This window comes from Geotrypetes seraphini, chromosome 7, assembly GCF_902459505.1.
Source record: "Geotrypetes seraphini chromosome 7, aGeoSer1.1, whole genome shotgun sequence".
Taxonomy (NCBI): Eukaryota; Metazoa; Chordata; class Amphibia; order Gymnophiona; family Dermophiidae; genus Geotrypetes; species Geotrypetes seraphini.
The window spans coordinates 168,809,100-169,097,457 of record NC_047090.1 but is presented as its reverse complement, the minus strand read 5'-3'; the positions used below and the strand labels follow the sequence as shown (position 1 = coordinate 169,097,457).

The 288,358-nt window shown below is 42.2% G+C and overlaps 1 protein-coding gene across 3 annotated transcripts; it reads left to right on the top strand.

The window, feature by feature from the left end:
* Positions 1-78,611: 78,611 nt before the first annotated feature.
* Positions 78,612-199,822, top strand: VRK1 (VRK serine/threonine kinase 1). Of its 3 annotated transcripts, none has more exons than XM_033950802.1 (13): positions 78,612-78,760; positions 99,878-100,042; positions 108,976-109,031; positions 116,559-116,628; positions 122,872-122,959; positions 136,151-136,259; positions 140,620-140,712; positions 145,357-145,489; positions 155,090-155,210; positions 157,837-157,892; positions 157,978-158,159; positions 198,140-198,365; positions 199,595-199,822. In XM_033950802.1, exons 2-13 carry the CDS (start codon positions 99,883-99,885, stop codon positions 199,693-199,695), a joined length of 1,395 nt encoding a protein of 464 aa, XP_033806693.1. In that variant the 5' UTR covers positions 78,612-78,760; positions 99,878-99,882; the 3' UTR covers positions 199,696-199,822. The 3 variants fall into 3 exon arrangements, with proteins under 3 accessions (XP_033806693.1, XP_033806695.1, XP_033806694.1); XM_033950803.1 differs by lacking the exon at positions 78,612-78,760 and adding an exon at positions 78,779-78,849; XM_033950804.1 differs by lacking the exons at positions 198,140-198,365; positions 199,595-199,822 and adding an exon at positions 172,329-172,548.
* The last annotated feature ends 88,536 nt before the right edge of the window (positions 199,823-288,358 follow it).

Genomic DNA, 288,358 nt, shown 5'->3' with positions numbered 1-288,358 from the left:
GGCTCCTTTTGCCAAGGTGCGCATGTTAAAATTCCCGAGCGCGCTAGAGGCGGTAGATTTTCGGCTACCGCGCGCTATAGCTCGCGGTAATTTTGTGCGTGCGCTAAAAACCCAAGCTTTGTAAAAGGAGCCCTTTATGTTTATGTTATAAATATGAAAAAATGAATTCAGAAATATTTGTGTCATATTAAACTATTTAACTTAACATGGGGGTCCATTGACGAATTTTGTTAACTCTGATTAGTTGGATTATGCCTTTATTTCCTATTTGATTTGCATATTACATTACATTACATTAGTGATTTCTATTCCGCCTTTACCATGCGGTTCAAGGTGGATTACATGTGAATTGCTATGATCTTAAGAAGTACCTATTGAAGAGATATGAAGAAGTATTTAGGAATAGATTGAACATTATCTAAATTGCTAAGGGGTAGTTGGTAGTGTAGGCTGGATTTAGAACATTATTGGTTGTGTTATATTGGTTTTATGTATTTTTTTGAAGAGTAGGGTTTTTGTTTCTTTTTTGAAGGTTTTGTAGTCTGTGGTTGAAGTCAGCAGGTTGGTGAGTTGTCGGTCCAGCATATCTAGGGAAGGGGGGTGTAATATATTTTGTTGTATTCATTGATCGATTGTAAGTGCTGTCCATGCATTAATTGTACGTATATATTTAATGCACTGTTCTCGAATTGAAAATTAATAAAGATTTGTAAAAAAAGAAAAGTATTCTCGCTTCAACAAGAAGCCAATGCAATTTCCTAAGATAAGGTGTTATATGTTCACATTTGTTCAAGCAAACCGCCATATTCTGGATAACTCTCGTCTTCCTAATAGTTTTCTTATAGGAGCCAAAATAGACAATATTACAATAATCTGTTATGAATTTCCCAACCCCCCAAAGAACCTAAAAAGATCAGAATTAGCTTAGGATAAAACCTCCAATCTCGTCTGCCCCGTCATAAAAGCTGTAATTTTCAAAGACTAGGCATTTCAAGCAAAAAGGGTCCCCCTCCCTTCATGTTTTATCCTTAATTGTTCTTTTCTATTTGGAAATTGTAGTTCCACTCTTTTTTCCCCTCCATATCCAAGTGTGACGTCTAGAGTTAGTCATTTTTTTTTAATGTACATCGCTTTGAATTTATTATAAAAGCATTTTTATCAAATTTTAATAAAACCTGAAGTCTGAAAAACCTGATACTAATGTGGCGCTTAATTTTTGTAAACCTCTATGAAAGGCCTACGATCTCCGCTTCACCACCATAGTTGGGAGGCACTAGGGCACCATTAGAAAACTGGTGTCATATTTATGGGAAACATCATATGATAACCACTGTGCAACAGAGGTTTGGGGGCATGAATTGTAGTGGGTGTTCTATAGTGATTTGGGGTGGGGGTCGCTGAATTCAAAACTGACCTTAATTTTGGGGTATAACCCTCTGATTTTTGGCAAAAGAGCATTATAATGCAAAATTTAACATTTTTGCTCTATTTTCTAATGCTTGGAGTAAATGTTATAACAATCTCTGAAATATTAAAAAAGTTTGCCTCGAATTAGATTTTCCCCCTCCGATAATCTTGGTAGTGTTAGTGATGAGCACGGGGAAAGGTTTCACCAGGACATTGCTACAACGGAGAAATGATATCGGGGCAGATGGAATTCATCAATTCTGGCTATCATTGGACATTAATTAAAGATGCTCCTAATCTTGTTTATAGACGCACTTCAACAGCAAAACGATTCTAGAAAATAATAGTTATAGGAACTGTTAAATCGGCGCATTATGACTTCTCATGCTAAAAATATTTGCGATTTGCTCAAAAACTAGACGTGATAGGAGAAAACAGGCTATTTTCATACACAGGAGGTCAAATTCTATACAGTACACCTTATTTTCTTCTTGCCCCAGAAAAAAAAGTTAACAGTTGTTGGCAGTGTTAATTAATGTGATTTGAAGACGGTGTGGTGTGGTACCTCGTGCGTATACTCTGTCTGGCTCAGAGCAAAAGGAGCCTGGGGTCCTTTTACTAAGGCGCGCAAACCGATTTAGCGCACGCTAAAGATTAGTGCTCGCTAAATGCTAAGGTGCCCATTATATTCTACTAGTCTTTAAGCCCGTTACATTAACGGGTTCTAGAATATGTCTGTCTGTCATTCTTTCTGTCTCTCTCCCTCCCGCTGTCTGTCTTTCTATCTGTGTCTCTCCCTGCCCCCTATGCAGCAGCATTTCTATCCCCCCACTTCCCTGTGCAGTAGCCAAGCAAAATTTGATAGAATATGGTTGCCAGTTATGATCCGGCCTGGTCAGTCTGGTCACTCCGGTCCACTGTCACCCATTATCTCTCTTCCTGCTCGTGGGTCCTGTATTTATCTAGCCCCTTCCCTTCAGGCCCGTTATCCTCCTTCCAAATGGCAAAGTCTCCCTTCCCTTCTGTAGCTGCTGTATCAACTTTCTAGCCCCTCCTCCACGGGCCCGTTATCTCGCCAGCTTCCTCTTCCCTCCCGCTCCCGCATCGCTTACATTGTGTCCGTCCACCCGTGCTGGGTGCGAGTCGGTGGTGCCCAGCCCGCACGAAATAAGAAGTTGCGTCGGCAAAGGCAGGCCCTGACGGGACTGAAGGAAGGCCCGGGGCCAGCCGGAGGTGTTCATTGTTGCGGCCCCCATGGCAAGTCTGGAGGGCGGGAAAGAGCCAGAGCTGTGGCGGCACCGAGCGTGCGCGAGAGTGGAATGGGGGGAGGGGGTTGGGGTTGCGGTGCGTGATCTTCTTAGCAGCTCTGACGGACGGACAGACCCTCGCTTTCTCGTACTTTGTTCGTGGAGGCGATTGGCGGCTGGCTGCGGTCTGGCTGGAGACCTGGTGATGTAATAAGCGCGCATGCACACTCTTGCTGGCACAGCGCGACAGATCAGGGATCAGAGAAGCAGGGGCTATGAGTGCACATGCGCACTTAGCATTTTATTATATTCTATGGGCAACTTAGCATTTAGCGCATGCTAAAATGGTTAACGCTTCTTAGTACATGGACCCCCTAGAAAGCTAACATTTGAAAAGGGAGGCTTCATGTTAGTATTTCTTGAATAACCCACAGCTGCAAAAATATTAACCCTCCACCCATTAAAAAACAAAACAAAACTTTATTGGACTCCCCAGATGTGTTATCTGAAACAAATGTCTTCCTTGAAAAAGATTTGTTCTCTCTCTCTCGACTTGGAATAGGAGTGAGCTGAAGATCGTGGCTAAGGACATAATACGCTTTGCTCTTTAACATGCCTGTCCATATCGAACAAGCACCCAAAAAAAAAAAATAACCCTCGGAAAGGTTAATAATGGCCTTTCCAGTGTCATATTCTACACTTTATGTGTTGTGATAATTATTATCATTACAGCTGTAAGTATGTCTAGTTATCTTTCTTAATCACATACTACAAAGAAGTGCTCCGGAGCACATATCTATTATTTAATCAAAATTTCACATTTCTTGTCGCTTACACCTTACAGGGCTGTGTTTATTTTTCTGTTTGGAAAGGAAAAGCAGAACTTCTCAGCAAAAAGGGAAACCTCACTCCTGGCCCAGTGAAATCATGGGACAACTGGTGCTAATAATATCAGAGTTGGTTAATATATGCTATTAAATCTCATTTCTCTGTACTTTCAGCAATCTGGGAAGGATGGGTAGTATGGTAGTTATCACTCAGAGAAGCTCTGGAATGCGTTGCCAGAGGATGTGGTAAGAACAGTTAATGTAGCTGGTTTTAAAAAAGGTTTGGACAAGTCCCTGGAGGAAAAGTCCATACATTGCTATTGAAACGGACATGGGAGAAGCCACTGCTTGCCCTGGAGCGGTGGCATGGAATGCTGCTACTATTTTGGGGTTTTGCCAGATACTTGTGACTCCAGATTGGCCTCTGTGAAGATGGGATACTGGGCTAGATGGACCATTCGTCTGATCCAGTAAGGCTATTCTTATGTGAGCCAAATATAGGACAATTAAGCCATTGTGACGTCACTGATGAGGTTGGTTCATAGGCATTGGTGGAATGAGGCATTGTGACATCACAATCTCAACTCTGGAATGCTGCTACTATTTGGGGTTTTGCCAGGTACTTGTGACCTGGATTGGCCTCTGTGAAGATGGCTACTGACCATTGGCTGATCCAGTAAGGCCATTCTTATGTTCTTATTATGACTTGCCTTGCCGTAGATGCATTTTCAGGATCAGACAGTTGTCCCTTGGGTGGGTGGAGCTGGAGTTGACAGTAGAGGTGAAAGGTCGCTTACTATCTGGGCTGGTGTTAACATTTAGAGAAAAGGACTCCACTTTCTAGATAAATTCATACCTGGGGACAAATTTTCAGTACCGCAGTGATTTTTATTTATTTATTTAAATTTGAAATTGCTTTAATTGTGAAAAGGGGGGGGGGGGGAGGGAGGATTGCATGGAACAATGGTGCTGGTTCTCCTCAGGACTTGCTGGGACCAGCCAGTGTGGGAATGAAGAGGCCAGCAGGCCAGTGTATGTTACTGGACAAAAAAATACCAGGACTTAAATTGCATATATACTAATGCGAGGAGCCTAAGGAACAAAATGGGGGAATTAGAAGTCATGGCCAAAACTGAGAACCTGGACATCATTGGGGTCTCCGAAACATGGTGGAATGAAGAAAACAAATGGGACATAGCACTTCCGGGGTACAAACTCTATTGCGAGGACAGGTCAGGTCAGAAAGGAGGAGGAATAGCTCTGTACATAAAAGAAAGCAAACACTCGACCAGAGTGGACACAGCAGCGACGACCAACAAATTGGAATTGCCATGGGTTAAAATACCAGGAAGGAAAGGGCCCGAGATAAAGATGGGCCTGTAGTATCGTCCACCTGGGCAAACCGAAGCTACTGTCGAAGAAATGGAAGCCGAGATGAAACGAGAATGCAAAAACGGTAACACGATTATTATGGGAGACTTCAACTTGAAGACGTACCCAGGCAGATAGAAAAATAAAAAACTGACAAATCACCGGGCCCGGACGGAATCCATCCTAGGGTACTGAAAGAATTAAAGGAGAAAATAGCGGAACTACTACAGCAAGTCTGTAATCTATCCAGGTTGGGAACTGGCTCGGAGGTAGGCTGGTTGGGAACTAGCTCGGAAGTAGGCTTCAAAGGGTAGTGGTAAACGGCACCCCCTCCGAAATGACAGAGGTGATCAGTGGAGTGCCACAGGGCTCAGTCTTGGGCCCGATCCTATTCAACATCTTTATAAGGGACCTGGCAGAAGGGCTTCGAGGTAAGATAACATTATTCGCCGATGACGCCAAACTAAGTAATGTAGTGGGCAAATGCACAACGGACGAAGATTCAATGCCCGACAACATGATGCACGACCTACTCCTACTGGAGCGCTGGTCTAGGACCTGGCAACTCAACTTCAATGCCAAAAAATGCAAAGTTATGCACCTGGGCAACCAAAATCCATGCAAGTCCTATACCCTTAATGGTGAGATCCTAGCAAAAACGGTAGCAGAACGAGACTTGGGGTAATCGTCAGTGGGGACATGAAGTCTGCCAATCAAATGGAGCAAGCTTCATCCAAGGCAAGACAAATCATGGGTTGCATACGAAGGGGTTTTGTCAGTCGTAAGGCGGAAGTAATTATGCCATTGTATAGATCCATGGTGAGGCCCCACCTGGAATACTGTGTGCAATTCAGGAGGCCGCATTATCGAAAGGATGTACTGAGGCTGGAGTCCGTGCAGAGAATGGCCACCCGGATGGTCTCGGGACTCAAGGATCTCCCATACGAGGAAAGGCTTGACAAATTGCAGCTTTACTCGCTCGAGGAATGCAGGGAGAGGGGGGACATGATTGAGATGTTCAAGTATCTTACGGGCCGCATCGAGACGGAGGAAGATATCTTCTTTTTCAGGGGCCCCACGACAACAAGAGGGCATCCATGGAAAATCAGGGGCGGGAAACTACGAGGTTACACCAGGAAATTCTTTTTCACTGAAAGGGTGGTTGATCGTTGGAATAGTCTTCCACTACAGATGATTGAAGCCAGCAGCGTGCCTGATTTTAAGGCTAAATGGGATAGACACATGGGATCTATTCACAGGGCAAAGGTAGGGGAGGGCCATTAGGGTGGGCAGACTGGATGGGCCGTGGCCCTTATCTGCCGTCTATTTTCTATGTTTCTATGTTTCTATGAAAACAGGCGTGATCCCGGTGGATTGGAAGATAGCCAATGTCACGCCCATCTTTAAAAAGGGATCAAGAGGTGACCCGGGGAACTACGGATCGGTAAGTCTGACCTCGGTTCCGGGGAAAATGGCGGAAGCACTGATGAAAGATAGCATTGAGGAGCATCTACAAAGGAATAAACTTATGATAACAAGCCAACATGGCTTCTGCAAGGGAAGATCGTGCTTGACGAACTTATTGCACTTCTTCGAAGGAATTAACAAACGGATGGACCCCATAGACATCGTATACTTAGACTTCCAAAAAGCCTTTGACAAGGTACCCCATGAACGCCTACTTTGGAAACTGAAGAATCATGGGGTGGAAGGAGATGTACACAGATGGATCAGGAATTGGTTGGTGGGTAGGAAGCAGAGGGTAGGAGTGAAGGGCCACTACTCGGACTGGAGGAGGGTCACGAGTGGTGTTCTGCAGGGGTCGGTGCTTGGATCACTGCTATTCAATGTATTTATAAATGATCTAGAAACAGGCACGAAGTGCGAAGTAATAAAATTCGCAGACATCACCAAATTATTTAACGGGGCTAGGACTAAAGAGGACTGCGAAGATTTACAAAGGGACCTGAACAAACTAGGGGAGTGGGTGACGAGATGGCAGATGAAGTTCAATGTAGAGAAATGTAAAATCTTGCACGTAGGAAACAGAAACCCGAGGTACAGCCACACGATAGGAGGGCAGTTATTAAGTGAAAGTACCCAAGAAAGGGACTTGGGGGTAATAGTGGACAAGACAATGAAGCCATCGGCACAGTGCGCAGCGGCCTCTAAGAAAGTGAATAGAATGCTAGGTATAATCAAGAAGGGTATTGCAACCAGAGTGAAAGAAGTTATCCTGCTGTTGTATCGGGCGATGGTGCGTCCACATCTGGAGTATTGCGTCCAATATTAGTCACCATACCTAAAGAAGGATATGGCGATACTCGAGAGGGTTCAGAAGAGAGTGACACGTTTGATAAAAGGTATGGAAAACCTTTCATACGCTGAAAGACTGGAGAAACTGGGGCTCTTTTCCCTGGAGAAGCGAAGACTTAGAGGGGATATGATAGAGACTTACAAGATCATGAAGGGCATAGAGAAAATGGAGAGGAACAGATTCTTCAAACTTTCAAAAACTACAAAAACGAGAGGGCATTCGGAAAAATTAAAAGGGGACAGATTCAGAACCAATGCTAGGAAGTTCTTCTTCACCCAATGGGTGGTGGACACCTGGAATGCGCTTCCAGAGGGCGTGATAGGACAGGGTACGGTATTGGAGTTCAAGAAGGGTTTGGACAATTTTCTGAAGGAAAAGGGGAAAGAAGGGTATAGATAGAGGATTACTGCACAGGTCCTGGGCCTGTTGGGCCGCCGCATGAGCGGACTGTTGGACGCGATGGACCTCAGGGTTAAATACAGGTTTCTGGACCTGATGGGCCGCTGCATGAGCGGACTGCTGGGCATGATGGATCTCTAGTCTGACCCAGCAGAGGCTTATGTTCTTATGTAGATAAAGACCATATGGCCTATCTAGTCTACCTAACCACATTATCTACTATCCCCTCCTCTCCCTATGACTGGTGTTACTATGGGTGTGTAAGAATAGGGTGGGTTATAAAGTGTATTATTCTTAATATACCTCCTTTCTCGAAAAGGCGGCTTACAACAACAATATACGAAACCTTGTTGCACTAGCATTCTATAATGGAATCTGGGCCCCCAGATGATATCATAGAATAGACTTTTATCACATCTAATTAATGGTTATTTGCCCAGTAATAAATTGCCTCCTAAGTGGTTACTTAAGTGTTAATTGACTTGCTGTTACTTAAGTGGTTACTTAAGTGCAAATTGACATGCTTTTAAGTAGTATGGGCAAATTGAGTGCATACCCAAATTGGCGCACGCAACTCAAAGTGCCATATATAGAATCCGGGAGAAACTGCAAATCTAGGTTTTATAAGGTTGTTTTGCAGATTAATGAGATAAATACTGTAAATAAATCAATACATTTTTTGAAGGAAATTTTTCTTTAGGTGATAAAATATTTTGGAAAGAATATTTTCTTGGCAGCACTGCAGTCACAGTTTTTCCCTATTATGGAACCTTCTAAGTAGCAACAAGGGTTTCGTTATTCCACTGCCGTTTTACATCCCTTTAACTGAATATATCGACTTCAGTTCTCTGCAAAATCACTGGTTTCAATTTCAGAAAATCTTATCAAATTAGATTTGCACAGTTGATTTCTGGTGGAATATGTAAGATATTTGGATTAAAAAAAGAACCATGGGGGTTTTTTGGGGGGTGGATCATCCTGCTTTTCTACAGAACTGTCTAGCCATATCCCCCCAAAAAGTTTTTTAGTTCTAATGTTTTCGATTATTGATACCATTAATGAAGTATCTTTAACTATTTAAAAGGATATTGGAACTTCACGAGAAAAATTACAATCTCAATTGGATTCTACAAAATTTCAAGAGTTCCTATCATTAGCTCAACATTCTATGGATCAATTTAGGTCCTCCATAAAGCTGATTATGCTAAGGGATCCATTTATTTCTTAAATACAGCATGATAAACCTACATCTCCTTCTAAAAAAGTGTCCTTCAAATTAACATCAGGTGACTCGTCCAGTTCAGAAAATTAGAGTAATTTCCCTTCAAGTGCCGTCCTTGCCCGTTTCTAGGCATAGAAAGGGGATCTTATCAGGGCAGATGCATTCAGACCACAGAGATATCGAGGCAAGTTTTAAGAATCATGAGGAGTGTGGCATCGACCTCTAACGACTCAGAAAACCCAAGGGACAGCTATTGTCAATTTATCAGACTTCAGCCTTGATTCTACAAAACCTTCAAAAAAGAAATAAAAACCCTGCTTTTCAAAAACTGCATAAAGACAAACTAACACAGCAAGATCCATCTCAAGCCCCATTTGCAATCCACTTCACCCTTTAGCACCTCTGAAAATGTCCAGACAACTCCTAATGTACTCCTAAATGTCCTGACAACTCATATGTAATCCGCCTTGAACCACAAGGTAATGGCGGAATAGAAATCACTAATGTAATGTAATTCTAATCATCAGGCTGATTTAGATAAGAGCATTACTTTTGAGCCTGCCTCTTTCTACGATCCTTTTCAGACGTGTGGAATTATGCCATTTTGTTAGAAATTTTGAAGTGCTTCTTCCTTTCTGAGTCTGCACACTTCAGTCAAGATTCTTATGTATCGTGTCAAGATGGCCGCGCCCCATTACTATGAATCTTGCTATTGCAACTTTCAAACAAAAGTAGTTCCGTGGGATCTACAACAATAGGAATCCACCAGGGCCTGTAAAATATTTTTTAATCTTACTTTTAATGAGGAGTAAAGGCTGAAAGAGAAGTGCTGGAACATTTGGGGTTAGTGTTACCATCTCACACCCATTACCAGACTGGTTGGGCCTTCATGCAATGTCTAATGTCCTTCATGCAATGTCTAATGTCATCTTTGGGTGCTGACCATTTTTCTAATCTAATCTACAATTTGTGAGTCGCTCTATGCCTAACCATAAAGAGCAGCCAACCTCTCAGGCATACCGTATTTCCACATATGTAGGCCATGGCCTATACATGGGTTTTGCAGACCAGCCTAGTGGGTGCAGCTTGCTTAAATGATAAGAGGGGGGGGGGGGGGGGGGGGGTGGGAGGGTTTATTTTATTCATCTTATAATATAAATAATTTATCAATATATCTTGTTGTATTATATGCAGTTGCCAAAGGAAGGGGAGGGGATGGGTTTATAATTGAGAAATAGTTGGTATACTTATTAAATATTATATACTGTTTCAAGATTATAGTAAAAGATTATATAATGATGCGCTATATATATAGTAATGTATGAAGGAATATCGAGTGTGTACATATTGAAATTGTATAAATTTAAGTGGTACACTTGTTGTTATGTGAAAAATGAATAAAAAACTTAAAACAAGGTACCACCGTATATATTTTGGTGACCCCTCAGGTTATTTTCATTACTCGTTGCTGTCAGGCCTGAGGTGTTGCCGCATTCCTCCTATATTTGTACAGATCTCTCTCTGGCTAACAAACTATCTCTAGTCACAAAAACAATCCAAACTAGTTCTAAACATTGTCGGTGCTGTTTCGAGGTGATTGCTGCCGCCCAGTTGCAGGAAATATGTTGCCATGGGAACCTTAAGCTGCATCATTTACAATGCAAAAAAAAAAAAAAAAAAATGATGAAGAGAATGAGGGACATGTGAAGCATAAGACAGAGTAGGAAGGCCTTTTTTGGCAGGTTTTTTAAACATAGACAGCCTACGAATGGAAGTCTTCAGAACTCCCTGGGATTTAAACGAAGGGATGTGGGATACAATGCAGGCAGACACACACAAGTTAGCTCTTCTCTCCATCCTCTTTTCTGCTACGGGTGAGGAAAGAAGGGAAGGGATTTTGGATTTAGCTCTCACCTTTTCAGTAGAGGCTCAATGTAAGTTAGTTTCAGGCACATTGGGTCAGGGGCGGGGAACGAAGCCCGCCATCCAGTCGGGTTTTCAGGATTTCCCCAACACATAGGCATGAGATCTATGCGCATGCTCTGCTAGGCCACTCGTAGACAATCTCACTCAGTCTCATTCATATATTCAAATGCTCAAATTTCAGATTCAGTGAATAAATATTTATTTAAAAAAAACGTTCTCACTTAAGGAATACGCATGATTTTCTTCAGTTAGAGTGAATCACATTTGGGTCGGGGATAGCGTAACTGACACGACACATGGTTCGCATGAACTGCTGTCTCAGGGTATATCCCCTGCGAAAAACGAACTTCAGTGAATAAACTCCATTAAATAATTTAACAAACATATAGAGTTTATAGATTCACTTTTAGTGATGTTGCTACCATCGTCAGCCGTAGTTTACTGCTGGTCTAAAGATGGCGGCGGCGTTCTTACAAAGCCATTTAAACCCTTGCTCACTAAACAGCTGGTTCCTTCTTAGCCTGTTACGGCAGTGGCCCCCAACCTTTTTGACGCCAAGTGCCGCTTTTATAGAAGCAAATTTTTCCAGGGACCGGGGGGAGGGGGGGAGGATTCGTGGCGAGTTCATAGGGCAGTTTTATAAACAATATACATTGCATTTCTGTTATTATTAAGTTATAATATCATAATAAACATTATACAGCTTACCATAATGCAGAATCAGTGGGAGCCCTGAGCTTGTTTTCCTGCAACCAAACGATCCCATCTAGGGAAGATGGAAGACAGTGACACGCGTGCAGAAGAACCCCGACGACCCCGCCAACCCATCCCCCTGAGCACCTTTCCATCTCTCCCTCCCATTCCCCACGTGGGGCAGAACCTCAATGAGCCTGCCAACCCATCTCCCTGCTCCCCCACGTGCAGCAGAACCTCGATGACCCCGCCAACCCATCCCCCTGCGCACCTTTCCATCTCTTCCTCCCATCCCCCCACGTGCAGCAGAATCCCAATGACCCGCCGACCTAGAGGCCCCAACATACTTCTGTTCTGAAAAGGAGCAGCAACACTGAACAGGCTGCTTCACTGCCCTCCCCTCCAGGGCCTTCCCTTTGCCACCGCCTCACTAACTATGTCATCAGTGACGCGGCAGCAGAGGGAAGGCCCCGGGGAAGGCAGCGAAGCAGCCTATTCAATGCTGCCTCTGCCGCTGCTTTTCAGAACTGTGGTCAGCGGGATTCCGCTGAGGGATGGAGGATCTCTCGTGGCCCGGCTGTCAGACGGCCGCGGCCCGCTAGTGGGCTGTGGACCGGGGGTTGGGGATACCTGTGTTGCGGAGCCCCCTATATCAGAGACATCCATTTGATTTCAACACTCAAGCCATATCGGCTAACCGAATTCAATTATAGATCTAGTTTTGCTATCTATACATCAACAAACTTTCACAGTTTCCACCCTCCCCCTCTTGGCGTAGCGAGGGTGAGAGGCAGCCGGAACGGTGATGCCACTCCCCCACCCCACTTCCACCCGCTCCTTCCCCGCCCCCATCGTGCAGCCCCCGCGCCGCTTCCCTTCCCCCATACCTCTGTAACTTTCCTGGCATGATCAGCAACCCCTAAGCTGCTGTCGCACCAGCGTCGGCTCTTCCTCCGACATCACTTCCTAGGAGTGGAATCCAGGAAGTGACATCAGAGGAAGAGCTGACGCTGGCGCAGCAGGTTGGGAGTCGCTGTTTGCACCAGGAACGTTATAGAAGGGAAGTAGTGCGCATGTGCGGCAGTGGGGGGGACGGGGAAGGGCAGGAGGGGTGGAGAGGAGGACAGGGGCCTATACCCTCATCAATATGGCACCCAGGGTGGATTGCCCCCTCCCTTAGTACACCACTGCTCCCACTCTACTTTTACTTGATCAATAATCCTCCATTGGATGTCACTGTATTGGAAAAATATTGTGATGAATAGACATAATTCTTTTCTGTTCCCTTCTTTTCTTTCTTAGTTTTATCTAGCATACTCAAGGGAGGAGGGGGGATTTGGGATGTAATTAAATATGAGATGTTATAATATGTTGTATAATTTTGCATATTCTATTTTAATTGAGCATGGGATGAACGGGGGAGGGTGGGAATTTTATATTATTATAGTTCATATGTTAGATAATACAGTGCTATATTGAAATTATTTTTATGATACATTTTTATGCACTTATTGTTTGATTTGAAAATGAATAAAGATTTTTTTTTTTTAAAAAAGATGTCACTGTATTTCAGTTTTTAATTGTAATCCGCCTTGTTGAAAAGCAGAATATAAACTATATTTAAGCGAAGAAAACCAATAGGAGGCGCCTAGGATTTTGAGGCCTACTGGCGCCTATGTCCAATTTAGGCAGCTAGGTGAAATTCCCTAAACAACGATATGCGCTGCGTTCCTCTGCGCCTGTCTCTTAGACGCTGTTTGTAGAATCATGGCCTATGTGCTTTTCTATAAAGGACGCGCTCTACCTACTGTTTCAAATTTATATCTTGATGTAACTATACAGTGTACTCCTTTCCCCCTTTTCCTCTTGGCTTCATGTTCGTTAAGCTCAGTTTGTGAAATCCCCTTAATTTTAAAAGAGTAGTTTTAAAACATCTTTTTATACTATTAACCTTATTGTAAACTGATTCGATATGTATGATAGACGGTATATTAAGAAACTATTAAATTTGAATAGAATGTGGCACTGATTTTTTTCGGTACCCCCTTTTTTGAGCACCATTTCTAGAATTCCCCCCCTCCCCTTGTGTTTGTGCTAAAAAGGTTTCGCATTCTGGCCCGCACAGAATATGGAAACAGCTGAGCTCCTAAAGCAGTCGCATTAAGCCTTCCTAATTTTCTTTGCTTTCTGGTCTCTGCTTTTTTTTTTTTCTCCCCCATGAGTAAGCAGCAGGCACCCTGCTCTTTCATTGTAAGCGTCTCATTCAGTTTCTAGATTCCTGGGAGCAGGTTGCTTATCTGCCTTTTTCTCCAGCCCACCTCCATTCCAAGTTTATTCATTCATATGATTTAACAGGTTGGCTGTTCACCACAGTAACAAAATGCTTGCTTTCCTCTAGAAACGATGCTGCCTGTGATAGCAGTGGGAAAAAAGAACCAGCGTTGGAGACATTTCAAGATATTCGGTTGGCAAACTGTAATATGTAAGACAGGGCTGCCCAAGTCCGGTCCTCGAGATCTACTGGCATGCCAGGTTTTCTGGATATCCACAATGAACATGCACGGGAGAGATTTGCATACCAAGAAAGCAGTGCAGGCAAATCTCTCTCATGCATATTCATTGTGGATATCCTGAAAACCTGGCCAGCCAGTAGATCTCGAGGACTGGACTTGGGCAGCCCTGATGTAAGACTTGTCTACTGCAAAAATCTGTCTACTGAAGTTGCAATATTTTTGCATGTTTGCATGTTTGTGATGCCCGTCTTTTGTTTACAAACTCTACGGCTAGCTGTGGCATTAACTTTTCATGCGAGTTGGTGCTAAGGGTACACGCTAATTCCTGCCCTAACTGCTTAACACTGTAGTCAAAAAAGGTCCTAGATCAGACATGGGCAACTCCGGTCCTCGAGGGCCGGATTCCAATCGGGTTGTCAGGATTTCCCCAAAGAACATGCATGAGATCTGTTTGCATGCACTGCTTTCAATGCATATTCATTGGAAATCCTGAAAACCCAATTAGATTCCGGCCCTCGAGGACCGGAGTTGCCCATGTCTGTCCTAGATTGATAACTTATCAGTGTGCAGCAGAGGTTTTGGGGCATGAATTGTGGTGGGTGTTCTATAGTGATTTGGGGGGTCGCTGAATTCAAAACTGACCTTAATTTTTCAGTATAACCCTCTGATTTTTAGCAAAAGAGCATTATAATGCAAAAATTAACATTTTCGCTATATTTTTTAATGCTTGGAATAAATGTTATAACAATCTCTGAAATATTAAAACAGTTTGCCTCGAATTAGATTTTCCCCCTCCGATAATCTTGGTCCTGGAGTATCCCCTTACCAGTCAGGTTTTCAGGATATCCATAATGAATTTACATAAACTTGATTTGCATACACTGCCTCCATTATATGCAAATTTCTTCCATGCATAGTCATTGTGGATATCCTGAAAACCTGACTGAATGAGCACAACCACTGACCCTCAAGCCTTGCATTGAAGAATGCTGGTGTAGAAGGACTGAGGTTGAGAAAGACACTAAAGAATTGCATGGGGTGGCTTCCCACAGTTATCCACGGGGACGGGAACGGTGATGAATTGTGTTACCAAGTCACTCTCTAACTACCATTTCAAGGTCCCTCTTCTGTTCTGTAAACTCCAGCTTCTCGTACCTAGCACATGCAGCTCTTTTGGGATTTATTTTCCCCCCACTACATAACTCTGAACTTCTTTGCATTCCATTTTAACGGTCACACATTAGACCGTTCTAATTTTTGTAGATCAGCTCACATGCAGTCGACTCCTTCTGCGATATCCACTCCGTTGCAAATCTTTGTGACATGCACTCAAAGGCAAACTTTTCGTTCTAACCCTTTGCCAACATTGCTCACAAATATAGTACATAGCATAGTAGATGACGGCAGATAAAGACCCGAATGGTCCATCCAGTCTGCCCAACCTGATTCAATTTAAACTTTTTAAATTTTTTTTTTCTTCTTAGCTATTTCTGGGCAAGAATCCAAAGCTCTACCCGGTACTGTGTTTGGGTTCCAAGTGCCGAAATCTCCGTCAAAACCTACTCCAGCCCATCTACACCCTCCCAGCCATTGAAGCCCTCTCCAGCCCATCCTCCCCCAAATGGCCATATACAGACACAGACCGTGCAAGTCTGCCCAGTACTAGGCTTAGTTCAATATTTAATATTATTTTCTGAATCAGCCCCAGTAGCAATCTTTGAGGCAACTGCATTACTCAACTTTCCTCTGTGTGAGCTGAATTTACCACCATTTTCTTTTGTCTGTTAGTCGATAAGTTTTGAATCCAGGTCAAGTCTTTGAGGCCTTATGCCATACGTACATATTACTTCGAGCAAAGGCCTGTTTTCCTCACAATGTGAACAATTATTGATAAAGTGGATGTGTAAACAGATAAATAAATGCTCAGTGGTCTGTTTACTAAGCCACGTAAAAGTCAATTGTTAACCTGCATTAGTGGCTGATTTTGGTTATGATCCTAATACGTGGTTTACAAAAGGGACCCTAACCTTTGATAAATGTGCCATGGACCCCAGGTTTATGATCTTTGGGATGCTGATATTTTACTGGAACTAGTAAAGATAGGCCCAGAAAGGGCAGTGAATCCCCCTTCTCTCAGACACCAAAAAAAGACCCCTTCCTCAGACCATTCCTCCTATCCCAAAATTTTCCCAACATCCAAGGTGCTCTTGGGACCTAATCCGATCATCCTTTCCCCAGGCCCTCCGTGCTCATCCCATTTGGAGATCTTCAACACATAAGCTGGAGACAGGAGCGTGTGCTTCTTTCAGCTGCCCCGCTGGCTCCAAGATCCAACGTTTTTGTCCCTCCTCCAGTTTCCCTTCAAACGATCATTCTTCCATTTAGCGGGGAATAATACAATTAACAAGCCGCCATAACTACCTGCCACTGAATATTAAATGCACAACTTAAACATCAAGGTTTCAGGTTTTTATTAAAACTTGATAAGAACGCTTATAAAAATTTCTAAGCGATTTACAATATAATTAAAAATATTCTTTAAGACATATAAACAAAAGACGTTACTCATGACATACTTTGGGGGAGGATAGAACGGAGAACTACAATTTAGATAGGAAAGCACAAAACAGGGGGAAAAAACCCACCAGGAAGGGATCGAGAATTACCAAAAATAATTGCTGTTTAAATTATACCTGGACTACAATAAAAAAAAGAAAGGGTGTCAAAATACCTAGGTATTTTATTATCTTTCGAACACATCTGTATAGAGGTGGAGGGGCATAATTGAAAGGAACGTCTAAGTCCGTTATTGTCTAAGTCGCAAGTCGTCCAAAGTAAAAAAAAGCGTAGGACACATTTTCAAAAAATACTTCTAAATTTTTTTTCGTTTCAAAAGTTGTCTAAGTATACATAAGAACATAAGCATCGCCTCTGCTGAGTCAGACTACAGGTCCATCGCACCCAGCAGTCCACTCCTGCGGCGGCCCCCCCAGGTCAGTGACCTGTAAGTGATCCTTTATTTAAGACATTTTGTCCTGTGTAGTACCCCTCTAACTATATCCTTCAATCTCCTTTTCCTTCAGGAACTTGTCCAACCCCTTTTTGAAACCCCAAATCGTACTCTGCTCTACCACCTCCTCTGGAAGCGCATTCCAGGTATCCATCACCCTCTGCGTGAAGAAGAACTTCCTAGCATTCGTTCTGAATCTGTCTCCCTTCAATTTTCTTGAGTGCCCTCTTGTTCTTGTTTCCCCCGCCAGTCTGAAAAATCTGCCCCTCTCTACCTTCTCTATACCCTTTATGATCTTGTAAGTTTCTATCATGTCCCCTCTAAGTCTCCGTTTTTCTAGGGAAAAGAGCCCCAGTTTCTCCAGCCTCTCAGCATATGGAAGGTTTTGGAGAGCTGATCATCCAAGCCGCGGAACACCGCGCGTTAAACCGCCTGCCGCGCTAGTACCTAACGCCTCCATTGACGAGGCGTTTGGATTTTAGGCTGCCGCGGGGGTTAGCGCGTGATGAAATGTCTGATGCGCTAACCCCCGTAGCGCGCCTTGATAAAAGGAGCCCTAAGTATTCCATTCTAAATCATGAAAGGAGCTCCAAATCATATCCACTTGCATTACATTTCCTTGCAGATAGGGCATTTGATATTCATGAGTATCATTTGATGGGCAATTATTTATTAGATTATTAGTATTATTATCACTCGCCCTCTTTGGTTTGTTTGCTAGATTCAGTTATAAGACCACGGCACACCAGCCCATTGCCTGACCCCCATGTGATACTAATTCTGGGAGGGCCGAGTGTGTACATAAGAACATAAGAAGTGCCATCCCCGGAACAGACCCTAGGTCCATCAAGTTTGGCGATCCGCACACGCGGAGGCCCCGCCAGGTGTATCCTGGCATAGTTTTAGTCCCCATATCACTCTGAGCTTCTCATAAGGAGAAGTGCATCTAGATTACCCTTACCCATGTCACTTCATGCCACTCATAAGGAGATGTACATCTAACTTATCCTTAAATCCTAGAACGGTGGATTCCGCAATTACCTCTTCTGGGAGAGCATTCCAGGTGTCCACCACTCGTTGCGTGAAGCAGAACTTCCTGATATTTGTCCTGGACTTGAACCCCCCTTAGCTTCAGTCCATGTTCTCTTTTCCGTGTCACAATCTCAGCTCTGGAATGTTGCTACTCTTTGGGGTTCTGGAATCTTGCTATTCTTTGAGATTCTGCCTGGAATCTTGATACTGTTTGGGGGTTCTAGAATCTTTTGTTACTCTTTGGGATTCTGGAATGTTGCTTCTCCATTGTAACATCACTGATGAGGTTGGCTCTGAGGCACTGTGGAATGAGGCATTATAAGAACATAAGAACTGCCATCTCCGGATCAGACCATCGGTCCATCAAGTCCGGCGATCCGCACATGCAGAGGCCCAGCCAGGTGTACACCTGGCGTAATTTTAGTCACCCATATCCCTCTATGCCTCTCATAAGGAGATGTGCATCTAGTTTGCTAGAACGGTGGATTCCGCAATTACCTCTTCTGGGAGAGCATTCCAGGTGTCCACCACTCGTTGCGTGAAGCAGAACTTCCTGATATTTGTCCTGAACTTGTCCCCCCTTAGCTTCAGTCCGTGTCCTCTTGTCCGTGTCACATTGGACATTGTAAATAATGTTTTTTCCTGCTCTATTTGATTGATTCCTTTCAGTATTTTGAAAGTCTCAATCATATCTGTGGAGTGTGTGGCGCAGTGGTTGAAGCTACAGCCTCAGCACCCTGGGGTTGTGGGTTCAAACCCCGTGCTGCTCCTTGTGATCCTGGGCAAGTCACTTAATCCTCCATAGCTCCAGGTACGTTAGATAGATTGTGAGCCCACCGGGACAGAGAGGGAAAATACTTGAGTACCTGATTGTAAAACCGCTTAGATAACCTTGACAGGCGGTATATAAAATCCTAATAAAACTTGAAACTTGATATCCCCTCGCGGTCTCCTCTTCTACCCTCCTTGTTCAATCCATCATCCTCTCCAGATTGGACTATTGCAACTCTATCTATTTAAGCCTAACTAAGAAAAACCTCCACAGACTCCAACGGATTCAGAATGCCGCGGCCAAGCTCATCTTCGCTAAAAGTAAATTTGACCATGTCTCCCCGCTCCTGGCCAAGCTCCACTGGCTTCCGATAATCGCCAGGGTCCACCATAAATGCGCCTGTTTAGCTTTCAAAATCCTATATGGTATCCTCCCTCCCTTTATCCCTCTTTCTTGGAATTCCTCAAACCCTAATACCACCAGATCCTCCCACAAATTAAAACTATCCTTCCCCTCGCTAAAAGGCATTTCCCACACAGGAAAGCTAGGGACCTCCCTCCACTTCAAAATCACTGAGCTCTGGAACAACCTTATCTCCCCTCTTCGGAACTTGAGCTCCCTCCATCTGAAAACCTGGCTTTTCTCAAAAAATGTAAGTCTCCCTCCAACTTAGGAATCAAGGAAACTCTTATATCTTGGCATCCCAAGTCCTCTAAATTTTCTTCACACTTCTACCTCTAACCCTCTGTTGTAGTTCCTTCCTATTTCTCCTACTGTAAACCGCGTCGAGCTCTACGAACGTGGAGATGATGCGGTATACAAACCTAAGGATTAGATTAGATTAGAACAATCCCAGTCTCTTAAGTGTCACACTCACTTCATACAGAAATAGTAATACAACGGAGACATTTCAGAGAATACGCCCTGCCCTTGTGGTAGACCTGAAACTTAGTGGGGGGGGGGGGACCCAGAATCCTCCTGTAATTTAAGGACCATTCGTTTATCGTGTTGGCTTTCCACGAGCTTTGCAACAAATGTCGCGTGAGTTGGCACAAGCCTTCTATCCTTAATTTTTTGCTATATTTTAACAAGTACTTTCATAGGTTTGGTTCTCATATTGCTGTGAGTATATTTAATGTCATGCTATGCTCTCTTGTGCTTCTGCGCCTTGTCTTTGTTTGTCAAGCTTCAAGCCCTGGCATTCTTGCCAGCATAAGAGGGTATCACACAGCATGATTAGCACAAGCTATAAAAAGCTCCGACTCCTGGAAGCTGCTGCTCCAGGAAGGATGTTGCTTGCGTCCGGTGTGTGTGTGTCTGTGTGTGTGTTCGAAGACCTCGGTGATTCACTTCAAGCTTTTCTTTTTACAGTTTAACGAACTGATTAAACTTTGTTCAGAGGTCCGCAAGGGTGCAAATGAAAAACCAGCTGCAGACTTTGGGGATAACGTCCATGAAAACTTTAGCAAAAACACCATGATTACAATTAGAGGATGGTATGCCGAGAGCTTCCACAGATCCATGGCTCTTGTGCAACCAGCTTCATTTGTGTCGAAACGACATGTCCTCTGCATTCATCCTGTGCGCTGAAAGCAGCTGTGCCGTAGATGGTCTGTCTTATATAATCACATAATATCTAAAATCACAGCTTTATTACTATATCTTCATTATAAATAATTCAAAAATTTTTCTTCTATAAATTAGTAAAGTGCTCAGTCCGTGTGATCGTTCATACATTGATAACATACTACAGTGGTTAATCTGGGGCCATCATAGCCTTCATTGCTTTTTAACCAACCTCCTATCTGATAAAAAAAGCTCATCTATAGGTTGGATTTCGATCATAACCATTGAATAATTTGTGAAAGTGAACTTGTGCAAAAGTGCTATGGTGAACTTGTGCAAAAGTGCTATGGTGAACTTGTGCAAAAGTGCTATGGTGCTGTGAACTTGACTCCTTTGGATTTCATCGACCCCCCGACTCGAGTTTCGAGATTGTCTTCGTCAGGAGGGGTACTAGGAGCATAAAAGCAATACATAAACTAAATTAATATCTAATTTTAAAATCAAGTTATCTACTCTAATCATTCAACAAATCTCTGTTTACTAATTCTCAAAATTATTAAATGCCTTAAATCTTACTCTAAATAAATCATCTTTCATACCTGTTATTCGGCTCTCTCACTCGGGGAGAACGAGCAATACCGGCGTCTCTCTGTCTTAAATAAGACCAACAAATGTTAGCGCAAACAAATGCATCAGCGTATCTAAGGCAATCACCTACGTTCGATGTTACTATTTTATTTACCTTCCTTTCTCTGCAGAATGAAATATTTTACGCATTGGGTGGTTTTGAATTCTCTTTCCCTTTGGTAACGTGTTTCTGAAGGGTAACTTAGAACATAAAAATAGCCTTACTGGGTCAGACCAATGGTCCATCCAGGCCAGTAGCCCATTCTCACGGTGGCCAATCCAGGTCACTAGTACCTGGCCAAACCCAAGGAGTAGCAATATTCCATGCTACCGATCCAGGGCAAGCAGTGGCTTCCCCCATGTCTTTCTCAATAACAGACTATGGACTTTTCCTCCAGGAACTTGTCTAAACCTTCCTTAAAACCAGCTACGCTATCCGCTCTTAACCACATCCTCTGGCAACACGTTCCAGAGCTTAACTATTTATTCTCTGAGTGAAAAAATATTTCCTCCTATTAGTTTTAAAAGTATTTCCCTGTAACTTCATCGAGTGTCCCCCCCCCCCCCCCCCCCAGTCTTTGTAATGAAGGTGACACGAACTGCAGAACTCAGGAGGATATTTTTGAAATGGGCGTGGGTGAGTTGGGGGGAAGGCTTTAGCCCACTTCTGGCTTGCACTGGGATAAAACTCCGTGTTTTCAAGAACACATGACATCCAAATGATAACCAGAAATTGGAAGAGTTCTGATACTTTAAATTTTCCATTTTGGTGGGCAAATTTGTGTTCTAGTTACAAATCTGAAAACATGAATGCAGAATTTTGGGGAATAATAAGGTATTTAAGTTAGTGTGGGGCCCGTTAGCAGCTTTTGTTGCATCTATTTAAGATATGTAGTTATATATTTATGTCTTGTATCTCTTTTAAATTAGGTTTCGTTCCCATACACATCCGGGGGAGGGGAGGGGGGGATACCGCATATATATTTGATGTATGTCTACATTTCTGAGTTAGCAGTCCAAATCAATAAGTAGTATAATTACTCAAAAACCCTAAAGAAAGGCCAACAGTAGAACAAAAGGAAACTCAGCTTGTTCACAATTAGAGATGAAGATTTTATATCTCAAGTGCCCAAAGCCAGCCTCCAGAGCATATCATAGTTGCTGGGCTTGTAACTGGGCTATCATTGATAATTGTCTTAGTTTCTCTGTGAGCTGCTTTTTTTAAATTGCTAAATCATTCACATATTGACTAATGCTGTTTGCTGTATAATACTTAGCTCGGGTTAAATATTACGCCCGGCTTTCATCCCGACGAAAGATCTCCGTTTCGCTCTAATCCAAATGCCAAGAGCTTCTTCAGGACAGCATTTAGTTAAATGGTATTCGGCATTTCTGGGATACAAGAACGTGCGACGCAAAACCCTACTAACGTTCCATATTTCCATACTACAACGTTCCATTCTACATTTCTGAGTTATACAGGGTTGCGGGAGTAATGAAGTCTTTTAATTTCTGTAGTTCAAAAGCGCTTTGTAGTGGTTTGATATGTTTCAGATGTATATATTTATATTGCACCGTTTATATTGGAAAATAATAAAATTTATTAAAAAAAAAAAATAAAAAAAAAGAACACATGACAAAAAAAAAAGAGAAAACAGCAAAAAGCAAAAAGCAGATGACCAAAGAGAAGCCAAGAGCAGGAAAGATTATTGGCAGAATAAACTAGCATAAGGTTACAGGAAAACTAGGCTCTTTCCAGATGTGAGAACAACAGAAAATTCATGCTTTCAGGGGCTGTTGTTTTTTGGGGGGTAATAGACTTTGGGCTCCTTTTACTAAGGTGCACTAGCATTTTTAGCACACGCAGGATATTACCGCGTGCTACGCAGCTTAGAACTAATGCCAGCTCAATGCCGGCGTTAGCGTCTAGCGCTATTTCGCGCCTTAATGCCCTAACGCAGCTTAGTAAAAGGAGCCCTTTAGGGGAAAGTTTCGCTTAAGACTGAAAGCTGATTAAAACAAAATGCACCAAAATCTTCTCTTCTGAAGTTTACCTTTTATTTTATTTTTAATAAATGATGAAAAGCCCTAGTTACACTCCCCCCTGCAGCTCGGCATCTGTAACTTCCCAGATATGCAAATTTTACTACACGTTTCCAAAGCTTTTCACACAATACGAAAAATGACGCCTCTGACCCACTTCCCCTCAGTCACAAGGGAGCTGCTCTTGGATCTCGCACTTAACCAGTGGTCTTCCAGAAATGTGAATGGTACTGCGAATTAAATAACTTCAGCCTATGATTCCTTCCAGCCTCCTGTGGGAATGAAGTTCCCCTGTTCAAATCCAGGCTAAAAGCCCATCTTTCTGTAGCTGCTTTTAACTCGTAACCCCTTATTCACCTCTTCACGACGCAGGGACAATCAAAATTCAAAGCCATCTTTGAACAGGAATGTTTGTAAGTTAGATTTGAAAGTGTCTCAGGATGTATAACCCTCCCTTAGGTGACTGGGAGCTGAGTTCCAGAGCGTAGGAGCAGTTACGGAAAAAGATATTGGTTCTCATAGTATTAATATGTCTTTAATGAGGGGGATTCAGAGCAAATTGTGATTAGATGATCAGAGAGAGCACTGAGAAGAATGCGGAATCAAGAGTCTGTTAACGCTTAAGGCTCGTTCAGAATGCAGCCGTTCGACTCATCTACACTCTCAAAAAATCAGACCATATAAGCCCCTTCTACAAAAAACTGCGTGGCTGCCAATGGAGGCAAGGATTATCTTCAAATTTGCTTGCCTATGCTTCAAAACCCTAACAGGCTTGTCTCCAATCTACCTATCAGATCACTTTGGCCGTCCTGGCCCCACCCGCACACGTAACGCCCACATGTTTGCCTTCCCGTCCCTAAAGTGCTACATCTACATTTGCCTGCGTTTCAGGCAGGCAAATGGAACAAATGTCTATCCACTCTTCTTGAACGGAGAAACTTTAACTAGGACTTCAGCAGAACGAGATTTAGGAGTAATCATCAGTGCAGACATGAAAACTGCCAATCAAGTGGAGAAGGCTTCATCTAAGGCAAGGCAGATATTGGGTTGTATCAATAGAAGTTTCGTCAGCCGAAAGCCTGAAGTCATAATGCCGTTGTACAGGGCCATGGTGAGGCCTCATCTGGAGTACTGTGTGCAATTCTGGAGGCCACATTACAGTAAAGATGTGCGCAGAATTGAATCGGTTCAACGGACGGCCACCAGGATGATCTCGGGGCTCAAGGGTCTCTCGTACGAAGAGAGACTGAACAAATTGCAGCTCTACACTCTCGAGGAACGTAGGGAGAGGGGAGACATGATCGAAACATTTAAGTACCTCACGGGACGTGTCGAAGTGGAAGATGATATTTTCTTTCTCAAGGGACCCTCGGCCACAAGAGGGCACCCGCTCAAACTCAGGGGCGGAAAATTTCATGGCGACACCAGAAAGTATTTCTTCACAGAGAGAGTGGTTGATCATTGGAACAAGCTTCCAGTGCAGGTGATCGAGGCAGACAGCGTGCCAGACTTTAAGAATAAATGGGATACCCATGTGGGATCCCTACGAGGGTCAAGATAAGGAAATTGGGTCATTAGGGCATAGACAGGGGGTGGGTAAGCAGAGTGGGCAGACTTGATGGGCTGTAGCCCTTTTCTGCCGTCATCTTCTATGTTTCTATGTTTCTATGTTACTCTCATTTTTAATCCTCCCTCCTATCAAACTTTCAGGAAATCTACCAAAACTTATCTCTTTGACAAATATCTCTGACTCCTGCCCTCCTTGTAACTCTACCTTTAACTACGCCATGTACCTCCTACCTACCTGCACCCGACTTCCTAAGCTACGCTGATTGACGTGTTTATAACTTTGCTATCTCCTTCTTGCCTGCTAGCGACTTGCTAAGCTATATTGATTGTTTGATTTATTTGTAACTTCGCTGTCGATGTACAGTCTCTTGTCATGTAAACCGCTTTGAACTATTCTGGTACTGCGGTACACAAAAATAAAGTTATTATTATTATTAATAAATTTTGGCTGGCCTGTGGCCCTAATTTTGAAGGTCAATAGCATAATCTCGTATATTATTCGATGTTCAATTGGTAACCAATGGGCATTAATCAGTAGAGGGGTGACATGGTCCAACTTTCTTGCGTTGGATATGATTTTTATGGAAGTATTCTGGACCATTTGTAAGTGTCTGATTTCTTTCTTGGCAATTGTTTTGTATAGGACAGGGGTGCCAAAGTCCCTCCTCGAGGGCCGCAATCCAGTCGGATTTTCAGGATTTCCCCAATGAATATGCATGAGATCTATTTACATGCACTGCTTTCATTGTATGCTAATAGATCTCATGCATATTCATTGGGGGAATCCTGAAAACCCGATTGGATTGCGGCCCTCGAGGAGGGACTTTGACACCCCTGGTATAGGTCATTGCTGTAGTCCCTTAGTTGTCCTGTTTGCCTGTCTTGAATAGAAGCAGGGCCTGTCTCTTATATATTTCTTCAGTACAGTGCTGTGTATGTCAAATGGTGCTATAGCAGCTTCAGGAACTGTAAATCACACAGACAGAAATATGCAGTAGCTTGGCATAAGCTCCATGCAGTCTGCCCAGATTCCTGCTAAAGCAGTGTCACCACCCCGATCTGCAACAAAAAAAATCCTCGGTGCTTAAATCAGACTTGTATTCGTTTTACCACAGAATAAAAAAAATAAAATAAAATCAGGTGTGAGATATTTCATGTGCATCGCTTCAGAAAATGAAAATAAAACCTGGAATCGTTACCAGGTCAGACTTAGCAGCAGGTTCAACTTTTTTTTTGCTCCAGCTACAATGGGAGAGAGAGAGCAAACAAGGTCATAATTCTAGTTTAGTTATTTGACAGAACCTGATAGAAAATCACTGCTGAAGAAAAGTCAACTGTTCACCGAAGGCCCTTTAGTCCGAAAGTTTTCTTCAGTGGCTTGACCGTGGGCAAAATCTTTGGAAAATCCTAAAGATGGTCAAGCCACTAATTCTACCTTTAATGAGGTGTTACTGGTTGGATGAAGTTTCCTTGATCCCTACAGCAGGCCATAAAAAGCAAAATTGATCTGGGAAAATCACACAAATTGGAACCAGCTCCTGGGTCACGTTGTGGAATTTATCAAACCTGCAAGTCTCCTCTCATTTTTTCTTTTTCTTCATATTGCACAATTAGGACGAAAGATACCTCACACCAAGTGTTAACATTTGGATTTAGAGATAGAGGCTAACAAAACAGGATATTTATCCGTGTTTAGAAACCAAGGCCTTAGGGTCTTGTTATCATTCGAAATCCAAAAGGTCTCGCTGCATTATGCAAATGCTCTGGCATTCATTGTAAATAAATATATACTCTCCTTAATCTCTGTGGATTATGAATTAAGATGTGTGCTGGAGATAATACGAAGCTACGTTTGGCATTCCAAACATCTAATCCAGCTCTGTGCAGTACCTCAGAACGAATTCTCATGTGTGTGGCATATCCTAGATGGAATTACAGGCCGGCCATTCTGATGGACATGGCACAATTGCCCAGCTCTCCTAATCAAAAGATGACACTGTCATTTAGGTCAGGAGTGGAGGGATAGCCCTGACGTGTCTCAGCATCGCACTCAGCTGAGGAAAGGTACAATGAAGAATTATATTTAAGGTGGCAGCTGTGTCTTTCTCTTCTTTCATCTCCTGCTCTCTCTTTCTTCCTAACTTTCAGCTTCCGTGCCTCATTCTTTTTTTTTTTCTTCTGTCTTGTTACTGATTTCATGCTGATTTCTCCTCCCTCTCTCTTTCTGCTTCCTTCCCCTGATTTCTGCCTTTCTTTCTAGTGTATCCTCACTCCGTCTCTCTTAGTCCGTGTTTGCCTCCATCTATTACTGTCTTTTCAACCTCTTCGTCTACCCATCCTCTTTGTCTTCTTTTTCTCCTTTCTTCTTCCCACTCTGCTTCTCCTCTCCTGGTCATTCATTCTCCTTTTCTCAATTTCCTACTTTGATACTGTTCACCATACTGTTTCTCTAAAGTATTCTCACCCCCGCTGCTTGGAAATAGGGACAGGGAAGCTGTCTTTTCAATTTTGTGGCTAGAAGGAGAGCCTTGGATAAGACTTTTGCAGAGTTCAAGTCTGTCTAGAAAATTCCATTGTGGTCTCCAGGGGAATGCTGCCTTCATATATGTATAAACATGTACAGTAACATTCAGAAGGAGCTGTTTCAGTCCAAGAACGGTTTTTCTGAGAAACATTCCAAACAACAACGCCACAAAGGGTTTGTGTGTGGAATTTAAGAAAATGTTAAATACTAACAGAAGGAAAAGAGAATATTCTTATGAAAACAATACAAATTGTTCGCCTGGTTGATTCAGAGAATATGTCATAAATGAAGAGCAATCTCGTTTCTTGCTAACTGCTCTCTGTCTCTCATACATATACTGTAGATATAATAATATACTTATAGTATAGTATAATAATATACTTATAGATATAATATTAGCATTAGTTAAATAAACTATTTCTATGCCATATCTGGAAGAGCTTTGAACAGAAAGAAATGTGCTATAATGATTTTTGTCACACAACCCAAACACTGGTTTGTCTGAAGCTGAGTTTCAGGCACCGAAGGACGGGTGGAAGAGATACCGCTCAAATATGGCTCATCATCTCTCTTGATTTCTTAAAAATACAAAATAAAAAATCCTCAGCATGAAGAATGAATACGCCAGGGACAATTCCACCCCCCCCCCCAAAAAAAAAAGAGGCCCAAGCCTTATCTGTATTCCCTCGTATTGTAGGTCGAATTAACTAGGGTTATTTCCTGGGAGGGGTTTAAGAAAGAGCCCCCCCTTTTTTGTTGTTAATTTTCTACGTGAACTACCATCCCCATCTTCCAGCAGCTGCTTCTGTTCTCTAAATATATTATCACTTTCTAAAACCGCTGGTGAGGGAGAGGATTCGCTAATTTCCATCCAGGTCAGGCTTCAGGAAAAAGCAAGTTCGAACACAGACGAGCACAGCACAACGCTGGTTTTTTGCAACCCCCCCCCCCCCCTTGAAATGTGCCTCTCCTTTTTCAGGCACTTCGCCGTGCTTCTGAGAAAAAGGGTTAAAATTAGTAGGCACATTTCGTATTAGCGTATTTCATGCAATAAAGCATAAATTATTTAAAATAACACGACCTTTTATCTTGCACCTTTTGAAGGAAGCAAATTAAAAATGTAAATTGGGAGCTAATTAATATGCAAATGTATTCATTCGCAGTTAACAATTAGCAATTAAACCTGCAGTGTCTACAAAGAGCACGGACAAAATTAGTAACTCAATTTATCATTAAAAAATGAAAACGTACACAAAATTTTAATTGACTTTCAAAATATTTCCCTTGTTTTTTCCCTTTTCATTTTGTAATGTGAAAAAAGGAATGTCTAATCATGTCTTAGATACCATGAGAAAGCCCAGTAGCTTTGGCTTTTTTTGATAAAGTGTATTTGATATGCTTGAGGATAAATCAGACAATTAGTTGCTTTATAGTGAGATCTAATTTTTCAGTTCTGACACAGGGTGAATGCATGTATTGGTATAATGATTTAAATCTAGATGGCTAAAGCAGATGCAGGGAGAAAATGCATTTCTGGCCCTTTAAATTCTCCATTAATCTGTGTCAAATCACAGATAATAAGGTGAAATTCACAAATGTCACCGCTGCTGTCAAAGGTGATTTTTGCAACTTGCCATGGGATGTCCATAAAAAAATGTGCAGCATTGCCGGTAAAGGCTGGATGGTCCGTTTCGGAAGAGCTGGGACAAAATGCAGGATCCACAGCTCTGAGGAAGACATGGCAGGACCAGGAACTCCAAGCGAGACGCTGGAAAACAGAGAGAGGCGCAAGCCCAAACATTTTGATACAGACGGTGCCAAGCGTGTGTGTCCCCCCCCCCCAGTGACCTTTTTAAAACGTCTCCTTTTAGTAGATTTTCCCAAATGGTAAACAATCATCCGTATCCACTCTTATATTCCCGGTTTCCATTTCCCATTGTTTCCCACGGCCGCTGTTGCACCTGCCGCACGGATAGGTGTGTGTTTTTCAAGAACGGTGTTTTCGGCTGACAATTTCCAAAAAGGGTTAGTCTGGCTTTACTCACCTAAATTAGCAGTTGGAGATGTACAGCTTAGGGGTTCCTTTAACGAAGGCGCGTTAGGGCCTTAACGCGCGGAATGGCGCACGCTACGATGCTGTGCGCGCTAGCCGCTACCACCTCCTCTTGAGCAGGCGGTAGTTTTTCGGCTAACGCGCGCTAATCCGGTGCGTGCGCTAAAAACGCTAGCGCACCTTCGTAAAAGGAGCCCTAAGTTCAAAAGGTATCCCTACCATAACGGGTAAAAACCCATCAGGCCAGTATCCAAAATGATTTAAGCACATAGAAACGACTCCTGGCTAGTTAATTCACCTGATCGGGGCTAACTGGTTATTTTCAGCTTCACTTAATCGGTTTGTGTCACTGAAAATGTCCAGTTAGCGCCTATAACAACCGGATTTTTTTTTTTTGGGGGGGGGGGCGTTCTGGGGTGCAGTCATCACTTGGCCGATTAAGGGCCCTCTTTGACTAAGCCTCAGTAGAGGTATCTACCGCAGCCCGCGATGTTAAATGCTCCGACGCCCCCCCCTTCCCTTCCCCACCGTACCTCTGATTTTCCCGGCAAGAGCAGCATCGTGAAACTCGCTGCCCGCACTCGCTGCTCTCCCTCTGACACCACTTCCTGAGCGTGGGACCCGGAAGTGATGTCATAGAGAGCTGACACCGATGCGGGCAGCAAGTTCGTGATGCTGCTCGGGGAGGAGCGGGGTAGGCAGAAAGGAGGACGAGTGCCGGCACCCCCAAGATGTCACCCGGGGTGGTCCGCCCACCCCCGCCCCCCTGATTGCAGCTCAGTAAAAAGGGGGCGGGGCTAAGAGCAAATATTTATCATGTAACCAGCATAACTAGGAGGGCATATAAGTCAGTTCTATCTTTATATGGTCCTTCACACATAATCGGCTACGATTTAGCCAGCTCTGCAAACCCAGAAATTCAGTTCCAAAATGCCTGGATAAATAACACCGGTGGCAGTCAGCATAACACCGAGTACCATTGGCTAAGTATTGATTTCCATATATGTACTGTATATTTAGGGTTACCAGATTTTCCTTTGGGAAAATCCGGACCCGAGGCTATGCCCCCAGGATCGCCCTGTTCCGCCTCTTTCCCGCCCTGTTCCACCCCCAGCCGGCATCCGCACATACGACACAATGATGTCACAAGCGTGCACGCGTGTGTCCGCTCATGCACGGATGCCCCTTCCTGACGCAATTATGTCGGGAAGCTTTTCAAAACCAGGACAAAGGGGGAATCCGGACATCCGGTAACCCTATGTATATTTCACAAAGCCAGTACTTTAATTTGCATAAAAAACAAGACACTCCTTATTCTTTTGTCTTTGTTTTCTTTCTCAATGCTTAAAATGCAATCCTTTTACTAATATGTTTAAATCATACTATCTGTACAAGATTTATATGCTTGGTAGTTATTTTGAAATTTAATAAATAAATAATAATTAAAAAAACCCAAAAAACAAGACACCCCTGGTCACGTATCTAGGTCAGGGGAGAGAACTACACACGAAGGCCTGGATTCTATATATGACGTCAAAATCAGTGACTGCCAAAAAAGTGGCTGCCGATTATATGTCAATCACAGATCGGCGCCATATAGAGAACTGCGCCTCCAGGAAAAATAGGCGCCGGAAACATAGGTCAGGGTTTTCCAGGCCTACATTTCCAGCGCCTGTCTTTGTCGTGAATCGCTCCTAATGACATTGCCAGTGTTAGCCATACCCATAGAGGCGTTAGGTACCGGTAGGCGCCTTGGAGGTGCGAAAAGGCACCGGTAGGCACTTTAAATTTATTTGCACTTTCAAATGGTGTTTCCCTATTAACTTAGGCGCCGGAAAAGCGTTTACTGGCACTTAAGTTAAGGCGCCATATGTAGATTTTCTCACAAAGAGTATATTTGACTTTTTAATATACAACTATAGGCCCCCTTTTACTAAGCTGTGCGAGCGAGTGCTGCACGGCAAATGCTCCGATGCCTATTCAAGTCCTATGGGCGTCGGAGCATTTAAAGCATCGGCCCGCGCTATCGGGCTTAGTAAACGAGGGGGATAGGTTTTCTTCTCTAATTCAACCTGCAAACAAAGGCCATCGAGATCTTTGCACTTGTCTACGCTGTGGAAAATTGAGATGCTGGCATTGTCATGGAGCTATTGGGGCCCTGGATCATCTGCTGTTCTTTTGTCCTTTGATGCTCATCTTCTGGAAGTTGATTTGGGGACAGATTGATGAAATACTTGATTCCTCATTGCCAATGACGTATGAGATGGTCTTATGTGGCACCTTGTTGCATGTCAAACCCCCCCAGTGGATCGCTATAAATGTCGGCTTTTCTTGATTATGACAGGAATAGCCATTCAGATGATAACACGAAATTGGAAGAACTTCGATCGTCTCAACTTCCCTTCTAGTTACAAATATGAAAAAATGAAGGCGGAATTGTTAGGGAATAAATTAGTTTGGGGCCCATTGGCAGATTTTTCTGCATCTATATAATTGATATCTCTCTTTTATATAGGTTTGTTTTCTATACAAATGCATATCCAGGAGGGGCGGGGGAGGGGGATGGCATTTTATTGTACTATGAATAATTTTGTTTACATCATTGATTAGTAAAAGGGTTGGGGGGAAAATGGTGACTTTAAATTCTGTAAGTTAAAGGTGCTTCTTTCTGTTTTGGTTATGTATTTAGATATATATAAGTATTGCACTGTTCATACTTGAAAATTAATAAAGATATTTATTTAAAAAAAAAAATTTTGCAAAATTTTACAAAACTGTAGTGTGGTTTGTAGCGTTGGCGCTAAAAACCGCGTTACGGTTTTGTAAAGGGGGGGTACACATTGTCCCCCTATATGTCAGAGAGTACATAAATAAAACAAATAGCCATGCCTATATAATACACACACATGTACTGCCTTAGGAACACAATACAGGGTCTCTATTTCTCTCTTGTCACACACAGGCACACTCCATCGCTCATACATTACTGCCCTCTTTAAGCTATGATTTAAATGGCACCTGCTCCTGCAGCTTCTTTGATGCCTCGGCAGGTTTTATTCACAAATATCATCTTCCTGTTTTCTCTCCTGGCCGGTTAAATTGCTTGGATTACGGACCCCAAGGTCTAGTACGGCACAATCAATCGGCAACATTGGGAACCGTATTCAAGAGCGATTGAACCAGCTAGGAGACAAATTGTAGGGTTGAGGCTATTCACAGATATTCAGCTGCACCTAACCGAATAGAATCATAGCTCAGTATTTTGTGGGTGGTCTGAGGGGCGGGGTGGGTGGGGAAGTGGGAGGAGTTAGCACTTGTGTGGTTAAGTCAGGAGTGTCCAATGTCGGTCCTCGAGGGCCGCAATCCAGTCGGGTTTTCAGGATTTCCCCAATGAATATGCATGAGATCTATTTGCATGCACTGCTTTCATTGTATGCTAATAGATCTCATACATATTCATTGGGGAAATCCTGAAAACCCGACTGGATTGCGGCCCTCGAGGACCGACATTGGACACCCCTGGGTTAAGTTATCTGGATCGTATAAAACTGAGTTCCGTCTTTGTCTGATTTCGCGTAGGTGGTCACGTGCGGGATATTGCACTCATTACCTCCCTTTTACGAAGCCACGTTAGGCTTTTTTTAATCGTCAGCAGTGATGGCTAATGCCGCCGTGGCCAGCGATACAAAAGCCCAACGCGGCTTCGTAAAAGGGGGGGAAGGGGGTTTAACCGGATAACGGATAGCTGACTGCACCAACCCAGATGTGTAATCCTGGTATTACCAGCAGCAGCCAAAAAACACTGGGGCCCTGATTCTATAAATGTCGCCTATTGGTAGGTGTCTAGATCAAGGTGCCTAACTTAATTTATTTTTAATTGATTGACGCTGATAATTGAAAGTACCATTAAAAAACAATTGAAGAAAAATGAATTAGCCGATAGGTGCCTAACTCGGCAGGCACCTACCGCCTCGCGGTAGGCGTCGACACGGAAAGTAGGTGTGGTCAGGGGCGGAGTTTGGTCGTGGATTGAATTAGGCGCTGGTATGTTAGGCTGGGAAAACCCTGGCTTAATACGATATCGTATATCGACACCTATGACGTCTACTAATGCCTAAGTCAATTTAGGCATCGCTAGGCACAATTCTACAATCACGCCTAACATTCCCCCCCCCCCCCTTTTTAGCGCGGTTTATAGTGCCAGCCACAGTAGTAACAGCTCTGATGCTCATAGGAATTCTTTGAGATTCGGAGCTGTTAACGCCATGGCCGGCACTGAAAAAACACGCTAAAGTTTTGAAAAAGGGGGGAGGGGGGTTGTTTGGCATGCGGTAGGTGCCACTTTGATAGGCAGCAACCGAGTTAGGTGCCGTGTATAGAATCTGGTCCTGACCGCCACCAACGGCAGATTCATCCCGTTATTTTACACCCATTCTATCTGTTCTCAATGACTCATTGTATTCCCTCTCTGTGGTTTTCTGGTGCCATTTGTGCGTGGCAAGGGCGAGAGGTGCCCGGGGCGTCAGCACCTCTTCCCCGCCATCTCCGCCCCTCCCCGCTCCTTCCCCGAGCCTACCTGCCGTACCCTCCCCCTTCCCTCCTCTTGCACCTCTAGTAGAAGTTGTTGCTCACGGTGGTCAGCTACGTTCTCCTCGCGACCCCGTCGGCTTTCCTGCTGACGTAACTTTCCTATGTACAGCACCCGGAAGTGACGTTAGCGGGAGAGCTGACGGGGTCGCGAAGAGCAAGTGGTTGACCACCGTGAACAACAAGTTAATCTAGAGGTACGGGGAAAGGAAAAGGGAACGAATGGAAGGGAGGAATATGGAGTGGTGGGGGGACCGAGGTGTACTGAGTTCATTATTAAGTTTTCCATGGAAACAGTCCCAGATTTTGTAAGCCTGTATCTTATCTTGTCTTTGTAATCATGTAATTTTTGACATGTATTCCCTGATTTTAAATATTTTGTATAATCGCTTAGTATTACGATAGGCGATATATCAAATTACCATGAAACTTGAAACTTATGATTTTAGCATACACTTCCCTCTTCTTATTCGCGGTTTCGCTAACCGTGGTTTTGGTTATTTGTGGTTTTTCGTTCCCCCCCAAATTTACATCACAGGACATTGCTGCTCCCGGCGCTTCACAGAGGAAATCGATGCTCCCAGCGTTGTACGGAGCAAATCGCTACACTTGCAGGTCAGGTTATTCGCGGTTTTGTATGTTTTTTAGGGCTTTTTTTTTTTTTTCCAGAAAGCCTGTGAATAACATTAAAAAAATTATTTGCATTTTTTCTGTATTCGCTGCCATACTGTTCCCCCTATCACCGTGAATGCGGAGGGGGAACAGTATGCGCAGGTTTTTTTGGATGCGTTGGCCGATTCCGGTGCCATTTTGAGATTCTGGGCATATGGGTCTATATTTAGGTGCCTAGAAGGGGCACCTATTTGGTGCTCTTCTATAAGGAAAAGTAGGAGTTTACTTACAGAATACCTGTGTAGCAGGTTTAGATATCCTCTATAATAAAACCCTAAGCACGCATGCGCAGTTACGATGCCGTAATCCCTGCCACCGTGATGTGTGCTTCTGTGCCGCACATGCACACTGCCTGCCTTCTGCCCTGATCTCCGATGCCAGCTGACTTCCTGCGCTGCCGCGACACCTCTTCTCACCCCCAGACCAGCAAACGCAGCAGCCACGGTTTCATCTTGCAGCCGCGGGGCATTTGCTAGGCTGGCCCACTTCGATAATGCGAGGTGGGCCGGCCTATCAAAAGCCCCGAGGCTGCCCGGGCTAGCATATGCTGGACAGGGGGGGCAGGGAAAGGAGAAGGGGTACTACTGGACAGGGGGAGCAGGGAAGGGGTGCTGCTGGACAGGGGGGAGGTAAAAGGAAGGGAGAAGGGCTACTGCTGGACAGGGGGAGCAGGCAAGGGGTGGTGGTGGACAGCCGAGGAAAGAGAGAGACATAAAGAAAGAAGGACAGACAGACAGACAGCGGCCAAGGAGAGAGAGAGAGAGAGAAAGACAGACAGACACACACATCTATTCTAGCACCCGTTAATGTAACAGGCTTAAAGACTAGTGTGACTATAATTTAGGTGTGAGCATTACGATAGCTGCATATTTTCAATACACAGCATTTGGTACCTTGGGCTACACCTTTACTAAAAAATATTTAGATATATTTTGAAAATATAGGCAGTCTGGGGCATTCAAACAGCAAAGACTAACACTGCAGCAGTGTTCTGGCAGCCCCCCAGCTGTGCCAATTTCCATAGCATTACTTTGTGAGGTTATCAAGGGCAAGAGTAAAAATGTGATGCAAATAAACTACAAGAAATGAGTCTTAAGAGAGTCGTATTACCTGCTGCATACTTGTGTAGGGACTAGATATGTTAGTTGGATCTTTTCAAGGTAATTTGTCGACTTCCTACTCTTAAAGACTTGAGAAAAACTTGGCCATGCCATAGACCCAATAATAACCTTGAGAAGGGAATCAAGTTTCAGAAAAAAAAAATCCCCTGCCTCCTCCCCCCCCCCCCCGAAAGCAGGGCTCTCTGCAATATTTCTATAATATATTCTTTTGTATCACATGAGTGGAGGGGTGTCAGGTCAAAAGCGCGCCGGGACAAAGGCGCGCCCAGACAATTGAGCGCAGCGCGCACCACCGCGCTGCTCTAAATGACTGTTTTTAGCGCTCCAACGTGGGGGGGGGCGTGGGGGGGAACCTCCCCACTTTACTTAATAGACATCGCGCCGCGTTGTGGGGGATTTGTGGGGGTTTTTGAGGGGTTGTAACCCCCCCACATTTTACTGAAAACTGAACTTTTTCCCTGTTTTTAGGGAAAAAGTTCAGTTTACAGTAAAATGTGGAGGGTTACAACCCCCCAAACCCCCCACAACGCCGGCGCGATGTCTATTAAGTAAACTGGGGGGGGGGGGGTTCCCCAACAAAAAAACCCCGTTGGAGCCCCTAAAACCTGTAATTTAGAGTGGCGCGGCGGCACGCACTGCGCTCAATTGTCGGCGCGCGCTTTTGTCTTTCGCGCCGTTGTCTATGAACCGAGTGGAGGGATAGTCTCTAGTAGTTAGAGCGGCTGCCTCAGCAGCCTGAGTTTCGAGTCCCACTCAGTTCCTTGTGACTCAGGGCAAGTCCCTTAACCCTTCATTGCCCCAGATACAAAATATGTAAACTCCTTTGATTGTAACCACACAGAAAAAGCGGTATATCAAGTCCTTTACCCTTCATAATCAAGCTCTTGTGACATCATTGATGAGATTGACTCTTATTGGTGGAATGAGGCATTATGACATCACAATCTCAGCCCTGGGCACCAGAGACTGAAATTCTTCACACTAAGGGGGAGGAATTAGCAACATAGGGCACTGGGAGTGGAGGAGTGGCCCAGTGGTTAGAGCAGCTGCCCCAGAACCCTGAGGTTGTGAGTTCAGTTCCCACTGCAGCTCCTTGAGACTCTGGGCAAGTCACTTAACCCTTCATTGCCCCAGATACAAAATAAGTACCTGTCTAAAATATGTAAATTGTTTTGATTGTAACCACAGAATACAGAAAAAGTGGTACATCAAGTCCCATTTCCTTTACCTTTACATGGACCAAGGGGCTACTGTTGCCCCTTTAGCGTAGTAGTGAGTCGATATAGTTAGGGTTGCCAAACATCCAGATTTTTATCCGGACATGTCCTCTTTTTAGAGGACATGTACAGGCATCTGGACGACTTTTCAAAACCTGGTACTTTGTCTGGGTTTTGAAAAGCTTCCAGCTCGGGACTGCATCGGGAAGGCATCTGTGCATGAACGGATGCAATGCCATTTAACCCTGGGGGAGCAAACTAATATGCTTGTAAAGAAATGTGTCTTGCATTATGGAAGTTGCATTCCATCAAAAAATACTTTGACCCTACTTCTTTCAGATTACCAGTTCAAGCATTAATTTTATCGATTCTTGACTATTGCAATATAATCTATTTGGGAGTTCATAAAACCGTCTTAGGAAGATTAAGACTAATCCAAAATACAGCGGTCCGTTTAATTTTCGGATTAAAAAAACAGGAACGTGTCAGCCCTTACTACCGTCAGCTGCACTGGTTGCCGATGGAAGCAAGAGTATTTTTCAAATTTGCTTGTATTTGCTTTAAGATGTTATTTGGATTAGCTCCGCTATATATCCTCTCATTTTGAATGGTACCATTCGACTAGGCCTACTCAGTGTACTGGTTTATTCACTTTTCCTAATCCCCAAAATTGCCTAAATAAAAAATATTTTCATTGATCTTTGGCTTATCAAGCAGGTAAAGTTCAAATATGGTTAGATGACCTGATTCAACAATCTGCATATTATTGCACCTTTAGAAAATTGGTTAAGACCTATTTGTTCAAAAAATTCATTACTTGATTGATGACTATGTCATAGTTTCTTATTGTATTTGTCACTATTGAAATATTGTACTGCTTTTTTGTGTGCTTTGTATCATCACTGGAATGTCCAGTCCTCTTTATTCTGTGAACCGCCTAGAACTTTTTGGGTGTTGGTGGTATAGAAAAATCAAGTTATTATTATTATGTCAGCATGTCATACCTGCGCATATGCAAATGCCCTTCCGATGTGGCTCCAAGCATGAGAACAAGTTGAGGGGGGGTGGGGCTGGGGGGTCGAGGCTGGGGTGGAATGGGGCATAGCTTGGGTGGAACAGGGCAGGCCTGGGGGCAGAGCCATGGGTCTGGATTTTACAATAGTAAAATCAGGTAACCCTAAGAACCTAGTGGTGAAGCAACAACTTCAAATAGAGGCAAGGGAAGGGAAGAGGGGCATGTGCAGCATGCGGGATTGGGAAAGCAGCGGGGAGGGGTGGAATATGCTCCCTCTAGTGGTGAAGATTGAGTATTGTTCTGGTCAATATAAAATAAAACTGGTCTGTACAATCCTTATAACCCAGTCATAGAGAAAAGATATGTGTCAGCCCCTTTCCTCCCAAAGTGTCTGACTGTGTCAGTCTCATACACTATTATAAATGGCACTGTTAAGTGTAATATTTAGCAATTTAATATTTTCATGTACCGATAGTCAGATTTTGGAAGACATTATGAGACCGATTTTTAGCTGAAAGGAAGCAACCAGCATAAGTGCCACAGACGATGTTAAGAACATAAGAACATAAGCAATGCCTCCACTGCTAAACTTAGCTGGTCACAGCTGAATATTGCCAGTTATCGTGCGATATAGCCGGTCAAACTTTTGGCTCTGACCATGAATATTCAGCCCAGATACCTTTTATCTCGTGCTGAATATTCCTGGTTAGATGACGACATAAGAACATAAGCAATGCCTCCACTGGGTCAGACCTGAGGTCCATCGTGCCTAGCAGTCCGCTCACGCGGAGGCCCAACAGGTCTAGGACCTGTGCAGTAATCCTCTATCTTTACCCCCTTTTCCAGCAGGAAATTGTCCAATCCTTTCTTGAACCCCATTACCGTACTCTGCCCTATTATGCTCTCTGGAAGCGCATTCCAGGTGTCCACCACACATTGGGTAAAGAAGAACTTCCTAGCATTCGTTTTGAATCTGTCCCCTTTCAACTTTTCCGAATGCCCTCTTGTTCTTTTATTATTCGAAAGTTTGAAGAATCTGTCCCTCTCTACTCTCTCTATGCCCTTCGTGATCTTGTAAGTCTCTATCATATCCCCTCTAAGTCTCCTCTTCTCCAGAGAAAAGAGACCCAGTTTCTCCAATCTCTCAGCGTATGAAAGGTTTTCCATCCCTTTTATCAGACTTGTCGCTCTCCTCTGAACCCTCTCGAGTAACGCCATATCTTTCTTAAGGTACGGCGACCAATATTGGACACAGTACTCTAGATGCGGACGCACCATCGCCCAATACAACGGCAAGATAACTTCTTTCGTTCTGGTAGTAATACCCTTCTTGATTATACCTAGCATTCTATTCGCTCTCTTAGCGGCCGCTGCACACTGTGCTGTTGGCTTCATTGTCATGCCCACCATTACCCCTAAGTCCCTCTCTTGGGTACTCTCATTTAATAACATCCATCCCATCGTATAGTTGTACCTCGGGTTTCTGCTTCCCACATGTAATACTTTACATTCTCAACGTTGAACTTCATATATTCAATGCCATTCCATTTCCAATGTCCAGCATTGAATTTCTATTTTTTTTTTTTTGACCTGCGCTAACTTAACCGGTTAAGTGAATATTTAGCATTGGCTGGTTAATTTAATAGCAGGCAAAGATAGGACTGCTAAACTTAGCTGGTCACAGCTGAATATTGCCAGTTATCGTGCGATATAGCCGGTCAAACTTTTGGCTCTGACCATGAATATTCAGCCCAGATACCTTTTATCTCGTGCTGAATATTCCTGGTTAGATGACGACACGCTATTTAACTGGTCAGCTGACCTTTCTGGCCAGTGAAATAGCTTTGAATGCTGGGGGGTTATGTTTTTAGAAGTTAGTGTAAAAATACGAGTTGTAATAGCATTTTCAAAACCCCTTTGCTTTTGGGAGTTAATTACTTCAGAGGCATAGCCAGCTGGGGTGCAAGGGGAGCAGCCACTTCCCCAAATGGATTTTGAATGAACTGGTGCCTAAGCAGATTTGCTCTTTAGCCTTACTCTGACATAAAACCTGCTACACTTCTGAATTGCTTCCTTCTGTTTATTTGTAGATGTTTTAGGATCTCCGTGACTTGCCTCAATTTCAAACTATTTTCTTGTTTTTGTTTTTTTTTTAATTCCCAGCATATCAGTTCATATGCCATGTAGTGTTTGTGTGGTAGTTCCCACCCACCAATTTCCATGTGGACAATTCCCATCTAGATTAATTCCCACCTGAACATTTCCTCCACCCCTGGACAGTTCCCCCCTCCAGGTACTGCTCTGGACGTGATTGTGCTATGTGCAGCTCCCAAGTGTTAGGCATAGGGGGGAGATCCTGAGTATGTGCAGCCCCCATGTGTTAGGGTTAGAGGGAGAGCCCAAGTGTTAGGGTAAGTGTTTTGGTTTGTTTGTTTGGTTTTTTTTTAATTATTGGGTATCTGTCTGGTCATGGATGAGAATTGTCCATTATGAGTTGGTGGGAATTGACCTAGGTGGTAATTTTCCAGGTGGAAATTGTTCATGTGGTTTCTGACCTAGAGCCAGTGTTTGAAAGGATAGACCACTTCAGCAGACTAAAAAAGTACTATTTCTGAACAGCCACTAGGGTGCGCTACAGAATGATACAGCAACCCTATTCCCTCTGGAAGATTACATTTACTGGACATCCAGACACTGTGCACATGGCCTTACTTCACTGGTGGTCTGCTCCCTGAGATGAACTCCTCGCTCCTTGTGGCTGACCAAGCTGTTCTAACTTAAAAGAATGAAAGAAAATGTAGGAAAGTACGGGATTGCTTACTTAGGTTCAAGGATTAAATGTTATTATATTTAGTTTGGATTATATGTTACGACACCCTGTGATTTATTTTTCTAATACAGTGTTGGCATATTTTGTTTGTGATGTTTTTTCGTCAAAATTTCAATAAAATATTTATGAAAAAAAAAAGAATGAAAGAATGCTATAAATACCAAAAAAATAAAAGAATGTGACTATGATGCAACCAAAATCATGAAACCACTCTTCCAAGGTTACATCATACTCGTAATTGCTAGGGTTATCAGACGTCCAGATTTCTCTGGACATGTCCTTCTTTTGAGAACATGTCCAGGGCTCCAGACGGCTTATCAAAACCTGGCAGTTTGTCTGGGTTTTGAAAAGCTTTCCTCCACATCATTTTGGGCAGGAGCGTATCTACGCATGCGTGGATGTCCTGCCCTATGAAAGCAGGCAGCGGGGGGCCGGGTGGGATTGAGGGCGGGACTGGGGCATGATGGGGTGGGAATGGGTAGAATTAGGTGGTTCTGGGGGGGGGGGGTCAGGATTTTCCAAATGGAAAATCTGGTAACCCTAGTAATTGCCTATATGTGGTCGGCACCGTGGCAAATCCCAGCTACCCTATTTGTGATGTCAGTGTTTAATCATGAAGGAGTGGAACCTACATAGAGTAGCAGGTGTGGCTCTGGCCACTTGGTTGGACATACTGGATATACTATGTGGGTGTTTATTTGCCATCATCTACTACGTTACTATCTGGTTGATATTCAAAACAATTTAACCTGCCAGAAATGGCCACTACCGTAATCGGTTTAAATTGCGTATTCAGGGCTATTTGCTCATTTTCAGAGGCACCTAACTGGTTATTACATTACATTACATTACATTAGTGATTTCTATTCCGCTTGTGCCTTGCGGTTCTAAGCGGATTACAAGTTAGAAGACTGGACATTTCCAGTAGCATTGTAGTACATGTAATTAAGAATGCGTCAAGTTACAATTGTTATTCTGGACTTTTCCAGGAGAAATTGATAGCAGATAGTAGATAGTGATAGGTTGTTTAGACGAATAGAGATAATACTGTCCGGATTCTGTTGTTTAGACGAATAGAGATAATACTGTCCGGATTCGAGGTGTTGCTGGTGGTGGTGTTAGGGTAGTCATGAGAGCATTTTCTAATACTTTTGTGAGGTTATGATGATGGGAAGTGTTTTTTGAAGAGATGAGTTTTGATTTCTTTTCGGAATACTTTAGTGTCTATTGATTTGGTCAGTAGATTGGTGATGGTAGTATCGATCTTTGCTATGTGTCGCTAGAAGGCTGTCATATAGTTTCTTTCGTCGTGTTCCTTTGAGAGGGGGGTAAGTGAATAGGCAGCTATCTTGGAGGCGGTGTCTTCACTTGGCCAGTTAAGTGCCAATATTTGGCCAGGGTGACTGCATAAAACACAGTCCTATCTTTATTCAGCAATCCATGGCTGGTTAAGCTTTGAATACATTTAGGGCTACCAGAAGTCCTCTTTTCAGAGGATTGTCCTAGTGTCTGGATGGGTTTTCAAAACCTCATCTCTTGGGGGGCCATGTCTGGAAGGCCTCTGCGCATGCACGGAGGCGACGTGCTCACGTCACACACATGTGCGCACTCGTGGGATATCATCGCGTGCCAGCCGCGCGTGTGCCGAGACCCTCCAGCCGCGAAGAGACGAGGTTTGTGCGGGGGCCACGGTTGGAGGGTGGAACAGGGCCGGGGAGGGGGGGGGGCAGAATGGGGCAGGGTCACACGTCCTCTTTTTTTAAACAATAATCTGGTAACTCTAAATATGTTTGCTGGTGCCACATAAAACGGATCTTCGGTGCTGAAGCCCAGATGTGACCTGGCTTTGAATATCTGGGAATAATTCTGGTGGTGATCAGCAAAACGCTCACCATTACCGGCTAAATATATATCCCTGTGTTTTCTGTATACAGGGACCAGGGAAAAAAATTAAAGTGGGGGGCCCCCAATTCCTCTCCTCCATGCCCCTCCCCCAATTTCCCCACTCACCAAATGCCCTCCCATCCAGCATATCTTCCTTCCCTTCTCCATCCACACCCCTGGTCCGGGCCCCCCCCAACACAACTTCCTGTTTCTGCTTGGGTGGACCTCAGCAGGGGAACAGCGCCAAGGAATCTGCAAGCGGCACTGGGGAATCGCTGCCACACTGGTGACCCCTTTGCATTTAAAAAGTTGAGAGGGTTTCGGAATGGGGTGGGAAGAAGTACATCCTGGCCCAAGGAGGCTCTCCGGAGCAGTGGGGCTGAGGGCAGTTGCCCTGTTTGCCCCCTCCTCCCCAACTTAACGCTGGCTCTTTCTGCCTATGTAACCCCCCCCCCTTATTAGATAGCATTGGCAATGTACGAAACATTCAAGTGCTGCATACGCCTGGTAGCATTACAAAAGTGAGAATGGTAATATATGTAAGGAAACATTGCTGCTTTGGGAGTGATAAGATTTTTTGGTAAACTGGTCAGTCATAGAATCGTTAATGCAAAATAATCCCACTATGACATGAAGTATATTTAAACGAGCCATGCATTAATATTCATAGGCTGTTAGCACAAATCATGCATATGAATCTGACTAGTGATAATCTACTGGGATAGACAAATCATAATGTCACCTCTTCCCAGTGTGGTTAGGTTTAGTTTAGTTATCGTGGCTGGCTAATGTACTTGCTGAGATGGCCACTGAACCCCCCCGCCCCATCAATAGCAAGGCAATTGGACGGCAACCTCCGTCCTCAGACCGAGCCTCCTTATGTCCTTGGAAGATTTCCAACCAAATGTTCTGGACAGAAAGAAGCAATGCTCTCTCTTACACCACTAGTACCAACAGTCAAATTTATGGGAATTAGTGGGAATTAAGAACATAAGAAGTTGCCTCCGCTGAGGCAGACCAGAGGTTCATCTTGCCCAGCACTCTCTAAAGTTAAGAAAGTTCTTCTTCACTCAGAGAGTGGTAGAAATCTGGAACGCTCTTCCGGAGGCTGTTATAGGGGAAAACACCCTCCAGGGATTCACGACAAAGTTAGACAAGTTCCTGCTGGACCAGAACGTAAGTAGGTAAGGCTAGACTCTAGTAGGGCACTGGTCTTTGATCTAAGGGCTGCCGCGTGAGTGGGCTGCTGGGCACGACGGACCACTGGTCTGACCCAGCAGCGGCAATTCTTATGTTCTTATGAATGGCCTTAAAATTCATAGCTAAAAAATACTAACATAGCTTTACTTAGAAACAGAGCCTAAAAAACATAGATAAAAGTTAAAATAGCATGTCATGGACACAGATTAATAGCGTAACTGTGGATCATAAACTGTTCATCAGGTTTACCAAAAAAGGTATGTCTAAAAGAAAGCATCAACAAGTCAGTTTTAAGCAATTTTCTAAACATACCCCTCTCACAACAATTCTGTATCTGTCCTACCAGAGAGTTCCAAATCTTAACTCTTCCACAGCAAAAGGTCTTTTTGCCAGTATCGACTAACCTTGGATTCACAGTCGTCTTCAGCAGAGCCAAATTTTCAGAACGCAAAGATTGTTTTGGAATATAACTAGATTATGTTATTTTTAATCAATTCTGGAATATTTCCGTACGAAAATTGGTGACAAATCATTAACGCTTTGCACTGTATTCTGAAGGCGGCTGGTAGCCAATGCAATTTTTGGAGATGAGGCGAAATATGATTATATTTAGACCAGTGGTTCCCAAACCTGTCCTGGGGGACCCCCCCAGCCAGTCAGGTTTTCAAGATATCCCTAATGAATATGCATGAGAGAGATTTGCATACCTGTCACTTCCATTATATGCAAATCTCTCTCATGCATATTCATTAGGGATATCTTGAAAACCTGATTGGCTGGGGGTCCCCCAGGACAGGTTTGGGAACCACTGATTTAGACAAACCCATTATCAATCTTGCTGCCACATTTTACATCTAACCTTTGTTATTCCAAGATAAAGGGCGTTTCAGTAGTCAAGACCATAGTCTGAACTACAGTTCGAAAATCATATGGTGCTAGCATTGGTTTTAGTCGATGCAACAAATGCAACTGTGCAAAACAAGTTTGAACAGTCTTGGTAAATAGCCGCCTTTATATAGTGACATAGTAGATGGCAGATAAAGACCAGCGGAGTTTGTCCATTTTGCCCAACAAGGCGACCAGATCCGCACCTGTCATTCTATGCAGGTTCCACTGCTTCGCGATTAAACATGTACGCCCCAGGCGCCGGGAGTTTGGGAGTGCTGGAGCAGTCACAGGTCTGCAGTCCACCTGTGCACGGCCCTCGCCCCCCTCTGACATCAATTTCCTGTTCCTGGGGTGGAGGACCAGAGAAGCTGATGGTTACTGTCTGGAAGAGAAGCTGATGGAGGGGTTGCTCTGCCCCAGGTCCCTGCCCCGCCAGGTACATCACTGTCCGTGATACAATCTTGGAAGCTATGCTCCTTTGAAGTCGAGCACATGAGCAACCGCTCATACATTCTAGGAGCATCGCTCACAGATTTGGCATGGTCCCTCAACGAAATGTACCACGCGCCCCTTCCCTTCCCCCCGTGTCTCTTTAACGTTCCCGCCGCAAGCAGCATCACAAACCTGCTCCCTGCGTCAGCTCTCCCTCTGATGCCACTTCTTAGGTGTGGGACCCAGAAGTGACGTCGAAGGAGAGCCAACGCTGGTGCGTGCAGCAGGTTGGTGTTTCTGCTCATGCCAGTGAAGAGCTAGAGGTACGTTAGAGGGGAAGTGACGGTGTGCACGCGGCGGGGGGAGGAGGAGGAGTGGGAAGGAGTGGGGGTGGAGAGGTGGATGGGTGCCCCACCAAGATGGCACCTGGGGCAGACCGCTCCCCCCCTTACTATGCTACTGGTAACATAATAAAGAAAACCACACACAGACAGTGAAATACAAGATCAACCACATTAATACAATATCATTCCCCCCATAACTTTCTAAATGTAATATATGTAGGTACACTTCTCCCTCCGTATTCACTCTGATAGGGGATTAACAGACCCGCGAATACAGAAAAACCGCAAATAACTTTTTCATATGTTATTCGCTTTTTTCTATTAAAAATCATCGTGAATATGGTGAAACCGCGAATAACACGGTGGGAGATCTGGCCTGTTCCAGAAGGAGAGGCAAAACACAGTGACAAAAGTGCCGGGAATCGGCGATTTTCTCGGTAAATGCTTGGAATCAAACGCTTGGAATCGGCAATTTCTCTATGCATGCTGATGTCATTGGGAGAGGAGGAGCCAGCAAGCTAAAAAACGCGAATAATCGAAACCGTGATTGCTGAAACCGCGAATACAGAGGGAGAAGTGTACTTTCTCTGTCTGAGTTGGATCACGGTCTAAGGTTTGGGGTTTTTTTTTCTACCTGGGGCAACAGAAGGTTAAGGGCCCTAGTGCTGTAAAATAAGCTGGGCGTGAACAAGGTGTCTACCAGCGCCTAATTGCTTTAATTGATTTCAATTGGGGCAGTAACAGACCGCATCATCGTGTCTATTCTGCCATTTTGAGAATCCAGACCCGAGTGCTATTCTCTACATGGTGCTCTACCTTGGTCGCTGCTTATAGAATGGCAAATAGCTCTGGGATCTGCGCCCAACTTAAACCTGGTGTAAATCCTCGCACGCATGTGAGGCGTGGATTCCCTGAATTCTAGTATGCGGCGTGCATCTTTAGTGAACGCCCCTAACCCGCCCATGTCCCTACCATGGCCATGCCCCCTTTGGTGTGCTAAAATATGAGCACGTGGATCGTTCTAGAAGAGCGCTTAGCAAGGTGCGTGGTAAAAATTCTAATTGGAGCCAATTAATTGCATCAATTGGTTGTTGATGCCCAATTATTGCTAGTTATTGGCTCATTACTCTATTAAGTTGTGTGTGCAAATTGGGCGCACACCCAAATTTGTAGGTACAAGTTTGGGCATCACCGGCCTGGGCGTCGCTCCCCCCCTGCTGCTCCACTGCTACTAATTTAGTAAACCTCCTGACCTGCTAGTTCAGACTGGGTATTAAAAATTGATACTAATATTGATTCTACAGCACTTCAAGGATATATTTTAAAAACTCACTTTATTTTGGATTGTCGGTTCATAGACAACGGCGCGAAAGACAAAAGCGCGCGCCGACAATTGAGCGCAGCGCGGAGGCGTGCGCTGCACAAAATTACAGTTTTTAGGGGCTCCGACAGGGGGTTTTGTTGGGGAACCCCCCCCAGTTTACTTAATAGACATCGCGCCGGCGTTATGGGGGGTTTGGGGGGTTGTAACCCTCTACATTTTACTGTAAACTGAACTTTTTCCCTAAAAACAGGGAAAAAGTTCAGTTTTCAGTAAAATGTGGGGGGTTGTAACCCCCCACAACGCAGCGCGATGTCTATTAAGTAAAGTGGGGGGGGGGTTCCCCCCACGCCCCCCCCCCATTGGAGCCCTAAAAACAGTCATTTAGAGCGGCGCGCGCCTCCGCGCTGCGCTCAATTGTCTGGGCGCGCCTTTGTCCCGGCGCGCTTTTGACCTGACACCGGATTGTCAACAGTAAGAAAATTCCACAAATTTACCCCTGTTGGCAATCCAATACTGAGGCACCCGAGCGACACACTAAAGAGACTGTTTGCAGTTACTATATCAGGTGAGCAAGATTGAAATGAGCACATTTGCAGGATTTGAAGAGCATTTCAGCCGACTGTTTGAGGGCCGCAACGGAGGACTTCAGGGACCGTGCGCTGGAGACCACTGCAATTAGGCAATCATATGCAAATATAAAGTGCACAGAACTTGTGCTTGAATTAAGTTACGCACACAATGTTCTGCGCCTGTCCGAGCAAAACAAAAGTGTCAGACAAAATGATTGCAATGTTGAGATTTATGCCCAGAATAATATTCCGGTGCATGCGTAGCACAGAACTGTTACCTCTTCTTGTCTGTTTAGATCAGTGGTCTCAAACTCAAACCTTTTGCAGGGCCACGTTTTGGATTTGTAGGTACTTGGAGGGCCTCAGAAAAAAATAGTTTTTTGGTTTATTTATCGCCCGCCCTTATCCAGGGCGAGTTACATGTTAACATTCAAAATAAAATGTAACATTTTTTTTTAATTTAAATTTTTATTATTTTCAATTTAAATTTCAAGTATTACACTTGTACAGAAAGCAAGAATAGAGTAGATATCAAATACAATACTAATATAAATCCTAAGTTAACAAATATACTATTTATGCTCAAGCCCTCAAATTAAGATCCAAGAATTAAAGAAAATTGGCGAAATTATAAGGAAAAATAGTAATAATATTTAAGAAACTGAGAGCTATAGCAATGAGATGAGGTCATAATATCCAAATTATAGGGCTCATAGATTATTAACATTCATACGAGACATTGCCACGAAATTTGTCAGTTGTGATGGTTCAAAAAACACATATTTAAAGGTACGGTAATGCACTAAAATGTAACATTTATCATGAGGAGTGTGTGGCGCAGTGGTTGGATCTACAGCCTCAGCACCCTGGGGTTGTGGGTTCAAACCCCGTGCTGCTCCTTGTGACCCTGGGCAAGTCACTTAATCCTCCATAGCCCCAGGTACGTTAGATAGATTGTGAGCCCACCGGGACAGAGAGGGAAAAATGCTTGAGTACCTGATTGTAAAAACCGCTTAGATAATCTTGATAGGCGGTATATAAAATCATAATAAACTTAAAAAAAACTTAAAATACAAAACACATCAAGACTAATACTATAACAATTACATACATACATATACAATCAGATTGCATAAAACATTCTAACCAATCCTATCCTACATCAAAATGTAAAAATACATAAGGCACACAAGATGCCTCAATAAAAAACATCTTTATGCCAAATGAGAAAACTAGACCATTGAAAACCTCCGTGACCAGCACTCAGCCCTCAGTCATCATTCCCACCCCCTCAGCCAAACTCAGTTAATGTCTTAAACTCTTTATAGTTTATAAATCTTTCCTTTTGGCTAAGTCTTAATAATAATATTGCACATGATCAAGAGACACATGATCAAGAAACAATTTTATTTTATTTTTGTGATTATGATAAACATACCGAGGGCCTCAAAATAGCATCTGGCGGGCCGCATGTGGTCCCCGGGCCGCGAGTTTGAGACCACTGGTTTAGATTAGAAGCTCCTTCGAGCAGAGACTGTTTTCTTCGTGACTTTGTACGGCACTGCATACGTCTGGTAGCGCTATATAAATAATAGCAGTGGTAGTGGTTGTTTGAAAAATTGCAGGTATTGTTACTCTAGGATTCATGTACGACAAAAAATCCCACAGACAAATCACTCAAGTCATTTGAATTCACCATAGCTGCCAACACGATGCAAAAATGTATGAATGTACTAATGGAACAGGGCATTACAGAGGCGGAACTGGGCGGTCCTTGGGTTGTGGCTATGGGTCCGAATTTTCCCGAAGGAAAATATGGTAACCCTACACATAGTGTGCACTTTTATTGGAAAATAATAGTCGCTTAAAATACCCTATTTCCCTGAAAATAAGACCTATCCCGAAAATAAGCCCTAGCATGATTTTTAAAGATGCTCCTAATATAAGCCCTACCCCTAAAATAGGTCCTAGTTAAGACTGAGCCCCAAAGCCCCCCCAAATGACCCTGATTCTATCCTTGACACTAGTGCTGCCTGATTCACCTAAAAAATTGGACTTATGAATTCAGTGACCCCCCCCTCCCCACCCTGGTGAGCCCTAACATACCTCCGTTCTGAGGCCTCCTAAAGCAGCGGCAGCATTCTGAACTGGCTGATTCATGGTCTTCCCCGCTGGGGTTTCTTTCTGCCTTGTCACAGTGGGAGGGTCAGTGGGGTTCTGCTGCACAAGGGAATGGGAGGGAGGGATAGAAAGATGCTGCAGAGGGAAGGCCTGGCCCCGGGGGGGAGGGGGGGAGATCGCGACACAGCTCATTCAGAGCGCTGCCACCGCTGCTGGTTTTGGAGGCCTCGGAGCGGAGGTATGTTAGTCTCACAGTGGGAGGATTGGTTGGGGTTCTGCTGCACAGGGGGATGGGTGAAAGGGGAGGAAAGATGCTGCACATGGGGGTGGGGGGGAAAGGAAAGAGGAAGAATTGGGGTGGAGGAGAGGAAGGGAGAGATGATTGTCGTACATGAAAAAAAATAAGACATCCCCCCCAAAATAAGCCCTAATGCATTTTTTGGACCCCAAATTAATATGACACTGTCTTATTTGGGGGGGAAACACGGTAACAGTCTCTCCGTAATTCATAGGCATGAACAGGAGATTGCCTGTTTTACACAGAGCTTCTTACCGATTCCTGCTAAAAGCTACATCCTCCTGGTCAACTGCTCCTTGCTAAAATGCATCCTCTCCATTTCCCCCCCTGCATGACTATTTTAATGTGCTGCTTACCAAGCCTTGCTAAAACCTGCTTTAAAGTACTTTTACTTTCTACTTCTAATGGCTGAGATATTTGCATCGATAATAATCAAATGCGAAATTAAGTTAACACAGTTAAAAACTGGAAGCAGGTGTCTCAACAATGGCGGATTTTAATTTTGTTTATTAGTAGAAACCCGGAGATTCATTTTCTTCCCATCAGCTCCATAGTAAAAAGCATTCCAGCTCAATGTGATTTTGCACTAAAGCTTTCACACACATTAGATTTCTAGTTTAAAGCTAATTTGTGCTGATCAAGGCCAAATTTAAAAGAGAGACAAACAACAACAGCGATAACTTCCATTTGCAAGACGACGAGGGCTCATTATCTGGCTTTACTGGAAACATTTGGAGAGTAATTTTATGACAGGTCACATGGAGACATTGGGAGGGTAATTCTATGATGGGGTGCCTACCATAGGCACTGGTTTTGTTGCCTATTTGAAGCCTATAAACATAAGGACACAAGAGTTGCCATACTGGGACAGACTGAAGATCCATCAAGCCCAGTATTCGGTTTCCAATAGCGGCCAAACCAGGTCACAAATACCTGGCAAGATCCCAAGAGTAAACCAGATTTTATGCTGCTCATCCTAGGAATAAGCAGTGGATGTCCCCACATCCATCTTAAATAGTGGCTTATGGACTTCTATTTTAGGAAGTTATCCACCAGCACAAAGAAAGAGGCAAGGGAGGCGTCCGATCAGCCAAAAGAACAGTCGTTATTCAATCTGATAGGCCCAACAAGGATCCACGTTTCGGCATTATAAGTAATGTCTTCCTCGGGGGGTGGGGGGTGGGGGTGGGGGAAACTGACAAGGAGTTCTCCGAGTGTGTAGGCACTGTAGGTGCTTTCACCACACTCTTCGGAAATTAATTTCAGAGTTTAATTAGACATTGAGTGAAGAAATATTTTCTCTTCATTTGTTTTAAATCTATGACTTAGGGCTCCTTTTACTAAGCCGCGCTAGGGCCTTAACGCACAGAATAGCACGCGCTAATTAGCCGCATGCGCTAGCCGCTACCGCCTCCTTTTGAGCAGGCGGTAGATTTTCAGCTAGCGCGCGCTATAGCACACGCTAATCCGGTGGGTGCGTTAAAAACGCTAGCGCGGCTTAGTAAAAGGAGCCTTTAGTAGCCCCCTAGTCCTACTATTTTTGGTATGAGTAAAGAAGCAAATCACATCTATCCATTCCACTCCACGCCCCCATTGTGAATTTTTCTTACTAGCCAATGACATTTCCACCACATTATCCTGCAATGAATAATAATAATAATTTTATTTTTATATACCGTGGGAGTTCATAGCGGTTTACACAATAGGTACTCAACATACAATATAATAATAACATCATCATACATAATAATATTCTAAGGGGCTCATAATCGAAAGAGAAAAACGTCCAAAAACCGGCCTAAGTCGGCACTTGGACGAACATTTCTCAAAAACGTCCAAGCGCCGATTATAAAACCAGGTTTTGGACGTATTTAAAAATGACCTAGGCCTTCATAGTGCCGCTCAACGTCCAAAGCTAAACGGGGCATTTCGGGAGGCGTGTCGAGGGCGGAAATTGGGCGGGACGTGGCCCGGCTTAGACTTAATCGTACAGCATATAAAACCGAAAGTTTAACAACAGAGCCTAGACGGAACTTGTAAAACATGGTCTAAGTCACAAAAACCCACCTAAACTCACCAGATAAGCACTGCAAACACATAACACAGACCCCCACACACTACCCTAGTGATCACCAACCCCCCCAACCCCCATAAAAATTTTATTCACAACTTTAAATTTCAGCCTCCAGACCATCATCACCTGGCCGCCTGGCATCGGAAAGCCTAGTCGTCCAGCCCAGAGGCAGCTTAAGTCATCTTGGGGGTGGATTAGGGACCCATAGAGAGGAGGACCCATGCCCATAAGCCCCTGTAATCACTGCATTGATACTTAAACATGCACACTCCCCTATACACCCCCAAAACCTGGCATATAGGTGGCTCCTGCAGCCATAAGGGCTATTGGGGTGGTAGATAAGTGGGTCTAGGGGATTCTGGAGGTGGTTTGGGGGGCTCACCGTGACCTATAAGGTTGCTGTAGTGAGGAGAAGCCATGGCACCCTTTTTGTGAAGTTCACAGCAGTGCCCTGTAAGGTACCCCACTATTTAGGTGACATGTCTGGGTGTGCAGTCCATTACTTTGCAGACCCCTCCTACATCCAACAGGGCTTGTTCTAAGCGTTTTGGACTTGGAAGGAAGGTTGGACGGAAATGTGGTATAAAGATGGATGATTTAGTGGCTTGGACGATTAGATCGGCAGGACGTATAATTAGACGATTTTCGAAAGTAAAAAAAAGTTGGACGTATCTTTCGAAAATGTGTCTTAGGCTCTTTTTAATTTTGGACGACTTGCGAGATGGACGTAACGGACTTAGACGTCCCTTTCGATTATGCCCCTCTAAGTAACTAAAACAAGCACTAAAACTAATGAAGGCCCTATCTAAAAAATTTTTGTAACGACATGCATTTGCTGAAGGAAAATAAAACCAAATAGATCTACAAATTTTTTCTTAGAAATAAAAAAAAACTAAAATGAGAAACAAGGTAAGCCAAATAAAACTTTAAAACAAATGCATCCAAATTTAAATAACACTCTAGCCTCAAACGGTAGCCAGTGAAGCTTTTGATAATATACACTGATATGATCGTGTTTTTTCAGATTAAAAATCATATTTAACATCAGTTATATTTAACATCAAACTATGTTGTGATTTACAGACTCCCTAATATATACAATTTCTTGGTGATCACCCTCTTAACGCACTCTATTATTACGCTATAATGATTGAAACTAGTGCTATCTTCTCTCTCTCCAGGTTTGATTTTTGATTCTCATGGAATTGCCGTGTGTGGCTACATAATATATTCATCCTTTTCTGATAATGTATCTGGTTGCCTTTGTATTCATGCATTGGCATACCCCGTATTTGTATTACCTGTTCACATTTTTTCAATAACCATATTTGAAATGTAGTATTCTGTAAACCTCTATCATAGCTTGCATGCATTTGCTGAAGGAAAATAAAACCAACCAGATCTACGAATGTTTCTTAGAAATAAAAAAAAAAATTAAAATGAGAAACAAGGTAAGCCAAATAAAACTTTAAAACAAATGCATCCAAATTTAAATAACACTCTAGCCTCAAACGGTAGCCAGTGAAGCTTTTGATGATTCTGCTATATCTTACAGCTTAGAGGGGGACAGTGCTTATTGGTTCAGAAACATGCATATATAGCTGGAATATGAGTATGAACACAGTTCTCACTGTTTAGAGAATTGCTCCATGGGAAGGTCACCTGTAACCTTGCAATCACATTGTCATGCTTAGTGTGAAAAATTGTGCATGCAGGCTTTAGAATAGTCCCAGTTACTTCTCATAACCTAATCACCAGATTAGGTGGCAATTGACATTACCAACCAATAACCAGCGATTACAGTGTTCCCCCGGTCGTTTGCGGTCGGCGGTTCGCAGTCCCAGTCATTCGCAGTATTTTCCGACCGCGAACCGCCAACAAGGAGAGGGCAGCGGGAGAGGCAGGAGAGAGCAGCCGGAGCGCCGCGAGTGCAGGAAATCTCTTGCGGTACGCTCCGACCGCCTCTTCCTGCACTAAGTCGGGCCTTATCCAATCAGGAGCTGCTTTGACATGCAGTTCCTGATTGGATAAGGCCCGACTTAGTGCAGAAGAGGCAGTCGGAGCATACCGTGAGTGATTTCCTGCACTCGCGGTGCTCCTGCTGCTCTCCTGCTGCCCTCTCCCGCTGCCCTCTTCAGGCTCCCCCATGAAAAACTGTATTTGTGGTTTTTTGAGATTCGCGGGAGTTTCTGGAACGGAAGTCCCGCGAATATCGGGGGAGTACTGTACTTGCATTAATTGACACTAATTAGCCCGCATTTGCAGTTGCTCACCTAACTGCGATTTGGTCCTATTCTGTATAGGTGGAGGGACATAATCAAAACATACATCTAAGTCCAATTGGGACGTATAGCGCTAGATGTCCAAAATCGACAGTGGGAAAATGCCCATTCTCAAAAAACGTGTCTAAAAATTTGGGGGGCGTAAATCGTCTATCTGGACGTCCAGGCTACGGTTCATCCAGACCACCCGTACATCTATCTTTATACCACATTCTTGACCAAAATTTGTCCAAGTCCCAAACGCCCAGAACAAGACCATTTGGACGTGGGAGGGGCCAGCATTGTGATGGACGGCCACCCATGGCAACAGAGTAGTGGGGCACCTTACAGGGCACTGCTGTAAACTTCACAAAAAGGGTGCCACATAAGCATCTCACCACAACTCCCTTATAGGTTATGCTGAGCCTCCCAAAACCCACTATACCCACCTATCTATAACCCCAATACTCTTATGGCTGCAGGTGGCGCCTATATGGCAATACAGTAGGGTTTTGGGGAGTTTTGGTGGGCACACATTTTCCACTATAAATGTAATAGTTAGAGTGGCTTATGGGACTGGGTCCTCCTCTCTATGGTTCACTAGCCCCCCCCCCCCCCCAGGCTATTTAAGAGACCTGTGTGCAGCTCTACTAAGCTTTCCTATACTAGGTGCTGATGTTCAGGAGACATTTTTATTCTGATCTTTGCGGGGGTCTGAGGGGCTCAGTGAACACTGGGGGAGTGTGTGGGGGTCTTTACTTTGTCTCTGCAGTGGTTATCTGGTCACTTTGGATACCTTTTGGGCATTTAGACCTGTTTTTATATCGTCTAAGTCATTCCGTCTAGGATATCTCATAAAACCTTCGATTATCCCTACAGAACGACTAAGCTTAGGTTGACCCACATCCCGCCCTAACCACTCTTTCAGATACACCCCTTTTAGCGCTGGGTGCACAGCAGTATTCAGAGGCTACAAAAGTCCCTGGATACGTCCCAAAAATAGGTTTCATTATCATCCAATTGCTGACTTTGGCGGGTTTTTAGATGTGTTTAAGTTTCAATTATGAGCCCCATTAGGCACTTAGATGTGCTCTTCTGCAATTAACCCACGGAGATATTTTTTCCGGCGATTAATTTTGTTCGCATCGGGCCTAGTTTATTTCTGTTGCAGTTCAATCTGATACCTTTAAAATTAGGGGCCCCTGATGAAGAAGTGTTAACCGAATCACAGACCATGTTGGATCCCCTGGTTTGTGACACTAATTATTTTCATAAACTTAACCTGCATTTTGTACTTTCTTTTTGTTTGTTCTGACTGCTCTTTGCTGCAGACTTGTTGGATTTTGTTTTGTTTTGTGCCTGCCTAACATTTATGATCTTGCATGGCACTCTTCCCCCTTTAATTCCAATATCCTGGAACCCTGTGAGACTTGATATTACCAGATCTATCCAAAAGCTTAAATTATCTTTCCCCTCGTTAAAAGGCGTTATCTATATTGGAAAATTAGGGAAATCGCTCTACTTTAAAATTACTGAGCTTTGGAATAACTTTCCTGTCCAGCTGCGTAACTTGGGCTCTTTCCAATTATTTCAAAAACATCTGAAAACGTGGCTATTTTCAAAAATGTAAATTCTGCTGCTCTCTATATAACCACTAATTCTTATTATATTTTCCTTTCTTGTTGAGCTCTATCCTTATAGAGAAGATGCGGTATATAAGCTTAAGGTTTAGTTTAGTTTGTTTTAGCTTATATGTGATAGGCAGGCAAATGTAGATGCACTTTATAGAATTTGGGAGTAGATGGCTACCTTTAGGCGACATGTACAGAGTTACCTCTTTGCGCCCTGATTCTATAAATGGCACTCAAATTTATGCAGAGAAGCTTGTGTGCTATTCTGATATGTACATGCCAATAAAATTGGCTAACAACCAATTAGCACCCCTAATCAGGTGCTATCAATTATTGACATTAGTTGGAAACAATTAGGATTTACGTGTACATCATAGAAACATAGAAAATGACGGCAGAAAAAGGCCACGGCCCATCAAGTCTGCCCACTCTAATGACCCACCCCCCTAACTTCTTCCCCTAAGAGATCCCACATGCTTATCCTATTTTCTCTTAAAATCTGGCATGCTGCTGGCCTCAATTACCTGCAGTGGAAGATCATTTCAATGATCAACCACCCTTTCAGTGAAGAAATACTTCCTGGTGTCGCCATGAAATTTCCCGCCCCTGATTTTCAGCGGATGCCCTCTTGTGGCTGTGGGACCTTTAAGAAAGAAGATATCATCTTCCACCTCGAAACGGCCCGTGATATATTTGAACGTCTCAATCATGTCTCCTCTCTCTCTACATTCAAGTGAGTATAGCTGCAATTTACTCAGCCTTTCCTCATACGGGAGATCCTTGAGTCCTGAGACCATCCTGGCGGCCATTCGCTGAACCGATTCAGCTCTCAGCACATCCTTTTGGTAATGTGGCCTTCAGAATTGTACACAATATTCCAGATGAGGTCTCCTGCTAGGTGCTATTCTCTAAAGACCCACATGCAAATTTTGGGGGATGCAATTCAAAAGGGGGCATGGCCATGGGAGGGCCAGGGGCGGGTCAGGGGGATTCACTAAAGATGCGCACAATATTACTGAATACAGGGGATCTGTGCTTAACTTAAGCACCAGTATTTATAACAGGTTTCAGTGCCCAAAATTTGATGCAGAAATCAACTCTAAGCATTATTCCAAAACTGGTGTGCTGCTTATAGAATAACGTTCTGTGTGGATTTTCTTTGCACACAAATTTAGGTCCCATTTACTGAATTCAGTTCTTGGAGGATAATTACATAACAGGTCAACTAGGTAGAAAGACCATGCATTAGTAACATAGGGGTCCTTTTACTAAAAATTAGTGCGCGCTAAACATTAACGTGTCCATAGGATATAATGGACACGTTAGCATTTAGTTCGCATTAATTTTTAGTGCGAGCTAAATCGGCTAGTGCACCTTAGTAAAAGGACCTCAAGGTAACCTAGTAAATGACGGCAGATAAAAGACCTGAACAGTCCATCCAGTCAGCCTATAAGTTATACCAATTCAATCTTTAATTTTATATATTGATTCATCCCTCGAAAAGGGCTCGACTTGGTTGACAAATTTTCATAGATCAAGTAAAGAATGAAAGATGAGCTCTACTTAAAACCATTAGTTTGAAAGATGAATCTATTGAAGATTTCTGAAATAAGTGAGTTTTTAACATTTTCTGAAAGATTAGTAATTGAGAAAGTAATCTAACCTCAGACGGAAGCTCATTCCAAATTTTTGCAAATGAGAAGGCAAAAGATCGGCAAAAATTGGATACAGTTTTGATTCTCTTTACAGTAGGAAAGCCAAGTTTGTATTTCTGGAATTAGATGGTGTGCAGGAATTGAGAAAAACTGGAACTAAAGGAGAAAATACATGATTAGATTAACTTGTCTCTTTGATATTTCTGGGCCATAGAAAGTAAAGTCTGGTATTGTCCTAGGTTCCAAATGCTGAAGTTGCCATCCAAGCTCACTCCAGCCTATCCAACCATCCTGTTTGCAGGATATCTCCCATAAAGTCTGGCTAGTAACAACCTCATGTTCCATATTAGTGGAGTTCCCATTGATGCCCACCCCAGCCCTTCCTATACCGAATCACCTTATATGGGACCCAGACCATGCAAGTCTATCCAGTACCGGCCTTGGCTCTTTAATTTACATTCTTCATTTTCTAATAAAAGATCCTCTATTTTTATCCCACGCTTTTTTGAATTCCATCACCGTTTCCCCTCTCCACCACTTCCCTCAGGAGGGCATTCCAGGCATCTACCACCCTCTCCGTGAAGAATAATTTCCTAACATTGCTCCTAAGTCTTCCTCCCAGTAACCTCAAATTATGCCCTCTAGTTTTACCATTTTTTCTTCTCTGGAAAAGATTTGGTTCTATATTAATGCCTTTCAAGTATTTAAACTTCGGTATCATATCTCCCCTGTCCCTCCTCTCCTCCAGAGTATACATATTTAGGTCTTCCAGTCTCTTTGCATACTTCTTTTTGTTCATACCCCTTACCATTTTTGTTACCTTCCTCTGGACCGCTTCAAGTCTTTTTATATCCTTCGCCAGATACGGTCTCCAAAACTGAACACAATACTCCAAGTGTGGCCTCACCAAAGACCTATACAGGGCATCAACACCTCCCTTCTTCTGCTGGTTACTCTTCTTTCTATACAGCCTAGCATTCTTCTGGCTTCAGCCACCGCCTTATCACACTGTTTAGATTGTAACCTACCTTGTTAAGGGGGGGGGGGGAGAGATAAAAAAATAAACCATAAACTATGTATATGCCTAATTATGGCTATTCTACAGTATAAAGAGAAGATAGATGCTTTTAGGTTTTGCAAATAGCCTTTCAAATCCTGCAGTGATCATAGGTAAGTTCACTCAAGTATATTTTCTCCTGCTCGGTATTAGGTGTAAATGTATGCACATGGGCCCTTGCCCCTCTGAATATGCTCCCATGTTCTCCTTGAATGTCTCAAGATGAGCATCAAGGACATGGTCTTTGAAAGACCTCCTACAGCCCATTTTACGGCAATTCTTCACCAGATTCTCAACCAACTCCATGTAGTTTTTGGCCTTCTGATTGCCCAAGAAGCCCCGAACCATTGTGACAAAACTGTTCCAAGTCACTTTCTCCTTCCTAGTTAGCTTTTTGGGAAATTCCTTGCAATCCAGGATCTTCTTTATCTGTGGTCCGACAAAGATAACAGTTTTGAACTTTCCCTCAGACAGCTTAGGGACGATGTCTTGAAGGTACCTGAAGGTTGCTGACTCCTTATCTAGAGCTCTGACAAATTGTTTCATTAGACCCAATTTGATGTGCTGTGGTGGTATCAGCACCTTCTGGGGGTCCACCAGTGGTTCCCATTTGATGTTGGTTTTTCCCACAGAGGACTCGGTCTGCTATGGCCAGTCCTACCTTTGGTAGTGTGCCTTTCTGTCCCTGCTGTCCCCTATGTGCTATAATTATTGTAGTTCTACCCCTGTTCCTTTTGTATCAGGTTAGTTCTCATCCAATTTTGTCTATGTTTTAATTTGTAATACTATATCCCTGTTTTTACCATGTACATCGCTTAGAAATATTATAAGCGATATTATCAAATTTTAAATAAACCTGAAATCTGAGTGCATTTGCTGCGGGAGAATCGCTACCATGGCTTTGTATAAGGGGCCCTTATTGCGTTAAAATTTAGGGCAGACATGGAGGTTCCAGTTGCTCTGTGAATAGTTTTGGATGTATTGGGGACTGGAGGGTGGGAAATATACTGTAGACATACCGCACGGGGGAAGGAGTGTAAAAGTAAGACCTAATACAACAAAGCATTCTGTGGTCAAACTCTTCTTGTTTGGTACGAGAAGAATTGATTCTAAACTGTGTTTTGTTATCCAAATGCGTAAAGAGCCTAAAGTAATATAATATTTAGAGAGGGTTCAGCTTCCATGAGTTTGGAGTGCAGGTGGGACTTGCAAAGCTGCAAGTCCAAACGCAGCAGTAGAGACGCCAATTGGCAAAGAAGACAAAGGCCCTTAGGTCAGGTAATTGTGGATTAAGCCTCTTTAATCTGATGATTTATCATGAATCGTGTTTCAGCCATAAGTCCTACATCAGGAGTCTGATATATGACCGAACCTCAATTACCAGGTTAAAGAACCTTTAAAACAGTAACAGGGCTTCCGAGCAAAGGAGATTTGTTTTGCTGGGCAGACACAAAGCGCCCATGGTCCTCATTATTGATGCTGCGCCCGTCAGACTGCATAATGACAGCTACTGAACCGAGGCACAACAAAGGGGTCGTGAGGATGAGATGTCAATAATTCAGCCAAAGTTTACTTTATTGATAGTAGCACTGTGGGGACTCGAAGACTCGACACGGACTGTGTTTCAGCATCTATGCCTTTGTCAAGAGTCTATTGACCGTGACAAGTTAAAAACAATAAAAATAATATGAAGCACATAATATAAACTAATATGATCATAACTAATAAAAGCACATCAAGCAAAAATATGCATTATTAAACAGAAAATGATAAAATCAATTAGCAAAGACAAATGGACCAATACATTGAAAACAAAATATAACTAAACATATTGTTAGACATTTATAAATCAGATAAACACCTATTAGAGGTGCACAAAGAATATAAAGATATATAATGATACACTTAGGGCTCCTTTTACTAAGGTGTTAGGGCCTTAACGAACGGAATAGCGCTCTAAATTGCCGTACGCGCTAGACCTTAATGCCAGCATTGAGCTGGCGTTATTCTAGAAGCAGACCACGCGGTTTAGTGTGCGGTAATTTCATGCGTGCGCTAATAACGCTAGCGCACCTTAGTAAAAGGAGCCTTTAAAGATACTGATTGAAAGTAAAGTGAAAGTAGAAAGTGGAAGGGCAGAAAAGAAGAGAAGGCTAGGTGAATGTAATACAGAAAGAAATCTGGTGTAAAAAGAGAGGAGACTGCATAATACAGTTTATTTATTTTATTTTTAAAATTTCTATACTGTTTAAAACTAAACGGTTTACATAATTTTACATACATAAAATTGTAAAAAAACATAATCGGACAAATAATCCTCAGAGAACCAACTATAAAATAAAACGAAAAGCTTATACAAGGAGCCATAAAAACTTATTGAACCAGCATCACTGAAAATGTTATTGTTTAGAGAACACCACTGAAAGAACTACTGCATTTTCACGCATATAACGCACGCGTTATACACGATTTTTACAAACCGTGCGCGTTATACGTGTGAGCGCGTTTTACAACTTTTTTTTTTCAATCCGATCCGGCATCCTCCCCCCCCGCTCGCGTCACCCCCCTCCCCCGCGATCCTACATCCCCCCCAGCACCGCAAAACATCTCTTACCCGAGATGCTGGGTGCTGGGGGGGGGATGTAGGATCGCGGGGGAGGGGGGGTGACGCGAGTGGGGGGGAGGATGCCGATTCGCAGGGGGAGTGCCGGATTCAAATGGAAAAAGAAATGCTCTCTCAGGTAAGCGAGTGGGGGGGAGGATGCCGGTTCGGAGTAGGCGGGAGGAGGTTTTAGCATGCGCGGTATACACGTGTGTGCGCTATATTACATTTTAAAAAAAATAAATTTGTGTTCCCCGAGCACTATACCCGTGTGCGCGTTTTACATGGGTGCATGGTATATGGGTGAAAATACGGTACTCTTCTCCCTCCGTATTCGCTGTGATAGGGGATTAACAACCGCAAATACAGAAAAACCGTAAATAACTTTTTCATATGTTTTCTATTAAAAACCATTGTGAATATGGTGAAAACCATGAATAACATAGTGGGAGACCTGACCTGTTTCAGAAGGAGAGGCTAAACACGGCGATGAAAGTGCCGGGAATCAGCGATTTTCTCTGTAAACGCTTGGAATCAGCGATTTCTCTATGCAAGCTGGTGTAATTTGGGGGGGAGGAACCAGCAGGCTAAAAACCGTGAATAATCGAAACCGCAAATGCTGAAACCATGAATACGGAGGGAGAAGTGTATTGTCTAGAAAAAGTCGTCTACAAATAATTGCGTCTTAAGCAGTTTTCTAAAACTGCCTCTCTCACAGCTGGTACATTCAACACAAACTAGCGAGCTTCCCCCCCCCTCCCCCAAGCACTGCTATACCTTCTTACGCAGTTATCCCAGGGAACCAAACTTCTAAATGCACCAGCTGATACATCCTGTACAGGAAGAGCCTAAAGTACCTTACAATATGTAGAGAAGGTTACTGAGATCTTGACCATTCACTCACAAGCTTCCACGAATCTGGAGAGCAGGTGGGACTTGGAAAGACATAAGAGTGTCTGGATCCTGCACTGGGTTTATTGTTTTCAAAACTGAATGTAAGCAAAATGTTGATTATTCATAATGTAAGCCCTGTTTATTCAGCTGAATTTGCATATGTATGGAAAGCATTTTAAATTTAGATTTATTTGTATTGATTGTGATATCTTTGTAGGTTGCCATGTTTAGTCATGAGCTTACTTGTATCTATCTTATCACATTTCCCTGTCCTCACAGTTGCTTTTCATGGAATTCATGTTATTTAATCATCATGTTTTGCAGAATATACATTGATTGACTTAAGGTAGATTGAGGAAGAGGGAGGGAGATGCCGGACTCAGAATTGGCAGGGGGAGAGAGTGAAGCATGATTAATTGTGTGATTAAAAATTTTAATACCACGATTAATTAGTTTTAATCGTTGCTCGTTCCTAATTCCGAGGGATCTCATTGTTTTTCCAAAATAGGCTAGAGAGGAAGGACAAAAAGGGGGAAAAAATCCAATAAATCACTCCTGTAATATACACATAGTTGAAACTTTTATGTCCATTTCAAGAATTAAGGATCATGGTTGTAGAACAACCTAACTTATCAATATCATACAAACTGAATTACATGCTGGTTCCTTGATAGACTATTGTCAGGAACAGTATATCCCCCGAGGTCTTCATATTCAGAAGGAACCAAGATTTTGTAATTAGATGGAATGGGATTTTCACAGGACCTGATTTTTTTTGTTGTTGTTGTTATTCATAAATTTGCCTATCTTCACAAGAAGATTCTTGGTTCAGCAAAACAGAAAGAAATATACAGGGTGCCCACAAAAACATTCCTTGATTTTAAATGGTTTCAAAACCAAAATTTATTGGAATATTCTTTCACCTTTGAGGCTACAGTTTCATCAACTCATAAAGTTCCATATAGTATCTGTTGATTACATACACTTGATGTGCGCCCCACCTATTACTCAGCAAACATCGATGCGATAATCGAGCTCGGACCAGTCTTTCCAAAGCATATCTGACGTAATCGCGTTTATAGCTTCAGTGATGTGTTCCTGAATCATCCATAGTTGTGGGTGGTGGAGGTATGTACACTCTGTCTTTCACGTACCCCCCAAAGGAAAAAGTCTCAAACAGTAATATCTGGAGGCCACTTGAGGAGCACCTGGTCATTTTGTTGCATTGCATTTTCTGAAGATTGTAACTTCTGCACCAATTGCAGCTTATAAGGGTGAATGTGAAAGCAATTGTGCAAGATCTTGCTAACCGTGCTTTTTAGGACTTGTATTTACTGTCATCTTATTTATACACATATTCCAATAAGTTTTGATTTTGTAACCATTTAAAATCAAGGAGTGTTTTTGTGGCCACCCTGTACATTTAAGTAATCAATAGGAAATCACTTATTATCTTCCCTAGACCACAAAATTATGCATAATATAAACTAATATAGGCATGGAATGGATCCATCAGAGTGGTGGACGCTTGGAACGCTCTCCCTGAGGAGGTCTTGATGGAGACCAACATTCTGGGATTCAAGAGCAAGTTGGATGCACACCTTCTTGCAAATCACATTGGGGGATACGAGTAAACAAGGTTTCTCAGCAGGGAACACCTGGCTTGGCCTCCGCGGGTGCGGGTCGCCGGACTGGATGGACCTAGAGTCTGATCCGGCAAAGCCATTTCTTATGTTCTTTAAGAGATTCTAAAAAAGGGAAAAAGCAAACACAAAAAAGGCCTAACAGAAAAACCTTCCAATTCTATTTATCCAACCAATTTAACTGGTCACAGTTATCAAGTTCTTCAGATTTGGGAAGACTCTTAGGGCTCCTTTTACGAAGGTGCGCTAGGGTTTTTAGCGCGTGTACAAAATTACTGAAAATCTACCGCCTGCTGAAAAGGAGGTGGTAGCGGCTAGCGTGCTCGGGAATTTTAACTCGCACTATTGCGTGTGTTAAGGCCCTAGTGTACCTTCGTAAAAGGAGCCCTTAGTTGTTCTGGCATGAAATAAACATATTTCACACAAAATACTTGATTATATACATTTACAAGGATATGCAGGAAGAAATGAAGCACCCAGTGCTATAGTTTCAGATCTTATTGCCAAGAAAATTTTCCTCTTTTCTTGTGTCTGTCTAGTGACATCCGGAAACATCCAAATCTTCTTTCCACAAAATAAAACTTGACTGTTCTGAAAATAGAGTCTCATTATAGCATTCACATCTTGCTAAAAAACAACAATGAAGCAGATAGAGGAGTTCCAGAATATCAGAAACATCTAAAATCTCTTGTCTTATATAGAGGTCAAACCTTCAATCTGAGATTTTTTTCCCCAACGGCTTCTTAACGGGAATATAATAAACAAGATTAATTGGAGGAATATGATTTCAAAACCTCAATTGAGTATTGCTTAAAGGCATCCGTGGGGGGAAATTCACAGAGATTTTGGAAAATTCAAAAGATGAAGATTCAGTCTGCAATTATAATTCTCTTTCCTTCTCTATCTTTCACAATTCCTGATGTTAGATCTTAAAGTGTTTTTATATCTTTCGTAATTAAATTCAATTCAGAAGTAAACTCTTCTTTAGATTCTTCAACTTTTTTTTACTCATATTATCAACAATACTCACATGAGTAGCCACTCTGATGAAGACTTTGATACTGTAGAATCCAGCCTTAGGAGAACTTCCTATACATTCTCCAAAGTAACCACCGCAGGCTTCATAAGATGAGAAACATTCTTGGGAGTGACTCCCAAGTTCTTTCTCTCTTTCCACTGAGGCCGCGACTACTGCCCCTCAAAATGGGGTTTCCAGAACGGTTCTGATGTCACCAGAAAACCCTTGCAGAGTCTCTGAATCTTTTTTTTTAAATTTAATTTAATTTAATTTAATTATTTAAATTTCATTTAAATTTCCCCAGAATTCCATTGTTTCAACGCTTCTCCCTTCTGCATCTATTCCTATCTCCCCTCTTTTCAACCTTTCAAAGTCCTTTAGATCATTGTAGTCTTATTAAAATGGTTTTTTTTCTTATTTTTCTCCTCTATATCTATTTTTTTTATTACTCTACTAATTGTCAGTTTTCTAGGTACTTTAGTTAGATTATGAGCCTTCGGGACAGTAAGGGAATTTCTAAGTACCTATCTTACTTATAATTTTAATGCACCTTAATGTATATTTTCTGTAAACCGCTTAGAACTTAACGGAATTAGCGGTATATACGAAATAGATTAAATTAAATTAAAATTAAATTAAATTAGAACATGGTAGAGGGTTGAAATCTGGATGAGAAAGAGTAACATCCAGTCCCAGATCTTCGGGCTCTCTTCTGCCCTGAAGTTCAGTGAGAATCTCTCCAGATACTAAGGAAGGTTTGTTGGCATTGGCGTATCGTAAAATCAACTGCTGTTGGAGAGAGGACATCTCGACTACAGAGGGAACAGCCTTAACGGTTCCTTTTCTTTTTGTATGAGGCATAATGAAAATAGGAAAATTTTTTGCAACAGCAGGTAAGGACTCATGAATGTCATCTTAACCACTCCCCCCCCCCCCCCATCCCGGGCCTAATGATTTTAATCCTTGATCAAGCTAAAGAGACAGTCCAACTATTATAGAAGTATTTTTAAGGGAAATTAGATCAGTTAAAAAGTATCTCTCAACATGAACAATTTGAGATTGAACATAAAACAACTACATGAAGCAATGAGTTTCGTGCAGAATTAAGAAAAATTAAATACAAGAAATGTAATTAAGGTGAAGATTATCGGAAGGGATTAATATGGCAGTGGATGTTATCGGACCAGACTCCCTGTATTTGAAGGTTACTCAGAGGAGAGTTTGTTGGGATCGGACCACACTGGTAAATCTAAATTTTTAGGATGACATGAAAAACAAGGCGGTTGTTCCAAGGGGTAGCGGAACATTCGAAAATGAACACAAGACAACTTCTGGCCACAGAGCAGATAAGGACCAGCTCAACAATAAAAGATTTATCATAAGGAGAGTTAACTAGTGGCGCAAATCCAATTATTAAACAAGGTTTGTCTCTCTTTGAAATATGAGCTTACTTTCACAAATTTATATGCATTTTGAGAGTCAAACATTTTTTTACTCAGTATACATCATCTACAATGGATGCTTCTGTTATTAGTAATTCCTCTACATGGTCTCCTTCAGTGCAGACAGATCTAGCTATATGAGGGGTTGCTGAAAGGTTCTGAGTAGAGAATGACACGGTGACAAAATTCATCACCGTTCCTGTCCCCGTGGATAACCGCGGGAAACCATCTTCATGTCATTCTTTAAGGAGAGAGGGAAGAATCAGAGAATAATTGGGCACAACCACTGACCCGCAAGCTTTGCTTTGAAGAATGCTGGTGTAGAAGGACTGAGGTTGAAACAGACACACTCTGGTATCCAGAGCAGACATTGTGATGTCATAATGCCTCATTCCACCAGTGCCTAAGAGCCAATCACATCAGTGATGTCACAATGGCTTCATTATCCTTGGCTCACATAAGAATCAGAGTATGAATGGCCACAACCACTGACCCGCAAGCTTTGCTTTGAAGAATGCTGGTGTAGAAGGACTGAGGTTGAAACAGACACTACAGAATGACAGTCTCTGGTATCCAGAGCAGACATTGTGATGTCATAATGCCTCATTCCACCAGTGCCTAAGAACCAATCACATCAGTGATGTCACAATGGCTTCATTATCCTTGGCTCACATAAGCACAGCCACTGACCCTCAAGCTTTGCTTTGAAGAATGCTGGTGTAGAAGGACTGAGGTTGAAATAGACACTAGAAAACGACATGGGATTATTTCCCGTGGTTATCCGCGTGGACGGGAACGGTGATGAATTTTGTCACCGTGTCATTCTCTAGCTCTCAGCACAACCAAGAAGAGAATGATGTGGAGCCATGAAACTTACATGTTATTCCACACATTTCTTGACACTTTTTTAGAAGCCATTGTCAAAGTTTATAGATTTAAAAAAAAAAAAAATCAGATGTTCATCTGGCAAACTCATATCTTCAGAATTCAGCACATGCAGTTACAAGATTAAAGAACAACTACAAGTTAGGGTTACTAGATATTCAGATTTCCCCGGACATGGCCTCCTTTTTGAAGACATGTCTGGGGGTCTGGACGGCTTTTCAAAACCCGGCTCTTTGTCCAAGTTTTGGAAACTCTTCCCGTCAAAATCGCATCAGGAATGGACATCTGTGCATGCGCAAACGCAATGCGACGATGTCACGTACACACGCATGTGACATCATTGCATGGATGCTATCTGGGGGCAGAACGGGGTATGGCACGGGCGGAATGGGGCAGAACTGGATGAGCCAGGGGGTGTGGCCATGGGTCCGGATTTTCCTTTGGGAAAATCTGATAACCCTAACTACAAGGGTGCCACGAGAAATTCCAAAATTTTACTTTATTTTAAAAAATCCCCTTCATAAGTATAAGCTAGAATAGATGACATGTACATCACATATACAAGAGTCTGTCAATGTTATGAGCATGAGCATACAACCACCCAGACAAGCATCATTCTTTGACGTGATTGGTCCTTGAAAACTAACAGCAAATATTTTTAGTTTTATTTTTTATGCAGCAGTTAAAGCAATCAAGGCTTTGTTACCGTTTGAATCTTCCTATCATTGTGAACTTGGAATTTCAGCTCTGACAGAAATTAAATTGAAAAATAAAAAAGAGAACGACTGCAGATGGTGTATGATGAAATGCGTGTTTGATTGTCAACTATCGAGATGCGTTTTGAGTTAATTTGCACTCAAAAACAAGAACATCCAGCGCATTGATTAGCAGATCTATTCTATCTATTTTAGTTTCGTTGTTGTTACTATTGCCCATACATAGCTTAAAAAACTTTAAAGAAATAACTCTAAAATTTAATTTTTTGTTGATTGTGCAACTTTAGCATTTCAATTATAACGTGCCATGAAAATCAGTTGCTTTGTTCAGTGTGCCAGAGCTAAAAAAAAGTTTGAGAGACACTGAATTATACTATCGCTGGGACATGACTTAGTAGAGAAGAAGAGATTGTTTACCCTCTCCAAGGTGAAGAGAACGAGAGGACACTCGCTAAAGATAGAAGGGAAAAGATTCCGTACAAATGTAAGGAAGTTCTTCTTCACCCAGAGAGTGGTAGACATCTGGAACGCTCTTCCGAAGGCTGTTATAGGGGAAAACACCCTTCAGGGATTGAAAACAAGGTTGGGTAAGTTCCTACTGGAACAGAACATACGCAAATAAGGCTTGACTCAAATAGGGCACTGGTCTTTGACCTAAGGGCCACCGCGTGAGCGGACTGCTGGGCATGATGGTCCACTGGTCTGACCCAGCAGCGGCAAATCTTATGTTATGGTATGCCTACAAGTCTACGCTTCTTTATTGCAGCTGTGACAGAGCATGGAATCTATGGATTTTATATACAGAGTTAAAATATATATTTGTCCCTGTTGTAGCATACTGAAAGAAAGCGTTGAAGAAACTATAGAATGTAATGATCACTGCCAGGTTTCTCTGGGTGCATAAGACTGTTTACCATCTGACCCCTTTCATAGAATTATTGGCTTGTAATGACTGGTTCCTCTTACTCCAGACTGTATAATTTGTAAACATTGACAGATATTCAAGCACAACAAGGAGAGTTACTACAATAACACAAAGAACTTCAGTTTATCATCAAATGTTTCACTTATCCCATTACATGTGAAAGAATTATTATCTTTCCGCTGGCAGCAGAAAGCCCTTTCTGCTATAATGGAATTTTATTCTGGAAATGTATTTTGGTATTAAAAGGTTTCACTTTATAATGACTGTGGTTCAGTCAGTGAGCTAAAAGGCACTTAAATGCTTTGAACAAGACACATAAAAAACTTTCTATTACGAACGCTTTGCTGTGTCTACCAATTTCACCATTGATCTGTTCCCGTGTAAGGCATTTTAGAAGCTGTCCATGGTGTATAAAAAAATCCGCATGGTTGCTTTTGATCTCCAACCAGTGATTGCATCAAATTACAGAAGTTTTGAAATGTTCTCAATTCCCATTAGTGTACTACTGGAACAGTTCTGTATTAAATCTTTGTTTCATTCTTCGTACTAATACACTAGATCTGTCAGACTATGCAAAATGATTTTAACCAGCAAATACAGGGGTTCAGTAGCTGGTTTCGATTTTATGGTGCTTTAATGCATTGTACTATTGAGGAATTTATTTTTAATCTTGGTTATGTCTACAGTTATGCTAATCAAAACAAAATTTCATGCTGGTTTAAATGTAGGGGAAGGTAACAAGAGGTATAGCAGTTAGGCTTTTTCAAGGACAAGCACAAAATGGCTGCCAGAAGGTTCAAACACAGAAAAGAGCTTACCTTCTGCAGTGGGAAGACAAGAGGTGCCCGGGATGCTGACCTTATGATTGCTGTATAGATAGCATCTGGTGGTCAGTCAGGGACATGATGGCCTGGCGAAAGGAATAGTCAAGAGTTTGTGTAAGGCTCTTGGTTTTGGCTTTTTTTCTTTGGCCCTGACAATCATGATTATAGTGATAGTTGCAATTAATTTTCGTGAAGATGGCCCTCCAAAGCTTCTGCTTCTGTTAAAGATTGAACTTCAGAAAGATAGGTCATATAGTATCTTGTAGTTTTTAATAATTTTCTTAAGAAGGAGCTTAATTTCACCTTGAATAAAGTTGACCTCACAAAGCAGAGCTCTACGACTAGACGCCTAATACCCGTGGAGGGCCATAATCAATAGAAACATCTAAGTCCGATTTAGACACAGGGTGCTTGTCGCCCAAAGTCAGCACTGGTAAAATGCCCATTCTTGAAAAGTACGTCTAAACTATTCCGTTTTTCAAAAATCGTCTATCTGGATGTCCAGGAGTTTGATCCTCCAGACCGCCACTACATCTATCTTCATACCACATTCACGACCAAAAATTTGTCCAAGTCCCAAACACCCAGAACAAGACCTTTTGGACGTGGGAGGGACCAGCATTGTGATGGACTGGCCACTCAGACATGGCAACAGAGCAGTGCGGCACCTTACAGGGCACTGTTGTGAATATCACAAAAAGGTTGCCACATAAGCATCTCGCCAGAACTCCTTTATAGGTTATGGTGAGACCCCCCCAAACCCACTATACCTACCTGTCTACAAAGAGCCAGGCCACTGCTTCAGGGCCATGACACCAACGCTCCAGATTATTGATTCACAAGTAGAAGTTTTACTCTGCGAATCGATAGTCTGGAGCGTTGGGTCACGGCCCTGAAGCAGTGGCTTAAAAGCCATGAAACGATTGACAGATTGGCTCTTTTTTAACTAGCTTGTTTTTTCTAGTTAGTTCTGACTATTTTCAGGCCTCCACGTGCCAGTAATAAGTTATATGCGAAAGTGATGCTTGAGTGGAAGAGAGTGGGAACACCGCTTTGTGTCTGAGGCTTTTCTTTCGCCTTAAAATACTTCTGGCGTTGGTGTGTACTGACCTAATGGAGTGATTTGTTTTCTAGTATATTGTATATTTTCCCTCCATCCCTCTTTTTTGTTATTTGTGTTATACATATGTAAATAACTACATATATGTCACAATGTTGTGAATTTTATAATGTTCATTAAAATATTCTTTTAAATAGTGTTCAGACCCACAACCTTCAGTGTTTGAGTGTATAAAACGAAACACAAGCTGCCATCAGACCATCATAGCACCATTTATGTCTTATACCACCATATGTTATAATAAAGTAATCTTGTGACTAATATCTTTAAGAGCTTATCTTTTCTGGTGGTAATGTCACACAAGATGGTCATGTGACAGGCAGCGCAGCATTATAAAGTGCTCATGCTTTCTTTAAAATAGCTCCTGGAAGCCAAAAAACACAAGTCGAGAGACTACGGGAGCTCACGGCAGCCATTTTCTATGAGTAATCTGCACGGGGCAGGAGCGAAGGAAGATTGCTCCTGCCCTGAAAACCCTCTAGACCACCAGGTAAGGCTTAAGGGGGGTCTAAGAGGGCTTAAAAATACTCTGAAAAATAAAAATGGATCTAAAAAAAAAAAAAAATTGCGAATAACCAAATCCGCGGATGCTGAAACCGCGGTTTCGGAGGAAGAAGTGTATATTGGTACATATATATACAAGCAATAGCACATGAATAAAAACATGCAGGAGAATGTAATGGAAAAGTACATCTAAATAGTGCCCAATCTTCAAAAATGCATTTGATTCCAGTAATAGTGGGAGTACCACAAGACTGAAGAATAGAATGGCAATCTTTCTTATTACTTGGAGTTTGAAAAGAAGAACGTTCTAGAGCTTTGGAAATCTTAAGAACATAAGAAGTTGCCTCCACTGGGTCAGACCAGAGGTCCATCGTGCCCAGCGGTCCGCTCCCGCGGCGGTCCATTAGGTCTATGACCTGTGAAGTAGTTCCTGACCATTTTTATAACCTACCTCTACTCCTATCTGTACGCCTCAATCCCCTTAACCTTTAGGAACCTATCTAAACCTTCCTTGAACCCCTGTACTGTGTTCTGGCCTATCACAACCTCCGGAAGCGCGTTCCATGTGTCCACCACCCTCTGGGTAAAAAAGAACTTCCTAGCATTTGTTTTAAACTTGTCCCCTTTCAGTTTCTCTGAGTGACCCCTAGTACCTGTGGTTCCCCACAGTCTGAAGAATCTGTCCCTGTCTACCTTCTCTATGCCCTTCAGGATCTTGAAGGTTTCTATCATGTCTCCTCTAAGTCTCCGCTTTTCCAGGGAGAACAGCCCCAGCATTTTCAATCTGTCAGCGTATGAAAAGTTTTCCATACCTTTTATCAGTTTAGTCGCTCTTCTCTGGACCCCCTCAAGTACTGCCATGTCCTTCTTGAGGTGCGGCGACCAGTACTGGACACAGTATTCCAGATGAGGGCGCACCATCGCACGATACAGCGGCATGATGACTTCCTTCGTCCTGGTTGTGATACCCTTTTTAATGATACCCAACATTCTGTTCGCTTTTTTTGATGCTATCGCACACTGTGCCGATGCTTTCAATGTTGAGTCCACCATCACCCCCAGATCTCTTTCAAAGTTGCTCACTCCTAGCAATGATCCCCCCATTTTGTAGCTGAACATCGGGTTCTTTTTCCCTACATGCATGACCTTGCATTTCTCTATGTTAAAACTCATTTGCCACTTTTTTGCCCATTCTTCCAGTCTCGTTAGGTCCCTTTGCAGGTCTTCACAGTCTTCTGTGTTTCTAACCCTGCTGCAGAGTTTGGTGTCAACAGCAAATTTAATAACCTCACATTTCGTCCCCATCTCCAGGTCGTTGATAAATATATTGAACAGGAGCGGTCCCAGCACCGACCCCTGCGGAACTCCGCTCGTGACTCATTGCCAGTCTGAGTAATGGCCCTTTACTCCGAACCCTCTGTTTCCTGCCTGCCAGCCAGTGTTTGATCCATCGGTGGACATCCCCTTGCACCCCGTGGTTCCACAGCTTCTTAAGTAGCCGCTCGTGTGGTACCTTGTCGAAGGCTTTTTGGAAGTCAAGGTAAATGATGTCTATGGATTCCCCCTTATCCATCTGGCTGTTTATTCCTTCAAAGAAGTACAGTAAGTTCGTGAGGCACAACCTTCCCTTGCAGAAGCCATGTTGGTTCGTCTTCAGTTGTCCCTTGCTTTCTATGTGTTCGCAGATTGTGTCCTTGACCAGTGCTTCCATCATTTTTCCTGGGACCGAGGTCAAGCTCACCGGCCTGTAGTTTGTGATAAGCAGTCGTCTGATTGGTCTTGTGAAGCCGCTAGGGGAGAGGAAGTGGACATGACTAGGCCCCAGTCATGAGAGCACAAAGGGCTTAGGGGTGAGACAGGCTGTTCTGGAGAAAAGCAAGTGTCCCTAAGTGATCTGGGGGATGGGAGGCTGAAGTAGAATGATAACAATCCAGGACAAGCAAGGGAACAGGAACTACTGTATTTTTGGAGTCCCTTGCCCCTGAAGTGGGCTTGCTGTGCTCTGCACAAAATGTGAGAGCAGCAGGAACAATGCAGAATGAGCTGGCTGACTCTAGGGAAGGAGAACAAGGAGCGAGTATGGACAGCTCTGAAGGTAGCTCAGTCTGATTTGACGTTTGGGAGGAGAGATTGAATGGGAAGATGAAACAGGAGCACCGTGGTGTTTTCTTATCTCTGCATGAAGGGAAAGGGCCTCAGACCTTTTTAGTGTCATGCTTTTGTTCGAGCCAGACTTCTTTGAAGCTGCTGAGGGAGTCGAGTCTTTGTGGAAGTATGCTGCTGCTTCTCTTTTTTCACCCTATAAGCTTGATAAATAGGTTTTTCATTGACCCCTGTCTGCCCGAAGCAGAAGCCAGTGAGGAAGATGGTGGACTGGAGTCATGGTCCCGTTGAAAAGGAAACTGAGCTCTGACATGACCTGCATGTTCTGAGACAGAATAGAGAATGACACAGGGACAAATTTTTTCCCCATCCCATTAGGATCTCAGTTTCCCTGCCCCGTCCCTGCGAGTTTTGTCGCTGCCTCATTTGTGTAAGCTCAGCCTTAACTGCACAAACCTCAAACACTTATGATTTTAAAATGTTTGAAGCTTGTGCAGATGAGGACAGAGCTTGCAGGAATGGGGGCAGGGACAGGAAAAGAACTCGTGGGGACAGGATGGGAAAATGAGTTCCCGCGGGGATGGGGAAAAATTTGTCCCTGTGTCATTCTCTACGACAGAAGCTGATTCTGAACACTCAGCAGGTGGGAAAGAAGTTTGCACTACTCCTTGAAGAGCCAGAATTGGGCCGGAAGAGGTTGAAACTGAAGAACCTGGTTTTTGTGTTAAGAGTCGCAGCCATGAAGACCTTACAGAAGTAAAAACAAAAATGAAACGATCAGGCACAAAGATCACGGTTCCTGAGAGGAAGCTGGGTTCGTGAAGGGAGGGAAGAGGGCTGCAACTGTCTGTGTCAGCAGAAAAAGAAAACCGAATGCTGAGAGGCAGTCTCACCCAACTCGAGAATCCCCACGCAGTTGTCCAAGCCAGAAAAGAAAGAGAGATGCCTATCAATTGGACGAGGGCTCCTAGCTCCTTGGCAATATATGAGAATGACACCTTGTGCCTGTATTTGTCCCACTTATCTATGGAGGATGCTTTTCCTTTTGCTCCATTGATTGAGCTTATAATCTAGGAGGACATGGTTTGTAGAAGGAAGGTGTTAGAAGACTAATATCCTCCAAAATTTAATCCTCTGGTGAAGGGACCTGTGGAGTTGGCAGATCCAAAATACTTAAAGCTTTCAGAGGCTTGGCAATAAAAGATGCTATTCATTCCTTCGAAATCTGGACCTCAGAAGGATTATTCCCTTCTGAATCTGGAAGCTCACCCTCCTCCAAGGAATCCACAGGGGGTGCACTCCTACCTCAAAAGAACCACTGCAGGCTGATTGGGAAAAAGAAACTAAGGAATGGTTTGCTTAATCATCTTGACTATTCAAATGTGGTCTCTTTGCAGCACCACTGCCAGCAGAAATACGAGAGAAGGTGAGAAATCCAAATGGTCCTGAGACCCTTGAGACCTTTGTAATAAAAAGGCTTTATGTGGTAATAATGCAAATTCAGGGGAAAAGGATTCACCTTCTAGGAGTGTCTGTTGAGAATCTTCAGGGCACAAAGGTGGTGTCCTAGGTTACCCCACTTTGGAATCTGGGCGCCCTCCAACTTTTTCGAAAATATTTGAAAACTTGGCTATTCTCAAAAATGTAATATTTCCTCCTCTTTATTATACTAAGTCCCTCTAAACTTTCTCTATACTGTCCTGTATCCCTCATTGGAGTTCCTTCTCTATACCATTTCCTGTAAACTGTGCCGAGCTCTACGAGTGTGGAGATGATGCGGTATACAAACTTAAGGTTTAGTTTAGTTTAGCTGTTCTCCAGACAGAGAAGGACCCATCCAATAGAGGAACTGCAGGAGCCATGACAGAAAAAATAGCAGATAATCCCACTTCTTCTTTGACTAGAATGCAGCCCTGAGAAGACTCTCCTGAAGACTCCCCCTCTGGGGAAGGGCTGAACTCCCAGCATGATCTGAAAAAGAAATTGATCCACTGGGGTAAACTCTGCAGAGCCCTGATGTGCTCTTCTGTCTCCCACAATGGGAGAAGCATTTTGCATGCTCAGCTGGCATCTCCATTGGGCCTTAAAACCAAGCACTGCCATTGGCAATTAAACAAGAAGACCATGACACCAGACAAGTGATTTAGTGCCGCTCCTGTAACTTGTCACCCACACTTTGAACCTTAACAACCACCACCACCACATCCTGCTGTAAAACGAGACTGGACTAAATTGATTCAGCACCATTTCTTGGGCGTGCCTCAGATGCATTGTCTAGTGGCTCAGGTTCTCTGAAAGAGAATGGATCCCTCCCACTACTGGGACCTTTGCTCAGGGTCATCTTAACCCATCTCCTTGTTGTAATCTCTTACTTGCACTTACTAAACAGATTTGATTTGAAGCCCCACATGGTCTAACATAATACCCAAAACTTTTAAGATTTTTCAAAACCTTTATCTAAACCTCTACTTTTCAAACAGTCAAATGGCCTCAAAACTTGAGCTGAACCTACCCATAAGATTTTAGCTTATTCTCTATTCAATTTTAACTGATGAGAAAAGATCCAATTAATTATCCACAAGCTCAAAGGTTTGCTTAATATGCAAGCAGATATCAGAAGAATGTCATACAATACCTTCAGGAGGGAAATAAAAAAACAGGTTATTCAAGAAATATGTCAAGACAAACTCCTGACACACCAATAACCTCACTCCATCACCAAACTATAAATGTTCCAACCAATAACTTCCCTATAATCTTCTGGATATGACCAGAATCGCATCCTTTTGTAATCCACCTAGAACCGCAAGATATTGGCAGAATAAAAGAAACAAATGTAATTTGTATAGCTGTAATGTTGCACTCATAACTGTGAAACCCTTCTTCAAAGGAGATCACAAATATGTTGAAGAAAATTGAGGAAAGTGGAGATCCCTAGGGAACAGCAAAGTCTTCACGTCTTAGACAAAACTGCTCCTATCTTGAGCTTATACAGTAAGATCTATCTGTCCAAAAACCTTTAAACTAAAATAAAATGTTATCTAATATCCCCAATGCATTTCATTGGGCTAATAATTGTATATGGTCTACCAACTCAAAAGCAGAACTTAGATAAAATTACATAATTATTGCATAATATCCTTTACTGAGTCAAGCTGTAATTTCAGAAACCAAAGTTCCCAATAATGTTTTTGAATTATGATAACTTTGAAATCTTGATTGAAACGGGCAGAGGATATTATGAGAATCTAAGTCAGGGGTGCCCAAATAGTCGATCATGATCAACCAGTAGATCGCAAAGGCAACGCGAGCCAATCACGTTGCCTTTGCGATCTTGTTCTTCCTGCCTCCTCGAGCCAGGCCAGGCACTTACAAGCGCAGGACCCACAAGCCTTCACCTCCGACGTCAATTATGACGTCGAAAAGGAAGTTCTGGGCCAGCAAATCGCTGCCTATCTGGTCTGGAACTTCCTCTCCGATGTCAGAATTGACATCGGAGGGGGGGAGGGAAGGCTTGTGGGCCCAGCACTTAAACACGCCAGGCCTGGCTCGGTGAAGCAGGGAGAAATTGGTGTGGTGGCTTTGGGGGGGGGGGGGCAGGGAGAAAGAATCGGGGAAATGGAGAAATCGGCGCAATGGCTTGGGGGGGGGCAGGGGGAGAGAGAAATAAAGACAGGGGAGAAAGACAGAAATAAAGAAGGGGGAGAGAGAGACAGAAAGAAAAGGGGAGGGGGAGACAAAAAGAAAAAGGGGGGGGGGCAGAAAGAAAGAAAGGCAGAAAGAAATATTGGATTTACAGTTAGAAGAAGGAAGTGCAACCAAAGACTCATGAAATTGCCAGATAAAAAGGTAGGAAAAATGATTTATTTTCAATTTAGTGATTAAAATGTGTGTTTTGAGAATTGATATCTGCTGTCTATATTTTGCATTATGGCCCCCTTTTACTAAACTGAGATAGCGGTTTTTAGCACAGGGAGCCTATGAGCATCGGGAGCAGTGTGGGGCATTCAGTGCAGCTCCCTGTGCTAAAAACCGCTATTGCGGTTTTTGTAAAAAGGGAGGGGGTGTATTTGTATATTTTTGTATGGTTGTTACTGAGGTGACATTTCATAGAGTCATCTGCCTTGACCTCTTTGAAAAAAAACCCTGGAATATAAATGATAATTAACATTTTCTCTACGTACAGTGTGCTTTGTGTTTTTTTAAATTTTATTGTTGGTAGATCATTTTGACTTGGTCATTTTAAAAGTAGCTCACAAGCCCAAAAAGGCTGGGCACCCCTGATCTAAGTTATCGGTTCCCTGAAGAATAAAATCTCTCTAAGGCCCTGATGCTCTAAACTTACCTTGCCTTTAACATTTGTCGCTAAATCATCTCTAAACAGTTTTTAGCATATAAGCATTTTAACTTCCGATGCACTAAATGGTTCTATGCGGTCTTTTCCTTGCCCAGTAAGCAGCCTTGGAGAATAGTATGGAAATGAAGTACAACGAGCTCATTAATATTGAAATGAGCAGTCCTGATGATGCCCAGACCTTGCCAGGTGATGCCCAAAATGAAGCCCTGACCTTTAAGGCTCCATAATTACTGGCAGGTCTGGTGGTGCCAGTAGTGTTGAACCGCAGGTGTTAAAAGCGTATACTAGCAGGTCTGGGGCTGCCGATAGCATGAGGTGGAAGTTGAAAAATAATAAGTATGGGATACATGCATCATACTTTTATAGGGTTGGGGGGGCACCAAAAAGAGCATATATATCTTAAGAACATAAGAATTGCTGCTGCTGGGTCAGTCCAGTGGTCCATCGCGGCAGCCCTTAGGTCAAAGACCAGTGCCTTGATTTAGTCTAGCCTTACCTGCGTATGTTCTGGTTCAGCAGGAACTTGTCTAACTTCGTCTTGAATCCCTGGAGGGTGTTTTCCCCTATAACAGCTTCCGGAAGAGTGTTCCAGTTCTCTACCACTCTCTGGATGAAGAACTTTCTTACGTTTGTACGGAATCTATCCCCTTTTAACTTTAGAGAGTGCCCTCTCGTTCTCTCTACCTTGGAGAGGGTGAACCACCTGTCTTTATCCACTAAGGGCTCCTTTTACTAAGGTGTGTTAGGGCATTAATGTTGCTGAATTGACGTGCGCGCTAGACCTTAAGCATTGAGCTGTTGTTAGTTCTAGCCCTGTAGCACGGGTTAATATCCTGCGTGCGCTAAAAATGCTAGCGCACCGTACTAAAAGGAGCCCTAAGTCTATTCCCTTCATTATCTTGCTATATGTACGTGTTAAAAGCAAGTCTCATTTGCATTAAAACCGTATATCAGCAGGACCGGGGCTACTGTTTGCATGGTGTAAGTAGAGAATGACAAGAGGAGAGGCACATTTTTCCCCGTCCCCGCGGGAACTCATTTTCCCGTCCCATCCCCGCCTGAGTTCTTTTCCTGTCCCATCCCTGCAAGCTCCGTCCTCATCTGCACAAACCCTTTAAAATCATAAGTGCTCGAGGTTTGTGCTGTTAAGGCTGAGTTTGCCGGACGGGGGAATTTTTCCCGTGTCATTTTCGAGATCACTGTTCGGAGACTAAACGGTCGCCGCCCCCCTGACCCCGCTGATCGCCGCAGAGCGCTTCTACTAGGGCCCCCCCCCCCCCCCCCCGCCGCTTACTCACGCCCGGCCGCGGGACTTGGCTACGTCGGGCCGCCGTAGAGGCGTTTCACGTTCATAAAATGCTGCTGACGTAAGGGCCGCTACTTCCTGGTTGGAGAAAAGAGCGCGGGAAGCGAAACGGCTGGCCGGCGGGTGAGTGAATGGTCTCGCCCTGCTCTCCTCGGCGTTTCTCTTTGATCTACCAACGACTGCATTTAAAAAAAATCGTTTCTATGGTGCTGGTGAGGGCGGAGGGGGGACAGAGGGACCTGCCATGACCCGGGGGGGGGGGGGGGTGTCTGCGGAAGATAACTGTCGGCTTATTCATTTGAGTCCTTGTGTTGTCTCCCCCCCCCCCGCCCTCCTCACCCGGGCGTCTTGTCAAAGTGCTTTGTGTTGATACGTGTAACGTTGGTTAATTGTACGTGTACTGCTTCTCGGTCCCCCCCTTCCCCCCTCCTGAGAATCAATTTGTTCTGGTTTGCGGTTAAGGCGTCCACAGGTGTTAGTAAAGCGTGCAATCCTTGCGCTAGAAGTGGTGGAAGTCCTCGCGTTCCCCTCTTTCCCCCCCCCCCCACCTTGTAGTGACAATATTACCCTTGGTTTGGGGGAAGCATTTTGTGTGCCCCCCCATCCCCCCCAATCCACGGATGCTGCGTGAGGTGCACTGTTATAATAGGGAATGGCCAAAAGGGCTCCAAAGCCGATGCGGCTGTGAAACTTGAGTATGGCGCAAAGATGCGATTAAATAATTGAAATTAGAAAACTAAAGTGTGGAAGTACTGGGGACTTGGTAATTTTCAATTCTTTTTTTTTTTTTTTGTTCTGCGCCTACAAAAATATAAAATCGTCTTGCTTTCTAAAGGTGGACGCTAAAAATGAAAGCGACCCAAGAGGCAGGTGATCCACAGTAGATTGCTCTTTGGTTCTACAAAGACTTTTATTAAAATAGCCCAATGTGGCTGTGTTGGGCTATTTTAGTTAGCTTTACTTCATCCTACTCGGTCTGTTGTCTTATACCCTTAAAATGGAAACTTTTGTAGCAAGCTAATAAATTTGTAACAGTTGTCACAGATGAGGTCAAATTTACATCCAACAGGGACCCAAACAGTGACATTGAAATATACAGTATAATGACAGTAACCCAGTTAATAGCTTAGGAATCAAGGAAACTCTTATATCTTGGCATCCCAAGTCCTCTAAATTTTCTTCACACTTCTACCTCTAACCCTCTGTTGTAGTTCCTTCCTATTTCTCCTACTGTAAACCGCGTCGAGCTCTACGAACGTGGAGATGATGCGGTATACAAACCTAAGGATTAGATTAGATTAGATATTTAGTCACTCTAGGCCCAGTGGCGTAGTGTGAGGGGTGCAGACTGTCCTGGGTGCCAAGTCGGTGGGGGTGCTGGCACTTCTCTACTATGCTACCCTCACGCCATCCCTCCCCCATACCTCCGTATTATCTTCGCTAGAGTGAGCAGGCTCTACCTGTTGCTTGTGCCAGCCTGGGTCCCCTCTGAATCGCTTCCAGATCACGGGGCCAGGCAGTGATGTCGGAGGGAATCCAACGCTGGCACAAAGAGCATGCTTACAGAAGCCACACACGCTAGTGAAGATTAAGGAGGGGAGAGGGAGAGCGTAAGTGTGGTATGGGGGCGAGGAGGGGGGGTGACTCCTACCCTTACTATGCAACTATTTAGGCCTGACACTAGTGTGGCAATTGGAATTTTGCCTCAGGTGCCATATGTTAGACCTGAGATGTGCAACCTCTATACACAGAGGGCTGCATGAATGTCGGTACTATCCCTAGTTGGCTGCAACATTAGTGTTAGAACTAGAAATGCACAGAGCTTCATAGACCTTCTGTGATAAGCAAAAAAAGATGGGAAACTTCTAGAGTGCCTATTCTGAAAATATTTTTGAAATACAATTTTTAAAATTGCCAAAACTCTGACTAATGATATCTTCTGTGTATGGGTAAAATTGGCATGGGTTTAGCCAAGGGAGCTCTTGCCTCACCAATTTACTTAAATTTTTTTTTTTTTTGAAGGTGTGAATAAACATATGCATAAAAGTGAGCCATGGGATAGAAGGCAGTGCTCCGTTGTAGGTTAGGAATTGGTTGTTGGGCAGGAAACAGGGTAGGGCTAAACGGCCATTTTTCTCAGTGGAGGGTGACTAGTGGCATGCTGCAGGGATCTGTACTGGGACTGGTGCTATCTAAAATGTTTATAAATGATCTGGAAATTGGATTGATAAGTGAGGCAATTACATTTGTAGATGATTCTAAACTGTTCATAAGAACATAAGCAGTGCCTCCGCTGGGTCAGACCATAGGTCAATCCTGCCCGGCAGTCCGCTCCCGCGGCGGCCCAAACAGGTCACGACCTGTCTGAATCACCAGAAAGGGCTCCCTTGCCACCTTGGTTTCTCATTGAAGCCCTATCTTCCCATCGAAGTCCTAACCCTCCGGTCTTGCACATGCACGACCTGGTTGGGTTTCTATACTTATTACCTGGTTAGCTTTCTATACTTGTGTTACATCCCAGCTCCTCCCTCAGTATCCCACGATCCCTTTATCCCTCAGGAATCCGTCCAATCCCTGTTTGAATCCCTGTACCGTACTCTGCCTGATCACTTCCTCCGGTAGCGCATTCCAAGTTAAAATGCATTCAGACTATGAAAAATTGTAGGAAGACCTTAAGAGATTGGAAAACTGGACATCCAAATGGCAGATGAAATTTAATGTGGACAAATGCAAAGTGATGTGCATTGGGAAGAATAATCCAAATCATAGTTACCAGATGTTAGAGTCCACCAAGGAAGATATCTATGTGTCATCATTGCTGCCTCGGCACCCTGAGGTTGTGGGATTAAATCCTTGAGCTGCTCCTTGTGATCTAGGGCAAGTAACCTAACCCTCCATCGCCCCAAAATAAGTTCCTATGTGTATGTAAATTGCTTTGAGTGTGTAACTAGAAAAAAATAAGTTCCGTTCCCTTTCCCATCATGGATAATATGCTGAAACCTTCTGTCCAATATGCAGCATCTGCAAAAAAAAAGCAAACAGGATGATAAGAATTATTAGAAAAGGGATGGTAAATAAGACTAAGAATATTCTAATGCCTCTATCGCTTCATGGTGTGACCTCACCTTGAGTATTGTGTTCAGTTCTCATTGCTGCATCTCAAAGATATAGTAGAGCTAGAAAAGATTCAAAGAAGAGCAACCAGAAAGTTAAAGGGGATGGATTGCTTCTCGTATGAGGAAAGGCTAAAGAGGTTGGGGCTCTTCAGTTCGGAAAAGGGACTCCTGAGGGGAGAGATGATTGAGGTACCCTCTTTCATCCTCTGTGCATCCTTGTATTGTCCCACCCAAAACATACCCCCCCCCCCCAACAAACCTAGAAGATTGCTGCTATTCCTTGCCAGGCCTTTCTGTCTTCCGAGCTTGGCTGGCTGAACCAGGGTGGTGGGTGGTGCATTTAACCCACGTCTCCTGCAACCTCATATTTCTCTCTCCTGTGAAGTCCAAACAACTGATCTGAACTATAAGATGGGGAGGACCTGGTGTCATTGATCCATTCTTATGACACCCAGCTGATAAGGAGTATCATTGCAGCGAACTACTTTCCTGGTAGCTGCAGTTTACCTGTGTGCTTAGAAAGGGGAATGGCTGGGGGGTGGAAGGGCTCTTGTTTTCATCTGGGTGCAAAATCACAGTCTGTTCTTCCCCACACTGGTAGCAGCCATGGAATTTAACAAATTCCTGTGTTGCTTGGAGTCAGCTTGTTGTGCGTGGCATAGGAACCTGTTGTGTTTTGTGCCACTTTTATTAGCAATGCTATGAAAGGGCTACCTAGAAAAATCTCTCTTAGATGCAAAACCTGTGACAGGGTAAACACCTTGGATGATATGGATCAAAGGAGGGATATGAATCTTGAGGAGTTGTCTAGTTTGTTGCTAAGCTTTAATGCTAAATACAAGGTTTTTGCATTTGGGTTGAAAAAACATCCAGGTTTAAAAGCACAGGTTATAGAATAATGGTGAAAAGGGGGTAGACTTGAATAATTTAGGGAACTATTACTTCAAAGAAAAGGATAGGGAGGCATGAAACAGCTTGTAGTGATAGAAGTAAAGAATGTCTGAATTCAAAGAATAGGACAAGCATGGAGGATCTTTGAGGCGTGGCAGGGATTGTAGAGCTGAGCGCTGGTGTGAAGGCAAACTAGCTAGCCATTTTCTGTTTTATGTGTTTAAGCATGATGGGAAGAAAAGGTAACTATTTGCTGTGAGCACTGAGTTTTAGAAATTTGACTAGAGATTTGTGCATTCCTCTAGACTAGAGGTAAATATTTAATTGGGTTTTTAGTTGAATACTTTGCAGATTCCACCAAGTGCAGAAGGCTGAAGATACCTTCACAAAAGCTGAGGTCTACTCTTGACATCACTCCCACCTTCTCTGAGTTGCTAATTCACCAGCTATTTTTGAATTGTTCTAGTGTTTTGTGGTACTGGTAGGCCTAATTATAAATTCAAATATTTTGTGTAATGGGCTTTTGTTTTTGGATAAGTCTGATTCTCCCTGATTTTATTTTTTTTTGTTTTGTTTTGTTACCTGCTTCAATCAGTGGCTTTTAAAAGCAATGGGCAATTATACCTGCATAGCTGTTTATTCTAGTTGACCACCTTTGTGCCACAAAGGACATTGGGGTAGTGTACAATAATACAGATTAAGAGACGTGGTAGATCTTTATATCAAGACTCACACCAGCTCTTCATAAATGAAAAGCATAATCCCTCCTTGAATTTAGAAAAATAGTACTCGGAGGGCAAACAGTTGGAAAGACTGAGTGGCACTAGTTAAAATTTATTTTGGAGGGAATGAGAAGGCTGGCCTATTCTTAATTCAAATTCTAGGCAGGATTCATAATGGGCAGTTCCTTGGAGCTTATAATATAGCTAGAGGATGCATCATAAAAATCTTTGGCATAGAGGAGGGGTTATGCAAGTGTCCAGATGGAGAATAGCATTAACTGAAGTAGTGAGGAAGAAGAGACTTTGTATATTAATGCTGCATAATGAGTGCTTGTGAAATGTGAGTAAACATGTTGGAAAAGGTCAGGAGATAGTTGAAGCGTAGCATAGGGACGCACAAGTGGTATAAATAAAGAATGGAAAATTTTAAATTGAGACATTCCAGGACTGTGGCTAATAAAATAGCAAGTATGGTGGGTTGGAGGGTAGGATTAGGGTGGGGTTCATTCGAGGTCAGAATCACTTAATCTAATTAGGGCATAATATACTATTTCTGAGGAAGAAAGCAGAATTCTGAGAAACTATATGCAGAATTGAAGGAAGGTTAGTAAGGGGTCAGAGGCTATACTGAGCTATGAAAAAGCTGTGCAAGTGCTGTTGACCAAAACAGTCTTCTGTAAAAAAATAAGTTTGAAGCCGTTCAAGTAAGTACACAGGCTCATTTTCAAAATACAGATGTAAAAAAAAAAAAAAGGTTTTCTGGACATCTGACCAAGCTGTTTGTCCGCTGAGCATCCAAAGTTCAAGGGGGGCATGTTGGAGGCCTGTTACGGGTGGGCTTTTGACATGCTTAGCAAAAAATGGGATGGAATATGACCACATGGGTGAAAACGTAAACTAATACAAATAATCCACTCTGTACTTTTATGTAAGCAGATTAACGATATGAAAAGTGCTCAGAACCAATAATGGTAATAGAAGATCACAACGAGGTAAGACCCCGAAAAAGAGTGTCTTCAATGTTCAATCATCGCACTTTAACTGTTATACTGGTTGTGAGTTCAACTACTTAAAAGATTTTACCTCGTTGTGATCTTCTATTACCATTATTGGTTCTGAGCACTATTAAGCCACTTACATAAAAGTACAGAGTGAGTTTTTTGTATTTGTATATGCTTAGCACTTAGACATCTTGCATTGATAATTCCAAGACATCAGGACACAACTTAGATGTCCGAAGCTAGACCTGTTTAAAAAAATGTCTTAAGTATTGAAAAGGTACTCAAACTGACCAGATGACCACTGGAGGGATGAAAGTGTGACCCCTCCCATCCCCCAATGATATGAAAGAAACAGCACATAACAGCTTCTGACAGCTGCAGATATCATAGACCCTACCTGTCCCTCAGATTGCCCGAAATCCTTCCTCCCCTTATCCAAGTTACCTGAACTTGTTGTTCACCGCTGTTGTCTTGACTTTCTTTCATATCTAGCTATTCTTGACCTCCTTCAGTTGGGTTTTTGCCCTCTCCATTCAACAGAAACTGCCCTTGCTGGAGTTTCCAGTGACCTGCTCCTGGCCAAATCCAAAGTCCACTACTCCATCCTCATCCTCCTTGGTCTTTCTGCAGCGCTCGACACTGTAGATCACCACCTACTCATTAATTTGCTGTCCTTGCTTGAATTTCAGGCTCTGTTACATAGAAAAACAGAAACATGATGGCAGATAAAGGCCAAATGGCCCATCCAGTCTGTCCATCCACAGTAACCCATATCTCTTCCTTTCTCTAAGAGATCCCAAGTGCCTATCCTAAGCTCTCTTGAATTCAGACAGTCTTCATATCCACCACCTCTTCTGGTAGACTGTTCTAAGCATCTACCATCCTTTCTGTTAAAAAAAAAAAGTATTTCCTTAGATTACTCCTGAGCCTATCACCTCTTAACTTCATCCTATGCACTCTCATTCCAGAGTTTCCTTTCAAATGAAAGTCTCATCTCATGTGCATTTACGCCATGTAAGTATTTAAACATCTCTATCGTATCCCCCCTCTCCCACCTTACCTCCAAAGTATACATATTGAGATTTTTGTCCTCTTACATCTTATGACAAAGACCATGTCCCATTTTAGTAGCCTGCCTCTGAACTGACTCCATCCTTTTTATATCTTTTTGAAGATGTGTTCTCCATAATTGTACACAATATTCTAAATGACGTCTCACCAGAGTCTTATACAGGGGCATCAATACCTCCGTTTTCCTACTGACCATAGCTAGCATCCTTCTAGAGTTCGCCATATCTTTTTCAACCTGTTTGGCCACTTTAAGATCATAACATAAGAATTGCCGCTGCTGGGTCAAACCAGTGGTCCATCGTGCCCAGCAGTCCACTCCTGCGGCAGCCCTTAGGTCAAAGATCAGTGCCTTAACTGAGTCTAGCCTTACCTGCCTATGTTCTGGTTCAGCAGGAACTTGTCTAACTTTGTCTTGAATCCCTGGAAGGTGTTTTCCCCTATAACAGCCTCCGGAAGAGCATTCCAGATTTCTACCACTCTCTGGAAGAAGAACTTTCTTATGTTTGTACGTAATCTGTCTCCTTTTAACTTTAGAGAGTGCCCTCTCGTTTTCTCTACCTTGGAGAGGGTGAACAACCTGTCTTTATCTACTAAGTCTATTCCCTTAATTATCTTGAATGTTTCGATCATGTCCCCTCTCTGTCTTCTCTTTTCAAGGGAGAAGAGGCCCAGTTTCTCTAATCTCTCACTGTACGGCAACTCCTCGAGCCCCCTTAACCATTTTAGTCGCTCTTCTCTGGACCCTTTCGAGTAGTACTATGTCCTTCATGTATGGTGACCAGTGCTGGGCGCAATATTCCAGGTGGGGGGCGTACCATGGCCCAGTACAGCGGCATGATAACCTTTTCTGATCTGTTTGTGATCCCCTTCTTAATCATTCCTAGCATTCTGTTCGCCCTTTTTGCCACTGCCACCATTGCGCGGACGGCTTCATTGACTTGTCGACTAGTACTCTCAAGTCTCTTTCCTGGGGGATCTCTCTGAGTACTGCACCAGACATCCTGTATTCGTGTATAAGATTTTTGTTACCGACATGCATTACCTTACACTTATCCATGTTAAACCTCATATGCCATGTCACGGCCCATTTCTTGAGCGCGTTTGTCACATTGCAGGTCTTCGCAATCCTTCTGTCTCTTCACTACTCTGAATAACTTTGTATCATCTGCAAATTTAATCACCTTGCTTGTCATATCAATTTCCAGGTCGTTTATAAATATGTTGAAGAGCACGGGTCCAAGCACCAAACCCTGCGGTACTCCACTCATGGCGCTTTTCCAGTACGAGTAGTGTCCATTTACCCCTACTCTCTGTTTCCTATCCGCCAACTAGTTTTTAATCCATGTGAGTATTTCACCCTTGATTCCATGGCTCACAATTTTTCAAAGTAGTCATTCATGTGGTACCTTATCGAACGCCTTCTGAAAATCCAGATGTACAGTGTCAACCAGGTCACCCTTGTCTATCTGCCTGTTTACTCCCTCGAAGAAGTGCAGCAAGTTCGTCAAGCAAGATCTTCCTTTGTTGAAGCCGTGCTGGCTGGTCCTCATCAGATCGTGTCTGTCAAGGTGATCAATGATGCGGTCGTTTATCAGCGCCTCTACCATCTTTCCCGGTACCGAGGTCAGATTCACTGGTCTGTAGTTTCCTAGATCTCCCCTCGAACCTTTCTTGAAGATTGGGGTAACTTTTGCCACTTTCCAGTCTTCTGGTATCCTTCCTGATTTGATTGACAGATTGGCTAGTAGTTGGAGCAGTTCAGCTATAACCCCTTTCATTTCCTTGATTACCCTCTGATGGATGCTGTCTGGTCCCGGGGATTTATCACTTTTAAGCCTATCAATCTGCCTACATACCTCTTCTAGACTGACCATCAACCCTGTCAGTTTCCCATCTTTGTTTCCTGCGTATAGCCTGTCGGCTTCCGGTATGTTGTGTATATCCTCTTTGGTAAATACAGACGCAAAAAGTGTGTTCAGTTTGTTGGCGATGGCTTTGTCCTCCTTTAGTACTCCCTTTATTCCATGGTCATCCAATGGCCCCACCACTTCCCAGCCCAAATGATAAAATAACCAAATCATCCCTTCATTTAAATGGCTATGACTACCCAGTTTCAAAAACTATTAAAATATTGGGAGTCACACTAGATCGCCATTTAACTTTGATAGAGCATACTGACTTAGTGATAAAAAAATGCTTTTAATGCACTATGGAAGTTAAAGATTATAAAAAATATTTTGACCCATTATCTTTTAGATTATTGGTGCAGGCATTAGTTTTATCCATATTAGATTACTGCAATATTATTTATTTAACTGCCTCTAAGAAACTATTAAGAAAATTGAGGATAATTCAGAATACAGCTGTCGGATTGATTTTTGGTTTAAAAAAGAATGATCCTATTAGTCCTTATTATTGATTGTTGCACTGGCTGCCGGTGGAGGCACGAGTCTTGTTTAAGTTTTCTTGTATTTGTTTTAAGTTGATTTTGGGACTGTCTCCAACTTATCTTTTATCACATTTTATATGGTATAGTCTGATGAGGAAAACTAGAAGTCAACAGTTGCTTACCTGAAAATTAATGATTGTAAATACAAGACTTTCCTGGATAGGACCTTTGCGTTCCAAGCAGGTAACAGCAGTCTTGGTTGGTAAATGCATTTGTCAAGCCATGTAGTCCTATAGTATTGTTTGGAAATTGATGAAGACGACATTGTTTGAAAAATTCATTTCTTAGAGCGATTGCGTCATTAAGAACCGTTATTCTAGCTGAAAGTTTACACAGTATTTTCTTAAAGAATATTTGTACTTAAAAGAAATATTTTGCATCTTCCTATCATTTTGTATTTTACTGATTGTCCAGTCTTCTTTGGTATAAACCATCTAGAAATCAGTGGTTATGGTGGTATAGAAGAATAAAGTTATGATATGACATATCGAAAGAATGGCTTGAAGTTTTTTGCCTCCTTGGATATTTTTTCCTTGTAGTCTCTTTTGGCCCCTCTTACCGCCTTATGGCACCTGCTTTGATGTTTGTGTTTGTTCCAGTTTTTGACCTTTTCCATTCCTTAAACAAAGTCTTCTTGTCTCTGATCGCTTCCTTCACCGCTACAGTGAGCCATGCCGGTTCTTTTCCCTCTTGGATCCCTTGTTGATACGCGGGATATATAGATTTTGTGCCTCGGTGACTGTGTCCTTAAAAAGGGACCATGCTTGCTCTAGTGTTTTTACAGTGCTTAGCCTCTTCTTAATCTTCTTCCCCCCATGAGTCTCATCCCTTCGTAATTCCCTTTTTGGAAGTTCAGTGCCGTGGCCGTTGTTCTGGATCAATGTTTGCCTCTGTGTCCAGGTTGAAGCGGTTCATATTGTGATCATTGCTTCCCAGCATCCCCTCTACTTCTACACCTTGTGCCAGTTCTCGTAGTCCACATACAATCATAAGTTCTTCAACCCCTAAACCAGGGGTGTCCATTGTCGGTCCTCGAGGGCCGCAATCCAGTCGGGTTTTCAGGATTTCCCCAATGAATATGCATGAGATCTATTAGCATACAATGAAAGCAGTGCATGCAAATAGATCTCATGAATATTCATTGGGGAAATCTTGAAAACCCGACTGGACTGCGGCCCTCGAGGACTGACATTGGACACCCCTGCCCTAAACTGTACCGTTCTCTTGGGCTTTTGCAGCCCAAATGCATGACCTTGCATTTCTTAGCATTAAATCTTAACTGCCAAATTTCAGACCATTCTTCAAGCTTCGCAAGGTCTTTCATGTTATTGGCACCATCTGTTGCAGGTTTTGGTATCATCCACAGAAAGGCAAATTTTACCCGGCAGTCCTTTAGCAATATTCACAAAAATGTTAAGAACATACCCAAGAACCAGAATCTTGAGGCACACCACTGGAAACATCCCTTTCCTCAGAGCGATCTCCATTGACCCACTACCCTCTGTTGCCTTCCACTCAACCAGTTCTTGACCCAGTCTGTCACTTTGGGGCCCATCTTGAGGGCACTCAGTTTATTTATTAGATGTCTGCGTGGAACACTGTCAAAGACTTTGCTAAAATCTAAATACACCACATCTATGCACTCTATCTAATTCTCTGGTCACCCTGTCAAAGAAATTGATCAGATTTGTCTCATGGTTTTCTTCCTGCCTTTCCTGTCTCGATGTTGTCTTTTGTGACTAAAGATTTAAAGTGACTGTGCATTTGGCATTGCCTGTACTGGGTTCTGCGAGTCACCCATATGTGAGAATATATATTGGTTGTCCTCAGAACACCTGCTACGGATAAGTATACTTTACTTTTGTCATGCATAAGTACAATATATAGAAGGGCAGCAAGGACCCTACTCAAGGAAAATTCTTTGATGTATATTTAAGAGTACCACTTGAGAGGGTTTGACTGTCATTCTGCTACTAGTTCAGATTTTTCTGGTTTTGTAATTTGAAGCATATTGTAAATATTTATATTTTTCCCTTCTTTGTGGTTTAGTATTCCTGTCAGACTGAGATATTACAGTAAATGATCACTGCTTTGAGAACTTGGTGCTATGAGAGATTGTCCTCAGTTGAAACCCCAACTGGAGAGGGTTGCTGTGCTATACTTCAGTGAGCTTAGAAAAAATGAATAATGTTCTGGCTTCGCCAGTCCCTACTCCCAGACAAAGTCACGAGGCAGTGATCTGTTTATGAAAGTGCTATGATTAGTCTGAGTTTTTTGTTTACACTAGCAAAATTAAAAACAAAGCTCTTGTCTGCTACAGATTTGTGAAACTACAAATTTCCTGAAAATGATTTTCATTTTTTAAAATGCACTTATCCAATTTGGAAACGGTCTTTAATTACTGCTGGTATAACTGGCCCTGCCTTTAAGAGCTGGTGTTCTGTTGTGGTGAACCACTGACCCTGTCTTCTGTCATCCCTTCCGCATTGTGTTTAGGTCCTTTTTGCTCAAAATTTCATAGTACAAGCCCTTTTTTCATTTAGTAAGATTATTTTTTTAAATAATTGTCCTTCTTTTCTAGAATAATCCATAAACAATTAAGGTAGACTTAATGGGTGGGGTAGAATCCATTGAATCTACAATCTACTCTTGGGATTCTGCTAGGTAGTTGTGATCTGGGTTGGCCATTGTTGGAAACAGATACTGGCTAAATCGACTCTTTGCTCTGACCTGCTGTGGAAGTTATAATGCCGTTTTTTTTAAGAATGCTGTTTTGACTTTAGTAGCCTTTCACATTAGCATTTTAGCTATGTTGCCGGAGGCATGTGTAGAACTTTTTAAAATTCTGGAATACGTTTATTTTTCATGTATTTTGACAGTATATTTAAACAGTCTCAATCCCTTCTGCTGATTCCTTGGAATTCTTCATTTTTAGTTTTCACTTTAATTTCCTTATTTTAGTGCAGGCTCCCCTTTAAAGTTGTTAGCCTGTAGTTTTATTATTCACTCTTCAGAGACTTTGTTAGATTAGCAATACAGTATTCTCCAGTGAATTCGTGGTTCGTGAATCGCGGACTCACTCATTCGCGGTCTGCTCCGACCGCCTCTTTCTGTAGTAAAGTCTGGCTACACCAATCGGGAGCTGCGTGTCAAAGCAGCTCCTGATTGGTGTAGCCTGACTTTACTACAGGAAGAGGTGGTCAGAGTAGACCACAAGTGATTTTCTTCACCTGCCAGCATTTCAGCTGCTCTCTCCTGCCTCCTCTGCCTTTTGAATGGCGAATTTCAGGGGATTACTGTACTGATCACTGTTACCAAGTTGCTCTACTTACCTTTGCATTAGATGTGTTTATTGGACATTTACTATACAGTATAGCCCCCGTGAAGTTGCGGTTCACATTTTGCACCCCCAGCCATTTGCGGTTTTGTTCTGTCTGCCTGACCTGCCCACAACCCGGCCCCCCGATCAGCTGTGCCTGACCAGCGATCCCAGCCCGGATCGGAGCCACAAGTGCCACTGCTCCCATCGGCACTCGCAGCAGCTGGCGCCGTCGTCCCTGCAGCACTCTCCTGCCTCAGATCCCTGCTCCTGGAGCGCAACCCCTGCAAACTTTGGGGAGTATACTGTACTTTCTGGTCAATGTTAAGTGTACTAAAACTAGAAGAGGATATATTAAAAGGAACACCGATATTTGATAGGAAATATTGTTTCAAAGTTTTGGAGCCAGAAAATAGATACATGTAGCTGAGCTATAAGTGGGTTCAGATTTGGCTTACATTGGACCTGGGAGCCTTAACTCTCCTTGGTTCTAGGACCGTTTGCTTTGTGATTTAGCCATTTAGGGCATTGAAACCTTAAAAAAAACAAAACAAAACCCAAAAAACAAGATCTTCATCCCCTTGAGATTGGAAGTTTCCCATCATTGTGTTTCAAGTTTCAAGTTTATTAGGATTTTATTAACCGCCTATCAAGGTTATCTAAGCGGTTTATACAATCAGGTACTCAAGCATTTTCCCTCTCTGTCCCGGTGGGCTCACAATCTATCTAACGTACCTGGAGCTATGAAGGATTAAGTGACTTGCCCAGGGTCACAAGGAGCAGCGCGGGGTTTGAACCCACAACCCCAGGGTGCTGAGGCTGTAGATCCAACCACTGCGCCACACACTCCTATGTTCTATTTTCAGTAGCCTAATTTCTGTTAGCATTTCATCATCCTGCTTGCATCAACCCCTATATAACTTTATCCCTTCATGTCATAGTTTCCATAAGTGTCTGTCTTCCTGAATTTTTCTCTAGCTTTATTTTGTGGAATCCTTATCCGTGCTGGCATGGCACTTTCTCTGTTCAAATTCCAGTAGTAAATTTTACCTAGCCCAACAAAATGAATGGGAAAAAAAATATATGAATAAAGTATGTATGCCAGCAAGAGAAATTCAAGATATATAGTCATAACACACAGATTGCAGGCCCTTCCTCTTTCTATCAAAAGCAGAAGTTTTGAATTACTGGCAATCAGTTTGGTGTGTAATATCTTCCCTGATAAAATTGGCAAATCTAAATTCCTGGAAATCCCTTTCATAGCTGTGAAATCCTTAGGAAGGCAGGCATCCGTCATTATCCATAGCTACTTTCCTGCTCAGTTTGAAACAATGTTCTCTCTAACCTGTATGGGAGATCTCCAACTATTTTCCTGTTAGGTGGGAGGGGGGTGTTCCACTATTCCCTCACTATTGAATATGCACATTTGAAATAAGTAGCATGTCGCCACTGGCAAGCATATAGGTGGGCTCCTGTACAGCTTAGAAGTTACGTTTGGTCTGAAGCTTCAGGCTGCTGACATAGGGAACAGCTCTGAGGGTACTTCAGCATTTGGAACCTAGAACAATACTAGGTGGTCTTTAGTCTATTGCCCTGAAATATCAAAGAAGAGACAAGTTAATTTAATCATGTGTTTTTAATGCGAATAACTAATGGGCAGACTGGATGGACATTCAGGTCTTTATCTGCCATCATTTACTATGGGGTCCTTTTACTAAGGTGTGCCAGCTGTTTTAGCACACGCATAATGTGCGCCAATGTGTCCATAGGATATAATGGACTCGTTGGCACGCGTTAGCGTTTAGTGCGTGCTTTAGTAAATGGGACCCCTATGTTACTTGAGCACCCCCAGTATTGAGCAAGTGCCTGCAAGTTGTCCAAATATCAGTAATTTATAATGGGTTTAGTACCCTCGGGCATTGTGAAAAGTCTGCATCTAAGGTTGTTGAGATAACTTTTTATAGTAGGCAATTTTAGAATCGGCCACATAAGAGGATGTGGTGTGTTAAGGCGAGTTTAGAAGAGAAAGTATACTGTATATGTAACCAATGGTTGCAGGTATAAACATTAGTTGGCTATAATTACCGCATATGGCGGCCTGGTTATGCATGTATACTTTAAATCGATGTATCTCAAACTGTATGCCTCCTGAGAATTTAGGTGTGCTGCGGTAAGTGGGGAGGAGGAGAGGCGCCAGCTGACTGCCTACAGTTCATGTCTCTCGTGGCGAGAGGCACGTCCTGTAGGCAATCAGTGGGCGCCTCTGCCCTTCTGGCACCCCTTTCTTGCGTCTCAGGGCCCGCCTGGAGGGCCTTCACACACACGTGGACATCGACACGATGATGTCACGCATGTGCATGATGTCGTCATTGCGATATCTGTGCACTTCCATGTGCCTCGAGCCACAGCCACTACCTCGAAAGTTTGCGGGACACTGCTTTAAATGTATACATGGCAAATTTCTGCCCACCTTTGGCCCCAGAAATACCACAGATAAAGGTAGTAGCATTGCTCTGGTATAGTGTGTCTCAAACTTTCTCGAGCCGGGGCACACTAAAGGTAGTGGCCACGGCTTGAGGGCACCCAGAAGTGCGCGGATGTTGCCGTGATGACATCGCACATATGCGTGACATCATCACGTTGACATCCGCGCATGTGCAGAGGCCCTCCAGATGGGTCCTGAGACGCCAATAGGGGGTGCCACAGGGAAGAGGGCTGGAGAGAAGGAGAAGCACTGGCGCCAGCAGTGTTTCTCAACTACTTCAAGCTAAGTCTAACAAATATCAGTTGAGTACCCCAACCATAAACCTCCCTAGGCCCACCCAAGCTCTGCCCCAGATCCCATCCCCTTTACTAATTGTAATGCAATTTTTTCCATTCATTTTTCATATACACACAATATACACAGCCGATATAAATTTTCAAAACTGATGCATTTTAATCACTATATTGAAAATAAAATCATTTTACCTACCGGTGATCCTCTGCAGGCTGCTGTAATTAGCTTTAAAGGTGAGACCGGGAGGCCAGGGGGGAAACTGGAGGACGCTAGAGAACATGCAGGCCTTTGGGGAATCGGGCAGCGCTGGCGCTGTACCGCATAGGGAAGTCAGCTGGCAGGCGCCTCTCTTCCTCCTCAGTGTGCCACGGCACACTAGGAATCTCAGGAGGCACACAGTTTGAGGTACACTGGTATATACATTTTATATATAGTTTTGCACAAGATAGGTGAAAACAGTGACACAGTAATCTGGTCTGAAGAAACTAATTGGAGTACGTGGGTGTCAAGACATTAGTATGGAACACAAGGACTTTTAGTGGACAGTCCTGATTTGGCTATGTTTTGGCAACACCTGTATCAGGCATACAATATTTACCTCCCCCCCCCAATCATGATAACTACATGAATACCATAAAATCGTAAGTAAGCATGCTGGTGACATTTAAAACTGCAATTAATAGGACATGATAATGGTAAAACATATTAACAGGCCCTTTTACTATGGCACACTAGCCATTTTAGCATGTGCTAAATATACGCTCGTCCATAAACTATAATGGACATGTAAGCGTTTAGCGCGTACTAATATTTAGCGCAGCTAAAGTAAAAAGATCCCTAAATGAATAACATTAAACATAAAAAAAAGTTCGGGAAGGGGGGTCCTTTGGGGTGGGGTTTAGTTTCTGCAGGTCTTTGCGAAGGAATAACGCAGAAGACCTGACTGTTTCTGCTATGTTCTAGTTTGCTGTTGTGTTGACTGTATTCCTCAAAACTTAATAAAATCTTATTTACAAAAAAAACACAAAAACAAAACATACAAAAAAAAACCTTATCAGAAAATGACAACTCCCCCCCCCCCCCCCCAAAAAAAAAAAAAGTACAGCTTTTTAAAAAAATTGTTAACCTTCAGATATAAATGTTTTACCACAAACAGTGAATATAAAATTGAATTGAAACAAACATTGAATGTTGGGGGTTATCCTATGGAGAAAAATCAAACCCAACTTTTTTTTGTTTTAATGTACATTATGAGCATCTATACAAAAGTAGAATTCAATAGTAGAAATTGGTTCTTGTCACTTTAAATCTTAATTATACCAGTGTTTCAATTAGATTAAAAAGACCTAAGAATCGATTTATGCTGTTCAATATTCCACACTTATAACACAATACACATATGATAAAACTAAATTATTTATGAAAGTAACCATTCTGTTATGGAGTTGTCATTTTATCCAATGTTTTCCTTATATGTTGGTCTTATTTATGTAATTTTTGGTTTAATTTGTCCTATTTTTATTTATTTTTAAAAAATTATGTCCTGCATATCCAGCAATTCTATGTGGGTAACAATGCTTAAATGTAGCTGGTGGCACTCGTATTCCTTTGCATGCTTGATGCACTCCCCTCCCCCCATCATATATATAAACAGATTTTACATACATCACTTTCCAGTTATCCTCTTAGCTGTCTATTTTAAGATCAACTTGATTTTCTGCCTTAGTGGAGCTCTATCTTCCACTATAACAGGAAGGTTTTCCTAATCTATAGCAATAGTGTTGACAAGTCAAGGGCAACTTCGGATCGGAAAAGGCTGAAGGAGAGCTGATAAATATTTTTCCATTTGGGAGCACAACAGTGCTGACCAGTATGCACCAGCGATATCATCTAGCCTCTCTCAACCCCCCCCCTTAACTATATTACTGGTCTGTCAAACCACTTCTGTATTTCTCCATCCTATTCCTATGTACATCGAATCAGTCTTACTTTCTCAAATTCATATACAGTACTGTTGTCGCATGTCGATTTAGCCAGTATCCGTTTCCAAGAATGGCCAATCCAGATCACAACTGTTTGGTATGCAGTGAATCCCTAAAGTATTTTAAGCTGGAATGACTAAGGAACAATGAACAGTTGGGGTATCTTCTGTCATTTACAAAATCACTACATCTTCCATAACACTGCTCAGAAGGGTGTCTGGAGATTGGCACAACAAGGTGTCCTCTGCAGACTCTAATCACCAGATCTATTGGGTCTCTTTTGTCTCTGGTGACTGGAGCTCAGCATTATTTCATTTAATACATATCTATTGTACCTATTATATACTGTATTTTGTTTAGGGATCTTTCAATATTTTACCCCAGACTTCATTATAAACTTCATTTTCCCCCTCGAGTATATAAAACTTTGAATGTAAGCTATATCTGCCACCTGTGAGAATCAGTAGGTCAGATTGTGCACTTCATGGTATGTTTTAGTGTGTCGACTCTTTCAAGAAGTTGAGTACATTTAAAATAACATAACATAAAAGCCTTCTATACCGCATAACATTCAAGATGGATAAAGTCAGTTAGCTAAGAATTTAGTGAACAAATAGGTTTTTAAGTTTTTCCTGAAATATTGATACGACCCAGCAGTGGAAGTCAAGGAATTTAAATCTTTATCCCATTAGGCTGCTTGATTTGCTAAAAGACGTTGGTGGTATTTCTTATATTTACATCCTTTGACAAAAGGGCATGAGAAAAATGTAACTTATTGTCTTGAACGCTTTACACCAGTGGTTCCCAAACCTGTCCTGGGGGACCCCCAGCCAGTCAGGTTTTCAACATATCCCTAATGAATATGCATGAGAGAGATTTGCATATAATGGAAGTGACAGGTAGGCAAATCTCTCTCATGCATATTCATTAGGGATATCTTGAAAACCTGACTGGCTGGGGGTCCCCCAGGACAGGTTTGGGAACCACTGCTTTACACTAACAAAAGTAAAAGACTTTACTAGATAGCTAGGAATGAGACTGAATTGTAGTTTATAACAGATGCAACCGAACTTAAACATCACCCGAGCCTCCACCGGCAACCAATGCAGCTCACGAATAAATGGAGCAATGTGATCATGATTTTTTAATCCAAACATCAAGCGTACAGCTGCATTCTGAATTATAAAACAAATAAGATGACATATTTTCACTTGCTATATAATTAAAATCTAGAATCTGTTACTGGATGATGGGGTAAAACTGTGCTTATAGACTCTCATGGATTTTTTTTTTTTTTTTAACAAATGTAGACTTGGGGACAGCAGCATGAAATCATGCTAGCTTTTTGGTGGCAGCTTAAAGCAAATAGAATGAAAAAAAATGGAGAACAAAGATGAAAATGTTGTAATAACCCTTGTATCGCTCTATTGTATGGTCACACCTAGAATACTATATGCAGTTCTGGTCACTGTATCTCAAAAAAGATATAGTGGAATTAGAAAAGGTACAGAGAAGGAAGATGAAAATGGTAAAAGGAATGGAACGACTTCCCTATGAGGAAAGGCTAAAGTGGCTAGAGCTCTTCAGCTTGGAGAAGATGGCTCAGGTGTGATAATGATAGAGGTCTATAAAATACTGAGTGAAGTGGAAAGTGTACATGTGAATCACTGGTTTACTTTTCTTTTTTTTCTTTTGTGGGGGGGGGGGAGAAATTCTAGGGCTAGGTGGTATGGAATGAAGCTATCAAATAGTAGATTCAAAACAAACCAGAGAACATATTTCTTCACACAACCTGGAATTTGTTGCCAAAGAATGTGGTGAAATCGGTTAGCTTAGGATAGTTTTTAAAAAAGTTTGGATAATTTTGAAACTCCAAAAAAGCGATTTTTATCAAATTTTTAAATAAACTTGGAACGTCCTAAAAAGTCCATAGGCCATTACTGAGATGGCTTGGGGAAATCCACTGTTTACTCTTGGGATAAGCAGCATCAAATCTGTTTTATTATTTGGAACCTAGCTAGGTACATGTGACCTGGGTTGGCCACTGCTAGAAACAGGATACTGAGAGCTTGATGGACCTTCAGTCTGTCCCACAATGACAATTATGTTCTTATGCTATTTGTGACTTGGGTTGGCCATAAATGTCAGCAAACCTGGAACTTGGCTATTGTTTTGTGAGTAACATGCGAGTACAAAGACTAGCGGACACTTGATAAAGTTACAGGTAAATACATTTAAAACCAATAGGAGATAATAATTTTCACTCAGAATAGTTAAGCTCTAGAATGCATTGCCAGAGATTGTGGTAAAACCAGCTACACTATCTGTTCTTAAGAAGGGTTTGGACAATTTCCTGGAGGAAAAGTCCATAGTCTGTTATTGAGAGAGACATGGGGGAAGCCACTGCTTGCCCTGGATCGGTAGCATGGAATGGTGCTACTCCTTGGATTTTGGCCAGGTGCTAGTGACCTGGATTGGCCACTGAGAATGGGCTACTGGGCTTGATGGACCATTGGTCTGACCCAGTAAGACTATTCTTATGTTCTTATGAGTGACCAGTTTGAAGTAGTGTAGAATATTTTAGACAAGGATGGTGAAAGTAGCAGGCTGATTGGTTTCAGGACAGTTCTGTCACATAAATTCCTTGTGTGACTTGCTATCTTTTGCATACAATGTGGAATGGGAAAACCCACAGTGTTTCAAGGTAAAACTGGTTTATGGTGACATCGCCCGTTCTCTTTCTTTTTTTTTTTTTCCATATTTTTTATTTTCAAATTTTACATGAAGTGTACAAAATATTAAAATACAATTGATAAATACACAATATCACTTTTATATCTAATACATTATATTCTAAATATATTTTTTATCCCTCTCCCTCCCCCCACCCTTCTATTACTTTTCAATCATACATTATATATTATATATCATATTATAGTTTGTTATGTAAAATTATTTTTACTACCCTCCCTCTATGTGTGTCACAACAGAAGCTATTATCAGTTGTGAAGAGGCCACTTCCCCCTCTCTGGAAAACTTGATCTCGTCTCATTCTGCTCTGTTCTGGCAAAAAGCTCTTCACAAGGTGTTTGGGTCCTTCCAAGCTGAAGGAGAGCGTGTCACAAATGGGAACTTCTTTAACAAGTCATGTCTCTCTGCTTTGAAAAGGAGAATATGGCTCCTCAATTGTGAAATTCCCTACCTATTTATTTAAGGAAAGAAAGACATAAAGAGAGATTCAAGGGCAAGTTAAAATGCTTTCTTTTTAAAGATGCTTTTGACTGTTAGATCCCTCAGTCAAGTTTGCACACTTTATTTCAGATTTCTTTTAAACCCTTTTGTAGTTTCCTTTAATTGTCTCTTTTCTATCAATTATTGTATTTCTATCCCTGCCTTATTCCCTAGTGGTTCTGTTTGTCTCGTGAATCATGTCTATCGCATTCGTATTTCAGTACTCCCTCCTGAAATTTGTGGGGGTTACGTTCCAGGAACCTCTGCGAATTTTGAAAAACCGCAAATACGGTTTTTCGCCTGTCAAAAGGCAGGAGAGGGCAGCTGGAGCACCGGCGGGTGAAGAAAATTGCTCGCGATCTGCTCCGACCGCCTCTTCTGTAGTAAGGTCAGGCTATACCAATCAGGAACTGCTTTGATACGCAGCTCCTGATTGATGTAGCCTGAATTTACTACAGGAAGAGGCGGTCGGAGCAGACCATGAATGAGCGAGTCCGCGATTTGCAAACTGCAAATTCGCAGGGGAACACTGTATTCCCTTGTATATTGTTAGAAATTATATTAGCATTTTACATCGCCTTGAATACAGGATTAAGCGATTAATCAAATTTTAAATAAACTTGTAACAGGCCTGGTGTAACTTTTTTTTTTTTTTTTTTTTCTTTCTTTCTTTTTGCAGAGAAAATGCCTCCGGTTAAGAAAGAGGCTAGTAGGAAGAGAGCACCTGCAAAAAGAAAGCTAGCCGAAGAATTTGCTCCTGGAGAAGTACTGACTGACTTAGCCAAAAAGCAGTGGAAATTGGGATTACCTGTAGGCCAGGGCGGCTTTGGACGATTGTACCTTGGTAAGTATTTGTGTATTGGCAAGCAGTTTTAAATTTGTTTATTTTTTGTATCTTACAATTTAATCTTTAACGTTGACTCCTTTGTTATATGTTATGATCTGCAATTGTCCTTTTGTACGTTCACTGCCTGGCCTTAAGATGCACAGAGGATGTTAGGTATTCAGAATATCCAAAAAGAATACTGAATATACTTGACTATAAGCAGACCCAAATATAAACCGACGTAACCTTCCCTCCCACCCGAAAAAAGGGGGGAGGGGGTTTGATATTCAAGTACTTGCCTTGCCTGGCTCTGCACTCAGTCTCTCTTCCCTTTCTGCCCTGCCTTATATCCTCTCCCTCCTTCCCCGATGCCTTGGAGGCCTCTGCCAGGCCTGTCATAAAGAGTGTTTTAAAAAACTGCTACTATTCTCTGAGGTGCAAAGGAGAGTTTATGATAAATAAGTTCATATCTTCAAGCTAACAAGGTCACCCTATATCCAGGTTACTCCTGATTTTCAACATTCGATCTTCATAACTGATTTTACATGCTTTATTTACTAATCTTTAAAGTGCTGTTTTTCTGAACACGCTCTCAGCTTCACGTTGCGTTTGATATACTGACAGGACCCATTTCGCCAGCTAGGTTTCTTCAAAGCAAGTACCCAAAAGTTTCCTGCAATGTGAAGCTGAATGCGCGTTCAGAAAACCAGTGCTTTAAAGATAGTGATTTTATAATCTTTATTTACTAATGAAGATTGAATGTTGAATATCAGGAGTAACCTGGATATATGGTGCCTTTGTTAGCTTGAAGATATGAACTTATTTATCATAAAGCGCTCTTTTGCACCTCGGAGAATAGTAGCTCTTTTTTGAATACATTAAGTGCTATTTGAACACCAAAAGAGATTTTCTCTGAGTTTGTTATACATTGCCATATATCAGAAGTCAGAAGACTGAAATTAACAAAATAAGTAAAAATATTTAAAATAAAATCTTCATAAAAAAGTTAATCATATAAAAAATTTAAAGGTTCTTCAGTATCGATGAAAGAGAATCTAATCCAGTTATAACCAAGAGACATCAGTGGTAGTCTATGGCAGTGTTCTTCAACTGCTGGTCCGGTGCTGGTCTGCAGAAAATTCCTGCCAGTCCGTGCAGGGCCGGTGAGATTGTGGTTAAATTTCCTGCCCCGGTGGTGTTGGCGGAAATCTGCTGTTCCACCCAGCCTTGGGCAATCAAGACAGGCTGCTGACATTGGGGCATTCCCTCTGAGTCTCGCCTATGCGGAAACAGGAAGTTGAAACAAAATAGGCGGGACTCAGAGAGGGAAGGTCCCGACGTCGGCAGCCTGTCTTGATCTCTGCTCCTGCTGAGTCGCCGCAGAGGGCCAAGGGGAAGGTGCAGGTGGAAGGGAGAGAGCTGCAGATGCAGGTAGATGGTCAGCGGAGGGGAGGGGCGCATCGGCAGCATCTGTGCTGAGAGTCCGCCCACGTGCAGGATGCGTGCATTCATCCATTGGTTGAGAGGGTGCCTCTAGGTGCAGTGGGTTGAGCCCATGTGGCTGTGGGGTCATGCCGTGTTAGCTGGCTGCCACCGGGTTGTTAACAGTGTCCACAGGAGGGGGGAGGGAGGGGCGGTGTATCCTCTAAGGTTGTAAGCATTTCCAAATTCATTCTCTTGTCTATTGAGTAATGCACTTCCCCCCACAATCCATTTTCACCTTTCTGTAGTCTGGTACAGAGGCATTGACAATGGGGGCTGCTCCAGAGGTCTCTGGGGCCATGTATTGAAAAACACTTTGTTTTTTCAAACTATATAGTTGCATTTAGTGGGTTCTCAAAAGATTGCAATACAGGAAACATTTCATACATGTAAGGATATACTGAAATCCACTCCAAGAACAATTTAAATATTAGTTTAGGGAGATGCCTATGAAATGTAAAGCCCTCTCAAAGTAACTGGATTACCCATAACATGATACTCGCCGACACTGAAGTTTTAGATAGGTGTTTTTTTTTTTGTTTTTTTTAAACCAAGTCATTTGTTGCTGTTAGGTTGAGAACATAATAGCTATACTGGCTCAGCCCAGTGGGCCATCTAGCCCAATATCCTGTTTCCACTTGGCCAATCCAGGTCAGAAGTACTTGGCAGAAGCCTGAAATATTAGCAACAATCCATTCTACTGATCCCAGGGCAACGGCTTCTCCCATATCTGTCTCAATAGCAGACTACGGACTTTTCTTCCAGGAACTTGGCAAACCTTTTGAAATTCAGCTGCACTAACCAATGTTAACACATACTCTTGACAATGTTTCTTTTTTTTTAAAATTCTTTATTCATTTTTAAACTTTCAACAAGTGTACAATATATGTAATACATAGATTTACTAACAACACTTGATAACTCTATCAAGATATTAACAAATGTATATATATCTAAACCCTTCTCCCTCCCCATACAATTTACTTAATTGAATCAATCTTTTTCATACTTCTTTTTACCTTTTTTCTTTCATTTATACAATCCCTCCCCTTTCCCTTCCATTCATAAATAATGTTAAGAAAATGGTGTTTATTCATTACAAAACAATGTCAATGGCTCCCATATTTCATTAAACCTTTTATAATTTCCATTTTGTATTGCTATTGAACGTTCCATTTTGTATAGGTGACAAAGTTAATTCCACCAGAAATTAAAATTAAGTCTGCTGTAATCTTTCCAATTGGTAGTAATATGTTGTATGGCAACTCCTGTCATAATCAATAAAAGTTTGTTGTTACTTGCCGATATCTGACTCTTTTTTTCTCATAGACATGCCAAATATCACAGTATCATAAGTTAATGCTACAGGATTTTCTAATAAAGAATTTATTTGATCCCAGATCAAATTCCAAAAGGCTAATATATAGGGACAGAAAAATAAAAGATGATCCAAAGTCCCTACATCAAGCTTACAATGCCAGCACCTATTAGACAATGAACTATTTAATTTTTGTAATCTAACAGGGGTCCAAAATGCTCTGTGCAAAAGAAAAAACCAAGTTTGTCTCATAGATGCTGACAGTGTACATCTTATTCTCCAAGACCAAATTTGTGGCCACTGAGATGCTGAAATTTGATGCCTAATCTCAATGCTCCAAATATCCCTAAGACCATTTTTAGGTTTTTTATTAACCAATTCACTAATAACTTTATACCACTGTGCGGCCTGGTGACCCAGAAAATCTGCCTGGAAGCATACAAATTCCATGCTATATTGAGAATTTAGATTTTTCCATTCAGGGAACCCTGCCTGAATGGCCTGCTTCAATTGCAACCATTTGTAAAATTGTGATTTATTCAGTCCAAATTTATTTTGCAATTGTGTAAACTCAAGCATATTTCCATTTGAAATAACATCATTTAAAGTTCGTATTCCTGCATTTAACCAATGCCTCCAGACAATCTTAGATCCGCCAATTTGAATCTTGGAATTTAGCCATATAGATTGATTTGTTGATTTATTAATAGGAATTTCAGTTAAATTACTTGCATATCTCAGAGTTTTCCATGTATCTAGTAAAAGTTTATTTTCTTTATACAATCTGGGCATCTTGATACTGAGAATGTGACAAAGATGTAAAGGAGACATGAGTCGCCATTCCAAATATAACCAATCTGAAGTGTATTCAATGAGATCTGGGAGGACCCAATACATACCTTGACGTAAAATATAGGCCTGATGATACCTATAGAAATTTGGGAAATTTACCCCACCCTCCTTAATTGATTTCTGTAAAGATACCAAAGCAATTCTAGGTGTTTTGCCAAGCCAAACAAACTTAATAATTATTGAATTCAATTTTTTATAAAAAGAGTTTTGAAAAAATACCGGAATCATACACATTTGATAGCAAACCACAGGCAATATCATCATTTTTATAGTTTGAACTCTTCCCCCGCCAAGATATATGTAACGGATTCCATTGTTCACATAATTCCGAAACCTTTTTTAATAAAAGTTTTTCATTTTCTTTTACTGTATCTTCTATTGAATTTTTAATCCAAATTCCTAAATATTTTAATCCATCCTCTTTCCAAACAAAAGGAAATGCATCAAACATAGATTTTATGCAATGTACATTCAGCGAAAGAATTTCAGATTTATTCCAATTGATTTTATATCCTGAAAACAATCCAAACCTTTCAATCAATTCTAACAAACATGGTATAGTTGAACCTGGATTGCGCAAATATAATAAAATATCATCTGCATAAGCAGATAATTTGTATTCCCATTCTTTCAGGGTAATACCCTGTATCCCCTTTGTCTGATTAATAGCTATCAATAAGGGTTCTAAAACAATATCAAACAGCAAAGGAGATAATGGACATCCTTGTCTAACTCCTCTATGTAGTTTAAAACTTTCAGATAAATTGTTATTAATGTATAATCTTGCCATAGGGGAGCTATACAAAGTTTTAATCATTTGAACAAAACCAGGACCCATACCAAACCAATCCAAAGCCTGATACATGAATATCCATTCTACCCTATCAAAAGCTTTTTCTGCATCTAATGAAAGAGCAAAAGCTGGTTCATTCATCATTTTAGTTAAATTTAAAGTATGAAACGTCAGTCTTGTATTGTTAGAGGAATGTTTGTTAGCAACGAAACCCGTTTGATGTACATCAATTATGTAAGGGAGAGCCTTTGCCAATCTTAATGCCAGAGCCTTAGCCAATAATTTTCCATCAACATTAATCAATGATATTGGCCTGTAATTTGAAACCATAGTGGGATCTTTATTTGGCTTTGGCAAAACAATCACCACAGATTCTGCCATAGTACTTTTAATACAACCTTTATTAAGTTGAAACTGATATAAATTTAGTAAATAGGGTAATAAGGAATTTTGAAATGTTTTATGGAATTCCACAGTAAAACCATCCCCACCTGGAGCGGATCCAACTCTAAGAGACTTCAATGCTGTTTCTAATTCTTTTAATGATATAGGATCTTCTAAACTTCTTTTTATATGATCAGGAAGTTTTGGACCCTCAAGAAGATTTAAAAATTCCATACCTTTTTGAACTTTATCAACAGAAGACTCGGAAGAATACAACTCTTTGTAAAAAGCCAAAAATTGATTTAAAATATTACTAGTTTGACTATGCATATTTCCTTTTTCATCTTTTATTGCAATTATTTTTATTCTTCTCTTTTTTGCTTTAAGATAATTTGCAAGTAAACTTCCTGCCTTATTAGATTTTCCATAATACAAGGTTTGTGAAGAAAACAAATCTTTCCTTGCCATTTTTGAAGAAATTTCATTATATTTACCCTTAGCCTTTAATAAAGCTTGCAAATTTTCGTGATTCCATTTATCTATTAATTTGGACTCCAGCAGTTTAATTTCTTTTTCCAAATCTGAAAATTGTTTAATAAGTTGTTTTTTAATATATGCAGAATAAGAAATAATATTACCTCTTATAGTAGCTTTAAATGCATCCCATAAAATTTCCGCATTAATATCTGCTGAAGTATTTATTTGGAAAAATTCCAAAATTTTTAACTTAATTTCTTCAAGAAAAGTTGAATCCGAAACCAATGCATTATCAAACCTCCATAATGATCTATTATATTCATTGTTATCTAGTGTAAGTGTAATCCACATTCCTCCATGATCAGACAAAATAATTGGATCAATGGAAACTTGCGTCACTTGTTGCACTATGGAATTTGATACCAATATGTAATCAATTCTTGAAAAAGATTTATGAACTGGTGAGCAAAAAGAGAATTCCTGATCATTAAAATGAAGAATACGCCATATATCTTTCAAATTACAATTTTTCACCAAATTATCTAACCCTAATGATTTTATATTTTTGCTTGGTTTTTTATCCAAAAAAGGATCCATAACAGCATTAAAATCTCCAGCTACTATTAAATTAGAAGCAGCCAGTGGGAGTATTAATTTTTGTATATTAGTAAAAAAATCATTTTTATTCGAATTCGGGGCATAGATATTTAGTAAAGTCAAAGTATTATTTCCCATTCTCATTTCCACTTTTATCAATCTCCCTAAAGGATCAAAATCTATCATTTTAAATGAAGCTAAACATTTTTTGTTCACTAATATAGCCACTCCAGCCTTTTTCCCCACTGCAGGAGCGAAATAACAGTGTTTCACCCAATTATTCTCTAGCTTCCTGGATTCAACCACTGACAAATGTGTCTCTTGAATATAGTATACATCAGTCTGTTGCCTTTTTAAAAATGCTAACTTTTTTTCCTCTTTACTGGGTGATTAAGGCCATTGACATTGAGTGAAAAGATTTTAATCTCCATCCTTCCAAATAATCTTTACATATACTCTTCCATTTATTTTATAAAAACAAAATACTGAAATAAGTTGAAATGAAGAAACACCATTTTCATTCATATCCCATCCTACTACATCCTTACCCCTATTATCAAATCCCCTTAACCCCCCTCCCAACCCTCCCTCTCCCACCCTTGATAATGACTGATAAAACCTGGAACCGCACATATAGGACCAAGCAAAGCGAAAAGAAAGCTCTATACAGACCTCAAATATAACACAATATTGTATGTAATAATCATATATACTTTTACGTATAGTAAATGTAATGTTCTGGAAATATTGAAAATAAAAATAAAAATTAAATAAAGATCTAGCCCTCTTAGTATAAATGGCAATAGAGAATCTCAAACTTTATATATCTCCTAAAAGAGTTAGACTTGTAAGATACTTAAAATATAAAGTAATTATTAATAATATATTATCCTTTTTTTGTTTTAATTATTATTAATATTTTCTTAAAGGAGGAATACTAAACCCAAACTTAGAGTCATTTGAAAACCTCCTATAACAAAAAATCCTTTTTCAAGACTCTGTACCATAAACTTCAATGGCTTATATTATTCTATGGCTTAAATCTGACAATATACTCTCTAATCATTTATATTTTATTTTCATAAATTATAGTAAACTAATAGATATCAATAATATACCAATAATATCTATTCAAAAATAAGTAAAAGTTAAGGAAAAATAGCTACAACTTTGACAGTTTTCATTTGAGTAAAAGATATTAAAGGCATTCTAAAGAAATAAACTGCCATCTCCTTCAGAGTTCCAATTCACAGTTACCATTCAAAAATAAAAACCTATCCAAACTTTCAATTAGGATATTTTCAATATATCAAGATGAATAACCATAACATCAAAAACAAAGAAAGAAAATCCAAATCCAGTTTCATGAAGCCATATTAAATCGACATCGGCTGCTCCCTTTGATTTAAGTACATTTCTAGTTTCACTGGCTCATCAAAGCTCATAGTTTTATTGTCCATAGTTATTTTCATAATCGCAGGGTATATCAGCCCAAACCTGGCTCCGATGTCTCTTAACTTCGGCCTCATGTCTAGAAATTTTTTCCTTTTATCAGCTGTTGTTTTAGCGAAGTCAGGAACGATGTGTACTTTGGCATCCTGACATTTTAAATTTGCATGTTCCTTAGCCAATCTTAAAACCTCTAAAACTTGTTGATGCCGTAACAACTTGAAGATTATAGGGCGAGGACCTATAATTGTTATGCGATGTGCACGTTCAATTTCAATTGGGTATTTGGATTTGAGGGGCAGGACTTTCATCAAAAAGTTTTCAACAAATAAAACCGGATTGCTTTTCTCCACCCCTTCCGGTACGCCTAAAAGTCTCAGGTTACTCCGCCTCATGCGATTCTGGCAATCCTCCATTTCCTTGGTGAGTGCAAATATTTTATCTCTGTCCAGTTTATATTGCCTTTTTTCATTTTCAAAGCTGTCCACTCGCATTTCCAATTTAGTTGTTTTGATCTCTAACACTTCGGTTCGTTTATTTAAAGTTGTTACTTCTTCTTGTATCTCATCCAGTTTTTTGGCGTTTTTTAAAAGAATTTCCTTTATTTCTTGAATTTCCTTCCAAAAGTCGATATCGCTTTTCTCCCTTGACAACGGGCACTTCGATGGTGTTGCCGGCTCCGGCTTGGATCTTTTAACACTGCCGGTATTAGAAACCACCATTTCCGATTTATTTTACTTTCCTGAAGCCATAATGTTATCAATTTTCTTCGTTTTAAGTTCAAATTGAAATTTTTGATTTAGTATTTTAATTCATGAATGTCTGTTTATACGGAGCCCCTGCCTTACCCGTCCATACTCGTGCACTCCCAAGCCACGCTCCCCTCTTGACAATGTTTCTAAGCTTAACTTCTATTTATTTTAAAGGTTTTTCCAAGTAATTTCATTGAGTATCTTCTAGTTTTTGTAATTTTTGAAAGAGTAAAATATTGATTCACTTTTCCGCTTTCTACACTACTTAGGATTTTGTAGACATTACTCATATCCCCCCTTGGCTGTCTCTTTTCCAAATGGAAGAGCCCTAACCTCTTTTAGCCTTTCCTCGTATCTACAAAAATAATAATCAGGGTTAATAAACACAGTGGCGTGGTGAGGGTGAGAGGCACCTGAAGTGGTGGTGCCCCTCCCCCGCAGTCTTCTCCACCCCTCCCACCTCCACGTGCTCCTTCTTTGCCACTTCCCTTTCTGCTGCTCTTCCTCTGACTTTGCTTCCTAGGCGTGGGTCCAGGAAGTGACCTCAGAGGAAGAGTCAATGCTAGTGTGACAGCAGGTTGGGGGTTGCTGCTCACACCAGGAACATTAGAGTTACAGGGGGAAGGGAAGCGGTGCACATGCGTGGGGGGAGAGGAGGGGTGGATGCCTGCGTCTGGGGTGGATCCCTCCCCGCCCCCCTTACTGCACTACTGTGTAAACATAATTTAAGCGGCCAATGTTCAGTTTATTTTGTGCAAATTACACGTGGTGGATATGATCACAAATCTAAACGTACAAGAAAATAACTTATTTTATTTTTTTTCCCCTTCTCTCTCCCCTATAACAGCTGATGAAAATTCTTTAAAGCCTGTTGGTCGTGATGCTCCCTATGTTATAAAAGTGGTAAGAGACATCTTCTAGCCTTAAGTAATACGGCTCAGGCTGAGTATGTAGAATACTCTTGAAGAAATTGTGCAGAATTTACCTTGTCCTGCAAAGCAGTTTGCCTGGAGACAGAAGAAGTCATGGTTGAAACACAGCTGCTGCCTTGTTCTTCCAGTGTGCACTCGGCATATCCTGTGCTGTTCTTGCAAGACAGCTGCTGAGTTTGAATGAGGAAAAGCTCTCTTAATAGAGATGGAGTTTAGGGAGAGAAGTTAGTGAAGGTATAAACTATGGGGCTAAAGAAATGGAAGATGAAGCACTGGATAACATGCATGAAAGGGGAGATGACCTGGCAAAATGTGTTTGGGAGGGGGGGGGCAGTAGTGGTTAAGGAGATGTGTGGAAGGGCAATTGAAATTGGTGAAGATGAGGGGGGAACGGAGGATGTGAGGAAAGATGAGCTAGGGCAGTGTTCTTCAATCACCGGTCCATGGACCTGTGCCGGTCCACAGAAATTTCCTGCCGGTCCATAGGGCCAGCACGTGCATCAGAGGCCCAAAACAGTGTTCTTCAACCGCCGGTCCACGGTGCGATCGATGCGGCGTTATCTTCGAGCCAGCTCCCTCTTCCTAACTGATTCTGTACACAAAGCCACTGGCAGTGACTCCTACAGGCATCCTGCGCCTGAACCGGAATCCTTCTCTCTGACGTTGCAACGTCAGAGGGAAAGCTTCCAGATGAGGCACGGGACGTGCAATACAATTAGTACTATTATGGGGGCGGGGTCTGGGGTGGAGATTGGATAGAGATGGGCGGGGTCTGGCCCACGACTTAGCCCAGTGTTCTTCAACCGCCGGCCCATGGACCGATGCCGGTCCATAGGTGTAAAAAGGTTGAAAAACACTGAGCTAGGGGAGACAAAGGTAGGGGATGTGTGGGCATGGGCAAATAGTAGGGAGATGAGCTGGGGAAATATAAGGTGGGGTTACACGATGAGCTGAGAGAATGTTGAAGGGCGACATGTGCCTGTGCAAAGGGAAAAAGTAACAAGACGGCCTTATGGCTAGGGCTTCTGGATTCACTTGGCAATCTGCAGAGCCCAAAAGGAATTGCCCATAGCAGGTTTTTTGTGTGTTTTTTCTTCTTCAGTTTCCAACGTTTGTAGCAACTATGAACAACTCTTTAGCCTTTCCTTGAATGCTTTCAGCAATCCACTGAATCTAAGGGGATCTCTGAACTTGAAGCTGTGCTGATTCTTGCAGTGTTCCAAGCTGATACAAATGTTGGCAATTGAAGAAAAAAAATCTGTGCTTCCTGCAATTCCTATTGGACTCCCAAGATTGCCAAATACAGAAGCCCTAACCAAAGGCTGTAGGTCACTTCCCTACATAGTTGACATACATGCTTCCATTTTAAGGTTTGTCTGAAATGTAGCTATTTATTTGGTTTTGGGAAGGAAGACTAACTAGGGTGGAGATGAGAATTTGTGGCCATGTGGTCAGTAGGTGGGGGAAGCATATCACGTCCCCATGCAAACGTCTCTGGTGCTTAATGTAGCAGTGTCTGTCTTTTACTGCTAAGGATGTCTGCTTCAAATTATGTACCTGTAAACTGCCTTCCTCTCATGTATAGAAAGCATATTGTTTTGTGATAAACTATCTGGCTTTGTATGGCTTGTCCAGTAGAGGCAGATTTGTAGGTTTTTAGGTAGTATTGTGGTTTTACTTAAAATACACTTCTCCCTCCGTATTCGCTGTGATAGGGGATTAACAGAACCGCAAATATAGAAAAACCGCGAATAACTTTCATATGTTTGCTGTTTTCTATTAAAAACCATCGTGAATATGGTGAAACCGCAAATAACATGGTGGGAGACCTGGCCTGTTCCTGAAGGAGAGGCAAAACACGGTGAAGAAAGTGCCGGGAATCGGCGATTTTCTCTGTAAATGCTTGGAATCAGCGATTTCTCTATGCAAGCTGAAGTAATTTGGGGGGAGGAGCCAGCAAGCTAAAAACCGCAAATAATCGAAACTGCGAATGCTGAAATCGCGAATATGGAGGGAGAAGTGTACTCAAATGCTTAAGCCCTGAAGATGTTTACAAAGATGTGAGGTATGAAGCATGAATTTAACAGTTTTCCTCCAATACACAGCCCCGTTTATCAAGCTGTGCTAGAGGTTTTTAGCACGGGCCGGCGAGAACACACTTGAATACATTTTGCTGTCCTTGTTTATAACAAACGGTTGAATTTGCCTAATAAAGTGGTGATTGTTGATGGCATGCTCCTGGATTAAAAAAATACGAGAAGCAAAAATACTGCTCAAACAAGCAGGCACATAACTCATTTCTATACCACGATACCGTTTTCCAATTAGATGAAATGCCTCAGTTACCTAAAAAATCTAGTGAACAAATATATTTTAAAGGTCTCTTAAATTGTTGGTAAGTACAAAAAGTTGCAATTAAAGAGTTTAAATCCTTATCCCAGGGTGCTGCAGATAAAGCATTACAGTAAATAAAATCAAATGAACATATTTCAAATATAAAATCAGACATAACGTTACATTACATTAGGGATTTCTATTCTGCCATTACCTTGCAGTTCAAGGCGGATTACAAAAGAATTATCCAAGATGTATTACAACAAGAACTTACAAAAAAAAAAAAAAAAAAATTGGTCATTTTCTTGTTTTTTTTTTTTAATTCTTTATTCATTTTAAAAATCTTTCATCAAGTGTACCATAAGTCCCATTAATGTTATCACATGGTACTTTGTTTTCCCCACATTAAACCACGTGTTATGTACATACACATACAAAAAGAAAAGCTGGTGTGTAAGGATACTGGCTACTAAATAGTACCACAATAATAGAACCATCAGAAAAAGTAGGATGGGGGTTTTGTTGTGGGTGGGTATTTTTTTAATTTACCAAAGTGTGTTAAGTACATAACACGTGGTTTATTGTGGGGAAAACAAAGTACCATGTGATAACATTAATGGGGCTTATGGTAGTTTACAAGGCACCTTTTTGGGGACATGGCATGGGTGGGGAAGCATTATCTAGCTAATGTATTTAATACAGGTCCACTTATCACCTCCTAAATTTGTGGTACAGTGTCCCATGTTCACTCAACATTAGTACATGATATACAAACAAAATAGTGGGCATGGCCCCAAAAGGTGCCATTTAAGTGAAAATCCTTGCTCCCAGAATTGCACCTTTCAACTGCTGAGATCCAGATGGAAATTTTGACGACTGACCTCCAAAGTTGCCAGAGGATTCTGTCCTCCACAGCAGGAGGGACTGCTGACACCGTTGCCCCATCAGCTGGTTGAGCCTTGACAGCCATCTCAGTATTCAAAGAGCATCTTGGGACTGGAGCTTACATCCAACATGCCATGCTTCACTTCTCCACCTCAGAGCTCCCCTACCTGTCCTGCGAGACCAGCGGCTGAAACATAGCTGGATATCTTCTATTTTTATGATTCGCTGACTGTTCAGCTTCTCTTGATGTGAACCGCCTAAAACTCATTGGTATGGCGGTATACAAAAATAAAGCTTAGTTTATTATTACTGCACCATAGTTGGAGAATCTCTAGGTTCTAATGGTAAATCTAGCTTTCCCCTTGTGCTTAACCATTGCTGTTCCTGCAGTGATTCCAGGGGCAGAGACGACAATCAGCAGCATGCTGTTTAGATTGTCATCCTAACTCCTCTCTAAAATTTTTTATATACAATGGAACCTTGATTTACGAGCATAATTCATTCCAGAAGCATGCTCGTAAACCAAATTGCTCGTGTATCAAAGCGAGTTTCCCCATAGGAAGTAAGAGACACTTGCTTGATTCGTTCCCTCCCCTGAGGCCACTGGCGCTGCTCCATTCCCCACGAACCGGCATTCTCCACCTGCCCAAACACAATCCCTTACCCTGATCTGGCACCGGCACCAGCACCAAAGCACAGGACGTGCTGGTGCCCGAAGATCCTGCCTTTTGCATGGACTGGGCCTTGAGCATCTGTGCATGCTCAACGTCTTCTGGCTCTCGCTCTCTCCGAGAATCTCGGCGAGAGCGGGAGCCAGAAGGCCTTGAGCATGTGCTCAAGGCCCAGCCCAGGCAGGATCTTCGGGCATTGGCACGTCCTGTGCGTTGGTGCTGGTGCCAGATCGGGGTAAGGGATTGTGTTTGGGCACGTGGGCAGGGGATGCTGGATTGCGGGGAGGGGGGATGCTCGCAAATTGAGTCAATGCTCTGTTTGCGAGGTACGATTTGTGAGAATGTTTTGCTTGTGTTGCAAAACACTCGCAAACTGAGGTTTGACTGTATTCATGCCTTCTCCTTTAAAAATATTTTTTGCTTGCGTTATGTGCAGTATATGTAACTTACTTTTTTCCCCCCCTCAATTCTTTATTCATTTTTCCGTCTTACATCAAATACACAATATTACATCATATAAAACTTATATATATCACTTGAATTTCTTTCTAATATTATCTTAAATACACAAATTTATATCCTCCTCGCCCATCCATCCCACAAATAATTTAATCAAAAATATCTTATAAATATTATATTCTTATCTATTAATTAAACCTTTCATAGAACTTTATACCATCCCCCCATATATAGATGTATTTTTAGTGGAAAATGGTGTCTAATCATTACAATAATTTGTCAATGGCCCCCAAATCTTTTTAAAATTATTATAATTCCCTTTTTGTATGGCAATTATTCTTTCCATTTTGTAAATGTGGCACAACGAATTCCACCAGAAGGTATAATTAAGACTACTGTAATTTTTCCAATTTCTGGTGATATGTTGTATGGCGACTCATGTCATAATCAATAAATAAAAGTTTATTATTATTTGATGAAATTTGACTTTTTGTTCTCATTGATATACCGAACATAATTATATCATATGATAATGCTACATGGTTTTCTAATAAACAATTAATTTGAGACCAGATTGATTTCCAAAAGGCCATGATATAGGGACAATAGAATATTTTAATGATCTAAAGTCCCTACTTCCAGATTACAATGCCAGCATCTATTAGACTTAGAGCTATCTAACTTTTGTAATCTAACTGGGGTCCATAATGCTCTATGTAAAAGGAAAAATCAAGTTTGTTTCATAGATGCGGACACTGTACATCTCATCCTCCAAGACCAAATTCGTGGCCATTAAGACGCAGTAATTTGATGCTTGATCTCAATGCTCCAAATGTCCCTAAGTCCAGTTTTAGGCTTTTTATTTACAAATCCACTTATCAGTTTATACCACTGTGCGGCCTGGTGACCCAGAAAGTTCATCTGAAAGCATAAAAATTCTAAACTATATTGCGTATTAAGATTTTTCCATTCAGGGAACCCTGCTTGAATGGCCTGCTTTAGTTGCAACCATCTAAAGCTTTGTGATTTATTAAGACCATATTTATGTCGCAACTGTGAAAAGTCAAGCAGTTTACCATTTGAAATAACATCACCTAAAATCTGTTTACCTGCTGTCATCCAATGCTTCCAGATGACCTTAAATCTGCCAATTTGAATCTTGGAGTTTAACCATATAGATTGATTTGTTGACTTATAGATTGGAATAGATGTTAAATTGCTAACATATCGCAGAGTTTTCCATGTATCCATAAATATTCTGTTTTCTTTATACAATCTAGGCATTTTAATACTAAGAACATGACAAACGTAGAGGGAACATGAGTCGCCACTCCAAACACAACCAGATTGGGATATTATCAATGAGCTCTGGGAGGACCCAATACATACCCTGGCACAAAATATAGGCTTGATGATACCTATAGTGTATGTAACTTAAAAACTGACAGGTTTGTCCTGATACTGGCATATGTTGAGTCCTTCTTTTTTTTTTTTTTTTAGTAGAGGTTAGTAGTATGTTGGGGCTGTTTTGAGTCCAAAAGAGCTGAAGGAGAGCTGACAAATATTTTCCTACTTTGGGCCACGACACCAAGCAAATTCTTGACTTCCATCCCCACCACAACACCTTGCCTCATTCACACTTGTAGAAAACCAGAAAAAAACCTTTTCAGCTACAGACCCACAAACTAAAAGTACTAATGAATACAAATGAAACCCTAAGATGCCAGACTCTGCACACAGTGCAACACAAGACAAAAAGGAAAATGCATTTCTTCCTGAGCAGTTCAAAATATAGGCCCCCCTTTTACTAAGCCGCGGGAGCGAGTGCCATGCAGCAAATGCTCAGACACCGGAGGATTTAATGCATTGGCCCGCGCTATTGGGCTTAGATGTAAATGTTTAAAACTGACATGTTTCAGTCAGTAAATAGGAAAAAAAGTCCTTGTTTCTAACACGGCTTTATTCATTTGTGTTTCATCTCCTTCACTTTTTGCACTACATCTTTGCCCCTGATTTTTTTTTTTTTTTTAAACTTCAGCTTTCTTCAATTTTTCTGCATCCATCTCAAATCTTATCGACTTTTCCATCTTTCCCTCCCTGCTCCATTTGCACCATTTCTCATCTGTGTGCACTACCTCATCCCTTTCTCTTGCCCTCCTCTCCCCTCTACTCCATATGCACCATTGCAACCCCTGATTTCCCCCCCCCCACCAGATGTCCTCCAATCCAGCATCTCTCCTTTATTCCTCCCCCCATCACCACCCCTAGGTCCACCAACCAGCATTCCACCCTTCATTTTAAATCAGCTGCTCCAAGGGGCCCCCATAGGCTGGGATCTGCTTCCCTTTTCTTCACGCGATTCCAAAGCTTTGCCTCACCTGTAAAAATGCAATGTCATCAGCAGTGTAGTAGCGCTTCTCTAGCTTCCCACTGCTTCTTTGGCACTATTCCTTTGCCATGGTCCACCCAATCAGAAACAGGAAGTTGTCTGAAGGGGTGTACTGTGGCAAAGGAACAGCGCCGAGGAGGCCGCAGGCAGCACTACAAAATTTCTGGTGACAGCCTTGCATTTTTACAGGTGAAGGGGGCTTTGGAATTATGTGGGGAGCAGGGAAAGACAACCTGGCCCATGGGAGCCCCCTGGAGCTGTGGTACCCATGACAGCTGTTCCTAAACACTGGCACTGAGAAGGATTGTGTAGGCTGCCCAAGAGGTCTCCAAGGGCTGCCATTGGCTTGCGGGCCTTGCATTGAAGAACACAGGGCCCTAGAACATGTTTGTGGTGTGGCTTGACTAATTTCTGTCTCACTTGTTTTTTTTCTGGTTGTCCAGTTTTCCAGCGGCTTTATTGGCATCAGCTTTTTTACACACTTTTAGAATATTCCAAAATTTTTATGTTATGATTTTATTTAATAGGTGGAATCTAATTTATAATTAGTAAATAAGGAAGCATTGACTGGGTGCCATTATACTTATTTGTAGAGCACTTTTTTGCTTGTACACATGCCAACATATACCTAAGGTCTTTTAAGGAGTGCAGGGTGGCAGGGCATATGAAGTGATGGGAAAGTACTATGCAATATCTTAATTAGATTTACCACAAGTTTCTTGCAGTTAAAGAAGTGTTCTCTCTTCCCTTCACACTTCAGGAACCCAGTGATAATGGGCCACTCTTTACGGAACTGAAGTTCTACATGCGAGCTGCCAAACCTGATCAAAGTAAGCTTATGCGTGTTGCTTTAAGACCAGCATGGCCCTCATAAGACAACGGTGAAATACAGTAACTGCTTATGTCTGATGTGGGAGGAAATGCATTTTGTGCTTTTTAAATGTCTTTTCAGGCAAATCCTAGATATCATCTAGATATCCTAAACTCACCTCCCCCTCCCGCCATTCTCTCTTTCTGTGGATAACTCTTCTCCTGTCTCGTCAGCTTGCAACCTCAAAGTGACATTTGACTCCTTTTTTCTTTTCTGCTCAGATCCAACAAATTGTTAAAACCTGACTCTTCTTCCTCTCTAATATTGCCAAAATCTGATCTCTGCTCTCTTGAGCACACTACCAGAACCCTTATCCACATGCTCATCGCCTCTCGCTTAGACTATTGCAGCGTACTTCATCAGGTCTCCCACTCATCCGCCTCTCACCCCTTCAAACTGTTCAATATGCTGCGGCATGACTCGTTTTCCATGAGAGCCGCTATGCTCACATTACCCCATCCTCAAGTCTCTTCATTGGCGCCCCATCTGTTTCCAAATACATTTCAAACTCCTCTTACTGACTTATAAGCAGGGCTGTGGAGTTGGAGTCGAGGAGTCGGAGACAATTTTGGGTACCTGGAATTGGAGTCGTGAGTACCAGAAACTAAGGAGTCTGAGTCGAAGGATTTATCTACCGACTCAACAGCCCTGCTTAAAAGTGCATTCACTCTGTAGCCCCTGAATATCTCTCCTCGCTCATCTCTCCCTACGCTCACACCCCTCGTTAACTCTGTTCATCAGGTAAGTCTCTTATCTGTACCCTTTACTTCCACTGCCAGTCATGCTCCGTCTCTAGCAGTGTTCAAATCCAAGCTAAAAGCCCACTTTGAAGCTGCTTTCAACTCTTCAACTCCCACTCACTGTTAGATACCTTTACCCATTGTACCAGTCCTTCTACCAGAAACTCCCCAACCCTGAGATGTCCTTTTTGTCCAAATTAGATGGTAAGCTCTTCTGAGCAGGGACCGTCCATTGAATATTAAATGTACAGTGCTATAGAAATAAGTAGTAGTTGTAGCTTAGCGAAAAGACTGAGAAGGGAAGACAGTGATTAGAGAAACTTTTTGGCAATTAAAACTAAATTCCAAACATCTGCAAATATAGGAACTCCTGTGGCCAGTGTTGGATGAAACTAGCACTTCAATAAAAACCCCTGCATTCCTAACTTTTAGTATCCAAAGTTTATATTTGTGGCTGTGTTGTCCAGCTGAAAAGTCACAAATTGTCCTATAAGAGCCTAATTCTAAGCAAAATGGTGTTCAGAAGTAGTGCTAAACACCTAAATCCTCCCCTATAGCAAGGATCCTTTTAGGATGCTAAGTTCAGCATACAGCTCTAGTAAATTTTCAAAGGGCCTTATTTTCTAAAGCTGGGCAACTAAACCCCTCTCCTTTGCCTGAAGTTCCTGCAGGAGAACTAGCCAGGAGTACAGCTCTGCACAGTTGTCTTAGAAGGCGTTAACTAGTTATATTTGGGTGTATTATTGCTATAATACTAAGTATAAAACCTAATCCAATACTATTTTACTATAGTACCAGTCTGACTCTTGGTTTAGAGAATGATCTTAAATTCCATTCTTTAAGGGGTACATGTTGGGGCTTTTAGGACCCCCCTACTGAATGTGGAAGAGACTTCCATACACTGAAGGCAGTGGATATGCAGATTTTATATGTATTCCTTATGAGTATCTTAAACCCATCTGGCTTGTGGCCTTTTGACCAGTGTTTGAGACACGTGGGCTAAAATTGATCTCGGCAGCAGAGTGGTAGAAATCTGGAACGCTCTTCCGGAGGTTGTTATAGAGGGAAAGCACCGTTCAATTATTCAAGACAAGGTTGTATAAGTTCCTACTGGAACAGGACATACGCAAGTTAAGGCTAGACTCAAATAGGGCACTGGTCTTTGACCTAAGGGCCGCTGTGCGAGCGGACTGCTGGGCACGATGGACCACTGGTCTGACCCAGCAGCAGCAAATCTTATGTACTTAAGTTCTAATGTTATCAGAGCAGTGGTTCCCAAACTTGTCCTGGGGCCTCACCAGCCAGTCAGGTTTTCAAGATGGCTACAATGACTATTTGAGAAATGTGTAAGTACTACTTCCACCGCTTGCAGATCTCTCATGAATATTCACTGTAGCTATCCTGAAAACCTGACTGGCTGGTGAGGCCTTAGGACAGGCTTGGAAGCCACTGAATTACAGAGAAAACTTATTGAGTATCCAGTGAGGTACTCCACACTGCTTGTTGACTGCTACAGTACATTTTGCAGTGCATCTTTGCTATATGTGATCTCCATTTATGGAATGCTGTGCCATTGGAGATTTTGTTGAAAAGACTTTACCTCTTTAAGGGGGTGGGGGGTTGAAATGCTCAGTTGGCTGAGGGAATTTTATTAAATAAGGCTATGTGTGGGAGCTGAGGTAGAAGGGCTTAAATATACGGATGGTGAGGGTTTAATTGGTAGTTCGTTGCTTAACATTAAACAGACTGTTTGACTTATAACTTGCTTTGAGCTATATTAATGAGGTGTGTGGCTTGTGTAATAAACTCAGTAAATTTTGAGAAGTTTTTCCTGCTATTGAAATGCTCCAAGTACATTATTGTGCACTATTGTGAAGGGATGACCTGAAGGGTGTTTCAACTCCACTATTATGAAGTTTATTTGAAATCCCTTTATGGCAAATGGCAAAAAACAAAACCCCAAAACCTCCGCATTCTGGTTTCAATGCTTAACATTTAAAAAATGTCATGTTGGGTAGGGAATAACAGTGCTATGGCCTTAATTTTTTTTTTTTTTAATGTTTGTTTCTTTAATTTCCTGCCATTCTCCCTCTTTTTCATATTGGTGTTCTAAGGAAGAAACTATATTTTCTTATTATATTTAATTTTTTCTTGAAATAATAGATTGCCTGCTGTATTGCTGTAACAAAGAGTTTATCTTGTAAGTTGGTTAAATTGATAAAGAAATTTTTTTTAAAAAGTCATGTTGTATATTCTACACTGGACTGTGGTACCCGTGCATAGCTGTAGCAAGCAGTCTGAGGCTGTACAGGGCTGGGTGCATAGAATAGCAGATATTCTAGTGCAGGGGTGTCAAAGTCCCTCCTCGAGGGCCGCAATCCAGTCGGGTTTTCAGGATTTCCTCAATGAATATGCATGAGATCTATTGGCAGACAATGAAAGCAGTGTATGCAAATGAATCTCATGCATATTCATTGGGGAAATCCTGAAAACCCGACTGGATTGCGGCCCTCGAGGAGGGACTTTGACACTCTGTTCTAGTGCAATAGGTGTCATTTGCGAGCCATTCAGAAGGAATCTATTCCAGGTTTTCAACTCCTTCTCCAGAAGACTCTGCTGCCCCATCGGAAAGAAAAAAACACCCTGTACACGAGCCAGAAGGTGTCTTTTTGATCTGTTCTTTATATTTCTTTATTATTTTCAGTATTTTTTTTATTTTTTTTGGTGACACTTGGTGCACCAGAGCTCCCCAGTGCAGGGGAAAGCTCTGTCTCTATGGGAAAGTAGATTTGGGTCTGCAGCCAGCAGGTTAGTCCCTGCATAAAACTTTGTGGAGCTCAGGGTCCGAATTCCTAGTAGCTTGGCTTGCCTAATGAGTTGCAGGCTGAGATTTAGCCTCCCACCCTTTTGCATGCACGGTTCTGTGGGGGGGTTGAGGATCAGTCCAACTTGGTCCGACTGGCAGCCTGAAGGTCTTAGTGTTTGGAAGACTGGCTGATTGAGGCAAGGATTCTTCTCCCAGATCCAGCTACTGCTTAGAGTTGAGGCAGGCTGCAGTGCCTTCAGAGCACATGCACAGCGAGTAAGGCTGTTACAGCCTATGGACAAAATTGGGGAGGCGGGTGTCTGAAAAAAAACTATTTTTGAAAGCTTCTGCCACATCCCTAGTGCCCCCAACGTCTAAAATCTTGTTTTCTGAGATTTTAACTTGTAATTTTTTAGCCTTTTTTTTGTGTGTCAAAATGCTGCCGCAGCAGCTATCTTGTATTTCCCAATTTTTTTTTTCCAAAGTTCTCCAGATCCTTCAAATCACCTAGTTTTGCCTCCAAAGCTGGCAGGGATGGAGTCTTCCCTCTAATTCATGACGTTATTATGCTGGATGGATGCCGGAAGAGATCCCTTGCGCCACGTGTCACGTAGCACATAAAGGAGAGGGGAGGGGCTGGATGTCGGACTTAGCCTCCCCTTTGGTCTCTAGGGCTGAGGAACTTTTGGGGACTTGTCTACTGAGAGAAAATTCCTTGCAGATCCCCAGAACAGTGGCAAACCTAAACATAACAGCATGGAAGCCATGGAGCCCAAGAGACGTAAGGTGGAATTACCTAATGGGGACTTGGTGATTCCTAGTAAAGCCTTTTTTCCTGAATTTAATTTGATGTGGAGAACTTATTTGCATAGCCGGGATCCTTGTATGATATCTGGCAGTGAACCAGGTGTCATGCAAGGGGGCTTGAGCTCCCAGGGTGCATCAGGGTCATTGGCAGTGGCTGACCAGGATCCTTGGAGATATAGGGTCACAAACAGGAGCAAGTATGCATGAAGCAACAGTGGCCCTTGACCTAGGGAAGGATCCCACAGAACGACTGCTGTTCCAGCCTTCTAGCCTTCAGTGCTGTTAGAGCTCATTACTGAATCCCTGCAGAATTATAGTTAGTCTCCCAGCAGGTTGCTTCCTCTCGGTATTCTATCCTGAGCAGAGTGACAGAGCAACCTGTGTGTTTTCCCTGTCATCCTTATGAGTGTTCTAGTTATGGAGCACTGGGATGTTCCTGAGGTAGCCAAAACCTATGGCACAGGAGTGTTAACAGATGTTCGCTCAGCCTAAGGTGAATTTCTTGGTTGCTCAGATAAGCAAGCGCACATCCCTGCCAAGTGAGGGAGGTGTAGTATTAAAGGATACACAGATTCACAGTGTGGGGTCCTAAAACGGCAGTTCAAAGCGTTGTCCTTGGGGATCAAAGTGGCTGCAGCAGCAGCCTCTTTTGTGGCATGTGCTTGTATACCAAGAGGACAAGCCTTTGCCCCAGCTTATGCTTTTAGGGGTGGATTATGTGGCCGATGCTCTACGACATCAGTCGGAAGCAAATTTTTGGCCCGCAGAATGTTCTGGATCAAGCAATGAGTGGGAAATTCCATCTCCAAGTCTACTCTCTGAAGACTCCCTTTCAAAGGACAGATGTTGTTTGGAAAGAGTCTGGATGATCTGATGGCCAGTGTGGCTGATCACCAGCCAGAATCTCTGCTGGACAACAGACTACAAACCTCTAGAGGTTCTGGGCAATCTAATTTTCATAATTCCAGGTGCTGCTCATCTGTTCTCAAGAGTCTTATTTCAGAGATACTATCAGGGATCAGTAGAGAGATTAGGAGGACCTAGGCAAGCCTCTGGTGTTTATCCTTCAACCTTCAAGAAGGCGCAATGATGCAGGGCTGAAGTATTCCCCCTGAGAATAGGAGGAAGGCTCTTGGTGTATGCAGAGGTCTGAAAGCAGATCTCATCATACTGCTGGGTGCTGGAGATCATTTTGGGAGGGTACATGCTTGAGTTCTCCCATCTTCTAATAAGACTGGTTTATGGACTTCCTGGTAGGTTACCCAGAAAGTCATGCAGAGCCTTAACAGTACATAGACTTGTAGAAATTCAGGCTGTAGAGCCAGTTCCATCAGGAGAAATGGGCACGAGTATACTCCATATATTTTATAGTTCCCAAGAAAGGTCTGGATCTCATGCATGTAAATGAGTTCCTGAACATGCCACGCTTTTGCATGGAAAAGGTCGTCGCAGCAGTAGCTTCAGAGGAATTTCTAGTTTCCCTGGACTTGATGAAAGCCTTAACTGCACATTCCCATTTTTGTGGAATACAGGAAATTCCTGATATTCCATTAATAGTTGACTATTAATAGTTTTCAGCACTTCCCTTTGGGTTGGCAACAGAAAAGGCGGAGTTGAAAACCTAGAATAGATTCTTTCTGCACGACTCGTAAGCATGGGGAGAATACCTTACTGTCCAGAATAACACGTCCATCTACTCAAAAAGATATTAGCAAGGTAAGAACCTCACCTTTTTCTGCCATTTGCAGTAAATAGAAACCAGAAGCTGTATTTCCTTATTTAAACATGTACAAGATCTGGTGTTCTAAATTTACCAACTTGCTCTTACTTTGGTGTTTCTTATGTGCAGTTCAGAAGTGGATCAACTCCCATAATCTGAAGTATCTAGGAGTACCCAGGTATTGGGGCTCTGGATTACATGTCAAAAATGGAAACAGGTAAAATCTAACTTTTGGAATTTGAAGGCAGTGGTTCATATTAAGTCTGTATGTGTGAAGACCCCTGTTGCTTTAGAATTGGGTGTCTATGTATGCCAATTAGGTGGTTGAGAGTAAGACTTACAAAGCCTTTCAGCTATGTATGGGCACAGGGCAAGACTTTTCACACTTTCTCAGTTTTTGTTTGGGTGTTGCACATTGGCATAAACTAAATCTTTACTACCATGGAAATGTTGTAAGCTGTGACTTAATATGATAACTTGCACTAAATTTATTTAAGGAGCAACTAACAACCAAATGTATATTAATGAATGCATGACCCTACTTTCAACTTGGGTCATTGAGCTGACTGGATATAGTAGTAGAATATTGTTACATGGCTCCCTCTACTCTTCAGATGTTTTAGTTTGGGTGTTTTTTTGGGTGCTGTGTATAAATGGGAGTACTTTTCAGGGAAGAGTGGATTTTCAGAATTAACATTGCTTTGAAGATGTTGAATTTAGGTTTTCTGGAAAAAAAAACACTCTAAAGTTTGTGAAAACTGTGTAAATTGATGCCTTTCCCATGAGTTTGATTGTGCTTGATCAGAAAATTAAAAAAATTTTTTAAAGCCCATCATGGGGTCACTGAAAGCCACTGATCACACACAGCTCAATTTTTGTAAAAAATTTGCAGCTATTTTTGCTTAATGGAGCAAGTATTATAGTTCTAACTTTGTTTTCACACTCGGCAATGATATGTTGATATAGACATTTTATGCAAAAAATCTAGCAGTATTTTATTAAAAGAAACTTCTTTTTTTTAAAAAAAATTCTTTATTAATTTTCAATCTTACATCAAGTGTACAAACATTAAAACAATACAATTATTAAATGAACCTTCAATATCTGCTCTTAATTGTGGAAAACAGAAATTTGACGTACTTCACTAATAGCTAAACATGTACATTTTGGGACATTGATAGATGACTACACCAAACACTCAAGCATTCAATGTCGCCTTGAAATAGTCAGGATAATGCCCACAATACTGTTGGAACTCCTTGCAACAAGACCTGCATTGGGACTCTGGTGATGCATGTGGCAAAGTCAGTTATCAGTTTTAACACCTTGCTCAGCTGTGTCATTAACCACATTCACTGCTGACAAACTGTTAAGAAGTATGGAAGCTTGGATCTTCAGACCACCTGTCCACTGGCTTTGCTAACCATTCATTGGACCTGAATCACAGCAAATTTTAAGAAAAACGGATCTTTAAGTAATCAGTGACTTTGAGCAACTCCAGGATGGGCTTAAAAATTTTTTATAATTATTTTTTGATCAAGCACAATCAAATTCATGGGAAAGACTTCAACTGGCACAGTTTTTACAACTTTTGGTTTTTCTGGACAACCCTAATGTTGTATGACCCTTCCTTGCTCATCTCCTGTTCCAAAGAAGCATGGTGTTAATTTGCCCTTTGACTTGATTTTCCAAAGCTTCTGCAATCCATGATGTTTCTTCCAAACACCTACTATTTGGGTGCAGGAGCCTTATGCCCTTTATTCCCTTAAACACATGAAATATCATGAAGAAATTATGCAAAGGATTAAATTTAATAAATGGTGCAGAAATTTAGTTGTTGGGATTTATGCCGAGTGTGAATTCTATAGCAGTAATTCCTTGTGGAACTACCATTATAGAATGACTACCCCCCTTTTATGAAGCTTTTATAGACCTCTATCATATCACCTAACTACACCCCTTTTATGGATTATAACGCTGTTATGCAAAATCCGTAAATGCTCCTGGGTAGCTGATGCTCAGTGTGAACACTTTTGCAACTAGTGTTCACACTGAGCATCAGCTACCCGGGAGCGTTTATGGATTTTACTCAACATTGTTGTAATCCATATGGTCCTCAACCAGTGAAGCTCAGACTCTTAGGAAGGAGTATTTTTCCGAAACAAGGACCATGTTGGGTCCGGTCCCTGTGCATCCTTTGGAAAATATTATTGATACAGTATGTGTGTGTATGTGTGTGTATGTATATAAATATATATAAATAAATAATAATTTAAAAAAAAAAAAATATATATGTATATGTATATATATATGTATATGTATGTGTGTATATGTATGTGTGTATATGTATGTGTATAAATATAAATAAATTAAAATAAATATATATATATATATATATATATATATTTTATTATTTAAATTTATTTATATTTATATATATATTTATATATATACACATACATACACACACATACTGTATCAATAATATTTTCCAAAGGATGCACAGGGACCGGACCCAAATATATTTTTATAAAATAAGGTTCCTGCAACTTGTACATTCCCCTCTGCAGTTTTTTTTGTCTATTGCAAAACACTAAACAGAGCAAATTTGTTTTGCAGCACATTATAATTGAAGTTATAATATTGCAAAACCAACTAAAAATTAAGTTTGGAGTTATTTAAAATACGTTCTTGAAGCTATGTATGGGTAATTGTAACAATGGGGAAACTAAAGTAAATAGAATAGAATTGCTAATCAATGTGATGGATGTGCTTGTTTGAGTGAAAATTAACTCAAAATGCATCTCAATAGTCGACAAGCAAACACATTTTATTACCACCATCTGCAATTCTCTCTCTCTCTCTCTCTCTTTTTTTTTTTTTAAATTTGTTAGAGCTGAAAATCAGAGTCCCCAAACATAAGAAGGTCCAAAGCCTTGATTGCTTTGTTGCTCAAGTTAGGATAACTACTGCTTAAAAAGTAAAAAATAAAACTAAAATTACTTGTCGTTGGTTTTCAAAGACCAATCATGTCAAAGAATGATGCTTATCTGTTGTATCCTTATGCACACAAAAGCTCATAATATTAACAAGACTCTTGCGTACGTGACGTACATTTCATCTATTTTAGTGTATACTTATGAAGGGAATTTTTAGGTTCAAACAATTTTTATTGATGCAAACATCAAATACAACATAAGTGCACCCCAAGGTGCATAACACAACAATAATGCATCAAATAAAATAAAATAAGAAGCATGTATAACTAAAACATAACAGCAAATTAACACAGACTCGTATTAATTAAAAAAAAAAAAATCATTCAACCCTTCCCCCCACCAAATCCCACTTATCCTATACATGATAATATGTTCGAACCCATTCAATACCCCCCACCTCCCCCTCTCCAACCCCCCCCTTCCTACCCAATGGTACTCTCTATTTCACCTCACTAGAACACACCAATACAATCTAGGACACCCATCTTAAGACTGCACGACGGATGTAAGGTTTGCAGATAAGGCTACCATATATGCATGATCAACATCTTTCGCTTCTTAGGCCTTCCAGCATCTCCTGCCTCCAAGATGGCCAACTGATGTAACTGATTCCGCCAATGCCAAAACTTCAAGGGGTCGGGGACTGTCCAATATTGAAAAATACATTTCTTGGCCAATAAACCCGTCTTCCTACAAAGCACCCGATGCCCCCTAGGTAAATGACTAAAAGCCTCTGGCAAATCCAAAATAAAATGGGTCGAAAAACTACGTAATGATCTTCCAATTATTTTTGACATAAGATATTATTCGTTTCCAAAAATTTTAAATAATGGGACAAGACCAAAATGCATGTCCCAAAGTATGATCCCCTATCCCACATTTATGACACAATGGTGCCATTATAATATAATTGTGTACGAGTGTAATAAGCACGTAAGGTCACCCTATAATATGTTTCTCTTAACCATGCACACGGGGGTCACCCCAGGTGTCGCCCTTAAGGTTCGGGCTATATCCCAATGTTCCAAATTAAGCTGTAGTTCTCTTTCCCATTTACCCCTAATGTTCCTGTAGTCCTTTCCAGGTTGCAACTTTTGCAAACTAGCATGTATACAAGATATGTTTTCCAATTGTATGTTACTTGTTGTATTGCTATTCCAGTTAAAATAAACAAAAGCTTGTTGTTATCTGACGAGATTTGACTTCTTGCTCTCATAGTTGTTCCAAATAAAATAGTATCATATGTCAAGGCTACCGGATTTTCTAACATCCTATTAATTTGAGGCCAAATTGATTTCCAAAATGATAAAATAAATGGACAATAGAATAAAAGATGATCTAATGTCCCAGCTTCAAGATGACAGTTCCAACATCTATTAGACTTAGAACTATCTATTTTTTGCAAACAAACAGGGGTCCAAAAAGCTCTATGTAAGAGAAAAAAACACGTTTGTCTCATAGATGCTGACACCGTACATCTTAACCTCTAAGACCAAAGTCGTGGCCATTGAGATGCATTAATTTGATGCTTTATCTCAATGCTCCAAATGTCTCTAAGACCATTTTTTGTTTTTTTGTTTACAAATCCAGATATTAATTTATACCACTGTGCAGCTCTGTGATCCATTGAATCCATCTGAAAGCATAAGAATTCCAAACTATGATAATTAATGAGATTTTTCAATTCAGGGAACCCTACCTGAATGGCCTGCTTCAATTGCAACCATCTAAAATATTGCGATTTATTAAGACTAAACTTATGTTGCAATTGTGAAAACTCCAGCAGCTTACCATTTTTTTATTACATCCTCCAAAGTATGGATTCCTGCCATCATCCAATGCTTCCAGATGATTTTAAAACCACCAATCTTGATCTTGGGGTTTAACCAAATCGTTTGAGTTGTTGTTTTACTTATTGGAATAGGAGTTAGATTACTTATATATCTTAAAGTTTTCCAGGTATCTATAAATATTTTATGTTCTTTATCTAGCCTTGGCATTTTGATACTAATAACATGAATGAGACCTAAAGGAAACATAAGTCTCCACTCTAACCAGAACCAATCTGGTATATTGTCAGTGGGCTCTGGGAGGATCCAATACATACCATGACGCAAAATATAGGCTTGATACCTATAAAAGTTGGGAAAATTTACCCCACTCTCCATAATTGGCCTTTGCAATGACACTAAAGCGATTCTAGGATTTTTACCAAGCCAAATAAATTTTGTCAAAATCCTATTTAATTTTTTATAAAAAAATTCCTGAAAGAAAACTGGTAACATCCCCATTTGGTAACAAACTACAGGCAAAATCATCATTTTTACAGTTTGTACTCTTCCCCACCAAGATAAATGCAAAGGATTCCATTGCTCACTCAATTCTGTCACCTTTTGTAATAGACATTTTTCATTAATTTTCATTGTTTCATCCAGTGTTTTTGTAATCCAAATTCCTAAATATTTTATACCATCTTCCTTCCAAACAAAAGAAAATGTATCAAATAAATCTTTTGTACAATGTATATTCAATGGAAGAATTTCTGATTTATTCCAATTTATCTTATATCCTGAGAATTTTCCAAATCTCTCAATCAACTCAAGCAAACATGGAATGGTAGATTCCGGATTCCTCAAATACAGCAAGATATTATCTGCATACGCTGATACTTTATATTCTCTATCTGAATATGGTATACCTTGTATTTCCTTCACCTGTTGAATAGCCAATAATAAGGGTTCCAAAACAATATCAAACAGCAAAGGAGACAAGGGACAACCTTGTCTAACCCCCCTCTGCAAACTAAAACGTTCTGAAAAAGTATTATTAATATATAACCTAGCAGTTGGGGAGCTATACAACGTTTGTATTATTTGTATGAATCCCGAACCTATGCCAAACCATTCCAATGTCTGATACATAAAGGTCCATTCCACTCTATCAAAGGCCTTCTCTGCATCCAAAGAAACAGAAAAAGTTGGATCTCTCATATTCTTTGTCAAATATAACATATGAAATGCCAATCTTGTATTATGAGACAAATGTCTTTGAGCAACAAATCCTGTTTGATGCATACCTATAATGTAAGGGAGAGCTTTAGCCAACTTAATGCTAATATCTTAGCTAGTAGTTTACCATCTACATTTATTAAATATATTGGCCTATAGTTTGAAACCAAAGTGGGATCTTTATTTGGCTTTGGCAAAACAATAGTTAAAGATTCTACCATAGTGCCAATAATCGAACCCTTAGTAAGTTGAAATTGATAAAGATTTAATAAATAAGGCAATAGGAAATTTTGAAATGATTTATAAAACTCTACCGTATAACCATCACCACCTGGAGCGGATCCAACTCTAAGGGACTTCAAAGCTGTTCCTAATTCTTTTAGTGATATTGGCTCCTCCAAGCTTCGTTTTACATGTTCAGGAACTTTAGGACCCTCTAACATTTTCAAAAATTCTAAACCATCTTTTTCTTTATCTAAATAAGTCTCAGAAGAATAAAGAGATTTATAGAACTTTAAAAATTGTTTTAAAATAGGCTCAATTTGTGTAAAAGTTTCACCATTTTCATCCTTGATGGCAATTAATTTTGATTTTCTTTTTTTCGCTTTAAGATAATTTGCCAGTATTCTTCCCGCCTTATTTGAGTTTCCATAATACAATGCTTGCTGAGAAAATAAATCTTTCCTAATCAATTTAGATGAAATCTCATATTTGCCCTTAACCTTTAGCAAATCCTGTTGAATAGAATATTCCCATTTTTCTATAAGTTTTGATTCTAAAAATTTAATCTTTCTCTAAGTTTAAAAATTGCTTTATAACCTGTTTTTTAAGATAAGCAGAATATGAAATAATTTGTCCTCTCATTGATGCCTTAAAAGCATCCCATAATACTTCCATAGAGATTTCATCTTTATCATTCAATTGAAAATAATCCTTCATTTTTATTAGAAGATTCTCACAAAATATTGGATCAGCAAGCAATGTATTATCAAACCTCCAATTTGGTCTATTAATATTTTGATCTTCAACCTTAATTTCAATCCATACCCCACCATGATCAGATAAAATGATTGGATCAATGGCAGCTTGCTTCACTTGATGTATCATAAGAACATAAGCAGTGCCTCCGCCGGGTCAGACCTTAGGTCCATCCTGCCCAGCAGTCCGCTCCTGCAGCGGCCCAAACAGGTCACGACCTGTCTGAATCACCAGAAGGGGCCCCCTTGCCACCTTGGTTTCTCATTGAAGTCCTATCTTCCCATCGAAGTCCTAACCCTCCGGTCTTGCACATGCACGACCTGGTTGGCTTTCTATACTTATTACCTGGTTAGCTTTCTATACTTGTGTTACATCCCAGCACCTCTCTCAGTATCCCACGATCCCTTTATCCCTCAGGAATCCGTCCAATCCCTGTACCGTACTCTGCCTGATCACTTCCTCCGGTAGCGCATTCCAAGTGTCCACAACCCTTTGGGTGAAGAAAAACTTCCTTGCATTTGTTTTGAACCTATCTCCCTTCAGTTTCTCCGAATGCCCCCTCGTACCTGTTGTCCCCTTCAGCCTGAAGAATCTGTCCCTATCCACCCTCTCTATGCCCCTCATGATCTTGAAGGTCTCTATCATATCTCCCCTGAGCCTCCTTTTTTCCAGAGAGAAGAGCCCCAGCCTATACAACCTCTCGGCGTATGGGCAGTGTTCCAGCCCTCTTACCAGTTTCATTGCTCTCCTTTGGACTCTCTCAAGTACCGCCATGTCCTTCTTGAGGTGCGGCGACCAATACTGAACGCAGTATTCCAGATGTGGACGCACCATCGCTTGATACAATGGCATGATTACTTCCCGCGTCCTGGTTGTTATGCCCCTCTTTATGATGCCCAGCATCCTGTTGGCTTTTTTCGAGGCTGCTGCGCACTGTGCAGATGGCTTCAGTGATGCATCCGCCAGCACACCCAAGTCTCTCTCTCAAGTCTGCTGTCTCCCAACAATGCCCTCACCCCCAATTTGTAGTTGAACAACGGGTTCTTTTTCCCTATATGCATGACCTTGCATTTTTCCACGTTAAAGCGCATTTGCCATTTGTTTGCCCAGTCTTTCAGCTTGTCCAGGTCCCTTTGCAGGTCCTCACACTCCTCCCTAGACCTAACTCTACCGCACAGTTTGGTATCGTCTGCAAATTTTATAACCTCGCACTTTGCCTCCTTTTCCAGGTCATTGATAAATATGTTGAAGAGTAACGGCCCCAGCACCGATCCCTGTGGCACACCGCTCGTGACTCCCCGCCAGTCAGAATATTGGCCCTTTACTCCGACCCTCTGCAGTCTACCCGACAACCAGTGCTTGATCCATCTGTGCACATCCCCTCCCACCCCGTGGTTCCACAGCTTCCTAAGCAGCCTTTCATGTGGCACCTTGTCGAAAGCCTTTTGAAAATAGAGGTAAATGATGTCTATGGGTTCCCCATTGTCCACCCGAATGCTTATTGATTTGAAATAAAAATATAATCTATTCTTGAAAAAGAGTTATGAACATGAGAACAAAAGAAAATTCCCATCCATCAAAATGAAGTATTCGCCAAATATCTTTCAAATCACAAGATTGTACAAAATTATCTAATCCCAAAGATTTCATAATTCTTCTTGGGTTTTTATCCAATAGAGGATCCATAACAGCATTGAAATCCCCAGCTACTACTAAATTCAAAGTAGCCAGTGGCAAAATCACTTGTTGAAGAGTCTTAAAAAATTCATTTTGGTTCGAATTAGGGGCGTATACATTAAACAGCTTCATGGTAGTATTTCCCATGCTCATTTCCACATGTACCCACCTGCCTTGAGTATCTTGACGCCTTTAATTTGAATGAAGCAGAACATTTTTTATTCACTAGAATAGCAACACCTGCCTTTTTCCCTATAGCTGAAGAGAAAAAACAATGTTTGACCCAACCACCTTCCAGCTTTCTAGATTCAATATTTGAGAGGTGGGTCTCCTGTATATAACAAATATCCGCATTTTGCCTCTTTAAAAATAATAAAACTTTTTTCCTTTTTATCGGGTGATTCAGACCATTAACATTCAAAGATAATATTTTAAGATCCATTTATATTTTTATAATACATTATGTCCAAAATCAAACAATAAATAATTCTTACTAATTCCTTTTCCCAATACACAAAATAATTTATAATATCCCCACCCTCACCCAACCCCTCATTATATATCTCCCCCCTATCCCCTCCCACCCACCCCCAATTAAATACAAAAACTTGGATACGCAGATTGAGGTTAGGTATAAAATAACTCCCACAAGCTATTACTAAATTTAAAATCAACTACTACCAATAAATTATTCCATTATATCAATTAGACTACTCATCTGAAACAAACAAAACCCCCCTTTCTTTAATCTTTATTACATACTATAATCATATATTAATTAAATTAGTTTTCTTTGCTTATATCTATATAATTTAAATGAATTAGCCCTCAATATCTATTCAAACCCCTTCTCCTCTAATTATTATTTATCAATATATTGTTATATTCATTATATTAAATATCATCATATTCAGTTGTAAAGGATAAATCTATGCCCAAAGCTGCAACCCTAAAATTATAAACAATATAAATATATCAAAAAGGAAATCTTAAATCTCTTGCATCAAATATTGAGTATATATAAGGAACCTTTTTCCAATCTAACAATTGATATGAATTAATTATATATCTAATATCAAAAAATTCATATATATCTAAACAAATTTATAGTTTTTTCCATATCTAATATTTTTAAACCCCTAACAATTATGGAGGAGATAATAGATCAATATTTCTTCATTAATTTAACTATGTATTTCCAATGAAACTTTTCTTAATAAAAAATCCATATCTGTGTCCCTGTCTATATTCTATATAACATTTCATCAAAATATAAGTACTAAACAGGTATCCACAGCAACCAAGTCATGACCAAATCAAGATGAACTCAAAGCCTATCCCCCATACCATAAAAGAAGCCCCATCTGATCCTACCTTCCTCATATATAAAAAGGAAGATCTATGCAACATTATCAGTCTTGCACGCATATTTTAATCAACGACGTATTCTTACATCCATGGCAGGAAATAATGGCCATAAAACCAACAAATAGAACCACATATCACACATTCCTTCCATTCACACTTCTAAATCCCAAACTTGAACAGGAAGTATCATCACTAACATAAGAGATGGCATAGCATTACATCTTCATTAATTTAGCTATAGATTTCCAGTAAAGTTTGCAGTTAATAATGAATCCATACCTATGTCTCAACTTATATAATATATTAACTTTCATCCAAGTAATAGTACAGAACAGGCATCAAAAACTATCAGGCCGTGACAAAATCTATACGAACTCAAGGCCTATCCCAAATCTAGAAAGGGAGCCTCAACTAATCTTACCTTCGTTAAAAATAATGAGGAGGATTCAAACAGAAATCAGATATTTCATAAAAAATTCTCCCAACACCATCAATCAAACTCGCACTTTTTAATCAGCGACATTCTCTCTCATCCGCGGCAGGAAATAGAACCGCACAGCACACACTCCTTTCAATCACACTTTTGAAACGTGAATTTAAACAGGAAGTACCACTTCTAACAGGAACCCACACATTTTAACCAATCATATAATGTCCATACACATGACAATAAGTTTATAAATACAATTGAAGATATCCTTATCCTCCTTTGTAAGAAACGCCTCCAAATCCTCCACAACCAATCAGCATCTTTTCTTGCATAAGGTCACTGATAAAATCATAACCTGTGCCAACATCTCAATCGGATCTTCGCTAATACCACAGTCTTGCATGTAAGTCTATTTTCATTTAATAATTCTTATAAAACATTCCGTTAAAGACCGCCCAAGATTTTATGCTCCATTCTTCCAGCGCTTCTGAGAATACTCAATGTCGTTCATATTAAAGTTCCATACTTGTGCCATTTTAATTCGTTGCAGTTTGAAAAGCATAAAAATTCTAAATTTTAACAGAAGTTCATCTGTAATCCAACTAAGAAAAAATCAATAGTTATGAATAAAATATAAATAAATAATAAGTAAATAACCAAAGTTAACCGGAAAAATTTCCTTTAGATATCTTTTAAGAAGTCATTGATTGTTCATATTGCTCTAGAAATTCTTGTAATTTTTTAGGATCCGAAAAATTTTGAGTTTTATTTGCAAGAGTAACCTTCATTACTGCCGGGTAAAGGAACCCTTACCTAGCCCCCAGTGTTCTTAATTGGGGCCTCAGGTCCAAGAATTGCTTTCTTCTAGATGCAGTTTCTCTTGCAAAGTCAGGCACAATATGTATTTTTGCGTCCTGACATCTGAGATTTCTGTTCTCCTTGGCTAATTGTCAAATTTCCATAGCATGTTGATGCCTCAGGAGTCTAAAATTAAAGTCCTTGGACCCGTTTGAGAGGATTTCCTTTGTGCTGGTATCCTGTGTGCCCTCTCGATCTCCAGTGGAGCATTGGATTTTAATGGCAACACTTTAGGCAAGAACTGCTCCAGGAAAGTTACAGGATCGTTTTTTTCAACCCCTTCCGGCATTCCTATGATTCTTAAATTATTTCTTCTTTCGCGGTTCCGAATGTCTTCAAGGTCTCTTAATTTCTTCAACCTCCTTCCATACTAATTTACACTGTCTCATATCTGTATTTAATTGTTCAGCGTTTTCTTCCAAAATATTTATTCTGTTCTCAGTCACATCCACTCTTTTAGTAAGAATTGCAGCATCGTCGATTGCCTTCTGTAATTTCTTATTACTACCAATACAATCTCCTTAATTTGCTGCAACTCAGTCATAACATCGGGGCTTTCATCTGATGGCAACGGAACTTTTGACGGAGTGCCCGGCTCCGGCTTTGATCTCTTATTACTTCCTGAGCCAGATCCTCCAACCCCCGAATCGCACTTGTTCTGTTTGCCAGATGCCATAATCAAATATTATTTAGACTTTTTCCTTTTAAAATTTAATTATTTTTGTAGTATATTCTGTAAATAGAGCTTATCTGTACAGAGCTACTCTCTCACCCAACCATCAGGATTCGCGTCCAAGCCACGCCCCATGAAGGGAATTTTTAAAAACAAAGTAAAATTCTGGAATCTCTTTGGGGCACACCACTGTGCCTTGGCACACAGTTTGAGAGAGACTGGTCTATGCAAAGCCACTTGGCAAAAATGGGCATATAAGGTGTGTTAGCAGATGCCATGAGCAGAGACCTGAAAATGAAGGAAGGAATTATCCCATTCTTCCCCTTACCCCTAGCTTCTCCACTTTGGTACCTCACAGTGACCAAGTATTATCCCTCTTGCTTTAGAAAGATGCCCTTAATTGTTTGGTCCAACTGCTTCCATACTAATACAGTTTTATGGACAATAGAAAATATACTGATCTAAACTTTATTTAAATATCCCCTCTCACCCTCCCTCCCCCTGGGTGTGTATGCAATATACCAACAGGAACAAAGGAAAAGACAACTACAATGAATCCATAAAAGATGGGGCCCTTTGACATTTTTTATGGATTCATTGTAGTTGTCTTTTCTTTGTTCCTGTTGGTATATTGCACATACTCCCAGGGGGAGGGAGGACGGAGGGGGGTATTTCTTTGTATGGTTCTGTTCCCTTATAAAATGTTGGTTGGGTGGTTTTTTTATTGTTGTATGGATTTTGATTGGTTATAAATGCATATATTATTTTTATAGATACTGTATTGCATTAATATTATTTATTAATATTATTTTTATAGATACTGTATTGCATTTTTGTTGGTTTTGAAACTCAATAAAAATTTTTATATACTGTATATAAAAAAAAAAATCCGTTATCCTGTTTGAAAAAGCAATTTATCCCTTGGTTCTACAGCAAGAATGAGCACGAGCACTATCATTTTCCCTTTCTTATAATGAATAATGGGCTTAGAGGGAGGGTTGCATTTATATTTATAAGATACAATGATAAGATGTTCAAGTGGTCTAATTAATAGTGTTTATTATGAATTTTGTACACTTGATGAAAGTTTAAAAATGAATAAAGAATTTAAAAAAAAAAAAAAATTTGTTGTTTTCATTTGTCCTTCTAATTGCTGCTATTTAACTAAGGCCCTCTTTTACAAAGGTGCGCTAAGCGTTTTAACGCGGATTTAGCATGCGCTGAATCAACGCATGAGCTAACTCTAACACGCCCATGCGTTAGCGTTTAGCATGTGTTTAGCGTGCACTAAAAGCATAGCGCACCTTTGTAAAAGGGGGTAAATGCTCACCAAAGAGGTCAAAGGTGGGCATGCTAAGTAAAATGTGACGCATGTGTGTGGCATTATATTCATTTTGGATTTTATCGTTCTCAACAGTTACAGGTTTATGGTAATGGATCGGTTTGGGAAAGACCTTCATAAGGTTTATGAGGAGAATGGCAAACGATTTACACACAAAACTGTCTTGCAGATCAGCTTGCGGATGGTAAGTTGTTCCCTTCTTCCTAAAACTACTTTTTTCCTAGTGTTTTTACATTTTTATTTCTTTACTGTTGGACTTCTATCTAATAGAGCATAGATGTGTAAATACAAGCTTTTTTTTTTTTCAAATTCTTTATTCATTTTTATATCTCATAACAAGTATACAATAAACATTCAATATTCATACAATTCACTTGTATAATTCATACAATATTAAATCCTATATTATCCCCCCTCCCCCTTCCCTTCCACACATATTAACATTTTATTTGAACCTTGCACATTATACCCTCCCAACCCCATATCATATTATTCTTTCTATAAAAAAAAAAAGTGTCTAATCATTCGAATATTCAATCAATGGCCCCCCAATTTTTATTATAATTTCCTTTTTGTATAGCAAGAACTCGTTCCATTTTATACACATAACATACAGAATTCCACCAAAAGGTATAGTTAAGTCTTGTATGATCTTTCCAGTTTCTAGTTATATTCTGAATGGCAACCCCTGTCATAATCATTAGCAAATTATTATTATTTGCTGAAATTTGGCTCTTTGCTCTCATCATTGTTCCAAACAAAATTGTATCATAGGACAAGCTTTTAAAATTAAAGCCTCCTTTTACTAAGGTGCGCTAGTCGTTTTAGCCCACGCTAACGCGTCCATAAATGTATAATGGGTGCGTTAGCATCTAGTGCGCATGTATATTTAGCGCACGCTAAAACACATAGCACACCTTAGTAAAAGAGGAGGTAAGTGTGCAGAGTTGGAGAGGGATTTAGAATAGTAGGGAGCCAGGAAATTGAAGTATGAAAAGCTGTTCTCTGCACAAATGCAAGTTTTTATTTGCGAGAAATCTAGTGAGCATACAAATTACCTTTTGAATAAATGCCTTTTGGTGCAAATTTCATATTTCCTATGGTTATCTATAAAGGCAGTCTTTTTCCAGTATGAACTCATTTTTAGGGGAAAAATGTACTTGCTACTTCAGTTCCCATCTTACCTTTTTTTTTTGTTTTGTTTCTCATCTGTTCTCTTCATGCCTTCATTCCCATCATTCTCTTATCTAGGTACAGGGCAGCCCCAGGCGGTAGCATCTTTCCCTAAGCTTTGAAATTGCTGGCGATACATTCTCTTGGTTACTATTTATTTTGTAAAAAATGTTATACCCTTTTACATCAATTAAAACATAAGATAAAAACGGACCAAATCATAAAATCTACATAATTAAACAATTTCTTCTCTGCAAATGTCAACCAATAAATCGCAATAATACAATAGCAAACATGGTTAAGCAGATTTTCTTCAAATACCGACTAATAAATCACAAAAACGCAGAAACAAATGGCTGAGTTTTCAATGGCTTCTTAAATTTGAAACTGGCTTACACACAGTCGCAATTGGCCCACCAGAGCATTCCACATTTTAACCCCAGCAATATAGAAAATCATCACTCTAGTTTCTGCATAATTTTCCTACGCTATTGGAATTACTAGTGTTTGATTTTTGGATTGTAAAGATCTATTAGACTTAGAGTGCCACAGCTTGTCAAAGTACCATGGTGTTTGATGGTAAATACTCTGATGGACCACAGAAACAACTTTGTTGTACCCGAAATACAACTGGTAACCAAAGTAATTGCTTCAGAATTCGTGTTTCCCCGAAAATAAGACCTATCCTGAAAAGAAGCCCTAGTATGATTTTTAAAGATGCTCCTAATATAAGCTCTAACCCCAAAATAAGCCCTAGTTAAGATTGACCCCTGAAGCCCCTGAATGTTTCCAACACTCCCAGATTCCATCCCTGACACTAGTGTGGCCCGATTCACTGAAAAAATTGGACTGGTCGATTCAGCGACACCACCCCCTTGTTGAGACCTGACATACCTCCGCTTCGAGGCCTCCAAAAACAGCAGCGGCAGCAGTGCTCTGAACAGGCTGCTTTGTGGCCTTCCCCACTGGGGCCTTCTCTCTGCCATATCACTGATGTGGCAGAGGGAAGGCACCAATGGGGAAGGCCGCGAAGGAGTCCGTTAAGAACACTGTCACCGCTGCTGCTTATGGAGGCCTCAGAGCGGAGGTATGTCAGTCTCTCATGGTGGGAGGGTCGGTGGGTTCTGCTGCACAGTGAAATGGGAGGGATAGATAGATGCTGTACATGGGGGTGGGGGAGAAAAGAGGAAGAATTGAGGTGGAGGGGAAGGGAGAGATGATTGTGTACATGGAAAAAAAAAAATCCCCTGAAAATAAGCCATAATGCGTCTTTTTTTTTTTTTTTTTTGGAGCAAAAATTAATAATAATAATAATAATAACTTTATTCTTATATACCGCCAACAATCTTGCGACTTCTAGGCGGTTTACAATGAAGAGAAACTGTACAGACAGCGAATTACAGAGTATAGCATTGAACATCAAGTGATAGTAACAGGAGAGTTACAGGGCTGTGTATTACATGGTTTCACAATGAGTAGCATTATACAGTCGACGATATTCAGAGCATAAGTAGGAGAAGAGAAAGGAGATTGCGCTTTGAGTTACAAAGGTGCAAGGCTGCGAAGGTGAAAAAGATAACATAAGATGTTGATGAGAAGTAAGTTGTTAACTTGGTACATTTGAATGAAGGACGGGCACCAGTGGGAAAAACTGGTAACAATTAAAGATAGAAATTTTGGCAGAAGAGGGTAGACGGACTCCTTGGGATGGGAGGAGGCTCCGATTTTAGGGGAGAAGTCTGGTTAGGTTATAAATTTCTTAAACAATGTGGTTTTTAGTTCTTTCCTAAAGATACTATATGATTCTCTGGCGGCATAAGTGAAGTAGCCTGTCCAAGTTTGCAGTCTACCTGCTTGGAATTTGAATGTTCTATCAAAGAAGGTGCGATATCTACAGCCTATGATATTTGGGTAGGTAAAGAGGTTACGGTTTCTGGTAGGCCTAATAGAGGAGTGGAATTCGAAGTGAGGTAGTAGGTAGCTGGGGGCCAGTCCCCAGATTAGTTTATAGCAGAGGCAGGAGAATTTGAATAGAATTCGTGCTTCAATTGGTAACCAATGAAGGAGTTTGTAGAATGGACTAACATGATCGCTCTTCTTTAGTCCGAATATTAGACGGATGGCCGTATTTTGAACTATTCTCAGTTTTCTCACATTTTTTTTAGATATTCCCAAGTAGACAATGTTACAGTAGTCCAGGATGGATAAAATCAGTGATTGTACCAATATTCTGAAGGATAGCGGGTCGAAGTATTTTTTTATGGTTTTCAGTTTCCAAAGGATGAAGAAGCATTTTTTAGTCACCGAGTTTATGTGCTCGGTCAGGGACAGGTGGGTATCCAGGGTGACTCCCAGTATTTTTATGGTTTTTAGTATTGGGTGATCATGGCCGTTTACATATATTGTAGATGCGGAGATTTTCTCGTTTGGGCTAGCAAGGAAAATCTTTGTCTTTTCTGAGTTTAATTTCAGTTTGAAGTTTAAAGTCCATTTTTCTATTTCGAGCATGATGGAGGAGATATGTTTTGAGTTGGTTGAGGTCACATTTGTTATTGGTATTAATATGGAGATGTCGTCTGCGTATATATAATAAGTTAGGTTAAGCTTTTGTAAAAGGTGGCCTAGAAAAGAGATGTATATAAGACCCTTTGGGGAAACACGGTATGTACCATCCTGGCAATTCCCATTACTAACTTAGCTGCGGCATTTTGCACCAATTGTAATGCTCTCCCTGATGGATTTGATTTTTATACTTCCTAATGCTTGGGATTTTTCCAGCCCTTTGTATCGGTTTTCTAGCTGTTTTTGGAGTAATTGTAGAGTCTTTTAAATTCACATGCCAAAGTGATTTTAAAACGCAAGTCTCCTTGCCATAGTTTGTAGCATTTCCCTTTTTTCCCAACCTAGTTGTCCTAGAATGCTCTTCTTAAATGTTGATCTCTTGCTGTTTATAACTGTGCTTTCATAGCTTTAAAGAAGACAGATTTGTTGAGCTCTGCTTTCTAATATAATTGTGCATGTAAATCAGGGGACTAAAAAACCCAGACTACACGGTAGCCAGTTCTGCAGTAGTGGGGATGAGGGATAACGTCTGCCCCATTTCCTGTGATCTGGTGATTAGCATGTCCCCAAGAGCCTGGCTATAATACCCCCTTTATCTAACACCTTGTCCAATTTACTGCATACATCTTAGTGATATGGCTGCGGCTCCTTCTGTAGTGAAAATGTTCTTTAATTTCAGCCTGCTGGGAGTAAAGAAGCCTGCTTTCTAAAGGCAGTGAAGTCTATTTGTAATCTAGGAGGGTGTCTCCTTGTGTTGTGTGCAGCCCTGTGATACAAAAAAAAACCAAAACATTTTTCTTGTTCTGCAGCTTGATATTTTGGAGTACATCCATGAGCATGAATATGTGCATGGAGACATAAAAGCATCTAACATCCTCCTGAACTACAAGGACCCAAATCAGGTAATGTTTGTAGGGTTGGGTGGGGGGTCTTAAAACCATAAGGTCTAGACTTAAGATTTAGATAAAAGTTGGGCTGGAAAAATGTAGTCTGCAAGTGTAGTTATCCTAATTACAAATTATGCATGCAGCCATTTTGCACAAGGATTTTAGATTTCCACAGAAAATATTGTACAAGCAGAAACCTTTTTGCATAAAGCCCCATGGAACTCATGCCTTACAGATTAAATTTCACTAAAGGGCAAAAGTCTGTTGGTACTTGACAGATCTTTGGATTAAAGGGTGCTCCACTCATTAGGGTGGGAGATTATAGTTCCTGGGTTGTGATCCTCTTAACGGGAGAACCCAGATGTATCGGAATTTTGAAATCCATATGATTTCATTACATTGGAGTCTTCTATCCCGCCAATACCTTTCAGTTTTAGGCGGTTTACAACAAGAAATTAGCCTGGGCATTCCTAGAGAGATTGCAAGGTTGATAGTTATAGTATGCGTTGGAGTCTGGGAAGGGTCGATGACGGTTTGGATAGATCATTTGACGAGTTTCTTGGATAGTATGGTTTTCTGTTCTTTCTTGAATGTTTTGTAGTTGGGTTGTCGTGGTCAGCAGATTTGAGAGGTCTGAACAAATTGTGTTCTACTGCATTGGTTCCCAAACCCAGCTAACTGGGCTACTCCAGTACATGACATGCCTGTCAGACAGATAGCATGTGCTACCTCAGTTATATGGCTTCTCATTTGGGTTTATTGCCGTATCTTGGAAACTAGACTCATTTGGGAACCAAGAATTTGCAAGAAAATGTTCTGAGCATTAAGGTTTCTTTTGCCAGGAAGTTTTGTAGATCCCCCTTTAAGAACATAAGAATAGCCTTACTGGGCCAGACTAATGGTCCATCTAGCCCAGTAGCCTGTCCTCATGATGGCCAATCCAGGTCATTAGCACCTGGCAACCCCCCCCCCCCCCAAAAAAAAAAAAAAAAAGTAGCAACATTCCATGCTATGACCCCAGTAGCTCATACTCATGGTGGCCAATACAGATCACTAGTACCTGACAAAAATCCAAATAATATCAATCTGTAATCTTGCCTTTTTCTGAAAGAAATTTAGATGTGTTATCCATCCTAACTTGAAGCTATTTTGAACTTTTATTGGAATATGATGCCTTGTGAAATAGCAACTTGTATTAAATGTACAGTTTCTACATCTTTGTGGGTTGCTCTGTACATCTTTTTCTGCTATTTGACTTTTTTTGCCTGTGTATTTGGCTAATATATGCTAGTACCCAATAACTTCAATATTTGATTTGCAATAAAAATGGACAAGTATGCTTCAATCCTGTCTGTCAGATTTTTTAAGACTTGGGAATGGCATTCAGATACCACAAATGTTTTAAGCATAGCAGCTTCTTTAAAAAGGGGTTCTTAAACATTGGTGGTATAGAAGTTAACTGAAAGGTGTTTTTTTGTTTTTGGGGTTTTTTGGGTTTTTTTTTTAACTTGGCCTTTTCAAGTGCAGTAACCACTATAGAGAACTATTTTCCAACGTGGCTCGTTGATATGTGAAGAATTTTCTCCGTTGCAAGATGACATTGAGAATGGAGGTGGAGCTAAGATGAGAATTAAAAAATACGGGTCAAGTACCTCAGGGTAACATGGATTTGGCTTTAAAATTCAGTGCCCAAAATTGTTTAAATTAAATTGGTAGCCTAAGTCCTTCTTAGGCAAACCCTGCCATTGGGGGAGGGAAGGGGGCACGTGCAATCGTTTCCATGTCTTCTGAGGTAAATCCCTGCTGCTCCTGAGTATTTTCCAATATGTCACTTGGCAGTCCCTGTTACCATATATACTCGAATATAGACCAAGGTAACCTTTTGCCCCCGCCAAAAGGAGAAAAGGTTGACTCGAATATAAACTGAGGGGTTTATATTAGAGTGCCCTGCCTTCACCCAGCCCTCCTTTCCTTCCTTTTTCTTTCCCTTCCTACCCAGCCCCTGATGCTCACTACAGGCCTGCCTGAAGCCCTGGTGGTCCAGCGGTGAGCCAGGACAAGAGCAAATCTTTCCGCGTCCTGTCCCAGCCAACTGTAAACCACCCCGCCTCCCTCCTGCCCAGTGAGAGCCGTGATCAAAAATGCCTACTATGAGTTCCCGTTGCTTTCTTGCAAGTCCAAAATTTTGTTTATAGTTGAGGAAATGTTTGTTTATATTTGAGTATATGTTTATATTTGAGTATATGGGCTTTAATTTGAGGTACCAAAATTCCAGGTAAAATTTAAAAAGATTTGATAAGTAGATACCTTTCATCTGTGGAGTAATGGATATAAAGAGAGATGTGGGAAAAGAGATACAATAGTTTAATATCATAGCTGGCCTACTTTAAAATTTCCAGGCCAACTCTAATTTTTCTGAGAAACATCTCTGCTACAACCATTTTTTTTTTTTTAACTCAATGGCAGAAGAACCAGGCACAGGTCTGACACCCCTTGGCTATTGAAATTGAGATAATTGGAGAAGGGAATGTGTTACTTGCTCTAGTTAGCAACAAGATAAGGACTGAGCATTGAACCAAGACTGTGAGAAAGAAACCCTGGTCTTGTTCTTTGTTTCGCTCATTTCCTCTTTAAAGCTTGGTCCTGACTCTCTCTTTATAATTAGCTGCTGATAATAAATAAGACTTCCTTAGACTTTACCTTCTTTTGAGGTCTCAGTATAAACCATTCTGCAAGCTTCTCAATGTTTTGGTTTCATGGGTAAGGTAAAACTAGACATCTGGAACATAATATAAGCAGCCCAAACGCCTCTGCTTACCTGTAACTATAGATAAGGCACTATAATAAGCTATTACTGAATTAGCTTTTGAGGGGCTCTGTTTGTCAAGTCTCAGCATCTTATTTCTGTTCTGTGTTCCTTCCTGATAAGGCACATCACTTGATGGGGTCATGGAGAGAGTAAGGGGGCACCTGGACAATAAGGAGTTGTGAATAGCTTTCCAATTAGGAGGCCCAATTTACAATTTGTTGGCAATGACATAATCCAGATGCGCAAATAGGACATGGGACATGAGAGAAACATGAAAAAAGATTAGGAAAAACAGAGAAGGTTTATTATCCGACTCTGAGGTCATACATGCTAATGAATATGCAACAGAATAGTATAAAAACTAAGCTCTGGGTCCAGCAAATTGGACTCTGTCCCCATTCTGGTTTCAGAGGGTGTTTTACCCAGCCAGGAGGACAGATTCCCAAATGTTCTCCCTGTCTGTCTCCGATAGTGTCTTAATAGAAGTGTTTGTTTTTTAAAATTTGATATACTGCTGAAGCTTACAACAGATCACAGCGATTTACAAAACAACAATTAAAAAAATAAAGAAAAGAGCGATGTAAAAGATAGGACAGCATGACAAATGGGAAAAAAATGTGTTGCGTTTAATAGGATAAACTTTGTCATAAGATGAATTTAATATATATGATCACTCGAACATATTCTTCACCACATGCCAACACCAAAAAATAAGTTTGAACAATACTTTGAAAGCTTTGTGTAGGTGTAACAGCGCCTCCCTGGAGAAACTTTATTCTCTCGTCTTACAGAATACTTTTCTGTCTGTCAGGATTACAAGTTTTCTCTCCTCCTCTGCTTCCATCTATCTGTCATTTCATAATAACGTTTTTGAAAAGATTTGTATGCCATGTGCTAATCAGTTCTGTTTTATATAACCTCTCTTAGAGGAGAGTATGGTATAGTGCTGCTCTTTGTGACTCTGGGCAAGTTGCCTAATCCTCCACTGCCCCCAGCTAAATTAGATGGGAGCCCATCAGGACAGATAGGGAAAATGCTTGAAGTACCTATATGTAAACTGTTTTATGTGGTTGTAAAAGCTACAAAAAAGGCAGTACACTTCTCCCGTATTCACAGTTTCAGCATTCACGGTTTTGATTATTCATGGTTTTTAGCTTGCTGGCTCCTCCCCCCTCCCCCAATTACGTCAGCTTGCATAGAGAAATTGATCGCTGATTCCAAGCGTTTACAGAGAAAATCGCTGATTCCCAGCACTTTCTTCATCGTGTTTTGCCTCTCCTTCAGGAACAAGCCAGGTCTCCCACCATGTTGTTTGCGGTTTCACTATATTCATGATGGTTTTTTAATAGAAAACAGCGAATAACATATGAAAAAGTTATTTGTTTTTTCTGTATTTGCGGTTCTGTTAATCCCCTATCACAGCGAATACGGATTGAGAAGTGTATTCAAGTCCCAATCCCTTTTCCCTTTCTACTATGGGGTGTGTGTGGATAAGCTAATCAGAGTAATAAGGAAGGAAGGGAATTGTACCATGGTATGGTATGAGTATTTATTTTCTTTGGTACTGGGTGTGGCAGGGATCAGTGTGAGAAATGGGGGACAAGGTCTAAGACTCCATTGTGTGTGATGGGTTAACTACAAATGCATTCTGGCAAGACTTTGTATAACGTGTATAAAGCTGTATTGCTTAAATCTTTGTTATCCTGATTTTCTAGTATCTTGCATCCTAGCTTGTAGATATGCAGAATCAATTTGTGAAAGCTTGTCCAAATGTGATGGTTTGCCAATACCAACAAAATTTTGAAGGAATAAACCTGCTCCTAATTGTGTGTTTCTATGGAAATTTCTAGGTGTATTTGGTAGATTATGGTCTTGCCTATCGATACTGCCCAGAAGGAGTTCACAGAGAATACAGAGAAGACCCCAAAAAATGTCATGATGGCACAATCGAGTTTACCAGTATTGATGCGCACAGGGGAGTTGGTATGACATCGGAGCCTTTTATTAATTTTGCCTGACTTAACATGAAACATAGCATAAGAGTGAATAATACTGCTACTGGGCATTAATGTTTTTTTTAAGTTGATTTTTTTTTTTTTTTAAATTTCAGGTTTTTTATCTTATTGCTATGGTAACACACTGATTAAATGCATACAGAGCTGGCTCAACCATTGGATCAGGTGAGGCTCTGGGCTAGGGCACTAGAAATATACTTCCCCCCTCTGTATTCGAATTCTGTATCTACGGATTCGCTTATTCACGGGTTTAAACCAAAAAATGCATTTTCATTTATCAGGCTATTTTAAGCCCTGTAAGCCCCCCCTTAAGCCTTACTTGGTGGTCTAGTGGGTTTTCGGGGCAGGAGCGATCTTCCCACACTCCTGCCCCGTGCAGATTGCTCACAGGAAATGGCTCGAGAGACTACGGGAACTCAAGGCAGCAATTTCCTGTGAGCGATCTACACGGGGCAGGAGTGTGGGAAGATCGCTCCTGCCCCGAAAACCCACTAGACCACCAAGTAAGGCTTAAGGGGGGCTTTCAGGGCTTAAAATAGCCAGGGGAAGCGGGGGTTAGGGGCAGAACTGGCCCGAATATTATTTGCGGTTTTTTAATATTTGCGGGCCGGCTCTGCCCTTAACCACCGTGAATACGGAGGGAGAAGTGCACTAGTGCTTCATCTGGTCCAGAGCTTTCTCTTTCCAGCCCCCAGTCTTCATTGCTTTCTTTCTTCGCTCTCTCTCTCTCTCTCCCTCTTTCCCTGCGGCCCTCTAAATATTATTCTGCTTGACAGTAGCAACAGCATGCACAGCAGGCTGCTTTCAGCTAGCCCAGGGTCTTCTCTCTGCCACGTTTTACTCGGCTGGGTAATATAGTCCAACTTAAGTCACTTTTCAAGCACTTTATGGCTATTCTTACTTTGTAGAAATGAAGAATAATAGTCTTAGGGTATTAATTGCCTGAATCAACAGAAGCACTGACATTACACAGTTCTTTTGGATTGTGCTCACTGGAACCCCCTGAGCAGGCAATTCTAGTTAAATCGCCTGTTAGTCACAGTGAAGGGAGTAGGAGGCAGCGCAGGAAAACTGTTCTTAGCCTAAGTTCTGCGTCCCAGGACTTTGGCAAGTTGAGCTATTTTGGAGGGCTTGTGTGGGGGGTGGAGGAGTTGCCTAATGGTGGTCCTGTGGAACTGGGTTCAGTTTTCACTGTAGCTGCCTGTGACCCTGAGCAAGGTGCATAACCCTCCATTGCCCCAGGTATAACACCCCCCCCCCCCCCAAGAAATCTTAGATTCTGTCCCTAATGGGCTCACAAATGCGTACAGCACTGCATACATCTAATAATGCTATAGTAATGATTAATAGTAATTACTGTATTTCAGATTTGTTGCAGTGCTTTGAGGTTGATTTTGAGATCTCATTACTCTTAACTTCTGCAGTTTGCCAGTTCAGCAGATTCTTAGCTATTTTTGTTCTACAGCAATGATCTTATGTAATAAGTTGTTTGTAGATAGTTCATTCCTGCATGTAACATGATTTGGCCTTTTTGAATCCAGCGAGTACAGTGGAATATGAAGAAATTATTGCATTCGGTCTGTCTTTGCATTTTGGAAAGTTGACAGGAAATCCTGCCCTTTGCCTTGGTGGCAAAGATTAGCACACCCGAGTGATACAGCACTTCTTTAAAGCAAACTAAGCCAGGAAGGGTCAATTTCATACTGTAGGGTTTGACTGAATATCCTCAGCAAGTTTTACAATAAGGATTTATAGCCTAAGTGGTTTACATTCAGGTACTTGAGCATTTTTCTCCATCTGTCCCAGTGGGCTCACACTGTCTAATGTATCTGGAGCAATGGGGGATTAAGTGACTTGTCCAGGGTCACAAGGAGCAGTGTGGGATTTGAACTAGAGAATGACATGGGGACAAATTCCCCCCCCCCCATCCCTGCAGGATCTCAATTTCCCTGTCCCATCCCCACGAGTTTTGTCGCTGTTCCTGCCCCATTCCTGTAAGCTCTGCCTTAACCACACAAGCCTCAAACACTTATGATTTTAAAGTGTTTGAGGCTTGTGCAGATGAGGACGGAGCTTGGGCATTGGTGGAATGAAACATTATGACATCACAATCTGAGCTCTAGAATACTGCTACTTATGATTTTAAAGTGTTTGAGGCTTGTGCAGATGAGGACGGAGCTTGGGCATTGGTGGAATGAAACATTATGACATCACAATCTGAGCTCTAGAATACTGCTACTTATGATTTTAAAGTGTTTGAGGCTTGTGCAGATGAGGTCAGAGCTTGCAGGAATGGGGCAGGGACAGGAAAAGAACTCACAGGGACAGGACGGGAAAATGAGTTCCTGTGGGGACAGGGAAAAATTTGTCCCCGTGTCATTCTCTAATTTGAACCCACAACCTCGGGGAACTGAGGCTGTAGCTCTTACATCTGCACCACACAGTTTTCTAGGGTCATTTATAATTGACACTTTTTTTTTTGGCAACTGATTTTTCTGCATTCTCAAACTTTATCAATGTTCAATAGACTTCAGAAATTCATAATTCTGTAGAATCAGCCATGTGCATTTTGGAATAAAAGCTCTAAGTTATTTGTCAGGAACTAGGAATATTTAATCATAGGAGCATTTCCTGGTCCTGCACTGATAATCATCTGTATTTGAAGTCTTTCACAAGTTAGTGTCCAACTAGGTTTTGGGGGAGGATTCTTTCTTCCAAACTAGATTGATACCATCCTGGTTTGCAGAAATGTCTTTTCCTATAAATATTAGGACTGCAAATTCAGTGCACCAAAGAGGGTAAAGATACTCTGAAATGGAAGTGTCATATTCAAATGTGTATACTTTTTTTTTTTTTTTTTTTTAACAAACCTGAGCTCCGTAAAAAGGGATGTGACTATAGGGATGCTAAATTTCAAACAAAGGTTGGCCATTGAAAAATGTAGTGCGGGTAGAAGTCATTTACCTTAAACACATGTCCCAGAAAAAAATGTGGTTTTTTTTTTAATTTTTTAATTTTTTTATTTCTTTATTGATATTTTGAACTTGACAATGTATACATTTGAAAAATCGAAAAAAAAAAAAACCAACTATATGAAAATACACTATTAACATCAGAAATATTACAATAAAAATTTTAAATCCCTTCTTAACCTATAACAGTAATGATATTATATTATACTCATCAATATTATAGAATATTATGAAATTTATACCTCTAAATAAATAATACACCCCCCCCACCCTGGATGTGCAAAGGAATCTAACATAAATAAAAAGGAATCACTTTAATTATAATGTGACAAAATTAGTTAATGGACCCCAAATCCCCTTAAAGGATTTAACAAACCCTAAACGCTCTGCCATAATCTTTTCATATTTATATGTTGCACATACAGTTGCCCACCAAAAACTAAAATTAATCCTATCATGATTTTTCCAATTAGATGTGATCATTTGAACCCCTATTCCTGATAAGATCATGAAAAGGTGACTATTATTTCTATCCAAAGTGGGTTTATCATGCAGAATCGTTCCAAAAATTATTGCTTCATATGTCAAAGGAATAGAGGATTGAAGAATATTATTAATTTGCCCCCAAATCGACTTCCAAAAGCCAAGTATCAATGGACAAAAAAATAAAAGATGATCCAAAGTCCCAATATCAATATGACAATGCCAACATCTATTAGATTTAGAACTATCTACTTTATTCAACCTAACTGGAGTCCAAAAAATTCTATGTAATAAAAACAACCATGTTTGTCTCATAGATGCTGACATTGTACATCTTAATCTCCAAGTCCAGATTCGTGGCCAACGAGAAACAGAAATATGCTGTTTTAACTCGATACTCCAAATATCTCTAAGACTATTTTTTGGTTTTTTATTTAAAAATCCAGAAATCAATTTATACCACTGGGCAGCCTGATGTCCTATTAAATCTGTTTGGTAGCAAAGGATTTGCAAGCTAAAATAAGTTTTCAAATTTTTCCATTTAGGGAACCCCATCTGAATAGCCTGCTTCAACTGCAAGCACCTATATTGTTGAGTGTTTGAAATACCAAATGAATGCTGCAGTTGTGAAAACTCAAGCAGATTACCATTAGAAATAAGATCATCTAATGTCCTAATATTTGCCTGCATCCAATTCTTCCAAGCGATTCCAGCACCGCCTATTTGAATCTTGGAGTTTAACCATAAGGACTGTAAAGTAGATTTCATTATTGGTACCTCTGTTAATTTATCAATAAATTTAATAGTTTTCCAAGTATCCAATAAAATTATATTGTCCTTAGCATATTTATGAAATCTGATACTTAATACATGTGGAAGTCTCATAGGGGACACCAAATTCCGTTCCAAATATAACCAATCTGGTTGATGATCAATAAGCTCAGGGAGGATCCAATACATACCTTGACGCAATATATAGGCTTGATGGTACCTATAAAAGTTTGGAAAATTTACCCCACCCTCCACAATTGATTTTTGCAACGATACTAAAGCAATTCTTGGTTTTTTCCCAAGCCAAACAAATTTTGTCAAAATATTATTTAATTTTTTGTAAAAGAACTCTTGAAAATAAACTGGTAACATACTCATTTGGTAACAAACTATAGGCAAAATCATCATCTTTACTGTTTGCACTCTCCCCCACCAAGAAATATGCAAAGGATTCCATTGCTCACACAATTCTGTAACTTTTAGTAATAAGGATTTTTCATTTACCTTCATTGTTTCTTCCAATGTACTTTTTATCCAAATTCCTAAATATTTTATTCCATCTTTCTTCCAACTAAACTGAAACGAATCAAATAAACCTTTTATACAATGTACATTTAGTGGAAGAATTTCTGATTTATTCCAATTTATTTTATAACCTGAAAATTTTCCAAATTTATCAATCAAATCCAATAAATGTGGAATGGTTGACTCCGGATTTCTCAAATGAATCAAAATATCATCCGCATAAGCTTCTGTAATTAGCAAATAAAAACAAATTGATGCATTAAGATATCTTTAGATATGCTCACTTTATTACAGTAGAATCCAGGGAAAAAAAAGCTATGCACTGGTAATGAATTCTGTGTGTCTTACAGGGAGTCCTTGTGATGGTGTGGTCAGTTTTTGCTTTTATATTTATAAAACTTAAACTTTATCTGGGATATTAATGTGTTCTCAAGAATAAATTATTGCTCCAATAAATAATTATGTAAGATTTAGGGTTGGGTGGGGGGTGGGTTTACATTATATGAAAATATAATAATTAGAGGGATTCGAGGGTGGGAGGGGGAGGGTTATATTTTTAATTATAAGATATAATGATAAGATGCACAAGTGCTTAGATTTATTTTATTTATTATAAATTTTTGTACACTTGATGAAAGTTTTAAAATGAATAAAGAATTAAAAAAAAAAAAAAAAAGAATAAATAATTGCTACCTGCTGCATAGTTCTTCAATAGCTGGCTTCATTATTTTGAAAGGTGATCTTCCACAAATTGTGCTTCATGACCTCTACTTCCCTGTCAAATATTTGGATTTTTTTTAACACCCATTTTTGGGCTGTGAAGTATTTTGAGGTGGTTGATTATCCTACCACCATGTTACCTATGTCACTCTGTTTAAGGAGCTATCTTGTATAGGCACACTTTCCACTTGTGTATAAGCCAAGCAACAAAACAACTTTTTCTATTCTATTCTCAGTATTTACTGTATATCCTGATTATATCAACAAGAATTCAGACTGGGTTACAATAAGATAAGGAATACAAATAGGTTCACAAAGCTTACAAAATGTGAGAGATTCTGGAAGAGTGCGAATTTGCTTAGGAATAGAATTTCAAAATTTTACTGGACTGACTACTAAAATTCTTCCATAGCACTATAGAACAAAAATGAGAACTTTTGTGAAAAACCAGAAAAAATGACTATGTTAAAAATCAGTAACCAGGCGATAACTTAAATATTAAACATGCAGCCTTAAATTCAACTCATTCCCAAATAGGCAGCCAATATAAATTTCTCAACCATGGTGTTGTGTGATTAAACTTACCAGATCCAAAATCAATTTTGCGGCACTATTAAAATCAATTTTGCGGCATTATTCTGAAGAAGTTGCAACTTATCAAGAAGTTATGATTGTAATCCAACATAGAAAGCATTACAGTAATCTAATTGAGATAGAATAATAGCCTATACCAATATATAAAAGTTGATATAACTTAAAATATCTTTGCTTAAATGATTTGAGATTCCATTGACAAGTGCCCAAAATAATTCCCAGAGCTCTCTAAGGGCTCCTTTTACAAAGCCGCGCTAGCGGTTTATCGCACGCATCGGTTTAGTGCACACTAGCCGGAAATCTACCGCCTGTTCAAAAGGAGGCGGTAGTGGCTAGCGCGTGTGGCAATTTAGCACGCGTGAAGGCCCTAGCGCGGCTTTGTTAAAGGAGCCCTAAGGTGTGAGTGTGTTTTGGGGTTTTTTTCCCCTATTTTGTAATTGCTCACCAGAGTGTAATGTAATGTGTAGGCACACTCAAATCATTAGTGAAAATAAAAGCTTTGTCTTGGATGCATTAAGCTTCAGTAAGTTCCTAGTCACTCATGAATGAATCATTGAAATGCAATCTGAATTTTGAATGTTGAAAATCTGAAGTGAAAGGGATCAAAACAAAAATATCTGCATAAGAATAACAAAAATCCTTTATGGCTTCAAACCAAATCCAAAGAACTCATCAAAACATTAAATAAAATTGGAGAAAGCGAAGAACTTTGTGGAACATTATATTTTGGGCTCTAGCTAAATTAGAGATTTATTTCCTTAACACAGTAATATATTTTGAAAAGCCCTCCAACCAGTTCTGAACCACCCTAGAAGTGCCAAGTACATTTGGCTCGACCATTAATATACTTTGATCAGCTGTATCAAATGTCCTGATATATCAAAGTAGAACAAACAGATTGCTTGCCATAACTCCATAAAATCTTTAACTTTGGTACCGAGGTCAATAATAAGGATTCTGTACTATGCATCACTCTGAAACATAAGAACATAAGAATTGCCGTTGCTGGGTCAGACCAGTGGTCCATCGTTCCCAGCAGTCTGCTCACGCGGTGGCCTTTAGGTCAAAGACCAGTGCCCTAACTGAGACTAGCCTTACCTACGTACGTTCTGGTTAAGCAGGAACTTGTCTAACTTTGTCTTGAATCCCTGGAGGGTGTTTTCCCCTATGACAGCCTCCGGAAGAGCGTTCCAGTTTTCTACCACTCTCTGGGTGAAGAAGAACTTCCTTACGTTTGTACGGAATCTATCCCCTTTTAACTTTAGAGAGTGCCCTCTCGTTCTCTCTACCTTGGAGAGGGTGACCAACCTGTCTTTATCTACTAAGTCTATTCCCTTCATTATCTTGAATGTTTCAATCATGTCCCCTCTCAGTCTCCTCTTTTCAAGGGAGAAGAGGCCCAATTTCTCTAATCTCTCGCTGTACGGCAACTCTTCCAGCCCCTTAACCATTTTAGTCACTCTTAGCCGGGAGGCACTGGCAGATGGCAGAGGCATCGGCCGAAGTGGGAGGGCAGCTGCACGGGGACCCCGAGAAAAGGAAGTCACCTTGCTGAAGGGGCTGTGGCACCCACAGGCAGTTACCCACCCCTGGGCCACCATAGCTGAGAGCTCGTTTAGCGAGTTAAGGTTTGCGGGAGTGTTTTGCTCATCTTGCAAAACACTCGCAAACCGCATTACTCGCAAACTGAGGTTTGACTGTATATATTTTTTTAAACTAGCTAATGAACAATCTCTTACTACTTTTTATTTTTCATAAGAGTTTGTTCAGCTGTTAACTTTGCTGTTGTGGGGGAAGAGGGGGGAACCCAGCAGTGTTCAAGAATTAATTTGTGTTTCTGTCCAAACAACTTGTTAGACCTCCTACATAAAGTATGTAAATGCACTTGGCTCTTTCTGTAGAAATTCTTAAATTATTTCTATAAAATATTCTGTAGAGGTGCTACTGCATACCCCTTCCAAACTGAAAGTGGTCCTTGCTTGACAGGGCTCTCCCTCCCCCTTCCTGGGACTTAATTTTCTTGAGAGGCTTTTGGACCTTAAATGATTAGAGGGCAGTTGAAAGTTCAGGAATAAACCCTCAGACCCAAAGCAAGCAAAAATGACCGTGGAGGGAAAGTGCTGTTAGGAAGTATATTTTCTTTTGATTTATTCATTGCAATATCTTGTTAATGGATCCTGAAGGCTCTGGCAAGCTTCTAGGTCAGGGTGGGCAACCGTAGTTGGGTTTTCAAGATTGCCACAATGATTATGTATGAGATCTGTTTGTGGCCCTCGAGGACCGTGGTTACCTATCTCTGTTCTAGGTTGACACACACCTCACTATTGCTTGACATGTTACCAGGGTGGTGGCTACATTTTACGCTTCTCTCTCCGAATCCCAGAGGGTTAGGGTTAGAGCCGGCAGGCGAATATGGAAAATCGCAGATAACTTTTAGGGCTGACTCTGACCCACCCCTGTCTCCCTCCTGCATCCCAGATCTCCCCAGACCTTACCTGGTGGTCTAGCGGTGATGCGGGGCAGGAACAATCTTCCTACGCTCCTGCCCTGTTTAGAGCCGTTATCAAAAATGGCTGCCGTGAGTTCCCATTGTAGTCTCGTGAGATCACGGGAACTCACATCAGCCATTTTTGATGATGGCTCTGCATGGGGCAGGAGCTTAGGAAGATCGTTCCTGCCCCGTGTCACCACTAGACCACCAGGTAAGGTCAGGGGATGTCCGGAATGGAGCGATGGATCTGATTCAGCCTTTAAAAAAAATGGGAGGCAAAAAATTGCGAATAACCAAATTCACGAGTACTAAACTCGCAGATTCAGAGGGAGAAGTGTAATTCAAAAATGTCTTTCGTTTCTGTTAGGGACCAAAGTCAAGATCTTGGATATAACCTAAGGTACAAAAATATACCAAAATGATTAACATGGATGCAATATTGTGACTTATTTGAGGAAAGGCTGGGGAGGAGGGGGGCTCTTTAGCTGAGAGGAGGAAGAGGTCTATAAAATCCTGAGTGGAGAAATGCAAATTTTTTGTTTGTACTTTGTTTAAAAAAAAGTCAAGAAAAGAGACCAAGGGACATGCCATTAAAGTTTTTTTTTTTTTTTTTTATAAGAGAAAATATATTTTTTTCACTTAGCACATAATTACCCTCTGGAACTTGTTGCCAGAGGATGTAGTGAAAGTAGTGTAGCTTGGTTTAAAAAAGGTTTGGACAAATTCTTGGGAGAAAAGTTAAACCAAATTCAAGGTAGACCTGGGAAAAACCACTGCTTGTTCTGGGGTAAGTAGCTTGATATCTTCATTATGAGATGTACTTGTGACCTGGATTGACTACTGTTGGAAACAGGATGCTGGGATAGATCTAAATTGTACATGAAAGATGCATCAAAAAGTATTTAAATACAGGAGGAGGTGTGCCTTGTAAGAGAGGACTCGCTTGTGACAAATGTACTCACTCAAATTTTCTGCTTTTGGTGACTTGACCCTGGTTGCTTTTCTTTGGTAGCTCCCTCTCGGCGAGGTGACCTCGAAATACTTGGATATTGTATGATCCAATGGCTTGGTGGCAGGCTGCCCTGGGAGGATAATCTGAAGAACCCTGAATCGGTCAGAGAAGCTAAAATAAGGTAAATAAATTTTTTTCCTATTTCTTAATTCAAGTAAAGACTTTGAACAAAATCTACAGCTCTGTGTTGCCCAGCCTAAGGAAGGAAATAAGTGGTAATGTGTACTGGGGTTCATAAGTTACTGCAGTATAGGTGATAATGTGACCCAGAAGAGCCATTAAGATCATCCAAATGAAGACCTTGTAGTCATTCCAGTCTAGACTCCTCTACCAGCCCTGCCTGTAAAGGGCCATGGATTTGATATACACTTCTCCCTCCGTATTCGCTGTGATAGGGGATTAACAGAACCGCAAATACAGAAAAACCGCAAATAACTTTTTCATATGTTATTCGCTGTTTTCTATTAAAAACCATCATGAATATAGTGAAACCGTGAATAACATGGTGGGAGATCTGGCCTGTTCCTGAAGGAGAGGCAAAACATGGTAAAGAAAGTGCTGGGAATCAGCAAATTTCTCTGTAAATGCTTGGAATCAGCGATTTCTCTATGCAAGCTGATGTAATTTGAGGGGAGGAGCCAGGAAGCTAAAACCCGTGAATAATCGAAACCGCAATTACTGAAACCGTGAATACGGAGGGAGAAGTGTACTGCCTTTCTGTGCTACAACCAAAGTGGTTTGTAGCATGTCTAGAAGCAGCAAAATGGGGCTTTTGGGGAACATGTAAGATAAATAGGAGTGGTTCTAGAATATGTTCATAAGTATAAAGTACTTCAAAGCAAAGCTTAAGCGTGATAGGAAGCCTGTGAAACAATTTTAACTGCTGGGGTGATAGGTTGCTTTCTGGCACAAACAGATGTGATATTGGTCACAGTATTCTGCAGAAGCCACGATTTTTGGATTGAGGATTGCCGTACTCAGCATAGTTAAGAATCAGAACAAAGACCAAGCTTGTCAAGCTTCCTCTGTAAAGAGCGCAAAATGAGATGCAATAGTTTCTTTTTAAAAATGAATAAAGATTATTTAAAAAAACACTTTCAACAAGTGAAAATAGAGATAATTAAAACATTGTACACTTTAGACATCACTTAATATATTACAGGATTAATACAGATCAATACCCTTCCCCCACCCACCTTATTCACTATCATTAAGATATCTATAAAACAATTAATATTTAATAGAATATTGTAATGAGTAATTATTGGATTATCATTTTTCCCTAATAGGTATAATTGCAAAGTATGGGGGGGATTTCTGATTTGATATTTAATGATTAGAATAGGACAGAATATATAATATATTATATGATATATGTACTATATACAAATTAGTAGGGTTGGGAGGGAGGGTTTAAATATTATGATTTAAGTTAAATTGATAGAGAATCAAGTGATATTGTATAAGTTTAAATGTTATTTTATGATACACTTGTAAGATGTAAAATGAATAAAGAATTAAAAAAAAAAAAGATATCTATAAAATTTTATCTTAGTTTCCGAAATACATTATACATTTTTAAAACATAAATTACACATATATAACCATTCAGCTGCAATAGTTTCTGTAATCTGAATAAAGTCTGTAAGGAATCCAATTTTGATAATTTAAGGATTGTGATGCAGTCAAAAAGGAGTACTGGGATTTTGATACAAAGATGAATAGCAGGAAAGGGCAGACAGTGTAAAATCCATAGATTTTGATGATGATGGGATTAAGTTGCATGTTTTTGGATATCTTCATATATTTGAAATGTAAATTATATGACTATGCTAAGTGTTGTTTTGATAGAATTGCTGATGCTTAGATGGACTTCTCCTTAAGTGTAGTGACATAACAAAACATTTGGTTGTGGAGATGCTTCAAGGGCCTTAAACACCAATATGAAGCACGGAATATTTGGGAATAGAAAGCAAAAAGAAACTTAATTTTGCATAACCATTTGAAAAGAAACAGTATCTGAAAGTTTGTTTTGGTAGTAGAAGGTTGGTCTATTGGTAAGATGGCTATGTAGCTCCTTATTGAGGAGATCTTTAGTCCTGGATTTCCTCTGTTGCACATACAAGGCTGATGTTGAACAGGTGCAGTCAGGGCCCCCATGACTCATAAGGCCCAAGCTTATCTAAAGCTGACCTTTTTAGGGCTTCTTCCCATATATCTACCCTGGGCTCTAATGTTTGACACTGGCCCTATGCATGCATAAAGATTTACTTTCTAAATGGGGCAGGCTGGATGGGCTATTTGACCTTTATCAACCATGTTTCTATATAAATAAGACTGCCAATTAAACTAAGGCACGTCTAGGTGGCTTACAATCTAGAAACCCATAATTTAATAGAGCATAATGACAAAGACACATGGAACACCAAGCATCTCTTTGGTGGTTGTACAGTCAGATTCCTGACAATCCCTTGTCTCCAGATTAAATGTGGGACAAAAGTGATTTGGTGGGTTTTTTTTTTAAAGAAATTGTTAATAGAGTGACTATTCCAAAACTTCAAAAGCAAGGTGTTGTAGCCCTTATCTTTGGAAAATCACATTAAAGCATGCAGTAGGATTAAACCAGGATAACAGAGTTTGTCCTCTCAAACATGGAGTTATTTGGTTAACTTCTCTGTGTAAATGAGATGCAGTTATGAAAGTTACAAAAGCACACTTGCTTAGACTAAAACAATGACTCTTTCCAGCTTCAGTGATGAAGTTTCTACTATGATGGACGAATGCTTTCCTGAGAAGAAACCAGGTATGAGGACTTCACAATATATCCTGTGTGTGAATGTCTGCGCATGTTTGCAGTAGAGGAATTGACTATATATAATCTTTTGCAGAGGAATTAACTAAGTACTTGTTGGCAGTCTATGAACTGGGTTACTCGGCACAACCTCCATACACACGCTTACGAGAGATCCTCCTGCAGGGCCTTAAGAATATTGGCTGTAAGGATGATGGTAAACTGGATTTCATGCAGGTGGAGAGCAATGGAATTTTGCCACCAAAGAGGCAACGCAAGGTTTGTGTTCCACTTGTGTAGTAAATTAATTTTTTGCACATTCATGTTCCTTGGAGTTTTATAGTGATGTGAAGCCAGTGTTTCATTAGTGAAATCCCCACCTTCTCCCATACCTAGAGAAGTCATCTTTCTATATATGCAAACTATTTGTGCTATTAAACACAGAAATAGGAAGGCAGGTGTGTGTGTGTGTGTGTGTGTGTGTGTTGGGGGGGGGGGGGTACTTGGAAGCTTAGCCAAAATGTAAGCTGAACTCTGATGGAAAGTGGTATGCAGCAGTGATTTTACATTTATCAATTCAAATCCTCCCCTCTCTCCATCAAACATGGCAGCAAGATTCATTGCTTAATGTCTGATAGTGAAAGCAGCAAAATAGCTGCTACTTCTCTTCTGGTGTGATTACCCCACTCCCAAGAAAATGGTGCCAGCTGCAAAATGAGACTACATTCAAGGGCTCAATTTTGACACTGGTTTATGCTCTTAAAGAAATCAAGCAGCTATTGCCAGACAATTGACAACCGTTCTTTTACCCCCAGTTGGCGGGGAAGGAGGTTCTGTCAAGCTTAGCTCCCCAGTTGAGGATCCATCGTCCTGCCCTGCCCTCTTTACCAGATGAAAGACAGCTGAGTTACATTGCCCTGGGAGTTGAAGTATTTAACTGCACCAGCTATTGACTCAGCTATCTGTATCTGAACAGCAGGTACAGAAATTGAAAGATATATGTTTAATCTGGAACTATTAATTGAAAAGTGCTGTGCATTGCAATAGCTATAAATTGGTTCCAAACAGTGGAAGGGCAGGTGGTCCGCCCTCGGTGCCATGTTTGAGGGGAGGATGCCGACACCCTTCCTCTCTGCCCCCGTCTCTTCCCATTCCTTCCCTCCATGCACCCTCTTTCCCTTCCCCTATACCTCTAGTTGAAGTTGTGTGCAGAGGTCAACAATGTGCTGTTTGCGACCCCGTCAGCTCTCCCGCTGATGTCACTGTGCTGTGCATAGGAAGTGACGTCGGAGGGAGATCTGACGGGGTCCTGAAGAGCATGTTGTTGACTGCTGCGAGCAACAACTTCAACTAGAGGTATGGGAGAAGGGAAGGGTGGATTTGGGAAGGAGCAGGGGGCACATGGGATTGAGAAAGGAGCGGTGGGGGGGGGCGGGGATGAGGGTGGGAGAGGGGCGCCACCGCCCCGGGTTCCTTGCACCCTCGCTATGCCACTGGTTCCAAAATGTGAAGGACTTCACTAATACAAGCAATATGAATATATTGGGCTAAGAAGAACTTTTGGAGAAAGTAGCCGCTCTTGATGAATTTATACCATCACTGGCTATTCCTCACCAAAGGTTTCAAAATGAAGCTAAAGTACTTTCTCCCCAGTCCAGAATGCAAAGTACACAAGACTGACTGACTTGAATGCCTATGGATAATGCAATAGTTTGGCTACTTAATGGATGACATTTAGGGCCAGATTCTATGAAGGATGTCTAACTTTGTGTCCAGAATGTGGATGTCCATTGACTTAGGCGTCCAAATAAAATGGATAATAAGTCCAATTAATGACATTAACAAGCATTATTTGGAACTTAGACGTCTAAAACGTTGGATGCAATTCTACAAATAGACATCCACAAATGGGCGTGGTGTGGGAGTGGCTTCAATGTGCACATCCATTTACAGAATCACAGGCTGCTCAGTGCCCGAACGCATCCACCTAATGCCTAAAATGTAGGCGTTGCAAAACCAGGTCTGCTTTTGAGTATAATCTAGGCCCTAGGTAGACAGGAATTAAGTGGACATGACTTAGGCGTTAGTTGGACGTGCTGTAGGCGTCCGTTTTGTAGGTGAATGGGGCTTTTATTTTTGGGGTATAGAGGACTCCAGGTTGATATTAAGGTCAAAAGATGTTTAATAATGCATCACTTAAGGCACATGCAAAAAATATATATTGCATTCTAAACTGGCAAGTTCTGAAAACTTCTTTTTTTGTTTGCTTAACATTTTGGAAATTAACTATTTCAGCCTACTTTCCTTGTCAAGTTTATGTATTTACATTATTGTTAACCGAGTCTAGCTCCTCTTGGTTGATGACTCTTATAAAACTTAAGTTTTAATTTAGGTTAAACCTTCTACGTTGGGTGCTAAGAGGACTCCTCTTTGGTAATAATAGAAAAAGATATTTAATAATGCATTACTCAAGCAAAGCACACACACACACACACACACACACACAAAAAAAAAAATCTTGAAATTGGAAATATGGTAGGTGACCTGATGTGTGAGCAAGATTGAGTTCTGTCTGTGGCAATGATTACCATTTTTGAAGTACTGACCCAATTGGCAAAAGACTTTAATGTGAGCCAGGACTCAAGCTGGATACAAAGTGGTTTGTGCCCAGGGTCTTGGATAAGAGGAAGGGATTTTCCCCAAACAATTCTGTCCCTGGTCCAATTGATCTTAGTAGCTTCTCCCAGTTGGCCGCCACCACTCATCCTGTCCCCAGTCCTTCCAAGCTGTGTCTGTCTGTTATTCCCTTTCCTTGGATATTTCTGCAGGCACTGCCTCTGGGGTAAGAAAACAAGAAGGCATGTTTGCTGGATCCAACATGGGAAGTAGAAAAGTAGCAGACCTTATATGATGAGATCGGCCTTTATTCAGTGTACTTCCAGGATAAAAAAAAAGGCCTGATGTGGCCGAGTTTAGTCAGAAATGGCTGCATCAGGCAAATCAACCAGCTGGTGAGTGACATGGCAACTTTCACCAAAACTGTACTAGAAAGGTGTTTAGATCCATTGCAAATGGGATTACGCTGCATAAAGATTGTGTGACTTTTATATATGGTCTGCTTTTCTACTAGGCACTTCCTCTGGGATAGCTGTTTAGTTAGGTTTTTTTGTGTGTGTGCATTTGTCCCCACATTGTGTGAGTCAGTAAGCTTGATCCTTGTGATGTCAAGACTTCTCTCCTTATAATCTTGAAAGAATCAGGGCCTCAGTCATGGAGTCAGTACAAATGCAACATAATAATATATAGAAACATGATGGCAGATAAAGGCCAAATGGCCCATCTAGTCTGCCCATCCGCAGTAACCATTATCTCTTTCTCTATCACATCCAATTCCTTTTTTGTGCACAAAAGTGCTTTACCCCTTAAGTTGTACTGTTCCTTTGGGTTTTTGCAACCCAAAAGCATGACCTTGCGTTTGTTAGCATTAAATCTTAGCTGCCAAATTTCATACCATTCCTCAAGCTTCACTTGGTCTTTCCTCATGTTTTCCACACCATCATGGGTGTCTACTTTATTGCAGATTTTGGTATCATCCACCAACAGGCAAATCTTATCAAACAGCCCTTTAGCTATAGCGCTTACAAAAATGTTAAAAATAATAGGCCCAGAACCTGAACCTTGAGGCTCACCACTGGTAACATATTTTATACTTATTGTCCTGACTCTAAAGTTCTGGTAAATATAAGTTATTACATTACATTACATTACAGATTTCTATTCCGCCATTACCTTTCGGTTCAAAGCGGATTACAAAAAGAGTTATGGAAGAAGGGTTACAACGTTAGATCAGAGAAGGTTTCCAAGCGAGGGAAAAGTAGGATCTGGGGTTAGGGAGGGGATGATAAGAGGGGGGTTAAGCTTTATCATGGTATTAAGCTTTATTAAGGGATTTCTTGAAGAGTATAGTTTTTATTTCCTTTCTGAACATCTTGTAGTCTGGGGTTGTTGTCAATAGGTTGGAGACTTGGTTGTCTATTTTCGCTGCCTGAGTGACCAGTAGTCCGTTGTATAGTTTTTTCCATTTTACTTCTTTGATTGGGGGGTAAGTGAATAGGGTGTGTGTTTTTCTATGCCTGGTAGAGGTGGTTTGGATGAGGCGGTCGTTTAGGTAGGTTGGGCTGTCTCCATTTATAGTTTTAAATAGTATACAGTAGAATTTAAATTGTATTCTTTCCTGGATTGGAAGCCAATGAGAATTGATGAATGCCTCAGTAATGTGATCATGTTTTTTCAATGAATAGACGAGTCTCAGAGTTATCCTGAAATTTAGTTGTTATCCTGGTGGTTCCTGCTTTGCCCGTAATAGATCAGATTTGAGGGCATCCATGAAGGAGTATCTGACTAGAACAGTTATTTCTGAGGACAATTCTTCAAGGATTTATTAAAAATATTAACCCCCCTCTTTTACAGAAGACAGCATTGTGGGCTGGCATGCTCCAACGCCCATAGGAATTAAATGGGCATCGGAGCATTTGCTGTGCAGCTTTGTAAAAGGGGTCCTAAGTGCACGTGTATTGCATATTTTCATTTGACAACAATTTTTTGTTAAGGTTCTTTAAAACTTCAAATATATTTTATGATCTTTTTTTTTTTTTTTCCCCATTTGCACATCTAGAGTAGGCAATTTTTAATTTTTTTACACAATATAGGTCTTTTAGTCCTAATGTTGATTCCCAGGGTAATTCTGCACTATTGCATAATGCAGAATTTGCACATAATTCCCCACCTCTGCAGACTGCACAAAATTCTGTCTTTCCAAGAGAAATTCTTCAGTCTGCTTTTGCAGCGCAGAGCGGCACAGATATTTACCCTTCCTCCCTGCATGCTCACTGCTCTAGCACAGCAAGAGGAACTGCATGGCCACAGGTAGGGTTACTTCCTCCTCTTCTGCCTTGTTTCCTTTAAGCTGTGCAGCTGTATGGAGGTCTGCGTGGGTCAGAAACAGTTGGGTTTGGGACTGCAGAGGAGGAGGAAACAGCCTGCTGTGTGGTTGTGCAGCTGCTCTTGCTGTGTTGGAGCAGCGAGTGAGCCTGGAAAAACAGATGGAGCAGGTGGAGGGCTGAAAATATGGATGGAGCATATTGAGGTTAGAGTGAGTGCCATGGAAGCAGGTTAAAGGTCCGCAGGAAGGTGCATTGGAAACTGCTTTGGTGGGGGGGGGGGGGAGGGTATTTTATTCCTTGTGGGGAGGAGATGCCAGCTCTTATAATGGGGGAATTCTGCACAAGAAATTACAAAGTGTGCAGAACTTTCAAATTTTATGCACAGAATTCCCCCAGGAGTAAATGTAGATAAGCAATATTGTATATGAGGTTTCTGTAATTACATTTCTCTTAGATTTACTATACATACTGTAGTCTGAATTGGGGTTGGACAGTACAGAAATAGTGGCATCTAAGTTTGAGTCTATTGTTCTGACCCCACAGCTCTGGAAAGAATAGTATGGGAGTCTGTATACATAATTCAAACTCACTGAGACGCACAGACCAGAAGAGGTTTGTTTTTATTCTGGAGACACGTAACCAAGAGCCTCTGGACAAGGTGGAGGAAGTATATATTGAGAGAGGAGAGTTAAGAACTCTTACTTGGGGCTTGAAAAGAGCACTGGTCTATGGGAAATAACAGGCTACTCTTTTGCACTGTAAAATGAGCCAAAAATGACCCTCTTTCCTTGCTTTGTGAATGACAATTACATGAAAGTGAATTTTGATGGGAGCAGATGCAGAGGAGAGTGAGTTTGTGATGGATTTTCAATTCTCTGCTCAAAGGGGTGCACACCTTGGGGAAAGGTAATATTGAGATGGGGTGAATGGGAATTTTGATTCTGCACTTTGTGGATTTGTACCAGGAGTGAATCTTTACCCTGTCTTCCTGTATTCACACTTGCTACCTACCAGTGCCAGGGAGTACTCTGCTCTCCAGCTCTGAAACCTGATTTGAAATCGATAATGGATTAAGAATATTTGGTTTATTGTAGTTCAGTTTGCAATTTGAGTGAAGGGGGAGAGAGAAGACATTTAATGTAATAGGGAGAGTGGGTGAGCAGAAGGGCTAAGAACATGGCCTTTTCTGCAAACATGCTAATAAATATCTTTATCAGTAGTAGTAAATGTATAAGTGCTAAAAAGTGCTTTAAAAGTAGCTTTTGCTCTAGGTTGTTGCTTGTTTAGTGTATTCCTGTATGTTTCACACTCCAGCATTAGCTATCTTCTATGATAGTTGGCTTTATACAAGGGCTGATGGAAAGAGAAACAGAGGCAGTCTCATTACTTTTCAAAGAAGTAGATGTGGCAAAGCTGTGCTGGTTCTGTGAAGTGCATACATCGCCATTTTTGAACCTCACGTTGGGTTGCCTTAGTTTTCATTGTTGAGTCGCAGCGAGAGGAAGAACTTTGTATGTTTCATTATGGCAGATGAAGATGTCTGAGAGTAAGCCAGGGGTGCGTGATTGAAATTTGTGTTAAATTTGGAAAGAGTGTTAATGAAACTCTGCATATGGTGGTGAAACAGTGAGCCATACTTCATACTCTCAGACACATCTTCCTCATCTGCCTTGACGAGATATATAAAGTTCTTTCTATTGCTGTGACCCAACATTGAAGACTACGGCAGTCCAAATTCCTTTGCCCAGCTTTGAGCACAAACACTTAAACCAGCTGAAACCTGGTTTAGATCTTGATGTGCAGGTTGGGTGCATAACCTTATTCAATAACATTGCCGAAATATTTGGAATACCCCTGACCTGTCCTTGCCTCTCTCATGGCCGGCCCTCTCTTTTTGGGTTTCACGTGACATTTTGGGCATCTAGTGTTATAGAATTGCATGTAAGGAGATGTGGACTAATCCAAATTAGTGCTAATCAACTCCAATGAATGTTGGTTAGTACATAAGGTTACCATATGCCTCCAGAAAAAGGAGGATGGATTAAGACACCTGGGTTTTACTTCCATTGAAAGCAATGGAAGTAAAACCCGGGTGTCTTAATCCATCCTCCTTTTTCTGGATCCATATGGTAACCCTATTAGAGCACAGACAGAAGAAGCTCCTCGCCTCAAGATACAAACAGTACAGCAGAAAAAGGCAAGGGAGGCATCCTATCAGCCAGTGAAACAGTCTTTATTTGAACAGATGATCCCGATGAGGATCCTAGTTTCGGTGTGTATAAAAAGCATGCGTGCTGCTTCTTCATGACAATGTGTCAGTGCATATCTCACAACAATCACGGATTGCCATCCAAGAATGTGGATTTCAGCAGTTGAACCATCCATTCTACAGTCCTGACTTGGCTCATTTGGATTATTTTCTGTTCCGAGTTTTGAAGAAATCTCTCCGTGGACAGCGGTTTTCAAGTGATAAAGATGTCAAAGAAGAAGTGATGTCCTGGTCTGTTCAAATATTGCTATTTCCCCTGCGTAGCTAGAGGAAAGAATAGAAGCTGTGGAGGAATGGGTTTTCTTTTCTGAGGAACAAACTGAAGTTATCTCCTAATGGATTTAAATTCACTTCTGTGACATTGGATTGCATCTTGCTGCTGTATAACTAGCCCAGTGGGTGGCTGCCAGGAATTTAGCTGCAAGAGCCTAGATTATCCCAGGACAAGCAGGCAGGTATTCTCACTAGTGGGTGATGTCATCCGACAGAGCCCCGATATGGACGTCTCGCAAGCATGTCTTGCTTGAAGAAACTTAGAAGTTTCGAGATGCCCGCACCACGCATGCGCCAGTGCCTTCCCGCCCGATGGTCCGGGCGTGTCTCCTCAGTTCTTTTTCTTCCGCGGAGCTGAGAAGTTTACTTCATTTCTGCGCCCATTGAATTCGATTTTTTGCCTTCTGCATCGCCGCGGGTTGAGTTTCGTTACTCTTGCCGTGTGTTGTTTCTTTCTTTGATTTCTTTTTTCAAAAAAAAAAAAAAAAATTTTTTCTTCTGACTCCGGGTCGGCCGCGTGGCTTGGGCGTGCCTTCGACCTTGCGGCGGAGCTTTTCCGGCCTATGTCCCGGCTGATAACCGGTTTTAAAAAGTGTAGCAAGTGCCAGCGCGCGATTTCACTCCCGGACCCGCATCGACGCTGCCTCCAGTGTCTGGGTCCGGACCACTTTCCGAAATCGTGCCGGCCTTGCTCCACTCTGACAGCGCGAGCGTTTAAGCGTCGCTGTCTTCTGTGGGAGTCCATGTTCAAGATGGAAGCTGCGTTGGATCCTACAGCTTCAACATCGACTGGTGCTTCGACTCCATCTGCGAAGCCCTCGGCCTCCCCGGCTGTTTCGAGTCTTCTGAAGCCGGCATCGTTCACGCCGGTTTCGGCCTCGACCTCGGCGCCGGTGCCTTCCTCCGTCTCCTCGGACCAGGCACCGACCCCTGCTGTTCCACCGGTGGTGCTCAAAGTGCCGAAGGCTGGCAAGCAGAAGCACTCAGCACCGAAGGAGCGCGGAGACCGTGCGGAAGGGCCCCCTTTTGGTGCGGATCCCTCCATATCGGCTTTGTTGCGGTCCCTTCTGGAGGCTCAGTTTGTGGAACTCATGAACATCATGGGACCCCAGCTGATTGCCTCGATCCAGGGTGACCTCCCAGTTCCGATTCCGAGGGGCAGGCCGCCCCCTCCTCCTCCGCCGCGCCGCTCGACCTCGTTGCTCGGTGAGGAGGAGCGGAGGTTGGCGTCCCGCGCCTCGAGGTCGGCCTCGGGTAGTGCCATGCCCCCCATGGAGCCTAGTGCCTCGAGGAAGGCCTCTTTTAGTGACATGCCTCCCTTGGAGCCTATTCCCTCGAGGAAAGCTTCCCTTAGTGACTTGCCTCCTCTGGAGCCTGTTACCCCTCCCCATGAGTCGGTGTGGCGTCCACCTTCGAGGCCTCCCAGTCCTGGGCATAGCCGGAAGCAGGACGAGTTCTTCCGGATCCCCTTTCAAGCCTGGGCGTCGTCGGGAGAAGCGACAAATCTTCCGCCTCTCCGATCTACGGCCTCGAGTCCTATCTGCTCTATGCAGACTTCGGGGGGATCAATATTCTACCAGACGGGCTCGATCCCCTTCCAGACATTGTGAAGGGCATCGATCCAGGCACTCTTCGAGGCATTCCTCTCGACACTCGACCGTCTCGCCTCAGAAGAAATTGCCTCGTATGGGGTACTCGGCTTCGGCTGGGTCTCCTCCTCCGGGACCGGAGTTCGAGGACCCCAAAGTTTTTTACTCACCCTGTTGTTCTCAGGCCTCGGTGGAGCCCGAGGCCTCGACTTCTTCCAGCCCTTCTTGGAGGCCGGCGCTGGCAGACCAACTGTCCTTTTCCTCATTCCTGAGGCAGATGGCGGATGACCTGGACATTACCCTCGATTCTGGCTCTCGATACTCCAAGGAGTACCTCGATACCATGCATTTGCCTCGTCCTCCAGCTGAGTCCTTACACCTGCCACTGCACAAGCTCCTCGACCAGACCTTCATAAGATGTTTTGAGTCTCCGTACTCTATCCCTGCGGTCCCTGGGAAATTGGATGCTCAGTACCACACGGTGCATCATAAGGGCTTCGAGGGACCTCAGCTTTCACATCAGTCCCTCCTGGTCGAATCCTCGCTCAAGCGGTCCCATCCGGCCCAGGTGTATGCTTCGGTGCCTCCAGGCCGCGAGGGCAGAACCATGGATAAGTTTGGACGGCGCATCTATCAGAATTCTATGATGGCGTCCCGAGTTCTGAATTATAATTTCCATTTTGCCACCTATTTGGAATTTTTTCTTCCTGTGCTTCGGCGGTTTACGCCCTACGTCGAATCCCAGGCTCGTTTTGAGTTTGAGGAGGTGGTTGCTTCGCTGTCCCAGCTTCGACTTCAGTTGATGCAATCTTCCTATGATGCCTTCGAGCTCTCGGCCCGGGCGGCGGCCTGCTCTGTGGCGATGCGCAGGTTGGCCTGGTTGCGGACCATTGACATGGACCCGAATCTTCAGGACCGCCTGGCGAACGTCCCATGTGCTGGGGCGGATCTTTTTGACGAATCCATTGAGACCGTCATGAAGAAACTGTCTGATCATGAAAAGTCCTTTCAGTCCATTCTTCGGCCGAAGCCGAAGCCTCAGCAGTCTCGATCCTCTCGACCGCCTTTAATCTATCAATGGCGTTATCAACCGAGGCAAGCTCCACCTGCGAGGCAACCTGCGAAGCGGCAGCCTCCTCAGAAAGCTCAGCAAAAGCCTCAGCCGTCCACTGTCCCCAAGACTCCTCAGCCTTTTTGACTGTCCCTTCGAGAGCATAACCAGTCTCGTTCTGCCTCCCCCTGTTTTTCCCATCGGAGGGCGGCTCCATCATTTTTGTCATCGTTGGGAGGCGATAACAACCGACCTCTGGGTCCTTACTATCATCAGGGAAGGGTACTCTCTTCAATTCCTTCGGGTCCCTCCAGACCATCCTCCAAGAGTATCCTTCCAACTTGACTCAGACCGCCCTTCTTCTTCAGGAAGCTCAGGCCTTGCTCCGGCTTTGTGCCGTCGAGCCGGTCCCTGTGGACCAACACAACCGGGGGTTTTACTCCCGGTACTTCCTTGTTCTGAAGAAGATGGGCTATCTGCGGCCCATTCTGGACCTAAGGGTCCTCAACAAGTTCTTGGTCAGAGAGAGGTTTCGCATGCTGACCCTAGCTTCTCTTTACCTCCTCCTCGAGCAGAACGACTGGTTGTGCTCTCTGGATCTCAAGGAGTCCTACACTCACATTTCCATTCATCCGGCCTCTCACAAGTATCTCAGATTTTGGGTGGGACATCTACATCTGCAGTATCGAGTGCTTCCTTTCGGCCTATCCTCGTCTCCCAGAGTCTTCACGTAGTGTTTTGTGGTGGTGGCTGCGGCACTCCGGAGCAGTGGTTTTCAGGTTTTTCCCTACCTCGACGACTGGCTCATCAAGGCCCCCTCGGGCCCGGAGGTCATCTCTGCGACCCTGACCACTATCTCCTTCCTACAGAGTTTGGGCTTCGAGATCAACTTTCCCAAATCTCATCTACAGCCTACCCAGTCGCTCCCCTTCATCAGGGCGGTCCTGGATACCATCCGTCTCAGAGCCTTCCTTCCTCCTCAGCGCATGGAGGCTCTTCTTCATCTCTGCCAGTCTGTGTCTTCTCGCCAGTCCATCTCAGCGAGACACATGATGGTCCTCTTGGGGCACATGGCCTCTACAGTTCATGTGACGCCGTTTGCCAGACTCCATCTCAGAATCCCGCAGTGGACCCTGGCATCTCAATGGACTCAGGTGTCAGATCCATTGTCTCGACACATCCTCGTCACTCCTGCTCTTCAGCAATCTCTACTTTGGTGGGTGACCTCTTCGAATCTATCCAGAGGTTTGCTGTTTCACACTCCACCCCACCAGAAGGTTCTCACGACCGATTCCTCGACCTATGCCTGGGGGGCACATCTGGATGGTCTTCGCACTCAGGGATTCTGGACCAGTGCGGACCGACTCCATCAAATCAATCTTCTGGAGCTCAGAGCCATCTTCAATGCTCTTCAAGCGTTTCAACATCTGCTTCACAACATGGTGGTCCTCATTCGCACAGACAATCAGGTCGCCATGTATTATGTCAACAAGCAGGGGGGCACGGGCTCGGCCTCCCTCTGCCAGGAAGCTCTCAAAGTCTGGGATTGGGCGGTTCGCCACAATGTCTTCCTCAGGGCTGTCTACATTCAGGGGAAGGACAATGTCTTGGCAGACAACTTGAGTCGTCTACTCCAGCCTCACGAATGGACTCTCCATTCCAACCCCCTTCATCAGATCTTTGCACAGTGGGGGACGCCTCAGATAGACCTCTTCGCGGCTCCCCACAACTTCAAACTGCCTCAATTTTGCTCCAGGATCTACACTCCTCATCGCCTCGAGGCAGATGCCTTTCTGCTGGATTGGGGGAATCGCTTTCTGTATGCGTTTCCTCCATTTCCTCTCATTCAAAAGACTCTGGTCAAGCTGAAGTCCGACCATGCCACCATGATTCTGATAGCTCCTCGGTGGCCCAGACAACCTTGGTTCTCCCTTCTACTTCAACTCAGCAGCAGGGAGCCGGTCCTTTTTCCAGTGTTTCCTTCACTACTTACTCAACATCAAGGATCACTGCTTCATCCCAACCTGCAGTCTCTCCACCTGACAGCTTGGTTCCTCTCAACATAACCCCTCACCAGTTTTCCCAGGCGGTGAGGGATGTCTTGGAGGCTTCCAGGAAGCCTGCTACTCGTCAATGCTACTCCCAAAAATGGACTAGATTTTCTTCATGGTGTATTTCCAACTCTACGGAGCCTCGGCGAGCCTCTCTATCCTCTGTGTTGGACTATCTTCTACACCTCTCTCAGTCTGGTCTCAAGTCAACCTCTATACGAGTCCACCTGAGTGCGATTGCGGCTTTCCATCAGCCTCTAAAGGGGAAACCTCTCTCTGCGCATCCCGTGGTTTCCAGATTTATGAAAGGACTTTTTCATGTCAATCCTCCTCTCAAACCGCCTCCAGTGGTTTGGGATCTCAATGTTGTCCTTTCTCGACTTATGAAACCTCCTTTTGAGCCTCTCAACAAGGCTCCCCTCAAGTTTCTCACTTGGAAAGTGGTTTTCCTCGTGGCCCTCACTTCTGCTCGCAGAGTCAGTGAGCTTCAGGCCTTGGTGGCGGACCCGCCTTTCACAGTATTCCATTATGACAAGGTGGTCCTCCACACTCATCCTAAATTCCTGCCTAAAGTGGTTTCTGTGTTCTTCCAGTGTTTTTCCCAAAGCCTCATTCTCATCCTGGAGAATCAGCTCTTCACACTCTGGACTGTAAATGTGCTTTGGCTTTCTACCTGGATCGTACCAAGCCACACAGAACTGCTCCTCAACTATTCGTCTCCTTTGATCCAAACAAGTTGGGACGCCCTGTCTCGAAGCGCACCATCTCCAACTGGTTGGCGGCTTGTATCTCTTTCTGCTATGCCCAGGCTGGATTACCCCTTCCCTGTAAGGTCACAGCCCATAGGGTCATAGCGATGGCAGCCTCTGTAGCCTTCCTCCGATCGACACCGATTGAGGAGATTGTAAGGCTGCCACTTGGTCCTCGGTTCATACATTCACCTCTCATTATTGTCTGGATACGTTCTCCAGAAGGGATGGACAGTTTGGCCAAACAGTGTTACAAAATTTATTCTCCTAAGTTGCCAACTCTCCCACCATCCCATTGAGGTTAGCTTGGAGGTCACCCACTAGTGAGAATACCTGCCTGCTTGTCCTGGGATAAAGCAATGTTACTTACTGTAACAGTTGTTATCCAGGGACAGCAGGCAGCTATTCTCACGTCCCACCCACCTCCCCTGGGTTGGCTTCTCAGGCTAGCTACCTGAACTGAGGAGACACGCCCGGTCCATCGGGCGGGAAGGCACCGGCGCATGCGCGGTGCGGGCATCTCGAAACTTCTAAGTTTCTTCAAGCAAGACATGCTTGTGAGACATCCGTATCGGGGCTCTGTCGGATGACATCACCCACTAGTGAGAATAGCTGCCTGCTGTCCCTGGATAACAACTGTTACGGTAAGTAACATTGCTTTCTGTTGCACTGCCAGAAGTGTCACCCACAATAGTAATTTCACTCTGATAAAGGTTGTTGTATCAAAATGGGGTGCCCTGTTGGGTGAATATGAAAATTTGAAGTGAGACTTTTCTCTAGCAATATTTGAACAGACCAGGACATCACTTCTTCCTTGACGCCTTCATCACTTGAAAACTGCTGTCCATGGAAAGATTTCTTCAAAATTCGGAACAGGAAATAATCCAAATGAGCCAGGTCAGGATTGTAGAATGGATGGTTCAACTGCTGTGCCGCAGAGGTTAAAGCTATAGCCTGAGTATTGGGTTCAAACCCACACTGGTCCTTGTGACCCTGGGCAAGTCACTTAATCCCCCATTGCCTCAGCTACATTAAATAGATTGTGAGCCCACCAGGACAGACAGAGAAAAATGCTTGAGTACCTGAATAATCTCATGTAAACCGTTCTGAGCTCTCCTGGGAGAACAGTATAGAAAATTGAATGAAATAAATAAATAAAATAAATGAAGAAGCAGCACGCATGCTTTTTATACATGCCGAAACTAGGATCCTTGTCGGGACCATCTGTTCAAATAAAGACTTATTTCACTGGCTGATAGGACCGCCTCCCTTGCCTTTTTTTTTTTGGCTGTACTCCCCAACCCTATTAGTGCACAATCAACTAATTAGTTTTGTGTGCATATCTGGGCTCTATGCTCAAATTTGGGCAACCTATATAGAATCTGATTACCAGTATGCATGTTATGGGTTACCCTCTTAGTGCATTATGCTTATTTCAGTATGTTTAATATATTTGCTCTATTGGACGTCCAAATTCCCAACATTTTCAGCATCTTTTGCGCTCTTTGTCTGCTGTCTTTCAGCCTTTTCCTTCCTCCATCCAATCATCCCCTGACTTAACTTTTTGCTAACCAGTACTTCTGTCGTCTCGCTCCTTCACCTGGACCACAAGCAGGAAGAACAGCAATGCAACAGGAATAGGGAAAGCCATGAAGATCAGGAAGCAGTTGCGTTAAGTGTGCTGTGGCATTGTGTTCTGAACTGAGAAATGCTTGTGTGCATTAAACACTTTGTGACTTGAAAGTTTTGTGTTGTTTGTTCATTAGGTTCTATGAGATGCTACTTTCTCTATACCCTTCATGATGGTCAGTCCCAACAGAAGTGTTACCTGGTAGTTCAAAAGTGGCTTTGAGGTTTGAATAAGCTGGTTAAAGGAACTGCAGTTGGTAACCGGTTTCCCTAAAGGGGATTCAATTTGTTTTCTTTGATCCAATACAATTAGAAAGCTGGCTTTCTTTCCCACTACAAAAGATTTCAAACTGCTTTTGTCACCTCCCTGACCTGGATGCCCTAGTTTCCAATCATCTAACAATTAGTATTAGGTGGCTACCCAATTAACTAGGATCCGTTTTGTGACTGGAATGCCAAGTCGGGATCAAGAGACAGATGCAGAGAGTTTATGATGAATTCTGTTCTTTTCAGATAGTAAATGAGCTTGTACGCTTATGGCTTAGATCCAGATAAAATCCAAACAAAAAGAGGCACCGGAGATGTCAAATCCAACCAAGTGGTCAGAGATCCTTTATTAGCAGTTTGTATCAAAGTTAAAAACAAGCTAAAATGCCCCAAAGCGGAGTCCCGACTAGGATCTGAGTTTCGGCGAAAACAATGCCTTCCTCAAGGGACAATTGTAAACGTGTCGGCGTCTCTTCAACCCAAAGAAGCGCCAAACTCGGATCCTAGTCGGGACTCCGGCCTTTGGGCATTTTAGCTTGTTTTTAACTTTGATACAAACTGTTAATAAAGGATCTCTGACCACTTGGTTGGGTTTGACATCTCCGGTGCCTCTTTTTGTTTGGATTTTGTTTGCTTCGAGGCGTGGTACCTTCTTTTCCCGTAGATCAAGATAAAAGATAATACTGTTTTATTTTTTTGAATTTTACATTTCAAATTGAAAGGAAAATAACAACAAATGGCAGAGAAATACAGCGACTTACCTTTGCCTTGTTTTGGCATTTTAGCCCATAGCATGGAAAACAAGGGAGCCATCAAAGTAAGCAATTAGGTGCCTTGTTTGATGGGTATCTAAAAAGGATGGTGTCTGCATTCTTAATGGATTCCTAACAGGTGAAAAACCAAACCCCTTTCATCTATTCCCAGCAACATGTTTCCTTATTTCTCAGGGAAATGGTGTGGTGGCCTTGTTAGTCCACTCTTCAAGGTAATATGTACAAATAAAACATAAAGGAAAATACCTTTTTATTGGCCTAACTTAATATAGTTTGATTAGCTTTCGAAGGTAACCACCTTCCTCAGATCTGAAATAAGCAAATGTTGGCAAAATCAGTATATATAAGGGAAACATAAAAGCATTTCAGTGGTAGTTGGAGACAGAGGTGACAAAGCAGTTTCCTTTGTAGTAGGAATGAAAGCCAAGATCTTTAAGTAGGAGACAGAGGCCTGGATGCACTAAATGGTTAAGGCCATGTGAGTCATTGTGGGTCTCTCTTTTTTTTTTTTTGGCTGATTTTAAAATAGTGATCGATGTTCCAACAAGTTTGCATGCAAATAAGTTTTACAGAGGTTAGCCATTCAATCGATACCATTCAATCGATCGTTCAGAAAGTGACTCACACAGGCCCCCCCCCTCACCATTCCCCATACTTAAAAAAAAAAAAAAAAAAAAAAGGGTAGGAAGGATGCCCATCCCCTCCTGCCTCAAAACTCCCAACTCCCCCCAGATACGTGAAGGCAGGAGTCCCGGCATACATGACGGTAGCAGGCAGTTGCAAGTCAGCTGAAGCCGGCGCCTCTCTTTCTACCCAGAGTATGGGATTGGGTACTAGACCGCGGGCCGCAAAATAGCACCTGGGAGTTTGAGACTGTTAGTATAGAGTATACATATTTAGCTATTAAAGCCTCTTCTTGTATGTCTTTGTGCAATTCAGATATCATTTTTGTCTCCTTCCTCAGAACCGCTTAACTTCGTCTTACATCCTTAGCAAAATATAGCCTCCAGAACTGAACACAATATCTCCAAGTCTCCAATGACTTGCACAGGGGCATTAACGCCTCTCTTTTTTTTTTTTTTTTTTGCTGCCGATTCCTCTTTACGGAGCCCTACATCCTTCTGGTTATGGCCACCACTTTCTCATATTGTTTCACAGCTTTGAGATCCTCAGACACCATCATGCCAAGGACCCTCTACTGGTCCATGCTTATCAGCTTCTCACCTCCTAGCATATATGCTCCTTTGTATTTTTACTCCCTAAATGCATCATTCTGCACTTAGTGTTAAAATTTAACTGCCAAATGTCAGACCAGTCTTCTAGCATGCCAGGATGGTAGTACATGGCGATCTCCCTTATGCATATTCATTGTGGATATCCTGAAAACCCAACTGACTTGAGTTTACTTCTTCTCCCTCACCCTCCTTCCCTATCCCAGGTCTGGGTTGATAAGCATTGGTTTAGCCTACTGTTGCTCTATCTTATATATATATTAGAGTAGGGGTGCCCACACTTTTTGGGCTTGCGAGCTACTTTTAAAATGACCAAGTCAAAATGATCTACCAACAATAAAATTTAAAAAAAAAACACAAAGCAAACTGTACGCATAGAAAATGTTAATCATCTTTCCTATTCCAGGGTTTTTCAAAGAGGTCAAAGCAGATGACTCTGCACTGTCACCTCACTAACAACCATACAAAAACAGACAAATACTCCCCTCCCTTTTTACTAAACCACGATAGCAGTTTTTAGCGCAGGGAGCTACGCTGAATGCCCATCGCTGCTCTCGACGCTCATAGGCTCCCTGAGCTAAAAACCTCTATTGCGGTTTAGTAAAAGGGGACCACAGTGTAAAACATAGACAGTAGATATAAATTCAGATACATTTTGATCACTAAATTTAAAATAAAATCATTTTTCCTACCTTGTCTGGTGATTTCATGAGTTTCTGGTTGCACTTTCTTCTTCTGACTGTGCATCCAATCTTTCTTCCCTTCTTTTAGCCTGTATGCTTCCTCTCCTCATTCCCTCCCCCCAACGTTTTCTTCCTCTCTCCCTGCCCTCTTTCTTTCTCTCTTCATGCCCCCTTTCTTTTTTTCTGTTTCTCTTTCCTTCTGTCTCCCTGCTTGCCCTCTTTCTCCCTCCCTGCCCTCCCCCAAGCCACTGCCACTGCCATCAGATAACAGGCCGCCGGCCAAGCTCTCCCTGCTTCGGGCTCACCAGCATTCCTCTCCCCGACGTCAATTCTGCCGTCGGAGAGGAAGTTCCGCTGGCCAGAACTTCCTCTCCGACGGCAGAATTGACATCGGGGAGAGGAAGGCTGATCGGCCCATCGACCTATTGGGAGAAATGCTGCCGGATCCTGCTTTTGAGGAAACAGAAAGTAGACAGGACCTGGCAGCAAGAAGAGCAAATCGCAAGCTTCACTGACCTGTCTCCCGCTTTAGCCCGCGAACGGGGCTCTAACATGTGCATGCCGGCTTCCCTTCTCTCCCCCCCCCCCCCCCCCCCGACATAACTTCCGGTTTCAGAGGGAAGAGAAGGGAAGCCGGTACAAGCACACGTTAGCCCCCGGAGCATAAGTTCTTCAAGCCGTTTTGTTTTTTTTAAATGTTGAGCAGCGGCGGCAGCAGCAGAATTCAGGAGCGGGCTAGTCAGGAGGGGAAAAAAAGAGAAGGGAAGGGAACCCGCTCTGCGATCAACTGGGGTCGCCTGAGCGAGCGACCTGTCGATCGCGATCGACGTATTGGGCACCCCTGTACTAGAGCAACAGTAGGCTGTATTCCTATCAGCACCACCTTGATCTATTTTCCCATTTTACTAAAATCAGTAACTTTGAAATTCAGGGCTTTTACTTTTGAGTAATGCCATCTTGTTCTCAGATACTGGCTGATTGATGGTACTGAGGTGGTCATGTGTCCAGACAAATGGTTCTGCAGTAATTAAAAAGCTTTGTGGCATAACATAAGGAGGGAGAACTACTTGAAGTAAATGGAGGAGTATTGCCATCTAGGAGGAGATGGCTGAAAACAGATTGTAGGCTTTGTTAGGTACCAAAGTCCTAGCAACTTCATAATGATATCAAGTTTTCATGGCAAAATACAGAAGTAGATTGCTGGGCCTGTCTTCATATCTGGGAGGAAGTGGCTGCAGACAGATTGTAGGTTATACATTGGTAATAAAATTGTTGGGAGCCCCCCCTCCTGGATTTCTTATTGCATATGTTGCACCAAATAACTTCTGATCTTGAAGCAAAATATATTAGACAAAGGAAACCTGAGTAAAAAACCCATAATTTTAAATTACTTCATTTATATAAGGAACAGTTATCCAACACCCATATCACCAACTGGTTACATTCCTCTAGCAGCAATTATTGCAACCAAATACTTCCCATAATTTTGGCATCAGTCTTTCACATCAGTTTTGAGGAACCTTAACTTGCCCTTTTGTTTCCAGAACTGCTTAAATTCACACAGATTTTTGTACACCAGCTGCACATTTCAGGTCCTGTCAAAGCATCTCTATTTGGTGTGTTAAGACTTGATTAGGCACATCTAACTAGTTGTTTTTTGTTTTTTTTCTCAGCCATAAGAACATAACATAAAACTTAAGAATAGCCTTACTGAGTCAGACCAATGATCCAGTAGCCCGTTCTCAAGGTGGCCAATCCAGGTCACCAGTATCTGGCAAAAATCCAAAGAGTGGTACCATTCCTTGCTACCGATCCAGGGCAAGAAGAGGCTTCCCCCATGTCTTAATAACAGACTATGGACTTTTCCTTCAGGAATTTGTCCAAATCTTTCTTAAAGCCAGCTATGCTATCCATTTTTACCATAACCTCTGGCAACGCGTTCCAGAGCTTAACTATTCTCTGAGTGAAAAAATTTTTCCCTCCTATTTTAAAAGTATTTCTCTGTAATTTAGAGTGTCGCCTAGTCTTGGTAATTTTTGACGAAGTGAAAAATCAATTCACTTGTACCCGTTCTATTCCACACAGAATATCTCCCCTCAGCTGTCTCTTTTCCAAGCTGAAGAGCCCTAACCGTTTTAGTCTTTCCTCATATGAGAGGAGTTCATCCCCTTTACCATCTTAGTCGCTCTTCTTTGAACCTTTTCTAGCGCCGCTATATCTTTCTTGAGATAAGGAGACCAGAAATGAACACAATACTCCAGGTGAGGTTGCACCATGGAGCGATACAGAGGCGATATCGTTGTAGACTTATTTTTGTGTGTTGTACAATTTGTTTTGCCGAATAACCCAGTTTTATGCATTAGGTTATTTGATATTCTCTTTAATTTTGTGGTACAGTACAGAATTTATAGTTGCTTCAGTAATGGCAAGTTTTTTATAGGTCCCGAGCAAAGCATCCTCACACCCATCACCATCGCACTACTACCACCATGTTTGGTTCACTTTATGCTTGTTTAAACAAATGCAACTTAAAAAGGTTACAACATATTCAGAACATGGCGGCAAAATTTATATTTGGTAAACATAAATACGATTGTTATACCTTTTGTTGATATTGCTTCACTGGCTCCCAGTCTATTGGAGAATTCAATTTAAATGTGCTAGTGTGATATTCAAAATTTTGTATGGGATTTCTTTCCCTCTTTGGTTCCTTTTTTCTTCAGTTCTTGCAAGCCATCCAATTCCAGGAGCATCCAGAAATACAAACTTTGTTTTCCTACTGTTAAGAGAATAAAAACTATGGCCAATTTTTGCCGATCTTTTACTCTATTTGTAAAATTTTAGAATGAGCTTCCTCCCGAGGTTCATTTATCAATCTTTCGGAAAGTGCTGAAAACGTATTTTGGGAATTCCTGACAGATCAGTCTTCTTCAAACTAACGATGATTTAAGTTGAGATTAGACAAGAGTGTGAGCCCACTGGGAAAAATGCTTGCAGTACCTATATGTAAACCACTTTGAATATGGTTCTAAAACTACAAAAAGGTGGCATAAGTCCCTTTCCCTAAACCGCTTTGTGGTGCCTAGCACAGAATGCCGTATAATATTTAATTTTGTCCTATTCTTTATTTGTTCTGTAAACATTTGTGAACCGAGTCAAGTCCTATTGGAGGGATGAATCTGTATATAAAACCAGAGATAGGATTGGATGTTTGACTAGTAGTGTGATGTTCTTACTATGGAATACATATTTGCTTTAGGCCAGATACAGTGGAACTTGTATTGTCCAGAGTGCCTTTTTGGATAATGTTCTATGGACAGACAAAGCGGATCATCTTGGTATGTGCTTTGCAAATAGATGCACATTGATGTTAACTCTTGGACAGCAGTGACTTCTACCTTGTCACTTGTCCAATTTTATTATGGAGTCCTGCATACTGATCTTAGCTGAAGTTAAAGGGTCCTGCAGGTCTTTGTATATTCTAGGAAGTATTAGGTTCACAAACGTGTAACTTTGCCTGGCCACTCCTATAATAGCTTTAGAAATGTCTTTGTAACACTTTGCAGACTGAGACTTCAACAACTTTTCTTCGTGTATCTCTTGAAATTTTCCTTTTGATCACAGCATTGCATTCTTACAGAAACTGTGATGACTACCTCTCATGGTAAGGTTCAATATATAGTGAGGTTTAGATTCAATAAGATAGACTGCAGTCTAGTCTGGGTTCAGCCAGCTGAATCTGATCACTTAAATTTGGTACTTATTCACATGGGTGATATTGAATATTGGTTAACTTTGTTCCTTAAATGAAGTAATTTAAAAACAGTTTAAACCCATTCAGTGCTGTGTGTGTATGTGTGTAATATATATATATGTGTGTGTGTATGTATATGTATATATTAGGAACATACACACAGTAGTGGAAATCAGAAAGAATAGGACTTTTTCACATTGTTGTAGCTGTAGATATATTAAAGATGATGACCACCATTCCTGCATGCATCAAACTGAGGTAGGATTGCTTTCAGATCTGATAAGCTTTGTTAAGAATACAGACCATCCTTTATCTCAGTCCTAAGAATAAGATTAAATGCACCTTGCTTAAAGGTGTTGAATGCTTGATTTTTTTGAATAACTTTAAAAAAATCTATTCCACCGAGCAGTAAAAATGGATTAACAACCCCCTTTCACACCTGTTAACAGTATGATTTGTAGACCTGAAATCTTCCTTTAATTTTGGTTTGACTGAACAAAAGTGTCTGTGTTTATTTCTGCCTAATGCATCACAAATCTGCTGACATGCTAACCTCTGAGCCTGGGCTGGTGTTAATCAGGCCTGTGGAGTGGGACAAAAGATGTTCCTAATATGCTCTCGGTGCACCCTGCATACAGAAGCTATCGCAAGAGATCTGCCCCCTTGCCAGCCGAGGGTCACCTGCCCACTGCAGTTATTGTGTGTAATTATCTAAGCAATCTGTTCAGCCCAGCAGGATTTTAGATGGTAATTGTGCAGCAGTGCTTTGGAACCTGGGAAAATATACTGTACGCCCTTCCCCACCCCCACCCCTTTTCTATCTGTGGCAGGCCTCTGGTAGCTGCTGTAGCGAAACTCCTAAATCTTATGCAGAATGGTTTGGTTTTTCTATTTTTATTTAGTAAGTAGCATTCAGTATCGGATCACGGCTCCCTTCTGCCTTCTGTAACTTTGTCGAGCCAGGAAGATATCAACATGTTCCATTTGGTTTCATGAGTTTGGACTAATATTCTTGCTTAGCATTTTTGGTAGCTTTTCTCTAAAGGTAAAAGGGTCAAAGGTCATGGACTTGATATATCAACTTTCTGTGGTAGAACCAAAGTAGTCTATATTCTGTGGAGTTACTTTCTCTGTTCCCACTGGTCTCATAATCTGTTTTTTTGTTTGTTTTTTATCTGGGGTAATGGAGAACACCTAGGTAAGTCACTTTACCCTCCATTGCCCCCAGTACAAAATAAGTACCGGCATATAATTTTGACTACAGCCACAGAGGCAGTATCCCAGGTGCCCTCAATTTAGGGTTTTTTTTTTTTTTATATTCTAACGCTGCTTCACGGTATTCTTCCTACTTTTATAACAACATTCAACTCTCCAAGCTCCTTATACAAGATGGCTCTATCTTAGTCTGTTTTAAGTGACCCCGGACTTGAAAACTGTCTCGAACTTCAAGCATGTTGGGAGACTAAAAGCATAAGAATTTCTATACTGGGACAGACCGAAGGTCCATCAACAGTGGCCAACCCGGGTCCCAAGTAGCTAACTAGATCCCAAGTAGTAAAACAGATTTTATGTTCTTATCCTACGAATAAGCAGTGGATTTCCTCAATTACACCAAAATGAAACACTCCAGTATTACAGCATATATTTATGGATATAAGAAGGAAAAAGCCTCAGATGATGCAGTGAACTCCCATGTACCAATGGAGCAGGCTAAGCTTCTGCTAATGCCTCGCCAAACCATCCTGACTGGCAAAAAAACCCTTTCTTGAATTATGTTATTGCACTCTCTATTTAAAATATATTCTCAAAATCTTTTTTTAAAATAAGAATAGTCTTACTGGGTCAGACCAATGGTTCATCAAGCCCAGTAGCCCATTCTCATGATGGCTAGGTCACTAGTACCTGGCAAAAACCCAAAGAGCAGCTGTCTGACAGCAAACATATCAAACCTATAATTGACTAACACTCTTAATCTCTTGGCTTCAACATTGTCCAAAGGGTTATATTTTTGTGCTGTTTTTAGCAAACATATCAAACATGAATCCATGCAAGTATTTAACAATGGTGAAAAAATTGCTTGTTTGAACAGTGAGGATGAAATCATGATCCTCCAATGATAGCTATCTTTTTGCGGCTCAAATGCCACTTTGTCAGGGTAAAGATCAACTCAAAACAAAAAATAATGAATATAGTACATATTACTGTGTAGACACCAAAATTACAGGTGTTAAAATATGCATACTTGCACTAACTGCACACTCAATTTGAAACTTGTCTCAAAAAATGGCGCTGTAGCATTCAGGACTGCGTCTGTTAAAAATTGATTAGTTAATCAGACAGAACTGCCCCGTCCCATCATCCAATAAGCATTGTTGAAAGGAAATAGCTCATCCAATGAGCTTACTGAAAAATTGGGGCAGACTCTTAAGTACCCATTGAAAATGCCCCAAACATCTAACAAGCATAGCTGGAAGGAAAAAAAGCTTATCTAATAAACTTGCTAGAAAATCAGGGCAGATTCTGAATGACCAATGAAACAAAATCTTGGAGTTTCATTGAAAGAAAAAAAAAAAAAAAGCTATCTCAATAATGGCCTTTCGTCTTCTCTTTTAGGAAATTATCCAAGTCTTTTTTAAACCTCGTTAAGCTAAATGATTTCACCATATTTTCCTGCAATGAATTTAAGTTTAATTACTCTTGTGAAGAAATATTTTCTCCAGTTTGTTTTAAATTTACTTAGTAGCTTCATTGCATGCCTCCTAGTCCTATTATTTTTGGAAAGAGTGAACAAGCGATTCTTATCTACCATTTCCACTCAGTATTTTATAGACCCCTATCATATCACCCCTGAGCCATCTCTTCTCCAAGCTGAAGAGCCCTAGCTGCTTTAGCCCTTCCTCAAAGGAAAGTCGTTCCATCCCTTTTATTATTTTTGTCACCTTTCTCTGTACCTTTTCTAACTCCGCTATATCTTTTTTGAGAGATGGTAACTAGAACTGCACATAGTATTTAAGGTGTGGCTGTAACCTTCTGATGGTACATACTTCTACTTTGACATAAGTGGTGTTACTTTTATATCATGCTGGGCCATTTTGTTGTGTTTGCTATCTGTCATGTGCTAAGTTTAATTTTGAACTAGTTTCTTCATAAATCTATGGATACCGTAAGTCAGATGTCCTTAGTCTAACATTATGTGGACTTTACTTAGAAGTGCCTAAGATTGTTTTGGTGCTAAACCCTGAACAAAATTTTGATTGATGTGGGCAAAGGACTGCTTCTGAAAGGAATGGAGTTGATTTTAAGCATTGTTTTCTTACCAGCATTTAAGATAAGGTCAGAAAGGGTTACATGAAGAATCCTGCATGATTCAATGCAGCACTCTTCCAAGAAGGCAGGAAAGATCTATCCAACGGAAAATAACAAATCCAATAGAAAAAGGCCATAGGATGGCAACTTTTGAGCCAAGAATGAACAGGATCTAAATTGCAAGTACTTAAGGTAGACAGCAGCTTGCCCATTGTGGTCAAAGAACTGAGTGGGAATGAAGATCACAGAGCAGCGGAACAGCCAAAAGCATCAGTACTATTTGAATGAAGTTCATCCACAAATGGCATCTGAATGGATGGTAAATGGGCACCTTTTTTTCTCTTTTAAAATTGAAATGTTGTACCAAATCTTCAGCAACTGAGTTTTTGAAGTTGAGTTGAAGCATCATGAGTCAAATCAGGAAACGGTGTAAATTTTAGATCAGGGGTGTCCAACCTTTTGGCTTCACTGGGCCCCATTGGCCGAAAAAAAATGTTTCTGGGGCCGCACAAACTTTCAAACGCTGCAGCAAGACACAGGAGGGAGCCGGCAAGATGGTAAATACCTGGGGGCAGCAGAGGAAAACACTGCATTGCCCTCGACCGGGGCCGCACAAAATACTTAACAGGGCCGCAGGTTGGACACTCCTTGTGATGCATTAGCAAAGGTATTAATATGAGTAAAATAGGATCTTTTTGCAGTCTGTGGTATGTGTAGAAGTTTCAAGTTTATTAGGATTTTATATACCACCTATCAAGGTTATCTAAGCGGTTTTACAATCAGCTACACGTGAATGAAATAGGCAGCTCCAGGCAACATGTTGAGGTCATGTGGCCAAGGCACATAAAGGAATCCACCAATCAACCCATAGTAATTTAGAGCAGTGGTTCCCAACCTTATCCTGGAGGACTACCAGGCCAGTTGGGTTTTCAGGACAGCCCTAATGAATATGCATGGAGCAGATTTGCATGCCTGGCACCTCCATTATATGCAGATCTCTCTCCTGCATATTCATTAGGGCTATCCTGAAAACACGACTGGCCTGTTGGCCCTCCAGGATAGGGTTGGGAACCACTGATTTAGAGAACAGGTAGGATTCCTGTGAAAAGAGCTAGAACTGTCATACAGTGTACCAAAGTATACAGTACTTTTGTCTTTGATCTGGTAGACCTTCACTTCATTGGTGTCGGTGGCATGGTCTGCTAGTTCACCTTGTATCTGATGGATCAGATCTCTATACAGTCATATGGTTCAGAACAGTTTTCTTTCCATAGATATTAAGGGTGCCATAGAAATCTGTTTTGGTACATGTGGTAGTTAGCTTAGCTTATTTATGGCTCCTTTTGCGTGAATTTATTCAGTCACTTTTGAGTTGACAGCTTTTGTCGATGCAGATGATGATTAAAACTCGAGTACACTCAATCCCAGAATTTTCAGAAAAATGCTACTTGTTTCAGATTGACTTCTTAACCATAAGATGAAAGTGACTCCTGAGAAAATGAAAGGAATGATATTTAATAGAAATGCATCCTATACTCTTGTCTCCCCTGTACTAATAGCATAGTAGATGATGACACAGACCTGTACAGTCCATCTAGTCTGCCCAATAAGAGACTCGTAGCTTATGGTGTGATGCAGTATTATATGCATATATTTCAGGATTATATGTAGTTTCAGGGCATAGACCATAAATCTGCCTGCACTGGTCTTGTTCCCCCAATTATTGATGCTGCCATTAAAGCTCCACTCCAGCCCATCCAAATCTGCCCAGCTATGATCGGGGCACAGACCATAGAAGTCTGCCTGACACTGGATTTATTTCTCAATTAATGGAATTGCCATCTAAGCACCACTAAGCTTGATTGTCTGTTTGGTTAGCCTAACGGTTAGTGCAGTGGCCTGAACCAGGTTCAATTCCCACTGTAGCTCCCTGTAATTAAACTACTTCTACTCCTTATTTCTATGGTGCTGCTAGATGTACACAGTACTGTACATTAGAACATTCAATACATAGTCCTTTCTCAGAAGAGCTTACACTGTACTTAACAGACAAACATGACAAGTCGGAGATGGGGGAGTTCATCAGGCAAGAATGCCTTACAGTGAGCGAGGGTTAGAACAAGTAGGGGGTTAGGGTTGATTCTTTAAACGGGGCCTAACTTGCAGGTGGTGGTCGGCATGGTTATAGAATCGCACCTTGTGGTGCCTAGTTTTGCTTAGGTGTCCTTGTGGTAGGCGCTGGTATATGAGGGCAGAGTTTTCTAGGGAAGTCACTTAACCCTCTTGTCCAAGGCACAGAATTAAGTACATGTAATATATAAACTGCTTTGATTGTAACAGGCAATATATCAGATCCCATCACTTTTTAATTGTTACCATTTTCATCTTTACCATCTCACTTAGAAGGGTGTTCCAGGTATCTACCACTCTTTGTGTAAAAGTATTCCTGATGTTATTCTTGCAACCTCGATTCAGTACTCGGAGGAAAACCTGGAGAAGTCTTTAACGTGTTCGCTTTATCCTTGCCACTCTCCATATAGCTGTTTTTGGCATCTTTCAGTCTTAAATTCCTATTTCTAGCTTTTTCTCCTTTCCCCAATCTATCTGAAAAAGGTCTAGTCACCTCTTTACTTCTTTTAGTCGTTTTTCTTCCTCCAGTACTTTTCCTAGATGTATTTCCCTCTTCACTTCTTTGAGCTTAATCTAGTAATCTTTTTCCACGATCCTCTTCTTGCATTCTGTATTTCTTGAACATAGCTTCGTTTTTTTCAGACATTTGTTTGGAGAACCATATTAGCTTCCTATTTCTCTTGCTTCTGTTTACTTTCCTTATATAAAGATCTGTTGCCATATTTATAGTCGCTTTCAGCTCGGAACACTGCCTTTCCAAGAAGCTGCCAAATGGCAGGGTGGCAAGGAGGTAATATAATGATGGATTTGTAGATAAAGCCATCAGTTTGAGGGATATCAAATTCATGACATAACGCATCAAAAGACTTAATCTTCCCTTCATTATCCACCTACTGAAACAAATAATGAATCTTCCTTGCTTCCCAGCGCACAAAACTGGCCCCATCCACCGCAGGTAGGAAATTTCCATTAAAGCGGAGAGGCAGGAAAGGGGAAATAGTAGAGCTAAGAGAGTGAAATTTACAGACCCATTACCAAGCCTTCCGCAAAGGGTAATGCAAGACTTTGAGAGATAAGGGAAGTGGCTCATGGTGAGCCAGAGGCACAAAATGAAAATAGGCACTAAAGTGAACTTTATCAAAACAAGAGAGCTCCATAGAAGTGTTAGTGAAATGGGCAGTGCCCCTAAAGAAATCATTGATGTGATGCATGCTGCAACCAACAGTCAAATGGCGAAGATTTAGTAAGCCTAACCCCCCTTATACCAGGGGGTAGCTGCCAGTTGATAAGGCAAACGAGCACGCTTACCTGCCCAAAGGAATCGCTGAACCATATGTTCCAATCATCTCTCATCCTTTGAAATCAAGTATAATGGGAGGACCTGAAAAACATATAGCCAGTAGGGAACAACAAGCATTTTATACAAACTCGCTCTTCCCAGAAGCGACAACGGAAGTCCCTGCCATAACTGCAAACAAGTTATAAGTGCCTGAAACAACGGTTCAACATTCATAGAATATAAACGAGAGAGATCAGGGGGGATGAAAACCCCCAGGTATTTTACCCCAGCCTCTGCCCACCGAAGGGGAAACGGACCCCTCCACTGCATACGTACCTCTCCACTGCATACGTACCTCATGGCAAAAAGGGAGGGCCACCGACTTGTCTAAATTAAGTGAAAGGCCAGACTAAAACCCATATTCAGAGAGTAGATCTAACGCAGCGGGTAAAGCTACTTCTGGTCGAGTAAGAATGAGAAACACATCATCTGCAAACGCCAATGTCTTCAAGTCCATACCTGCGACCCTTAGACCCTGAACATCATTGAAGAGACGTAGAGTCCAAAGCAAAGGTTCCAAAGATAGGAGAAAAAGTAAAGGCAAAAGAGGGCAACCTTGTCTGGTGCCCCTAAAAATGCGAAAAGAGTCCGTATGGGTACCATTAACTAATAATGACGCACAAGGGTTAAAATATAAGGAACAAATAGCTCGAAGGAAGAATCCCGACAGCCCAACATATTCAAGAGTACGAAATAAAAAGGACCAATGTACACTGTCAAATGCTTTAGAGGCATCTAAATTAACAAATAAGGCAGGGATCTTGTGATGTTGACAATGAGCAAGTGCAAATGGAACTTTCCAAACATTGCAAACCGATTGGCGGCCACGGACAGAGCCCACTTGGTCCTCGTGAATAACTGTAGGGAGATGTGGGGCCAATCGGTCAGCTAACATGCAGGAAAGTAGCTTTAGATCAACGTTTATCAGAGCCTACTACTTTATATAAATTATTCAACTATTTTATTGTTAAATTTTTCTTTTCCCTGTTATACTTAACATTTCTGTAACTGCATCGAACCAAAAGGCATTTTGCGGTTTATAAATAAAGGCTTATGTTATGTTTATATGTTGGATCCTCTCTTCACAAGATTCTATCTATCATGACAGGAGTGCTTCAAACTCGTACAACATTCCTATCCAAAGTTGTCTCAGAATTCCCTCAACCAACACATAGTTTTTGGCCTGTTTTCTTTCCAAAGCCATAGTCCCATCCTGGAGATGCAGCTCTTCACACCATGGACTGCAAATTTTCTCTGGCTTACTACCCTAGACATCACTAAACCTCATAGATAATCCTTCCAACTCTTTGTGGCTTTTGACCCTAACGACTGAGGGCTAGATTTTTTAAAAACCGACAGGCTATCACAGCCGTTATAGTAGCGATTTTAAAAAAGTGAGTCATTCTCCAAAAAATGATCATGCAAATAAGGTTGGCAGAGAGTAGCAGACTTGCTAAATTTGCACGTGCCTATTGCTGGTTCTAGTGATGGGCATATGTGCAAAATAAATGGGAACCCCCCCCAAACAGTGGGAAAGATGCCCAATGTCTCTCGTCTACAACCCCTCCTCCAACTCCCCTCCGCAGTGGGAGAGTTGCCCACGCTCTCCCACCAGCATGTGACCCCCCCTCCCCCTTATTTTCAGATGGCTGGGTGGAAGGATGCCTACTCTTTCCGGCCAGCTTTCCCTCTTTGGTGCATCCTGGGGTGCACCGTGGAGGGACCTGAGGCTCTGATTGGCCCAGACGCATAAGGCCTCACCCATAGGAGGGGGCCCTAAACAACCTGGGCCAATCGGAACCTCAGGCCCCTCCCCTGTGCATCTAAGAACTTGATGGCTCAGAGAGCTTTCCACTTAACTGCATCCTTGGATCTTATTCCAATCAGTACTGAAAAGAACCTCTTAAGAGAAGACTAAATAGTCACAAGCAGCAAAGAAAGCACTGTACCTCATCACAGATCTTTGCTACAGTGCATGACCCACAGGCGAGAGTAGATGTGAACAGGGAGATCTGGCACAATGGCCCCAACATGAAAAGAGGTTTAAAAAATGAGCACATGAAAAGACAAGTAAATTTTTGGAGGCCTTCCAAACAAAACTAATTATCTATTACAATTAGGATGTCTTTGAAGGATATGCAAAGAAAAACCAACTGAAAATTATGTTGTGAATATAAAAGGAGATTTGACTTTAAAAGGGATGCACTCATTTGGTCTACAAGGTGATCTTTAATGCAGTTCTGCTTCTGATAAATTACCTTACTTCAAGGCACGTCTACATAGTATAAAATCTATTTTCCAAGATGCCTGACCTCCACATGCATCTCCTATATATTTATTATCCATTTTCCTACATACTTCTCACTAGACCGGTGGAAATAAAAGAATTATTTTGTCTGCAGACCGGCAGTTGAAGAGCCAGACCTCGCCCATCTCTGCCCAGACCCCACCCTCATAATAGTACTAATTGTAACACTTTTTTTCCATTCATTTTTCATATATACACATACACAATATAATCTTATTAACAACACATAATGGTTAACCACAAAACTAAACTACACAAAGCACACTGTATGCTTCTCAACATTCATTCTTACCAGAACAGATAACCCCTATGCAAATACGGGACCACAAGCTAAAATTACTAATATATTAAAACGAAACCCTAAGATTCAAGACTCTGCATGCAGTACAACCCCAGAGAAAAAAGAAACAAATACATTTCTTCCTGAACATTGCAAAATATAGACAGCAGATGAAAATTCTCAAAATTGACAATTCAATCACTAAATTGAAAATAAAATCATTCTCCCTACCTTTGTTGTCTCCCTCCCTCCATGTCATTCCTTTATCATGGCAGTTGGGTGAGGCTGGGTGTCCTGCCCTCTCTTGTTGACAAACAATGCCTTGAGAAAGCCAGCTGTCTCTCTTGTCTTCCTTCCCCTCTGCAAGAAACATGCCAGCGTTCCCACCTGGCTGTTTTTTGCTGCCCGCGGCCGGCTCCCTCTTCCTCACTGCCTGCGGCCGGCTCCCTCACTGCCTGAGGCTGGCTCCCTCTTCCTCACTTCCCCTCTTCCTCACTGCCAGTCTGCATCCGTAACTTGCCTCGGGCCTGAGGAAATCAGTGCACAAAGCCACATGCAGTGACTCTTCGCATGTCCCGCGCATCATCCAGAAGCATTTCCTCTGACGTGACATCAGAGAGAAGGCTGCCGGTTCAGGCGCAGGAAGCGTGTAGGAGCCGCCACCGCCTGCAGCTTTGTGCACTGATCCCCTCAGGCCCGAGGCTCGGACCGGCAGGAAATTTCTGCAGACTGGCAGTTGAAGAACACTGATTTAGACAAAGCTGGATTTTACTCAGTGACTATTTGGTAGCAACAGCACATAATCTATGGCAGTGGATGGCCATGCCAACACATGTTTTGAGCCCATGAAAGTTCCTTTAGGGAGCACCCACAAGGGCTTCTTAAAACCACCACAAAAGAAGGGCTGTGGAGTTGGTACAACTCGTGTGCAGCATATGCGTCAATTATCTGAAAATGTGCTACTTTGCGAATGACACTTATATTTTTCACCTTATCAAGTATATAGTGCTTCGATTGTAAATACAGCCAGTTGTTTGGTACATTTTATTTTATACTTTTTAGTTCAGGTTCACGGCTCAAACTTTAAATATTTTGTGGTCTTTTTCCTAATTAAAGACATCCTATGTTTCTATAATCAAATTGAAGGTTTGTTGGACCAACTTCACAGCCCTGCTTTTCTCGGAGAACACTTGCTACAGGTAAGCATCTTTTCTTTTATCTGTAGTTGAGGCACTATGTGCATTTAGAGTGTCTAAAAAAACTACTACTAGACCACTATCCAAAAACAAGAGCGATACCAAATCTTTAGATATAAAAATGTGAAATCCACCTATTATATCATAACAAAGTGCATAGTTTAGACTGGACAATTGCTGAGATCATAGCATCACATATTACATTACATTACAGATTTCTATTCCGCCATTACCTTTCGGTTCAAAGCGGATTACAAAAAGAGTTATGGAAGAAGGGTTACAACGTTAGATCAGAGAAGGTTTCCAAGAGAGGGAAAAGTAGGATCTGGGGTTAGGGAGGGGATGGTAAGAGGGGGGTTAAGCTTTATCATGGTATTAAGCTTTAAGGGATTTCTTGAAGAGTATAGTTTTTATTTCCTTTCTTGAACATCTTGTAGTCTGGGGTTGTTGTCAACAGGTTGGAGACTTGGTTGTCTATCTTTGCTGCCTGAGTGGCCAGTAGTCCGTTGTATAGTTTTTTCCGTTTTACTTCTTTGATTGGGGGGTAAGTGAATGGGGTGTGTGTTTTTCTATGCCTGGTAGAGGTGGTTTGGATGAGGCGGTCGTTTAGGTAGATTGGGCTGTCTCCATTTATAGTTTTAAATATTATACAGTAGAATTTAAGTTGTATTCTTTCCTGGATTGGAAGCCAATGAGAATTGATGAATGCCTCAGTAATGTGATCGTGTTTTTTCAATGAATAGACGAGTCTCAGCTGTATTCTGAATTGTCTGTAGTTGTTTAATCATTATTGCAGGGCAGGGGAGGTAGAGGATGTTGCAATAGTCTAGGATACTTAGGATTAGAGATTGTACTAGGAGCTGAAATTGTGTTTTTTCGAAGAATTTTCGGACTTGTCTAAGGTTTCTCATAACTGCGAAAGATTTCTGTATTGTTTTGTTAATTTGTGGTTGCATGGTGCAGCCTCTGTCAATAGTCATACCTAGAAGTTTTAGGATGGTTTGCAAAGGGTAGTTGATAAGAGTTGATTTCTAAATTGGTTATGGTTGGGAATTTGTTATTTTCTAGGAGGATGAATTTAGTTTTGTCTAGGTTGAGTTTCAGTTTGTGGTCTTCCATCCAAGTCGTAACTGTAGCTAGAGTTCTGTGTAGTGTGTCTGACATTAAGAGCATTGGTTGGTCGAAAGGAATGAGGATGGTGATGTCATCAGCATAGCTATAAGAGGATAGGCCTTGTTTGTTCAGGTAAACGCCAAGAGAGGCCGTATATAGGTTGAAGAGAGTAGGAGACAGTGGGAATCCTTGTGGAACGCCGCAGGGGTTGGACCAAGGTTTGGATTTTTCTTTGTCTGATTTTACTTTGTATGTTCTGGATTTTAAGAAACCTTCAAACCATGAGTATACTTTATCTGAGATGCCTATTGAGTCCAAGATTTGCAGTAGGATGTTATGGTCTACCAGGTCAAATGCTGCCGTCAGGTCCAACTGTATGAGCAGCATTTTTTTTCCAATGCTGAGGTGTTGTATTGCTGTGTCGATAAGGGAGCCTAGTAGTGTCTCTGTGCTGAAGTTAGTTCTGAAGCCGGATTGCGTAGGATGGAGTAAGTTATGGTCCTCGAGATAGTTGGTGAGGAATTTGGCTACTAATCCTTCTGTTAATTTGATATATAGAGGTATTGAGGCTATTGATCTGTAGTTGGATGAGAGGTCTGTTGGTCCTTTTGGGTCTTTTAAGATTGGGGTGGTGATGATTTCACTGAGGTCATTCGGGAAAATGCCATCTGTGAGCATGGTTTGTATCCAGTGTAGGAGTAAGGTACGGAACTTAGTGCTCGCTGATGACAGGAGATATGGCGGGCAGTGGTTGAGTTCACATGATGCGTGGCTGTACTTATTGTAGAGTTTGTTGAATTCGGTTCAATGTATCTTAGGGAATTGGGACCAAGATCTGTCTGCAGCACAAGATTCATTTTCTGTGGGGAGTATTGTGACTTCGAGTAGGTGGGTTTTGGTTACTAATGAGAGTAGCTCTGGTGTTTGTAATTTTATTCTTGAAGTGTTCAGCTAGGAAGGAGGCTGAAGGGGAGGAGCTATTGTTAGTGGTCAAATAGGGTATGGTGTTAGTTAGATCTTTTAATATTTGGAATAGTTTTTTGGTGTCTTGGGTTTCCGTGCCTATTAGGTTGGTGTAATGTTTTTTTTCTCTTTTCTTTTAATAGAAGTTTGTATTGTTTGTTAATTTTTTTCCAGGCAGTTTTCGTGTGATCTTGGTTGGTTTTTCTCCATTTTCTTTCCAGACGTCTACATTGTCTCTTGAGTAGGAGTAATTCATCATCGAACCATTGGTCTGATCGTCTGCATATTCTGGTTTTGGTTCGAAGTGGAGCTTGATCATCAAGGATGTTGTTGCTCAAATAGCCCCAGTGTGAAATGAAGTATTTGGGATTATCTTCTTGGATTGTTTCGTCTACTTTTGACCAGAAAATGGCGGGCTCGATGCGTTTGCGTGATGTGTAGGTTACTATTTTGGATATTGGTTTGGATTTGTTTTTGGTCCAGATGATGTTGAAGGTGTAAGTGTAGTGGTCTGACCAGAGGGATGGGGACCAGGTTCCATTAGACGTTTGAATTTCTGAAGTAGATGTTTGATGGGTCATGAAGGCTGCAATGTCCAGCTGGTGTCCTTTCTCATGAGTAGTTTGTGGGTTTAAAATTTGGAAGGATAGGGCATTGAGGAAAGAAAGTAGATTGTCTACTGGCTTGGATGAATGGTCTTCAAGATGAAGGTTTAGGTCTCCTAGGATAAGATTGTGTGCTGCTGAAAGTGAGTTTTGGTATATGAAGTTTTCAAATATTACTTCAGAAAAATTCAGAAGACATAACTTTGCATGGTTGGCATTAGCCTGGAGCCAAGATCTCCCTTTTGAAATGTCTACACTCCCCTTGGCAGCAGGAGAGATGCCCAATCTCTTCTGCCCAACTGACGTCCCCCTCCTCCCTGCAGCAGGAGAGACTCTCAATCTCTTCCCCTCCCCCCCCCTTATCTCCCCTCAGCAGCGGGAGAGATGCCCAATAAAAAATTACTTCGACTGAGAAAGTTATACTATTATTTTTACCATTTTACCTCGTCTCCCCAAGAATTATTGTGCCATTACATGTTTTACTGGCTTAGGGATAGAAGGAGCTTAAGGTCAGTATGCTTTAATTTCTGCTGCACACATACACACACCTCATGATATCTATCAAAAATTGCCAGGCTGGCAAAGCAGATTAAGTCTAGTGATTTCAGATTCTAAACACTGCATGAGTGGGTACACAAAGATCACTGGTTGCAAGCTTGACTGGCTTAGACTGGTGGAGATAGGCCATATAGTCTTTATCTGCCTTCATTTTGCTGTGTTTCTATCTAGTCTGCATATCTATGCCATCTACTATCCCCTCCTTTCCCTTTGAGATCCAACATACTCTTCCCAAGCTTTCTTGTAGTTTAATACATTTTTTGTCTCCACTTCCATTGGGAGACCATTTCAAGTATTCACTATATTCTTTCTGTGAAAAAGTATTTTCTGGGGTTCTAAATCTATCCCCTTAATCCTATGCACCCTCTTTCCAGAGTTTCCTTTCAATTGAAATATTTGCCTTGTGCACATGCATTCCATGTAGGTCAGGGATGTCAAAGTCCCTCCTCGAGGGCCGCAATCCAGTCGGGTTTTCAGGATTTCCCCAATGAATATGCATGAGATCTATTAGCATACAATGAAAGCAGTGCATTTAAACAGATCTCATGCATATTCATTGGGGAAATCCTGAAAACCCGACTGGATTGCGGCCCTTGAGGAGGGACTTTGACACCCCTGATGTAGGTATTTAAATGTATCCTATCATATCTTCTCTCATCTTTCTTCCAAAGTATACATATTAAGATTGTTCCTATATGCCTTATGATGACCACAACCCATTTTAGTTGCCTTCCTTTGGACCGACTCCATCCTGTTTATATCTTTTTGAAAAAGTGGTCTCCTGAATTGTATACAATATTCTAAATGAAGTCTCACCAGAGTCTTCTACAGGAGCATCAATACCTCCTTTTTTTCCTACTGGCCATTCCTCTCCCTGTGCACGCAAGTATCCTATCTTTTGCTGTTTGATTTTGTTGATCTTAAGGTGGCCAAATAGGTTTAAAAAAAAAACCAAAAACATATACCATCATACCCAAGCCCCGCTCTTCTTTTGTGCACAAAAGTTCTTCACCCCTAAACTATACCTTTCCCTCAGGTTTTTGCAGCCCAAATGCATGACCTTGCATTACATCTTAGTTGCCAGATTTCAGACCATTCCTCAAGCTTCACTAGGTCCTTCCTCATGTTGATCACACCATCAGGGGTGTCTAGTCTATTGCAGAGTTTGGTATCATCTACAGAGTCAAATATTACTAGACAGCCATTCAGGAATACTATTTCCAAAAATGTTAAAAACAGACCCAATAATTGAACCTTGTGACACACCACTGGTAACATCCCTTTTCTTCAGAGCGATCACCATTGACCATTATCCTCTGTCACCTTCCACTCAATCAGTTCCTGACCTGGGGTCTAAATGCCGAGGTCTAAACTACGTTCACTGTGGCCCTTTGAAGGGGGAGCAATTTCCAAACAATAATCAATGTTCAAACGGCTGCCCATGCAAATGTGTTTTATAGAGGGCAGTCATAATTCACTTGCTTAGAAACAGGCTCTCACACATGTGCAGAGCTGGTTTGGGGAAGACCGAACGGCTGAGCGACAGTGGCAGCCCCAAAAAAGCCTCCTGCCATCAACTGTTGGGTCTTTTTTCTTATAATGGCACAGAGATTCTTCTTTGGCTCGGTCCAAAACTAGATCACCTGCCCACCTCCATCCCATTACCCTCTGGCTCCTCTCTGCAGCTTGAGTTCTCGAGCAAGGTCTTGGGCATCATCATTGATTCCATATTGTCCTTCAATGACCACCTCCAATCCTTGGTAAAAAAAATGCTTTTTCAGCCTTCACATGCTGAGGAAAGTTAGATCCTGCTTCCATCAAAAACATTTTACCCTCCTTGTCCAATCCATCATCCTCTCCAGATTGGACTATTGCAACTCTATCTACTTAAGCCTAGCTAAGAAAAACCTCCACAAACTCCAACGGATTCAGAATGCCGCGGCCAAGCTCATCTTTGCTAAAAGTAAATTTGACCATGTCTCCCCGCTCCTGGCCAAGCTTCACTGGCTTCCGATAATCGCCAGGGTCCACTATAAATGCGCCTGTTTAGCTTTCAAAATCCTATATGGTATCCTCCCTCCCTTTATCCCTCTTTCTTGGAATTCCTCAAACCCTAATACCACCAGATCCTCCCACAAATTAAAACTATCCTTCTCCTCGCTAAAAGGCATTTCCCACACAGGAAACCTAGGGACCTCCCTCCACTTCAAAATCACTGAGCTCTGGAACAACCTTACCTCCCCTCGTCGGAACTTGAGCTCTCTCCAAGTTTTCTGAAAACCTGGCTTTTCTCAAAAAATGTAAGTCTCCCTCCAACTTAGGAATCAAGGAAACTCTTATATCTTGGCATCCCAAGTCCTCTAAATTTTCTTCACACTTCTACCTCTAACCCTCTGTTGTAGTTCCTTCCTATTTCTCCTACTGTAAACCGCGTCAAGCTCTACGAACGTGGAGATGATGCGGTATACAAATCTAAGGATTAGATTAGATGTTCATGTGTTACACATGTATAATATCTGTCCCTATTTAAAAAAAAAAAAAAAAGCAACACCGATGAGTCACATACCGCCTCCCCCTGAGCCAAAATAGAGCCAGGAGGGATGCCCACTTCTTGCCGTCGTGAAGGAGGCAGTGGGCATCTGTTGCCTCTACTTTTCTTCCGAATGGGTGTTGGAGGGGGGGGGGGCGGGGGGCTGGTTTTAATATTAATGACCTCATTTTAATAGTAATAAGGTTGTTTCCATGCCAGAGTAGGAGAATGTACATCCGCACGGAAAACCACGCAGTGAATCATTTTGAGAATTGGTCAGCAAATTCCGTCAAACTGGTTTAGCGACCCATCAGTACATGATCAGTTTTGTGCATCTAGTCCCCAGTCTGTCACTTTGGGCCTGTACCAAGTGGATTCAGTTCATTTATTAGATACCTGTATGGAAGTGTCAAAAAGGCATTGCTAAAATCTAAATATATCACATCTAGCGCTCTCCCTCTATCCAACGCTCTGGTCTTAAGAACATAAGAATAGCCTTACTGGGTCAGACCAATGGTCCAACAACCCAGTAGCCCATTCTCACAGTGGCCAATCCTGATCCCTAGTACCTGGCCAAAACCCAATGAGTAGCAACACTTTATGCTACCAATCCATGGCAAACAGTGGCTTCCCCCATGTCTTTCTCAATAACAGACTATGGACTTTTCCTCCAGGAAATTGTCCAAACCTTTCTTAAAACCAGCTATGCTATCGGCTCTTACCACAACCTCTGACATTGTGTTCCAGAGCTTAACTATTCTCTGAGGGAAAAAAAATTTCACCCAGTTAAACTCAATATACTTTCTAACTACTGGTATTTTCATTTACCATCAAAACATCTAGAATGAGCTGGAATTAACCTTTTATGTTATGTTTATGTTATGTTATGCTTTATGGTGATAGTTTCTGAAAACAGACTATTTGAAGGTAAAGAAATTCTAATCTTCTATTTTTGTGTCACGCATACCTAAGCAGGCTCAAGGTGACTTAGTGAGAGAAGTGGAGAGAGGCAGGGAGAGAAGGGGAGGAGAAATGAGGAAACATTTGGGCAGGGGAAGATCTGAGATGTTCAAGTATCAAAGAGGTAGGTTTTCAGTTTTTTCCGGAATGTGGTGTAGTTGGGTTCCGTTCTAGTCATTCCAGGTTTTCACTCCTAGGAAGGTAAGCATGGAGTGAAAAATTTGCTTGTATTGGAGATTCTTTGTTGAAGGAAGGTTTAGTAATATCCTTTTAAGGGTTCTGTGTGAGGTAGACCATGCCTTTGAGAAGAGCTGGATGAGTGGAGCTGCTGAGTTTCCGTGAATTATTTGGTATAAGATGCATGAAGTTTTAAATTTTATTTGTGATGTTGCTTGATGAAGGCTGATATCGAGTCGTATTTTTTCAGGTTGAAAATTAATCTTACAGCTGTGTTTTGTATGAGTTGCATTTTATGAATCCGTGCTGTGTTGATTCCCACGTAGGCAGAGTTATAGTAGTTCAGCTGTGGTAGGATCATCGACTGTACAATCGGAGCAAAGTGATGCTGATGAAAGTATGATCTGATGAGTCTTAGTTACCTCATGGTGAAGAGGGACTTTTTCCGGATATTTAGAGATTTGAGCTTCCATGGTTAGTGTGGAATCAAGAATGCAGCCTAGGATTTTGGTGGTTTTATCAACAGCGAGGGTGTGGCCCGATCGGAAAATGATGCTCGTCGGTGCTGTCTGTTGGGCTGTGTGGAAGTACAAGATTTTGGTTTTGGTTTAGTTTTGTTTTAGTTTGTTGCCCAATTTTGGATTCTTTCAATATTGATTGAGACTTAGTTGGTGACATCTGATTGGTTGTTGGTTGTGGGGATGAGGAGCACAGTGTCATCTGCGTAGGACATTATGCATTCATCATCAAATTTGATGCTTCTGAGGGAACTCATGAAGAGGTTAAACAGGATGGGGGAAAGTGGAGAGCCTTGAGGCACCCCACAGAAGACCCTCCAGGGGCTGGAGATGTCATCATTCTTTTTGACAATGTATTCTCTGTTTTGTAGGAAGTCGGAGAACCATTTTAGCACTGTTCCAGTTATACCAATTTCTGATAGTTTTGTTAATAGAAGGTGATGATCCACGGAGTTAAAGGCGACTGAAATGTCTAATTGCAGGAGTATTGCTTGATGTCCCACACTGAGTAGTTGTTTGGTTTTTGTGATTAAAGTGAGGATGAGAAGTTCAGTGCTGTGCTGAGCCTAGAAAAGGTATACAGTAGCCTGCACATTCTCCTGCCCCCTCCTATGAGAGGTCAGAAACCAGATTATGAAATACATGCTACTTGGTTTAGCCTCCTTAGGCACCTGTCCTGGCTTAACACTCTGTGGTAACAGAATTTCTTAAAGGCTTTAACATAAATTGTCATCCAATTGCAGCAGGATATATGGAGTTTGGGCTGTTAATTGCCCAAAACTTGAGTCTGTAGAAAAGCAGAAATGACATCTATCATGCATTTTGATAATGTGTTATAGAAAATGGTTAGGAATGAAATAGGGGAGGTGTAAAATTTCTACTTCATTAATCACACCATATTGTGTGTTTGTGCATTTGATTTTAATTTTGTGTGTGTGCGTGTATATATAGATACAGATATATAGATATATGAATGGATGGATATCATTTTTTTTTTTTTTTTTTTTTTTTAGGGAAAACAAAAAACTAAGCCGGAAGAAGGCACTGAACTGAAATCTTCAAAGCCCATTTCAACTAAAATAAAACCTAGTTTAAGTCCAGGGAAGAGGAGAGCAAACAGCTCAAGTACTGCAAGAAAACCTCCCAGTCCAGCTAAGAGGCAAGCGGAAGTACCCAGTCCAGCCAAGAAACAAGCAGGGACCCCTGGTCCAACCACAAAGACTTTGAGTCCAGCAGCAGGTATGCTAGAATTGAAATTAGTTGGTTTAACTGTTAATCAGTGTAATTCATGTTCATTCTGTCTTGTAAGCTTTAGCAGTATTGAATTCCTGAAAATAGAAGACCAAGGAGTGGATCGTCTCTTCTGTACTGAGCAGTTGGAAAACGTTTCCTCCCCTACCACATGTACCGTATATACTCAAATATAAGTCGATCCGAATATAAGTTGAGACCCACATCCCCCCCCTCAAAAGGAGGAAAAATGGTTGACTCTGAATGTCAGGTGGCTTGATATTCAAGTGCACTGCCCCCAGCCCCCTTTCCTCCCTCCATCAGGTTCTGCACTCGGCCCCCTTCACACCCTCCCTCCACCCTGTCCCCCTTCCCTGCCCTGTCCATTGTAACTCCTCTGCTGCTGGAATCCCTGGTGGTCCAGAGGTATAGTGGGCAGGAGCGAGCTTTCAGCGCTCCTGCCCTGCTGCTAACCCGGTTGGTCGCTGCCATGAATTCTTGCTTCAGCCGCTGAGCAGTACTGAGCAGGAGTGCACTATGTTGCGCTTTGGCAGGAGCCATTCAGGAAGCTACTTAGCACTGAACAGCAGCGCCAAAGTGCCCACTACACCTCTGGACCACCAGGGACCCAGCAGCAGAGGAAATACATTGGGCAGGGAGGGGGGGATAGGGTGCAGAGCCTGGCAGCCCGATGGAGGCCTGCAATAAGTCAAGGGGGGGCGGGGTGACACACGGGCGCTGGCCTGAATATAAAACGGGACCCCCATTTTTGGGCCAATTTTTTGACCCCCAAATCCTGGTTTATATTTGAGTATATATGGTATTATATACCTTTTTGCTTTATTTTTTTGTTCAAAAAATGTCTTTGCTCCTGTGCTATCTTACCTAGTCTCTGTATGAATTTGTTCCTAACTGAGGGGAAGATTTTCAAATGCTCACAGTAAAATCCGCTGGGCTGCCATCGTGATTTCAAAAAGGCAAGTCCATTCTTTAAAAAAAGAAAAATGCACATGTAAATGAGGTTTGCAGAAAAGACCATGGTAAGCTGTTTTGATAATCCACCGCTAACATGCATTAACACTAAACCAGCTGGAACCGGTTTAGCGACCATGTTTTGAGAATCTTTCCCTGGATCAATAGAATAACAGCAGTTGTGCCAATAGATGTCTCTTCCATCGTGATCATGTGAACATAATTTTGTGCAATATTTTTGCTTGTCTTTTCTTTAAATGCTATAGGCAGAGGATCTGGCAGAAGTGTGGCTAGCATGGGCACGGGCAAACCGTTAGAAAGAGGGAGAGGGAGAGGAAGAGGACGAGGAAGAGGACGTGCTAAATAGAAGAAGCTATTTTCTTTCTTTTTCCTCTTGGATATGTTTTGACCTGGCTTGTTTTTACTGTTTTGTTTTTATACATGTTCATTAGTTTTGGTTGTACTCTCTTTTGAATAAAATTTTTTTAAATGTTTGAAGAATTTATACCCTACATTCACCAGTGTCTTCAATGTGTAATACAAAATGTCTTATTTTCTAACACAGTGGGGTTGGCACTTGTTTTCTGAAAAGTGGTGTTAATCAGATTTTTCTATTCTGTCTTTACCCATTCAGTTCAAGGTTTGATTACATTACAAGAGGTTGGGTCAGTTACCAGGAAGTTACAATGGACACTTTGACACAGACATTCAATAGGGTTACTAGTACACTTCTTCCTCTGTATTCGCAGTTTCAGCATTCATGGTATCGATTATTCACAGTTTTTAGCTTGCAGGCTCCCACCCCCCCAAATGACGTCCGCTTGCATAGAGATATTGCTGATTCCAGACGTTTACAGAGAAAATCGCTGATCCCAGCACTTTCTTCAACGTGTTTAGCCTCTCCTTCAGGAACAGGCTAGGTCTCCCACCATGTTATTTGCGGTTTCACCACATTCACGATGGTTTTTAATAGAAAACAGCAAATAACATGGGGAAAAAGTTATTCACGGTTTTTCTGTATTCGTGGATCTGTTAATCCCCTCTCACAGCGAATACGGAGGGAGACGTATCCAGGTAGATCAGTGCAACTGTATTAATACAGTTGGGTCATAATTACAAATGCATAGTTCTAAGTTCAAGTAGGCCATCATTGGCTCATCGTTATGTCCCAGGAGTTGCATTAGACAATTGACCATTTCGGTGTTCCAACTGAGCAGCACTTCACTGGAGAGATTAGGAGAAACTGTCCCTTTAAGCCCCCGGTGCCCTTCCCCAAAAGTCAACTGGCAAAAGGGATACTGGGCTCTGAAGTTTCCAACATGGGTAGGATAAATGTTTAGACACGCAAACGTTTGCTGTTCCAAAATCTTTTTTGTGCCTATTTTGACCCATTGATATTTGACACTTTGGTAATTTTTCTAAAATAGAGGTTTGCACTGCACATAACCAGCACACAAACCTAAATTTCTCTGTCAGATTCGGTTCTAAAATTAGGGGAACTTGAGACATCCTAACCATAACATGCCAATTTTGATTTGAACATCAGTTTTACTAAAATATCACTTGGTCTGCGCTAACTTGTACGTTTCTATCACTTTGCAAGGCATCCTTGCTATTAAAAATTGCTAATAGCATGTGGTTAATCCCTGTAGAAGTGTAGCAGCTACATTATCTGCCCTGTTCAGTTAACATGCAATAGTGCCCTGGGAATTTGCTGCAAGGTGCAATCCTGCTAAGTTCCCACCTATTAAGGATTCCTGTTTGTTATTAAACATGACCATGTGGGCTTCGTGTGGCTTTTAATGCATTATGAAATGGGTTAATAAATATGCCACACCATAAATACATAGGAATGTAGAAATACGCAATTAAAAATAGGACAACTTCCCATAAGTGGGGGAAATATGTGGGTCACGACTCATGCAATGCTTTCAAATTCCTGTGTCTGACTGAAATGGATGGGTTTCCAAGCATTGTTTTGGATAGAGCAGTGGTTCCCAAACCTGTCCTGGGGGACCCCCAGCCAGTCAGGTTTTCAAGATATCCCTAATGAATATGCATGACAGAGATGTGCATATAATGGAAGTGACAGGTATGCAAATCTCTCATGCATATATTTATTTATATATATATTTATTTATATATATATATATATATAAAAATATATAAATAAATATATATATAAATAAATACATGCATGAGAGAGATTTGCATACCTGTCACTTCCATTATATGCAAATCTCTGTCATGCATATTCATTAGGGTGGGGAGTGCGAACGCATCAAAGCGAGTTTCCATTGTTTCCTATGGGGAAACTCGCTTTGATAAACGAGCATTTTGGATATAAAAAAATAATGTAGGAACACTTACCCCTCCTTTTATATATATATATTACTTACCCCTCCTTTTATTTATATATATATATATATATATTTATATATATTTATATTTATATTTATATATATATATATATATATATATATATATATATATATATATATATATATATATATATATATATATATATATATATATATATATATAAAAGGAGGGGTAAGTGTTCCTACATTATTTTTTTATATCCAAAATGCTTGTTTATCAAAGAGAGTTTCCCCATAGGAAACAATGGAAACTCGCTTTGATGCGTTCGCACCCCCCACCCGCGGCCAGCAGCACTGCCCCCCCTCCCCCCGCGAACCGGCACCCCCGCCCGAACAACTTAAACTTACCGCTCCCCGGTCTGGCGAGAGGGAGAATTAGAAGTCATGCGCAGATGCATGCTGAAGGCAGGCAGAAGCCGGAAGATCTAGGCACCGGCACAATTTGTGCCGGTGCCAGACCGGGGGGGGGGGGGGGTAAGTTTAAGTTATTCGGGCGGGGAGGGTGCCGGTTGGAGCGAGGGGGCCTTTGCGGGCGGGGGAGGGGAGGAGCTCGCAAATCGAGTCAAGACTTGGTTTGTGAGTCAAAAGTTTGCTGAGTGTTTTGCTCATCTTGCAAAACACTAGCAAACCGGGTTACTCGCAAACCGAGGTTTGACTCTGTATGTATGTATGTGTGTGTGTGTATGTATGTATGTATGTGTATGTATGCCCATGAACCTAAGCAGGCCGCTTTGAACAGGAGCGGAGCGGCGGCACTCCCCCCTCCTTTCAGCGGCCGGCAAACAACATGGAGGACTGCTTCCGGGAGGAATCGGCTTCCAGCCTCATATCTCAGGCCTGACCCGCGACTCAAAGGGGAGAGGATATGCTGGATGGAGGGAGCAAGACAGATACTGGTTAGAAGACTGAAAATAAAGGGGGAAGAGAGAGAAAGAGAAGATGCTGGAAGGGAGGAGTTAGCAAAAAACAAAAAAAAACCTCCCCAAAAAACAAACAACTGGAGAAATAGAAGCAGATAGAGATGCAGAAAAATAAATGGAGGAAAACTGAAAGATAAGGTTAAAGTCTGAGATGGATGTAGGAGAGGAAGTGAAGACAGGAATGAGAGAAGAGCCAAATAGACTGCAAACCCTGGTAAGAAAATTGAGAGAAGAGAGCAGAAACTGGGATAAACATGAATAAAATGGCCAGACAATAAAAGTAGAAAAAATGAATTTTATTTTTAATTTCATTAACAGAAAATGCAGTTTTACTGTAAATTTGCACTGCTTTCTTTTTATATTCCAAAGTGTATAGTGTTTTTTCTCTTTCTCTGGTGTTGAACTGCATATTGCTGGACAGGGGGAGCAGGAAGAGGTGCTGATGGACAGGGGGGGGAATGAAGGGAGGCCTACTGCTGGACAGGGGGAGCAGGAAGAGGGGTGAGGTAAAATAAAGGGAGAAGGGCTGCTGTTGGATAAGGTGAGCAGTGATGGGGTGGGGGAGGACACAGGGGAGGTAAAAGGAAGGGAGAATGAACAGGGGGAGCAGACAAGGGGTGGTGGACAGCCAAGGAAAAATAAGAAAGAAGCGGCTAAGGAGAGAGAAAAAGAAATAAATACAGACACACAAAACACATATTCTAGCACCCGTTAATTTAACGGGCTATAAGACTAGTATAATATAAATGAATATTTTTGATGTGATAGGGATGGGAGGGGAGGTTAACTTTCATGAATGTCAGTTGATGATAATAGTAATACAAGTGATGTTTTTTCAATTCATATGTTATTTCTTGATACACTTGATGTAAGCTGTAAAATGAATAAAAATTATGTAAAGGATTTTTCCTTAATATGTCTCCATTGTAAATCTGTGCTTAGCAAATGACTAAGCACAGATTCTCTCCCCCCCCCCCCATTTCTTGATAAAAGGGCCCCCTAAGGCAATAGGCGGGAGAAATCCATTGTTAGTGTAGATGCTGTTGGGAGAGTAAGTTTGCTTTGGTGATCTCACAGCGAGCTGGTTAGTAAAATATTGACCCCCCCCCCCCCCACACTTCCTTTATATGAAGCTGCGTTAAAGAGTTTTTTTTATTGCAGGCCATGTCGGTAAAAGCTCTGTTCACAGGAATTCTATGAGCGTCGGAGCTTTTACCACCGTGGCCTGCGATTAAAAAAAACTCTTAACATAAAAAAGGGGGGGGAGGAGGTGGAGAAGACAACTTAAGCTGGGAACCCAGTATGAAAAGCACAATGGCCATTATCAAGACCTTAAATCTTGTGACTTGGGAGTGAGTGCTTTTTTAGCAAGGGGTTACATGATCATGCTTGTCAGTATTATATAACAGTCAAGCTGCTGCATTTTGTTTAAGCTGCAGTCTTTAATTGGAGGGCTTATTTCCCAAACCTGCTAAATCCATATTAGTTGCATTGGACTTTAGAGGGTTTGGGAAATAAGTGTTACATCTGGTGAAGTGGAAACCCCCGCCTCTTAAAGAATTACAGTAGTCCAATTAAATAACAAGTGCATGAAGTGGAGTCTTCAACGCGTAGCTCAAGAACTGCTTATGAGGCTGTTTCCTGAGAGCACCGAGATGACTTAATGGTTATGGAAATATGAGATAAGAGAGGAGATTCTCTATAATGCCCAAAGATACAAAATTGTGGCTATTAAGCTGGAGTGGGAGAGTCCTTATGCTAAATTTGGCCTTATTCCTTTGAGTGCTTATGTATAAGTGTTTTCCCACTCAGTAATGTTGGAAAGAAATTAGACTTAAGGATAAATTTTCTAAAATTGAACAATGTTTTTATCAAATTTATCCCCTCCCTTTTTTTTTTTTTTTAACAAAGCTGTGTTAGGCTTTATTTCCGACCGTGGCCATATTAGCTCTCGCGCTCATAGAAATTCTATGAGCCTTGGAGCTAATACCGTTGTAGCTGGTGATAAAAAGCTTAACATGGCTTAATAAAAGGGGGGAGGGGAAATCATGGAGAGTGTTTTATATAAAACTCAATATGTGATACCCTTTCTGGAGGTAAAAATGTATTTTTCAGAACAGCTGGATTCCAACAATCATATCATGGAAGATCAGAATTCCAGGCTGACTCAATAGGTGTAAACCCCCCCTCCCCCCCCCCCCCCCCCCCCCACACACACTTAATGCACACTTATCCATTAGCTAAGGAATCCTTTCACTATCTTGAGCCATTTCATTTTTGTAAACCCAAACCAGCCACCTACTTTGTTTTGTAGAACACATGACACTAGGAATTTGACCTTTCCAGTTGTGGATGAGGCTACTTAAAACAATAAAAGCTATACATTTTGTTAGCATTATTTAAAAATTTTTTTAATTAAAAAAAAATCGTTATTAGGCTTGCTTATCTGAAGCTCATAGGCTATGAAAACTGTAAGGCGGTTTATAAATCCTACATATTGATATGCCAGTCTGATTATGGAACTTGCTGTTGTCCATTTTTATTTTGTAAAATAATTGAAAATGTTATTTATGTATATTTATGAATATGTTGATGTACTTCTCCTTTTATAAGGCGGATTATAAATCAAACCAGTGTGAGCATCAGGCTACAGTAGTTGCTCGTGCTGGTGTAGATTTTAAAGAGGTACGGTAGGGAAGGGGTGGCATGGGTGGGCAGAGAGAGACTATGCCCGCGGTGGTCCATCTCCCCACCCCCTTACTATGCCACTGTATGCAGGTACTTTATCACTAGTGGGTTCACAATCTAAGGTAATTTTTTCCTATCTCTCCCAATGCACTTTCAGTGCTTGCATTGGTGGATCCTCATCCACTATCAACCGGTGTACCTCAAAGCTCTGTCCTGGGCCCTCTCCTTTTCTCCATATATATCCACTCTATGCTGATGATTCGCAGATCTACCTCTCCACACCAGCCATCTCTACAGGAATCCAGACCTGAAATCTCAGCCTGCCTGTCCAACATTGCTGCCTGGATGTCTCACTGGCACCTAAAACTGAATATAGCTAAGACCAAGCTCCTTATCTTTCTGCCCAAACCTACCTCCCCACTATCTGTTATCTAACTCTGTGGACAACACTCTCCTCCTTCCTGTCCTATCAGCTCGCAACCTCAGGGTCATCTTTGATATCTTTCTCTCTCGATCTCTCTTTCTCGATCCAACAAATTGCTAAAACCTTTCACATTTTCCTCTATAATACTACCAAAATCTAGCCTTTCCTTTCCAAGCACTCAACCAAAACCCTGATTCACATACTTATCACCTTTTGCTTAGACTACTGCAATTTGCTTTTCTCAGGTCTTCTGCTTAACCATCTCTTCCCCCTTCAATCTGTTCAAAATTCTGCTGCATACCTTATATTCCACCAGAGCCACTGCCTGGCTGGCCCAGAACATCCTCTCTGACGTCAGAATTGACGTCGGAAAGAAGACTTTCTATCTGCTTTAGCAGCAGGGCGGTAAGAGCAGGGGAAAGGAAGGAGGGAGGCTTTTTTTTTTTAATGCGACAGGGAGGGAAGGAGGTAGGCAGGCAAGCAGGCTGGCTTTGGCCAGGGAGAGAGGTAGACAGGCAGGCTGGCGTCGGGGTGGGGGTGGGACAAAGTATGGAAGGCAGTGAGAGGGACATAGGAAGGAGGCACTGGGGGCACTAAGGACATAGGAAGGAAAGAGGGAGGGAATAGAAAGGGACAATTCTTAGGCCTGAGTGCAGAAAGAAAGAAATGAAAGAAAGGATACACAGACAGAAGGAAACGCAACCAGAGACTCATGAAATCAATCACCAGACAGCAAAGGTAGGAAAAATGATTTTATTTTCAATTTAGTGATCAAAACGTGTCAGTTTTGAGAATTTATATCTGCTGTCTATATTTTGCACTATATTTGTCTATTTTTCTATAGTTACTGAGGTGACCGAGCTCGCGGAGATGGGGCGGAAACGAGGTTTTTTAATTTTAGTCCTAGTACCGTAGTTTGCCGGTCCACAAAATAATTCTTTTATTTCTGCCGGTCCACGGGTGTAAAAAGGTTGAAAAACACTGGTTTAAGTCACAACGTCCAAGTTCCGTCAATCCTATGCTGTATAACTTTCAGTTTTACATGCAGTACGACTAAGTCTAAGCCTGCCCAAATCCCGCCCTCGACACTCCTCCTAAAACGCCCCGTTTAGCTATGGTTGCTCAGCGGCACTATGAAGGCCTATGTCGTTTAGAAATACGTCCAAAATCCGGTTTGATTATTGGACGTCTTTCGTTTATGATCGACTTAGGCCGGTTTTTGGACGTTTTTCTCTTTCAGTTATGAGCCCCTTGGCATATAAGCTCATTGGTTTGCATGGTAAATATGTCGCTTTTTAAAAGAACACTTTGAAAATCTCTGGTCAACTGATACCATAAGAAATTTCTAACACTTCATACTTTGCAAGTGTAAAGTATAAGGGTTAAAAATTGCACCAAGATTTCAGCATGAAATCCTAACACACAGTCCAGTTGGCTGGTTCTGCTCCTTGCCTATATGGCAAAGTATTTGTACTGTTGATGGCATCGAATGCTTTTTTCATGTGAAGGGACAGGGGTTCTGTATGTGGGCAAGCACCTGTTTGGTCCTGGACGGCCCTTTAGCCAATGAGGCGCATTTTCAAAGTGATGATCATCAAACATTTGAGTTTGCATCAGCTGCTTCTCTTACACCAGTGGTTCCCAAACCCTGTCCTTGGACCCCCAGCCAGTCAGGTTTTCAAGATATCCCTAATGAATATGCATAAGAGAGATTTGCTTACCTGTCACTCCATTATATGCAAATCTCTCTCATGCATATTCATTAGGGATATCTTGAAAACCTGACTGTCTTACACTATCCCAGAGGCAGAAATAGGGGTAGTGCAGTAGAACAATATCAGTCACAGATGTCTGCAAATTTATGTCTGGCATGCCTTTTTTAACCTGTAACCCATTCTGAGCTCTTTGGGGACAGCGGGATAGAGAACAAATTCAATAAATAAATAAATTTGAGCCAAAAAGTGCCATCCCTACCTGTGCCATCTGTTAGAAGATTTTATTCATGTATTTATTTTATGTACATATTTATAACCTACCTATATCTAAGAGGGAGTACATACTTCACATACAGAATCAAAATAATTAAAATTCCACAACACAAACAATAAAATCTACTTCCCAAACACAAAATCAATGTTGAACGATTTCTAGTGAGATACGGCTAGATGGGGAGGACAAGAAGTTGTACTCAGTACATCTAAGGAAGTGTCCCGCAAACTTTCTCAAGCCGTGGCACGCTAACGGTAGTGGCTGTGGCTCAAGGCACGTGAAAGTGCGCAGATATCGCCGATGTCTGTGTGTGAAGGCCCTCCAGGTAGGCCCTGAGATGCCAGTGGGGGGTGCCAGAAGGGAAGAGGGCCAGAGAGAAGGATAGGTGCTGGCGCCCACTGATTGCCTACAGTGTACCGCGGCACATCTGAAATCTCAGGAGGCACACTAGTGTGCCTTGGCACACAGTTTGAGATACACTGATCTAAGGGAATGAGAGGAAATTGATTGGGGAGAGTGTGGCACAGTGGTTAAAGCTACAGCCTCAGCATCCTGAGGTTGTGGGTTCAAACCCAGGCTGCGCCTTGTGACCTTGGACTAAGTCACTTAATTCCCCCAGGTACACTAGCTCCCCTGGGAGAACAGTGTAGAAAATTGAATAAATAAATAAACCTTGACTGCAGCATCATCAATATATCTAATGCTAAGGAATGGATTCACTCTACTCATGCTTAGGGCAATAGAGCAGTGTCTTTCAAACTTTTTTACCTCTGGCTCACTAAACGGAGCATATGTTTTTTTCACGGCATGTTATAATTGAAATTATAAAATGGTGAAACCAACAAAAAATTTAATTTGAAAGTTATTTAAAATTCTTTAAACTCTGTATGGGTAATTGTAACAATAGTGAAATTAACCCCTTCAACAAAGCTGCACTAGCATTTTTAGCGCCGGCCACAGCAGTCACAGCACCAATGCTCATAGAATTCCTATGTGGCCGGCGCTAAAAATGTTAGCTCGCTTATGTACAAGGGAAAGTAAAGTAGGTAGAATAGAATTGCTGATCAATATGATGGATGTGCTTGTTTATGAGTGCAAATGAACCCAAAACGCAGCTCGATAGTCGACATGCAAATACATGTTTCATCATCCCCATCTGCAGTTCTCTTTTTTTTAAAAACTTTAATTTCTTCCAGAGGTGAAAATCCAAGTTCACAAAGATAAGAAGATCCAAATGGTAACAAAGCTTTGATTTCCTTGTTGCATAAAAAAATAAAAATAAAACTAATTACTTGCCATTAGTTTTCAAGGACCAGTCACGTCAAAAGAATGCTTGTCTGAATAGTTGCATCCTTGTGCACAAGACGTTCAAATCATCAACGGACTCTTGCGTACGTGACATATATGTCATCTATTCTAGTGTATACTTATGAAGGGAATTTTAAAAAATAAAGTAAAATTCTGGAATCTCTCGTGGCACACCACTGTACCATGGCACACAGCTGAGAGACACTGCAATAGAGAGATGCACTTCTGCAACAGGCCTCTCTTCCTATTCTTCCAGTTCTTAGTTATCAAGACGGTGTCACCCTGTAATAAAGTTATAGGGAACCTTGGAAGAACTCTGTTAATGCAACACAGTAATAAGGCCTGAGTTCCATTCTTTTATAGCCTATAGATCTTAATTAAAACAGATTTAGTAAAACTCCTCCTTACCAGGAACTTCTAATCCTGAAATTGTTTTGAACTGAACCCATAAGTGAAAGGCTTCGATGACTAGGCTGGAAAGGTAACGGAGATGCTAGAATTCTTGCCATATTTGATAAGAAACAAACATTAAAAAAAAAAAGTCCAAAGCCGACTGACTTTTGATAGATTTTATTCACTGTTCTGTCCCAGTGAGCTGCCAGATTTGGGATGCCATAATACCAGTAATGCAATTAGGTTCTCTGTTACATTGTCTGGTTGACTTCTCAGTAAGAGTTTCCCTTTGGGAATAAGACAAGACAGACTGTCATTTGCCATTACTAATTCTGCTTACCATTATCACTGCAGCTTTTTTCTTTTTGCAATTAGCTATCTTAGTTGGCTCTTAAATTTTAACAGCCAATTGAAGCTCTGTTTTAGCCAAGTTCCATATCTAAATTGCATTCAGTCCATTAACAAAGTTGGTTAAAAGGCTATTAAAACAAAAGCCAATATATAGCAGTTAGCACTTATATGTTTTGAAGCCAGCCTTTGCTTATTTCTCTGAAGAAGCCCGTACTTTATTCTACAGAAGGAAATTTCCCAAAGATTGGGCAAACTTTCCATTCCGGGTGTGAAAAAAATACAATTTACACCAGTTTTGGGGTTTGTTTTTTTTTTCAAAAATAAAATAATAGTAATAATAAAAAAACAAAACAGATGAGCTGTTTTGGGGTTGGGGAAGAAAGGCCATAGGGTGAGGGGGAGATTTTGGTCATGCTTTTATTTGACAGATTTTAAACGCAACTAAACGAAATGATGTTTTTCTCCATTTCAGCTGATCAAAATTATTAGCAAAACCATCTGAGGCACCTTCTGGTGGAACTGCAATCTTGCTTCGTTTAGTTTCTAAAACACCCTGCCAGACATTAAAAAAAAAAAAAAAAAAAGCTGACGGCATGCCAACGCAAAACTCTCCAACCAAGAGCTCGATTTCTAATTTGTTGGACTCTGCTCGTTACTGTTTTCTGAAGTCCGTTGCATGGATGCCTCTCTTTCTCATGCAATTTTATTGAACATGTTTCTGGACTCCTACCCATTGTAAATTGTTTGTTTTCAAAATTCAGAAGATTTACAGTTTGATTATAGCGACATGGAAAAATGTAACAGTGTTTGATTCCATGATGGAATTGTTTTGGGGAAATCCAGCCAATGAAGAGGGTTGGAAGAAAGATACATGATAACCTTCAAGACTCGTTTATGGATGTTACAGATTAACAGGGATAAGTTTCAGTCGTGGGTTTCAGTGGATGTTGGTGGTCTTTATTATTTTTTAAGTGGGGGCCACTTTGGATTCTAATGAGCTGAAGGAAAGCCACCAAATATTTTCTCATATGAGACCATGACACTACTGACCAGTATGTGACATCCATCCCCACATTCCACCTTCAGACTTCATGGGGAGGGGGGGGAGGGGAGGGGGGTATCCTCAAAGTTGCGTGCATTGTTAAATTCATTCTTTTTGTTTGCTGAGAAATGTCTTGTCCTTCAAGCAAACATATAAAGTCTACAAATGTTCCACAACAAAATTGAAGATGTCCCACAAAACCAATGTTCCCCAACAAAATAAAAAATACCGAAAACACAAAAAGTAGAGATACAGGAAGCTTATCTAAAAAGGTTTATTTCACTCACACCGTGAGCATTCAATACATGATGCAATTACTGTAACATTTTTGACACAGATATTTTGTGCCCGATATGCTTTCACTTTCATTACATGAAATTTTGTGAAATAAAACTTTTTTTTTTTTAAATATAAGCTTCCTGTATCTCCAGAATCTTGTCCTTCAAGCATGCAGTTCTTCCCCCCAATATCTACTTTCCCCTTTCTGTTCTGAGACTGGGTAAAGAGGCAGAGTAGCAGAAAAAAAAGACAATGGGGGCTGCCTCAAAGATCTCCAGGGCCGACCTTGTCCTCTGGGCCTTGCATTAAAGAACACTGGCCTATGCCCTGAGGAAGATCTGCTTTGGACAGATTGAAACGCCTGTTTCTCCTGTCAGAAAGGCGTTGGGTGTTGTACATTCTCAACCAGCCGTTTTGAGATAAGTATTGCTTTCCCTCTTCACACATGATTTGAGGGTTTATACTTACTACTTTTGTGATTAGTGGGTTTAGAAAATTTTTTTTATTTTTTCATTACTATACAATATATTTCGATGATCTCATGAAGCAATGCAATTCTTTAGGCTTTTTTTTTTTTTTACACAAAATAGGTGAGGGAGGTAGGATGGGACAGGCGTAGGTGATTAAAATTTGGCGTTAGGATGTGGACCTAAAATAATATGGAAATTATAAGAGGTCCTATGATCTGATCATCCACGATTATAATACATCTGTCTCTTACTGCAAGTAAATCTATTGTTTAGAAAAAGACAGTAGCTTATTTTGTTCTATATGGGAACAGCTAATATTGAAGATAGACACACTTAAGTTAGCTTGTGGTAGGTCTTTTCATATGTTCTTCAAATCCTTTGGAAACATCCATTTTAGACCCAATTTGCTCTATGCCATATTTAATTTTATTGTCATTGTGGGTGGAAAGTTACTATGAAGTCAGATGATATAGAGCAATGTTTCTCAACTTGTGGTACACGTACCTTAGGGGGTATGCGGCCTGGCTGCCAATTCTTGCCAATTTCTGTCCATCCATCCGCCGCTGCTGCTGCCGCCGCCCAGGATCTCACGTTTCTGCCCGCCCCTGCCGCTCCCACCACAACCTTCTTGGAGCCGTACTTGCTCCTTCAGTCTTCAGCCTTCGGCAGTGCTCCTTTCAGTGGGTGGTGCACGCAGCGATTCAGGCGCTGCACGTAAAAGTGGCTGACCCAGAAGCCTTCTCTCCAACATCAGAGTTGACGTCGGAGAGAAGGCTTCTGGGTCAGCTACGTGCAACGCGTGTGGGTTGCTGCTTGCGCCATCCGTTGTGGGAGTGCTGCTGGGGGCTGATGAGCGAGTGCAGTTCAGACAAGTAAGGGGGACATGACGTTTTGCGACTGTTTGGGGGTTCAATAATAATTGACTTGGTACTACTAGAAACAGAGCTATGTGTTACATTGCAGCTAAAGTGATTTGCATATTTATATTGCATACAGGCACTTCCTCTGTCGTTAGTGGACTCTCAGTCCAAGTTTTTTATTTGGTGCAAAGGAGGGTTAAGTGTCTTGCCCAAAGTCACAGGGAGCCACAGTGGAAATCAAACCTGGTTCTGCTGTGGTTTAAGTGCCTTTTGTGTTAGGGGGCATGGCACGGGTGGATAATTTGACAAGAAATTCCACATATTAATTGTTTATTGAGTTGGATATGGTGATGGAGAGGAAAAAGAAGGAGAGCTTGAAGGGGATGCAAGGTGGGGGAATAGAAACATAGAAACATGACGGCAGAAAAGGGCCAAAGCCCATCAAGTCTGCCCATTTCTAGTGACCCTTCTCCTTGATTTTGCTCACCACCCCCTGCCCTTACATTATTAGAGATCCCACATGAATATCCCATTTATTTTTGAAATCTGCCACGCTGTTGGCCTCAATCACCTGCCGTGGGAGTTCATTCCAATGATCGACCACCCTCTCGGTGAAGAAATACTTTCTGGAGTCACCATGAAATTTCCCTCCCCTGATTTTCAGCGAATGCCCTCTGGTGGACGAAGGTCCCATAAGACGGAAGATATCCTCTTCCACCTCGATACGACCCGTGATATATTTAAATGTCTCAATCATGTTCCCTCTCTCTCTTCGTTCTTCAAGTGAGTACAGCTGCAATTTATTCAGCCTTATTTCATACGGAAGATCCTTGAGCCCCGAGACCATCCTGGTGGCCATCCGCTGAACTGACTCAATTCTCAGCACATCTTTCCGGTAATGTGGTCTCCAGAATTGAACACAATATTCCAAATGAGGTCTCACCATGGACCTGTACAGTGGCATTATGACCTCTGGCATCCTGCTGATAAAACCTCTACGGATACAACCCATCATTTGCCTTGCCTTGGACATAGTGATGGAGGGAGAGATGTGGAATAGTGGAGAGGGGTGATAGGAATGGGCATGGGGCCGGTGGGCAGTGGTGAGAAATGCTGCACATGATCCGGGGGATGAGAGAGGAGAAATATTGGACAGGGAGGGGGCCAGAAAGAACACATCAGCTGACAAGAGGCCAGACAGTTTACTTTATGAGAGTGAAATATAACTGTTTTTGATATGTAGTTTAACTTTGTGGTTACCATTATTGTTAATAAGGTTATACAGTATTATTTGTAGAGTAAAAATAAATGGAAGAAGTTTATAAGAAACCAAGACCTTGGCTGAGATTGGTTGTTTGTAAAACTAAATAGAAGAAACGGCATTACAATTAGTACCATTATTATGGGGGTGGAGTCAGGGGTGGAGTTTAGGCAGGTCTGGGGCGGAGTTTGAGCAGGGGTACTCAGTTGGAATTTGGCTTGAAAAGGTTGAGAAACACTGATATAGAGCAACATTCAACAAAGGATGAACAAACAGGAACTGAGATGCCCATTTTGGGATGTCTAAGCTTCTGCTAGTATTTTAGGAAAAAATATCTGCTGGCACAGAGCCTGTTCTAAATTACATGGTGGAATGGACAGCTGTGCACTGGCTATGAGCATCAGGAATGTACAGTTCAGGGGAAAAAAAATGTCCAAACTCGGTTGTGAAGTTGCAGTTTAGATATTTAAATGCTTGGCCAAAGCTGTCACTCAACCAGGTGCACTTATGTTGCCGGCCCGTGCTAAAAATCTCTAGTGCATCTTGATAAAAGGTGGGGGTAAGTTAGGACCATAAATCCTTTCATTATCAGGCCCGATCTGACGTTCCCACCTATATCTGCAGATTTCCAGAGCTCTGTATGCAGCAGAGATTATCGCATATGCGAATCTCTCCCCCTCCCCACTGCGCTTCAACTGGAGCATAAAAGCTCTAGTGAAATAGAAAATTCATTCACCTGGGATGGCGGTCATATTACCAAATAAGTGACGTGGCTGTTGGGAGCCATTTTTAAGAAGTAATATGGGTTTTTTCCTGCAATAAAATGCCATAACACCTTTATTCAGAAGCATGGTTTCAGTACAACTGTTAAAGACAATTGTTTTCAAGAACATAAGAATAGTTTTACTGGGTCAGACCAATGGTCCATCTAGCCCAGTATCGCATCTTCGCGGAGGCCAATTCAAAAACCCAAATAGTAGCAGCATTCCAGAGCTGATATTGTGACATCATAATGCCTCATTCCACCAATGCCTAAGAGCCAACCTCATCAGTGAGGTCACAATGGCTTGATTGTCCTATACTTGGCTCTCATAAGAACAAGAATAAATAGCCTTACTGGGTCAGACCAATGGTCCACCTAGCCCAGTATCTCATCTTCATGGAGGCCAATCCAAGTCACAAGTACCTGGCAAAAACCCAAATAGTAGCAGCATTCCATACCACTGACCAAGGGCAAGCAGTGGCTTCCCCCCTGTCTGTCTCAACAGTAGACTATAGACTTTTCCTCCAGGAACTTGTCCAAACCCTTCTTAAAACCAGCTACGCTATCCGCTCTTACCACATCCTCTGGCAAACGCGTTCAAGAGCTTAACTATTCTCTGAGTGAAAAATATTTCCTCCTATTGGTTTTAAAAGTATTTCCCCGTCACTTCATCGAGTGTCCCCTAGTCTTTGTAATTTTTGATGGAGTGAAAAATCAATCCCCTTGTACTCATTCTGCTCCACTCAGGATTTTGTAGACTTCAATCATATCTCCCCTCAACCGTCTCTTTTCCAAGTTGAAGAGCCCCAATCGTTTTAGTCTTTCCTCATGCGAGACTTTGCTCAGACTTTTCCTAGAGAGTTCCATTCTAAACTAAACTAAAGCTTAACCTTATATACCGGGTCATCAACCTAAGGAAGCTTGACTCAGTTTACAACAATTACATAAAAACTAAAGAAAGTGTACCATGATCAAATAAAAACTAAAGAAAGTAATAGCAAAGTTTCAAAGAGATTAGTTTTCAAAATGTTTGGCAAAAAAGAAAAGTTTTTAGACGTTTGCGGAAAGATTTCTAGTCTCCCGTGCTTCTTTTAATACATTTTGTTTTATTATTGTTGGCCTTTGGTTGGAGGTTCTGTTAATATTTATACTGTGTATGCATTTATTTTACATATGGCATGTGCTAAATTGGCCAAATTTGGAAAAATAAATTCAGTGCAATGCTCCATTCCAATAGGAAATTATAACTTGGTATCTCCGAATCTGTGTAGTTCTCGCTCACTCAGCATGCACAGAGGAGGCAGAAAAAGATTGAGATGCGATTTCACGTATATACATATGGACATGGATGACATTTATGGCTTTCTGAGGGTTAGATTCACTATACTTACCTTAGCAATCTGATCCGCGGCCGAGTTTTCCCGGGCAACCGATTCACCAACCCTCTTCATGCAAATGGGGGCGATCGGAGGCACGCCCTACAGTTCCCCCTAATACCCCCCGCAATGGGAGCACCGACAGTTCTAAGTAAAATGGGAGGGGGGGTTCCCCCGGCCAAACCTCCCCTCGGAGTGCTTTATAATACTGTTTAAATCTAATTTGCAGATATCCTGTGCTCGATTGTCGGCGCTCCATTGTCCGCGCAGCTTTGTCTCACACGGTTTCGTCTATGAACCGGATTCTTACATGATATAATATTGATGCACTGAATTTTGAAAGTTAAGCACTTTAGAAATGAACTAATGGTTATGAGATGGAGTTTTTCTGCCCGAGGATGTGTCGTCTTGCTTCAATTTTGTGTTGAAGCAAGTTTGTCTAGGGGGGGGGGATAGAATTTTGTGATGCCCCTATATGACACTGAGGTCTTTTCTCCATTTAAAAAAAAATTATGTTGTACGTCATTCCTTCTCTTTATACAGTGCTGGGGATATTTTGGATGTTATAATATCGGTGACCTATTGAAATTAAACAGGCCTGGAATGTGTTACCTCTTAGGAAGAGTGTAAAACGATGCTGTATGAGAGAGAATATATGTAAACTTTTTTGTCAATACCAAGCAGGCTTTAAAAAAAATATATTGTATTTCTGTTAAAAAGATAGTTATTAGTAGCTGAGTGAGAATTTTATAGAACTTTAATTTTATTATATGTTCTTTGTGATAATTGTTTATAATTGTATTACGTATGTTCTTATGTAACCCGAGGAGAATTGTGGGACGATGCGGGCTATACTGTACATTTATTAAATAAATAAATGAATAAAATGCCTTTAGCCCTTCCTACAAAGCAACATTTCTCTGCTTAATTTCCACACAGGTTGAGAGGCCTTGTTTTTTGCCCCTAGACGCGTGTTTTCATTGGGCTTTCAGCCTACGCCACGGCGGCGGTGGCTGCTTCTGCAGACAGTGTTCTCCCCGTAAATTGGATTTCCAAAACGTGCTGTGATTTACATTTACTTCGCTGGCAGAAAACAATTGCCCAGTGTCACAAACCCGAGGCTTCATTCAAACAGACTTTTCTAAATTGTCTTCACCTCCCAGCGTCATGTTATTCAAATAGATAGTTTGGTTTGTGATGGAGGGGGGGAGGGAAAAAAAATTGTAGAAGTCATCGCTTTCTTTGGATGCATTTTAGATGCAAAAGATGCAGCGGCTGACCAGAAAGAAATTGTAACAGTGAAAATGTAATTAAACATTTCTTCGTTCTGTGCAGATTTAGAGGGAGAAAATCTTCTAATTTTACTCTGGTTCATAACAGAAACTGGATGACAAATGGTTAGGTTCTATGGCCTACTTAGGAAGGTTGGTTTTTCTTATTGGCACAGGATAGGAGAAAACCCCTATTGAGTTAGTCACCTTACTCGTATTGTATCTGAATTAGAATAATGCTGTAGGCGGCTGTGAGTATCATTTGGAAAGGTGGACTGAAAATCCAGACATTATTATTATTCAAAATTAAGATGGCTGTGTGTAGGGGGCTTCAGGGTCAGCATTAGAAGAGTGCATACAAACACTTGCCTTGGGCCTTCATGTGAGAAGGGGCCTCAAACTTTCCCAGAACTGAAGGCAGTATAACCTGGTGGCGGGCTTTGGGGTCCCCTTGCAAATATCTGCCCTGGGAGGGGGATTCACGGATCAAAACAAGGAAGGCTCTCTTTTAAAATAACACAATAACTACAACAAAAAATAAACCCCAGACCAGGCAACACAATTTAAAGATACAGTTATGGACCCAAGAAAATATGGGTGGAAGCATTTTCATTGCTCTGTTAGGAGACCTGGCAGCGACAGAAAGCAGAGGGCAACAGGACTATGTTTTTTTGTCTTGGAAACAAATTTAAAAAAGCTGAAAGTTTACCATGCTTACAACCCTTGCACCAGCTCTAGACCAATGGCCAAAGGAAAAGATTATCTGTCATCCTACGAGAATAGCCAGTGCATTACTCCTTGTAATGTGGTCCTGGAGCCAGCAGGCTTGAGTTTTGGATGAAGGCTACCATTGAGTGTGTGAGCAGGTTTTCCTGCCTTTGAAAACTTTCTTCAAGGGTCAGGGCTCAGAAAAGGAGCGTCTGGACTTATACTGGTGGGTCCTTGGGATTTGTTCAAGTGCCTCGGTGAGTCAAAGAAGAGGTGATGAGAATGTCTATCTGTTTTTCAAGAACTGTAGTTGCAGTTATCTGAAGGTTCTACTGTCCTAAGATATAAAGGAAGGGTTTTGTCATTCTGAAGAAAGAAAAGGAGTCTGTTTCTATGGGAGACCATCCTGTCCCAGCATCAGAAAAGAGAACTTTAGAAAAGAAGAACAGAAAATTGTTTCACCTTCTGTGCTTAATTCAGATGCTTATTTTGTGTACAACAATGGACTGTTTTGCTACTTTTTCTAGAGGCAATGGAGCTCATTTTCAAAACAGAAAGATGTCCAAAAAATGGCATAAAGTTTTTATGTAACGCATCAAGCGCCGATTTTCGAAACAGCCATTTTAGACATCTTGCAGGCCATTTTCCCTCCAGTGCATCTAAACCTTAATAGGGCATATGAGAGGCATGTTTTGGGCAGGATTAGAGCAGCCTTAGGACAGAAGTTGTTTCCAACGGACAGCTCTGTTTCGCTATTGCTAAAGTGCCCTGATGAAACGGTCATTCAACTGTGAGACGATGGCCACCGTCAGCTGCGAAGAGCACAGGTCTGTTTAAGTCATGCTGACTAAAGAAATCTGACCCTGAACAACAGAGTGGGACGCTATTCAGATAAGCACTATTTCACATTTTTGTTTGGTTTACTTGTTTGAATATACTATATATATTTACCAATGTTTATTGAATGATAGATTGAATTATAGTTTCTGGTGGAATTCTTTATGTCAGGGGTATTTGAAAAAATTTCAAGATGTTTGAGAGCCTTTAACAAATTATTGTAATGAGTAACAATTTATTGTAATGATTAAATGCTTTTTTCCCCCCCTTTAATTGTGTATGTCCAAGGATGGGGGGGGAAGGGGAGGGGTAGATTTTGGTCTTTGTATAATTATAAGGAATATTAAGAAGGAATTTATTATATGCTTTTATGTGATTTAAGAATTGTTAGAGAATGGGAGGGAGGGGGGAGATAAGTTTTAAGATGGATTATTGAAGAATATTAAGTGTTGTATTTAAGTTAAAATGTTATCTACTGTCACACTTATAAGTTTTAAAAATGAATAAAGATTTCAAGAAAAAAAAAGAAAAAAAAGAATGACATCGGAGCTTTTTCAAAGCCAATGATAGAAGCTAGTAGAGGAGCTGGTACACTATACAGGTCTCTCCTATAGCCAAGGGACAACGTTTGCTCCCTATGGCTTCTGAGGCCTTTTCCTTCATCATTGATTGCAGTTGGAATACAAATAGGATTATTTTTTACTGGAGTTTGGATTTATTAATTGTATTTTGGTACTCCATTCCCTCTACTATAATGGAAAAACTGAAATAGACTTAATTACTGTTTCTGGTGGAACTCTGTGTGCCACATATATAAAATGGAAAGGACCTTGAAAGAGACCTGGGGGTGATGGTGGACACAACATTGAAACCATCGGCGCAGTGTGCGACAACCTCAAAGAAAGCAAACAGAATGCTGAGCATCATCAAAAAGGGTATCACAACCAGGACGAAGGAAGTCATCTTGCCGCTGTATCGCACAATGGTGCGCCCGCACCTGGAGTACTGTGTCCAGTACTGGTCGCCATACCTCAAGAAGGACATGGCGGTACTCGAGGGAGTCCAGAGAAGAGCGACTAAACTGATAAGAGGTATGGAAAATTTTGCATACGCTGACAGGTTAAAAATGCTGGGGCTGTTCTCCCTGGAAAAGAGGAGACTTAGAGGGGACATGATAGAAACCTTCAAAATCCTAAAGGGCATAGAGAAAATGAATAAGGACAGATTCTTCAAACTGTGGGGACCCACAACCACTAGGGGTCACTCGGAGAAATTGAAAGGGGACAGGTTTAGAACAAATGCTAGGAAGTTCTTTTTTACCCAAAGGGTGGTGGACACATGGAACACGCTTCCGGAGGAGATGATAGGCCAGAGCACTTTACAGGGGTTCAAGGAAGGTTTGGATAGGTTCCTAGAGGATAGGGGGATTGAAGGGTACAGATAGAACTAGAGGTAGGTTATAAAAGTGGACAAAAACCACTTCACAGGTCACGGACCTGGTGGGCCACCGCGGGAGCGGACCGCTGGGCGAGATGAACCTCTGGTCTGACTCAGTGGAGGCAACTTCTTATGTTCTTATGACATTAGCTGTCCAAAAAGGAAATTATAGCAAATTTCAGGATGTGTGGAGGCCATTGATAGATTATTGCAAAGATTAAAAATATTCTTCCTTTACTCGCCGGCGCTCCGGCTGCTCTCTCCTGCCTCTCCAGCTATCCTCTCCTGGCTGGCAGTCGCGGTCGGAAAATACCGAGCATGACCAGGACCGCGAACCGCCGACTGCGAATGACCGGGAGAACAATGTATATCCCTTGCTTACGCTGGGAATTGTTACGTGGAAATATTTTGAAAAATGTATTCTACTGTCTAATTGTTTATATGAAAAATTTTTATATTTATAAAATGAGGGGGGGGTTTACAATATTTTAAGATGATACGATCAAATGTAAGAATTCAAGTGTTTTTAAATGTTCAGTTGTTAAACATCATTTACTGTACTTGATTTTAAGATATGAAATGAATAAAGATTACAAAAAAAAAAAAATAGGATTCTATAAATGGCGCAATTTTTTTGATTGACAACCACGCCAATTCTATATATGTCGCCTAAAAAATTGGTGTCAAGCACATTTATAAAAGTTAAGCGCCCATTATAGAATCGCATTTAGTGTCCTGTAATCGTGCTTAGGCAGCGCTGAGCATTCTAATATTTAGGTGCACCCTATGTATGTTGGGGTTTTCTTGGCCTAAATGCCTGAGCCTAAGTTATGCACCCAACGGCTCTGAACTCAAAACCAGGCACCTAGCTCTAAAAACACACCCAGGATCTGCCCCCTAACCACGCCCACCTTTAACTATATGCTTTGCACTAGGGGCCTAACTGTTGTATAATCATGCCTACCAAGATAGGCATCTAACGTTCTTTTTTTTTTTAATCTTTATTGATTTTCAAACTACAAATGCGCAATAAATGAGTCACATATCTGTACATTATATAATAAGCGCAACAAACCTTACAAATATTACTGCACAAATAAATTTTCCCCCACCCTCCCAGTTAATCTATATAATAAAATGCTAAGCGCGCATGCGCACTCTTACCGCGTGCTTCACTGATCCCTGATCTGTCGGGCTTTGGCGGCAAAAGTGCGCATGCGCTACACCAGGACTCGCGGAGCGTTGGCTGCCAGGAGGAGGGCTTCGAGGGAGGTGGCTGTCGGCGGAGGGCAGACGCCGGGCCAGGACGGTCTGCAGATAGACGACTTGCTCCAGCTCGCGCCGCCTTCAAAATGAAAAATAAATGGCCCCACACCGCCTCCCTGCTCGCGCAGACCTCCATCAATGAAAAATGGCACTACCGGCCGAAGTTTATTTTAAAAGTTTAAAGCCGCTGCGGCGGCTCCTTTTATGAGGCTTCCGACGCAGGCAGCGATCGTGAGAGGAGCCGCGGCGGCACCTTTAAACTTAAAAATAAACTTCAAATGATAGTGCCGTTTTTCCATTTCCGGCTGTGCCCTCTCTTATTAACTCAGCGCTGGAGCTGGTCCTCGGCTCTCGCCAACTCACCGGATTTGCGTACAACAGAGCAACGGTGCGGGGAGGAGAGAAAGAACTGAGCCGTGACAGTAGGTGCGTGCTTTTTACATCTCTTGAGCGGCCGAGGTATTTTTATCCGTCGCAGGATTCAACATGTGTTAAAAAAAAACAAAAAAACAACAACAACCTAAGCAAGAACACCTGGGCGGGAGGGAGCAATACATGACCTAGGAGCTCCAGATTCTAAAACCCAACCAACAATTTGCTCTGGGGAGGGGGTGGGGAGACAGAAGGGGGCCACGGAGAGACAGTCAGGCATGGCACAACAGATAAATACAGGTAGGCAGGGGGCCAGGGAGAACGACAGAGAGACATACAGAAAGAAAGACAGGGGGCCAGGGAGAGAGACAAAGGAGAGAGACAGACATAAAGAAAGACAAACAGACAGAGGGCCAGAGAGACAGATAGAATAAACACAGACAGCCAGCATGCAAGAAGAGAGAGACAAAGAAAAAAAGACAGACAGCCAACATCTAAGAAGAGAGAGAAAGAACCCCCCCCCAGACAAACACTAGCCAAGGAGAGAGAGAAAGAAAGAAAGAATGACAGACAGGGGGCCAGAGAGACAGACAGAAAGAAAGACAGACAGACAGACATCTATTCTAGTACCCGTTAATGTAACGGGCTTAAAGATTAGTAAACAAATAAATCAAAACCTTCATGAAACTATTTTTAAACTCCTATATCAGTACCATTTCCATTCCCCCCCCCCCCCCCCCCCCAGGATGTGTATGTTTACATGTCCACAAAATGAAAAATTATTCCTCTTTACAATATTTAGCCAATGGCTCCCAAACATTCATAAAATTCTTAAAGCGTCCCTGTTGTATGGCCAAACAACGTTCCATTTTATAAGTATAACGCAGGGTTTCCCACCAGAATGAGTAATTCAACCTATCCCAGTTGTTCCAATTTCTTAAAATGAGCTGCACGGCAACTCCTGTCATTACTAATAGAAGTTGGTTATTTCTCATTGATAATTGGCTTTTAGCTCTCATAGGTGTACCAAATAAAATAGTATCATAAGATAAGCTAACTTTCAATCAACTCCAATTGCTGCCAAGTAGGAGGTGTTGAGTGTCGATTATTGGCATTGATTTAGCCTATTAATCAATTAAGTTAGGCACTACATTGGCTAGCCATGCCGATGTAGGGGCCTAAATATAGGTGCAATTTATTGAATTTTGGTGAGTGATTCCACATTGAGTCTGCACTACCCAGTTAGCATGCGTTAATCAGAATGATTAGCTAGATAGTAAAAAAAAAAAACCCCACCCATTCCTCACCCATGATGTGCCATTCTACAAAAATATCTTCAAAAAATAGTTGTTGCACGCTTAGCACCTGAAAACAAGCAACATTCCTCAAACTGCTTTAACACGTTTTGTATTAGCCTGTTTTCCCATGCTAATGTTGCATTAAGGGCTTAATGCCCTTTAGTAAAAGGACTCATAAGAACATAAGAGTTGCCATACTGGAACAGACTGAAGGTCCATCAAGCCCAGTATCCTGTTTCCAACAGTGGCCAACCCAGGTCCTAAGTACTTGGCAGAAACCCAAAGAGTAGCAACATTCCAGAGCTGCTATTGTGATGTCATAATGCCTCATTCCACCAATGCCTAAGAGCCATCCTCAACAGTGATGTCACAATGGCTTAATTGTCCTATACTTGGCTTACATAAGAACATAAGAGCTGCCATACTGGAACAGACTGAAGGTCCATCAAGCCCAGTATCCTGTTTCCAACAGTGGCCAACCCAGGTCCTAAGTACCTGGCTAGATACCAAGTAATCGAGCAAACAAGAGTGGGTAAGAAGGTTTTGCCTCAGAAATAGCACAGAAGTACAATGGAAAGAGGCAAATGAGATTAGAACGTTTATGGACGTTGCCTGCCGGTTTGTATTCTGTTTCATCTACGGCAGTGTCCATTCATCCCCCGATGAAGGCATCTACGGATGTCAAAACTGGGATCCTAATTGGGACATTCTAAAGCATTCCTAGACTTAGCCCACTCTTACATCACAGGTTTTGGATCTCTTTATGAGACTTTATATCCAAGATGGACATTAGGATATATACTTTGCTCATAGTCTATGACTTTTTATGATTTGTACAATAAAGTAACTGTTTGGTTGAATATCCAACATTTCATTTGCCTCTTTCCATTGAACTTAGATCCCAAGTAATCAAGTTCAAGGTTTATTATTTTTAATATACCGACCATCAACAAGTATCTAACCAGTTTACAATGTTAAAAATAAAAGGTTAAAATAATAATTATAGGTGGGGGAAGAGTGAACATTAAAAGAAAATTTACAAATACAAACATGAGCTTGAGGATAGAAAGGGGAAGGGGGGGGCAATAATTACATCATTAAAAACAAAATTAAAAGAAAAGGGAGGAGGGGGGATATAACATCAGGAACGGGGATCGCTTCTTAAAAGCGGTTGAGATAAATTTTTTGCTAGCTATTGGAGAGGAAGTATTTAAAGGCTATGGTATGCATCTTGAAAGAAGAACGCTTTTAGTTTAGTCTTGAATTTGTCGAGAAGATTTTCATGGCGGAGTTGAGTTGGCATGGCGTTCCATAAAGTTGTAGTAGAATTCTTTAATGGAAGGGACGGTCAATAAGTTCTGATCTGCTGATCTAAGGGTCCGAGAAGGGCAGAGAGGGATGATGAGTTTATCAAGAAAAGGTGGAAGACGCGAGAATTTTAATGCTGCTTATCCTAAGAATAGTGGATTTCCCCAAGCATCTCAATAATGGCCTATGGATTTCTCTTTTAGGAAATTATCCAAGCCTTTTTGAAACCTCACTCCTATCCAGCAGCAATCCTTTTCCCTTCGTTTTACCTCCCCATGTCCAGCAGCACCCCTTCCCTGCTCCCCCTGTCCAGCAGTAGGTCTTCTCTCTTCCTTTTACCTCCCCCCCCCTTTCCAGCAGCACCCCTTACCTGATACCCCTGTCCAGTAGAACCCCTTCTCCTTTCCCTGCTCCCTCTGTCCAGCATCCGCTAGCCCGGGCAGCCTCGGGGCTTTTGCTAGGCCGGCTCACCTTGCATTATCAAAGTGGGCCAGCCTAGCAAATGCCCTGCAGCTGCTGCATTTGCTGGTCCAGGGGTGAGAAGAGGCATCCTGGCAGCGGCAGCGCAGGAGTCAAACTGCCAACGCCGCTGAAATCGCTGCACGTGCCTCAAGCCAGCACAAGCCTGCACATATGCCTCAAGCTGCCGCAAACCGAATATGGCCACAGAAGCACACACCACGGTGGCAGGGATCACAGCCTCCTAAGTACGCATGCACGCTTAGGGTTTTATTATAGAGGATTATAATTGTCTTTTATCATTAATTTTTGTGGATTTACACACATATCCAGGGAAGGGAGGGGGGGGGTAGTCATCTCTTTGCTTTGTTATGATCCTGGATTACATGTAATAGAAGGGAAAAGGGGGGATTATTCTTTATGTATTGGTATTGCTTGATTATAAGTGCTTACTTTGGTGATTAATGTTTGTATACATTGCCCTGCATTTTTTGGTTGGCTTGAAAATTAATAAAGTTTAAAAAAATAAAAAACACACACATATAAGAGGGGGTGCTGAAAGGTTCTCAGCCCAACCCACCGGCTTCCTAAACTCTGAGTGTTCTTTTGCCACTGTAGTTGAAAAGAGTTTTATCTTATTTCGTTAAGTGCCAGTTTGCAGAAACAACATTCTTTGTTTTGACATCAAGTTCAAGTTTCAAGTTTAATATTCATTTGATTAATCGCTTATAACAATATCTAAGCGATGTACAATTTAAAAACCATCAGGGTGTGGAAATACATTTAATTTACAAATATAAAACAAAAGACAGACAAATTTGGACAAACAGGAAGGGGTGGGGAGGAGGGGGGAAAGTTACAATTTTGTTATGTATTAGAATTTAACATCAAAAGGAAAGCACATTGGGTAGTAATGGGTTAAGATGAGATAAGAAGAATGCGGGAACTTGAAATGTTGCATTTTATGGATCAAATGCATCTTGAAATAAATATGTTTTTAAAATTTTCTTAAAAGAGACAAGATCTGTTTTGTTTTTAATATAATTTGGAAGGGAGTTCCACAATGTAGGGGCTTTCACGGAGAACATATCATTACGTCTTGTGCCTATGGTTCTTAGTGAAGGGATTGAGAGCAATTGTGATGAGGAAGATCTTAAAGAACGAGGAGATTTGTATGGGACAATCATTTTAGCTATAAATTGGGGTTCGTTGAAGCTCAATGTTTTGTATACCAAAAATAAAATTTTGAAAGTAATTCGATGAGTTATAGGGACATTGTTTCAGATCATTGATTGAACCGTATCCACGTCATTCTCTTCTTGGTTGGGCTCAGAATTTTTCCGCACCCCCTGTGAAGACTTTCAGTCTCATAACTAGAGCTGAGATTGTGACGTCATAATGCCTCATTCCACCACTAAGAGCCAACCTCATTAGCGATGTCACAATGGCTTGATTGTCCTCTACTTGTGCCCACTTTAATTACTTACGAGGGGGGTGCTGAAAAGTTCTCAGCCCAACCAACCAGACTTCCTAAATTCTGAGCGTTATTTTGCCACTAGAGCTGAAAAGAGTGTTACCGTATTTTGTTACGTGCAATTTGCAGAAATGAAATTCTATGTCTTTGACATTGTTTCAGCTCGTTGATTGAACCGTATCCACGCCATTCTCTTCTTGGTTGGGCTGAGAACTTTTCAGCACCCCTCTCGTATATGCACGGTATATTTTGAGGAATCACAGAAATGCGGAGGATGTTCACGCTGCCTTCGCCTGCGCACATTAATCGTTCTGTGGAGAGCCGATGGAAGGCTTCACTTCTTTCCGGTGTTCTTAAACCATGTTTTTCACCAAAACTACATCCCTTTAATATTCCTGCTTGTCTCTGGACGGTAAAAGCCACTGCACAACCTAGAATCTCCCTGCCAGTGTCACCACACCATAATACAAGCAGTCTCAGACCTTCTGTTTCACTAACTCAGGTTGCTTTCCCCCCCCCCCCCTCCCTTTTAATGGTCAGGCAATGTGTGAATGGTTTGGAAACAGAGACAGATGCAAGAGTATTTCCATTCTGTGCAATGTTATTGCTTCTGTTTTCCCAGACAGTGGACATCAATATTTAATAAACCGTGAAATCTGATAAATACTACAGTGACCCCCTAAAAACAAAACAAAACTTAAACTAAAAACCCCTGCTGCAAGCAAGATTCTTCCAGTGAAGGATTTGTCTCATTATGCAAGTAGAGCAAAGCACAGAAAGCTCTTATTTGCCAAGCGTTTATGCCATAGGACCAATTTGAGAGGATTTCATTGAAACATCCTGTTTTGAAGTGATTAAGCCGTGCACTCACCGTTGTGAATGAATGATGAAGTGCGTGGTTCAATAGGTCTTTACAGCTGTGGTCATATAAACAGGGAAGATTTCCAGCCCAAATGGCACTCAGCTCCCATCCCAGGCCAGCCATTAGAAACGGCGCAGAATCCAGCACGGCATTCTAAAGCGGTTTCGCGTTGTCGCCAGGAATTTGAAATGTTAAAGGCGTGGATGGAAACAACATTTATGGGACAGGAAAAGAAAGGAAAGCAAGGGGATTTGGGGGGTTTGTTTGTTTATACATGTGCTGGAGGAAGTTCCTTTTATTTCACTTAACATAGTTATTTATTTATATACCACATACAACTATGCGGTTTCCATATCATATAAAATCACAGCTCTAAATGATAATAACAATGATAATAATTTAATTTGTGAAAACCTCAGACCCTGAACCCGTGACTAGCGATAACACCAAACTGAGGTTCATTGGGGGACCATCATCGTTTTCACTGTCCCCTTTGCCATCCAAAGATAAATTTAAAAGTAACAAGCAAATGAACAAATCAGCACACGCACTATTCACTTTATCCACCGCTGAGGATCATTAACGACTGAATACCATCTATTTCAGATAAGTTTTTTTCATTTTTTTCATATTTTACATTTTGTTCATTTGTTTGTTACTTTTAAATTTATCTTTGGATGGAGAAGGGGTCAGTGAAAACGATGATGGTCCCCCAATGAACTTCAGTTTGGTGTTATCACTAGTCACGGGTTCAGGGTCTGAGTTTTTCACAAATTAAATTATTACCATTATTATTATCATTTAGAGCTGTGATTTTAGAAGATATCTTCATTATTTAAATATCACAGAGGAATAATATATATCTCTCCATATTAAAGTGACGTTTCCATATCATATACATAAAATATTTTTTTCCCTACAATTATCACATAGACATGTCTAAACAACATCATTAATCATCCCTGTTATAAACAGGGATAGAGCGCAAATTTAGAAATACAAGCAAGCTTTAAATCATACATTGCTATCAAAGAAAAATTCTATAAAGCGATTATCACCTGAAATATACCTTAGCATAAGGCGTTGGCAAATAATTGAGTTTTCAGCATTTTCTTAAAATTCATCCTCCCCATACAAAACCGTTAGGCATTGGGGCAATAAAGAGAGCATTCCACAAACAGGGAAGATTGCTTCCCCCCGCCCCCCAGGAAGATCTCTCCAAATGGAAAGTGCACGTAAGCGCTCGAACAGCAACTTCATCCCTCTACTTTGGAACCAGCTACCTGCACAGATGAGATCCCAGGATTCGCTGATGAACTTCCGAGAAGCAGTAAGGATCCTCCTCTTCAACTGAACACCTACCAACATGCAGACCCCTCCTCTTCCTCGTGTCTAGAGGTGCCTAAATTAGACTTAGTCACTGTAGGCATCAAAATCTTAAATGCCCCCCCCCCATTTATACCAGGGTTTTTTTGGCCTAAATTCCAGTGCCTAAGACCAAGGTAAACAACACACCCAAGATCCACCCCTAACCATGCCTGCCTCCCAATTAATTTTAGTCAATTTATGAGAGTGTGGTGCAGTGGTTAAAACTACAGCCTCAGCATCCTAGGGTTGTGGGTTCAAACCCACACTACTCTTTGTGACCCTGGGCAAGTCACTTAATCCCCCCATTTCCCCAGGTACATTAGATAGATTGTGAGCCCACCAGGACAGACAGGGAAAAATGCTTGAGTGCCTGAATAAATTCATGTAAACCAGTTGTTCCCAACCCTGTCCTGGAGGAACACCAGGCCAATTGGGTTTTCAGGCTAGCCCTAATGAATATGCATGAAGCAAATTTGCATGCCTATCACTTCCATCATATGCAAATCTCTCTCATGCATATTCATTAGGGCTAGCCTGAAAACCCGATTGGCCTGGTGTTCCTCCAGGACAGGGTTGGGAATCACTGATGTAAACCATTCTGAGCTCCCCCTGGGAAAACAGTATAGAAAATTGAATAAGTAAATAGTGTGAAACGTTTCAGCCTCTGATAAGCAGAGTTGGTATTGTGACATCATAATGCCTCATTCCACCCATGACTAAGAGCCAACTTCATCAGTGATGTCACAATGGCTTGACTGTCCTATACTTGGCTCACTTTTACTACATTTTGATTTACAGAGTGGTGCAGTGGTTAAAGCTACAGCCTCAGCACTCTGAGGTTGTGGGTTCAAATCTGAGCTGCTCCTTGTGACCCTGGGCAAGTCACTTAATCCCCCCCATTGCCCCAGGTACAATTAGATAGATTGTGAGTCTGCAGAGAAAAATGCTCGTGTATCTGAATAAATTCATGTAAACTATTCTGAGCTCTCCCGGGATAAAGGTATTGAAAATTGAATGAAAGAATAAATAAATAATTATTGCTCATTAATGGTGCCAATTAAGCTAATTTTTTTAAAAAATGCACCAATCTAGGTGCCTAACTTCAGGCACCATTCATAGAATCTGTGCTCATGTGGCCAATCTAGCTTGCCCATCCATGCCATCTACTATCCCTTTCTCTCCCTTAGTGATCATCTGTGCTTGGCCCCTACTCTCTTGAATTCATCTACGGCTTTCATCTCCACCGCTTCTACCGGTGGTTGAGATGAAGATTGTATATGAATAACAGCTGAAATGCAAGTTCGTGCACACACATATCTAAGTGCAAATATTCGGATAAGCGCTGTTCCATAGGATCCTTGATGTTGCTGCTACGAGTACCCATTAACCATATTGTAAGGCACAATGATTCCTTGCTCATATTTGCGGGGTATAAGTGTAGTAAGAACATAAGAAGTTGCCTCCGCTGAGGCAGACTAGAGGTCCATCTCGCCCAGCGGTCCGCTCCCGCGGCGGCCCATCAGGCCTATTGCCTGAGCAGTGGTTCCTGACTATTTCTATAACCTACCTCTACTCCTATCCCTATAACCTACCTCTACTCCTATCTGTACCCCTCAATCCCTTTGTCCTCTAGGAACCTATGCAAACCTTCTTTGAAGCCCTGTAACGTGCTCCTGCCTATCACAGCCTCCGGAAGCGCATTCCATGTATCCACCACCCTCTGGGTGAAAAAGAACTTCCTAGCATTTGTTCTAAACCTGACCCCTTTCAATTTCTCCGAGTGCCCCCTTGTACTTGTGGTTCCCCATAATTTGAAAAATCTGTCCCTGTCTACTCAGTGGCGTACCTAGGGTATGTGGCACCCGGGGCCCATCATTTTTTGACACCCCCCCCCCCCCATGTAAAAAAATATTTTTTTGTAATGACCATGAAACGGAATAAATGGTCAGAATAGAAACAGGCAGTGAAAATTTTCTTATATTCCAAACATAACATAACATAAATTATGTCTGAATTGTCATGACATCAGAAGTACATATGGAGTAGTTGCAGGTGATGCTTGGGACAGTTCTGATTGTGTTAGTTCGGTTTTATGTGTTTTTTGAATAGAAGGGTTTTTATTTCTTTTTTGATGGTTTTGTAGTCTGTGGTCGAGGTCAATAGGTTGTAGAGTTGGGGGTCGAGTGTTGCAGCTCGATTGGCTAGGAGGTTGTCGAACAGTTTTTTTCTTTTGACGTTTTTGGTTGGAGGGTGTGTGAATGGTGCATGAGTTCTCCTATGTCTGGTTGAGGTGGATTGAATTATTTAGCTGAAGAAATTAGTTACCCCCTCATCCCACACACATTAATTCTCTTCCATTTTTGTTCCCATTATAAAAAAACACTGATAAGTTCCCAGAAAAAAAATACATTAAAATAAGAAGTGAAAACAAAGGCCCCTACAGATGAGAACATAACATAAGAATAGCCTAACTGGGTCAGACCAATGTCCCCGGCCTATACAATATTTTTTTTCTGCAGACCCTTCAAAATCCTCGTTTCACTTGCATTATAAAGTACTGAGGATGCCATCTCTCCCCAATCCCAGGTCCTAAAGTCTAAGACAGTAGCGCAAACTAATGCTGCCAGATTCAGGAAAAAAAATCTTGATTCGATTCAGCCTATTGAATTGGTTTTTCGATTCGATTTTCCTTCCCAGTTGGGTGATTTTTTTCAAAACTCCTGGTGGGTTTTATAGCTTTTTCACCCCCTTTTGCTTCTCCTAATCACACTGGCGCTGTAGTGTAAATAAAATAATGAAACAAAAAGGACTTTTCCTCTCTCTGTTAAATCCTAGCTCACGTTTGCAATCCAACACCAGCTCTGGCAGGATACACATTTCAAATCTGACATATTATAATCACAAAACAGAAAATAAAATTAATTTTTCTACCTTTTGTTGTCTGGTTATATTTCAAATCTTGTTGGTCCAAGGTCCTTTTTTTCATCTCCCTCCACAGATCCACCTTTTCTTAACTACCCTTTCATCCGGCATCTCTCCCTCCTTCCCCACCACCCGAGTCCACCATCTCTCCCTTTCTTTTCCCAATTACCCTCCTATCCAGTATCTCTATCCCTCCTCCACACCATCCCTTGTGTCCAATTTCTCTCCCTTTCTGTTCCTTCCCTCCCTAAATCCCATGGTCCATCATCTCTCTCCCTCTCCTCTATTTTCAGACCCATTATTTCTTCCTCCCCCCCCAAAGTTTGGCATATGCACGTCTCTTTGAACACCCCCTTCCCTCCGTGTACTTCTAAACCAGGGTCCCCCCAAAGGCCTGTCCCCCCTTAAAGGTCTGCCTGTCCCCCCTTGAAGGCCTGCACCCCCCTTGAAGGCCTGTCCCACCTCCTTGAAGGCCTGTCCCCCCCTTGTAGGCCTGTCCCCCCCTTGAAGGCCTGCCTGCCTGTCCCCCCCTTGAAGGCCTGTCCCCCCCCTTGAAGGTCTGCACCCCCCCCGAAGGCCTGTCCTCCCCCCTTGTAGGCCTGTCCCCCCCTTGTAGGCCTGCCTTCCTGTCCCCCCCTTGAAGGCCTGTCCCCCCCCTTGAAGGTCTGCACCCCCCCCGAAGGCCTGCACCCCCCTGAAGGCCTGTCCCCCCTTGAAGGCCTGCACCCCCTTGAAGGTCTGCACCCCCCTGAAGGCCTGAACCCCCCCCCCGAAGGCCTGCACCCCCCTTGAAGGCCTGTCCCACCCCCTTGTAGGCCTGACCCCCCTTGTAGGCCTGTCCCCCCCTTGAAGGCCTGTCCCCCCCTTGAAGGCCTGCACCCCCCCCGAAGGCCTGCACCCCCCAAGGCCTGTTCCCCCCTTGAAGGCCTGTCACACCCCCTTGTAGGCTTGTCCCACCCCCTTGTAGACCTGTCCCCCCCTTGAAGGCCTGCCTGCCCCCCCTTGAAGGCCTGTCCCTCCCCCTTGAAGGTCTGCACACACCCCCAAAGGCCTGTCCCCCCCTTGAAGGCCTTCCTGCCCCCCCCTTGAAGGCCTTCCAGCCTGTCTGTCACCCCCTCCTCCTTGAAAGCCTGCCTGCCTGCCCGCCCGCCCCACCCCGAAGGACTGCTCGCCCCTGGCCTCCCCGCACCACTATGAAGCAGCAATACCTATGCTCCCGGCCTTGCCGTTCAGTCCCCCCACCACCACCCCCGAAGGACCGCTCGCCCCACTGACCTTCCTGCACCACCTATGAAGCAGCCGCAGCAGGATCCCGACGTCAGCGATCTCTGCGCTGCTTCCTGCGCCGCGTTCCCGCCCCTCCTCTGACGTCAGAGGAGGGGCGGGACCGCGGCGCAGGAAGCAGCGCCCAAGCAGCTCAGGTATCGCTGAAGTCGCGATCCTGCTGCGGGCTGCTTCACAGGTGGTGCAGGAAGGTCAGTGGTGCGAGCGGTCCTTCGGGGGTGGGGGGGGGAATGAACGGCAAGGCCGGGAACACCCCCTCATGGCTGGCACCCGGGGCGGACCGCCCCCCCCCCCCCCCCCTTAGTACGCCACTGTGTCTACTTTTTCTATGCCCTTCAGGATCTTGAAGGTTTCTATCATGTCTCCTCTAAGTCTCTGCTTCTCCAGGGAAAACAGCCCCAACTTTTTTAGTCTGTCAATATATGAGAGATTTTCCATACCCTTTATCAGCTTAGTTGCTCTTCTCTGGACTCCCTCAAGTACTGCCATGTCCTTCTTGAGGTACGGCGACCAGTACTGGACACAGTATTCCAGATGTGGGCGCACCATTGCACGATACAGTGGCAGGATGACTTCCTTCATCCTGGTCGTGGTACCCTTTTTAATGATACCCAACATTTTGTTTGCTTTCCTTGAGGCTGTGGCGCACTGTGCCGACGCCTTCAATGTTGTGTCTACCATCACTCCCAGGTCTCTTTCAAGGTTACTTACCCCTAGCAGTGATCCCCCCCATTTTGTAAGTGAAAAAAAACAAACCAGCCCTTAATGAATTTTTGGAAACTGGTAAAAGCTGCTACCTAGATGCAATGGCGTATGGTTTGCAGATGGGTAGCGGAAGAAAAAAATGGGGAGGGAACTGTATGCCTCAACCCGTGACGATTGTTGAGTTTCAGATCATGTACTGGATACAGCACATATGCAAATAAATATCAGTCCATGCAGTGTATCGTGTAAATCAGGGGTGTCCAATGTCGGTCCTCGAGGGCCGCAGTCCAGTCGGGTTTTCAGGATTTCCCCAATGAATATGCATGAGGTCTATTTGCATGCACTGCTTTCATTGTATGCTAATAGATCTCATACATATTCATTGGGGAAATCCTGAAAACCCGACTGGATTGCGGCCCTCGAGGACCGACATTGGACACCCCTGGTGTAAATCCTTTCTAATCCGTTCCGACTCTCTTATACCCGAGACGGTCCGTGTTTTGGCTACAACATTGAATCCTGCGTCAGGGATGTGCGTAAACAATCTAAAACAGTACACATATATAAAAAATAAGAACATATCCCAAAAACTTAAAAAAATGTATTAATAGCAATTTACTAAAAAGGATGGCAGACTATTAACATCAAAATGATAAAAACAATGCAATGATAAAACCTTAATATGAATGCTTATTAACAATATGAGAAACTAAAAAAACTTTTACTGTAATTCACATGTTTTTTTTTTGGCTGGTGTAAACACTTGTGTCTACAATATAGGTGTGTAATAGGGCTTCTATGTTGGCATTTGATAAAGAAACCTAGGCATATACCCCCAAATCCTTTAAAGTATGCCTAAAGTTAGCTGCCTAGATCGGCACATCCAACTTTTAGCCCCTCCCTAGTTCCACACAAAAGACACCCAGACCACGCCCCCTTGGTATAAGGACATACTGAGTTCTAGATGTCCAAAACAGGAATAGAGCTTCTAAAATAACCATTGTAGTCACCTATTTGCCTTTTAAAAATAGACATATTTTTTTCCTCTCACTCCCGGTGACTAGTTATACAATTACTCCTGAGCTTCTGAACAATCCATTCGCCTCTTGGATACAGCAAGTCAAAGGCATTGCTCTGGTTCACGCTTGCTTTATTTCTGGGCCTGCCAATTCTTACCCTTGTATCCTATCAGAGCTCTAGTAAGGTAGAGCTCCACTGGAAGGAATTCCCTATGCAGCAGTAACCAAATTCTCTCAAAGCTCCAAATGGACCTAGTTGTGTAGGTGAAGCATCCGTCTCTACAGTGGAGTGAACTGAAATAGAGAGATCTCCAAATCTAGCATGGTTCTAATTAAAAATAATCTATATGCAGCTGATGAGACAGTACCAAATGTTTTAGCACGTGGACAGCTGTCGTGTACAAGCAACTGAGCCGTGAGAACATCTCTGCTTCATGTCTGTCCCAAAATGTTAATGGTAACAAAAAATATTTGCACTATGTAGCCAGTATGTGAAGATGCTTTAGCAGCAAGATTGCAAAAGGTTCTGCAGGATGTTTTCATATAGGAGTGCTGGTGCTACAATGTGCATTGCATTGCACAGTAGGAATTGCTAGGGTGGGGGAGAGGGGACTGGGTTTTGCTTATATGACCACCTTCGTGCAGCAAGAAGTTCACTGGGGAGTTTAGGATTTCTTGTCGATGTAGGGCAAGAAATGCTATGTTTTAATCTTTTAAACTCTGAATTTAATCTCACGTCACTGGCTTCCAATTGAACAGAGAATAATCTTTAAGCTCATCTGCCTAACTTGCAAAGCTCTTCATAAGGGATCTGGCCAATTGGCATCTTAGGCCCCTCCCAGTGTATCCTGGGAGGAAGGCCTAAGATTCTGGTTGGCATAGGCGCCTAAGGCCCCTCCCATAGGGCCTTAGACCCCTCATTGGTGCATCCCAGGATGCACTGGAAAGGGGAAGGCCCGCCACTCAGTAGAGGTGAGCCTGATTGCCGGAGGGTATAAGCATCCCTCCAGCTGGCCTACAAGAAAAAGGTATGGGGGGATCTGGGTGTCCTTGGGGGGGTGTCAGGGTGGGGGCAAGTTTTCAGGGAGGGTTTCTAGCAGGAAGGAGTGGGCATCCTCCTGCTGGTGATCTTCAGGGTGTGTGTGTGTGGGGGGGTGTCTGCCAGGAGGTACTGGGCATCCCTCCTGCCATTGATCTTTGGTGGTGGTGGGGTTCCAGCAGGAGGGACTGGGCATCTCTCTTGCCAGTGATCTTCGGAGGATGGTGGCAGGAAGAATTGGGTACTCCTCCTGCCACGGACATTTGGGAGTTCTGGCAGGAAGGACTGGGCATCCCTCCTGCCGGCTGACTTCACAGCTGGGGGAATTCCTGCTGCGGCTGCTAAGCTGATCGCGGCAGGGAGATTCTCTTGCCATGATCAGCTCAGCTGTAATGTGACTCTCTATCCGACACCTGTGACATGGACACTGGTTGGAGGATCGGGGTGGTTAGGTGAGGTTAGGCATATGTCCATTAGGCAGACGCAAGTCTATATAGGATGCCCATATGTGATTTTCAAAAGCCTGACTGCTCATCTCTATCTGGGTAGTGGTGATATTCAGTTTATCTGGGTAGCTTATCAGAACAAACTTAGGACTGCTTTATTCCCCCCATTGAAATGGGGAGGAGGACACACAGAGTCCATGGACCCTTCTCAAAATTTCCGATAGGACCTCTTGTGTGAGTTGCAGCTCTCCACTGGGTTCCAAAGCCCCCTTGTCCAGCACTGCCGGTGTCCTCCTCTGCAATGCTTTTCTGCTACGGTTCACATGCCCCTATGAAGCAGCGCTAGAGAGTCATTACCATGCTGGTGACCTCCTTGCAGCTTTCTTGGTGAGAGGGGCTTCGGAACCAGATGGGGAGGTCATTTGATGGAACTGGGAAGGTGGGGAGGGAGGAAGAAACAAGTAAGAGATGCGGAATGGGAGAGGCAAAGAGGAGAGTAGAAAGGGGGCACATGGATGGAGGGGAGGGGAAGTAGATGGTGGCACATGGATGGAAGGAAGGAGAAGAGGAGGGAAGGGATGGTGCAAATGGAGGGAAGGAAGGGGAAGAGAAGGGAACAGATGTGCACATGGATGGAGGGAACGGGAAGAGGAGGGAAGAGATGGTACACATGGAAGGAGGAGAGGGGAAGAGATGGAAAGGTATACATTTGAGATGGAGGCAGAAAAAAATGGAAGAAAACTGAATATGAACATCAGTGTCAAAGATGGATGTAGTGGAAAAAGTAAGGAAGGAGAGGAAAGAAACAGCCATTGCAAAAGGAGACCTTGGGAACAAGATGATCAGAAAAATAAAATTGCCAGATAACAAAGGTAGGCAGCATGTTTTTATTTTCAATTTAGTGATTGAAATATGTCATTTTTGAATACTGTGCTAGATGAACCATTGGTCTAACCCAGGGGATAGGCAATTCCGGTCCTCGAGAGCCGGAGCCAGGTCAGGTTTTCAGGATATCCACAATAAATATGCATGAGATAGATTTGCATCTCAAGGAGGCAGGGCATGCAAATCTATCTCATACATATTCATTGTGGATATCCTAAAAACCTGACCTGGCTCCGGCTCTCGAGGACCGGAATTGCCTGCTCCTGGTCTAACCCAGTATTGCTGTTCTTATGCTCTTCTTTGGCACTGAAAGGGAGTTTTCTGTAGCAGTTACTAAAGTGACATTGCATATTTTAGAGTCATCTCCATTGACCTCTCTGGAAAAAAAAGCAGAATATAAATGATAGTTTGATTAAAATATTCTCTGCATACAGTGTGCTTTGTGTAGTTTAATTATGTGGTTACCATTATGTATCCGCTATAATAAAACTCTTAGCGTGCATACGCAGTTGAAACTCCGTGCATCCGTGCTTCTTGATCCGGGCCTCTGTGTCACTGCATGCACAGTAGGAGCCTACGGCAGTTTCTCCATCGGCCTCTGGCCTCCGTCCTCATGAGCATACGCAGCAATGGCTTTCCCCCCTCCCACACCCCAGCCAGCCTACGCCTCGACGAACAGCAAATGTCCTGGCCTCTAGGAGTCAAAGCATTGCTGCCAGGTGCACACACAGGAAGGAGCTGGAGGTAAAAGGGAGGAGAGCTGTGATCAGACATCTTGCCTGCGAGAGAAAGAAAGAAAGAAAGACAGACAGAAAGGGGGCCAAGGAGAGAGACAGACAGACAGAAAGAAAGAAAGACACACAGAAAAACAGGGGGGCATGGAGAGAGACAGAAAGAAAGAAAGGCAGACATACAGTGGGCAGGGTGAGAGACAGAAAGAAAGACAGACAGCAGGCAGGGAGAGAGAGACAGAAAGAAAGAAAGAAAGACAGACACACAAAAAGACAGGGGGCATGGAGAGAGACAGAAAGAAAGAAAGACAGACAGACAGCGGGCAGGGAGAGAGAGACAGAAAGAAAGAAAGAAAGACAGGGGGCAGGGAGATAGACAGAAAGAAAGAAAGATAGACAGAAAGGTGGCCGAGAGAGAGACAGATAGAAAGAAAGGGAGACACATAAAGACAGGGGGCCAGGGAGAGAGACAGAAAGAAAGAAATACAGACAGACAGGGGGCCAGCGAGAGATAGGGAGACAGGGGGACAGGGAGAGAGAATGAAAGACAGAAAGAAAGAAATGCCTCATCACCCAATTGTGCTAAAAGTCTACACATCTATTCTAGAAGAAATGGCATTATAATTAGTACTATTATTATGAGGGTGAGGTATGGGGCGGAGCTTGGATGGGTCTAGGGTGGAGATTTGGCACCCCCACCAAACGAAAAATCATTCCGCTGCCTATGTTTTGTATCACTTTATGGTATGGCCACACCTGAAATACTGTGTGCAGTTCTGGTCGCTCCATCTCAAATAGATATAGCAGAATTAGAAAAGGTACAGAGAAGAGTGACAAAATGATAAAAGGTTTGGGATGACTTCCCTATGAGGAAAGGCTAAAAGCAGGTAGGGATGTTTAACTTGGTGAAGAGACTGCTCAGAGGTGATACGATAGAGGTCTATAAAATACTGAATGGGGTAGAAAGGGTAGATGAGAATCATTTATTCACTCTTTCCAAAAATACTAGGACAAGGTAACATGCGATGAAGCCATATGCGCCGGAACAGGGGGGGTGGGCACAGGGGCCATGGCCTTCCCAAAAATTTGATCCCTGGTGGTCCAGAGGAGCAGCGGGCAGGAGTGAGCTTTCTGCGCTCCTGCCTGTTGCTAACCCGGTCGGTGGCAAATGCTTTCTTCTGCTGCTGAGCGGCAACCAACAGGAACGTGCTTTGGTGCTGCCTGCTCGGCATTCAGTGGCTTCTTTGACTGGCTCCCGTGAATTCTGAGTCCACTAGAGCAGCCAGGGAAAAATGCCTGAGTACCTGAATAAATTCCTGTAAACCATTCTGAGCTCCCTTGGGAGAATAGTGTAGAAAATTTAATAAATAAATAGTGGGAAAAGTTTCAGCCTCTGATAACCAAAGCTGGTATTGTGACATCATAATGCCTCATTCCACCAATGACTAAGAACCAACCTTATCAGTGATGTCACAATGACTTGATCATCCTATACTTGGCTCGCTTTTGCTACATTTTGATTTCTAGAGTGATGCAGTGGTTAATGCTATAGCATCAGCACTCTGAGGTTGTGGTTTCAAACCTATTCTGCTCTTTGTGACCCTGGGTAAGTCACTTAATCCCCCCATTAGATAGATTGTGAGCCTACTGGGACAGACAGGGAAAAATGGTCAAGTACCTGAATAAATTCACTTAAACCAGGGGTGTCAAAGTCCCTCCTTGAGGGCCGCAATCCAGTCGGGTTTTCAGGATTTCCCCAATGAATATGCATGAGAACTATTAGCATACAATGAAAGCAGTGCATGCAAATAGATCTCATGCATATTCATGGGGGAAATCCTGAAAACCTGACTGGATTGCGGCCCTCGAGGAGGGACTTTGACACCTCTGATTTAAACCATTCTGAGCTCCCTTGGGAGAATGGTATTGAAAAGTGAAATAAACAAATAAATGTTCTTATATTGGAACAGCCATGTAAAGGTATCCAAAATGTCCTTCTTACCTGCTGAGGTATGTACCATTATCAACATGCAACCAAGATTTTAGAAAGGATGTAGTGGTTTTTCATGCGTTCCCCACTGAGAATTGTTGAGTGGATTGAGCAGAGTGGAAAAATTCAGAAGGTTCTGTGTTCTGCTCAGTCTACCTTTCTTTCTCCATTGGAGAAGCCCAAGACCCAAGGTCAGGGTCCTTGGTGCTACTGGAGAGCAAGTGAAAGCTTGGAGTAGCCACAAGGAACTAAGCAGGATTTTAGTGTTGATTCTTTGTGAAATTCTCTATATTCCTTGTTCCAGTGGACATTGCATGCCAAATCTATGGGTGAACTGGATTTGTATCTAGGAAGCAAGCTGGCTCCCAAAGGGTGTAGAGAGAAATTAGGCGCTTACAACAGTTAAATCGATCGACTGCCTCTAAGAAATTTGACCATGTTGCCCCACTCTTAAAAGGTGAGCATTAGTTGCCCATTGAATCTCATATAATATGTAAGTTTTCTGATTCTAATTCACTCAATTTATTACTCAGGGCTACCATTTTGTCTATATCGTCATTTAATCTCCTATATGACTTCATATACTCTCCGCTCCTGCCAACAGAATCTTTTTGCTGTTCCATCATTTCTTCATGTTTTCCTGGATGTCTTTTGAGATGCTCTGTTTAATGTCACAGAAACAGATTTCCCTTATTTTTGCATTAGACAAGTTCCTGCTGAACTAGAACGTACGCAGGTAAGGCGAGACTCAGGGCACTGGTCTTTGACCTAAGGGCCGCCGCGGGAGCGGACTGCTGGACACGATGGACCACTGGTCTGACCCAGCAGCGTCAATTCTTATGTTCTTATGTTCACATTAGAAATTCAGATGCTTTCCTAACACTTTTCTTCAAAAAGGCATCTGAATATTAACACTCTCTTCCCTTACTTCAGCGATTAGTGCCAGGAAGGTCTGGCTATAGCAGGGGTTCCCACACTTTTTTGACCCGCGAGCTACTTTTAAAATGACCAAGTCAAAATGATCTACCAACAATAAAATTTAAAAAAAACACAATGCACACTGTACGCATAGAATTGTTAATTATCATTCCTAGTCCGGGGTTTTTTCAAAGAGGTCAAAGCAGATGACTCTATGCATTGTCAGCTCAGTAACAGCCATACAAAAATAGACAAAACCCACCCCCCTCCCTTTTTACTAAACCACAATAGAATTTTTTTAGCGCAGGGAGCTGCGCTGAATGCCCAGCGCTGCTCTCGACGCTCATAGGCTCTCTGCGCTAAAAACCACTATTGCGGTTTAGTAAAAGGGGACCATATTGTAAAATATAGACAGCAGATATAAATTCAGACACATTTTGATCACTAAATTTAAAATAAAATCATTTTTCCTACCTTGTCTGGTGATTTCTTGAGTCTCTGGTTGCACTTTCTTCTTCTGACTGTGCATCCAATCTTTCTTTCAGCCTGTATGCTTCCTCTCCTCCACACCTCATTCCCTCCCCCAACTTTTTCTTCCTCTCTCCCTGCCCTTTCTTTCTTTCTCTCTTCATGCCCCCTTACTTTTTTTTCCTGTTTCTCTTCTTTCCTTCTGTCTCCCTGCCTGCGCCTCTTTCTTTCTTTCTCCCTGCCCTTCCCCAAGCCACTGCCGCTGCCATCGGAGAACAGGACCCAAACGCCACCAATTGATAACAGGCTCCAAAGCCGACGCCCTATGCTGTCTCTGCTTCGGGCCGATCAATCTTCCTCTCCCCGACGTCAGTTCTGCCGTCGGAGAGGAAGTTCCGCCCAGCCAGGCAGCGATTGGCTGGCCCGAACTTCCTCTCCGACGGCAGAATTGACGTTGGGGAGAAGAAGATTGATCGGCCCGATAGATCGCCAAGGCAAAGGGAGTCCTGGATGATCGACTCACTTTGCCTTGGTGAGCTACCGGTCGATCGCGATCGACCTATTGGGCACCCCTGGGCTATAGGATATGGTTTTGAGATGTATGTTGGTCGGATGTCTTTAGGAAGGAGTGGACTAGGGTTAGAACCTCCTGCCTCAGCACCCTGGGATTGTGGGTTTAATCCCTGTGCGAGTCCTTGATACCCTGGACAAGTCACGTAATCCTCCATTGTCTCAGGTACTGTACTTAGATTGTTGCCTGCTAGGAGAGATAGGAAGAAATACTTAGATAACCTGAATGTAAACCACTTGGGACTAGATTCACAAAGCAAACCGATCGTGTACCGATCGGTTTGTGACCCCTTTGTTACCAGATTTCCCTCCTGCACTATTCACTAACCTCTCCTGTGATCCGCTTCAAATCCATGCATGCAAATGAGAAACGTATGCAAAATAGACAGGGATGCGATTCACCAACCAAATTTTTAAAACCGACTGGGCTGGTCGATCAACCCAAACGTCTTTCAGACTCTCCAGCTCCATAGAAGCTCTGCTCTCTGCCCTGCTCTCTGCACGCCCTGCTCTCTGCTGCCCCGAATCTCTCCTGCCTGCCACCCCGATGCTCTTCCCCGGATCTCTCCTGCCTGCTCTGCCCTGAATCACCGCATCGCCGCCCTGCTCTGCCCGGATCTCTCCTGCCTGCTCACCCCAAATCGCCACACTGATCATTCCTGGTTTTCTCCTGCCTGCCGCCCCGAATCTCTCCTGCCCCTCCCCGCACTGCGAGCCCGTGGTTTTAACCGCGGGTTAAAACCAAGGGCTCGCTGGGCTAAAAGGTTTTTAAAAAGTCATGGCTCGGACGGGTCTAGACGCATGCGCAGAACATCTACAGATGGTCTGCACATGCGTCAAGATCGCACACCTGCAATTCCTCCGATCGCCCCATCTGCATATTCAACTTTGAAGAATTCATCAGACCTGCCCGGATCGGGAAGGGGTCGGTCCTGATCGGGCAGGTTTGTGAATCTAGCCCTTTGAATAAAAGCGGTATGTATATACGAAAAGTAAATAAATTGTGAGTGTTTGCTGTAACCTGCTTAAATTTTATAAATAAATAATGCAGGATAGAAATTTGTTGAATAAATATATCCATCTGTCGGTGAATCTGCAGAGTAATTTCCAAATCTTCCAAATCTGCGGATGGGCAGACTAGATGGGCCATTTGACCTTTATCTGCCATCATGTTTCTCTGCTTCTATTTTGCTTACTGTGATTCATTTATATTTCAAACTTCCTAGATCGGGGCTGCCCAAGTCCGGTCCTCGAGATCTACTGGCAGGCCAGGTTTTCAGGATATCCACAATGAATATGCATGAGAGAGATTTGCCCGCACTGCCTTCTTGGTATGCAAATCTCTCTCTCATGCATGTCCATTGTGGATATCCAGAAAACCTGGCCTGCCAGTAGATCTCGAGGACTGGACTTGGGCGGCCTGGCCTAGATGTTCTGTCTATACAATAGTATATCAAATAAAAATGTTCCTTGAAAGTTGACACACTTGTAAACTTTTGTGGAAATGTTGCTATCTATCATAGGGGTCCTTTTACTAAGGCGTGCTAGCCGATTTTGCACACGCTAACGCGTCCGTAGAATATAACGGACGCTTTAGCATTTAGTGCACGCTAAATCGGCTAGCTTGCCTTAGTAAAAAGACCCCTAATTTGTTACCAATGTTCATTCTATATGGTAACTCATCCAATATTTAAATGCTCATAAACAGCTATGTGGGAGTTCAGATTCCACCATTTCATTCGAAATTGGTAGTAGTGGTGTTCTTCATTATTCCCTTCTAACCTTTCAATATGGCTTAATTTTATAGCTTATTATTATATTCAATTTTTTATTATATTCAATTTATTATTATTATATTCAATTTATTATTATATTCAATTTAAATCTTTATATCAAGATAACTTATCTTATGTCATCGTTGGTTCCCTGTCCCGACGCGTTTCGCTTATCTTTATCAAGGTCGGGGGAACTATAATAAGGGTTAAACTTTTCCCATTTCTGTCTGCCGCTGGCGATTTTTTGATCGCCAGCGGCAGACAGAAATGGGAAAAGTTTAACCCTTATTATAGTTCCCCCGACCTTGATAAAGATAAGCGAAACGCGTCGGGACGGGGAACCAACGATGACATAAGATATGTTATCTTGATATAAAGATTTAAATGAGCTGAAATAAAATTGAATGTAATAATAAGCTATACAATTAAGCTATATTGAAAGGTTAGAAGGGAATAATGAAGAACACCACTACTACCAATTTTGAATGAAATGGTGGAATCTGAACTCCCACATAGCTGTTTATGAGCGTTTAAGTATTGGATGAGTTTCGATATTAGTGAGTCAGAAAAGTTTGGAAGAGAGCATTCTATATGGTAGCATACCCGGGAAAAGACCTCAAAAGCCCACGCGTTTAAAATATTCACTTTTAAAGAAACACTTTAAAGGGGCTTGAACATCATCACTGGTCTACAAACCCGGTATTATTTTATTCGTTTTATGCGTGTTTTTGTAGTTCAAAATTATGTGCAAGCAGTAGCTCTTGCAGTCACGATAGCAGTGTGTAGATGTGTCATTTGATTAAGAACATAAGAACATAAGAAGTTGCCTCCACTGGGTCAGACCAGAGGTCCATCGCGCCCAGCGGCCCGTTCCCGCGGCGGCCCATCAGGTCCGTGACCTGTGAAGTGGTTTCTGTCTAATCCTATAACCTACCTCTACTTCTTTCTGTACCCCTCAATCCCCTTATCTTTTAGGAACTTATCTAGACCTTCCTTGAACCCCTGTAGCGTGCTCTGGCCTATTACAGCCTCCGGGAGCGCGTTCCATGTGTCCACCACCCTCTGAGTGAAAAAGAACCTCCTAACATTTGTTCTAAACCTATCCTTTTTCAATTTCTCCGAGTGCCCCCTTGTGCTTGTGGCTCCCCACAGCCTGAAGAATTTGTCCCTGTCTACCTTCTCTATACCCTTCATGATTTTGAAGGTTTCTATCATATCTCCCCTAAGTCTCCGCTTTTCCAGAGAGAATAGCCCCAGCATTTCCAATCTGTCCGCATATGAGAAGTTTTCCATACCCTTTATTGTAAATGACTTGTAAAAATGATTAATTGTAAATGACTTGTAAAAATGCTCATTTTATTTCAATATTCAGGTTTAACCACTGATTTTCTACAGCTAGCGGGGTTAACGTGGGTGACTTTTCATCACGCGCTAACCCCCGCGCTGGCCTAAAAACTACCGCCTGCTCAAGAGGAGGCGGTAGCGGCTAGCGTGGCCGGCATGCGGTATTACGGGCGTTAAACCGCTAGCGCGCCTTTGTAAAAGGACCCCCTAAATAAAGCACTTAGCTTCTTTAAAAGTGAATCTTTTAACCATGTGGGCGTTTGAGGTCTTTTCCCGGATATCCTACCATATAGAACAGGGGGTCTCAAAGTCCCTCCTTGAGGGCCGCAATCCAGTCGGGGTTTCAGGATTTCCCCAATGAATATGCATGAGATCTATGTGCATGCACTGCTTTCAATGCATATTCATTGGGGAAATCCTGAAAACCCGACTGGATTGCGGCCCTCAAGGAGGGAGTTTGAGATCCCTGATTTAATGAACATTGGTCACTCAAAGAAATTGAAAGGGGACAGGTTTAGAACAAATGCTAGGAAGTTCTTTTTTACCCAGAGGGTGGTGGACACATGGAACGCGCTTCCGGAGGATGTGATAGGCCAGAACTCTGTACAGGGGTTCAAGGAGGGTTTGGATAGGTTCCTGGAGGATAAGGGGATAGAGGGGTACAGATAGAACTTGAGGTAGGTTATAAAAGTGGTCAGAAACCATTTCACAGGTCGCGGACCTGATGGGCCGCCGCGGGAGTGGACCGCTGGGCGAGATGGATCTCTGGTCTGACCCAGTGGAGGCAACTTCTTATGTTCTTATGTTCTTAATTAAGAAAGATAGCAACGTTCCCACTGTAGATTTGCCTTTGGTTAATTTGGATTGTTGATAGTTTTCGCCACGTCATTTTGAGTTACACTTGTAAACTTTGCCATCCACGTCTACGCTGGACGATGGCTTTCTGTTCGATAACGCAGTGCTGATTTCACCGTCGCAGTTTCTTTGGGGCAGTCTGGAAGGACTTTCATTGCCCGGCAGGCATCAGTCTTCCCATATGAGCCCTCCCCGCGAACTCTGCTCTTTTGATGTCTTCACCGCATTTTCCTTCTGAAGCCCCTCTGACCTTCCAGATGGGGTTGAGAGCACGGAACGAGACACCAGCCCTCCATCTGCTACAGAGGGATATAATAAAAGCTTTTATTGTTCTTTAATTACGGACAGATACAGTCTGCATGCCAAGGTCAAGTGTATGCTATTAAAGCTACCCTTTGAAATCCTTCAAGAGGCTGTCCAGGGACAGATGGCAAACTGTCATCATATGATATGGGATTAGGTCAAACCGAAGTTCAAGTTTAAAGGTAACAGAGCCCTCATCAGCACTCGCATTCAGTGGTTTATGTATCGTCTTTGCTCCTGGTCGGTACAGGCCTTAGATAGAGAGAGTGGACTCTTGAGACGCTTAAGGGCTAGTATGGGTTATGATTCAGTCTTATTAACAGTTAAAGGAGAAATACTGCACTTTTTGTGTACTTAATCCTCTCCCCAACATCCGTGTAATTATATTCTAATTCTGAGAATAGTTATAAAGCATCACCATGAACCTCAGTTCTCCAAACAGGAACAAACCGTTACTTATATTTTTTACACAGTTGCTTTGGTTTAAGTCCATATAAACCGGTGAGTACAATGAAATGCCGTCAGTCTTGCAAACATTTGTTCTGTTATTTGGCACTGGGGTGTTTCAGGGATGTGAACAGACATAATGACGGCATGAGCTAGCCAACCAGTTTGCACTGGGGGGGGGAGGGTGGGGGGCTTAAAAATACTGTCGTGCTTGTGAGGTTCCTACATCCACACTGCAGAGCTACAACGTGTCCAGCTGGGTTCATAGACAACAATGCGGAAGACAAAGGTGCGCGCCGACAACTGAGCGCAAAACGGAGGTGCGCGCTGAAGAAAATTACTGTTTTTAGGGGCTCCGACGGGGGGTTTGGTTTGGGAGCACCCCCAGTTTACTTAATACAAATCGTGCCGGCGTTGTGGGGGGCTTGGGGGGTTGTAACCCCCCACATTTTACTGTAAACTTAACTTTTTCCCTAAAAACAGGGAAAAAGTGAAGTTTTCAGTAAAATGTGGGGGGTTACAACCCCCCAAATCCCCCACAACGCCCCCACAATGCGGCGCGATCTGTATTAAGTAAAGTGGGGGGTCCCCCCCATGCCCCCCCGTCGGAGCCCTAAAAACAGTAATTTTCTTCGGCGTGCGCCTCCGCGCTGCGCTCAATTGTCTGCTCGCGCCTTTGTCCCGGCGCGCTTTTGACCTGACACCGTCCAGCTGGGGACCATAGGATATGAGCCTACGGCTTCCGGGTACCACGTGGAAACACTGAAAGCAGAGGAAGCCCATATGGCTTCTCTAGCCCGCCAAACCACGCCTTCCTCTCCCTTTGAGATCCGGCATAGTTGGCCCAAGCTTTCTTGAATTCAGATTCACTTTTCCTCTCCACCACCACTCGGAGGCTGTTTCGTGTATTCGCCACCCATTCCATGAAAAAGTATTTTCTGAGGCTACTTCTTAGTCTATCCCCTTTCATCTTTATCCCATGCCCCCCCTCCCCCCCTCCAGAGTTTCCTTTCAATTGAATGGTATTTATTTTTATTATTTATTTATAAATTTTCAAAATTACATATCAAGTATTCACTTGCACAGAAAGCAAGTTAGTCAAATTATAATTTCATTGGATAATTAAATCACATTACCATTTAACATGATTTCATAACAATGGATAAAATGTGGTTATTGAGGCTTTTCTTTAAAAACAAACATAAAGAGTTTCTTGGATGCAAAATTCAAATATTTCCTGGTCTTTCAAGAGAAACTCAGAAACGTCGTCGAGAATTTCTTCTTTTGAGACTTGGGGTCGTTGCTTTGGGAGCAACATTTTATTTGAAGCATCCTTGCAAGTGTATCATATGCCACCGTTCAGTTAAATATGTTTTCTTCGAACCTCAACAATTAACTGCTTTCTTGGCTTTTTCTCGACTGGATGAAGTAAAAACAAGTGCTCAATAGTTTAATAATACGCTTCTATCTCAGCTCATTCTGTAGTTTATCTTGCTACATAAAATTATAATTTTCTTTAATTCGCCTTTATGTAATCTTGGATCCATAATTGTGGACTTGAGTTGAGTTAGCCATACATATATTTTTTCTTTTGGCTATGAAATCATGTTAAATGGTAATGTGATTTAATTATCCAATGAAGTTATAATTCCTAGGTATTTAAACGTCTCTTTCATATCTCCCCTTTGCCGCCTTTCTTCCAAAGTATACATATTGAGATCTTTAAGACTCTCCCCATTTGCCTTATGACGAAGACCACCAACCACTTGGACAGACTCCATCTTGTTTATATCTTGTTGAAGGTGCGGTCTCTAGCATTGCACAAAATTTTCTTAATGAGTAACATACCATAGTAACATAGTAGATGACGCCAGATAAAGACCCGAATGGTCCGTCCAGTCTTCCCAACCTGATTCAATCTAAAATTTTTTTTTTTGGGGGGGGGGTTTCTTCTTAGCTATTTCTGGGCAAGAATCCAAAGCTCTGCCTGGTACTGTTCTTAGGTTCCAGCTACTGAAGTCTCCGTCAAAACTCACTCCAGCCCATCTACACCCTCCCAGCCATTGAAGCCCTCCCTAGCCCATCCTCCACCAAATGGCCATATACAGACACAGACCGTGCAAGTCTGTCCAATACTGGCCTTAGTTCTTCAATATTTACTGTTATTTTCTGGTTCTAGGTCCTCTGTGTTCATCCCATGCTTTTTTGAACTCCAGAATCTGATAGAAAGGCATTATTACCTCCTTTGTCTTTGCCATTCTTTAGTCAAGCTTGTTGAAGATCCTTACCTCTTTTATCCTACCTGCTGAGCTCTCTGCCCTTATTATAATTACTGGCATTTGCACAGTGCTACCAGGCAAGTGTAGTGCTGTACAGAAGTCCTGTTATACATTGGGAATGTAGGTTGGGCAGGCAATACTCAAGCCAGAATGTTCACAATTCAGAGCAGGCACTTAAGGGATGCTTGGCCAGTTGGGTTTTCAGGATATCCACAATGCATATGCAAGTCACATATTTGCATGCAATGGAGGAAGTGCGTGTTAATACACCTCATACACATTCATTGTGGATATCCTGAAAACTGGACTAGGTAGATGGTCCTTGAGAACTCGGTCAGTGGTTTAACAAGGGTGAGAGGTGCCCAGGGCAAGCGCGGGTTTCCTCCCTGCCCGACACGATTTGAGGAGGCTTTTCAAAACCCTAGCTATAGGCAAAACAGGGTGGGGCTAGAGGCAGAATGGGGCGGGACTGGGGGCAGAATGGGGCAAATATGTTAACCCTAAATATCGGAATATTTTTTTTGAAAGTACACAGGCTAATTATGCTTTCCCAGTGACTATTAATCCAATAAAGGATTATTATTCATTCATATGAAACATTCCCAGACTAAGCAATAAAACTCTCCCAACAAAATTCCCTCATGCAGTCATAAGAACATAAGAATAGCTTTACTGGGTCAGACCAATGGTCCATCAAGCCCAGTAGCCCGTTCTCACGGTGGCCAATCCAGGTTCCTAGTACCTGGCCAAAACCCAAAGAGTAGCAACATTCCAGCATCTCAAAGAATAGCAAGATTCCAGAACTCCAATGAGAACAACATTCCAGAGCTGAGATTGTGATGTCATAATGCCTCAGAGCCAACCTCATCAGTTATGTTACAATGGCTTGATTGTCTTATACTGGGCCCATGTAAGAGCACATGAACAGCCATACTGGGTCAGACCAATAGTCCAGCAAACCCAGTAGCCTGTTTTCACGGTGGCCAATCCAGGTCCCTAGTACCTGGCCAAAACTCAAGGTAGCAATATTCCATGCTACCAACGCAGGGCAAGCAGCGGCAATTTAACTGAGTAGGAGAGGCTCTTGTCCAGTTACATGAATCCTGGCTGGCTATCTGCTAAGGCCAGTGGTGTAGTAAGGTAGGGGGGGGCACCCCAGGCGCAGTCTTGGTAGGGGCGTGTGCCCCTTTCCTTCACTTGTACCGCTTTAATTTTTTCCCCTGCACGAGCAGCATTACAAACTTGCTGCCCGCGTCGATGTCACCTCTCTCTGTTGTCACTTCAGGGCCCCGCGCCTTGGAAGTGACATCAGAGGGATAGCCAACATGACGTGGGCAGCAAGTTCATGATGTCACTTGAATTAAAAAGGTACGGAGAAAGGGAAGGGGAGTGCGTGCGCGGTAGGGGGCAGGGAGGAGGGGAGCCAACGCCTCGGGTTCCACTCACCCTCGCTACGTCACTGGCTGGGGCAGGTAAATGTCAGCTCTAACTGGCCATCTTAACTCCAGGCAAGGGAGGGAATGTTGCAAGTATGGACAAGCGCCCCACCTTATAGCGGCGACAAAATGGCCAAGGCCATTCTCCTAGGGGGGGAAGAGAAAGGGAGGTAGGGAAGGGGAGGGAAAAATCAGGGTAGAGAGAAATAGGGCCAGAAAGGGGGGTGGCAATCAGGGTCAGGGACGCAGGCCCATGGGCGAGGTGAGCAAGGGGAGGCAACCCGAACTGTAGCGGAAGCCGCAGTTCGGCCCTCTGCGTTACCGTTGTTGATAGCAAAAGATGTGGCGATGTATAACCTTGCAGAAGCATGTGAGGTAAGCACTCAGAGGCTTGATTGTCTCCCGGCTTGGACGGCGGGGAGGCCGTGTGGCATGACTTCAACAACCGACAGGTGGAGGGCCCCTCCTTGAACGGGATGGGGAGAAGGCGGGGCAGCTTGAACGGCTCTCCCACGAGAACAACGGTGGCCCAGCCAGAGATGCTGGGCAGGACACGGATGAGTTGATGGGTGTAAGGACTGAGATGCAGCAATATGATGTTGTGCCTATGGTATATATATATATATATATACAGTCAAACCTCGGTTTGCGAGTAACCCGGTTTGCGAGTGTTTTGCAAGACGAGCAAAACACTCAGCAAACTTTTGACTCGCAAACCGAGTGTTGACTCGATTTGCGAGCACTTCCCCCCGATAACCGGCATCACTCCCCCCCGCTCGCAAAGACCCCCTCGCTCCAACCGGCACCCCCCCCCCCCCCGTGCGTACCGGCCTCCACGCCCGAACAACTTAAACTTACCCCCCTCCCTGTCTAGCATAGGCACAGATCGTGTGCCTAGAAGATCTTCCGGCTTCCGCTTCTACCTGCCTGCCTGCCTTGAGCATGCATCTGCGCATGCTCAAGGACTTCTAATTCTCCCTCTTGCCAAGAATTACGGCGTGAGGGAGAATTAGAAGTCCTTGAGCATGCGCAGATGCATGCTCAAGACAGGCAGGCAGAAGCGGAAGCCGGAAGATCTTCTAGGCTTCCCCCCAGCCCCAGATTTTCATGCCAGTACGCAGGCGTGGCTAGCCATTGAATATTGGGACTTATTGGCTACCTGTAGTGGTAAGCATTTTAAACAATGTTGACGGTCGCTGGCTGAATATTGCCAAGCCTATGAACTCCTAAGCTCCACAATCCTTTTCTTCCCCTTCTTCTACAAGTATGCCAGACCAGCATTTCCTCTGCATCCTGAAAAAAGCGGATCATGCTAGTATTCTATAAATAAATCTAGGCACCTATCATGCAGCTTTGGGGCCAGAGCTGTGCAGTTGGTACATCACATCCTCGACTTCCACTCCAGCTGCTGTATTTTTTTCTATTGTCTCTGACTCCAATTTCAGCTCTGACTAGGGTTGCCAGATTTTACGAGTGTAAAATCCGGACACCCTAGACCCACCCCCCCAGGCCCGCCCATCTCCACCCCAGTCCAGCCCTAGTTCCGCCTCCCCTCCCCCCCCCCCCCCGCTACCTGCTTTGGTCGAGCAGGAGGCAATCCATGTGATGTAATCGTGTGGCATCCACGCATGCACGGATTGCTTCCTGCCCAACGCGATTGAGGGGAGACTTTTCAAAACCCAGTCAAAGTGCCGGATTTTGAAAAGCCATCCAGAGACCCCCGGACATGTCCTCAAAAGGAGGACATGTCTGGGAAAATCCAGACGTCTGGTAACCCTAGCTCTGACTCCTACTACTATTAAGCTTTAATTTTTCTATTCTAGAGCTAAAGTATATTCAAAGAGACCTGGGAGTCCTGGTTGACAAGTCAATGAAGCCATCTGCGCAATGTGCGGCGACGACGAAAAGGGCAAACAGAATGCTAGGAATGATTAAGAAAGGGATCATGAACAGATCAGAGAAGGTTATCATGCTGCTGTACTGGATCATGGTACGCCCTCACCTGGAGTACTGAATCCAGCACTGGTTGACGTACATGAAGATGGACATGGTACTACTCGAAAGGGTCCAGAGAAGAGCAACTAAAATGGTTAAGGGGCTGGAGGAGTTGCCGTACAGTGAGAGATTAGAGAAACTGGGCCTCTTCTCCCTTGAAAAGAGGAGACAGATGAGACATGATCGAAACATTCAGGATAATGAAGGGAATAGACTTAGCAGATAAAGACAGGTTGTTCACCCTCTCCAAGGTAGGGAGAACGAGAGGGCACTCTCTAAAGTTGAAAGGGGATAGATTCCGTACGAATGTAAGGAAGTTCTTCTTCACCCAGAGGGTGGTGGAAAACTGGAACGCTCTTCCAGAGGCTGTTATAGGGGATAACACCCTCCAGGGACTCAAGTCAAAGTTACACAAGTTCCTGCTGAACCAGAACGTTCTCAGGTAAGGCTAGACTCAGGGCACTGGTCTTTGACCTAAGGGCCGCCACGTGAGCAAACTGCTGGGCACGATGGACCACAGGCCTGATCCAGCAGCGGCAATTCTTATGTTCTTAAATATAACTTTTATTTACCAATACTTTAGATCCAAGACAGAAAACAGAGGGTAGAGCTAAATGGCTGGTATTGGATTTTGAATTTGCATTTAGACCATATCTTTCTCAGTGATGACCCAAGGCAGGTTACGTTCATGCCACTGGAGGGCTTATCATTTTTATATCTGAGACAATGCAGGGTTAAGCGGCTTGTCCAAGATCTCAAGCAACATCAGTGGGATTTGAGCCCTGGCTTCCCCAGTTCTCAGCCGGTTGCTCTAACCATGTTTGGTAATCAGCAAACTAAAGGCTAGTGGAGTCGAAGCTTGGTGGCCCTTTGGCCACCTACCAAAAACATGGCTTGGTCAATTATTTTAAGGTTGTTAGTAAGCTCGAGGACTGCTGAACATTACTGTTCACGTGGCCGACAGTGAGACGCTGGTCTGGGGAGCCAAATACGATTCCGTTCAAAATGTTGGGGGTTTGGTTTTTATTTCCCTAAACATTATTATGATATTTTTGGTATTATAATTCTCTGGAGTGTCCATCAGTAACAGAAGTGCCAGAGGCAGCTGGTAGACAATGAAGGGCTCTTTTCTGTTGTGTTCAAAAGAGCCCTTACTATCCCCTTTTTTTAGGGTTGCTCATATTAGGGGGGGGGGAGCAAATGTCCATTTTAAGCTACACTAAACATCCAGTATCTGAATTTAACTCAGAGAAGTTATGGACTAGGGCATATAAGTAGGGAAAGCATGCAGAGTATGGCTCATGGAATTCTTTCCAACTTCTCTGCGAGTGTCTATATGTGTGTACGTAAGAATAGCCTTACTGGGTCAGACCAATAGTCCTTCTCGCCCCGTAGCCCGTCTTCACGGTGGCCAATCCAGGTCATTAGTACCTGGCCAAAACCCAAAGAGTAGCAACATTCCATGCTACTGATCCAGGGCAAGCAGTGGCTTCCAGAGAAAAAAACAACAAAAAAACCTCTGTGAAGTGACGATGTTCCTAACTGGACTTTATTTGAAAGGTACACTGAAATCATCCACATAAAATAATTTCATCCACATAAAAATAAATCAACCACATAAGAGCCTTAAAGGACTTAGTCCGTAGGGATACAGGACCCAACACGGTCCGCGTTTCGACAAAAAGTCTTCTTCAGCGGTCCCTGGGGGTCCTATAAAGGTGAGTACGTGGGAAACAATTGTGTGGTGATCTGGAAGTGAGACAATTGTTTCCCATGTACTCACCTTTATAGGACCCCCAGGGACCGCTGAAGAAGACTTTTTGTCGAAACGCAGACCGTGTTGGGTCCTGTATCCCTAGCGGACTAGGTCTTTTAAGGCTTTTATGTGTCCCACTTATTCACCTTTATAGGACCCCCAGGGACTCCTGAAGAAGACTTTTTGTCAAAACGCAGACCATGTTGGGTCCTCTATCCCTAGTGGACTAGGTCCTTTAAGGCTTTTATGTGTCCCACATATTCACCTTTATAGGACCCCCAGGGACCCCTGAAGAAGACTTTTTGTCGAAAAGCGGACCATGTTGGGTCCTGTATCCCTATGGACTAAGTCCTTTAAGGCTCTTATATGGTTGATTTATTTTTATGTGGATGAAATTATTTTATGTGGATGATTTCAGTGTACCTTTCAAATAAAGTCCAGTTAGGAACATCATCACTTCACAGAGGGTTTTTTTTTTGTTTTCTCTGGAAGCCACTGCTTGCCGTGGCTCAGTAGCATGGAATGTTGCTACTCTTTGGGTTTTGGCCAGGTACTAGTGACCTAGATTGGCCACCGTGAAGACGGGCTAGTGGGCTAGAAGGATATTGGTCTGACCCAGTAAGGCTATTCTTATGTACACACATATATTTTTCTATATCTTTCTCAATAACAGACTATGGACTTTTCCTCCAGGAACTTATCCAAACCTTTCATAAAACCAGCTACATCAACCACTATTACCACAACTTCTGGCAATACATTCCAGAGCTTAACTGTTCTCTGAGTGAATAAATATTTCCTCCTATTGCTTTTAACAGTATTTCCCTGTAATTTCATCGAGTGCCCCCTAGTTTTTGTACATAAGAATTGTCGCTGCTGGGTCAGACCAGTGGGTCCATCAGGCCCAGCAGTCCGCTCACGCAGTGGCCCTCTGGTCAAAGACCAGCACCCTGACTGAGACTATCCCTATCAGCGTACGTCCTTGTTCAGCAGGAACTTGTCTAACTTTGTCTTGAATCCCTGGAGGGTGTCATTTTTGACGGAGTAAAAACTCGATCCACTTGTACCCGTATGTGTGCGCATCTGTGAAGTATCAGAAGAAATGCTCACAAAGTAAGGTAACAGAAAATTTTTGTTAACATCAACTCAGTCCTTAGACGGACGCTGGCTCACGCACTAACCATGTGCTAATTGGTTACCATGATACAATGAAGCTGTATTAATCGATTAGCACAGAACAAGCCTGCTCTCTGCCTCCAGGTCTGCCCAGTGCTAAAAAATATTTTCTACTTTTTAGTGCATGGGCAGCATTTGCCAATCCCCAAACTACCATGGGATACTGGAGCATGTCCCATGGTAAGCTCTTTTTGTTGCGGTAAGCAAGCATTAATGATTAATACAGCTTAGTAAAAGGACCCCTTGATGAATTTGCCTTCATAAGAAATGCCTCCACCGAATCAGACCATTGGTCCATCCAGTCTGGTGACCCGCACACGCGGAGGCCAATCCAGGTGTTCCCTGTTTACGTCCTAGGTGTTCCCTGATGAAGACCCTATTTTCCCGTATCCCTCAATGTGATTTGCAAGCAGGTGTGCGTCCAACTTGCACTTGAATCCCATAATGGAGATTTCCGTCACCACCTCCTCCGGGAGAGCGTTCCAAGCGTCCACCACTCGCTGTGTAAAACAGAACTTTCTGACATTAGTCCTGGGCTTGTCGCCCCTCAATTTCAGTCTATGGCCTCTCGTCCGAGTCACATTTGACAACGTCAATCAAGATGCTTCTTGTTCTATTATGTCAAAACCTTTTAGTATTTTGAAAGTCTCTATCATATCCCCTCGCAGCCTTCTCTTCTCGAGGGTGAACAATCCTAGTTTTACCTTCAATAAACATCTTAAGGTGAATTATGTTACCCCCCCCCCCCTCCTGTACAAAGCCGTTCTAGCATTTTTAGCACCAGCCGCCGCGGTATGAGCGTCGGAGCTGTTGCCGCCGCGGCCGGCACTGAAAACGCTAGAATGGCTTTGTAAAGGGGGGGAGGGGGGTGAACCCATTACAGCAAACAATGAACAGTACAATTACCTTTACAAAATACAAATGAGATCATGAAACTGGCTGTTTACAAAGCCACGGTAGAGGTTTCTACCGCCGGGCGACAAGGCGATTGCTTCGACGTTCCTAGAATTACTATATGTCGGAGCATTACCTCGTTTTCTACCACAGCTTTGTAAATAAAAGCAAAGCATAAGAGAATAGAATGGGATTGCATAACAATATAGGAATCAAGCAGGAATGCAGTAAATATTCTATACCTACATTATACAAAAGCTTATGAGGCAAACACAGTATCTTAACTGAGCTGAAGAACAACAGAGGAAGCCAATGCAGATTGGCCAGTGCTGGAGTCATATGGTCCCTCAAAGAGCAGCCGGAAACCACCCGAGCTGTCTTGTACTGGACCATCTGTAGGCCATGCAATCTTTTCCTTTGGCAATGATCGAGTTGTGAGTGAACCAAAGCCTGAAGGACCATTCGGAACTGAGAGCGATCCAAAAAAAAGAAAGAAAGAAAAAAAAAAGTTTAAGCAAGTGCACTAGGCACAAGATGAACCAGGCTTTAAATGCGATCGAAGAAATATACTCTTCTAAAGAAAATGCAGGATCCCCAAGCACCCCCAGGCTTTTAATAGAAGCTTTTTTTTAAGAGCTAAAGTAGACCCATCTAATGAAATGCAAAGGGTCTACTGTCAAGGATTCAGATTTGGTCATCAAAATCATCTTTTGTTAATTTTTATTATAAGGATTTTGCCCCAATTCATTTATTTCCTTCCTGTTAAAAATAAAATATATCTTGTTATTTAAGAGCTAAACCTAGTCCCACTGATTATATCATGGATAGTAAATCTATAGGTTGTTAGCATAACAGAAATTTATGATCTAATGATGTCAAATAATTAGGACTGCACATGTAGCCCGTTTTTAACAGGAGTAAAGCTTTAAAATGTTAATGTGCATTATTTTAATGAGACTAAGGGCTCCTTTTACGAAGCCGCGCTAGGGCCTTAACGCGTGGAATAGCGCGCGCTACATTGCCACGTGCGCTAGCCTCTACCCCCTCCTTTTGAGCAGGCGCGTGCTAATCCGGCGCGTGCGCTAACAACGCTAGCGCACCTTCGTAAAAGGAGCCCTAAGTCAAGGCTCTAACCAGAAACAGATACTCGCTGCTTCATGCGTGTCATCGCCCATTGGTCAGTAGACTCATGTAAGGGAAAATGCCAAGGGTCAGTGAGAGTTATAATGGCGACTTTCATTTCAAAGACAAAACAATCATTGCGCAGAGGGTTTTAAATATTGTTGGAGCCTTAAAACGTTAGCCTAGCTGTAGGGAGCTCCAGTTGAGTTACGATCAAGTGCACTTGGCATTTACAGAAACAAATATCTTTTGCTTATTCCTCTAATGCTTCTCTTCCTGGAGTTCCATAAAGAGGCTGCATTGTACTCTGCTATTGGTATTCGAAACCAGTTCTCTGTATAACGAAATGTTCATTTTTTTACAACTTCTATTCACTGTACTACTCCTTGTTGTTGTTATGTGCCATCGACCCGTGCCTAAGTCCTTGTGACTTGATGAATTTCTATAGGCTACCAGACATACGCAGAACTGTACAGAGTCACGGAGAAGACAGTCCTTGCTCATCTTACAATCTAAACCGAGAAGACATTCAAACAGGATGTCGTGGATACAGTTAAGGGGAACAGTTAATCAGCTGGCTGGGTTGGAGAGCAGAGGGTGAGTACAGGACAATCAAGCCATTGTGACATCACTGATGAGGTTGGCTCTTATTGGTGGAATGAGGCATGATGACATCACAATCTCAGCTCTGCTTCCCAAAGACTGAAACTCTACACACTACTACCACTATGAATTATTTCTATAGTGCTACCAGACGTGCGCAGCACTGTAAAGAAGCACAGAGAAGACATTCCCTGCTCAGTTTACAATCTAAACCGACAAGACAGACAAAGGATGTCATGGATAAAGTTAAGGGCAGTGGTTAGTCTACTGGCTAGGTTGGTGGGCAGTGTGGAGTAGGGTTATGGATTGAAGGCTATATCAGAAAGGTGATATGCAAGGGATCTTAACATTATAAATTGCCTTGATCCTTTATAGGCATAGAGCAATCCAGAATTTCTAGATTAGATTAGATTCCTTGGATATCTGCAACCTTGAAGATTTCCCAAGAAAATCAAGTACTATAGATAAGGCATACGTTGATGCAATCACCCATGTATTGATAAGCTGGTTATAAGAAAGGTTTGGAAAAGTTCCTGGAGGAAAAGTCCATAGCCTGTTATTGAGAAAGACATGGGGGAAGCCCTGTAATGGTAGCATGGATTATTGCTGCACTTTGGGTTTTGGCCAGGTACTAGTGACCTGGATTGGCCACCGTGAGAATGGGCTACTGGGCTTAATGGACCATTGGTCTGACCCAGTAAAGCTATTCTTATGTGATGGACTGACGACTAGTTGACTGGACTACAGATGCATGGTTTAATGGATGATTAGTCTGTGCTCTTTGTATCTAACGGAACTAGTAGTTTGTTCAGAAAATTGGATTCAAGATTATTTTTAGAATTTTAAGACACAAAAATTAACAAAATGTCGCAATAATTTTGACAGTTCACATTTCATCATAGTTGTCATCAAGGTTGCATTATGCAATAAACCTTCTGGTTAAAAAAATTTCATTAGGATTAATCAATTAATTAAAATTTTCTAGTTAATGTGTAGCCCTACAAGCAATAGATGAAGAAAGACAGTGACATATGAAGGGCCTCTGAAAGTTCTCAGCCCAATGAAGAAGAGAATGATGTGGAGCTATGAAACTTACAAGTTATTCTATATCTTTCTTGACATTTTTCATTTCAATGATATGAAATGAAACAAAAGTGTCAAGAAAAGTGTGGAAGAACTTGTAAGTTGAATGGCTCTACATCATTCTCTTCTTGGTTGGGCTGAGAAATTGTGATGTCATAATGCCTCATTCCACCAATGCCTAAGAGCTAACTTGATCGGTGATGTCACAATGGCTTGGTTTCACTATTTCTGTGCCCATTTACTTAGATGCATTGGCCTCATTGAAATGAAAAGTGTCAAGAAAAGTGTGTGTTTCATGAATCCACATCATTCTCTTCTTGGTTGGGCTGAGAAATTGTGATGTCATAATGCCTCATTCCACCAATGCCTAAGAGCTAACTTGATCAGTGATGTCACAATGGCTTGGTTTCCCTATTTCTGTGCCCATTTACTTAGATGCATTGGCCTCATTGAAATGAAAAGTGTCAAGAAAAGTGTGTGTTTCATGGCTCCACATCATTCTCTTCTCGGTTGGGCTGAGAAATTGTGATGTCATAATGCCTCGTTCCACCAATGCCTAAGGGCTAACTTGGTCGGTGATGTCACAATGGCTTGGTTTCTCTATTTCTGTGCCCATTTACTTGGATGCATTGGCCTCATTGAAATGAAAAGTGTCAAGAAAAGTGTGTGTTTCATGGCTCCACATCATTCTCTTCTTGGTTGGGCTGAGAAATTGTGATGTCATAATGCCTCATTCCACCAATGCCTAAGAGCTAACTTGTTCGGTGATGTCACAATGGCTTGGTTTCCCTATTTCTGTGCCCATTTACTTAGATGCATTGGCCTCATTGAAATGAAAAGTGTGTTATTTTCATGGCTCCACATCGTTCTCTTCTCGGTTGAGCTGAGAACTTTTCAGTGGCTTCTCGTAATTGTCCTTTGAAGAACCTGAATATCGGGAAAGGCTTTTCTCCTGCTAAACCACCTAGTGAGTTCAATTTGATAAAATTAGACAATCCACTGGATGACTATGGTGGTGCTTAACTCCATGGTATGTCAAAAGCAATTTGGCTGCATGCATGCCCTTCTCTGAAAGTATCCTTCGTTATTGGACTGAGCCATGCTGGCACCTTGACTTTATGAGCTTTATGATGCTTGAGGCTTTTACTGAATTGAAATTAAGTATGAATTCAACATGACAAGTATAACAATACGTCGAAGCTTCACTTGGCTTTGAAAATTTTGAAAGAAAAATCCGATTCTCTGGGCGTCACAAGCACTTGTCTTTGAAAGAGCACAGCCTTCAAAATCTTGTTCTTTTTGAGTTTGGCCATTTCACCTTGTACTAATCTGCAGCACTGTTTAGCTACCAGATATAAAAGAATATTAGTATTGTGCGTTTAATATGAATCAAAAATCTGCATTTATAATGGCATTTATTTTACATGTAAAAAGAGAATATGGTATTGATTGTATACTCTCATTGTTCATTCTGTTCAGACTTAGCAGACTATATTGTGGAAAAAATGTAGTTCAGAATTTTGCCTTTTGAATTTTTTTTTTTTTTTTAACTTTTTATGTTTTCAGTTTATTCAAGTAGACACGCGTTTATTAAGGTCATCGTTTTGTTCAAGGTGGATAGTCCAAGAAGTGAATGTCTGTTTTGATTAACTTTCGCTGACACAGACAGAGCAGAGAAAGGCAGGCAGAAGTTACTCTTTCGTTGGGTGTGAGAGTCACTCGCTGGCTTTTTCTAAACTACGGTAGAACGTTTTTCCATGGGCTGGCGAGGTAAATGCTCTGACGCTCAGAGGAACTGAATGAGCGTAGGAGCATTGACCTGGCCGGTCTGTGATAAAAAGCTCTAGCGTGGTTTAGTATAAGGAGCACTTTGTTATAATAATAATAATAATAATTTTATTTCTTATATACCGCTATACCCTAAGTTCAAAGCGGTTTACAGTGAAAGTCGTGTCTAGAGAGAGTACAGTGTTAACGATAGGATACAGGATAATACAAAGTGAGCAGGTACTGGGGTGTTTACAATAAGGTACAGGATGTTAACAAGTGAACAGTTACAGGATGTTTACAATAAGATACAGGATGTTATACTAAGATATAGGATGATACAATATGAACAGTTACAAGAGATCAATGCTGTTTACAGCTAGATATATACAATGTGCGTAAGAGAGGTGTACAACATTAAGTGTTGGGGGAAGGGAAAAGGAAGGGGAAGGGCTTTCGAGGGGGATTATAACTTGTAGGGGGGAGAGTTTAGGTGGTGTTGAAGAGACCACATTACTTTTTATGCCACATTACTTTTTCACATTATGCCACATTACTTTTTCCTCATACTCAAGTTTTTGCCTCATATCATCTATTTTATATGGAGGTCGTCCATGTCAGCTTTCAGTTCCGTCTTCAAGTTAGTTATAGTGGAATACAAATCTGACATCCATAGACGCATATCCTCACTACTGGCCAAGTCTTTCTCCTCTCCAAGAGTCCATTTGCGATCCCCTCCTGGCACTAGCAACACTGCTCTGACTTGATCTTCTATCCCCTTCCGCCACGGTTTGCGGTCTGAGGCCTGAAGTGGCCAGTGCGCAGTACGCAAATACCCGGAGCTCTTGCCACACTTTTTGCCTACCATCGGTGCTCTCTTCATTCAGTTTGCTATGAATTTAGTTGATCTACCGAATATGAATGATCATAGGTGCTAATTATTTTTAAATGCTATGCACGCACTCCAGTGGCCCATTCAACTCGGTGACATCGCTGGAAGTCAACTGATTGGGCTTTCTGGTTATGGGAGTGTGTGTGCACAGTGGTTAGAGCTACAGCCTCGGCACCCTGAGGTTGTGGGTTCAAATCCTGCACTGCTTCTTGTGACCCTGTGCAAGTCACTTAATCCCCCCCATTGCCCCAGGTACATTAGATAGATTGGGAGCCCACCAGGACAGACAGGGAAACGTGCTTGAGTACCTGAATAAATTCATGTAAACCATTCTGAGCTCCCCCTGGGAGAACAGTATAGAAAATGGAATAAATAAGAACTGAATAAAGAAAACTGTCTCTGCAGTCAACCTTCCCTTCCCCCCTTCCCTTATATTTAGACCATGGGAGATCGCAGACAATCTCACAATGTCCATGGCGATACCGGAAATTCAATGCCAGCACTGTATCTGCTGATCAGCATTGAATTTCTGGTCTGTCTTTGGCTAGCAGAGACATAGCCAGCTAGGCCAAAAATCAGCGACTGGCCAGCTAAGTCTTAACAGCCAAAGATAGACCACCCTTTTAGGTGACTCTGTCTGGCCGCCAAAGTTAGCCACTGAATATTGGTGGGGACCAGCTATTTCATGCAACATAGCTGGTCTCTGGCCTATCAGTTGAACTGGATCTTCATCAGGATATTTATTCTCCTTGTAGATTTATCGGGACTCCCCTCTGTTTCCTTCTGCTCGTATGGATTTGGGTTTGTTTGAGTTTTTTTTTCTTGGTATCTCTCTCCTTTTCTAGCTTGGAAGGATACAGTGGCGGTTGATTTACCTTTACAGCTTTCACCTTTGATCAGTGCAGGAGCTTTATAGGTGCAGTTACCATTCTCCATTCTTTTCCTCTCCAGGGACAGAGCCAAAGACAAGGGATTTGAAACTAGGTTAAGTGTAAATATCAGCACAGTTTCCCTCCAAGAGTTGTCGTCTCCTATTATTGTCAATCACCGGTAGCCACTTGTTACAGAAGCCGTGTGTGTGTGTGTATAGGCATCTGTAAAAGTAAAGTACAGTTCTTAGGTAGAGTCACTGGAGGGAGAAGAATCTTAGGGTATCTTTAGAAGTTTTATAATAATTGAAGGCTGCATAATTCTTAGTATAGTGAATCCCAATGGGTTCGTGTTAACGCCAAAGGGTGAGCTATGGCCAAAGATTATTTTGCTCTCAATGACAATGTACTTAACTATCAATGTTGACAAAGAATGAGAAATGTTGATATTTTTTTTTTCCAATTATCTTTATTAACAATTGCAAAGGAACAAACATGAAAAATCTGATCTATACTCAGCTGCCTGTCTAAATGCACTCCTAATGAAGTCAGCACCTGCTTTGGTTTTACTGGGACACTGGAAACTTCAGAAAATATCTGTAGGATCTTCTGGTAACATACTGCATTGTACTTTTCTTTTATCTGTCTTAATTTTAAGTGTAATAGATAGGACAGAGGACAGAGGCTGCCTGATATTCATTTTTTTAAAATTTTTCTTATATACTGCAAATCTACAAATCTAATCAGTTTACAACATACATTTACTCGTATTCAATATATCAACACTAATACATAACAATTCTCAAGACATTTACAAATACTCAACCACTCAGTCAATCTTAAATCCCTGGGGAGGGCACTGCATAACTGAGTCTCTGTACACCTCAAGTGTCATTTGCTTAAAATCTGGAACATTAAGTAATGCCCGATTACTTGACGTAAAGGACGTCCTGGCACATGCACTTTTAAAGTTGCAGCTAAACAAAGGGGTTGTTTGTGATTAATTTTAAAGACCAATGTCAAAATCTTAAATTAAATGCGCCAATAAATAGGCAACCAATGTAACTGTTTACGAATCGGCGTGATATGACCATAAAGAAATTAATTTAGCAGCAGCATTTTGCACTATTTGTATAGTCCTTATATCTTTTTTTTTTTTTTGGTAAACCAACTAACAATGAATTACAATAATCAAAAAGTGGATATTTATAAGCCTGTACCACTGTTCAAAAATTAACTGGATTCAACAATTCCTTTCAACAGTGGTAATAATTTCAGCTCCAAAAATCTTTCTGAATAACTGATTTAACGTATGGCTTCATAGATAGCGAAGAATCAGTAAGATCTCCCAGATATTTCATTTCCAGCTATATGCAGATATTCAGCGGGAGATTGCCAGCTGTCTTCTGGTGAATATCCCAATTGGCAGCTAGCCTGGTAACTGTCCGTGTCGCGTTACATAGCCAGTCACTGACAATATTCAGCCCCTGGCTGGTTAAGTTCAGTGGCCAGAGAGACCCACCTAAAAAGCAAGTCTATCTTTGGCCTCTAGGACTTAGTTGGCAAGCCAATGATTATCGGCTTGGCTGGCTATGTCTCGGCAGCCCAAAAATAATCCAGAAATTCAATGCTGGCCACCGGATATGGTGCCGGCATTGACTTTCCGGTTTTTCTGCCACAGCAGTTTTCCTTGGTTTGAATATTGATCCCACTGATTCTATTGTTTAAAATTAAGACGGGTATAGAGAGGGCTTATTTAAAAGCAAAGGTTCTAGACTTTTTAAAAAACTTTGTTTGGATGGGGAATTACATCAAGGAATTGTCTGGATGGGAACATCTGGAAGGAGTAGAAAAGCAGTGGACAAAACTGAAAGGAGTTATTGTAAGGGTAATAAACCTTTTAGTGAGGCAAGTACTTTGGCTCTCAATAGTAGTAGCTGAGAAGGTACGGAATAGAGGATAGCTTTCATAAACTACAAAAGATCACAGAAAGAGGAAGATAGAGAAAAATATCTGGAAAAGTTAAGAGAGGCTGGTCAAGTAGTCAGGAAAGCAAAGCTACAAATGGAAGAAAAAAACAGCAGACACGATAAAATGGGGAGACAAAACATTTTTTAGATATATCAGTGATAGGAAGAAGTGCAAAAGTGACATTATGATACTCAAAAGTGAAGGGGAGAAGCTGATAAAGAAAAGATTGAATTGCTTAACAGTTATTTCTGTTCTGTGTTCACGGCCGAAGTGCTGGGAGAGGGACCGCAGAAGAAAAATGTGAAGAGATGGAGGAGTGATAGACTCTGATTGATTTTCAGAGGGTTGTGTTTGTGAGGAGCTAGCTAAATTAAAGGTAGACAAAGTGATGGGGCCTGATGGTGTACATCCGAGGGTGCTGAAGGAACTTAGGGAAGTTCTGGTGGCTCCGCTGACTGACCTTTTCAATACTTCTCTAGAGTTTGGAATGGTACCAGAGGACTGGGGAAGGGCGGATGTGGTCCCTATACACAAAAGTAGGTGTGGCCAACACCAGAAGTGGCGTTAGGCAACCTAAAGCACCTACGTAGGCGAGATTCATACAAAGATAGGCACCAGAAATTTAGGCCTGATAAATCCTGGCCTACATTTATGGTACCTATCTTTGTTGGGGGATCCCGATAATAGTCCAATCAACTGAGCCAGCATGAGTCCCTAAAGCCGTGATTTCAGGGAGTCCTTCCGGCTCATCTAATCAAGGGATTCCTCTGCTGTGATCAGCTATGGACTATTGTTGGGATCCCTCTGCAAAGATAGGTGCCACCCTGGAGTGCTGTTGCCTCTGTGGCAGATGCTTGTTACATTTTAAGCAGATTTGATTGAAATAGGTGAAAACCCCCAGTTTGTTTGGCTTGCTGAATTGATCAGAAAGGGGATGGAGTGCCTCACGTATAAGGAAAAACTAAAAAGGTTAGGGCTCTTCAGCTTGGAAAAGAGACCGCTGAGGGGAGATAGGATTGAAGTCTACAAAATCCTGAGTGGAGTAGAATGGGTACAAGTGGATCGATTTTTCATTCTGTCAAAAATTACAAAGATTAGGGGACACTCGATGAAGTTACAGGGAAACACGTTTAAAACCAATAGGAGGAAATAATTTTTCATTCAGAGAATAGTTAAGCTCTGGAACGCATTGCCAAAGATTGTGGTAAGAGCAGATAGCGTAGCTGGTTTTAAGAAAGGTTTGGACAATTTCCTGGAGTAAAAGTCCATAGTCCGTTATTGAGAAAGGCACGGGGGAAATCACTGCTTGACCTGGATCGGTAGCATAGAATGTTGTTACTCTCTGGGATTCTAGAATCTTGTTACTCTCTGGGATTCTAGAATGTTGCTACTCTTTGGGGATTCTGCATGGAATGTTGCTACTCTTTGGGATTCTAGAATCTTGCTACTCTTTGGGGATTCTGCATGGAATGTTGCTACTTTTTGGGATTCTAGAATCTTGCTACTCTTTGGGGATTCTGCATGGAATGTTGCTACTTTTTGGGATGCTAGAATCTTGCTACTCTTTGGGGATTCTGCATGGCATGTTGCTACTCTTTGGGGTTCCGTAATCTTTTGTTACTCTATGGGATTTCAGAATCTTGCTATTCTTTAGGATTCTGAATGGAATGTTGCTACTTTTTGGGTTTTGGCTAGGCACTAGAGACCTGGATTGGCCACCGTGAGGACGGGCTACCGGGCTGGGTGGACCATTGGTCTGACCCATTAAGGCTATTCTTATTTTCTTATTAAACTATTGAAATGAATAGTGCAAATAATTTGGACTTTGAAAATGCGATGAATGGCTGATTGATCAGAAAACAAACTAAAGTGAAAATTATTTTTTCCATGCACATCTTTAATGTGTAAACTTCTTCCAGGGACATATATATACTTAATCTTTCCTAGTGTGGGAAAGAGTTGACCACACTAGCTCAGTGATGACCAGAAGAAGGGACAACGTTTATGGTGATTGACCGGGTAGGAAGTCACTGGGAACCTTTTATCAGAGAAGCAGCACAGGATGGTGGATGACAGACAAGGTGGATCACAGCCAACAGAGAAAAGGAAAAAAGCCTGGTGAAACAGACAGATGCAGATTTTGTGGCACCAAAATTGAAACAGTCACATTTCTCATCTTAGGGTGTGATGTGCTAATATCAGAAAGACACAATCAGCTGTTACGTCTCATCTCCTGGAAGCCACACAATCCTTATAGCACTGCCGTGCCAGAAAAATCTAATCTAATCTAATCTTCTATTTCTGCATCGCACATACCTAGGCAGACTCAAGGCGACTTACAAAGAGAAGAAAGAACATAAGAATTGCCGTTGCTGGGCCAGACCAGTGGCCCATCGTGTCCAGCAGTCCGTTCACACGACAGCCCTCTGGTCAAAGACCAGCACCCTAACAGAGAGTAGTCTTACCTGCGTACGTTCTGGTTCAGCAGGAACTTGTCTAACTTTGTCTTGAATCCCTGGAGGGTGTTTCCCCCTATAACAGCCTCCGGAAGAGTGTTCCAGTTTTCCACCACTCTCTGGGTGAAGAAGAACTTCCTTACGTTCGTACGGAATCTATCCCCTTTCAATGTAAGGAGTGGTGGAAAACTGGAACGCTCTTCCGGAGTCTGTCATAGGGGAAAACACCCTCCAGGGATTCAAGACAAGGTTACTGCTGAACCGTAACGTACGCAGGTAGGATTAGTCTCAGTTAGGGTGCTGGTCTTTGACCAGAGGGCCACCACGTGAGCGGATTGCTGGGCATGATGGACTACTGGTCTGACCCAGCAGGGGAGTAAAGAGGGAAGGGGAGAGAAAGGGGAGGAGAAAAAGGGAGAAAATTTGGGCAGGGGAAGATCTAAGAAGTTCAAGTGTCAAATGAGTTGGTTTTCAGTTTTTTCTGGAATGTGGTATAGTTGGGTTCTGTTCTGGTCGTTTCAGTGAGGTCATTCCAGGTTTTCACTCCTAGGAAGGTAAGCATGGAATGAAAGATTCGCTTGTATTGGAGATTCTTTGTTGAGGGAAGGTTTAGTAGTATCCTGTTAAGGGTTCTGTGTGAGGTAGACCATGCCTTTGAGAAGAATTGAATGAGTGGAGCTACTGAGTTTCTGTGAATTATTTGGTATAAGATGCATGACGTTTTAAATTTTATTTGTGATGGGATATGTAACCAGTGTAGTTGCCTGATGAAGGCTGATATCGAGTCGTATTTTTTCAGGTTGAAAATTAGTTTTACAGCTGTGTTTTGTATGAGTTGCATTTTATGGATCAGTGCGCTGTTGATTCCCATGTAGGCAGAGTTGCAGTAGCCCAGCTGTGGTAGGATCATCGACTGTACAATCAGAGCAAAGTGATGTTGATGAAAGTATGATCTGATGAGTCTTAGTTACCTCATGGTGAAGAGGGACTTTTTCCAAATATTAGAGATTTGAGCTTCCATGGTTAGTGTGGAATCAAGAATGCAGCCTAGGATTTTGCAGGTTTTATCGACAGCGAGGGTGTGGCCCGAATGGAGAGTGATGCTTGTCGGTGCTGTCTGTTGGGCTGTGTGGAAATATAGGACTTTGGTTTTGGTTTGGTTTAGTTTTAGCTAAACCCAGGCAGAACTGTGGAGAATGAAGTTGCAATTACCTGCTACTCCTACAAATAGGAATTCCCACAAATTGCTATTCCTACAAATGGAAAAAAAAAATCTTGCTGCAAAAAACCCGGACATTTTGGTAGAGGAGGGAAGCAGAAGAAAACACTAATGTTAGAAATATCAGTTCCAAGGGATTTTTCTGTCCTATGCCCGAGGAAGTGAAGATCGTCAAGTACTAAAAAAATCCTAGGCAATGATGCAATACATTTTCCCAGTAGTACTGGGCACAAATGGAATGATTAAAAAGTATTCCCAAGGACATCTTTGTGCGTGCTCGTACACTTTATCAACTTAAGAAGGAGGCGAGAGCATTAGTGAATCTGAGAGGCTGAGATAGTCTCAGATCTTGGCACATAAGTTAATTTCTTAGTTCATAGTTCACCTTTATTTGTTATGCCACAAATTCTGTAATAATATCTTAGCTGTTTATATTCAGTAAAATATTTTATTTTTTTTTAGGTGGGGGGGGGGGGAAGGAGGGGAGAAGAGGAATAAAACAATAGGAGACTTAAGTTACATTCCAAAAATAATAACATCAAGGAAAGGGGTAAGGGAATATTACAAAGTTCAGATTAAGTGAAATGTGGAGGGGCATTTTTGATAGGACGTCTAAGGGGTCCTTTTATCAAGCCGCGCTAGCGGGGTTAGTGCGTCGGACATTTCATCACGCGCTAACCCACGTGGCCGGCTAAAAAACTAACACCTGCTCAATGCAGGCGTTAGCGGCTAGCGCGGCAGGCGGTTTAACGCATGGTATTATGCGCGTTAAACCCCTACCGCAGCTTGATAAAAGGACCCCTAAGTCTAATTTGGTCATTTGGGGGAAAAAAAACCATCCAGAAATCCAGTAGAGAAAATGTCCTTTCTCAAAACATTGTTTGAGAATGACTTATGTAGACATTTTGGTCCTTAGTATGTCTATCTTTTTTTGGCCATTCTCAAATATAAAAAAGTCCACATTAAAAACACAGAAAAGCAAGTTTTTCAGACACACCCAACTACCTTGTCTAAAAGGCTATCAGCTGATCATGGCAGGGGAATCCCATCGGCTGAGCTGGTGTTGGTGCAGACCTGCCGGCCAGTGGCAGACCTAGCATATGTGACACCCGGGGTCCATCATTTTTGGCACCCCTCCCCCATCTGTACGAAAAACATGATTTTTAGTAACAAGCCACATGTCACACATGAGTACCTAGGAAAAGGCAGCATCTTACATACTGCAGTGAGCAGTACAACATCAATACACCCATTGTAAAACTAAACAAGCCAGACTAGTACAGATCAATCCTACACCGTCAATCCTAACAGAAAACCATGTCTTTCGAACACACAGAACACAGAAAACACCTTCGCCTAGTATGGAATATGTCATCACAAACTAACCCCTCCCCCTTTTACAAAACTGTAGTGTGGATTTTAGCCACGGTGGTAACAGCTCTGATGCTCATAGAATTCTGAGCATCAGAGCTGCTACCACCACGGCTGGCGCTAAAAAACGCTCCACAGTTTTGTAAAAGGGGGGATAAAATAGAAATACATAGACAAAGGTTAAATTGAACCAGCAAGAAGCTGGACTCTGCATACAATGCAACACCACAGAAACAGTGACACATGTCTCATAAAGCAATAAATAAATAGAAAATTCTTAGTCTTATATACCGAATCATCTCCTAAAAATAGGAGCTCCATTCGGTTTACATAATTAGATCACAAAGAAAGATCCATTAACATTCATTGGAGCTATTGCCTAAAAAGTGATGAAACATAGTGGTTTTTAAAGTTTTGCGAAAGATCTGAAGAGATAAACACAATCTAAATTGAGGAGGTAGTCCATTCCATATCGCAGTTAGTAAATGTGGAAAGGAGTGTGAAATTTTACTAATGGACTTGATTCCTCTCAGTGATGGTCTGCCTCAGTCAGGGCAGGATTAATTCGTCGAGGGCCCCTAGGCACACAAGTACACTGGGCCCCCTGCCCCGCCCCACCCCACCATGCGCCCAAGCGGAAACAGGAAGCTGTGTCAGAGGGAAGCTTTGGGCAAGCCGTTCTTACCCGCGTTGCTTGCATGTCTTACTTTCCATTGATGGGAGGGGGGCCGTGTTGTCGATCGGGGTGGGGCCCACACTGTCGATCGGGGGGGTGGGGGGGCCCGCATTGCTGATCGATGCTGGAGGGGCCCATCGCCGTTTGGAAAAAACAATGTTGATGCCCTCCTTTATCGGGCCCCCCTGATCATTTCGGGCCCTAGGCACATGCCTACTTGGCCTATTGGTTAATCCTGCCCTGGTCCCAGTAAGACAACTCTATGTTCTTATGACCCTAGTATATGGTTATAATTAAGATGTGCAAATTTATACCAGCTCAGGAGCTGATATGTTTGTTATAGTATGGGCAAATATGCATATTTTACAAAGATTGTACATAAATCATGACTTTTCCTGCACTCCACCCAAAACCTCCCCCCCAAACATCCTTTACACCAGATTTGTGTACAAGTACACATGCTTTTATTGCATGCACTTGAAACTGCACCACAAGCTGTGCGGCAAGACTGGAAGTCTATTTAGACCTGACGAAGTGGTTAGATTACCGTGAAACGTTGGCTTGTTGAAACACACATGACACAACAGCCATGAGCTCATTAAAACACAGCTCATATAACAGCGGTGGGGAGTGGTATTTTCAATTTGTATCAAAACATTTTTTGCACTTTCTAAAAACATTTTTCAGTAGGTAGGGTTTGAAGTTAGCCATTCGGATGAAAGTTTTTTTATGCCAATGATGTGGTTGGTGGAAGGTAGACAAATGATGTAGAACACTATAAATGCTCTATGATGCACAATAGACTTCAAAGAACCCACGGAGTCCAGTCAATAGAAAGACACCGATTGAGGGTTTGGGGTACTATCATAGGTCAAAAACCTCTGTTTGAATTCATTAATTTTTTAAATTAAATTTAAAATTTTTTATAATAATTTATTTTTTAATCAATTGTAAATATCTATATCACTTTGAAATTCATTTTCTCCCATACTTTATAGAGAAAAGAGAGCTGGCAACCATTTGAAATCAAACCATTAGCAACACTGAGTCTGTTTGGACGTCATTGTGCATCATAGAGCATTTCTAGTTTTCTACATCATTTGTTTGCCCTAGGACAGGGGTAGGCAATTCTGGTCCTCGAGAGTCGGAGCCTGGTCAGGTTTTCAGGATAGCCAAAATATATATGCATGAGATAGATTTGCATCTCAAGGAGGCAGTGCTCAAGGCATCCATTTCCTATTGGTGATCTACACGGGGCAGGAGCATAGGAAGATCGCTCCTGCCCCGAAAGCCTGCTAGACCACCAGGTAAGGCCGGGATGCTGGAAGGAAGGCGGCAGAGAGGCGGGAACGTGATAAAATATGGGTTCCCCCCCCCAAAAAAAATCACGAATTTGTGAAACCGCGAGTGTGGAAACCGTGAATGGGGAGGGGGAAGTGTAATATCTGTCATTTTTGATCAGTTTTACATGTCACCCCCTTCCCATCCACACAGTATTTTTTCCCAGATAGTAAGTCATATGCTTACATTACATTACATTACATTACATTAGGGATTTCTATTCCGCCTGTGCCTTGCGGTTCTAGGCGGATTACAATATAGAAATATCTGGGATATTCCAGTAGAGTTACATTTCAGGATAAGAGTAAGTTACAGGAACAGTAATGAGATATGATACTACAATTTCACAGAAGATAATACTTGTTACAGAAGATAATACATATAACGGAAGATAATGCATTTAACAGAGGTAATATATGTTAACTCGATCGGTTGAATCGGGTGTAGTGTAGCAGAATTACAGTACATTCTAGATCGCAGATAAAAAGATAATATAGGTGGGTATTTCCGAAGTCGTTGATTGGGAGGTCATTGGGTGGCGGTTAGAGTGATGGGAGATATTTTTTGAACAGTACCAAGTTTGGTTGAAATCTCTCCATGTGTTTCAGAGTTATACTGGAACATATATATATACATACATATACATATACACACACACACAGAGATACATCCGATTTTATATATATAGATAGCTGTAATACTGGAAATGTACATTGCATGACGTGAACATGCAAAAGTCAAAGCTGGAATTAAATAGATAAATTGTACATGCACAAAGTGTGGGAGCCACACATATCCTTACAAGGATGCGATATGTTTGCAGGAAGGGTGTGGTGCAGCAGAATTAAGGATGCAAAGGTTGAGGAATGGGGATTGGAATTTAGCAAGTTCCATACAGAGATATGCAGTCAATTCCAAATGACACCAATGTAAAAGATGTTTGCCATTTTGTTTCGGGTTATTTCTTTTTAAAAAAAACTTTATTATTTTCCAATATGAACATTGCATTGGAAGTTACTGTATATACATTGAAAACATATCAAGCCAGAAAGAAACACCTTTTTAACTACATTTTCGGGTTATTTCTTAACCTGGAACAATAGAAACAAACAATATATTATTGTATTGTTTGGTGTTTTGTGGTTTTAGCATGCATTAAAATGACTTAGCAGCACAAAATGGCCTTATAGCTTGCGCCGAAATGCAGAATCAACCAAAAAGGTCCGCAATGAAGTGAAACACGAAAAGAATGGAACATTTTTTTCCCCCCATGCAGACGGCTAGTACCAGCTGGAAGAAAATCATTGATGCCACTGAATGGCCAAAGAAATGATATTCAGCCTGGACTGGAAAGCATAGAGAAGGAGATGACTGGAGGTTTTTTTTTTTGTCTGTTTATTCCAAAGAAAGCTCCCGCTCCACTTATGTATCTTCATGTCCACTGTGGGTCAGAGAAAGGCAGCCTTCAGGCCATTGCCACCCAGCCCCTCGCCTCCCCTTCCCCCAGCTCTTTCTCATCTGGCACGGAAACAGCCTTGCCATAGGGCTGCCAGCATAAATTCATAAAGCTTTGATTGCTAGATGTATATACAGTTGGTCTCTCTTAATTAGAAATATTTTGTTCCAGGTCCAGATAGCCCAGATCATGTCATGCCATCTCTTGTTATTCATCTAATAAACACTTTCTAGCACATCTCACAGGGATGATTGAAACCGAATGCTATTCCTTCAAATTTTTCTTAATTGCAGAGTGGCCAGTGACTACCGTATTTTCACGCAGATAACGCACACCCGTGTAAAACGCGCACACGGGTATAGCGCGCAGAAACCACGATTTTATGTACAAAAACTTTTGTATACCGCGCTCACGGGTATACCGCGCATGCAGCCCGACTGTCCTTTCGCCCGCCCCGACTCTCCTCTGGCCACCCCGACTCTCCTTTCGCCCTCCCCGACTCTCCGTGCGCTGTCCCGACTCTCCGTTCACCCTCCCTGACTTTCCGTGCACTGCCCCGACTCTCCGTGCGCTGTCCCCAACTCTCCGTTCACCCTCCCTGACTTTCCGTGCACTGCCCCGCCTCTCCGTGCGCTGTCCCGACTCTCCGTTCACCCTCCCTGACTTTCCGTGCACTGCCCCGCCTCTCCGTGCGCTGTCCCGACTCTCCGTTCACCCGCCCTGACTTTCCGTGCACTGCCCCGACTCTCCGTGCGCTGTCCCGACTCTCCGTTCACCCGCCCTGACTTTCCGTGCACTGCCCCGCCTCTCCGTGCGCTGTCCCGACTCTCCTTTCGCCCGCCCTGCCCTGCTCCCAGCTCTGTAAGCATGCGCAATGGTCTGAGCATGCTTGCCGCTTAGTTTTCACCAGCCTGGTCGGGTTGGGCCCATGTGCCTCAGGCCGCGCCCCCAGGTGGGACCTAAGGCTCCAGGGCCTATTCTGATTGGCCCACGCGCCTTAGGCCCCACCAGTAGGCGGAGCTTTGGGACGGATGGGCCAATCCGGCCTCATTCCGTCGTTGGCTGCCTGCCGGACAGGCGGGTTTGGCTCCCGTCTGTCCGGCCAACTACCAAAGGTACGGGGAAGGGGGGTGGGGGTCGGCCAGGGGGGTCGCGGGTCGGCTGGGGGGGCGGGCGGAGGTTCTTGGGGGGGGCGGGCGTGGGAGGGAGGGGGGTTTGCGTCGAGGGCAGGAGGGCCTGGGATCCCTCCTGCCCGTAATGTAGTGCGGGGTGGGGGTAGGGGGTCGCCGTGGCCAGGAGGGTTTGGGCTCCCTCCTGGCCCGATATTGTCGGGGAGTTGGGGAGTCGGCCGGGCAAGAGGGCTTGGGCTCCCTCTTGCTCCGATCGTGGATGCGGGTGTGGGTGGGAGCGCGTGCGAGTGGTCGTTCGGGGTGGGGGTGCGAGCAGTCCTGCTGGGGGGGGTGAATCGGGCGTCGGGCGGGGTGGGAACTATGTAAAAAAACTTTTGTATACCGCGCTCACGCGTATAACGCGCGGGGGGTATGCGCGGTAGGTAAAAACGCGTATAACGCGCGCGTTATATGCATGAAAATACGGTAATTAAGTTCAAGTTTCCTTAGTCTGATGCTTCTTTTACCTGTTTTGTGGAGGGGGGTTGGTGAAATACTGCAAAACCAAGATGACCTATTCTTTCACTCCCCCCGCTCTGCTGAACCTTGCTTTTTTTTTTTTTTTGCCAGAAGTCATTGTAATTTACTGAAGATTTGTCACTGTCACCCCACTGCATGTCAGTCCAGTCCTGCAGGATTTCAACTTTATAGCGACGCACGACAGGCAGATGAGAAGATTTCTCTAATCTGAATTGAAATAAGGGACTGAAAAAGGCTAATTTCATTCTAACATAATTCTCATGGAACAGAAAGGGAAAAATGCTGCATTTATAGAAACAGTTTATTATTATTATTACAACTATAGAAAGCTTTTTTTTTCTCAGTTTGTTCAGGGTGCCTTCAATTATTCTTTCAGATAAAGCTTTTTATTTTTGAAGGATTAAACCTCGCATTTTAATAACATGCATTTTCAATTAAGTGCACGAAGTAAGATCCATAGATGTAACTATTACTTAAATTCTAAAGTAACGGTTGGATGTAAAAAAAAAAAAAAAAAAAATCAGATGACAAATAATGCTTTTGATAAATTACATTCAAATTAGTTCTTTCAAATGGGCTGGAAATGAGCTTTCAATTCTGACTGGTCATTGAGTCAGCTCCTGTAAGTATATTTCAGGTCGGATTGCCATTCACATGGCTCAATATTTAATTGATCTCTGCGATGCCCAGACACTTCAGGTTTCAGAAACCGCTAATGAGTGACTTTTATTGGGGTTTTTTTTCTTTCATGGGCATCTTTTCAAAATACATCATTGCTCTCAATGCTAAATGTCTGTCCATCCACTAATGCTTCAAGCTGCCACCGAGAGCTATGGTTTTCATAGAATGAGGTGAAGGCTCTAGTTTTTTTCCTAAAAATGACAGGGATAGCCATGCAAATAGTAACTGGCAATTGGAAAAATTGTGATCGCCTTAATTTTCCTTTTTGGTGGGCGAGTTTATGTTTATGCTATAGGTGAGAAGATGAATGCTGATATGTTGGGGCATAGCAATTTATTCAGACTGGTTTGGGGCCTGTTGACATCCTTTGTAACTTCATTATAGATATCTTTTGTTTTTAATTTTTGTTTATTTCCATATACATCCAGGACAGGGTGGGGGGATATCTTGTTGGTTTATTCTTTGATTAAAAGTGTTGGATGGGAGGGGAGGGATATTTTTCTTCTGCATTGTTATTGATTAAGTGCTTGTTTTGATTATTAATATCTGTATAATTCCTGGTACTTTGTATTAGTTTTGAAAAATTAATAAAGATTAAAATATATATATATATATATATATATATAGGTTTTAGTTTCTTTCTTTTGTAGGGAAATATATACAGTATATATATATTTTAAGGCTGCTCTCAAGTAAAGCCTGAAAGTTAAGTGAAAAGAGCCTGGCGAGGGATCTGCCTTCATAAAAGCACAGAATTGGCCTGTATATTTTCAGAGCCAGCATTCTCATGCCTGGACTCCACTCCGTTCTCTCCTTGGTATGATCTCCGGGTTTTCGTTCTCCCGTCTGGCAGCATCCTAGCTTGGCAAGTACCTACATTTCTTTGGGATAAGAGATGCACATCATGGGTTGTGCGCCGTTTGTACCAACTCATTTTTCAGTCATTATAGAAGCATTCTTCGGGCATTTATACTTCGGCTCTATATTTTGAATGTTCAGTCAGTAAGTACTACAGCAGTCCAACTGTGAATAAGCACAGGAGCAGTGGCGCATCAAGGGGGGGGAGGTCCGCCCCGGGTGCCAGCCCTGAGGGGGTGCTCCCGGCCTTGCCGTTCAGTCCCCTCCTACCCCCGAAGGACCGCTCGCCCCACTGACCTTCCTGCACCACCTGTGAAGCAGCCCGCAGCGTCAGCGATCCCTGAATTGCTTGGGCGCTGCTTCCTGCGCCGCGGTCCCTCCCCTCCTCTGACGTCAGAGGAGGGGCGGGACCGCGGCGCAGGAAGCAGCGCCTAAGCAGCGCAGGGATCGCGTCGCGATACTGCTGCGGCTGCTTCATAGGTGGTGCAGGAAGGTCAGTGGGGCGAACAGTCCTTCGGGGGTGGTGGGGGGGGACTGAACAGCAATGCCGGGAGCATAGGTAGTGCTGCTTCATAGGTGGTGCGGGGAGGTCAGGGGGGCGAGCGGTCCTTTGAGGTGGGGCGGGCGGGCAGGCAGGCTTTCAAGGGGGAGGGGGGGTGACAGGCAGGCAGGCAGGCCTTCAAGGGGTGACAGGCCTTCAAGGGGGGGGGGACAGGCAGGCCTTCAAGGGGGGAAGCAGGCCTTCAAGGGGGGGACAGGCCTTTGGGGGGGTGCAGACCTTCAAGGGGGAGGGACAGGCCTTCAAGGGGGGGCAGGCAGGCCTTCAAGGGGGGGCAGGCAGCCCAAGGGGGGGACAGGTCTACAAGGGGGTGGGACAGGTCTACAAGGGGGTGGGACAGGCCTACAAGGGGGTGGGACAGGCCTTCAAGGGGGGGACAGGCCTTCGGGGGGTGCAGGCCTTCAGGGGGGTGCAGGCCTTCGGGGGGTGCAGACCTTCAAGGGGGTGCAGGCCTTCAAGGGGGGGACAGGCCTACAAGGGGGTGGAACAGGCCTTCAAGGGGGGTGCAGGCCTTCAGGGGGGGTGCAGGCCTTCGGGGGGGTGCAGGCCTTTGGGGGGGTGCAGACCTTCAAGGGGGTGCAGGCCTTCAAGGGGGGGACAGGCCTTCAAGGGGGGTTCAGGCAGGCAGGCCTACAAGGAGGGACATGCCTATAAGGGGGAGACAGGCAGGCAGGCCTTCAAGTGGGGGGGACAGGCCTACAAGGGGGTGGGACAGGCCTTCAAGGGGGGTGCAGGCCTTTAAGGGGGGACAGGCCTTTGGGGGGACCCTGGTTTAGAAGTACACGGAGGGAAGGGGGTGTTCAAAGAGACATGCATATGCCAAACTTTGGGGGGGGAGGAAGAAATAATGGGTCTGAAAATAGAGGAGAGGGAGAGAGATGATGGACCATGGGATTTAGGGAGGGAAGGAACAGAAAGGGAGGGAAATTGGACACAAGGGATGGTGTGGAGGAGTGATAGAGATACTGGATAGGAGGGTAATTGGGAAAAGAAAGGGAGAGATGGTGGACTCTGGGGTGGTGGGGAAGGAAGGAGAGATGCCGGATGAAAGGGTAGTTAAGAAAAGGTGGATCTGTGGAGGGAGATGAAAAAAAGGAAAGATACCAGACTTCCTGGGGAGGGAAGGGAAATGGAAAGGAAGGACAGAGTTGGCAGATGGATGGTTAGCATGCAGAAAGAAGAAAGAAGGAGACCCTGGCAAGCAAGTTATCAGAAGAAAACCAGAGCTTTGGACCAACAAGATTTGAAATATAACCAGACAACAAAAGGTAGAAAAATTAATTTTATTTTCTGTTTTGTGATTATAATATGTCAGATTTGAAATGTGTATTCTGCCAGAGCTGGTGTTGGACTGCAAACGTGAGCTAGGATTTAACAGAGAGAGGAAAAGTCCTTTTTGTTTCTTTATTTTATTTACACCATAGCGCCAGTGTGGTTAGGAGAAGCCAAAGGGCGTGAAAAAGCTATAAAACCCACCAGGAGTTTTGAAAAAAATCACCCAACTGGGCAGGAAAATCGAATTGAAAAACCAATTCAATAGGCTGAATCGAATCAAAATTTTTTTCCTGAATCTGGCAGCATTAGTTTGCGCTACTGTCTTAGACTTTAGGACCTGGGATTGGGGAGAGATGGCATCCTCAGTACTTTATAATGCAAGTGAAACGAGGATTTGGTCAGACTTTTGAAGGGTCTGCAGAAAAAAAATATTGTATAGGCCGGGGACATGAAACAGCAGGAAATGGGAACTTTTCGTCCTTCTATTTTTGTGAATGGAAAGGCTGAGGATGTCAGAGAGTTCAGTTAAAATATGTGCTTTATAAGAAAATATAAACACGTTATTTATAAAGCACATAGTTTATAGCAGGGGTGCCCAACACGTCGATCGCGATCGACAGGTCGCTCGCTCAGGCGACCCCAGTCGATCGCAGAGCGGGTTCCCTTCTTCCCTTCTCTTTTTCCCCTCCTGACTGGCCTGCTCCTAAATTCTGCTGCTGCCTCCGCTGCTCAACATTAAAAAAAAAAAAAAAAAACCGGCTTGGAGAATTTATGCTCCGGGGGCTAACGTGTGCTTGTACCGGCTTCCCTTCTCTTCCCTCTGAAACCGGAAGTTATGTCCGGGGGGGGGGGGAGAGAAGGGAAGCCAGCACGCACATGTTAGAGCCCCATTCGCGGGCTAAAGCGGGAGACAGGTCAGTGAAGCTTGCGATTTGCTCTTCTTGCTGCCAGGTCCTGCCTACTTTCCGTTTCCTCAAAGGCAGGACCCGGCAGCATTTCTCCCAATAGGTCGATCTTTTGCCGATCAGCCTTCCTCTCCCCAACGTCATTCTGCCGTCGGAGAGGAAGTTCAGGCCAGCGGAACTTCCTCTCCGACGACAAAATTGACGTTGGGGAGAGGAATGCTGGTGGGCCCGAAGCAAGGAGAGCTTGGCCGGCGGCGGGCGGCTTTGGGGGCCTGTTATCCGATGGCAGCGGCAGTGGCTTGGGGGAGGGCAGGGAGGGAGAAAGAGGGCAGGCAGGGAGACAGAAGGAAAGAAGAGAAACAGAAAAAAAAGAAAGGGGGCATGAAGAGAAAAAGAAAGAGAGGGCAGGGAGAGAGGAAGAAAACGTTGGGGGGGGGGAAGATGAGGTCAGGAGGAGAGGAAGCATACAGGCTAAAAGAAGGGAAGAAAGATTGGATGCACAGTCAGAAGAAGAAAGTGCAACCAGAGACTCATGAAATCACCAGACAAGGTAGGAAAAATGATTTTATTTTAAATTTAGTTTTCAAAATGTGTCTGAATTTATATCTGCTGTCTGTATTTTACAATATGGTCCCCTTTTACTAAACTGCAATAGAGGTTTTTAGCGCAGGGAGCCTATGAGCGTTGAGAGCAGCGCAGCTCCCTTAGCTAAAAACTGCTATCATGGTTTAGTAAAAAGGGAGGGGGTGGGTATTTGTCTATTTTTGTATGGTTGTTACTGAGGTGACAGTGCATAGAGTCATCTGCTTTGACCTCTTTGAAAAAACCCCGGAATAGGAATGATAATTAACAATTCTATGCGTACAGTGTGCGTTGTGTTTTTTAAAAATTTTATTGTTGGTAGATCATTTTGACTTGGTCATTTTAAAAGTAGCTCGCAAGCCCAAAAAGTGTGGGCACCCCTGGTTTATAGCATAGCTGGCCTACCCAGTGAGGTGTTCCTAGTGGTGATAGTGGCAGCGTGTCAATGTGTTGAGAGGAAGAGGTGGTCTGGGAAATTCTGCTGAGCAAACTCCGGGCCCATTTCCACCCCCCAGTTAGTCCACTCCACTCAACTGGTTCACACACTGAGTGGGTCTTTGGGTGTTGTTTTGGGATCTCTTCCAGTGGTTTATCAGTATCTCCTTCTGGTCCAAGGAAGGAAACTTGTTATCCTTAGCATTGACCTACAGAATATGTTTGTAACAGCGCTGCTTGTGTGGCATTAGGCTATGTAGTGATCGAAAGAAAAAAACAGACCTTTGCACATTTTTGCACTATATGGTGGGTGTATGAGGAGATTCACATTTCCTGCACAGCTAAGTCCATGTGAAGTTACCTTGTGCTGTATTTGACATCTAGCAAGGTCTCTGTTTGAAAGGAAAGATCTAAACTTAAAAATGAAGTGGCCAGAAGTTATGGTAAAAGCAGATAGTGTAACTGGTTTTAAGAAAGATTTGGACAAATTCCTGGAGGAAAAGTCCATAATCTGTTATTAAGACACGGGGGAAGTGTCTGCTTGCCCTGGATCGGTAGCATGGAATGTTGCTACTCTTTGGGTTTTGACCAGGTATTAGTGTCCTGGATTGGCTACCATGAGAATGGGCTACTGGGCATGATGGACCATTGGTCTGACCCAGTTAGGCTATTCTTATGTTATGTTCTCATCTGTAGGGGCCTTTGTTTTCACTTCTTATTTTAATGTATTTTTTTTCTGGGAACTTATCAGTGTTTTTTATAATGGGAACAAAAATGGAAGAGAATTAATGTGTGTGGGATGAGGGGGTAACTAATTTCTTCAGCTAAATAATTCAATCCACTTCAAACAGACATAGGAGAACTCACACACCATTCACACACCCTCCAACCAAAAACGTCAAAAGAAAAAAACTGTTCGACAACCTCCTAGCCATTCGAGCTGCAACACTCGACCCCCAACTCTACAACCAATTGACATCGACCACAGACTGCAAAACCTTCAAAAAAGAAATAAAAACCCTTCTATTCAAAAAACACATAAAACTGAACTAACACAATCAGAACTGTCCCAAGCATCACCTGCAACTACTCCATATGTACTTCTGATGTCATGACAATTCAGACATAATTTATGTTATGTCATGTTTGGAATATAAGAAAATTTTCACTGCCTGTTTCTATTCTGACCATTTATTCCGTTTCATGGTCATTACAAAAAATATTTTTTTATATGGGGGGGGGGGTGTCAAAAAATTATGGGCCCCGGGTGCCACATACCCTAGGTACGCCACTGCACAGGAGCTTCATGGTGAATCGATCGATCAATCTATCTGTTTCGGAATGTATAAGAATAGATTCCAAGCATTTGCACTGTTCATGGAGAAAGCTGGAATCTTGCGGTTAGCGCTGCCACCACACTTGCTGGCAACCAAACAGGCTGATCTGGTGCGTGGCTTTGGCCTTCTAATTCTCTTAGGATAATTAATGGAAAAATTGTACTTCCTGTCCATGCCCAGGGGAGTGTGTGGCGCAGTGGTTAAAGCTACAGCCTTAGCACCCTGAGGATGTGGGTTCAAACCCAAACTGCTCCTTGTAACCGTGGGCAAGTTAATTAATCCCCCCATTGGCCCAGATACATTAGATAGATTGCGAGCCTGTAGGGAAAAATGCTCAAGTACCTGAATAAATTCATGTAAACCATTCTGAGCTCCCCTGGGAGAACAGTATAGAAAACTGAATAAATACATAGTGTGAAAAGTTTCAGCCTCTGATAACTAGAGCTGGTATTATGATGTCATAATGCTTCATTCCACCAATGCCTAAGAGCCAACCTCATCAGTGATGTCACAATGACTTGACTGTCCTATTCTTGGTTCACTTTTACTACATTTTGATTTATAGAGTGGCACAGTGGTTAAAGCTACGGCCTCAGCACCCTGAGGTTGTGGGTTCAAACCCACACTGCTCCTTATGACCCTGGGCAAGTCACTTAATCCCTCCATTACCCCAGGTACATTAGATAGATTGTGAGCCAGCAGGGGAAAATGCTTAAACCGTTCTGCGTTCCCTGGGGAGCAGTGGCATAGTGAGGGGGATGGTCTGCCCCTGGCACCACATTGGCACCCCTCCATCTCTTCCCACCCTTCCCTTCACCACGCACACCCCCTTTCCCTTCCCCTGTACCTCTTAGTTGTTCACCCCTGTAAGCAACAACTTCAATGTGTTCCTCATGACCGCCTCAGGTGCCACACGTAGGAAGTGACATCAGAGGGAGAGCCACCAGGGTCATTTGGAGCACATTGAAGATGTTACTCATCGTTGTGAACAGCTAGAAGCATAAGGGATGGGGAGCAAAGACAAGGGTGGGGGAGGGGTACCTCTCACCCTCGCTATACCACCACTGGGGAGAATAGTACTGAATAAATATGTAACTCTTTCTTGCCTGAGAGCATCAGGTAGATTCCTTTAGCATATTTCATCAATGTGTAGAGGAGTAGGCTTGAGGGGCCAAATGGCTCAATAATCCAGTCACTCTGTAGCCTGCTTTGATCCAATATGTGAGACCAGGCTAGAAATTAAGGGCTCCTTTCACTAAGCTGCGATAGCGTTTTTAGCGCACGCAGGATTTTAGCACACGCTAAACCCACGCTACGCGGCTAGAACTAACGCCAGCTCAACGCTGGCGTTAAGGTCTTGCGCACGCGCTAAAACCGCTCTCACTGCTTAGTAAAAGGAGCCCTAAGTTCTGAAACAAAGGATTTACTTAAACTTGGATTATTAAGACAAAATATGGGACAACTTCAGCGTAAACTATCTACAGGCAGAGGTAGAAGACAATTTCTAGTCAGTTGCCTGTAGACAGTCTCTCGTAGCTAGAGGCTGTTGGCAAAAGTCCTTTTACACTTTTACTCTCTCTAGGTCCCTCCTCCAGAGGGAAACTCTGCAAGTCTCTGATGAGGTTGAACCTTTTCATGTGCAAAATTCTTAGTAGGTGTTCCCTTCCCCAATAAGAACTCGGCTACTGGGGTCCTTCATTCCCAAACATCTGCGAGGACCCTCCTCCGGTCCCCTTTTGTTCCTACATGCTGGCTAATCCAGTATCTCCCTTCTTTTTTTCCTTGGAAGGTGGTGATAATGGTGGCTGGATCCCGGTTTCAGCTCTCACCCATGGCCGATGCAGCAGCTTTAAAGACTCGATTACTGATCTCCATTCCTTCGCTCTCAAGATGCAGTGGCGCTGTTAGCCAGAGACCCTCTCCACCTTTCTGTGTGGTGCAAAAGCTCAGGAAGCAAACACTACAGACAAGAGATTTGAAACTGGGCTGGACTTTTATACCAGCACAATTTCCCTCTAACAGACATAGGTAGGATAGTTAGCCCCTTGTTCCAGAAGCTATGGGAGTATTCTAAAGTCCAAATTTTAACATTGCTGCAGGTATAAAACTTAGTGGACTGTGAGTCCATTACGGATGGAGAAAGCACTTGTATGTTATATGTAAACCTTTTTAGCTATATCACAGAAAGGCAATATATCAAGAATCTAATAAATATAGCATAAACAAACATGTAATACTGTGGTAGAACCACTAGAGGTCTCTGCAATTCCTCAAAGGAACAGAATCTTTGGATCTCTACATATACACTAGAGCAGGGGTGTCAAATGTCGGTCCTTGAGGGCCGCAATCCAGTCGGGTTTTCAGGATTTCCCCAATGAATATGCATGAGATCTCTGCAAGCACTGCTTTCATTGTATGCTAATAATAATAATAATAATAACTTTATTTCTGTATACCGCCATACCCAGGGAGTTCTAGGCGGTTCACAGCAATTAATCAAAGTTACAAGCATATCAGAGTTATAAGCAATGCACAAACAATAATGAACTATTGACAAATAATGATGTCATGCATATTCATTGGGGAAATCCTGAATACCTAACTGGATTGTAGCCCTCAAGGACCAACATTTGACACCTTTGCACTAGAGCAAAACCACTACAGATAGAGAAAACACTTGTATGTGATATGTAAACCTTTTTGGCTATATCACAGAAAGGCAGTACAGTATATCAAGAATCTAATAAATATAGCATAAACAAGCATGTAATACTGCGGTAGAACCACTAGAGGTCTCTGCAATTCCTCAAAGGAGCAGAATCTTTGGATCTCTACATATACACTAGAGCAAAAATATAACTATAAAGCTCATTTGGTGGACCTAGAGTTAGGTGATTATCTTGGTTGCAGTCCGCAAGCATTCAAGACTACCTTGGCCCTTTTTTATTCTACCTTTGTGTCATTTGTGATGGGAGCCTATGTGATCTCAAAAGTTTAGAGAAGAGCATACCGACATATTAAACAGATGATAGTAAAAAAAAAAAAAAAATCCCAAAAGCAATCAGACCCATCTGGTTTGCCTGATTGGATATAACCTAACTGCCAAATATAGAAGCTTTACTGCTTTTAGGATACCACTCTTTATCCAAGTTGGTTTTTATTTTATCTATTGAATCTCTATCAGATCCAAACTTACGATTACAGATCACTCTAGAATCAAGGAACTGGTGGGGATCTCCAAACACTGAACAATGGTAGGGAATCCCGGTTTTTTGCATATGCCCATCTTCTCTCTTTTCACCTGCGTGTTTGCAGTCTCATATAGTGACAGCAAAGTGCAATTGGGCTCCTCCCATGACTTAGTGGATGCTTACCTATGTTGTCTAGGCTTATATGTCCCCTCTTCTCTCTCATCCCAGATAGTTGAGAATTTACATTACCCTTTCATCACATGGTCCTGCCGTGTTCTATTTCCAAGCTCTATAACAGTGTTCTTCAATCATTGATCCATGGACCAGTAACGGTCCACAGAAATTTCCTGCCGGTCCACAAGGCCAGCACGTGCATCAGGCCCAAAACAGTGTTCTTCAACCGCCGGCCCACGGTGCGATCGATGCGGCGTTATCTTCGAGCCAGCTCCCTCTTCCTAACTGATTCAGTGCACAAAGCCACGGGCAGTGGCTCCTACGGGCATCCTGTGCCTGAACCGAAAGCCATTGCAACATCAGAGGGAAGGCCTCCAGATGAGGCACAGGACGTGCAAGGTGCAATCAGTACTATTATGGGGGTGGGGTCTGGGGTGGAGATTGGGTAGAAATGGGCGGGGTCTGGCCCACGACCTAGCCCAGTGTTCTTCAACTGCCGGTCCACGGACCGATGCCGGTCCACAAAATAATTTTTTTTATTTCTGCCGGTCCACAGGTGTAAAAAGGTTGAAAAACACTGCTCTATAACAATCCAAAACAGTTATTATAACTAAAGAGGCTATTGCCTGTGCATCCAGCCACATTGGGTTATTCGGTAGCATTTCATTATTGTTAGATCAAATTTCATTTGCTTTTAACTTATCTCTTCTTCACCTTTTTCTGCTTTAGAAGGAGTGAAGAATGGATTGTCTAAGTTGCTACAACCTCCCAACCACTGTCCTCCTACCACTGTCATAGCCAAGTTTGAAAGCCCCCTTTTCTTTTCGACTTGCCTTTTCAAATGTGGTTACTTTGTAGTCTTGTAAATTGCTCAGCTTTTTATTTTAAGGTTTCTCAACAAAAGCGCTTAATAATGAAGGAAAAGGATCTCAGAAATCCACGCCAAAAGATCATTATAATCTCAAAGTGGCTTAGGGCTCTTTTTACAAAGGTGCATTAGGGCCTTAACGCGTGGATTAGCGTGCGCTAAAATGCTGCGCACGCTAGCCCGCTACCGCCTCCTCTTGAACAGGCGGTAGTTTTTCAGTGCGTGCGCTAAAAACGCTAGCGCACCTTTGTAAAAGGAGCCCTTAGTTGTGGATAAGGGTTTCTTTCATTGATCCTAAAAAAAAAACATCAATTTAATTGAATTGCAACCTCTATTAGCAATTCTTCTTATTAATTTTATTTTTATTTTTTCTTATATTTTAATTTTCTTCTTAGTTTTTCTTAAAACTTGGTAAATTCACCATTAATTATACAATAACTTATTCTTCAAAAGTCAGCACTATTTTCATTCAAAGCATCTGGAACATTTCTATTTTATCTGTCAATGTGTTGGGGTTTTTATTTCAATTCAATTGTGTATGTATTTAATTCAAGGTTCACAATCGGTCTACCGTAATTTTCATGGCTTGTAATGACCCTATTTTCTCTACATATGATTGCGTGCAGAGAAAATCAGGTCATTACAAGCCGTGAAAATTACGGTAGACCGATTGTGAACCTTGAAAAAGCTCGATGTTTAGGGCGAAATGGATCCTGTCGGATAAAATCATGACATAGAGGATAAAATCATAATTAGAGAATGCTTAACAATTGAAGTGTTAAAGCAGAGTCAGTGTGTTGGTGGCATAAGAACAAGCATATTTATGCTCTACACAAGATAATGATAATTTTTGAATTAAATGCATACACAATTGAATTGAAAAAAAAAAGCCCCAACACATTGACAGATAAAACAGAAATGTTCCAGGTGCTTTGAATGAAAATAGTGCTGACTTTTGAAGAATAAGTTATTGTATAATTAATGGTGAATTTACCAAGCTTTTAAGAAAAACTAAGAAGAAAATTATATTATAAGAAAAAATAAAAATAAAATTAATAAGAAGAATTGCTAATAGAGGTTGCAATTCAATTAAATTGAAGGTTTTATTTTTAGGATCAATGAAAGAAACCCTTACCGCAACTAAGCCACTTTGAGATTCTAATGATCTTTTGATTATATAAAGAGAGAAATTTTCATGCCTACGAGGGGATATGGTCGAGACCTTCAAAATACTGAAAGAAATCAACAAAATAGAGCAGAAAAAATGATTTACATTGTCCAATTTGACCACGGACAAGAGGACACGGAATGAAGCTAAGGGGGGACAAGTTCAGGACAAATATCAGGAAGTTCTGCTTCACGGAGAGAGTGGTTGACACCTGGAATGCTCTCCCTCCTCCCAGAGGAGGTTATTGCGGAATCGACCGTCCTAGGATTTAAAAGCAAACTAGATGCACATCTCCTTACGAGAGGCATAGAAGGATATGGGTGACTAAAAATTACGCCAGGTGTACACCTGGCAGGGCCTCCGCATGTGCGGATTGCCGGACTTGATGGACCGAAGATCTGATCTGGAGATGGCGCTTCTTATGTTCTTATGTTTTGGCGTGGATTTCTGAGATCATTTTCCTTCATTATTACGCACTTTTGATGATAAACCTTTTTGGAGAATCTGGTATTTATTGTGGTCTATCTCATTTTCGTCAGTTTTGAGGTTTTTATTTTAAGGCACACGTGTAAGTTGTTTATTACTATGCTGTTATTTTAATAATCTGCTCTGTTTTGTTTTAATTATGTATGCATCGTTGTTATCGAAACAACAAACTAAAGAGGAACTGGAGAAAAATATACAAATCAATCAGTTACTGTAACTCCAGTAGTAAATTTGTTCTGGTAGCATAAATGCTCAAAAGCGTAAACCCTTATGGTCACTGGACATATTTTGAATGAACTGCAAAAGTACACATATAATGGGGGAAAATGCCTCAGACGCTGCAGGGCAGAAGTTGCTCTGGAGCTATGAAGGAGAGCTTACATTACTCATTAACTCCCCTCCAGTCATCTATCATATGTGAAACCCCTTAAATGTGACTTAAAAGATAGTCCAAAAGCAAAATCAAAAGCAAGCAACACTTATCTTTGCTTTAAAGTGGAGCAAAACTTCACATTGTGATGCCAGCTTCTCTTTAGTTTTGCTCCACTTTAGAGCAAAGATAAGTGTTGCTTGCTTTTGCTTTTGGAATCTTCTGCCAAGCTCCCAATGCCATATAGGTATCTGAATGTCTCTGTCATATCTCCCCTCTCCTGCCATTCCGTCAAAGTATACATATTGAAATCTTTAAGTCTACCCTCATATACTATATGATGAAGACCACTGATCATTTTAGAAGCCATCTTCTAGACCAGGGGTAGGGAACTCCAGTCCTTGAGAGCCGTATTCCAGTCGTATTTTCAGGATTTTCCCAATGAATATGCATGAGATCTATTTGCATGCACTGCTTTCAATGCATATTCATTGGGGAAATCCTGAAAACCTGACTGGAATACAGTTCTCAAGGACCGGAGTTCCCTACCCCTGTTCTAGACCAACTCCATCCTGTTTATACCTTTTCGAAGGTGCAGTCTTCAGAATTGTGTACTCTGAACGAGGTCTCACCAGAGTCTAATACAAGGGCATCATTACCTCCTTTTTCCTTCTGGCCATTCTTCTCCCTATAGTAAGAACACAAACTTACTGAACTTCATAAATGTGCCCCTAAGTACAATCCAAAATCAGAGCGATCACTCGGTCTATATACCCAGAGAACAGTGATTACTGAGTTAACCACTGTGTGTGTATGTATGTATATTTCTATATACAGTGCAAAAATTATGACGGCCATATTTTCTGAGGCAATGTGGAATGTGGAAGGCAAATCCAGAGAGCAGAGACAAGTCAAAAAAACAAGTGAATATGGCTTTTTTATCGGAAATGTAGTTATGGTGGTGGAGTGCTGTTTTGCACGGTTCATAGACATAACCGCCGAAGACAAAGGCGCGCAACTGAGCGCAAGACGGAAGCGCGCGCCGAAGAAAAAGAGTGTTTTTAGGGGCTCCGACGGGGGGTTTTGTTGGGGAACCCCCCCACTTTACTTAATACAGATCGCGGCGGCGTTGTGGGGGGTTTGGGGGGTTGTAACCGCCCTCATTATACTGTAAACTTAACTCTTTCCCTGTTTTTTAGGGAAAAAGTGAAGTTTTCAGTAAAATGTGGGGGGTTACAACCCCCCAAACCCCTCACAACGCCCC

What these genes read in the sequence shown, in the direction of transcription:
- VRK1 (XM_033950802.1), top strand. Translation starts at nt 99,883, where the DNA reads ATGCCTCCGGTTAAGAAAGAGGCTAGTAGGAAGAGAGCACCTGCAAAA. An exon ending in CTTTGGACGATTGTACCTTG is followed by an intron (nt 100,043 to 108,975) that starts GTAAGTATTTGT and finishes CCCCTATAACAG; the next exon opens with CTGATGAAAATTCTTTAAAG. An exon ending in CATGTCAAAAATGGAAACAG is followed by an intron (nt 122,960 to 136,150) that starts GTAAAATCTAAC and finishes CGTTCTCAACAG; the next exon opens with TTACAGGTTTATGGTAATGG.